This window comes from Callospermophilus lateralis, chromosome 15 (genome assembly GCF_048772815.1).
Source record: "Callospermophilus lateralis isolate mCalLat2 chromosome 15, mCalLat2.hap1, whole genome shotgun sequence".
Lineage (NCBI taxonomy): Eukaryota > Metazoa > Chordata > Mammalia > Rodentia > Sciuridae > Callospermophilus > Callospermophilus lateralis.
This window is the reverse complement of record NC_135319.1, coordinates 22633091-22893042: the sequence shown is the minus strand read 5'-3', so window position 1 is coordinate 22893042 and position 259952 is coordinate 22633091. Positions and strand designations below refer to the sequence as shown.

Here is a 259952-nt window from a genome sequence, read left to right as displayed (position 1 = left end):
CCTGAAAGGATTTTATGTGTGTGTCTTTTCTTTTATTAGGGCCAGAGAGAAAGCATCTAACTCAAAGAGAAAGGTATTGTTAAAAATAATAAAAGGTAGTATTTTATTCAAAAACACAACATACTGTGAAAGGCTAAGTGATATAATTTTAAAATTTATATTGTATTGTAAAATGTAACATGAACCAGGAATGGTAGTGCATCCCTGTAATCCCAGTGGCTGGGGGGGCAGAAGCAGGAGGATTTAGAGTTCAAAGCCAGCCTCAGCAAAAGCGAGGTGCTAAGCAACTCAGTGAGACCCTGGCTCTAAATAAAGTACAGAATAGGGTGGGATGTGGTTCAGTGGTCAGATGCCCCCAAATTCGATCCCCAGTTCTTCACCCTGCCCCCAGGAAAAAAAAAAACATGTAATCTGAAATAATAGAGAATCTTTTTAGGTAAAGACTTCTACTTTGGGAAAGTGATTAAGAAACAGTCACCATTGATAAAGACATCCTTTTGACAGAAACTAGCTATTATTTAACAAATACCTCTTTTTTTGCATATAAAATAACAGGCAGATGTTCCCTCTATAAATTTAGTACATGGTATAAATATTTGAGGGACATTTAGAAATCATATTATTTTTTTACAGGTCAAAACACCGGCCAATGCCATGGAAAACCTTGATAACTTAAGTAAGTCATGTCAAATTGTGACAGAGAATTGTGAGTTGGCTTACCCTAATGATAAGGAAATTTTACAGTTGATTGAACAACATAAAACATCATGTAAAGGTTAGGTCTTTGCATAAAAATTAGGCCTTTATGTATATTATAATAATAGATGCATAAATAATAAATATTATTATGTTATAATAATAATACAATAACATTGCTTAGCAGTGCACCAGGGAGATGTGATGTTTTATAGCTGTTCCTATCAGAAATATACATTATATTAAAACAGATGGAAAACTGGGTTTCACTCTGAGCCAAAGAGCTAGGATAATTCCCACTCCACTTTTCTTTGTGAATGGCACCCTGGCTCCTTTTGTTGGCTGTGTTGCTCTCTTGTGCCTTGATCATGATCTTTGTCTCTTGTGCCTTGATCATGATCATTGTCTCTATCTGAAGTCTGCAGTAACCTTAAACCTGTTTTTCCTGCTACCCCACCTCATAAAACCATGCCCTAGCCTGCAACCATAATTATAACATTTTTAAAAATTCAGATATGATCATGTTAACCCTACCCTTAAAACCAAGCTCTCACATATTTTTGCTATAAGGTGAAATAGATTTCAGTCCTCTAGCTTATCCTCCATTGCTGTGCCCCAACCACTGTCTTAGATGTTTGTCCTTACAGTGCGGCTTTTTGTTTTAAAAATTTCAATGTGAGATATTATTGAAAATATGATAAACTGCACATATGTAAAGTATGCAATTTGACAAGTTTTAACATACGAGTTGAACACATTTAAATACCATAATCAAGATGTTCAACATTTCTAGCAATTAGAGAAAATGCAAATTAAAACTGTACTAGAGACTTCATCCCACTCCAGTTAGAATGGCAACAATCAAGAATACAAGCAACAATAAATATTGGTTGAGGATGTTGGGAAAAGGGTACCCTCATACTTGCTGGTGGGACTGCAAATTTGTATAACCACTCTGGAAATCATCATGGAGATTCCTCAGAAAACTTAGAATGGAACCACCATTTGTTCCAGTTATCCCACTCCTTAAAATCAGCCTACTATACTGACATAGCAAAATCTATGTTTGTAGCAGCTCAATTCGCACAATAGGCAAGCTATGGAAACAACCTAATTGTCCTTCAACAGATGAATGGATAAATAAAATGTGATATATATACAAAATATATACAGAATGGAGTATTACTCAGCTGTAAAGAAAAAATTAAAATAATGGCACATGCTAGTAAATGGATAGATCTGGAGAATATTATGCTAATTGAAATAAGCCCATCCCCCAAAATTAAAGGCCAAAAGTTCTTTCTGATATATGCTAACCCAAAACAAGGAGGGTGGGGAGGGAAAGAATAGAAATCCATCACTAGATAAAGGGAAATGAGGGAGGGAAGAGAGGGGGAAGGACAATAGAATTATCAGACATAACTTTCCTAGCCTCGTATTTGAATACATGACCAGGGTAACTCTGCAGCATGCACCACCACAAGAATGGGATCCTAAATAAAATGAATTATACTCTATGTATGTTAATTTCCAAAAGTACATTCTAGTGTCATGTATATTGAGAAAGAACAAATTTTAAAAACACAGTTAAGAAACCCATTAATCACAAAATACTCCTCATGCCGCTATATATTCCCTAATTAAGAAATCTCAAACAGCTTTCCAAAATATTTGCATCTTTTTCAATGCCCATGGTATGAAAGGTCCCATTCTTTCCTATCTTCAATATCAAGTCATATGGTCAATTTTTAATAATTATAATCTTTCTAAGAGGGTGCTCTGCACACATGCATACATCAGTACGGTTTCAATATGCCTTCCACTAATGACCAGTAATGTTGAGGATGTTCCATGTGCTTATTATTAATTTGGATGACAGTTTTGGTCACTTATCCTTTTAATTCTCTGTTATTTTGTTTGTTCTTTTAAATTATTCATTCCAGTTGTGAACGTCTAGTGCGTTCGGGTCCCTGGGTAAGGGTCACGAAATAACCGGGACACAGGGGATGCAGAGCAAAGGCAGCAATTGCAACTGCATGCTCAGGTTTATTTGCAAGTTACTTTGATATTCTTCTTCTAACAAAGCAAGCAATTCTTCAATAACACTTTACCCAAATATTGGGTAAATTGGGCAATTTACATTGCCCAAATATCATGCCTCAGCGGGTACACAGAGCTAACTTCAGATCGTTCCTGTTTATTTGATAAGTACCCTCCTAAAGTTCTTTGTAGACATTATCTACTCCCCTGAGGATGCATTTATCTCTTCAGAATGTACTGTTCCCAGGACAAGTATGCAGGAAGCTACTTCCTCTTGGCCAAACCATGCAGAACTTGTGACTTGCGATAAGTGGAAGAGAACGTTTCCTCCTCCTAACTGAGGTTTGCCTCAGCTGACCTAAATCACAGCCACAGCTCTTGCAAAGTGTCAGGCCTGAGGGAGCTAAACTCTGCACACTCAAACCCCAACACCAGTAGGATCCATTTTGATATATTCATACAAGCATGGAATATATTTTATTCTAATCAGGATTCCAATCTTGTGGATGTACCCAATGTTGAGATTCACTGTGGTGTATTCCTGTATTTAGATAGGAAAGTTATGTCAGATTCATTCCACTGTCTCCTCAGGATACCATCCCTTATCAGCTATTTTTTTGCAAGAAATTTTCACCACTTTGTGTCTTGATAATCTTTTCTCCTCTTAACAGTTATTTTTAAGATCTTCAGTTTTAAATTTTGATGAACTCTAACTTATGTATTTGTGCAAATAACAGATTTTGTCATTTGTGTCATAGCATTTTAATTTCTTTTGTAAACCATTTGATTTTAAGCTGACATAGTAGGGGGACATATTGATGGGGTACACTGTGTAAGAATAAGCAGAGTGATTGAGATATCTCATATTTCATATATCTCTTATCTCTTTTAGAATCATGCAAAATCCTTTCTAGGGAATAGCTATTAAGAAACCAACCTAGATGCCCTTCAACAGATGAATGAATAGAAAAATGGGATATATGTATGCATATACCTATACATATGAAGTAAATAGACACACACTCAATGGAATATTAGTCAGCCAAAAAAAGAATAACTTTGTCATTTGCCAGAAATATTTTGTTGTTGATTTCTGATCATGACTTCATAATCAGGGAACATATTGTGCATGGTTAAATTATTATGACATCTTAAATTACAATTTATTGTCTGATCTTAGCATCTGTTCCATTTTGGTAGAGAATGGTGGTGTTAAGCTTTTCTACATTCTTGCTGACTTTCTGCCTACTTTTTCTACCACTTATTGAGTGAGGAGTTTGGCCCCTCAAATAATAACTGTAAATTTGCTTATTATTGTTTGGAGCTCTATCAATTTTGTGCCTCATGAATTTTGTATTTATATGGTACACAAAAACATTTGTGATCATATAGATATATCATCTTTTTCATCAATTGAATCTTTTATCACTGTGCAATTACCATGTTTATTGCTGATAGGGTTTTGTAATATGAAATCTCATCTGGCCTTTATGTAGCCATTCCCATGAAGCCTTCTTTTATCAAGTGTCAGTGTGGTTTATCTTTATATGTTTAACCAATGTGTGTCTACATTAAAAAAGTATTTCCTGTAGGAAATGGGAAGCACATAGTTGTAGAAAGCACATTTCTTGTAGAAAGCATAGAGTTGAATCAGACCATTTTGTTCATACTAACAACCTGCCTTTTAATTTGAATTTTTAGAGCTTTTTGTTATATACATTTGGCCCTTGAACAGTGTTGGTGTCAGGAGTGTCACCCACCTGTGCAATCAAAGAAAATCTGTGTATATATTTGAATCTGCAAAAATCAGAGGTACTAATAGCCTGCTGTTGACCAAAGCTGTCTTCCTGATAGAAACAATTAATATATTTTGTATGTTAAAGGTGTTGAATATGAGGGAAAATGTATAAAAACTGTGAGAGATCATTTTTTACTGTCATAGCCAATTTGCTGGAGACCAACTACTCCCATGGAGATAATTAGCATCATGGGGCCTTTTATGCAGCAGTTCATAACAACTCAGTAACCATAGGAGGTGACTACATAATTATTTGAGTAGTGCAGTTATATACTATGACATCTCCTGACTTCTCTGAGATCTTTCAAATTGTTTCTAATTTCCTAAAACAAATAAACAAATCTGTATATAAGACAACTCCCAGAGTTTAATCCTGTATTGTTCAATGGTTAATGTAGTTGAACTACCCTATCATCATGCTCTTTGATTTCTATCAGTGTTCCTCCCTTCAAGTGTAGTTTGTGTTTCTTTTTTAACTATATCTTTCATCCTCCTCCTTCTGAATTTTATTTTGGAAGTGAGTCAGGTTACTAGTAATGAGCTTGATATCCTACCCAGTCTTGTTCTTATGATTGTTCAGGTGATCAGATGGTTATGAATTCTCCACTACTGGGAGTTGCTGATGACTCTACCCTTATCCTGTGAAATATCTATTTTTTCCAGATTGACTGATGGGCAGAGACACCCTTCTTGGCACTCTGTGAACAGGAGACGGTTCCTCTAACCTTAAGCAATGCTTTTTCTTTGGGTCTCAGGTTGCTTCTTGGCACTCCTTTGTCGTCCATTAGTCTGCTAAAAATTCAAAGGGGGTCCTCTGCAGATGTCCAGGATTCTTTCTCTGTAGTACTTTCTCCTCTCCTGCTCTATCCTGTGATGTCTCTGTGTCTTGGTTTTACCAGAATCTCAGCTCCATCACCTCAGCTCGGAGAGGCTGGTAGACTCTCCTTCTGCTTGTTCTTCTTGAATCACCACCTTGAAGCTCTCACAACAGGGAGATGGCACACTTACAAAGCTTACATCATTTGTTTCCTGTCTACTGGGGATCATTTTCCTCATTGTCTGAAGTGTCCACGGTCTTGGGAAATGCAGTTTAATATCTTTGGCCTGTTTTGGTTTGGGTAGTTTCTGTTGGGATCAGGAAGCAGTACCTGTTACTTCCTCTTGGCCAAAAGCAGATTGTCATAGAGCCTCAGTACATGCTGTATGTTGACTGGAATGCTCTTCTTCACCCTCTGCCCAGCTGCTTCCTGATAATTTTCATTTCTCTGGGGAGTCATATTTTCCTCAGGGAAAACTTTCTGAAGCTCTGATTCCATAATGTGATTACAGAACTCTGTTTCCCTACATTATCCATTTATTTGTCTCTCTTCTCCTCTACACTTTAAGCTAAAGAAGAACATGGATCTCATCTGGTAGGTTTTTCTACAGAATATATTATAATGTGCCAAAAGTTGTAGGCACTCCGCATGCATTTCTTCAGTGCATGAGTGCCTGTGAAAATGTACAGTCCTTCATATATGAAATATATTCACATATTTGACTTTTATCATGTTTGTTTTAAGAATTTATTGTTGTTTGTTTTAAAAAAATAAATTTTCGACTGTATTTTATTCATTTAAAAAATTTGCATTGCAATCATTGCTTCATGTTTTTTCCATTATATAGATTCTGTGAGCTTATCCAAAATCAAGGATGCAGTTATTTCATCTCAAAGAACAATGGAACATAGAAAATGTCACTGTTCACAGTGTTTCCTATTTATAGAAAAACTTATAAAGATGGAAACTAAAGTTTGTGAACTGAAAATAAAGCTATCAGATGCAAAAAAAGTTAATGCCATGCTAGAGCATGAAAAAGCAGAGTGGAAACAGGAACTCTCTAATTTGAGGTATGATATCCTAACTTTAAAGAAATGTTTGAATGATCCATTTTTTGCTGGAAAACAATAATTTTATTAGTTCTTCTTAGTTACACATGAGAGAAAAATCCATTTTGATAAAATTATACAAGCATAGGACATTTTGTATTTCCTGACTTACCTTTTGGCATTTCATAAGGGAGAAAACTTCTAATTCTTCTGGAGTGTGAAAATCTTGGAAATAAAAGCAAGTTGGTAGGAATGATTACTTCCACCAATTGAATGCATATTCTTCCCAATCACAATTCTACTGGCTACATAAAAGCCCACTTTACAGGAATCTCAATATTCATTAACAAATAAAAGTTTTCGACTGTATTTTATTCATTTAAAAAATTTGAATGGCAATCATTGCTTCAAGAAACTTCATTTATAGAAATTGTTTTCTATATGTTTATTTTGACTACATCCTTCAAAATACAATTATTTATTTAAAGTAGAGACATTTTTAAAAGGTATTTAATCAGTATTTCTAAATTGTACTCTAGAAAAATTATGTAAATTTACAATTCCAAGAGAGGATGAATGGGCATTTTCCTCAATGAAGAAACATGTTTTGAAAAATTACACATTTTTTTTCTTCTTGTGTCTGGGATGGAACCCAGGATTTTGTTCAAGTGTATAGGTCTGCTCTTGCTGAGCTATATCCCCAGATGATGTCTTATTCTTAAGACCCATAAAATAAAATATGAATTAAAAAGTGATGACTATTTTATTCAATTTATCTCATATATAAATAAAATAAGTTCAAATTTCTCTGGTAAAAGGACCTATACTCTTTATTATTGGATTAAATATAAGGTTCTGTCTTGTTCCAAGACTAATTTTTACATTGTTTATAAAGTACATAATAATCAACAAGATCACTTGAAAGTGTTACCCAAAAAAGAAATAATAAAAAGTGTAATTCAAGAAATTACACTCCTTAGATTAGGAGTATAATATAGTAATGTGCTGTTATGTGTTGTGTGAAAACCTATGAAGGTACTATATTACATTGTGAATCATTTCAAGGGATATGTTTAATGTTTCATGAAGATAAACCTTATTTCCAGTAAACTTATAAACTGGTTTTTAAACAATAATTTTTTAAAACAACTTTAAATCATATTTAGAATTCAGGAGGAATTCTTAAAGTTAAGTTTCAACTTGTGAATTTAAAGAATCATCTCAAAATTTCTTTTGCATAATTTTTACCAGAGTTACTAGTAACAGAATCTTACCCAATAACAGAATGTTCTTTATTACCTTTATATATCTAAATCTTTTATTTCTATATATAGATATATCCCCTTTGAGAGTTATTGAAGTAGGAAATAAAATGTGAAAACAAGAAGGGAAATGTATTTGAGAACACAGAATTTGTATTAGGATAATAAATCAACATGAAAAGCAGTGCATAAAGTGAACTCTTGTTAACAAATTAATTTTAAGATAACTTATTTAACTGCAGATGTGAACTACAAGAAGAAGAGAAGAAGAGAAACAATGCTGATCATCTTTTGAAAAAACTTAAGCACCAGTTAAGAGAAAAAGAAGAGGATTATAATAAAGAAATGGAAACAAAAAGACAACTTGAAATGACTCTGAAAATAAGAGATATGGAACTGAATACTGAAAGAAATAAGTTAAAGCAGGTAAAATAAGTGTCAAATTTCTTACTTTATTTCAACATTAATAATATTATTTGTATAATTTCATATAAGTGGCCATGTTTCACTTAATGATTGGGATAAGATCTGAGAAAGGTGTCCTTCAGTAATTCCATCATCATGCAATCATAAGCTTGAACTTGCACAAACAGAAGATGTCTACCCTGCGATATAATCTTATGAGTCCACTGTTGCATACCAGTCTGTTGTCTAACAAAGCATTGTTACGCCCTGCATGACTACATTATTTAGGTTTAAAACAAAAGGCATCCTTTGCCTTTTATGGCTAAAGTTTTTTATTGCAATGTTGACATCTAACAGATGTTCCACATGATTTCTGAATGTAGTAATGGAAGCTGAGTGGAGTTAACTCACCAACATAATTGTTAAGGGCATTTTATGTTATAACACAGGCTAAATTACTTTGAAACTATCAGGAAACTTATTAAGTATTTTGTAAAATATTGTATTTCATGATGCTGTCTCACTCTGCTTTTAGGAGATGTTTTTGCTCTGAGAAATTTATCTGTTATTTATGAGATTAAAATTTGAGCTATCCATGTGGGATAAAGTTTCATGTGCTTTAATAGCCTCCTTCTTTTTAAAATATTTTTATCAGAGTACCATAATTATACATGGTAATTGGGTTCATTTTATCAAAATCATATGTGCAAAGAATTTGATTTCAAGCCCCATTCCCCCTCTTTTCCTCACTTTCTCCTTCCTGTTATACTCCTCTCTTCTCTATTAAGCATCCTTTCTTTTCTATATGCATTAAAGTGAAATTGCCTTTGGTATCTTTATATATGAATATATAACATGATTTTGTTAAATTCGTTCCATTTATCTTCCCCTTTTCTTCCTTCCTACCTCTCATTCTCCTACATCTACTTCACTCATCTTTCCTGTATCTTTCTGCTGTCTGATCTCCTCTCCCACTGACTTCTTTCCCATATTATGCTCTAGCTTCCACCTATGAAAGAAAACATTCAACCTTTGATTTTCAGTTGGGTTTATTTCACTTAGCATGATTTTCCCCATTTCTATCCATTTACTGGCAAATGCCCTTCTAACATTCTATTTTATGGCTGAGTAAAACTCTGTGGTGTATTTTTAATCTGCTCATCCATTAATGGACATCTGGCCTGGTTCCATAGCTTGGCTACTGTGAACTGTTCTGCAATAAACCTTGAAGGGTATTGCTGTGGTATGCTGATTTTAGATATTTTGGATATTCAAGGAGGAGTTGGAATAGCTGCATCACATGGTGATTCCATTCCTAGTTTTTTGAGTAATCTCCACATTGCTTTTGAGACTGGTTGTACTAGTTTGTAGTCCTAGCCTCAATGTAAAGAGAGTGCCTTTCTCCCACATCCTCACCAACATTTGTCATTATTCATGTTCCTGATCATTGGTATTCTAACTGGAGTGAGATGAAATCTTAGTGTAATTTTGATTTGCATTTCCTTAATTTCTAGAGATGCTGAAGATTTTTCATATATTCTTGTCAATTTGTGTTTCTATTTTTGAGAAGTAGAAAGTGTTTAGAACATTTTCAGAAATGGAGAACCAAAAAATTTTGGAAAATTTTTATCAGTCAAGTATATGTACAGCTAAGGCTCTTACTATGGCTTGGTTCTATATATTAGAATGTAAACCTTTTTTTAAACATGGTCACAGCTATTAATCACTGATTCTATGTCTTGGGTCTGTTGTACTTCAGGAAAAGTGTTCTTTAATTCTGAGATTCTTATAACTCATCATTTCTTTTGTACTCTTATAGATTCCCTTTCTTCAATTAACTTTTTGAACTTCTGGGAATATATGCTTTTATAAGGTCTGAAGTTTAGCTCTAATTTTTCTCCATATATATTAAGTGTTGCAATGAATGGATATCTAACTGGAGATATATATATATATATATATATATATATATATATATATATATATATATATAATTTTTGGAATTGAGTGCTAGCTAACTATTTCCTTGGTTTTGCTTAGGTTTCTACTAGAAATAAAATGGGGAAAGATCTGTTGGATAAATATCACAGGATAAAGGATATAATTGCTAGGAAAAGAATAGAAATAGACACAATAAAACATGAGAACCAAGAAAAGGAAAAGAAATACCTTGAGGATATTGAAATTTTAAAAGGTAAGTATGATGACCTTCAAAAGACAATCAAGCAGAAAGAGGAAACAGCTGGAGCGAATCCATTCCAGGATAATGAACAATTTAATAAGATGAAAGATGAGATAACAATGCTAAAATTTCAACTGGAGTCTGAAAAAGAAAATAGGGAAAGACTGGAAACAGAAGTTAAGTCATACCATGCCACATTGGCTGCTGCACCCTCCCATCATTTTGAAGGCCAGACATCAAAAGGATACCAAGAATTTGCTTTCCAGTCAGCCAGAGAGGAACACTTGCGTTCACAGGCCAAAATGAAGTTTGACATCTCTCGCCTCAAAGCTCATAGTGAGGTTGTTTCTGAAAATCTTGTTAAGAATGAAGAAAGATTCTGTATCCTAAAAAATAAAGTCCGTCAGACGAGACATGCTGTTAAAGAAATGACTTTGAATTTAGAAACTCTACAAAGAGACCTACGGCAAACACAGCGTCAGATAAAGAAAATTAAATACACATATCACAATGAACAAACTAAAGTGAATAAATATGATGGGAAACAGGATTCCTTGGAGGAGAGATCACAACCACAGACTGAAAATACATTGCTTCAACAGCAATTGCACAAACCTCACAACGAATCTGTCAATAAAGACACAGTAATAAGTATCCAACAGCAACATCATGATATTGTAGAAAAACTTCTAGCTGAGACTAAAAACCACAATCTCATTCTGGAAAACATATTTAATAAATTAAGCAATAAATGTGATCGTATTGAAGAAAGACTGAATCAATATAAAAATGAGAAAACAGAAAGAACAGTAAGTATCAAGCATAAAAACATATAAATTACCTTTGATGGAGAATTCAAAGTAATGTTTGCTTATGACTAAATGTTGAATCTAATTGTGTGGAAAAATCCATACACTATAAATGTATTTGCTATATCAACTCCAAAACAACCTCACTTCTGCCAAATTCACATTTGACCTAATTCCCAACACAAAGAAATAATCCATGTTTGAAGTGATGTCTGCTAATTTCCCTGCTCTGGTCATTATTCATTGTATACATGCTTTGAAATATCACACTGCACCTTATAAATATTATAATTATGTGGTGATTAAAGCTAAAGATTCAGAGGTACATAGTACTGCATTCAAAATTTACCAAAAACAATTGAAAAAGTTGAATCTGAGATATTTTTAGTCAACGCTATACATTGAGTAAAAAAGGCATTGTGTCTCCTATGAAGCTTGAAGATGTTAATTTACAAATATTTAATATACCTATACTGATATTAAAAATGTAGTTATTTACTTGAATTCAAATTTAATTAAGCTTTTAGGTCTTTTGGGTATAGTCTGAGAAGAGGAATAGCTGGGTCAAATGGTGGTTCCATTCCAAGATTTCCAAGGAATCTCCATACTGCCCTCCAAATTGGCTACACTAATTTGCAGTCCCAACAGCAATGTATGAGTGTATCTTTTTCCCCCCCGCATCCTCGCCAGCACTTGTTGTTGTTTGACTTCATAATGGCTGCCATTCTTACTGAAGTGAGATGATATCTTAGAGTAGTTTTAATTTGCATTTCTCTGACTGCTAGAGGTGGTGAGCATTTTTTCATGTATTTGTTGATTGATTGTACATCCTCTTCTAAGAAGTGTCTGTTCAGGTCTTTGGCCCATTTGTTGATTGGGTTATTTGGTTTTTTTGTTATACCCTAGAGATTAGAGCTCTATTTGATGTGTGAGGGGTAAAAATTTGTTCCCAGGATGTAGGCTCCCTATTCACCTCTTATTTCTCTTGCTGAGAAAAAAAAAATTTTTTAGTTTGAAAAACAGCATACTACAGGGACACAGCCACATCAATGTTTATAGCAGCATAATGTACAATAGCTAGACTGTGGAACCAACCTAGATCTGCCCTTCAATGGATGAATGGATAAAAAATATTGGCATATATACACAAAGGAATATTTCTCAGCACTAAAAAATAACAAGATCATGGCATTTGCAGGGAAATGGATGGCATTAGAGCAGATTATGCTAAGTGAAGTTAGCCAATCCATAAAAAACAAATGTTTTCACTGATATAAGGGGGGTGACTAAAAAATGGGGCAGGGAGGAAGAGCATGAGAAGACAATTACCTCTAGATAGGGAAGAGAGGTGGGAGGGAAAGGAAGGGAGAAGGGGAATTGCATGGAAAATGTAAGGAGACTCTCATTGTTATACAGAATACATGTATGACAAAGTGAGGAAAAAGAAAAAAAGTGTGTCACATTAGATTGGGTAGAGAGAACTGATGAGAGGGGAGGAGAGGGGAAGGGAGGAAAGGAAGGACAACAGAATAAAGTAGACATTATTATTGCTGTATGTATATACATGACTGCATGACCAATGTGATTCTGAACCTGTACATTCAGAAAAATGAGAAATTATACCCCATCTGATTCAAATGTATGATATGTCAAGATCATTGTACTGTCATGTGTAACTAATTAAAACAAATTTAAAAATTTTTTAAAAAGTAAAATGCATTCAGGAAAAACAATATTAAGTCAAGCTATGAAATAGTTTGCAGGAACATGTCATGCAAGGAAAAAATCCAAACCAAACCGAACAAATGATCCACTTTCACACACAAATAAGCAGCACTAAGAAAAGAAATATGAACTGTTGTAGATTAGAAGACCCAGAAGGTCCATACCAACCAAATATAATGTATGGATCTCTATTGGAATGTAATTAAGCAAACCAAACATGAAAAGATATTTTGATAACCTTTCAATTTCAGACTTACAGAAAGCTTGCTAGAGTACCAAGAATTCCCACATACCCTTCATGTGTTAAGGATTTACCATGTTTACTTTATCACTCTCTCTTACACTGCGAGGAATTGAACCCAAGTTCTTGCACATGCTTAGCACATTCTCTCCCAGTGAACTATGTCCCACCCTTGAATAATATTTGTAATACCTTGATGTTCCCTTGTTTTAAGACCATGATGAAAGAAATGCTCATATGTAGATTGAGTTAAGTGGGCTATTTTGACAGCTGAGCCAAAGTGTAGATGATATATCTTGTAATAATTCTCCTTCACTAGCATTTTATCTATTCTGCTTAGTTCTTTTATTCATGGCAGTAGTAGTAGAATTGAAAATCAGCATCTCAATTTTTTATGACCACTCACCTCTTTCAAGCATCTACTTTTTGTGAAATCATAATGGGATTAATGGCTGGAAAATCATAGTTGATTTAAGCTACCCATCGCTTCTGTCATTAATCGTGCATATTTGCAGACAACTTGTTCAGACTTAACTGTTAGTGTCTTAAAGGATACGACTTCATCCAATGCAAAGATAATTATAGCTCTCTATGGTTCACTAATTGGGAATTGAATCCCCATTTTGAGACTAGCAAAGTGTGGCAGGACTCACGTACACCAGAAATGGAGTGAGGAGTGGAGCAAGTTTTAGGAGCTGTGGTCAGGGAAGTAGGTGGAGGCCAGGTCACCTAAGGTCTCCTTTTTATTCTTAGTTGGGAATCTTTTGGAAAGACTTGAGCAGAGGAGTGAATGTGTGAGGAACTCTGGTGTCAATTTGAGCCTCTAAGTAAAAAAGGGGTAATGTTCTCTGTAGAATTCACCAGCCCTAGTCCAATCCACATACTCATGTATGTTTGAGAATTCAGTAGGTTGTCAAGCATTGCATCAGGGTAGGAACAGATAGAGGGCTGAATCTGTTGTCTAAAGAACATAAAAGTGATCAGACTTGAAGACAACACCTTCTGTGTCCTCAACAGAATCCAGAAATAAGAGCACATCCACAGAAGATAGATTGATGTATGTAGTGATATTTTTCAGAGAACTATGTAAGAGTTAAGTATGGTTAATATCCAGAAATCATAAGGTGATTTATAAAATCATTAACAGAAATATCTTAACAGGTAGCAGTGAGACCACTTCAACAAGAACAGGCTTCACTTGAAGTTTCATCTGATTGTCACCTTAATTTAGAAGAGGAGACACAGGAATTAAGAAGAAACTAGATCAAGTCACAAGTCAAGAATGTATGAAATTGGACATTTAAAATCTAAAATCTAAAAATTTTAAACAATAAAAAGCATTTTAGGATACTAATTCAGTGCCTAGCATTCTTTGGATTTCCATTATACTTGATTTTTATTATGATTTTATTATTATTCTCTTGATTGAACTTATTTATTTGTTTTTGTTTTTCAGTACTGGGGATTGAACATGTAAAGAGTGAACATTCTCATAATAATCTTATCATTCTGATGTTACCTGACCATATGAATGTTGAACTGAGGAATGAAGAATTGGGAAACCCGAAGCTCTGTTACTCAGGCACATTGATAATTAACTCAGTGTTCAACAATGGGCAAATTATATTTCAAAGTAATGTTTTAGTAAACTGTGAAATCTTTGAGAGACAGAATATAATAATAATTCATTTTGTTCCATTTGCTATAGAATTTGTACCTAGACTTAATAGAACTTCTGCAAACATTCTAGTAAAAATATCAAGTTATTTTATTATCATTTAAGAATATTTTGTACTTTGGATTTTACTTTTTTTAATTCTGACATTATATTTTTATTTTATGTTTTTATAAAGCTTCTCTATTTCTGGTTTAACATTTCAAATTTGCTTTTATTTATCGTTTTTACACATTTAGTTTTACATGTTTCTTAGTCATGCTTTTTAAATTATTTCTGTTTTTTTAAGTTTATATTTAATGTACTCAGCCTGGTCAATCATTGATTAGTAAACTTATATTACTCGTTTTTATACTTTCAAAACAAATAGAAGACTACTATGTTTTCTCTCAGTACAACTTTACTATATTCACTGTAAAATATTTCTTTGTAGCAAAATATGTTGTCATTATTCCAAATTCCTCTTTAATCCAGAGGCTATATAGAAAAATTAATTGTTATTTTTTCCACTCAAGTGGATTTAGAGTTAATTGTTGTTGGTTATAATGGGTATTTCCATGTATATATGGAATACACAAATTCACAAGGTTGAATAAAATTAGCATATATTAAATTAAAAAATTTGAATCTTTCTTGGCTCCTACATGTAGTATGTACCCATTGGATTTTTATGTACTCTCAAACTACCCAAACTATAATATAATTTGGCCAATGTCACTCCCCGCCCATCCCTACCTCCCGCCCCTAGATCTTTTTCCTTTACTGATCTCCCTTTTATTTTCATGATTTTGTTCCAACATTTCTTTACCTTTTTCCTCTCTAGCTTCTGCATGTGAGAGAAAGCATACAACATTTGACCTTCTGAGTTTGATTTATTTTGCTTAACATAATCCATTTTGCTGCAAATGACATAATTTCATTTTTCTTTCTGGCTGAATAAAATTCCATTGTGTATATTCACATTTTCTTCACTCTTTCACCTTTGATGAACACCAAGGCTGTTTCCATAATTTGGCAATTGTGGATTGTGCTGTTAAAAAGATGGGCATGCATGTGTCACTGTACAAAGATGACATTAATTCTTCAGGATAAACACTGAAAGATGGTATTGCTGGGTCATTTGGCAGTTCCATGCCTAGTATGTTGAGAAACCTCCATACTGAGTAGTGGTTGCACTAATTTACCATCCCACCAACAGTACAAGCATTCCTTTTTTTCCACATCCTCGTGTTATATTATTATATATGTATTCTTGATATCTGTCATTCTGACTGGTTTGAGATGAAATCAGTGTAGTTTTAATTTCTGTTTCCCTTATTGTTAGTGATGTGTGGAACATTTTTCATAAATTTGTTGGCCTCTGTTTACTTTATTTGCCCACTTACTAATTGGGTCATTTGATTTTTTGTGTGTGTAAAGCGTTTGAGGTTTTCATATAATTTATGTATTAATCCTCCATCAGAAGAGTAGCTAGCAAAGATTTTCTCCTGTTTTATAGGCTCTGTGTTCACATACCTAGTTATTCCCTTTGCTGTGGAGAAGCTTTTTCATTGGATGTCATCCCATTTATTAATTGCTGGCATTATTTACTAAGCTTAAGGGTTCTAAAAAGTTTTGTTATATTTTTCCACTACAATGGAATTAGACTTTCTTTTTGGTGATGATAATGTGTGTGTTTTTGTGTGTGTGTGTGTGAGAGTGTGTGTGTGTGTAATATACAATTTCACAAAGTTGAATAAAGTGAGCACATATTAAGTTAAAAAAAATTAAAACTTTCTTAGCACCTACAACTAAATTTGAAGTGCAAGTGCACATCAATTTGAGTTTTATGTACTAAAACTGCCCAAATGACAACTGATTAAACACTACCCTAACAACCAAGTGTTGTTAATAACTTTATGGAATTAAATTCACATTACTGATGGCTTACTTTTATTTTCCAATTTTTATTTCTAAATATGTACCTAAGAGTTTAGACAGACATTATTTTGCCACATCAAGACTGTGGATATAGCAATGTTTTAATGTATTATAAGTATTTTAGTGCAGTCAACCTTATATACTTTTTCTAAGTTTTCATTTTAAGCATTGACATGTTTTTTTTTTCCCTGATGAAAAAGAATGTCTAAAGCCTTAAAATATTTCCCTTTTTGTTTGGTTCTTCAACTTTAATTTTTTTGGAAATAATTTTAAAATTAATGTTCCAGGTTCTATTAAAAAGAACTTTGTTTCTCTGAACCATTTGAGCGTAAATTTCTGAGACTTGCCATCATTTGTGATTACTAAAATATTTCTTCTAAGTCAGAACATGCTCCATAACTTCCATACAACTTTCACAAGAAAAAGTTAATACTAATACATTCTATCAATCACTTAATCCTCAGATTCTTTTAAAGTTTTGTGACTTGTCTAATAGTGTCCTTTCTAGCCAAAGGGATTTCATTTGGATCTGGAGAATGCACTTAGTATTGTATTTCCTTAACTTAAATGACATGGATGGAATCTTTTAAGGACATCTCTTTTAGAATTTATCTCAAGTGGATTTTTTTCTGTGTTTTTTTGTTTTATGATTACACTTAGATCACACTTTCTGTGAAGAGTATTAAATAATTTTGTGATTCTCCTCTAATCCCATCATGGATCCTATAAGTTTAATTTTCCCATTACTGATGATGTTAACCTGGGATCACTAAAAAGGGGGAATCTTGAGATTTTTCTCTTGTGTGATGTTGTCTTTTCACCTCATAATTATTTCATGTTTTATGGGTATATAACTTGAGACTATATAAATGTTTGTGCTCCTCATGCAACTTTGAATTTATTCATTTATTTTACCCATATGGATCCAGGGCTTATCTTATTCAGTGTACTATGTGTTAATATCATTTTATACTCATTTTTCTTTTTATAAATGCTCTGGTTTAATAATTTCAGACTTATAGACATTATAATGCAAAGAATTTCCAGATACTACTTCCCAAATATTAACAGTTTATTATTGTTGCTTTATCCCTTCTCCACTATTCTCTTTTTTTCTAATTTTTTTGTAGTTGTAGATGGATAGAATGCACAGTGCTTCACCATGCTAGACAAATGCTCTGCAACTGAGCTATAGTCCCAGTCCTCCACTATTCTCTTTTTGTAAATAAATATAAATGTAGGTATATAACATAGTCTAGTTTCTCTGAAACGTTTGTGAGTTACACATGATACTGTTTTATTCCTAAATATGAGGGTCTCCTAAAAACAAGGTATTATATAACTGTAATATAATCATCAAAACCAGGAAATTAAAATCGAACTAAGAATATCTAATATATAAACTTCATTTAGATTTGCCACTTATCTCAGCAATGCCCTTAACAACCATAGTAAATCCAAGATTAGGGATTTTCACAATTTGTGATTCATTGTGTCCAGAGGTCGTCTTTCTTTAGTATCCTTTAATCTGGGACAGGTACTGAGACTTTCTGTGCTGTTCATGACATATATAATGTTGAATGGTATAGGTCAGTAGTCTCATGGATTTTTCCTCAGTCTGGGATCAGATGATGTTTCCTGATGTTTGGATTCAGGTTCAGCCATTAAGGCAGAAATGTCCACTAGTGATGTTGAGTTCTTCCCAATGTAGCATATTCAGTCTTCACTGCCAGGCCCCTGATTTGATGAAGCAAGCAGCCATGTTGAGGAAGCCCACATGGCTGAGAACTATTTACAGACTCCAGGAAGAGCAAGCATCCTCTAGGACTTAAAGGAAGCTTCTAGTCAAATGAGCAAACAGCTGGTGGCCTCAGTTACATAGTCACAAGAAACTATGGAGGCAAGTACTTGGTTTCGTGCCTGGCCAATGTTGACTTTGACTATTGGGTTAAGGAGTATCTGCCAGTTTGGTCCATGCTACAGTTTCTATTTTCCCTTTGTGCTTCATAAACATCTTATGCAGAGATACTTTGAAACTGTAGAAATCTGGCTGGTCTCAAAATATCACCCTCTAGATTTAGCATTTCACTTATGGTTCTTGTTTGAATCAAATTATTACCATGATGATTTACCCAATGATGATGTTCTTATTCTTTCATTTAGTCAACATAGACAAATACAACAAAACACAAATGGGAGAGAAGAGTCAGCTTATTGTTTTGGTATTTTGCACGCCCCAAATTTGGGTAATGGTGGCCATTTCAAGGTAATTCTATGTTTATTTGTTGTGTTCTCACTCATCTTTGAGTACTTTCTGACTCTCTGGCACAACAACATTTTCCTAGATAATCTTGTATTTTTTCTACTCTGGACCCAGAATCAGTCATTTCTTTTCTTTCTTTCTTTCTTTCTTTTTTTTTTTTTTTTTTCCGAGAAGCTCTGATTCACATTTGGGGAGAAGGATGTGAGCACTATTTGTTGTAGTTGTGAATATTGTCCTTGGAGTTAAGCACATTCATTTTATATTATATATAACATGCAAAGCTGAATATATGTTTCATATAGATAACATGCCTAAAGGATATGTAATATATGTGTTAGGAACATTTATACAAATCTATTTCACATGTATATACGTGTGTTCTAAGTGCATTTATTATAGTATTTATCATATCAAATTGGAGATAATCTTATTACTACTCAATAAGAAAACCGTTCTATTTTCACATCCATAAAATAATGTAGTATGCAACCATGTTTAATATTTTAAACTGTAGAGAATAATAATAGTGTAAAGTATAATTAAAGCACTCTAGATAGATGACATATCTTAAGCAAATTTATTTCAAATACTTGTAACAATTGCTAAATTGCAAAAGGAAGCTGCCTGCTACTGGCACTGTACCTTGTTACTAGAATAATTATTGGTTGTTATATTTTTGGGTTTTTTTTCCCAGTGCATGAATGCTCATATAGAGGGCCATCAAATTAATCTGAATGTCACTAAGGGATTGCCCATGGGGATCCATGTCCCACTAATACTTCAGTGTATTTAGTAAAGCATATTAAATTGGTACTTTGACTTACTAAACAAGGGACTTAAAGGGACTTTGATATACTAAACAAGGAGTTGACAAAAGTTTTCTGCAGAGCGCCAGGTAGAAAATAGTTTACGCTGTGTGGAGCAGAAGTTCCTCTGTGGGTATAGTCTGATTGTGCTATAAATGTTAAGTGAAGGTATGTGAGTGTAATCCAACACAACTTTATTTTCAGGGATAGAGGCATAGTACAGTGGTAGAGCACTTTCCTAGAAGGCATCAGGCTCTGGGTTCACTACAACCACTGCAAAACAAAACGGAAAAAAAAAAAAAACCTCCATTTACAAAAAAAGGCAATGAACTAGTGTACAGGCACTAGTTTTCAGATCTTGTGTTAAACCCAAGGGACTGCTAATGCAGGGAATCTTCCCTTCAGTGGCATTCTGCATGCATGTCACGTTACTTTTTATAGATGCTGGTGTGGCTGTACAAAACATATACAATTCACAAAAATTCAGTTTATAAACTAAGATTATTTTCTGAATCTCTCTCCCTTGGTTATTAAATGTAGTATCTCAATATAATTGCATACTTCATATATTTGATTAGCTTAAAATATCCTCAAATTAAAGTACTTTTATCATTCAAGAAATATTGCCCTCAAATTGTTTTTAATATGCTCTTTATTCACAAAAACTAGTAAATTAATAGATTTAATAAGAAATTGGTGAGATACATTCAAGGGGTTTTTTTTAGTTTATAATTGTATGAATTTATTACTTAAAACCTTAGTCTAGTATTTTTTGGTACCCTATATATGTAATTAAGACTCTTTGAAGTGTTGTAAATATATTGCATGATTATTATATCAGAATTGAAAGATACAGTTAAACAAGATAAAAATTAGATCACCCACAATTATGCCATTTAGTTTGAATTCATTGAGAAGGAGGGTCTGTACTCCCTGACTTCATTGTCCTTTTAAATCCTTGAGTCAATTCCAGGGCATTCACTACCATTCAGCCATATCTCAGGCTCTTCATTCATTCTTGAACTTGCTAAACATTTGTTCATAAGTACTCCTCTAACATTCTACTACCCAAAGTTACCATTGATTTTCACTTTAGCAAACCTAGACAAAACTACATTCACCACATTTTACATTTATACACTGAACAATGAAAAAAGAGCATAGACTCCATGTAAATTAGCAGCTCTGCAAAATGACTTCTCTTTCACAACCACACCTAGAGGTATGGACAGCCCTCCATCCCATCCAAATAATGTTAGTACAACTAAGACAACATCAGTACAGAGTGCAAAAGTAAGAACAGCCTTATTGAAAGTGGGGAGGAACAAGTACCCAGAACAGCCTATTTTTAAGTGGACACAATCTGGTATGATCAGGAGAAAATAACAAATTCTCAATGTTCTCCGTGGGAGTCAGTAAAGGGAACATAAATCTAACATTCTGGTGTTTCAGGTGATTGCTTTCTTTCTCCTGTGACACAGAGAGAGCTGAAATAGGGGATCCTGAGAACAAGAGAGAATTTGGCAACTGATTGAGCACCTGAGTCCTGCAGACAGACACCAGGAATAATAGGTTATGCATTTGTGACAGAAGGTCACAGCTCTCTGCTTGGAAGGCTCAGAGAATTTGAATTTCCAGAAAGAATGGAGAAGTCATGAAATATCTAGCTGAGATTATTAGTGAAGATCTCCCTGTATGGATATCCAAACAGAAAATAGTTAGTCACAGGTATGTCAGTTTAAGGAGCACTACAGGATAAGTCAGAAGACAGAGCAGGTATCGTACACAAACCTGACAGATTTAAAATAAGACATCTTGGTATTTATGTTAAGAGATGAGCAAGAGTGACAAAAACATTCTCATCTTAAAACTATCAAAAATATTACTAAAATAGAAAGAAATGAATGACTTTGGAAATGTAATATCAGGAATAAATTGATAAAACATTCAATTAATCATTGAATTTGTGGCTCTCAAACTTTTTTTCTTCTGTAGTAATGATGGAACCTAGGGCACCCTGCCCTTGAGAACAGTCCCAGGCCTTATTTTTAGTTTCTTTATATTGAGACAGATTTTCAATAAGTTGCCCAGGATACTTAAATTTTGGACTTCTCCTGCCTCAGCCTGGGTAATCTCTAGAATTTCATGCATGTACCATTGCACACAGCTTAACAACCTTTAAATTTTTTTCTTAGTTGTAGACAGACACAATATCTTTATTATATCTGTTTTATTTATATATGGTGCTGAGGATGAAACCCAGAGCCTCACATGTGCTAGGCAAGCACTCTACCACTGAGCCACAACCCCAGTCCCTTGTCAATCTTAATTAAGGGGGGGAAAAAGGCAAGTGAAACTACAGTAATAGTAAAAAGAAATAAATAACCACAGGTCTGGAAGAGTTTTCTGAATGTTTTCATTAATATCTTACACATAATAATGGAATTCTCCTTTTACATAATCATACATACATAGAACGTAATTGCCTCCACTTCAGTCCCCAGTACGATTTGTTTCCCAACTCTCCTAGTACCCCCTTTCCCATACTTCTAATCTACAAGCCTTCCTTCAATTTATTTGAAGTGTCTTAAACTACTGATTTATAGATAAAGGTGAAATTCATTCATTGTACTTTATTTACATATATATGTCCATAGCATTGGTCAAAATTGGTTTTTTCTTCCTTTTTTTCTCTTTCTTTTTTCTTTTTCTTTTTTTTTTTTTTTTTTTTTTTTTTGGTAGTGGGGTTTGAACACATGGTCACTTAGCCACTGAAGCACATTCCCAGAACATTTTTATGTTTTACTTTGAGACAGGGTCTCCCTAAGTGGCTTACTGATTTGCTAAATTGCCAAGGCTGGTTTTGAAATTGTGATCCTCAGCTTCCCAAGCTGCTGAGATTACAGGTGTGCACCACAGGCACCTGGCACACTGGTCAGTTTGGTTCCAGCAATTCTAAATTCTCCATTTCCTGTTCCTCTTCCCTGTCCCTCAACCTTTCTTGCTCTGCTTTGAGACTTTAAACACAATGTAAACTGATCAATAAAAACAGTTTGTAATCATGTCTGGGTATATTGGCAGTTGAAAATTCGTAACTCAATGTAGCTCTTATAGGAAAGTGAGGGAGAGGGGATCAGCTGTCATGACTCCAGAAATGTGTCCAAACACAACAGTGATTTCTTGACTTTGCAGAAGACTTTAAGCAAGCCAAGGAGTATTCCTTCCACAGGGCACTAGTTTCCCGAGCTCCTCCTGAGCCTTTGCAGTAAGTAGTCTCTCAAGGAGCACCCTGGATTCTAGAGCAAACAATACGTGTTCTGTTTGACATAGTGCTGTATGAAGCACCATCTAGTTGGCCCAATGCTTTGCAAAATCACTTGGGATATTTGCACTGTCCATGCAGCCAAAAGTGTTAGGCAAAACCAGAACCTTCTGAGGTATGTCTGGCCTTCAAGCCAAGGTCCTCCCTTGTCAGGGAGGCCCATCTTCAGTTGCACTGGGGTAGGGGAATGGCTTTATTGATGATGGTTAATGAATCAAGTAAATTACACACACAGGAGCATGCTATTATAAAAGATGCAAATGAAACTGCAAAGACTAACTCTACACACACTGTGAATAATCACTACTGCAGTTTCCAGGACTTCCTAACAGTATATGTGCACTGGAATATTTACCAAAGTGTCTTTGCCCAATGGCAAATATGTCACTAAGGAAATTCCTACAGGTTTTTGTTTTCCTACAGGGATATTCTCCATGAACTGAGGTTATACAGTATGGAGTTCAGAGAAAAGTTCTGTTTCTAATGCCTAATACCATCTTACTAGTGTATTCTGGGCTGGAAGACATATTCTATACATATATGATACAATTCTGGAAAATTCCATGCTATTTGGAAAAATGCATCAAACATCTGACTTATTAATGAAGAAAAACAAACGTTTAATTACAAGCACTCAAAAGTCAAGTGCAAAAGTTGTGATCCAACCACTGTGAGAATACATCCTGTCAGATTTAAACTTTCATATAAGGATATTTACTTTCTTGGGTTTATTGTTCTCTTCTACATAAACAAATATCTCCAAATCAAATGGAATCATGCATTCACAAAATACACATTATTTCTTACAATTGAAAGTGTAAACATGCTTTTGTGATTGTTTTCTTTGAGAGAAAAAGATGTTTGAGCAAGGCTGTGTTAGAGTCTAGTTGAGGTTTTTTTTCAACTCAGCATATTCCAGTTTCACAGAGTATTTGGGAAACAGTGACCACCAGTGAAGAGGCTGCTAGTACCCACAGACTGATTGCAGCAAGCTTCATAATCCTGGGCCCCAGCAGTCACCAGGAATGAGGAACTTGCAACACTGACAAGTAGTCTGGGAGAGTGAGGCCAGAACCCGTAGGCATGAAGCAGGTGAATATGAGAGCAGGACCATGTAGAGCAGATACCATCTACTCTGAGTAAGGAGGGTACCTGACCCCTGACCTTTGGGCCACTAGGGTAAAATTCACACACCTTGAGCTCCCATTGTTTTCTGCAGTGTACTGCCTCATAGTACTGAGAAGAGTAATGGGGTTTGGAATCCCTGTCAATTTGTTCTTACCAATTTTGTATTTGTGTTAGCAAATTCTTAGTGGAAATGATTGTAGGATTTCAGGGTCAAAGCACATGCCATGCAAAGTATTCTTATTTACATTGATAATATAGAGATGATTTATATTTCCAGCCATTTTTATTTATTTTTTGGCCTTCAAGCCAAGACTTGATTCTCTCTTAGTTAAGTATTCTTCTAGGGAGTTTCATCCCTCTACTGGTTCTGATTTTTTCTTTTGCAAGAAATATTTCATTGAGTAAATTTCATAGTGCAGGCTTTTGGTTATTTGAATTCTTTTACATTTAGTATGGAAGTTTTTTATTTCCTTTTCAATTCTGAAGGACAAATTTTGCTGGTTATGTTAATCTTGTTTGGTATATATGATTCCAAGCCCTCCCTGCTTTTAGGGTTTGAACTGTGAATGCATTTGAAATTCTAACTGGTTTTCTTCAAAATGTGACTTCCTTCTTCATCCTGAACCTTTTAAAATTCTAACCTTAGTCTGTATATTAGGCATTTTATTATACTGTGTTTTGGAGAAGATCTTTATTGATCCCTCCTATTTTGGGTTCTAAGAGGCTCTATATTTGGATTTCCATCTCATTTTAAATGTTTTGCAAATTTTTGGTATATTGAAGTGTGGGCATTCATATATTTTGTATTTTGGTGCCTTCATCTATGCCAATGATTCTTTGTTATCTAAGAACATTCAGGTCATGGTCTCTTAACATCTTTACTGTTGACTTTATATTTAAAATTACATACTTTGCCTTCAAGGTCTGAGAATCCATCTTCAAAGTGGTCTAATTTATTAGTGATGTTTTCCACTTAATTTTTAATTTGGTTTACTGAATCTTTTCAGGATTTCTCTTTGATTCCTTTTCAGAATCTCTTTTGAAATCATCTTTTACTTCCTGTATTTTTAAACTCCTTACATCTTTTTAGTTCACTGAATATTTTAACTATGAACTTTCTTAATTCTCAACATTTTATTCACTGTGGTGTCAATGAGATCAATTGAAGTGTTATGGGTTGTTTAGGGTGGTAGGTTCATTTGTTTTTTATATTTGTGTGTACCCATCTTCTGAGATGATTATTACCTCTACTATTGTTTTTTGTACCAAGGATAGAACCCAGGAGCTTAACCAATGAAACTCACCTCCAGTCCATTTATTTTTTGAGACAGAGTCTTTCTCAGTTGCTTAATGCCTCATTATGTTGCTCAGGCTGGCCTTGAACTTGTGATCTTCCTGCCAAAACATCCTGAGCTCCTGGGATTACAGGCATGAGACTCCAGGCCTTTTTATTATTTCTACTTTTTAACAAGAGACAATTGAGTGAGCTTCTTTGTGTAAGTGCCCTAGGCTGGGTGAATATCCAGGTATTGATACTCCCATTCAGCATGTATCATCTGCTGTTCCCAATCTCAGCATCACTGATGCAGCCCTACACCAAAAACCCCAAACCTGAAATCCAGAACCTCTGAGCACTGGCATGACACTCCAAGTGGAAAATCCCACACCAGACCTCATGTGACGGGTGCAGCGAGAACACAGGCACAAGCTGTGTATGGCACACACCCATGATCCCAGCCACTCCGAGGCAGAGGCAGACAACGAACCCCAGACAGCACTTCTTCCTCCAAGTCTTCACAGTGAGGCTGCCCACAGGGTGGCCATCTTACATTTTCAATCAAGTATAAAGCCCATTTCCAATAATTATGACAAGCAAGCATATCTCAGTCCTGTGGAAAGAAGAGAATCAAAGAAGCAGCTGGCAGCCCCAGGAGAAACCAGTACCATCCTGTGCTGCACAGAACCAGTCACCTCCGAGGGCAGCCCAGCAGCCCTGCCAGGCACCGGCTCCCAGGCCGCCCTGTGCTGGGCATCTGTGCACTACCTTATGGTCTTCAGGGCTGAGGGGCAGCAACCATCACTCCTGCTTTTACAGAGGGGAAGCTGGGGCTAGGGCAGGTGGATGCATTGTCAGCCCCCAGCTAGGAGCAGCAGTCCTCTTAGGGGCATCAAATGCCGCAGTCTGGCTGGGCACAATTCAGGAGCCACTTATCAAGCAGGAATGAACTTTATTTTTAGAACACACACTCCACACCACTGGACCTCTTCAGGAATTTCGTCACAGCCCAACTGCCACTACCTGCTTCCTGTGAGCCTCTCAACCCCCTCCCTTCCCGCTCTTGAGGCTGATTGGCTGGGTCACATGGGCATAGCCAAAAGTTTCCCCCAATGAGCAGCTCCGTGGTCTGAAAGGGTGGGGAAACAGCCCAATGAGCGTCACCGCAGAGGAACCAATCAGCTGGAAGTTTGCTGGGGCTGCTAAAAAGCATTTTTTCACTTTTTTTTTTTTTTTTTTTTTGGTACCAGGGATTGAACTCAAGGGTACTTGACCACTGAGCCGCATCCCCAGCCCTATTTTGTATTTTATTGAGAGACTGGATCTTACTGAGTTGCTTAGCACCTCACTATTGATGAGGCTGGCTTTGAACTCACTGTCCTCCTACCTCAGTCTCCGGAGCCACTGGGATTACAGGTGTGCACCACCGTGCCCAGCCATCTTTCACTCTTGATAAGTGGGAGTCATGTGGATTGTGGGTAGTTTGTGGTCAGTATACTTAGTATCTTCAGAGCAAACTTCACACTAATAAACCTTAGGTCAAGTGGAACTTGATGAAAAAATTTACTGTTCTCATATTGTGGGTATAAAATTGTAACATTCTGGAATAGGTTCATATTCTGGGTATAAAATTGTAACATTCTGGAATAGGTTGGGAAATGAGTTATTAAAGAGTAAAGTTACTGTTACAGTATGTAGGAGATGAAAAGAAGAGATTAAATGGACAGAAAGAATGAAAGAAAAAATAAAAATAAAAACCAAGTTAAAAAGAAAGATGGATGGAGGAATTTGTGTTAGTGGCAGATAATGTAAGAGGGGAAAGTGGGACTAAGAGGAGCAACTCTGACCTAGGAAAACAAAAATAGAATTGTTTCCAACTTTAAAACATTACAAAAATACAATCAAATATTGATGAGGGTGTAATATTGATAAAAGATAACACTTATGGATTCAAAATAAAAAGATCAAAACTGATAGTAGTGCTCTATGTAATATCCAAGCCAAAGTGGAAAAATTTCTTATTGAGTCTTGCTTGTTTGGATTTCATCAGAATTTGGGACCTTTAGAAGATGTCCACCAATCTTCAGCTTTAAGTCAATGTTTCTCTGGGTGTGGCAATAGTGTGCACACCAGCTCTAAAAAAATTCTAGGAGGCTCCCTCCATCTTTGGTATATTTGGGTCACTATTAGCTTCCTGTTGGTTCAGAGGAGAGGGCACCTGATTTTCTGTGAGTAAGCAGCCAAGTTATACCATGTTAGGAGTATAGTCTTGTGTGCTCTGCTGAAGAAAAACTCCATGTATCCAAGGCTGTCAAATCCAGGGTGTGGTACCAGTGTATATTTTGGAGGGTGTAAGGTGTGGCAGTGTAAGTTAGAGGTATTTTAACTTGTTTGATGTGATGCTAGGTGGCCCATGGGGCAGAACGGTACATGACTGCACCCCTCTCTAGGGTGCACAAGTCAGTATACTTGAACCTGGGCACACTGGGAGGTAGATGGTGTTTGTGGGATGTAGTGTCCAGTATGCATGTGGTTTTCTGCTGGCCACTGTGGCTTGACAACCACTGTTGAGGCACAAGAAGAGTTCTTGCCCCAAAAGGCCTCCCAGTCCACAGAGTGTTTGGGACAACAGAATCCGCCTTAATAGAGACCCTTCCAGATTTTGACAGGTTAATGCGGGGGGGGGGGGGGGGGGAATAACTTACTTATTCCTGGAACAGGCCTTTGATGTGCATATCTTTTATTGGCTTGTACCCATCCCTAATCAGTAGGCTATGGGTAATTCTCTATCTTATGATGCTCAAGGACATCATCAGGCTGAGCTTTCCCTCCTACTTCCCAAGACTGGACATACTATACATAATGCTGATCTTACTGCCTTGCTGACAGAGATAAGCTCTTGCTGTCCTTTTTTCCCAGAAAGTGGGTCATTAAATTTGAAAGACTGAAAAAATAGGTGAAACACTTCATGGGAAGCCACAAACTTCTATACCAGTCCTTCAAACTTAGTTTCTTTATAGAGATGCAATTGACAAAACCTCTCTTTTTGAACCTACCTGCTCTTCTCTTTCTGTGCCTAACTATGCAGCCTCTTTAAATCCCCTGCTGCTACTCCTGCAGCTGCACAACAGCCCTGGCAACAACATTCTGTCTGGAGTTGTCCTGGAGCCTCCCCATGCCTATATATGGCTCTTCTGACAAATTCACTGCCATTGCCTCTGTGGCTGGCTGAGGCAGACGCCCAGCCGCAGCTAGTTCCCAGTTAATTTAGTGTTTCGGACAAGCTGTGGAAAAGGGGGAATCTCATAGCTTACCTATCTGTCCTATTAAGATAAACTCTGCTAACCAGCCAAAATATGAACAGTTACCTTTTGCTATATTGAAAGAGTTACAACCTTTAAATGAAAGGGGAAGTACAAGATTTGACTCTAATGTCATTGAAATTGTTTATCACTTACTATAAGTAGACCTGAATTAACTATTTAAATGAGCAGTCAAATACAGGGTTATCAGACACAAATACTAATGTCATGGTAATACTTTTATGGTATGGCTTTATGCATGGGCTCAAGAGGCCACCCAGTCTAGGGCAAAGGAAATAAAAATAAAAAATATCCAAAGGCTCCGTGGGGCTACCAGACTCTATCCTTTCTAATCCACAACAAATCATCACTTATATTCAACTGTATATAGAAAGTGTTACTAGATTTGCAAGATTTAAAACAAAAAAGAGGGGCTGGGGATGTGGTTCAAGTGGTAGCACGCTCGCCTGGCATGCGTGCGGCCCAGTTTTGATCCTCAGCACCACATACAAACAAAAGATGTTGTGTCCGCCAATAACTAAAAAATAAATAATAAAAAAATTCTCTCTCTCTCTCTCTCTCTCTCTCTCTCTCTCTCTCTCTCTCTTTAAAAAAAACACACACACACAAAAGAAAGAACTCTCCACAAAGTATATAAATTGCACACCATGCTTTAAGAGAATTATAAAAGAAAAAAAATGGTTACAACAGTTTTACTTACCTTCCAACTTCTGCTGGATCTCTTTCCTAGCCTTATAATTAAAATGTAAATTACAGGACCTACAAGATTTACTAGACTTATAAAAAACTAGTTAAACCAAAAGGAGAAAAGTGTCTCTCTTAAATCCAAATTACTTGGCTAGCTGTCTATGTTCAGCTGGCTTTCTTGACTAATTACTCCCTAATGTTACAGCACAGAAAGACAAAAGGAAAAACATTCTAAATATACAAGCTTTCTTTTTGAGAAAAAGTTTTTTCTTAAAAATTTCACAGGCTTTCAACTGACTCTTATCTAAACCACAAGTACACTCTGACCTGATAAAGTGAGTATTTCAGCAATATAGGATTTAAGTATTCTATTTAAGCTGATGTATTTTTCTGATCAGTCTTATTTCATCTAACTATACAGGTTTTTATATTCTGTCTTTATCCAAAGTCCAATTTCTCCAGAGTTAACTCTCACATATATTTGAAATTTTCTTTTAATAAATCCTTAGGAAGATATGGACTTGATGATGTTGGGCATGTTTTTGATAAGCATCACAGACAAATAGCCGCCTATCTGAAACCATGATTTCAGTATCCATCATAGCTGTTAGGTATTAAACCTAGCATTTCCAATTACACAGGTCTATCCTGTGTCTATGTATTATGTACTTGATATCAAAGTTGACATTTAGACAAAGGAGCGTTCATGAATAAAAATTGAAATTAAAAAATGAATCCAAATAACTTAATTCAAATCAAGTCATCAAATAAAAATATAAATGTCTTTAAGGTTCTAACTTATGGGTTTTTCTAGCGACCAAAAAATAAAATGTTAATTTCTAAAAAAATGTCTATGATATAATGTCCATTACTTCTAAAATTTTTCTTCAAGAAAACAGGGATGATTAATACTTTTCAACATATTTTTCCTATGTTTTCAAGTTACATTTAAAATAGTAAGTTAAGTTTAACATAAAAGGTATTAATCATCAAGAGTTTAGTTTCTTCAATATGTAAATTAAAAATTACAGCTAATGCCACACTGATCTCTCAGTTTTTCCAGTTGTTAAAGGAACAGAATGCTACCTTCTTTTTTTAATTTAACTCTTTTTTTTAATAGGCTTTACAGAAAATTAAGAAGGATTATAAACAATAATGATGGGTCAACTTTCAATATCTAATGTGCCATTGTCATTGCTTTTACAACAGTAGTTACTATTATAACCAAAAAATTTAGTATATATACTATCTATATACAAATACTATGAAATTCAGGGTCACAAGTGAGCCTTTGCAACATAAATAAATATATATATAATTATAGTTCTCACTTTTCAGGCTATGATATTTTGCCTTTTACTGACATGTATACTCAATTACTAATGATCATACTGAAATTTTATCCTTAACAGGCATAGACATTTATGTTTTATACTTTACTTATAAAAAATTTCATATCTCTACCATCAAGTCATATTAACAGATATTTTAACACCAATTAATTCTTACATGCCTCACTTACACATACTTTTTCTTCCTTGATTTCTACTGTTCCTCTTGTAGATGAAATAACAATATATACGGGTGGAGGTAAACAAAAAATAATAATATTGGTTCTTATTAATGAGAAATAGACTATTATACCCTACCTCAAATCTCTCCATAACAAGCTAAGTTAACTATCATTATCCTGGCACTAAGACTATTTTTTTAATACTTTAAACATTATTACAGATTGGCTCTCTCTTGTCCATCAAGGAGGTCCATGGAACAGGGTAGATGATGTGGCTGCAGAGTCACTAAACAGAAAGCAGGTCTCATTTTATTGTGCAATTACTATATATATATTCAGACAGTAGCTAAGCAGAATTAAGGCAGCCACCAATGCAATTTCTTCTAACTGTCCTTCCAGCGACCAATTCAGGAGTAGGCCATGGAGCAAGCGCAGAAACTGCAACACTTGACCTCATGCCCAGGACTGTGCCTACAGGGTAAGTGGCCTGCCACTCATGCACCTAGCATGAGCAGAGCGACCTGCCACTCAGATGCCATTAACCTATGCCATGTATGCAGTAGTTCATGCACTTGTCCCCACAAATAACTAAACTTGTTCCTCTTATTTTTATAGCTGTGTTATGTCCTCATTTGGATTCCAACTTACTATCCCTTTTTTTAACCCTTTATCTCCCTCTCTTATATAAAAAAAAAAACACCAAAATTGCTGGACCTTTGACTAAAGGTAACACTCACGCAGATAAAGCTGTGAAACCCTTTGTCTTTTAAGATGCTATAAAATCCCATGGATTTTTTTCATCAAAATACTTGAACACTAATGAAGATGTTTTCCATCTCTTTACAACAGGCTCATGCTATAGTTAACAACTGTTCTCAGTGTGTACCCTACCACACCCCTATGTGGAAATCTATAAATCCACAAGACCTACATTGCAATGTACTTTGATAAATGGATGTTACCCATTTCCCTCCTTTTCATCCTTGTTCCTTTCTTTATGTTTTTATTGATACTCATTCTGGGTTCATTAGGGCTAGTGCCCATAGGTCTAAAAGGGTATCTGATTACATTTCTTATTAGTCTGCTTTGCCACCATGGGCAACCCTGCTCATTTAAAAACAAATATGTCCCTCCATATACATCTTGTGCTTTTTCACAATTTTGTAATAATAAAATATAATTTTAAATTATAAAATTCCTCATAATTCTACCAGACAAACTTTGGTTAAATGAGCATATTATACTCTTAAAACTTGCCTTTTAGGGCTGGGGATGTGGCTCAAGCGGTAGCGCGCTCACCTGGCATGCGTGCGGCCCAGGTTCGATCCTCAGCACCACAAACAAAGCAAAGATGTTGTGCCTGCCGATAACTAAAAAATAAATATTAAAATTCTCTCTCTCTCTCTCCCTCTCTCACTCTCTCTTTAAAAAAAAAACTTGCCTTTTATCAGTTGAATACAGGAAATAATTAAAATTAGAGCTGAAATCAATGAAATAGAAACAATTGAAAAAATCAACAAAAAGTTGGTTCTTTGAAAAAATAAAGAAAATTAACAGACCTTAGCTATGCTAGCGAAGAGAAAAAGAGAGAAAATTCAAATTACTAGCAAACTTGATGAAAAAGGTAATTTCTCAACAGACACTACAGAAATACAGAGGATAATTAAAAATTACTTTGAAAACTTAAACTCCAATAAAATAGAAGATATTGAAGGTATCAACAAATTTCTTAAGTCATATGATTTGCCCAGATTGAATCAGGAGGATAAACACAATTTAAACAGACCAATATCAAGTGATGAAATAGAAGACACCATCAGAAGTCTACCAACCAAAAAAAAAAAAGAAAAAAAAACCCCCAGGTCTGGATGGATACATAGTAGAGTTCTACAAGACCTTTAATGAAGAACTAATATCAATACTCTTCAATTTATTTTATGAAATAGAAAAAGAGGCAGCACTTCCAAACTCATTCTATGAGGCCAATATTATCCTGATTCCAAAACTGGGCAACAAAAATAAAACTTGAGACCAATATCTCTAATGAAACATAGATGCAAAATTTCTCAATAACATTCTGGCAAATCAAATGTAAAAACATATCAAAAAGATAGTGCCCTTCGATCAAGTGGGATTCATCCTAGTGATGCAAGTTTGGTTCAACATACGGAAATTAATAAATGTAAATCATCACATCAATAGACTTAAAAGATAAGAATCATATGATCACCTCAATAGATTCAGAAAAAGCATTTAACAATTTACAGCACATCTACATGTTCAAAATTCTAGCAAAACTAGAGATAACAGGAACATATCTCAACATCTTAAAGGCTATCTATGTTAAGCCTCAGGCCAACATCATTCTAAATAAAGAACAATTAAAGGCATTCCCTCTAAAAACTGAAGCAAGATAGGGATGCCCTCTTTCACCACTTCTTGAAACACTAGCCAGAGCAATTAGAAAAAGAAATTAAAGGATACGTATAAGAAGAACTTAAATTAGCACTGTTAGCTGCCGATATGATTCTATACCTAGAAGACTCAAAAAGCTCCACCAGAAAACTTCTAGAACTAGTAAATGAATTCAGCAAATTATCAGGATATAAAATCAACACTCATATATCAAAAACATTTCTGTATATCGGTGACAAATCTTCTGACAGAAAAATGAGGAAAACTACCCCATTTACAATAGCCTCAAAAAAAAATACTTGGGAATCAATAAAAGAGGTAAAAGATCTATACAATAAAAACTACAGAATGCTAAAGAAAGAAATCAAAGAAGATCTTAGAAAATGGATAGATCTACCTTGTTCTTGGATAGGCAGAATTAATATTATCAAAATGACCATACTTTCATTAAGTACTATACAGATTTAATAAAATTATGATCAAAATCCCAATAGTATTCCTCATAGAAACAGGAAAAGCAATCTGGAAAAATGAGAGACCCAGAATAGCTAAAGTAATCCATAGCAGGAAGACTGAAGCAGGTGGCATCACTATACCAGACCTTAAACTATACTACAGAGCAATAGTAACAAAAATAGCAATGTAGTGGCACAAAAATAGATTGGTAGACCAATGGTACAGAACAGAGGATACGGAGGCTAACCCAAAAATTAAAATTATCTTATATTAGACAAAGGTGCAAGGAACATGCATTGAAGAAAAGACAGACTCTTCAACAAATGGTGCTGGCAAAACTGGAAATCCATATGCAACAAAGTGAAATTAAACTTCTCTCTCTCACCATGCACAAAACTCAAGTCAAAACCGATCAAGGACTTAGGAATACAACCAGAGACCTTGTGTCTAATACAAAAAAAAGTAGGCTCTATTTTCTATCATGTGGGATTAGGTCCCAACTTCCTTAAACAGACTCCTGTGGCACAAGAATTAGAATCAAGAATCAATAAATGGGATAAACTCAAACTAAAAAGTTTCTTCTCAGCAAAAGAAACAATCTGTGAGGTGAATAGAGAGCCTACATCTTAGGAGCAAATATTTACCCCTCACATATCATATAGAGCACAAATCTCTAGGGTATATAAAGAACTCAAAAAGATAAGCACCAAAAAAACAAATAATGCAATTAATAAATGGGCCAAGGACCTGAACAGACACTTCTCAGAACATAACATACAATCAATCAACAAATACATGAAAAAATGTTCATCATCCCTAGCCATTAGAGAAATGCAAATAAAAATCACAAAATTTCATCTCACTCCAGTCCAATGGCAGCTATTATAAGTGTTGGCAAGGATGCGAGGGAAAAGGTACACTCATACACTGCTGGTGGGACTGCAAATTGGTGCAGCCAATATGGAAAGCAGTATGGAGATTTCTTGGAAAACTTGAAATAGAACCACCATTTGACCCAGCTATTCCTCTCCTCTGTTAATACTCAATGGACAGCATACTACAAGGACACAGATACATCAATGTTCATAGTAACACAATTCACAATAGCTAAACTGTGGAACCAAACTAGATGCCCTTCAGTAGATGAATGGATTAAAAATGTGACATATATACACAATGGAATATTATGTAGCAATAAAAAAGAATAAAATTATAGCATTTACAGGTAAATGGATGGAGTTGGAGAAGATAATGCTAAGTGAAGTTAACAAATCCCAAATTAAAAAATACTGAATTTTTTTCTCTGATATAAGGTGACTGGAGTAGCATGGGAGGAATAGACGAACTCTAGATAGGACAGAAGGGTGGGAGGGGAATGGAGGGGGCAGGGGATTAGCAATGATGGTGGAATGTAATAGACATTATTATCCATTATCCAAAGTACATGTATGAAGACATGAATTGGTGTCAACATACTTTATATACAAACAGAGATATGAAAAATTGTGCTCTATATGTGTAATAAGAACTGTAATGCATTCTGCTGTCATATACTTAAAAAATAAATTTTAAAAACTTGCTGTTTAAAACAAAAGCAAAAAAGGGATAAACCCTCTCACATATTAATAATGCTTTAAATATTGTTTTATTTGCAGTTAATGCACTCAACATGCAATACAAAGCTAATACTCACAATTGGTCATCTGCTTTGGATAGACATTTTATTCCCAAACAGCCATTACCATAAATTTATACAAAATATATAGGACTCCACCAGACCCAGCATGACAAGACCTCATGCCTCTGATCACATGGGGGAAAGGATAGACTTCTATGCTGACACCAACAGGTCCAGTTTGGATTCCAGCTCTTATAAATAGACATCAGGGACTTCACAACCTGATTCCCAAGTTTTGTTTGATTTTGCATGAGGAGAATCCCACCAAACAAAAGGACAATGATCACTCTCCTCAAAAGAAAAGACACACTGAAAGAGAATGCCAAGCTACTAGACTTCCAGTAACTTGGGTAGATACAAAATCATTAATAGCATAAGTTCAACAGCTATTGGCTCAAATGAGGTTAAAATAAACTCTGAAAAACTTAGTTGCATACTTTGGTCTTAAAAATAATGTTCTGTTGTTGTGCCCCAGTTATGGAAATTTAGTACAGTCAGACTCCTTGACTTCTAAAACCCATTATAATATCTGGGTTCACTTGGCTAAAATTGTTATATACCTGCAAAAATGTCTCATGGTACCCACTGTTGTCTTAGCAGACTGTGTTTTTACCATCCCCACAGGATTTAATAAACTACCATCCTGCACAACATATCCATAAAGATCTATTCCACTTGATGAAAACTGTGATGATTCAGAAAACTCTCTAAGGAAGAATTTAACACTTTGACATTTTCCTTAGTGGTATCCCTAGACTATGTGTCGGGGTTTACAAAAGCACTATATAAAACTTGCCTGTGCTCTGGTAAAAAATATTAATCATACCTCTATGGCAATTAATATACTTAATGAAGAACAACAACATGGTCAATCCATACTTGACAATCGGGCTGCAATTGATTGTTTGGTATTATTGCATCCTAAAGGATGTGAGGAACTTAATAGTATGTGTTGCTTTAACTTAAATGATAACAGTAAATTCTATTTCAAAGGAGTTAGATTAATGATTCATTGATAAGGCCCAACAAGATGATGGAGGTTGAGACTTTTTGGATTGTTAACTTCATGGTTACACAACTTTACTTGAGCCAAACAATTATTCATAGGTGGATGTTCACTAATATTGGATTATGTTGTGCTTGCTGTTGTCAATGCCTACCCTATTTTATACCTCCACCAACATTATATATATATATATATATATATATATATATATATATATATATATATATATCTTTCATCTGATCCGAAAGGCCTTAAAAAATAAAAAGGATGGGGCTGGGGATGTGGCTCAAGCGGTAGCGCGCTCGTCTGGCATGCGTGCGGCCCGGGTTCGATCCTCAGCACCACATACCAACAAAGATGTTGTGTCTGCCGAGAACTAAAATAAATAAATATTTAAAAAAATAAAATAAAATAAAATAAAAAAGAGATATGTTGGGATGCTGACCGTGGAAATACACAGGGAAGCATTTCCCTGGTTAGAATAATCCCGGAGGGCAAGAGGTACCCTGTTTCCCACCCTTAGAATGCCCTGTAATCTCTCTGAGGATCTAATAATACAGCTAATATATGTGCAATGTCTAGCTGGCATGGCAATGACCTGGGATGCCTCTGTGTTTAGAGCCTCATCAAGCCTTGATCTTGTTTGAAGGCACATAACTGCTGGGAATAGAAGAACTTTCTTTGTTTGCTAGATAACTACAGTGTTTCACCAAGTTTCAGTGCTCCTGGAGCTGCCTGCCTGACAGTAACTTCAGACAATGGATGTTCTTGAGAACTGCACAAAGCTCCTAACATTGCATATTGTAACTGTGAAATGTAACTGCAGAATAAGCAACCTTATTGATACTCTAAACAATAATGTGGTTATGGTACTAATGACCTAATGTAACCTATTGGTATAAATAATCTTGGCTGCTTGAACAAAGAGCCACTCTGCAACCTTCCCTGCGTCTGCACCTTGTCTCTGTGTCTCTCCTTATTGTCGTTATTCTTTACAGTGGTTATCCTCAAAAATGACCTTTCCTGGATCCTTGATCCTGATGAATCTTAGTGGCACCTGGTACTGGCTGTCCAGGAGCTCAGGAAGGACTTCTTGCACTTCACACAGGATCCTTGGACTGCTATCAGAAGGCATTTGGTTTCATCCAGCTCTAAGTGAGCCGCCACTGCAAGTCCCACTCCCTTGGTTTGGACAGCAAAGAGGAACTCTCCTTCAAAGGGACTTGGAATCTGGAACCTCCAGTTCTGCTTCTAGTGGCTTCCCTTCCACCTTCCAAATCTCCACCAGCTTCTGGGCGGAAGGGCCCAGTGCTGACTGAGCACAGGCAGTGGGCCTTCCAGGGGCCCTTGGCCATGCTGGCCTCTCAAGTGTTGACCATCATGCAGGTGGGTGGGGGTTTCCTGATCCTGTGAAGTCAGCAAGCACCTAACCTCCTTGATCCAGATCTCGGCAGTATAACTGAAGCCCTTAGCACAGGGTTCCAAGACAGGTGTGGCCCTTGAAGTTGCTGGTGTCCACTGTGTCTCTGTTGTGCAGGTTTGCTTGGTAATTATTCTTCATTTGTTAGCCAATACATGACCACTGAGTGGCTCAGACAGTGACTAAGTGATGAGACTAGGTTCGTTCTTCTGGATTTCAGAAGTATTGAAAAGCTCCAGCATAGAAGGCAGGGGCCTGTGAGACCTAGTAAAGGAATCTAAATTAATTCGGACAGATAAGTCTCTTGTCCGGAGCTTCTGGAAAAGGGATTTCAGGTATAAAGCTCAAACCAAGATCCACAGGGCTGCATTTGAGGGCAAGGTACCAAGATCCACAGGGCTGCTTTTGAGGGCCAAAGTACCAAGATCCACAGGGCTGCATTTGAGGGCAAAGTACCAAGATCCACAGGGCTGCGTTTGAGGACAAAGTACCAAGATCCACAGAGTTGCTTTTGAGGGCAAAGTACCAAGATCCAGAGGACTGCTTTTTAGGGAAAAGTACAAAGATCCACAGGGCTGCATTTGAAGGCAAAGAACAGAAAATGAAGCATATCCTCATTCACGGGAAGCTGGTGTGGACGATAGAGACAAGAAAAACAGGTAATAGTGTCTGAGGGTCCTGAGGACAGGCTGCTGACAAGTAAGGCAGAAGCCTCCACCTTTCCCACTGGGCAAGGGGACAGGAGGGAAAGGAAGCCAGCTCCCCTTTCACCAGGATGCTTGACTTTCCTGTGCTCACAGGCTCCTCAATACCTGGGATCTATAGACCTTGAGGACCAGGCAGACTTATTGAGCAGCAAAAAAAAAAAAAAAAAAAAAAAAACTTTAGCCTGCTTCCCAGCCACTTAAAATTCTCCTAGAGAATGCTTGATTGACTACTTAAAAGTGATTTAAATCACAAAATTTTGTACCCGCACTTTGTTTTAACGTACACATTTTTAAAGTATATTATGTAAACTGTAGAAACATGCACTATGAGAAAAAACGTTTCCCATAATATTGCAACTTCATGGCAAAAATAATTCTTTGAATACCACCTGGAATCAATTTGCATCAGTGTAGACCTATACTGAGGACAATTACAAGGATATTTTGAAATGGCAAGATGGCTTCTTGTTCTGTTTTTTGTTTCTAATGTTATTTCACACTAGTATATTTAGGGGTGCCATTTTCACTCTTAAATAGATTTTCCTTATTTCTTATATGCTCCACTTGTACCCATTCATTAACTTCTGAAGGCTTACTCAGTGTTGCTTTAAGCAGCCAACCATCTTCATAACCAGATTTGTTGATAAGCCTGGATTTTCTGCAAGCATTGCACTAATTGTAGTTACTTCTCAAGAGAGCATAGAGTTCATTGGAAGCTTTCACACTTAATGAAGCCTTGAACACATCAGGCTTTTTCGTTGCAGTTATGGGTCTCTGCTGTGCAAAGGGTGGCGAGGCAGCTGCCTTAGCCAAGCCAGGCACTGAGCCTTCCTGTCAGTGTCCTTTGGCCTTAGGGAGGTCCAGGCTACACCCTGGAGAAGGCACCCCTGTCTGAGTGGGGGCCATCACTGGGGGAAATGGACCACGGTGCTGTCACAGCTTGTCTCGGGGACCTTGAGAACAACACAGTGCATAAAGGGTATCCTTGGCCTCCCACAGGTAGCTCCACCTGGATGCAGCACCCCATCTAGCTACCTAGATGCTAGAACCCAGGGACTCTGAACCTTAGTCCAGCCCAGTCGTGATCACAAGCCCCGACTACAACATTGTAGATGATAGGCTCCTGGCGAAGGCTGTCCATGACTGTGGGGTACAGCAAAGCAGCCTGGATGCTGCAGAATTTGGGAGGTGTGTTCGGTACTGGTCATCCACAACCCCAGGAAGGACTTCTTGCACTTCCGTCAGAAATTCTTCGTCTGGCACTGGGAGGCTTTGAGATTCCTCCAGCTCTACCTGGGCTGCCGCTGCAAGCCTTGCTTGGCTTTGTGCAGCAAGGGGAACACTCCTACAAAGGAATGGTCTAGTGGGACCTGCAGTCTTACACCTCCAGTTCTGTTTCCCTTACTGCATTTACCACCTTATATCCCAAACCTCCACCTATCTGGTCAGAGGCGTCCAGGGTTGGTTGGAGAGCAGGTGGCAGGACTTCCAGGAACCGTTGGCCACACTGTCCATGCCAATACTAGCCGTTTAGCGCAGGTGGGTGGGGCTTCCTGGTCATGCGCAGTCAGCACGTTCCCAGACTGGCAGCCTGGATGATCATGAGTGGAGGACGATCACTGAAGAGTCTAAGGTGACCTCTTTGGGACTCACTGTGAATCCTAAGGTTCTCTTGAGAAACCACTGAGGTTTTCAAGACCTCCCTGAATTGATTTCTGGTCCATCATGATGTATTATATCTTGGAGGTATTCATAGTGTTTACAGGAGAAAACTCCTCTCCAGAGGGCTGGAATTACTTTGAGAGCTCAGGTTGTCGTTTAGGCTCTGCAAGCTCACTTGTGTTTAGCAGGGTTGTCTGTGAAAGACTATTCTGTCCTTGAAAGATACCAGACCTTGGAGCTGCTTGGTTTGGTTGCTGCGGCTGACTAGGTTGGTTCACATATTGGATTCCGTGGGTAGTGAAAGTGCTCTATGATCTCCTAATGAGTTTTCTTACTTTCCCAGGATGGCACTCCATTATGCCTGTGCCTTTGGACATTTGGAAGAAGTGGTCCTCTTAATAGAGAAATGCAACCTTGAACTTTTGGATAATGACTACAACACACCTCTGACTAAGGTATGTAGTTAGTAGCCTAGGGTTTCTGCAGGAGGTGGATTTGATTGAAATGCATAAATAAAAGGGGCTTAATATAATTTAAGTATAACTAATTTGTGAACCCTGTAAAATGTTTGGCTTGCATTTCTTGAATTTATGATACATTTCTTGGTACAATACCAACAGGCAGCAGAACACCGCCATGAGCGCTGTGTAAATATTCTTCTGGATAATGGGGCCAATCCAAATGTTCAGGACAAGGATGGTTACTCTCCTTTCCACAGTTCCCTCTTTTGTAGCAGCACAGCAATGGCAGAAAAGCTGCTTTCATACAGTGCAAATATGGAATTCCAAAACAAGGTACACATCACCCAATTTTATTTCCAGATTATTTGAAATACGTTTGTTTTCATAATGACATAAGTAGGGTCTATTTCCACATTTGAAGCTGAAGCACTCAGTGCAAGAAAATGTGTTGAAATGAATGGACTTTTGAGACTTCACCTCAAATATGGATACTTTAAAAGTATTAGAAGGTACAGCTTTCGGGTATGTACCAATTGCAAATATTTGTAAAAATAATGAATTTTTAAAGTTAAAACATTTTCTGTGTTCAAATTATTTTTTGCACCAAAACTTTTTTCTAAATAGTGTAAAAGGAAACAGGGATGCAAATTAGAAATAGGGTTTATCTTAAAACTCAAAGAAAACAAAGAATTTTACAATAAATGGTGATCTTTTTGCTGTGGGAAAAGTTGGATAAAAGTTATTTATCTCTCTGTGGTAAGGGTTGAGCAGGAAAAGTGGAAAAGTGGATAATTTTCCAATGAGGAAATTTAGATACTTAAGGAAAAAATACCGAGAAGAGTTTAGTTTTTGTAATTTTTCTGTTTCTATGTATGAAGTGCTATTCGATCTGGGGAATGACAATATTTAATTTAGGGAAGGAAGATGCGGGGTTGCAAACGTGTTTAAAACATAGTTTTAGGAGGGTTCTGAGGAAACCATGTTGGCAGTGACTAGGCAGTGATTATGGGGAAGCTAGAGGGGAGAACAAATTATTAAGTGAGAGATGACCCTTTTCTGCCTGAAACAACCAATTAGATAAGAGTCAAACCATGCTGTCAAATCTACACCATCTTACTGGAATGTGGGAGCTAAGGAGCTTACATATGAAACCAAGCTGCATTTTGAATTTACTGGTCCTTATCCTGCCACTGCCTAGGAAAATTACATGGAGTATTTGGTAAATTACTGTCTCTTGCCTTTTTTTTTTTTTTTTTTTTTGCAACTCTCCAAATTATAAAGGGAATTATTCCTGTAAATAAGAGATGAGATTAAGAGATGATTGTCTGGTCTTCTGGTTCTCTGCTCCAATGGTATCACAGAGTGACCTGGGGAAGATTTTAAAATTGACAAACCTAGGTTCTTCCCTGGAGGTTTATATTCAATAAATCCAATAGGGCCTTGACATGGATATTTATAATATTTCCTGAGATTCTGACCCAACTCCTGGAGAAGATAAATGTAATATACAAAATCCCAGATCCCTAAAATTGAAGAAATAACTGGAAGAACTGGAGTTTGACTAGGTACTACTGCCTTCCAATCTCTCCTTTCTGACCAAATTAGTTTAACTTACATTTGTTTTTTTCTATTTCCATGGGTGGGAAGTTAAAAGAATCATGATTAGTGGTAAATTTTTGGTTTACACAATGCAACCTTTTTCCTTTCAACCACATTAATCATCTACTATCATATAAAGGGTGATTAGAAATGTTCTTATGGTAGTCTTTCAGTAAACAGAGACCAACCTTTTAAGGATTTTATGTCTCTGTTATTTAGACCATTGGGTGAACAAAAGCTGACTTTAGAAATGATTTTTTTGATTAGAATAATAGCAAATGTTGAACATTTTTAGCAGCGGTTGGAAGCTAGTCTATGTCATTAGGTCTGTTGTGTTTCAGGGACTGGCATAATCAGCCTAGCAGTTTTAAAAACTGAAAACCATGTGGTAAGAACTCAAAGGATGCTCCTCTTAATAAACTGTTGACAAGTATTCCTATGAAACTAAATTCTTATTGAGGTAATAGTCTGAGAGAACAGTAAACAAATGGAGTATGAGTTCATAGGCAGTGGAAAATTTTTGAAATGAAGATGTTATGAATTTTTGTATTATATTTTGAGGCCTTATTTTTTGGGGAAAAATGATATTAAAGAAAGGAAGGATTTTACATGCAAATACTTGCTTTGTACATGAGCATTTGGAAACACACCCACAGCAAAGATAAAATCAAGGGCTGCAGACTAAATGTAACATACAGATGTTCTAAATTTGCCTTCATTCATCAAGTCACTACTTAAAATGCAGGTAATTAAAGTTATTTATTAATTCAGAAATTTTGTAAATCAGCAAAAGTTTTACATTGACCTTCATGGATTAATTTTAGCATCATGAAAGACACTAAATTACCTTTAATTTAATTGCAATTAAAATGTAAACAGTAAAAGAGAATTTAAAAAGTAGATGTGGAATATGATAGTGATGATAATTATAACCCAGGATTATCATTATAAGTGAGAATATATTTTGTGTTGAACATTCTAACAGCTAATACAAACAGCTTTTATTTTAAAATATCAGCATATGCAGGGACCAATTAAGAATGAGATCAAAGGTCATTTGAGGCCTCCTTTAATTCAAAACCCATTTCCTTAGAGATCTATTGGAGCAGAAGTGCCTGACATTGGTATCTGGAATCCTAACACCATAAACACAATCATGTGGGTTTTATCAACATGAAGGAAGCTTCATCCTTATTGGAAAACTCTCAAGAGTTGTCTGCTAGAAAATCTTAATTCCTCAAATGTAACTGTTTTATACAAAAAGTTGTTCAAATTGGTATTAATGATGGCAAAGGACTTCTTTAGTACTGGACATGTAATGAACAGTTTCATAATATTTCTCTAACAAGGAATCAAGGAATCTTATTGAGGAGGCTTGGTATTTATGGAAAAGTAGATATTCCTTGGAACACAGATGGATAAACCACGCCTTTGAAAAGAAAATTTAGCACATTAATTGAACAAAAATATCTAAATCATTTACCTTCTACATTTTGGCATTTGGGGTTTTTGAGATAAAACATCTAGTCCCTGTCCTCAAGAAGTTCTTGGTTTAGAAGGGAGTTGCAACCACAGCATCAAGATACCATGATAAATGCTATGATGGAGACCAAGATTTCTGGAACCCATTAGGTCTTTTATAAGTTTCCTGCTTCAGTTGAGAAATTTTGTGAATAAATTGTCTTGTTTTTTCCAAGGATAGACACATGCCACTTTTACTTGCTTTGAAGCACAACAGACAACAAGTTGTAGCACTTTTAATTCAGAAAAAAAAGCAAATATACATGTAGTTGACAAGGAGAAAAGGTATAGTAGTGATATTTTTCAAAGTTTAATGGAATGATAAATAATTCAAGTAAAAATATTAAATTAATGGGAAGAAGAATATTAACTTACACTTATTTGGATAAAGTGAAATACAGGAACACATATCACCTTTTAGAAAAGCAATTATATGGACTGGGAAATACAAATAACATTATACAGTATGATTCTATGGCCCAGAGCAGGCATATGCTCACTTCTGCCACTTTTGCCAAGTGACTAATTTTCCTCCTATGTATAGGTAGGGTAGGACAGGGGTACAATCTTGCAGAGCTATCATGGACCTTTAGTTGGATGGTTGGTAACATGCTTATGCTGAGACCAGTGACTGAGACTCCATTTAGCTTGTTTTCTAGGAGTGAGGAAAGAGCAGCTCCCACTCATGGTCATTGAAGTCAACCTTGTTTCGGGAAAGTACATCTTTATAGGATGAAGCTTGAAAGGTCCTGCAGAAGAAGGACATGGGACTGGAAGCCCACAGGAAGGAAGATGTTGAGATATTTGAGGAAACAGAAATACAACTTATTTAGATAGTACTTAGGGAAACAGAGTCCCATGTGCAGTACTCTACTTCAGAGGCAATCATTCCCACTGAGTGTCTGAGTGTCATTGGATATTTTGAAGTGCTTTTATGGCCCTGAAGGACTTGTACTGGGAAATTAATTGAATTGTATAATTTATAATGTTTTAATGTGTCTAAGAAAGGAATTCCCAGTAACAACATATACATTTGTTCTTTTCTCTTGTGTATCTTCATCTTTCAAACCATTAACATGCTTCAGGGCAATCCCTGTGCCATTTTTTGAGTAAAGGGAGGCAATAGGTACATTTTCATATGTGGTTTCCATGCCAAAGCACCAAGGCTACCACGTTCAAGTTAGCCAACTCTGATCGAGAGAGAGACAAGGGAGAAGGAGCAGTATATCTTTCTACCTCATTCTAGATTATGAGGTTTGTTTCAGTCCAGGGCACAAAGTTTATGTTGGCCTCTGCTTGGATTCTTCAGTTCAGGCTTCAGGACAGGAGGTAAATGATTCTCAGACTTGGCTAATATATTGGCTCCCACTGTTTGAAATTGATCTAAGTATGACTTCACTGAATGATTCATAGAATGGGAAAAGTGAAAGCAGAAAGAGGTAAAAAAATGTTTTCTTAAAATGGAGGTCATATTTTAATCCTATCAGCCCCATACCTCATTTAATATAGTGATATCCAAACACTCACCAAATTTTATTACTTTAAAAAATTGGACTCACCCATTTTTATAATGCATTTTGCTCTAAATATTTGCAGAGGAACCTGGTGCTGGTGATACTAAGCCTACTTCAAAAGACATCAACAACAAATCTGATACCAAGGTAAATGCCCTAGTGTCAAATTCATTTTCTTGCTGTGAATTTTGTTTGTAAAGTGTTTAGTCTTACAATTTAGCAATGCTTTCCTTGTTATTTTATTTGGAAATGTTCTTTGAGAAATTATTTGATACAATATGTTGGGTTTGTTTGTTTTTGTATTTCTTACATACATGACAATAGTAGAATGACTACATTCATAATTATCCATTCACAACACAATTTTTGTAACTCTGATATATAATGTATGTTCATATCAATTATGCCATTATACATGAGCTCTCTTATTTTTTTTTGTATTACAATTCTTAATATACCTCTATACCACACCAGTCTTCCATCTGATAATTTAGGAAAGTAGGGGCTTTTGAAAATCCATAACCACAGCACAATTACATTAGAAGAAGCATTCTAATGTCACAGGAAATATGAGATTTGGTCAAGGATTATTTGGATAAGTTCACTGTGACTTTCCAAATCAGCTTATAATTTATAACACTAAGGACAAAATAAGTCTTTAATGAACTGAATAAGTATTTATGAATCTTGAAATTTTCCTAATGCCTTTAGTTTGAATGCTATGCAGAACACTGCACATAATTTTTTCTCTTGGCCACTTTATGACTTCATGTCATATACTTTTTATGAGAGCATTTCCTCAATTTCTAATCTGGGTTCATAGTCACATTTAAACTGTGAGAATTTGTTAAAAAGTATAAACTTTAAAGCTGTTTCTCAATATTTCTATTGTAAAGGTATTGTACTCTGGTTTCTGAGTCTTTTCCATTAAGAGTATTTAAATCTCTTAATCTAATTGAAGACTAGATTTTTTCAGCAAATACTAACAAGTCCTTGAAGCAGAAAGTCTGAAAAACCATGTGGTATGATTTGAACTTCCAAAAATTTTTTCATTGAATATGTTTTAAAACATATACTCTGAATTTTTATGTCTTCATCTATAATTTCAGGTTCAGAAATTTGTGTACTTAGTTATTTAAGTATTCATTTTAAAGCTCTGTTGTCACTCTTGAGGTACTGCAAGGTAGGAAACGTGGGTGTGTCTTGGAAAACTGAGAATAGGGTTTGATATAAAGACTTCTACATATATTGTGAACCTGAATAAAAGGGCAGACAAGAAGATGTCTGTATAATGAAGTGTTTTAAGTAATAAGCCTGAGGTAGCTAATCATTAAGGCTGTTGGATTTCTGAAAATATGGCTTTGGTTTATATTTTCCTTTGAAGAGGTACAAGTTCTGTGATTTATCAGAAACTAAAGTCACAAATGAGAAGCAAACAAAGTGAGGAAGTGTCACAAATAGGAACGTGTGAACTGGTCAATATAATCAGTAAGTCATAGGTATAGTTTACAGGTGTAAGGCAAGATAGAATACATAATCAGCAATAGACCTAGATTAAAGACTATAGGAATAAAGTAAGATAACATAGATAAGTGATAGTAAGGCATAAGTTTTATCAGGAATAAGCCTAAGTAATAGTAGGAAAATCATGCAACTGTAAAACATAGGATTTAAGCCATAGGATAAGTCAGTGTATCAGTATAGTTATAGAAAAAATAAGCAAGTAGGTTAATATAGATATATAGAGAAGGTCAGATTAACATAGCAACTTGATCTTGTATCTTGAATATAATAAAGCATTTAGAGTTTATAGATAATAGTAAATGGCCAGATGAAATGTGTGTGTAGGATATAAGATAACTGTAGTTTTAAGCAGACATCAAATAAGTAACTACTACTGAGTGTGTAAAGCAATTGCTTTGGTAGAGACTCATTAGTGACTTGCAACAATTCCCACCGTGCTGGGATTATGGGAATAGGGTCATTGTAGTCATTTGAGTAAAAAGATGTGACGATAGAAACTCCATTTTAGTTTCTATGTTTGTTACTGTCTCTGTGAAGAGAGGACTGCATGCCTCATTTTTAGGAAATAGAAATGAAAGCTGTTTTCTTATACAAATTGTTTTTCTAGACTTTGTACCTTTCTTAGGATGCAGCAGTGGTTGTGGTGAGCTAGATCCAGGGTTTGAATGCCCTCGTGGTTCTACATGACTTTGAAGTAGATTCTTACCTCACCGATCCCCACACAAATTCAGGATATGACTGTCCAACACTTGCTTGAACCCGGGACTGTGATCAACTGAACTGCATAGCTAATGCTTTTTTTTTTTTTAGCTTCTGTTTATGGCTTGCTTGCTGGATGGAAAATTCCAGTCTTGCCTAGAGCCCTCAGGTCCCATTTATTAATATTTTAATTTCTGTCATTGGCTAGCTTACATGACGATAAGCAAGTCACTGAGTTGTGTTTTTTGTCTTTATATTCTCCTTAAATGGACCAGGAAGTTGCTGTCCTCCCACAGAGCTTGAGTCTCTATGGTGGGTGACAGTCCCTGGCCAGGTAAATAAAGATCTTTCTAGATTTGAATTTGGACTTAGAGTGCTTTCTGAGGCTTCTCCCCATAATAAAAGTAGGTAGCAGAATACTCCTCACTTCTTTCAGCTTTGAGCTAAGATTAGGAGTTTAGATCAAAATTTCTTAAATTTTTTGAGGCTCCATCCATGTACTATTAAATATTAAATACCTTTTTCTTCAGTTACACCTACTCTTAAGTGTTCTGATTACCAGTTGTCTCTTTCAGAGGGAAATTGGGGAAAATTCATTTTTACCTATTAACAATGTTATAGATTTCAGGCCATTTTTTTTCTTATGACAGGTGAAGCAGTTTGAAGCCAAATTCAGTTAGGCATTAAGCTGTTAATTAAATTTTTATGGGTTTAAATATCATCAGTCTAGAAAATTAAGATTGTTAGTTAAGGGCTTTGCTTAATTGATTTGCATTCAGTTGATGTGAGATACATAATCCTAAAATTTGGTTAGGAATTTAAATATTAGTACTTTCTTTAGAGATTTGAAGGCTCTTGGTCTAAATTTAACCTAAGTTCCAAGGTTAAGATTGATAGTTAAGCCATAAGAGGAAGGGAGAGGATTGATGTAATTATGAGAGTTAGCATGAGAGGGTTTATTTTTTGTGCTTTTGAACTGTCATTTTATTTTAGTATTGTTGGATGATGGAAATAGTGTTAGGGATGTTGACTAGATAAGTCATACATAGAAATATAGGTTTAGTAAGGCCATTATTGGTATTGATATAGGTATAATGATGTTGTTATTTGATACAAATTCTTTGATGATAATTCATTTTGGGGTGAATCCAGTTAGTGGGGGAAGTTCACTTAGAATATATAAGAATTATTGAAACTAGTAGAGGAAAATTGTTTCAGATGTTGGAGAGTGAAAGGGTGGTGGTTTTCTTGTTTTAATGGAATAATATGAATATGTGGATTGTTTGTATAATGTAAATAATCAGATTAAATGAGTCAATGTGGGATTGAATATGATGATTGTTATTATTCAGTCTATTGGGCAATTGATAAGTTTGCTGAGATTTTTCATAATTGGGTTTGATTGAGTCCTCCTCAGACTCCTCATACATTAGGCAGAATTGCTATTTTTGTCATTAAGGACAAATTGATTGAGGGGGAAATTTTGAAACATAATGAAGATTGGGGCAATTTTTTGTCATGTTAGTCAGATTAGTGCTGATATAAGTGGAACTCCTTGGGTAACTTTTGGGTCTCATAGGTAAAATGGGGAAAATATTAGGGCTGAAATTTGGTTAGGTGAGTTGATTAGAGTTCATTGTCCTGAATGTATAAAACTGGTGATGCTAGAGCCTGAATTAAGAAATATTTGGATGTAGTTTCTGTGGATCGAGGGTTTGCTTTGTTAATTAAAATAGGGATAATACTATAATCATAACAGTATGATTATTTTTAGTCCTACTGAGTTAACTAGTCAGTGGGAACTAAATAGTGTAATTCAAGTTCCTGAAAATGAGGTAAAATTGATGGTAGGGGCAATTAGGTGATTAATTAGAACAGGATGGGGGGAATGGCCTGATAACTTATTTAGCTGACCTTACTAATAGGACATGGTGTGTAAGGTAACATGAAGAATTTTGGATTCTTAAGGTTAGGTTCAAATCCTATGGTTCTAGAAATAAAAGGGTTTAAGCCTCCATTATTTACTCTATGAAAGTAACTGTTTTGTCAGACATATTTCTTTAGGTTTGAAGAGTACACATGCAATGACAATGGGCAGGGAGATGTGTCATATGCATAGAGCTAGTGTTAGGAGTTATAAGTTATTTTCATCTTAAGGGTATGAGTTAGTTATATCAGAATCACGGGTATGATTCCGATAGAAATGTTGAAGTTAGTACTAGGGTTTTTTAATGCAAAACTGAATGTAAAGATTTCAGGGATTGGTGGCTTAAAGAGTTGTCCTATGAAAAGAGTTGTGATTAAAGCATTTATTATAATGATATTAGTATATTAGGCCATGAAAAAGAAGGCAAAGGGGCCCGCAGCATATTCTAGGTTAAATCCTGATACAAGTTTCTCCTTCTGACAGGTCAAAAGGAGTTCAATTTGATTCTGATAGTGTGAGATTTGATTCTGATAGTGTTGGGATGAATCATATTATTGCTAGTGGTCATGTTGGTGGTAGTAATCCTATGAATTTTTAAGTTGCAATAAGGATTGATAAAGTAAATGATCTGTTTATAATTAGAACAGACAGTAGATTGATGGCCAGTTACTTGATATGAGATTGTGCTGCAACTTGTACTGCTGTGATTAGAGCTCTGAACTGGATGCTCATCTCAAGCATAAGATTGTACATATGGCTAAGCTTGAGGTTGCAAGGATAAAGAGTACTTCCATATTTATGTTGATGAAGGGTCATGGTATGGGTAGGGAATACACATTGTAAATGCCAGGGTAAGGGCTAGGGAAGGTGCAATAATAAATAAAATGATGGAAGATGTTAGAGGTTTGAGAGGTTCTTTAATAAATAATTTTATTACATCAGCGAATGGTTGAAGAATGTTTGGGCCTTTTTGGAGTTGTATGTAACCTAGTATTTTTCATTCAACTAAAGTTAAGAAAGCTTTTGATAATAGAATTAGATAACCAGGAATAGTAAGTTTACTAAGAACGAGTGTTAAAAAGAGGAGCTGAACCTCTGGTAATAAAGTTTGAAGTGTTATGCAATTGCTGGACTCTGCCATCTTAACAGACCCTCTTCTAGGGCAAGGTAAGTAATGGTTTACTAGGTTTAGATTATTTCATCCATTATTATAAGGAAAAAGTGTAGAATTGGCCTTAATTCTGTTGTCCTTTTTAACTGGGAGAAATATTTTAATAGCTAGAAACCGACCTAGATTTCTCCAGTCTGAACTGAGATCATGAAGGACTTTAATTATTGAACAAATGAACCATTGATAGCAGTTACACTATTTGGATGTCCTGATCCAACATCAAGGTCATAAAACTTACTGTTCATATGGACTCTTGAGTAGGATTGTGCTGTTATCCCTAGGATAACTGGTTCTATTTATCAAATAGTTTGAGTCAATTAATGAGTTTGAATTTAGGCAGGTTGTGTCTGGATTATAATCATTTCAAGGTTGGTTTATACTCTGAGGTCACTCCAACCAAAATTTTTAGCCTATAGGCAGGGTTTTCTATCCCAAGGGGTTAGTGTCAAGGGTTCACAATTATGGTTATATAATTAAATTTCATTTATGGTAATGAAACTAAGTGCTTTATTATAAAATTTTTTTGAGAAAGAAATTGTAGTTTAATCAAAATCAGTATTATTAGTATTATTTGTTTGGTCCAAATTCTGTTATATTTCTTTCCATGCTCTGCTCTTATTTTTTTCCTTTCTTCTTTGGCTTAAACACATGTTCACTTGACTGGCCATGTTTCCCTCTTTCTGTTTGTTTCTTTCTCCTCCCTTACCTTTCTAGAAATGTTTTACCCTAGGATCAATATTTCCCTCAGCCACCTGTGCCTCCATGGTGGCTTCTTTAATTAGTCTTCCTGTTTTCTATTTTTTTTGTGTGCACCTGTCATTCATCCATCATTGTCCTACAAGATTCATTATTGCCTTTGTCAGATGCAGCCAAATGAATGCAATCACTTATCTTCAGGTGTCTGACATATAGGATAAAAGAATTCTATCCCATCTCAGTTGTAAATTGTCCTCAAAACTCAGCTCAAGAGGTAGTTTGTGCAAATAAAAATCACAGGAACATTCAAAACTCATGAGTAATTACTTTGAATTTCTTAAATATCATATTTTGACAAGTATACTGAGCTACCGATGGATCAAATTTTTACCCAGGATTATTGTGGTCAAGAAAATAATCTATTGGATATCACAGTATCTGTGTAATAACTGACTAGAGGTGAGGGGAGTAATGTTTGGAGATGTATCTATCATCTCTTATAATTCTCAACCTATGTGAAAACACAGGTCATTAAATGGCAGAATTGGGATTGGAATGTATATCAGAACAATTCAGAAACATGTGTTATTTCCAATGTATCCTGTAGTAATACTGAATATTATAATTATTTTATCAAATGTAATGCTCATTACACATAAAGCCTTTCTTTCTTCCCAGAATGTCCCTGAAGGAAAGAGAAGTGTATGTGGAGATGTTCAGCAATCCAAGAAAGATGGTAAGATACTTGAAGTCTGCTCATTCTTGTGCTGTTTATTGACTTGAGATTATAGACATTTTCATTAACATAGAAGCAAAATGTGAGATGGAAAAACCAACAAATGCCATAATTTGCACTTATTCAATTAGAGGGCAATTGGAGAAGCAGTATACACATCTCATAATCATGTAAATGATTCTAATGTGTTCCACAAATGGCATATCCTGTACATTCTAACAGCAGCTTTGATGTTTTACGCACAATTCCTAGGGTTGTGAATTGCTCCTCTGTCTAGGGATCATGTTGTTCTCCACAAATCAGCACGTTTACTTTGTTATATGCACACTTTCCTGTATTTTTTCTTTTGGTACCAGAGTTTGAACTCATAGGCACTTAACCACTGAGTCACATGCCCAGCCATGTTTGGTATTTTGTTTAGGGAGGGTATCACTGAGTTGTTTTGGGCTTTCCTACCTTGCTGATGCAGGCTTTTAACACACACTCCTGCTTCAGCTTCTGAAAACTGGGATTACAAGTGTGCGCACCATGCACAGCTCCTATAATTGTCATTGGAAACATAAACTTGATACTGGAATCTTAACTTTATGTTTCTGTATTCCTGATTTTTCTACAGTATATTCTGTCATATTTTTGCCATAAACATAAAGAAAAAGTCCAAAGTTAAAAGTACTCATCATCAAACCATGCATAAGAATTCTTTTCTGTACTAACTTTGTCTGAATTTATGATTATTTTTGATTCCTTGATGTACAATTGATTATCTGATCCTTTTGTTTTTCAGTCTCTCAAGAGAAACATCCTCATGTTAGGGTAAAATACTTCCATTTTTTCCTAGAATTATTAACTATATATTGTATGACTATACAATTTTAGTATAATATCTTGTTTCCAAATCCGTCAAGGCTGCCTTTGAAGAGAAAAATAAAGCAAATGAGGTAGTGGAAGTGAATGATGTAAGGACATTCCAATCAGGTAAATTTTGCTATACTAATTTTCTGAAAAGAATTACATTAAACTCTTGAATTGTAAACAAACTTCCCAATCCTTGTTTTGTTTCCAAATTCTATGGGAGGGTTTCACATAAAAAACTCAAATGTGAAAGTGAGTGTCCATGATTAAAATAAAAGTTATTTATAAGCCTAGGTAAATAATTTTTTTACAAAGGTGACCTTTGTCTTAGATGTTGCTACATTTAATCCTTTGTTAAAATTTTTATTAGGGCATTATAGCTATATATAATATTGGGGTTTATTATTGACATAACAATTCATGCATGGAATATAATTTGTTCCACATAATTTCTAGGACCTCCTTCCCTCCCTACCTCCCTTCTATTGTTCTCCTTCCTCTATCCTACTGACCCTCCTTCTATTTACAGTCTTTAACATTTGTGCTTGTCTATAGACACAGAGTTGAAATGTTTTGTGATATATTCATATGTGTGCCTAGCCTAATTTGATCAACATCTTTCATAGTTGCTCCCTTTACCTGTCCCTCTTGTCTTCCCATCTATCCTCTTCTTCTATACACTGGTATCCCTTCCATTTTCATAGTCTTCTTCCCATTTTTCTTTATTTTGTTCTAGCTTCTGCATAAGAAAGAAAACATTCCATTCTTGACTTTCTGAGTATGGCTTATTTCACTCAGCATGATGTTCTCCAGGTCAATCCATTTACAAGCAAATGCTGTAATTGACTGTTATGGCTGAGTAAAAGATCATTGTCTATGTATACCCTCCTTTCCATCCATTCATCTACTGATGTGCACTTGGGCTGGTTCTATAGCTTGGTCTTATGAATTCCCCTGCTATAAAAATTGATGTGACTGCATTGTGATGATTTTTAGTTCTTTTGGATAAACAAGGAGGAGGAGTGGGATAGTTGGATGGTTCCATTCCTTGCTTTTGAGAAATCCCCATGCAGTTTTCCAGAGTGATTTTTATTAATTTGAAGTCTTCATCACAAGGTATGAGTGTACCTTTTCCCCTCAGCCTCTGAAAACTGGGATTACAAGTGTGTGCCACCATGCACAGCTCTTATAATATTGTCATTGGAAAAATAAACTTGATACTAGAATCTTAACTTGATGTTTCATTAAACATTGTTTATATTCCCCCAAATTGCCATTATTGAAGTGAGATGAAATCTCAGTGTGGCTTTTGACTTGGATTTCCCTAGGGATGTTGAACTCCTTTCAGGTGTTGCTTGGCCATTTGTATTTTTTTCTTTTAAGAACTGTCTGTTTTGTTCTTTGGCCCATTTATTCATTGGTTTCTTTCTTTCTTTTTTGGTGTTAATCTTTATAGGGTTCTTTATATATTCTAGATATTATTCTGCTTTTGGAGAAGCAGCTGGAAAAGATTTTTCCTATTCTGTATGCTCTATATTCTTGCTCTCAATTGAATGCTTTGCATGCACAACTTTTTAAATTTGATGCCATCCTACTATTGATTCTTGATTTTCTTTCTTGAGCTTAGGGTCTTCTCAAGGCAGTTGACAACTGAGACAATATGTTGGAGTGTTGACTCTGTCTCTTCTTTTAGCAGTTGCAAAGTTTCTGATGTAATTCCTGTTACATTGATCCACTTTGATTGACATTTGTCCAGGTTGAAAGATGTTTCTGGTACATATGGATAGTTGTCTCAGCATCATTAGTTATAAAGGTTATCTTTTCTCCCGTGTATGTTTTTGGGTCCTTTGTTACAAAGTATCAAGTGACTGTGTGGATTTGTCTCTGTGTTTTCTATTTCCTTGGTCTCTATGCACATTTTGATGCCAATACCCTGATATTTTTGTTACCATAGCTGTGGAATACAGTTTGATATCAGATATTGTCATGCCCTTTAGCATTTACCTTCTTTCTTAGTATTGACTATTCTGAAATTTTTATTCTTCCAAATGAATTTTAGGGCTGCTATTTTCCAGTTTTGTGAAGAATATCATTGGTTTTTTGGTGAGACTGAATTGAAACTGTAATATTTTTTGTAGCATGGCCATTTTGACAATATTAAATTTTCCCTTCCAAGAACAAGAAAGGTCTTTCCTACTTCTTGTCCTTTCCTCCCCCTTCTCTCCCTTGAATTTATTAAGAGTTTTATTTAGGTATTATTAGTATATCAACTATTCCTCCTTGAAACTTGCTACTGCCTCCTCAGAACTTCCATGTAAGCTTCTTTAAAACAGTTATGTATGGATCAGAGTAATCAAACTTATTAAGGGAGTCATCTTTCCAGTGGTCCTTTCTGTGGGAGTACAAGCCTTGTTTGCATCACACAAAGAGAGAGAAAATAGGTGGAACTAAGAAATTAGCAAAACAGGATTAGTGAGAATAGTCACAAGATTTCTATCAAGCACTTCTCAATGGAATTCTGGATTTTCTTTGTAAGTATTTGTCCTTTGTCTCTTCCGGTGTTTTGCCATTCTACTAAATTCCTCATGGTGAGGTACTTTATTCTAAAAAGTTTTGACTGAAAACCTGAAGACACTGTTGTGTACAAGGACACAATAAGTATACTTCTTATAATTATTCTATTGCCATTGTTCCAGAAAGCTCCTGCTATGTGTTTGGCCCTGTCAGTTATATGCTAATGATTTTGCTAGTGACTTGTTTTTCTGTCAGTCTTTCAGCTTTCATTTAGGATTATGGGCATCAGTTTAGGAATCCAACACTGATAAATCTTGTTCTTTATCCTTTCATTTGACAAATCCAAAAAAAGGGGACATGAGATTTTTTTAATGCCTTAATTGTCTATCAGTAAATTAAATAATATTCATTCAAGAAGAGTCTCCGTGAATGGTCCCAAAGAAATACTATGTAATAAAATATCAGTCTCATACCAGATTTCATGTTTTTATACTGTTGAATAATTTTACTCTTTTATTTAATAATAGATGAGAGTTCTAAAATGAAACTTTAACCATGTAGGATTTTATGGATTTAAAAATTATATTTTTTCTTAGGGCTGGGATTGTGGCTCAGCAGTAGAGTGCTTGCCTAGCACATGTGAGGCCTGTACCACATAAAAATATGTAAATAAAATAAAGGCATTGTGTCCATCTACACCTAAAAATTATTGAAAAAAATGTATTTGTTAAGTAGTTAGAGAATTCAGAAAAAAGGGAGGTGTTTTGAGTGTGCTGTTCTGAGCTAGAGATCCTATCATGTGCCTGGCATTTGTTTTCTCTCACTCTTTTTTTTTTTTTTTCCCCCTTTTGGTACCATCGATTGAACCCAGGTGTGCTTAACCACTGAGCCCTATCCCCAGTTCTTTTTTTTTTTTTTTCTTATTTTGAGAGAGGGTCTTGCTAAGTTGCTTAGGACATTGCTAAGATGCTGAGGCTAGTCTTGAACTTGGGATCCTCCTGCCTCAGCTTCCCAGGTCACTTGGATTACAGGCTCCACCACACCCAGGCACTTTTTTTTTTTTCTTAATAGTAATCACAGCATCTTGAAACTGTGTTTCTATAACCTACTGTTTACTATTTAAACAGTCATTCAGAGATTTCAACTGATTATTCCATGATTCCCAAACTAACAAGTACTTGGCCTATGATGGCAGATGGATATTTGACCGTCTGCCCGAGTGGCTGACTAATCTATACTTTCGCCCCTGTGCATGGATTGATAGAGACTCATGGGGCATTATGATCTGGATGTAGATCCATACCAGATGAATTCAGAAATTTACTCTGAGTTTCATTTTGATTCAGACTTTACCTTGGAAGGTGGGTTATATTTCAAGTTTGTTTTAATATTTTGTAGAGTGGTTTGATAACCAATACTTTTAATATCAAATCTTTGAGGAAAAAAAAATCTCACAATAGCAATGATTATAGGACCATGAGTTTTATATGAACAAAATCAGGCAAATCTGGGAGAAAAATTATTTTTTGGAAGTGTTTGTATATTGATGTATAGGCCATGTTATATAACATTGATCACATTTGAAATCTTTTTAGAAGATATTTTAATTGATTTCTCTATTTCCTGATTTCTTAATTTGGATTTTCCTTCAGGCTACAACCTCTATGTAGTTCTATCTGGACACTTTTTTCTCATAGTCTTTTAACTTTTATGTGAGTATAATCGTGTTATGAGTATTGTCCTGTGTTTTTGTTGTTGTCATTTTTTACATTCTCTTCTACTTTTCTTTGAGTTTCTTTTGCTCTATTAAAAAAATTCTGCTAGCTAAGTATTCTTGTTTTTATATACCACATCAAAAGCACAGAGAATTTCAGGGTTTTAAGGAATCTTATCAACTAGTCAAAGTAGTACTTCCAAATGGGTTTATCATCCTGGGCAAATGGTTGTTATGATCAACAATCTACAACTTAAAGTGATTTTTTGGATATAGTAAGTAGCCACAGTAAAATCTAAAGTCAGGTTCCTAACTATTAGCCCAATATTTTACAATTTTACTACTTCTGTAGATGGTTTTTGTTGTTGTTGTTATTTATTTTTTATTGTTTCTTTTTAGTTATGCATGACAGTAGAAATCATATCACATAATTACAAAAGCATGGAATATATCTGGTTGTAATGCAGTCCCCAGTATCTCTTCATCCCTTCCCCTTATCCACCCCACCTCTTCCAGTCCTCCCACTGATCTTTCTACCATTTGCCCATAGATATTTTTAAAAATTAAATGATTACAGGTGTATACAATGGTTTCACTATCATATATTCATATATGTACATAGGAAAATTATGTCAGACTCATTCCAGGGTCCGTCCTTTGCTGATTTCCCCTCCCTTCTCTTGACTCTTGTTTGTCTATTTCACTGAAATTCTATTCTTTTTTTAAATGCTCCCCATCCATTTATTTTGAATTTCCACATACAAGACAAAATATTCAAACTTTGGTTTTATGGGAATGTCTTATTTCACTTAGCATGATAGTCTCCAGATCCATTGATTTACTTAAAAATGTCATAAAATCATTCATTATTGATGAGTAACACTCCATTGTGTTTATATACCTCATCTTCTTTATCCATTTATCTGTTAAAGGGCACCGAGCTTGGCCCCATAGCTTGGGTGTTGTGAATTGTTCTGGTATAAACATTTATGTGACTGTCTTATTGTAGTTTGCTGATTTTAGATCCTTTGGATATATACCAAGAAGTGGTTAACTGGGTCAAATGGTGGTTCCATTCCTAGTTTTTAGAGGAATCTCCATACCGCTTTCTAGAGGGGTTGTACCAATTTGCAGTTTCACCAATAGTAGTGTATGAATACACCGTTTCCCCCACATCCTTGCCAACATTTATTGTTACTTGTATTCTTAACAATTGCCATTCTGGTTGGAGTGAGATGAAATCACAGTGTAGTTTTAATTTGCACATAGCTCAGTGTTGTTAAAATAGAATAGGAAAGCTTGTCTAGTGAACCCAACTGAACCCAATTGAAGAAGGTGAGAGTGAAGGTAGTGCATGATCGCCATCTAGAGGATAAGAATGAAAGCACTAGAGTAAAGAAGTTTGAAGAGGAACAATGCCGAGTTTTGGAGGCATAGGTTTTGAGAAAAGAGATCAGAATATTAGGTTTTATGGCAAAATTGGTGAATGCCAAACAAACATGAATGACAGAGGATATTGGGCGCTATCTAGAAAGGCATATTTAAAATTGGTGCCCAAGGGAGTGCTGAAGAGGTTATTGCGTGCTTTTCTGCTTTATTGGAGGAATGGGCAAAAATCCAAATTTCTGTGGAAATATCTTAAAATTCTTTGAGCCACTGGGAAGAGCAGTGAGGATGGCCTAGAGTTCCTCAAGCATCATGGGGCTCGAAGTTCCTGAACTTTCTTTTCTATGTCCCTGAACAGATGTCTGCTCACATTCATCCAACTCAGTGATACCATTCCTATGAAGGGTCCAGCAGGGTTGTGATTGAGTGGCAGAGCCATCATGAAGCTTCAGTTGGGTAGTTGTATAACATGTTCACACTGAGGTCAGTGACTGACACTCATTTAGCTCGTTTTCCAGGAGCGGGAAGAGAGATCTCCTAACTTTGTGCTTTGAGCCCAACCTTGTTTCAGAAATCTTCATCTTCATAGGATGAAGATTTAAAAGTAGGAGATTGCCTTTGAGTCCTATAGGAGAGGGCCTTTGGAGTGGAAGCCCACAGAAAGGAAGTTATTTATATTGTACTTAGGGAAACAGAGGTACAGCTTCCAGTACTCTACTTTGCCAATAGTCTTTCCCCTTGAGTGTCTGAATGACTATCGTTTTTCTGTAAATAGTGTGGTCTGGTATTGTTGGGCCAATTGATTTTTCTTTCTAGTTTTAGGACTAACCTCTGTCCTGATTCCCATAGCGCATGTAATAATATGCATCATCACCAAAAATGTTGAAGATTTCTTATCCAAATGGGGTAATATGGACATTAAATTGAATTTTGATTTCATGTCCCTAATGGTTAAAAACAGTGAATAGCACTTCATATAAGAGCTGAGCAATTATACATTTTCATTTGTGACCTCTAAATTCATGTGCCATTAACTAAATGGGTTTTTTGCATTTCCAGTGCTGAATTTCTTGCTTGTTTATATATTTAATATACCAATCCTCTGTCAAAGATTAACTGGAAGGATTGTCGTTTGTTGTTGTTGTTTAATTTATATACGTCAGTGGAATCAATTACAATTCTTATTACACATATAGAGTACAATTTTTCATATCTCTGGTTGTATACACAGTGTATTCATACCAATTCATGTCTTCATACATGTACTTTAGATAATAATGATTATCAAATTCCACCATCATTAATAACTCCATGCCAGCTCCCTTCCTCTCTAACCACTCTGCCCTATCTAGAGTTTGTCTTTTCCTTCCATGCTCTCGCTCCCTATCCCATTATGACTAAGCATCCTTAAATCAAAGAAAACATTCAGTATTTGTTTTTTTTTTGGGGATTGGCTAACTTCACTTAGCATTATCTTCTCTAACTCTATCCATTTACTTGCAAATGCCATTATTTTATTCTCTCTTATTGCTGAATAATATTCCATTGTGTATATATGCCACATTTTTTTTATTCATTCATCTATTGGAGGGTATCTAGGTTGGTTCCACAGTTTAGCTATTGTAAATTGTGCTGATATAAATATTGATGTGGCTGTGTCATTGTAGTATACTGTTTTATAGTTCTTTGGGTATAGACAGAGGAGAGGGATAGCTGGGTCAAATGGTGATTCCATTCCCAATTTTCCAAGAAATCTCCATACTGCTTTCCATATTGGCTGTACCAATTTGCAGTCCCACCTGCAGTGTATGAGTGTACCTTTTCCTTCACATGCTCACCAACACTTATAGTTGTTTGTATGCATAATAGCTGCCATTGGACTGGAGTGAGATGAAATCTTAGGAGTGGTTTTGATTTGCATTTCTCTAATTGCTAGTGATGATGAACATTTTTTCATGTATTTGTTGATTGACTCTATGTCATGTTCTGAGAAGTGTCTGTTCAGGTCCTTGGTCCATTTATTGATTGGGTTCTTTGTTTTTTTGGTGTTTTGCTTTTTGAGTTCTTTATATACCCTAGACATTGGTGCTCTATATGATGTGTGAGAGCTAAAGATTTGCTCCCAAGATGTAGGCTCTCTATTCACCTCACAGATTGTTTCTTTTGCTGAGAAGAAACTTTTTAGTTTGAGTCCATCCCATTTATTGACTCTTGATTTTAATTCTTGCATTATAGGAGTCTGATTAAGGAATCTGGGGCCTAATTCCACATGATGGAGATTAGGGCCTACTTTTTCTTTTATTAGACGCAGGCTCTTGGGTTGTATTCCTAAGTCCTTGATCCATTTTGAGTTAAGTTTTGTGCATGGTGAGAGATAAGGGTTTAATTTCATTTTGTTGCATATGGATTTCCAGTTTTGCCAGCACCATTTGTTGAAGAGACTATCTTTTCTCCAAAGCATGTTTTTGGCACCTTTGTCAAATATAAGATAATTTTAGTTTTGTGGATTATTTTCTGTGTCCTCTATTCTGTACCCACATATTTTTGGTACTCATTTATTGATAGAAAAAGGAGTTGAATAAGATGACAAAATAGTAAGAAAACATTTCTTGACGTACATAGAATAATAGCACACTGGCTTTCGGTAGATTCTGCAGCACTCTTTCCTTTCAAGAAAGAATTTGAAAGATGTATACTAAGAAAGAAATGTCAGTCTAGAAATATATGGCACTACAGAAGCCGACTTGAGATTTAACCTAATTGACTGGCATAGAACTCCATGATGACACAGGTTACTAGGCAAAAACATTGCAGTGCAACTGTATAGAGTCAGAGACCAGGTGAGACAGAGAACACATTGGTTATTGAAATATAAGAGAATTCCTAATAGGTGGGAGACTATAAGATGCCATCTCTAGGAATAAAAATGATAAAATTTCAACAATCTCAGAAAAATCAGACTCCATGATAGGCTAAAAAACTTAACACCAAAAAAGAAAAGATACCAAATAACCCAATTAATAAATGGGCAAAGAAACTGAAAAGACACTTGACAGAAGAATTACAATAGTAAAAAATATATGAAAAAAAGTTCAGCATCTCTAGAAATTAGAGAAATGGAAATTAAAACTACAATGAGAATCCATCACACTCCATTCAGAATAGCAGTTATCAAGAATGGAAGTAATAATAAATGTTTGTGAGGAAGTGGGGAAAAAGTTCACTCCTACATTGAGTACTCATAGGAGCACTCTTCAACCCATCAATCCCTGAAATCTTTACATTCAAAACATTAAAAACCCTAGTACTATTTTCAACATTTCTAACTCATACATTTATTATAAAAGAAAACTTATAACCCCTAACACTAGAAAAAGATTAACATTAAACAGGGATGAGAGGTGGGAGGGAAAGGGAGAGAGAAGGGAAATTGCATGGAAATGGAAGGAGACCCTCATTATTATACAAAATTACATATGAGAGGATGTGAGGGGAAAGGGAAAAAAATCAAGGGAGAGAAATGAATTACAGTGGATGGGGTAGAGAGAGAAGATGGGAGGGGAGGGGAGGGGGGAAGAGTAGAGGATAGGAAAGATAGCAGAATACAAGAGTCACTAGTAAGGCAATATGTAAAAACGTGGATGTGTAACCGATGTGATTCTGCAATCTATATATGGGGTAAAAATGGGAGTTTATAACCCACTTGAATCAAATGTATGAAATATGATATGTCAAGAGCTTTGTAATGTTTTGAACAACCAATAAAAAAAATATGCAATTCTCTATGCAAAGAATACAAAAAATAAGTTGTTTGATAAACAATTATGAAAAGACAAAATATTTGCTTTTATTGAAAAGACAAAGTTTCTCCAAATTCAGAGATTTTAAGTAAATTTAGTAAAAGATATAAAACCCAGATGGAAAGAAACTAGTAAGTAGTGGGGAAAGATGCAAAGAATGGTATGAATATGAGGATATATTTTTGGTATAGAAACTTAAAAAGAGAAAAAGAATTTTTTGTTGTTGTGAAGCCAGATTTAAAATTAGGTGGTCAGTGTAGTTAGGTAAATCGGGTCTAATATTGAGTGAAATCTAAAATGGAGGCCATGCTGGGAATGACTCAGGGAAAACGCAGGACAACTCATGGAATGTTAATGAAGTCCTGAAAAGGCCCTAGGCCAAAGTCCATCCCAAAGAAGTGTTAATGAAGTCCTTCCTGCTCAGACTACTTCTTTGGCCCACCTGTGTCCCACCCCTCCGGCTTTCCCACCTACATTCCATCACTGAAAGAACTATAAAAAAGGGAGACAACAGCCCTTCCACGGATTCCCCTTCTTCCTCCGGGAGAAGTCTTTTCTGCTGTCCTTTAATAAACTTCTAATTTCTACTCTGACCTTGCCTCGGCGTGCTTCTTTGGTGTTATTCTTCAACATTGGGGAAGCAAGGACTCGTCACCGGTCAACAGCGGTATCAGTTGTATGAGAAAGAATTTTGTGATAGAGTAAAATTTTTATCTGACAGTTGAATGACTAGATTGCTCCAGAATTTAAAAAGGTATTTATAATATAAAACTAAAGATTTAAGCAAGTCATGAATGGTTTGTAAAGGACAAATCTTATTAAAGTTGTATGTGATCAAGTTGGATTAAAGGAAACATTTTTGGGGGGCAGATGAGTACTGCTAAGAGCCTTAGCCAAGTAGGAATGATGCATGGCATTATTGGTTGAAAGATGATGCCAGCAAGCCATTGAGATGATAATGATTATGTTAAGATCTGCATTCAATAGAATATTAGACCCCTGCTGTCCACCTCCACCTGCTACTTTGGAGCTCTCTGGGGACTCCCAGAGAGTTCTCATTGGTTGGGGAAGTGAAGTGCGGTAGGAGGGATTTCCGGAGGAGGGATTTCCGGTTGGTGGGGTGTGGCCCGGGAGAAGGTCTTGTGCATGGCATTCACAGAAGTTTTGGAAATAAAGTTTGTTCCTGATTGAAAATATATATATATAATACAAAAAGGTCATAAATCTTCATTTTGAAGTTTTTTCCACTGCCTATGAACTCATACTCCACATGTTTCTGTTCTCTCAGACTATTACCTCAATAAGAATTTAGTTGCATAGGAATACTTGTCAACAGTTTATTAAGAGGAGCATCCTTTGTGTTCTTACTACATGGTTTTCAGTTTTTAAAACTGCTAGGCTGATTATGCCAGTCCCTGAAACATAACAGACCTAATGACATAGACTAGCTTCCAACCGCTGCTAAAAATGTTCAACATTTGTTGTTATTTTAACCAAGAAAATCATTTCTAAAGTCAGCTTTTGTTCACCCAATGATCTGAATAGCAGAGACATAAAATCCTTAAAAGGTTGGTCTCTGCTTACTGAAATACTACCATAAGAAAGTTTCTAATCACCCTTTAAATGATAGTAGACGATCAATGTGGTTGAAAGGAAAGAGGCTGTATTCTGTAAGCCAAAAATTTATTATTAATCATACTTCTTTTAACTTCCCACCCATGGAAATAGAAAAAAAACAAATGTAAGTTAAACTAATTTGGTCAGAAAGAAGAAATTGGAAGGCCGTAGTACCTAGTCAAACTCCAGTTCTACCAGTTATTTCTTCAATTTTGGGGATCTGGGATTTTGTATATTATACTTCTCTATTTAGTGATTCTTCTCCAGGAGTTGAGTCAGAATCTCAGGAAATATTATAAATATCCATGTCCAGGCCCTATTGAATTTATTAAATATGAACCTCCAGGGAAGAGCCTAGGTTTGACAATTTTTAAAATCATCACCAGGTCACTTTGTGATACCATTGGAGCAGAGAACCGGAAGACAAGACAATCATCTCTTAATCTCATCTCTTATTTACAGGAATAATTCCCTTTATAATTTGGAGAGTTGCAAAAAAATAAGGCAAGAGACAGTAATTTACCAAACACTCCATGTAATTTTCCTAGGCAGTGGCAGAATAAGGACCAGTAAATTCAAAATGCAGCTTGGTTTCATATTAAGCTCCTTAGCTCCCACATTCCAGTAAGATGGTGTAGATTTGACAGCATGGTTTGACTCTTATCTAATTGGTTGTTTCAGGCAGAAAAGGGTCATCTCTCACTTAATAATTTGTTCTCCCCTCTAGCTTCCCCATAATCACTGCCTAGTCACTGCCAACATGGTTTCCTCAAAACCCGCCTAAACCTGCATTTTAAACAAGTTTGCAATTCCGCATCTTTCTTCCCTAAATTAAATATTGTTGTTCCCCAGATCGAATAGCACTTCATCCATACACAGAAACTGAGAAAAATTACAAAAACTAAATTCTTCTTGGTATTTTTTCCTTAATTATCTAATTTCCACATTGGAAAATTATCCACTTTTCCTTCCCAAGCCTTACCACAGAGAGATAATTAACTTTTATGCAACATTTCCCACAGCAAAAGATCACCATTTATAGTAAAATGCTTTGTTTTGTTTGGGTTTTAAGATTAAATCTTATTTCCAAGGCAAAGTTTACTTCCTCCTTTCTTTTACAATATTTTGACAAAAATTTTTGGTGCAAAAAATAATTTGGACACAGGAAATGTTTTACCTTTAAAAATTCAGTGTTTTCACAAATATTTGCAATTGGTGCATACACGAAAGCTGCACCTTCTAATACTTTTAAAGTATCAGTATTTGAAGAAAATTCTCAACAGTCCATTCATTTTAACACATTTTCCTGCAGTGAGTGCTTTAGCTTCGAAATATGAAAATGGACCCTACATATGTCATTATTTAAACAAATATATTTCAAATAATCTGGAAATAAAATCGGGTGATGTGTACCTTGTTTTGGAATTCCATATTTGCATTGTATGAAAGCAACTTTTCTGCCATTGCTGTGCTACTACAAAAGACAGCACTGTGGAGAGGAGAGTAACCATCCTTGTCCTGAACATTTGGATTGGCATCATGAACTAGAAGACTATTTACATAGTCCTCATGCTGGTGTTCTGTGGCCTGTTGGTATTGTACCAAGAAATGTATCATAAATTCAAGAAATGCAAGCCAAACTTTTTACAGGGTTCACGAATTAGTTATACTTAAATTATATTAAGCCTTTTTTATTTATGCATTTCAATTCCTGCAGAAACCCTGGGCTACTAACTACATACCTTAGAGGTGTGTTGTAGTCATTATCCTAAAGTTCAAGGTTGCATTTCTTCTCTATTAAGAGGGCCACTACTTCCAAATGTCCAAAGGCACAGGCATAATGGAGAGGGGTCCTGGGAAAGTAAGAAGATTCATTAGGAGATCATAGAGCACTTTCACCGCCTACAGAATCCAAGAGATGAGACAACCTAGTCAGCCGCAGCAACTGAACCAGGAAGCTCCAAGGTCTGGTATCTTTCAAAGCCAGAATAGTCTTTCACAGACAACCCTGCTAAACACAAGTGAGCTTGCAGAGCCTAAAGGACAACCTGCACTCTCAAAGTAATTCCAGCCCTCTGGAGAGGAGTTTTATCCTGTAAACACTATGAATACCTCCAAGATATAATATATCTTGATGGACCAGAAATCAATGACATTCAGGGAGGTCTTGAAAACCTCAGTTGTTTCTCAAGAGAACCTTAGGTTTCACAGTGAGCCCCAAAGAGGTGGCCTTAGATCTCTTCAGTGATCCTCCTCCACTCATGATCATCCAGGCTGCCAGTCTGGGAACGTGCTGACTGCGCATGACCAGGAAGCCCCACCCACCTGCGCTAAACGACTGGCTAGTATTGGCGTGGCCAGTGTGGCCAACGGTTCCTGGGAGTCCTGCCACCTGCTCTCCAACCAACCCTGGACTTCTCCGAACCAGATAGGTGGACGTTTGGAATATAAGGTGGTAAAGGCAGTACTGGAAACAGAACTGGAGGTGGGACAAAAAAGCATGATGTGTTTGAGGTTTCATTAAGTGTGAAATCTCCCAGTGACTGCTGTCCTCTCTCAGGGGAAGTAAGTACCTGCAGTTAGTGCAAAGCTTGCAGGAAATCCACACTTCTCGGCAAATCTGGTTATGAAGATGGTTGGCTGCTTAAAACAACACTGAGTAACCCTTCAAAAGTTGATGAGTGCATATAACTGGAGCATACAAGAAATAAGGAAAATCCTTTGAAGAGTGAAAATGGCACCCCTAAATACTCTAGTGTGAAATAACATTAGAAACAAAACAGAGAACAAGGAGCCATCTTGCCATTTCAAAATGTCCTTGTAAGGGTCCTCAGTAGAGAACATATATGCATAGGTCTACGCTGATGCAAATGGATTCCAGACTATGAAGAGTTATTTTTGCCCTTACATTGCAATATTATGGGAAACGTTGTCTCATGCTGCACTTTTCTACAATGTACATAACATGCTTTTAAAAAATGTGTACATTGAAACAAAGGGCTGATACAAAATTTTGTGATTTAAATCACTTTTAAATAATCAAGCGTTCTATAGGATGTATTTTAAGTGGCTGGGAAGCAGGCTAACGTTTTGTTTGGCTGTTCATTAAGACCGCCTGAATGCGAGATGTCTCCAAGGTCTATAGATCCCAGGTGTTGAGGAGCCTGTGAGCACAGGAAAGTCAAGCACCTGGTGAAAGGAGAGTTGGCCTCCTTTCCCTCCTCCTGCCCTAGGCTCAGTGGGAAAGGTGGAGGAGCCTTCTGCCTTACTGGCCCCACCTTCTCTGGTCAGCACCCTGTCCCCAGGACCCCTAGTCCTCTGGACATTATTACATGTTTTATTTGTCTCTATCATCTACGCCAGCTTCTCATAAATGATGATGTTATTCACTTTTTCTACATTGCCCGCAAATGCAGCCCTATGGATCCTGGTTTGAGCCTTATACCTGAAGGCCCTTTTCCACAGGCTCCGGACAAATGACCTCTCTGTTCTAACGAAATTAGAGGCCATGACGAGGCCTCACAGGTCCCTGCTTTGTATTCTGGGGCTTTTCAAGACTTTTCAAACACAGAATAATCAACCTACTTTCACCATGTACCTAGTTGTGACTGAGACACTCAGTGGTCAAGTAGTAACTGTCAAATGAAGAGTGGTTACCCTGCGCAACAGAGATACAGTGGGCATGCGCAGCTTCAAGAGCCACGCCCATCTTGGAACCCTGGGCTGAGGGCTTCAGTTATCTTGCTGCCCTCCTGGCCAGCCAGGATAGGTGCTTGCTGACTTCACAGATCAGGAAACCCCCACCCACCTGCATGATGGCCAGCACCTGAGCGGTAAGCCAGCATGGCCCAGGGCCCCTGGAAGACCCACTGCCTGTGCTCAGTCAGCACTGGGCCCTTCCGCCAGGAGCTGGTGGAGGTTTTGGAAGGTGGAGGGGAAGGCACTAGAAGCAGAACTGGAGGTGCAAGACTCCAGGTCCCTTTGTAGGAGAGTTCCTCTTTGCTGTACAAGAGTGGGGCTTGCAGTGGAGGCTTATTTAGAGCTGGATGAAACCAAATGCCTTCTGATAGCAGTCCAAGGATCCTGTGTGAAGTGCAAGAAGTTCTTTCTGAGCTCCTGGAGAGCCAGTAAAAGGTGCCACCAAGATTCATCAGGATCAGGGACCCAGGAAAGGTCATTTTTGAGGATGACCACAGAAGCCAGCAGAAAACCTCATGCATACTGGACACTACACCCCACAAAACACCATCTACCTCCTGTGTGCCCAGGTTCAAGTACACTGACTAGTGTGACCTGTGCACCCCAGAGAGGGGTGTAGCCATGTACCACCCTGCCCCATGGGCCAACCAGTATCACATCAAACAAGTTAAAATACTTATAACTTACACTGCCATACCTCACAACCTCCCAAATATACACTGGTACCACATCCTGGATTTGACAGCCCTGGATACATGGAGTTTCTCTTCAGCAGAGCACACAAGACTGTACCTCCTAACATGGTATAACCAGGCTGCTTATTCATGGAAAATCAGGTGCCCTCTCCTCTGAACCAACAGGAAGCTAAGAAGGACCTAGATACATCAAAGATGGAGGGAGCCTCCTAGAATTGTTTTAGAGGTGAGCTGGTGTGAACACTATTGCCACACCCAGAGAAACATAGACTTAAACCTGAAGATTGGTGGGCATCTTCTAAAGGTCCCCAATTCTGGTGAAATCCAAACAAGAAGACTCAATAAGAAATTTTTCCACTTTGGCTTGGATATTACATAGAACACTAATATCAATTTTGATCTTACATATTACTTTTTATTTTGAATCAATAAATGTTCATCTTTTATCAATATTATATCCTCATCAATATTTGATTGTATTCTTGTAATGTTTTAAAGATTAACTGGAGACCAGTCTATTCTTGTTTTCCTAGGTCAGATGTACATTTGCTCCTCTTAGTCCCTCTTTCCCCTCTAACTTTATCTGCCACTAACACAAATTCCTCCATCCATCTTTTTTTTCTTTTTAACTTGGTTTTTATTATTTTTTCTTTCGTTCTTTCTGTTCATTTAATCTCTACTTTTCATCTCCTACATAATGTGACAGTAATTTTACTATCTTTAATGACTCATTTCCCAACCTACTCCAGAATGTTACTACAATTTTATACCCAGAATATGAGAACAGTAGAGAATTTATTCATCAAGTTCCACTTGACCTAAGGTTTATTAGTGTGTGAAGTTTGCTCTGAAGATACTAAGGTTTAGTATCTTCTTTCAGTGATGCTGAGATTAGGAACAGCAGATGATACATGTTGAATGAGAGTATCGATACCTGGATATTCACCCAGCCCAGGGTATTTACACAAAGAAGCTCACTAAATTGTCTCTGGTTTAAAAGTACATGTAATGACCAGGTGTGGAGCTCATGCCTACAATCCCAGGAGCTCAGGAGGTTTTTGCAGGAGGATCACAAGTTCAAGGCCAGCCTGAGCAACATAGTGAGGTGCTAAGCAACTTAGGGAGACTCTGTCTCAAAATAAAAAATAAATGGGATGAGGCTCACAGGTTAAGCTCCTGGTTTCTATCCTTGGTACAAAAAAAAGTAGAGGTAATAATAATCTCAGAAGTGGGTACACACAAAAATAACATGAAAAAACAAGTGAACCACCACTTCAAACACCCACAATACTTCAACAACTGATCCCATTGACACCACAGTAATGAAAATGTTGAGAATTTAGAAAGTTTATAGTTAAAGTGTTCAGTTAACTAAAAGAAGAGGTAAGGAATTTAAAAATACAGAAAGTACAAGATGATTTCAAAAAGAAATTCTGAAAAAGAATCAGAGAACTCCTAGAAAGATTCAGTAAACCAAATTAAAAATTAAGTGGAAAACATCACCACTAAATTAGACCACTTTGAAGACATATTCTCAGGCCTTGAAAGCAAAGTATGTAATTTTAAAAATAATGTCAATAGTAAAAATGTTAAGAAACCATGACCAGAATATTCAAGAAATCTTAGATAACAAAGGAAGAATCATTGCCATAGATGAAGGCACCCAAATACAAAATATAGGAATGCACACACTTCAACAAATATAAAAAAACTTCAAAACATTTAAGAATGAGATGGAAATACAAATATAGAGCCTCTTAGAACCCCAAATAGGCAGGATCAATAAAGATCTTCTCCAAAACACAATATAATTAAAATGCCTAATATACAGACTAAGGTTAGAGATTTAAAAGTGTCAGGATAAAAAAGAAAGTCACATTTTGCAGAAAAACAGAATTTCAAATGAATTCACAGTTCAAATTGTAAAAGCAGGGAGGGTTTGGAATCATAAATACCAACCAAGATTAACATATCCAGCAAATTTTTCTTCAGAATTGAAAGTGAAATAAAAACCTTCCATGCTGAAAGTGAAAGAATTCATATAAGCAAAAAGCTTGCACTATGAAACTTAATGAAATAGTCCATGCAAAAGAAAGAGAAGAATCAGAGCCAGCAGAGGGATGAATTCCCTAGAAGAATAGTCATCTAAAGGGGAATCAAGTCTGAATCAAGCATTAGAAATAAATGAAAATGGCTGGAAATAAAAATCATTCTCTGTACATCAACAATTAATGTAAATAAGAATCCTTTGCATGGCATGTGCTTTGACCCTGAAATTCTACAATCATGACCACTAAGAGTTTGCTAACACAAATGCAAAATTGTAAGACCAAACTGACAGGGATTCCAAACCCCATTACTCCTCTGAGTACTATAAGGCAATCACTGCAGAAAGCAATGGGAGCTCAAGGTGTGTGGACTTTACCCTAGTGGCCCCAAGGTCAGGGGTTAGGTACCCTCCTTACTCAGAGTAGATGGTATCTGCTCTACATGGTCCTGCTCTCATAGTCACCTGCTTCATGCCTACAGGTTCTGGCCTTTCCCTCTCAGACTACTTGTCAGTGTTGCAAGTCCCTCGTTCCTGGTGACTCTGGGGCCCAGGTTTATGAAGCTTGCTGCAATCAGTCTGTCGGTACTAGCAATCTCTTCACTGGTGGTCACCGTTTCCCAAATATTCTGTGAAACTGGAGTATGCTGAGTTGAAAAATCTCACCTGGACTCTGACATAGCCTTGCTCAATCATCTATTTTTCTCAAAGGAAAGAAAATCATAAAAGCATTTTATTCATTTACACTTTTAATTGTAAGAAATAGTGTGTATTTTGTGAATGCATGTACTGACATACATTTCATTTAATTTGGTGATACTTGTTCATGTATAAGAACAATAAATCCAAGAAAGTAAATATCTTTATATCAAACAGTTTAAGTCTGACAGGATGTCTCACAGTAGGTTGGATCACAACTTTTGCACTTGACTTTTGAGTGCTTGTAATTAAACATTTGTTTTTCTTCATTAATAAGCCAATGCATTCCAAATACCATGGAGTTTTCCAGAACTGTATTATAAATGTATACAATATGTCTTCCAGCCCAGAATACACTAGTAAGATGGTATTAGGTGTTAGAACCTTTTTCTGAACTCCTCACTCTATAACCTCAATTCATGGAGAATATCCCCATAGGAAAACAAAAGCCTGTAGGAATTTCCTTAGTGACATATTTGCCATTGGGCAAAGACACTTTGGTAAATATTCCAGTGCACATATACTGTTAGGAAGTCCTGGAAACTGCAGTAGTGATTATTCACAGTGTGTGCAGAGTTAGGCTTTGCAGTTTCATTTGCATCTTTTCTGATAGCATGCTCCTGTGTGTGTAATTTACTTGATTCATTAACCATCATCCATAAAGCCATTCCCCTACCCCAGTGGAACTGAAGAGTGGGCCTCCCTGATAAGGGAGGACCTTGGCTTGAAGGCCAGACTTGCCTCAGAAGGGGCTGGTTTTGCCCAACATTTTTGGCTGCAATGGGCAGTGCAAATATCCCAAGTGGTTTTGCAAAGCACTGGGCCACCTGAGATGGTGTTTCATACATCACCATGTCAAACAGAAAATGTTTTGTATGCTCTGGAATCTAGGGTTCTCCTTGAGAGACTACTTACTGCATAGGCTCAGGAGGAGCTCGGGAAACTAGTGCCCTGTGGAAGTAATACTCTTCAGCTTGCTTAAAGACTTCTGCAAAGTCAAGAAGTCACTGTTGTGTTTGAGTGGACACATTTCTAGAGTCAATGACAGCTGATCCCCTCTCCCTCCCTTTCCTATAAGAGCTATGAGGAAAATTATTTTGAGCTATGAATTTTCAACTGCCAATGAACCCAGAAAATTATTACAATTTTTTTATTGATCAGTTTACATTGTGTTTAGAGTCTCAAAGCAGAGCAAGAAGGGTTGAGGGAGAGGGAGGAGGGATGGGAAAAAGGAGACTTTAGAATTGCTGGAACCAAATTGACCAATGTGCCAGGTGCGGTGGTGCACACCTGTAATCTCAGCAGCTTGGGAAGCTGAGACAGGAGGATCACAAGTTCATAGCCAGCCTCAGAAATTTAGCAAATCCCTAGGCAACTTAGGGAGGCCCTATCTCAAAGTAAAATATAAAAAAAGGTCTGGGGATGTCCTTAGTGGTTAAGTGACCCTGGGTTCAAACCCCAGTACCAAAAGAAAAAAAAAGCAATTGATCAATTATATATGTATGTATGTATGTATATATATATATATACATATATATATGTATATATATATATATATACATACACACACACACAATTAATGTATTTAACCTTTATCTATATCTATAAAGCAGTAGTTTAAAAACACTTCAAACAAATTGAAGGAAGACCAAGTAGCGTAGGAGTAAGGGACAAGGGGTAGGAGGAGAGTAGGGAAAGGAGTAGTACTGGGGACTGAAGTGTATGTATGATTATGTAAAAGGTAAATTCCAATATTATGTATAAGACATTAATGAAAACATTCAGAAACCTCTTCCCAACTTGTGGTTATTTCTTTCTTTTTACTACTATTGTAGTTTCTCTTGCCTTCTTTTTCCCCTTAATTAAGACTGATAAGAGACTAGGGTTGTGGCTTAGTGGTAGAGTGCTTGCCTAGCACGTGTGAGGCCCTGGGTTTGATCCTCAACACCATATATAAATAAAACAAATAAAATAAATGTATTGTGTCCATCTACAACTAAGAAAACCACTTTTTTAAAGATTAATAAGCTGTGTGTAGTGGTGCATGCATGAAATCCTAGGGATTACCCAGACTGAGGCAGGAGAAGTCCAAAGTATAAGTATCCTGGGCAAATTATTGAGAACCTGTCTCAAAATAAAGAAACTTAAAATAAGACCTGGGACTGTTCTTGGCAGCAGGGTGCCTTGGGTTCCATCATTACTGCAGAGGGAAAAATGAAGATTGAGAGTCACAAATTTAATAATTATTTGAATTTTTATCAATTTATTCCTGATATTACATTTCCAAAGTCATTCATTTCGTTCATTGTTAGTAATATACTTTTGATACTTTAAAGATGGAAATTTTTTTGTCACTCTTGCTCATCTCTTAACATAAATACTAAGATGTCTTATTTTAAATCTGTCAAGTTTTTGTACAATACCTGCTGTCTCTTCTGACTCATCCTGTAGTGGTCCTTAAACTGGTATACCTGTGACTAAGAATTTCTTTTTGAATATTCTCTCTCAGAGTAGCTTCATACAGGGGAAGACTTTCACTAATAACTCCAGCTAGATATTTCATGACCTCTCCATCCTTTCTGGAAATTCAAATTCTCTGAGCCTTCCAAACAGAGAGCTGTAACCTGTCACAAATGAAAATATTCCTCCTGGTGTCTGTCTGCAGCACGTGGGTGCTCAACCAGTTGTCAAATTCTCTCTTGTTCTCAGGGGCTTCTATTTCATGGTTTATTTGCACACCATCATCTATAAAAAGGAATGTGACATGCATGCAGAGTGGCACTGAAGGAAAATTCCCTGCATTAGCAGTCCCTTGGGTTTAACACAACATCTGAAAAATTAGTGCCTCTACATCAAAACTACATCAAAACTAGCCATTTCCTGTTTTTGTAAGTGAAAGGGTTTTTTTTTTTTTTTCATTTTGTTTTGCAGTGGTTCTAGTGAACCCAGAGCCTGATGCCTTCTTGGCAAGTGCTCTACTACTATTCTATGCCTCTATCCCTGAAAATAAAGTTTTGTTGGATTACATTCACATACCTTCACTTAACATTTATAGCACAATCAGTCTACACCCACAGAGGAACTTCTGGTCCACACAGCCTAAACTATTTTCTATCTGGCGCTCTATAGAAAACTTTTGTCAATTCCTTGTTTGGTATATCAAAGTCCCTTTGATACAATTTTAATATACTTTACCAAATACACTGAAGTATTAGTGGGACATAAATCTCCATGAACAATCCCTTAGTGACATTCAGATTAATTTGATGGCCCTCTATATGAGCACTCACACACTGAGAACAAAAACCAAAAATATAACAACCAATAATTATTCTAGTAACAAGGTACAGTGCCAATAGCAGGCAGCTTCCTTTTGCAACTTAGCAATTGTTATAAGTATTTGAAATAAACTTGCTTAAGATGTGTCATCTATCTAGAGTTCTTTAATTATACTTGTAAATCTATACACTACAGTTCTAAAATTTTAAACATGGTTGTATACTACATTATTTTATGGATATGAAAATAGAACTTATTCTTATTGAGCAGGATTAAGATTATCTCCAATTTGATAAGATAATACTATAATAAATGTACTTATAACACACATGTATATGTGAAATATATTTGTATAAATGTCCTTAACACATATATTACATATCCTTCATGCATGCTATCTATATGAAACATATATTCAGCTTTGTATGTTATGTATAATATAAAATAAATGTGCTTAACACAACAACTCCAAGGGCGATATTCACAACCACCATAAATAGTGCCCACATCTTTCTCCCGTAATGAGAATCAGAGCTTCTCAGAAAAAATGGGCCTAGAACAGAGAAAATACAAGATGATATTGGGAAATATTGTCATGCCAGAAACTACTCAAAGATGAATGGAAACACATCAAATAAGACATAGAATCTCCTTGAAATGGCCACTATTGTCCAACTCCAGAGAATGTGAGTACCACTTCTCAGGGTAGAAATTTAAAACTTCTTAGACTCAAACAAGAATAGTATTACAACATGCTAGAACCTTGGGACACTCTGAAGACAGTTCTAAGAAGAAATTTTATACCTCTGAGTGTCCACATAAGAAAATCAGAAAGATTCCAAATAAACAACCTCATGTGCACCTCAAGGCCCTTGATAAAGAAGACTGAACCGACTCCAAAATCAGTACAGGAAAGGTCATAATTAAGATAAGAGATGAATTTTATTGAAAATTTTTGCATTCAGGTTCATTAGAGATATTGGTCTGAAGTTTTCTTTCTTTGATATGTCTTCTCCTGGTTTGGAGATCAGGGTGATATTGGCCTCATAGAATGAGTTTGGAAGTGCTGACTCTTTTTCTGTTTCCTGAAATAAATTGTAGAAGATTGTATTAATTCTTCTTTAAATGTCTTGTAGAACTCGGCTGTGTATCCATCCAGTCCTGGGCTTTTCTTGGTTGGTAAGCTTCTGATGGTGTCTTCTATTTCTTCTTTTGATATTGTTCAGTTTAAATTGTGTATATCTTCCTGATTCAATCTGGGCAAATCGTATGACTTAAGTCTGTCAATACCTTCAATGTCTTCTATTTTATTGGAGTATAAGTTTTCAAAATAATTTCTAATTATCCCTCTATATTTCTGTAGTGTCTGTTGTGACATTACCTTTTACATCATATATGCTGGAAATTTGAGTTTTCTCTCTTATCTTCGTTAGCGTAGCTAAGGGTCTGTCAATTTTATTTATTTTTTCAAAGAACCAACTTTTTGTTTTGTCAATTTTTTCAATTGTTTCTTTTATTTTGATTTCATTGATTTGAACTCTAATTTTAATTATTTCTTGTCTTCTACTGCTTTTGCTGTTGATTTGTTCTTTCTTTTCTAGGGCTTTGAGATGTAATGTGAGGTCATTTATTTGTTGACTTTTTCTTCTTTCAAGGAATGAACTCCATGGAATGAATTTTCCTCTTAGTACTGCTTTCATAGTGTCCCAGAGATTTTGATATGTTGTGTGTATGTTCTCATTTACCTCTAAGAATTTTTAATCTCCTCCTTGAGGTCTTCTGTAACCCACTGTTCATTCAGTAGCATACTGTTTAGTCTCCAGGTGATGGAGAAATTTCTATTTTTTATTTTGTCATTGATTTCCAATTTCATTCCATTATGATCTGATAAAATACATGATAGTATCTCTACTTTTTTATATTTTCTAAGAGTTGCTTTGTGGCAAATTGAATACAAAAACATATCAAAAAGATTGTGCACCATGATCAAGTGGGATTCATCCCAGGGATTCAAGGTTGGTTCAACATACAGAAATCAATAAATGTAATTCATCACATCAATAGACTCAAAGATAAGAATCATATGATCATCTCAATAGATGCACAACAAGCACTTGACAAAATAAAGCAACCTTTCATATTCAAAACACTAGAAAAACTAGGAATAATAGGAACATATCTCAACATCATAAAGGCTATCTATGCTAAGCCTCAGGACAACATCATTCTAAATGGAGAAAAATTGAGGGCATTCCCTCCAAAAACTGGAACCAGGGATTCCCACTTTCACCACTTCTATTCAACATCATTCTTGAAACACTGGCCAGAGCCATTAGACAAATGAAAGAAATGAAAGGGATATGTATAGGAAAAGAAGAACTTAAATTAGCACTATTTGCTGATGAGATAATTCTATACCTAGAAGACCCAAAAAGCTCCACCAGAAAACTGCTAGAATCAGTAAATTAATTCAGCAAAGTATCAGGATATAAAATCAATATCCATAAATCAAAGTCATTTCTGTATATCAGTGACAAATCCTCTGAGAAGGTAATGAGGAAAACTACCCCCATTTATAATAGCCTCAAAAAAAAATCTTGGGAATCAATGAAAGAGGTGAAAGATTTATACAACAGAAACTACAGGACCCTAAAGAAAGAAATCAAAGAAGACCTTAGAAGATGGAAATATCTACCTTGGTCTTGGATAGGCAGAATTAATATTATCAAAATGACCATACTTCCGAAAGCACTATACAAATTTAATGCAATTCCAATCAAAATCCCAATGGCATTTCTCATAGATACAGAAAAAGCAATCATGAAATTCTTTTTTTTTTTATTGAAAAGGAATTTAATTTTTTCTCAAATTCTTCACATTCAAAGGAGTACAATTGTTTGGTTTTATTTTATTGTTGGTACTGAGGATTGAATCTAGAGGTGCTTTACCACCGAGCCACATTCCCAGCCCTCTTTATTTTTTATTTTAAGACAGGGTCTTGCTAGGTTGCTTAAGGCCTTACTAAGTTGCTGAGGCTGGCCTCAAACTTGTGACCCTCCTGGCTCAACCTCCCAAGTCACTCGGAATAATGGCATGGGCCACCATGCTCAGCTCATAGGAGTACAATTTGTAACTCCTACAGGATTTTGCATATATGCTCCCCTCTACCTATTCCTCCCACTCCATTAAGAATTTAGACTTACCAGCCATCCAGTACTAGGGAGGCTGAGGCAGGAGTATTTCAAGTTTGGGGCCAGTTTCAGCAACTTAGAAAGACATTGTCTCAAAGTAAGATATTAAAAGGGACTGGGGGTGTAGCTTAGTGGTAGAGCACTTGCCTAGTATGTACAAGGTCCTGGGTTCTTTCCCCAGGTAGGTCCTCCCTCCCCTACAAAGAAAGAAAGACAGAAAAGAAAAAGAACCTAGACCCTTCTTAACTTTTCTTTTTTTTTCTTTTCTTTTTTTTATTATTAGTTGTTCAAAACATTACAAAGCTCTTGACATATCATATTTCATACATTTGATTCAAGCAGATAATGAACTCCCATTTTTACCCCATATACATACTGCAGATTCACATTGGTTAGACATCCACTTTTTACATACTGCCATACTAGTGTCTGTTGTATTCTGCTGCCTTTCCTATCCTCTCCTATCCCCCCTCTCCTCCCCTCCCCTCCCCTCCCATCTTCTCTCTCTACCCCATCTACTGTAATTCATTTCTCTCTTGTTTTTTCCCCTTTCCCCTCACTTCCTCTTATATGTAATTTTGTATAACAATGAGGGTCTCCTTCCTTTACCATGCAATTTCCCTTCTCTCTCTCTTTCCCTCCCCCATCTTGTCCCTGTTTAATGGTGATCTTCTTCTCATGCTCTTCCCCCCTATTCTGTTCTTAGTGCTCTCCTTATATCAAAGATGACATTTGGCATTTGTTTTTTAGGGATTGGCTAGCTTCACTTAGCATAATCTGCTCTAGTACCATCCATTTCCCTGCAAATTCCATGATTTTGTCATTTTTTAGTGCAGAGTAATACTCCATTGTGTACAAATGCCACATTTTTTTTTATCCATTCATCTATTGAAGGGCATCTCGGTTGGTTCCACAGTCTAGCTATTGTGAATTGTGCTGCCATGAACATCGTTGTAGCAGTATCTCTATAGTACGCTCTTTTAAGGTCTTTAGGGAATAGTCCAAGAAGGGGAATAGCTGGGTCAAATGGTGGTTCCATTCCCAGCTTTCCAAGGAATCTCCATACTGCTTTCCAAATTGGCCTCACCAATTTGCAGTCCCACCAGCAATGTATAAGTGTACCCTTTTCCCCACATCCTCGCCAGCACTTGTTGTTGTTTGACTTCATAATGGCTGCCAATCTTACTGGAGTGAGATGGTATCTTAGGGTGGTTTTGATTTGCATTTCTCTGACTGCTACAGATGGTAAGCATTTTTTCATGTACTTGTTGATTGATTGTATGTCCTCCTCTGAGAAATGTCTGTTCAGGTCCTTGGCCCATATGTTGATTGGATTATTTGTTATCTTATTGTTTAATTTTTTGAGTTCTTTGTATACTCTGGATATTAGGGCTTTATCTGAAGTGTGAGGAGTAAAAATTTGTTCGCAGGATGTAGGCTCCCTATTTACCTCTCTTATTGTTTCTCTTGCTGAGAAAAAACTTTTTAGTTTAAGTAAGTCCCATTTGTTGATTCTTGTTGTTAACTCTTGTGCTTTGGGTGTCCTATTAAGAAATTTCGAGCCCGACCCCACAATATGTAGATCGGAGCCAACTTTTTCTTCTATCAGACGTAGAGTCTCTGATTTTATTTCAAGCTCCTTGATCCATTTTGAGTTAACTTTTGTGCATGGCGAGAGAAGGGGATTCAGTTTCATTTTGTTGCATATGGATTTCCAGTTTTCCCAGCACCATTTGTTGAAGATGCTATCCTTCCTCCATTGCATGCTTTTAGCCCCTTTATCAAATATAAGATAGTTGTAACTTTGTGGATTAGTCTCTGTGTCCTCTATTCTGTACCATTGGTCCACCAGCCTGTTTTGGTACCAGTACCATGCTGTTTTTGTTACTATTGCTCTGTAGTATAGTTTGAAATCTGGTATCACTATACTGCCTGATTCACACTTCCTGCTTAGAGTTGCTTTTGCTATTCTGGGGCTTTTATTTTTCCATATGAATTTCCTGACTGCTTTCTTTATTTCTACAAGAAATGCCATTGGAATTTTGATTGGCATTGCATTAAACCTATAGAGAACTTTTGGTAATATCGCCATTTTGATGATGTTAATTCTGCCTATCCATAAACAGGGTATATTTTTCCATCTTCTAAGATCTTCTTCTATTTCTCTCTTTAGGGGTCTGTAGATTTCATTGTATAAATCTTTCACCTCTTTTGTTCAGTTGATTCCCAAGTATTTTATTTTATTTTTTGAGGATATTGTGAATGGGGTGTTTTTCCTCTTTTCAATTTCAGAAGTTTTGTCGCTGATATACAGAAATGCCTTTGATTTATGCGTGTTGATTTTATATCCTGCCACTTCGCTGAATTCATTTATTAGTTCTAGTAGTTTCTTTGTAGACCCTTTTGGGTCTTCTAGGTATAGAATCATGTCGTCTGCAAATAGTGATAATTTAAGTTCTTCTTTTCCTATTTTTATGCCTTTAATTTCTTTCATCTGTCTAATTGCTCTGGCCAGTGTTTCGAGAACTATATTGAATAGAAGTGGTGATAGAGGGCATCCTTGTCTTGTTCCAGATTTTAGAGGGAATGCCTTCAATTTTTCTCCATTCAGAATGATGCTAGCCTGAGGCTTAGCATAGATAGCTTTTACAATGTTGAGGTAAGTTCCTGTTATCCCTAGTTTTTCTAATGTTTTGAACATAAAGGGATGCTGTACTTTGTTGAATGCTTTTTCTGCATCTATCTGGATGATCATATGGTTCTTATCTAAGTCTATTGATGTGGTGAATAACATTTATTGATTTCCGTATATTGAACCACCCTTGCATCCCAGGGATGAATCCTACTTGATCATGGTGCACAATTTTTTTTGATGTGTTTTTGTATCTGATTTGCCAGAATTTTATTGAGGATTTTTGCATCTAGGTTCATTAGAGATATTGGTCTGTAGTTCTCTTTCTTTGAGGTGTCTTGTTTCGGAATCAGGGTGATGTTGGCCTCATAGAATGAATTTGGCAAAGCTCCCTCTTTTTCTATTTCCTGAAATAACTTGAAAAGTATTGGTATTAATTCTTCTTTAAAGGTTTTGTAAAACTCCGCTGTTTACCCATCCGGTCCTGGGCTTTTCTTGGTTGGTAGTCTTTTAATTGCTTCTTCTATTTCATCCATTGATATTGGTGTGTTCAAATTATGTGTATCCTCCTGACTCAGTCTGGGCAAATCATATGACTTAAGAAATTTATTGATGTCTTCACTATCTTCTATTTTATTGGAATATAGGGTTTCAAAATAATTTCTAATTGTCTTCTGTATTTCTGTAGCATTTGTTGTGATATTGCCTTTTTCATCCTGTATATTAGTAATTTGAGTTCTCTCTTCTTCTCTTCATTAGCATGGCTAAGGGTCTGTCAATCTTATTTATTTTTTCGAAGAACCAACTTTTAGTTTTGTCAATTTTTTCAATAGTTTCTTTTGTTTCAATTTCGTTGATTTCCGCTTTGATTTTAATTATTTCTTGCCTTCTGCTATATTTGCTGTTGTTTTGCTCTTCCTTTTCTAGGGCTTTGAGATGAAGTGTGAGCTCATTTATTTGTTGTTTTTTTCTTTTTTTTGAGGAATGACCTCCATGCAATGAATTTCCCTCTTAAAACTGCTTTCATTGTATCCCATAGATTCCAATATGTTAAAATGTCTGTATTTTCATTTATCTCTAAGAATGTTTTGATTTCCTCCTTTATGTCTTCTGTAACCCATTGATCATTCAGTAACATATTGTTCATTTTCCGTGTGATGTAGAATTTTTCCTTCCTTCTTTTATCATTGATTTCCAGTTTCATTCCATTATGATCAGATAAAATGCATGGTATTATCTCCACCCCTTTATATTTACTGAGGGTTGCCCTATGGCATAATATATGGTCTATTTTTGAGAAGGATCCATGTGCTGCTGAGAAAAAAGTATATCCACTTGATGATGGTTGATATATTCTATATATGTCAGTTAAGTCTAGGTTATTGATTGTGATATTGAGTTCTATAGTTTCTTTATTCAACTTTTGTTTGGAGGATCTGTCCAATGGTGAGAGAGGTGTGTTGAAGTCACCCATAATTATTGTGTTGTGGTCTATTTGATTCTTGAACTTGAGGAGAGTTTGTTTTATGAACGTCACAGCACCCTTATTTGGTGCATAAATATTGATAATTGTTATGTCTTGTTGGTGAATGGTTCCTTTTAACAGTATATAATATTCTTCCTTATTTCTTTTGATTAACTTAGTCTTGAAGTCGATTTTATTCGATATGAGAATGGCCACCCCTGCTTGCTTCCGAGGACCGTGTGCTCCTCCTCCCAGACTGGGCAGGTCTCTAATCCTGAGTGCTTAGGGCCTTGTCTTGTGTCTAGTCACTTCCCCACTTTTCCTCCAGCCAGGCCCCGCTCACCGGTGATGTTCACCACAATACTGGCTACACGCCAGGTCTGTTGCTCCCAGGAGTCCTATTTTCTTGAACGACTGGGCACACTCTCCCTGTTTGCCATTCCCTCAGACCCTAAGGTTGTGGAGCTTGGGGATGAGAACCCTCAGTGTATTTTGCCTACCCTCCAGTAGCCACGCCCCCAGGAGCTGGTGCAAGAGACCTCAGTTTTCAGCGCTGGTGGGAGCGATAGCCGGGGGTCCCACACCGCAGGTCCCGCGATTGCCGCTCCTGCCGTTCCTGATTCCCTCAGTCTGACTATCGCGCTCACGGGAGAGCTGAGAGGGGCCCTTGAGGTTTCCCCGCTGTGTGGAGAGGGAAGGCTAGGGAGTTACACACCTGCCACTGCTGGTTTCAGTGAAGTTATCTCCTCTGCCACATTCTGGTGATGTCAATTCTCTGCCATGGTGGTATCCCAAGCAAATGGCGACAGTTCGTTCCCTTTCCCAGGTGACCGATGCAACGGGTGGGTCCTGACCGGCTCTCCCAAGCCCCATCTCAATCCTGTGGCCACTGCCTATGAAGGCTCGATTGGTATTAACCTCCACAGGTTCAGAAGGGCTGATCAGTTGTTTCAGCGGGATCGTTTAGCACTGAGTCACAGCAGTTTGTCTGTGAGACACAGGCAAATGATAGCCTGAATTTAGCTGATCCGGGCTCGGTGCATGTTCTGAGAGGCACAGACTGTTCGCACCAGATCCACGTTAGCTCAGCATTGCCTAGTGATCATGAGCAAAAAGCATTTAGACGGTTTAAGACTCCCTATGCCCGCACACCTGAAGAGGTCAGAGACTTGATCTCTCCGCGCCCACCGCCATGTTGGATCTCTTCACAATCATGAAATTCATCTGGAAAAATAAGAGATCCAGAATAGCTAAAGCAATCCTTAGCAGGAAGAGTAAAGCAGGTGGCATCACTATACCATACCTTAAACTATACTACAGAGCAATAGTAATTAAAACGGTATGGTCTTGGCACCAAAACAGACTGGTAGACCAATGGTACAAATTAGAGGACACAGAGACTAACCCACAAAATTACAATTATCTTATATTAGACAAAGGAGCCAAAAACATGCATTGGAGAAAAGATAGCCTCTTCAACAAATGATGCTGGCAAATCTGGAAATCCATATGCAACAAAATGAAATTAAACCCCTATCTCTCACCATGCACAAAACTCAACTCAAAGTGGATCAAGTATCTTGGAATTAAAACACAGAGACTCTGTGTCTAATAGAAGAAAAAGTAGGCCCTAATCTTCATCAAGTCGGATTAGGCCACGACTTCCTTAATAAGACTCATTTGGTGCAATAATTAAAACCAAGAATTAATAAATGGGATGGAATCAAACTAAAATGTTTCTTCTCAGCAAAAGAAACAATCTGTGAGGTAGAAAGAGAGCCTACATCCTGGGAGCAAATTTTTACCCCTCACACATCAGATATAGCACTAATCTCTAGGTTATATAAAGAACTCAAAAAGCTAAGCACCAAAATAACAAATAACCCAATCAACAAATGGGCCAAGAACCTGAACAGACACTTCTCAGAAGATGATACAAGCAATCAACAAATATATGAAACAATGTTCATAATCTCTAGCAATTAGATAAATGCAAATGAAAACTACTCTAAGATATCATCTCACTCCAGTCAGAATGGCAGCTATTATGCATACAAACAACAAAAAGTGTTGGCGAGGATGTGGGGGAAAAAGTACACTCATACATTGCTGGTGGGACTGCAAATTGGTGTAGCCAATATGGAAAGCATTTTGGAGATTCTTTGGAAGTCTGGGAATGGAACCATCATTTGACCCAGCTATCCTCTTTTCAGTCTATACCCAAAGGGCTTAAAAACAGCATATTACAAGGACACAGCCACATCAATGTTTATAGCAGCACAATTCACAGTAGCTAAACTTCAAGCCAACCTAGATGCCCTTCAGTGGATGAATGGATTAAAAAATGCGGCATATATACACAATGGAATTTTACTCAGCAATAAAAGATAATAAAATCATGGCATTTGCAAGTAAATGGATGGCACTAGAGAAGATAATGCTAAGTAAAGTTAGCCAAATCCCCAAAAAACAAATGTCAAATGTTTTCTCTGATATAAGAAGGCTGACTCATAGTAGGGTAGAGACGGGGAGCATGGGAGGAATAGATGAATTCTAGATAGGCAGAGGGGTGAGAGGGAAAGGAAGGGAACAGGGGGTTATCAAGAATGAAACAATGTTCATAATCTCTAGCAATTAGAGAAATGCAAATGTGATAGATATCATTATCCAAAGTACATGTATGAAGATACAAATTGGTGTCAAAATACTTTATATACAATAAGAGATATGAAAAATTGTGCTGTGGGCTGGGGATGTGGCTCAAGTGGTAGCACGCTCGCCTGGCATGCGTGCGGCCCGGGTTTGATCCTCAGCACCACATACAAACAAAGATGTTGTGCCTGCCGATAACTAAAAAATAAATATTAAAAATTCTCTCTCTCTCTACCTCTCTCTCTCTTTAAAAAAAATTGTTCTGTATAAGTGTAATAAGTATTGTAATGCATTCCATTGTCATTTATTTTTTTAAAAAATCAATAAAAATTTTTTTAAAAAATGAAAGATCAGAGCTGAAATCAAATAACTTGAGAATAAAAGCAGTACAAATGATCAATGAAACAAAGATGTGGTTATTTGAAAACATAAACAAGAGTGATAAGCCCTTATTTTCTTTTTCAAAAAGAAAAAACACAAATTAATACAATTAGAGATGAAAAAAGAGAAATTACCACAGACATCATAGAAATCCAGCAGATCATTAGAAACCATTTTGAAAACATACACCAATAACTTGGAAAACCTAAAAAAAGGAATTCATTTCTAGACAAATACAATATGCCAAAACTGAATCAAGAGGACATTCCTTTATAGGAATTAACTGAGTGGTAACTGAAGTGGTAGGGTATAGCTGGAGCAAGTGGGAATTGGGGCATGGCTTGTATCTGGCCAGTGGAAAACTCTCTCTGTGTTTCCTGGTCACAGTGATGTGAGATGCTTCCCTCTGTCACCGTCTCCCACCATAATGTTTAGCCTTACCTCAAGCCCTGAGGAATGAGGCTGGCCTTCTATGGACTAAGAACTCTGAAACCATGAGCCCTCAAATAAATTCTTCTTCCTTTATAATTGTGTTGGTCTCATCTTTTAGTCACAGCAGTGAAAAAGCTGACTAAAACACATGATAAAAGCTACATATGAAAAACCCAAACCGAATCTCACAATATGGGAAAAACTGAAAGAATTTTCTTTAAAATCTGGGACAAAAACAAGGATTTCTATTTAATATAGTCCCAAAATTCTAGCCAGAGCAATTAAGCAACAGAAGGAAATAGAGGGGATAAAAATAGGAAAGGAATAAGTCAAGTTATTACTATTGGCAGATGATAAGATCCTATACCTAGAAGACCCCCCCCACAAAAAAACTCCACTAAAAGACTACTAGAGCTAATAAACAAATCTGGCAAAGTCGGTTACAAAATCCATATACAAAATCAGTAGCTTTCCTACATGCCAATAATGGATCTGCTGAGATAAAAATCAGAACAATTCCATCCACAATAGCCTCAAGATTTTTATCAAGGAATAAACCTAGTCAAGGAGGTGAAAGACCTTTACAACAAAAACTATAGAACACTGAAGAAAAAATTGAAGATGACCTCAGAATATGAAAAGACCTCCCATGTTCATGGATAGGCAGAATTAATAGTTAAAATGGCCATAGTAACAATAGCAATATACAAATTCAATGCAATTCCCATCAGTACACAAATGTCATTCTTCACAGTACTAGAAAAAACATTTCTAAAATTCACTTGGAAGAATAAAAGAACCAGAATAGCCATAGCAATTTTAAGTCACAATAGCAATGCTGGAGACATCGAAATATCTTAATTGAAATTATACTATGGAGCTATATTAACAAAAACTGCAATGGTACTGGCATGAAAATATACAGGAAAACCAAAGAAACAGAACAGAATACATGAGATAAACACACACATTTGATCCTTCACAAAGGAGCCAAAAATATACATTGGACAAAAGATAACCTTTTTAAAAAATGGTGCTGGGAAAACCAGTGTTTCCTATATAGAAGAATGAAACTAAATTCTTATGGAACTCCTAGAAGAAAGTGTAGGGTCAACAGTCTAGGATATAGACACAGGCAATGACTTTTATCAATAGGATTCCTAAAGCTCAGGAAATTATTTCAAGAGTTAATAAATGGGATGGCATCAAATTAAAAACCTTCTGTATAGAAAACGAAACAATTAGGAATATGAACAGAAAGCATACAGAATTGGAGAAAATCTTTTCCAGCTACTCTTCTGACAGAGGATCAATATCCAGAACAAAGAACTACAAAAAAAACCTTAATACCAAAACTAGATAATCTAATTAATAAATGGGCAAATGAATTAAGCAGTCAATTTTCAAAGAAGAAATACAAATAGCCAACAAATATATGAAAAGTATTCAACATCTGTATCAATAAGGGAAACGGAAACAAAACTCTCACACACAGCCACCACAGATGATGGAAGCTGGGTTCCCCTGGGTGGAGTGGGTTGGCTGAGAAATATCCGAAAAATCAAACCACACAGAAAATAGTTTTAAAGAGGGAGGGCAAGACAGCTCTTTGATCTTAAGGGTCCAGCTTTCATGAGGGAACTTCAGAGGCTTTCTACAGAATGTTCTTAGCCAGTTAGGGTAGGAGGTGGGCTGTCCAGTTCCCAATGGGTCACCTGCAACTGTAGAGAGCTATGGAATCAGTCTTCCTGGTTGAGCAAAGACAGAGGTCACGTGCATTGCACAATACATTAAGTGGGAGGAGCCACAAAGTAGCTTGCAATGCCAAACCAAAAGCTCCTTGGCCCCAAGGCCAAAAGCTCAAATAGCTCAGGGGTGGCTTCCCACACAAAACTGCACTGATCTCTTCTCAAGCCAATCAGAATGACAGATATCAAAAACACTCATATAATAAACATGAGAATGTGGAGAAAAAGGAACACTTGTACTGTTGGTGGCATAGCAAATTAGTACAACCACTATGGAAATCAGCATGGAGGTTTCTCAAAATACTAGGCACCACATGACCCATCTTTCAGTATTTATCCTGAACAATTAATGTCATCTTTCTACAGTGACACATACATGTCCATGTTTTTAACAGCACAATCCACAATTGCCAAACTATGGAACCAGCTTAGGTTTTCATCAACAGATGAACAGATAAAGAAAATGTGGTATAGAAACGATAGAGTTTTATTCAACATGAAGAAAAATGAAATCATGCCATTTGCAGGAAAATGGATAGAACTAGTGAACATTTTGTTAAACAAAGTAAGTCAAACTCAGAGGTCAAGAATCCTGTTTTCTCTCATATATAGAAACTAGGAAGGAAAAAGACAAAGAAATGTAGGGTGGATCTCATAATAACCAAAGAAAGATCAGTAGAAGAATGGGACCAAGGGGTGGAGGTGGGGATGGCGAGGGGATATGCCAGGCAGTGATATTAGCCAAGTTACATTTTTAAATTGTGTGCATAAATGAATATGTAACAGCAAATCCCACTAGTATGTACAACTATAATGCAATAAAAATTGTTTGAAAAAGTATATAAGGTTGATTGAATTATGATAATTGGAAAAACATTAAAATATTGGTAAGGGTCACAGTAATGGCATAGCAAAATAATATCAATCTAATCTTTAGGTCCATATTGAGAAATAAAATTTGTAAAATATAAATAAGCTATCAATAATGTGATATTTAGGTCCATAAAGTTATTAATGGCCAGTTGACTTTTAGGGTACTGTTTAATCAGCTGGGATTTGGGCAATTTGAGTATGTAAAACTCAATCAAATGGTTTGTACTTGCACTTAAAATTTGGTTGTAGATGCAAGAAAGTTTCAAATAGTTTTTACTTTAATATATGTTCACATTATTCAACTTTGTGAAATGTGTATTCCACATAAACACACACATTATCACCACCAAAAATAAAGTCTAAATCCACTTTAGTGGAAAAATAATAACAAAACATATTTCTATATAGCCCCTGGATTAAAGAGGAATTTGGAATAATGGCAAAATATTTTCTCATAGTAATATTTTACAGTAAATGTAGCTAAAATTATACTAAGAGAAAATATGTGGACTTTATTTTTGAAAGTCTAAAAATGAGTAATATAGGTTTACTAATTAATGATTAACCAGTATGAGTACATTTAAAAATTTTTTTTAAAGTAGAAATAATTACAAATACACAACTAAAATACATGGAAAACTAAATGTATAGAAAGGACAAAGAAAAGCAAATTTGAAATGCTAAACCAGAAATATATGATTAGCTTTATAAAAAATAAAACATGAAATAAAAATATAAAGTCAGGATTTCCAAGCAGCAAAACACATAGTACAAAATATTTTTAAATAATTATGAAATTACTAGACATTTTTACTACAATATGTTTGAAATTCAGAGAAATCAGAAAAATTCTAAATTCTAAATAAAGTGTAAGTCAAAAGATAGTGAACTCAAAAACAGGTCTAGTAGGGTATGTGTAAGCAATGGAAATATATGTTCATATTGCACAAAGAAAAACCAAATTTAGAAGACATTAATTTTTAAAAAATGAAATTAACAAAAAGAACACATGAATTTATGAATAAAAGTTGGGAGTCATTTATAAAATATATAAATACTTTAGAATTTATACAACCAAGAGCAAAATGAATCAAGACAATCTACAAATATGATAAAAAAAAGTTCTAAAAATTAACGTTGACTACATTATACTAGCTAAATACTAGCATTTGCCATCATACTGCAAAGACCAAGATATGAATATCAACCATCATCTCTTTATATAAATGTTTTATTAGTGCATTATTATTATTATACATAATAGTAGACTTCATGTGACATAATTACACATGCATGAAATATAATTTGTTCCACTTCAGTGTTTAGTTGTTCCTCTTGCCCTTCCCTCCTCTCTTTTCCTGGTTCTCTTTCCTCTAGCCTACTGGTTTTCCTTGTATTTATTTATTTATTGTTTCTTAATAGATGTACATAAAGGTGAAATTCACTGTGGTATATTCAAATATGTACATAGTAAAATTTGGTCAGTTTAATTGCACCATTCCTTCCTTTTCCCTTCCTTCTTCCCTACCCAGTTTCCCTTTCCTCAGTCTACTGATGTTCCTTCTTTTATCATGGAATTCTCCCCTCACTGCCTTTGCCCCCTTTTCATGCTCTAGCTTCCACATATGAGCAAGAACATTGGACTCTTGACTTTCTATGTCTGACTTATTTCACTTAACATGATATTCTCCAGCTCCACCCATTTAACGAGAGATGTCATCATTTCATTCTTCTGAGTGAAACTCCATTATGTATGTATATTTATTTTCTTGATCCATTCATCTATTGATGGGCACTTGGGCCGCTTCCATAAATTGACACTGTTGTGCCTGTATCTCTATTATATGGTGATTTTAGTTCTTACTGGTAAATATCAAGCAGTGAAAGATCTGGGTCATATGATGGCTACATTCCCAGTCTTGGAGGAATCTCCATGCTGCTTTCCAAAGTAGTTATACTAATTTTCAGTTCTATCAACAATGGATGAATATACCTTTTTACCCACACCCTCCCCAATATTTATTACTGTTTTTATTCTTGAAAATTGCCATTCTAATCAGAGTGAAATGGAATCTTAGTGTAGTTTTGATTTTCATTCCCTAATTGCTAGGGATGCTAAAGCTTTTTTTTTTTTTTTCGTATATTTGTATTCTTCTTTTGAAAAATGTCTATTGGGCTGGGGATGTGGCTCGAAATAAGTAACACACTCACCTGGCATGTACGGGGCGCTGGGTTTAATCCCCAGTACCACATAAATATAAAATAAAGATGTTGTGTCCACCAATAACTGAAAAATAAATACATTCTCTCTCTCTCTCTCTCTCTCTCTCTCTCTCTCTCTCTCTCTCTAAAAAAAAAAAATGTCTGCTGAATTCTTTTGCCTATTCACTGGTGGTAGTGGTGGTGGTTGTGTGTTAAGTTTTTGTATACTCTGGATATTAATCCCCTGTTGGTGGAATGGCTGGAAATTATATTCTCCCATTTTGTAAAATCAATCTTCATGCTCTTGAGGGCAAGAATCCCATGATTATGTAAAGAGATGCAGAAAAAAGACAAAATCCTGCATCCATTCATGTTAAAACTGCTCAAGAAACAAGAAATAGAAAGAACTTATTTCAACATTATAAAGGTTATATAAGACAAACCCAAAGCCAACATCATACTAAATGGAGAATAACCAAAAGCATTTCCTTTAAATTTAGGAAAAAGGCAAGTATGTCCATTCTCCCCATTCTGATTCAATATAGTTCTTAGAACTCTATCCAGAGCAATGAGACAAAAGAGGTAAATTAAAGGGAAAAAAAACAGGAAAAGAAGTTGTTAAATTATCCCTGCAGATGACATGATCTTATATCAGAAAGACCCCAAATCTGGGCGAGACTTATAAAGCTGATAAATCCAGCATACAAGATGCTACTAAAAAAGAAATCAGAAAAACTATTTCATTCATAATAACTTCAAAAAATAAAGTACTTAGGAGAAAAATTAACGAAGGAGGTAAAAGATCTTTGCAATCAAAAGTACAGAACAATGAAAAAACAAATTGAAGAAGATCTTTGAAGATGGAAAATCCTCCCATTTCTTGAATAAGAAGAATGAAAATTGTCAAAATGGCTCTACTACCAAAAGCTTTATACAGATTCAATGCAATTCCAATTAAAATATCAATGATATTCCTCAAGAACTAGAATAAACAATCCTAAAATTCATCTGTAATAACAAAAGACATAAAGTACAGAAAGAAATACTGAACAAGAGAAGTGATGCTGGAGACATCATAATACATGAACTCAAATTTTATTACAGAGCTACAGTAACAAAAATAGCATGGTACTATCATCAAAATAGATATGAAGATCAATGGAATAGAATAGACAACACAGAGAAAATGAGACATAGTACAGTTATCCAATACTCAACAAGATGCCAAACTATTTGGGTAAAAATAATAGCCTTTTTCACTGATGGTACTAGGAAAACTCGATATCTACAAGTAGAAAATGAAATTAGATCTCTATCCTTCACCTTGCACAAAAGTCAACTCAATTAGATCAAAGACCTAGGAATTAGACAAGAAACTTTGCAACTGCTAGAAGAAAACACAGATTCCCCACTCCAACATATTGGCACAGGCACCAACTTCTTTAACAAGACACCTAATGCTCAAGAAATAAAACCAATAAGTGGGATGTCATCAAATTAAACAGCTTCTGCAGAGAAAAGTTTCAAATATATTATGAATGTTCATCATAAATAAATGATATAAGCATATTTTCCTTCAATGAAGTATTCTTATTATACATTCAATGGGAAACAATTAAAATGTTATGGCAATGGTCCAAAAAGTAAAGTATTATTTTTCCAAAAATGTATTTTCTCCTTAAAATTTATATACGCAAAATTTATATTAAATCTTGTGATGATTCCAAAAGTATATCTTGACTTGATTTATTAGAAGATCTTAGGGCAGAAATTCTAATAGGTTCAGGTTCAAATTCTATAACTGGAAAAAAATGATGATTATTATATTCTGTATCTCAAAGACTTCACAGTTTTCTAACCATGTAGTAAAACATTACTGTTAAATATAATTTGCCCATAGTTGCACATTGAATTAATTATCATTGTGACTAGAACTTCTAGTTTTCCCATTCTTCATTTGTTAATTCAACATCCTTCTGGTCAGGTAGTATGACAAGCATAGGAATAACAAGATTAATAAGAGGAAGTCCACTCCTGAACAATCACATACCCTAACTTGTAAAACAGAGGAACAGGCAACTTCTATGCAGAGTCCCAGATGCTATGATAGGTATAAAATAAAGCACTACTGGAACAAAGATATTTGTCTCAGTTTTGTGTCAACATGGGAGGGTTTTTGGTGGAGGTGAACAGAAAATTATTTCTTTACATTTCTCTCCCTTTTGCTCCTGGACTGATGGGGACAATCTTTTAGGTGCCCTGGTAGAAACAGTCTTTATTTAATTGGCCCCATAATTACTTACTGAATTCTTCATAGTGCTAGTGTGACTACAAGGTGTGAGAGATGGTTTTTCTCAGGGCAATGCCTGAGCTGAGGGTAAGGTTAGCCAGACAGAGGGCAGGAAAAGGTGAGAATATGACATGCAGTAGCAAGAAAGGGTGATGAATATCAAGTGGGATGTGTGCTTGTCTAGCAATATAGGGATTGATGAGGAGTAATGCCAGAAGAAAGGGTAGACAGAAAAAAGGGCTAAAGAGAGTAAGTGAGGCAGATGTCATATTATGAAAGTATTAGAGGTAATTTGAAGATGCCTGGACATTAATGCTTTAAAGAGTGGTTCATGGTCATATTTGCATCAGAGCTAGATCACTCTCAATACTTCAGTTAGGATGAATGTGAAGGGCATGGGAATAAACTGAAGGAGATATTCGAATAAGTAGAAGGAAACAGTAAAAAATAAAAATGATTCAGGATTGAACTGAAGGAATGATTCTAGAAATGTTTAGGTTGCAAAATTTTCTGTGCCCAGTATAAAACAAATATTTTTTCAACGAATAAATGTACAAATCTGAGTCCCTGGGAAATGAGGGATCATACAAATGCTCAAGACCATACAAAAGGTAAAAAATGAAATGCAAGATGAACAGCATTTTGACTGTTTAAGTTGCTTGTATTTACTTTATAGTTTTTCTGTTTCCAATCTTCCTAGGTTGAGGGCATTCACTTGATTGCTTTATTTGGAATGTCCTGATTCTTGGATCAACCAAGCTTAACACTGAATAAGGGAGTGAAGTCCAGTGGTACAGTATTTGCTTAGCATGCAAATGCCCTGGTTTCAACCCCTCTCCACTAAAGAGAAAGAGGAAAAAAGAAAAATAAAGAAATGCAAACAATTCAATGGTAGAGGTAAGTAACTTAGTAACTTCAGACTTACAGTTCTTAGTTCTCTAAGAAAATAATATTTTCTTCTATAAAACACTATTAAATCTATAGGTAAAAGAAAAAATAAATTGAATATTGCATAGTTTCTTACTACAAATGCAATCACTGGAGTGATTTAAGGGCTGAATTAACTTAATTAACTGAATTACATATAGCATAACACACATTTGATGCATTAGTCACACAGACTGATTGTCATAGTAGAATTTAAATTGAGTTTTCTAAAGAGATAGGTTCTGCCTGTTTCCCAGACTGGCCTCCAACATCTGGGCTCAGATAAAACTTTTTCTGCCATCTCCTAAGATGAGGAGACTTCAGGTGTGCACCACTGCTTAGCTTTACAATAAGCATTTTTAGAACTGGAAAAATCTTAAGAGTCTTACAATTCACTTCTGTGAATGCCTAACATGTATAAAAATTCCTACAGGATACCTTGAAAAATAGAAACTTCTGAGATAAAGGTTACATTTTAAAAATCATTTTCTTTTGATTGTAAATACATTTTTTCCAAAAATAGATACTAACATTGACATTTGCCTTATTTATGTCAAATCCATCAAATTTGGAAAAAGAAAACATTAGGACTGGGAAGACTGGTTGCATTTCAAATGTTTAATGTTTGATTTCAATATTCTTACATCTGTCATGCCTACTGTTTCACTTCATACCAGCTGAATAGGTTTGGAAGAAGATATTAAATAAATAGTGCATATGTCATGCAATATGTAATTCATAAGGCGAGATAGAAATATAAATGATTTTAACTTCAAGTGAGGCTATTTCTCATAGATATTGAAAGCAAAAGGGACATATAATCAATTGTATGTCAATATGACAAAACCAACCAAACATTTATGTAGAGTTAGTATGGAGCTACATTGTCATGTTTGGTTTGGATAATGATTACTTAGCTTTGTAGTTGTTTTTTTTTTCCTGGTTAGCACAGCAACATGAAATGAAGAAAAACAGGTTTAATAAAACATACCTAATATCCCAAAAGTAAGATTATGTTTCTTCTCTTATTTTCCAATTTTCTTCTGGTCTAAATATGTCTTGAAAAGAACAGATAATTCAGCAGTTCTACCATACTCCCAATTTAACCTTTTGCTGAAACTTGATAAGATAAATCACTTATTAACCTTTCATTTCTTTTTACTTACTACCAGCCTCAGCAATTTAGCAAGGCCCTAAGCAACTTAGCGAGACTTGTCTCAAAATAAAAACTAAAAATGGCCTGGGGATGTGGCTCAGTGGTTCAGTGCCCCTGAGTTCAATCCCTGGTACCAAAAGGAAAGGAAAAAAAAAAAGAAAAGGGACAAGCTAACTGACACAGCATGGATGAATCTCAATATACTATGCTAACTGAAAAAAAAACTTTACACAAAAGAATACACATCATGTGATGTCATTAAAAAGTTAGATTCTAGAACCAACTAAAACCAGTTTCTGATGGGGCTGTGGATCAGAAGATGATAGTGAACTGTGAAACAAAATCCCAGAAATTTCAGGATTGAGAATGTTATATATATATCTATATCTATATCTATAGATAGATAGATAGATAGATAGATACACACACACACACATATATGTGTGTGTGTGTATATATATATATTAGAAGGTTTGGATTACGTAGGTTGATATATTTGCCAAAACTTATCAAAGGGTACAATAAAGATTAATGTATTTCACTGTAAATGTTATTGAAAATAATATTGAATTATTATTAAATATTGAATTCTAGCTAACAATGCAGACTGAAGTGGTTGGGGAAAAATATCTTCTGGCTAAAATTTACTTAGAAATGCATAAAAACAAGTTGATGAGTAGATAGAGTAATGAATAGATGGTGATACATTGTAAAGAAACATGGAGAAAATGTTATTTTGCAGAATCTAGGGTAAGTGTATTCTCCTTCTATAATTATTTAAACTGTTTATGCTTAAGAATTTTCATAAAAGAGAAAGGATTAAAGATGGCAGGTAAGAGAAAGGCTGCATTTCCATTTGATTTGTGGCTTGGAATTCAAGCTGTTGGAGTACTTCTTAGCAAGGTGGGTAAAAGAAGGAATTCATTAAGATTCAATATCGAACAGTCAGAATGTCCTGGAAACTCAGAAATTTGGATGCACTGAAAAAGAAAAAGAAAGAGCACACTGGAGCCATGCTGGCTGCAGAGTGGCAGCAGTTCCACTTCACTGAAGAGGAGAGGGAAAACAGAGAGAGAAACACAACCAACCAATCTGGCACAGAAAGACCTGTAAAACAAAAAAGCAGCCTGAACTTAGCTGATCCAGAGGCTGAACCAGTGACCTGGTATTTGAAAAGTACTCTGTATCTCAACTGGCAAGTGGAGAGCTGAGGCCAAAAGCCATCTTGAGACATCCATACTGTGGCTTGCTGCTGCAGGAGCTCAGGAGGTAATAGCAAATGTTGCCATACAGTTCCAACCAGCACCTACTGTGTGGCCTAGGGTATACCTAGGAGAGGCTAATTGAAAAAGCACAGAGAAGATTGTACCCAGGAGGATTCATGACAGAAATATGCAGAGTAACACAACTGACTTTCTCTTTGGGTCTGGCTGCTCATGTGACTACCTGAAAAGGATTGGGAAACTGAACAAAGGAGTGGATTACACTCAGGAATAAAGCCTGGGAAGGCTGTATTTATGGGCAGTGGAGTATGAGATTTGTGAAGGGTTGGCTCCCCTGTCCTGTGAGAATTCTGGGGAGACTCCTGAGATCCAGACTCCCAACAGAGATCACTATCTGCCTGACCTAGGGGTGTGTTGATCTAATCTCTCCAAAGCAGGTACCATCCAATGAGGTCCCAAATGCCTGATTAGACCTAAGCTCCAGCCACTGGGACTCCCCTCTTAGAACTCTGCAGTAGCTCCACCCTGGGATTGCATCAATCTAGTCCATGCAAACAAAACTCCAGTTGACAGTATTTCCCATTCTCATCTTTTTTTTTTTTTTTTTCAGTTGAGAAGGAAATGGAGAGCTATTTTAACCAGGTCCAGTTTTAGGTCACTCCAGCTTGCAGCATGGTGAGTGCTTTAGCTTTTCTGTTGCTCCAACCAAAAACCTGGCAAGAACAATTAGAGGAGGTAAAGTTTATATGGGGGCTCACAATTTCAGAGGTCTAAGGTTAGCCAACTCCACTCTTCAGGACTTGAAGTGAAGTCAAACATTATGGTCAAAGGGTATGGTAGAAGACAGTGACTCAGGAATCACATCAGGAAGTAGAAGAGGCTCCACTCACCAGATACAAAATATTTGCCCTAAAGGCATGCCCCAAATGACTCAACTCTTCAGCCACACACTACCAGGCTTCAGTTACCATAACTGAGTGGTAACTGAATTCACTGATTGGGTTAAGGCTCTCATAATCTAATCATCTCACTTCTAAGCCTTCTTGCATTGTCTCACACACGAATTTGGGGGATACTACACATACAAATCGTAATATTCCACCCCTGGCCCCCAAAAGCTCATGATCATCTCACAATGCATTAGTTTTAGCATTGTCCAAAAGTTCAATCTGAAAGTCTCCTCTGAGACTCAAGGCAAACTCAGTGATCCCCTGTAAAATCAAAAGTATTGAGTTTTGGGCAGTGTGAGATGTAAGGGTTCAATTTTAACATATTACATGCAGATTTCCAGTTTTCCTAGCAGCATTTATTAAAGAGGCTATCTTTCCTCCAATGTATGTTTATGACAGTTTTGTGTAGTATGAGATAACTGTATTTATGGGAGCACGTCTCCATGTCTTGTATTCTGTTCCATTGGTCTTCACTTCTGTTTTTGTGCCAATACCATGCCGTATCTGTTACTATAGTTCTATAGTATTATACTATATTATATTATAATTTGAGGTCTCTGGTTGTGATACCTCCCACATTGCTTTTCTCCCTAAGGATTGTGTTAGCTATTCTGGGCCTCTGATTTTTGCAAATGAATTTCATGACTGCTTTTTCTAAGTTCTATGAAGAACATCATTGGAAGTTTAACAGGAATTGCATTAAATCTATATAGCGTTTTTGGTAGTATGGCCATTTGGATGATACTAATTCTGCCTATGGAAGAACATGGGAGATCTTTCCATTCTCTAAGGTCTTCTTCAATTCCTTTCTTTAGTATTCTGTAGTTTTTCATTGTAGAGGTCTTTCACCTCTTTTGTTAGACTGATTCCCAAGTATTTTTTTTGAGGCTATTATGAATGGAATAATTTTCCTTATTTCTTTCAGCTGATTTGTCATTGGTATGTAGGAATTCAATTGATTTATGGGTGTTAATTTTATATCCTGCTATTTTGCTGAATTCATTTATGAGTTCAAAAAGCTTTTTGGTGGAGCTTTTTGGATCTTCTAAATATAGAAATATGTTGTTGGCAAATCAGGATAATTTGAGCTCTTCTTTTCCTATTTGTATCCCTTTAATCTCTTTTTTCCAATTACTCCGGCTTGAGTTTCCAGGACTGTGTTGAATAGAAGTGGTAAGGTATCCCTGTCTTGTTCCAATTTTTAGAGGGAATGCTTTCAATGTTTCTCCATTTAGAATGATGTTGGTCTTGGGTGTAGCATGTTTTTATAATGTTGAGGTATGTTCCTCCTATCCCTAGACTGGTGCAAGCACTTATGGAAAGCAATATGAAGATTCCTTAAAAAACTTGGAATTGAAATGGAACTACCAGTTGACCAGTTATCCCACTCCTCAGTTTATACCCAAAGGACTTAAAATTATCATACTGCAATGACACAGCCGTGTCAGTGTTTAAGTATTTACAATAGTCAAGCTATGAAATCAACGTAGGTGTCCTTCAACAGATGGATAAAGAAAATGTGGTATATGTATACAATGGAATATTATTCACCTATAAAGAATGAAATTATGGCATTTTCCAGCAAATAGATGGAACCATGAGAATATCATGCTAAGTGAAATAAACCAGTCCTAAAAAACCAAAGGTCAAATGTTATCTCTGATATGTGGATGCTAACACATAACAAGGGAGGGTAGGAAGGGGATGTATAGAAGTACACTGGATTAGACAAAGGGGAATAAAGGGAAGGGAGGAGGATGGGAATAGGAAAGACAATAGAATAGGACTTAACTTTTCTATGCTCATATATGAATATATAACCAGTGTCACTCCACATAATGTTCAACCACAAGAATGGGATCAAAATTGTAATGAGTTGCACCCCATGTATGTATAATTTGTCAAAATATACCCTACTGTCATGTATATCTAAAAACAATAAAACAAATTAAAAGGAAGTTATACATACCATGTGTATAAAGACACATAATAAACATTTCCATTCAGAAAAATAGGGGCAGAGAAAGAAGAAATGGAACCAAAACAAGATCAAGATCCAACTGGGTAAATAAGTCTTGTAGTTCCATGTACATCATCTGAAGCACATGGTATCATGATGTTCTCTCCAAGGGCTTGTGTAACTGATAGTTGCAGCTCACATTTCATCAATCTTGGCTTGTCTCTGATGAATTCCTGCAGCTTTCCTCTTCAGAAATTCTATGGTACTGGCATTTCTTAATCTTGGGGGTCTCCACTGCAACTTCAGCTTCCTCCTCCCATCTCCACCCACTGCTCTATCAGCATCAGCCCACAGGGACTCAGACCCTGTTACACTTTGCCTGGTCTCTCAGGCCTCCCTTTGAAATCTTGGTGGAAACCTCCATGAACCCTGAACATCCTACAATCCTTCAGAACCAGTACTACCTAGTTTCTGCCAAAGTCTGTCACCATCTCCAGCAGCAGCCAATCCTCCTAGAACCGTGGCTGCCACAGCTCTAGAGTGCCTGGGTGGCTGAGCCTGGTGGAACAACTTCTCAAGCCCCTCTACGCAAACAGGATGTCCCATTGGTGTCTTCTCAAAGGATTTTTTATTTTACTCCTTTGAGCCAGAGATGGATGTGCTTTTGCTCATTCCCGAGATGCCCTCAAGCAATACTGTCTCTGGGCAAAGACTTTAGCATTTCTTTAGTTGCAGGTAATGTCTTTACCAATTGAAAGTTCCTTAGCCCCAGTTTTACTCCTGCCATTCAAGTCCAAGCTTTTCAAATCTTTCTGCTCCTGAATATCACAATAAACTTGGCTAAAAGCCTCCAGCAATATCCTTGCCACAGCCTAAATACTATGCTGCCTAGAAATTTCTTCTTCCAGAGTAAGGAGTCCATTGCCTTTAAATTCACCCTCAGTCTCAGGACAACGGCAGACCACCTCTTAGCCAGAATATAACATGAATGACCTCTACTCCAAGTTCCAATGGAGTCCTCCTCTTCTGACACCCCATGAGCCCACTCTTTACTCTCCACAGATTGACATTCTGGTCTTCTGAGCTCCCACCCTTCTCACCTCCCTCTCCCTGTTCCTTCCCTCTCTACTGACCTGCTACTTATTTTTAGATTTGTTTTCTTTTGGGTTGGTGTCTTGTGGATGTACATGTTAGTGAAATTCACTGTGGTATATTCATGTATGTACATAGGAAAGTTAGGTCAGATTCATTACTCTTGTTCTGTTATCGGGTCTCATCTCCTTCCCCTTTAGTACCCTTCATCTAGCCCACCAGTCTTCCTTTTTTTTTTTTGACAGAATCCATCCCTCCCAATTTTCTACTTGTGCTTTTAGTTTCCACATATAAAACATCAACCTTTGGTTTTCTGAGTCTGGCTCATTTCACTTAGCATACACACTATTCTCCAGTTCCATCCATTTATCAGCAAATGCCATAATTTCATTCTTCTTTATGGCTAATACTCTGTTGTGTATATATATTCATTTTCTTTATCCATTCATCTGTTGAAGGGTACCTTAGTGGTTCCATAGCTTGACTATCATGAATTGTACTGCTATAAAATATGATGTGGCTGCATCACTAAAGTATGCTGATTCTAATTAGGTCTTTGGGGTATAAACTGAGAAGTGAGATAGCTGAATCATAGGGTAGTCTCATTTCTAATTTTTTTTAGGACTATCCATACTATCTTTGTATTTTGATTGAAGAATTTAGACAATTTAAATCCAATGTTATACATGAACAAATGATTTGTTATTTCCAGCCATTTTGATTTATTTTGAGTTTAATTCAGATTTGGTTGTCTTTAATTGACTATTCTTCTAGTGTAATGCATCCTTCTGGTTTTAATTTTTATTCTTCATTTATTTTTACTAATCAAGGAAAAGATATTTTTGGAAGCATCAGAAGAGCACAAGAGCAATAAGTATATATATGCTGAGGCTTTGTGTACAACCCAAGATGGTACGCTCCATAAATAAAAGAACTAAATGCTGTTAAAGTGCTACTCACAAAAGAGTCTAACATTCACACAGAACTCAACTGCACTGCTAAATATGGTTGTCTTTATAAAATAAAACTACAGGACTGAAAATTCACAACCCACTAAAATCAGCAATAAGTTAAGAAAATCATAAAGATATTTCTTTAAGTAATTAAGGGTAGTAAAAGTATTCAAAGTCCAAATAGCTGGTGGTAAGGTCTTCAGGATGGATTCCCAGGATAAGAGAGAAAGGAACAAATGAAAACCTTGGAGTTTGAAAGACAAAGGGAACACATGACATCAAAGTGAAATTTCATTGCAAAGAAAATAAAATTTCTGAAAACTTTTATAAGAGCAACAATAGCAACTGCACAGTGTGATTGTGAAGAAGACTACCTGTAGAAATTAGAAGCAAATGTTTACATTAAAATGAGAAAAGTCTTCATTTCTTCTTCCTGAAATATTTCATTGAGTTATGTTTTGTGGAGCAGGCTTCTGGTTTTGAATTCTTTCAGTTTGTTTGTCATGGAAGGTTTTTCTTTCTTTTTCAATTCTGAAGCTTAATTTTGCTGGGTACAGTAATCTTGGTTGGTCTTCATTTTCTTTCAGAGCTTTGTATGCATTATTCCAAGCCCTCTTGGCTTATAGGGTCTGAGTTGAGAAATCAGTTGAAAGCCAGATGGTTTACCACTAAATGTAACCAGTCATTTTTTCTTCTGTGGCTTTTAGGATTCTATCTCTATGTGTTAGACATTTTCATATTAATGTGCCTTGGAGTGGATCTATAGAAAATTGTATATTTGGAGTCCTATAAGTCTCTCATATTTGAGTTCCATCTCATTCTTAAAGTTTAGAAATTTTTCTAATATTATTTCATTGAAAACATTGTACATCCCTTTAGTTTATATTTTTCAGAGTCTTCACCTACCCCAGTGATTCTTAAATTTGTTCTTAATGTCATCCCATATTTCTTTTTTTTTTTAGACGACTGCATGTATTATTTTATTTGAGCCTGACAACACTATTTCAAGGTAGATTGTCCTTCCACTTACTTTAGAGATAGGGAAATAAAATATCTGGGAGAGAGGTTGAGGAAACATAGGTACCCACATCACATACAAACACAGATTTGAACACCAGCTGAATCTGGAACCCATGCTTCAAATCACTACTGATCTTGCTGCCTTTTTGGTAACTGTGTATGGAGATATACAGGTAAAGGTGTATAGATATACTCTACCTAGGTATATATCAAAAGTCAACAAGCAAGATATACATTATTTTTGCAGGTTTTCAAACTCTAACTAAATTGCATTTCAACTGCAGGGTGGACAGGGGAAACAGGAGCAGGACATCCATTGTTTCTTCTTTCTTCTACCTTCTATTTTTTTTTTATTGGTTGTTCAAAATATTACAAAGCTCTTGACATCTCATATTACATATATTAGATTCAAGTGGATTATGAACTCCCATTTTTACCCCCAATACAGATTGCAGAATCACATCGGTTACACATCCACATTTTTACATAATGCCCTATCAGTAACTGTTGTATTCTGCTACCTTTCCTATCCTCCACTATCCTCCCTCCCCTCCCCTCCCCTCCCATCTTCTCTCTCTACCCCATTTACTGTAATTCATTTCCCTCCTTGTTTATTTTCCCCTTCCCCTCACAACCTCTTATATGTAACTTTGTATAACATTGAGGGTCTCCCTCCATTTCCATGAAATTTCCTTTTCTCCCCCTTTCCCTCCCACCTCATGTCTCTGATTAATGTTAATCTTTTCTTCCTGCTCTTCCTCCCTGCTCTGTTCTTAGTTGCCCTCATTATATCAAAGAAGACATTTGGTATTTGTTTTTTAGGGATTAGCTAGCTTCACTAAGCATAATCTGCTCTAATGCCATCCATTTCCCTGCAAATTCCATGACTTTGTCATTTTTTTAGTGCTGCGTAATACTCCATGGTGTATAAATGCCACATTTTTTTTATCCATTCATCTATTGAAGGGCATCTCGGTTGGTTCCACAGTCTAGCAATTGTGAATTGTGCTGCTATGAACATCGATGTGGCAGTATCTCTGTAGTATGCTCTTTTAAGGTCTTCAGGGAATAGACCGAGAAGGGCAATGGCTGGGTCAAATGGTGGTTCCATTCCCAGCTTTCCCAGGAATCTCCATACTGCTTTCCAAATTGACAGCACCAGTTTGCAGTCCCACCATCAATGTACCAGAGTACCCTTTTCCCCACATCCTCGCCAGTACTTGTTGTTGTTTGACTTCATAATGGCTGCCAATCTTACTGGAGTGAGATGGTATCTTAGGGTGGTTTTGATTTGCATTTCTCTGACTGCTAAAGAAGGTGAGCATTTTTTCATGTACTTGTTGATTGATTGTATGTCCTCCTCTGAGAAGTGTCTGTTCAGGTCCTTGGCCCATTTATTGATTGGGTTATTTGTTATATTATTGTCTAATTTTTTGAGTTCTTTGTATACTCTGGATATTAGAGCTCTATCTGAAGTGTGAGGAGTAAAAATTTGTTCCCATGATGTAGGCTCCCTATTTATCTCTCTTATTGTTTCTCTTGCTGAGAAAAAACTTTTCAGTTTAAGTAAGTCCCATTTGTTGATTCTTGTTATTAACTCTTGTGCTATGGATGTCCTATTAAGGAATTTTGAGCCCGACCCCACAATATGTACAACGGAGCCCACTTTTTCTTCTATCAGACGCAGAGTCTCTGATTTGATATCTAATTCCTTGATCCACTTTGAGTTAACTTTTGTGCATGGCGAGAGGAGGGGATTCAGTTTCATTTTGTTGCATATGGATTTCCAGTTTTCCCAACACCATTTGTTGAAGATGCTATCCTTCCTCCATTACATGCTTTTAGCTCCTTTATCAAATATAAGATAATTGTAGCTTTGTGGATTAGTCTCTGTGTCCTCTATTCTGTACCATTGGTCCACCAGCCTCTTTTGGTACCAGTACCATGTTGTTTTTGTTACAATTGCTCTGTAATATAGTTTGAAATCTGGTATCGCTATACCGCCTGATTCACACTTCCTGCTTAGAATTGCTTTTGCTATTCTGGGTCTTATATTTTTCCATATGAATTTCCTGACTGCTTTCTCTATTTCTACAAGAAATGCCATTGGGATTTTGATTGGCATTGCATTAAATCTATAGAGAACTTTTGGTAATATCGCCATTTTGATGATGTTAGTTCTGCCTATCCATGAACAGGGTATATTTTTCCATCTTCTAAGATCTTCTTCTATTTCTCTCTTTAGGGTTCTGTAGTTTTCATTGTATAAGTCTTTCACCTCTTTTGTTAGGTTGATTCCCAAGTATTTTATTTTTTTTGAGGATATTGTGAATGGAGTGTTTTTCCTCATTTCCGATTCAGAAGTTTTGTCGCTGATATACAGAAATGCCTTTGATTTATGCGTGTTGATTTTATATCCTGCCACTTTGCTGAATTCATTTATTAGTTCTAGTAGTTTTTTTGTAGACCCTTTTGGGTCTTCTAGGAATAGAATCATGTCATCCACAAACAGTGATAATTTAAGTTCTTCTTTTCCTATTTTTATGCCTTTAATTTCTTTCATCTGTCTAATTGCTCTGGCCAGTGTTTCAAGAACTATATTGAATAGAAGTGGTGATAGAGGGCATCCCTGTCTTGTTCCTGATTTTAGAGGAAATGCCTTCAATTTTTCTCCATTCAGAATGATGCTAGCCTGAGGCTTAGCATAGATAGCTTTTACAATGTTGAGGAAAGTTCCTGTTATCCCTAGTTTTTCTAATGTTTTGAACATAAAGGGATGCTGTACTTTGTCAAATGCTTTTTCTGCGTCTATCGAGATGATCATATGGTTCTTATCTTTAAGTCTATTTATGTGGTGAATAACATTTATTGATTTCCATATATTGAACCATCCTTGCATCCCAGGGATGAATCCTACTTGATCATGGTGCACAATTTTTTTTGATGTGCCTTTGTATCCGATTCGCCAGAATTTTATTGAGGATTTTTGCATCTAGGTTCATCAGAGATATTGGTCTGTAGTTTTCTTTCTTTGAGGTGTCTTTGTCTGGTTTTGGAATCAGGGTGATGTTGGCCTCATAGAATGAATTTGGCAAAGCTCCCTCTTTTTCTATTTCCTGAAATAACTTGAAAAGTATTGGTATTAATTCTTCTTTAAAGGTTTTGTAAAACTCCGCTGTATACCCATCCGGTCCTGGGCTTTTCTTGGTTGGTAGTCTTTTGATTGCTTCTTCAATCTCATCCATTGATATTGGTCTGTTCAAATTGTGTGTATCCTCCTGACTCAGTCTGGGCAAATCATAGGATTTAAGAAATTTATCGATGTCTTCACTCTCTTCTATTTTATTGGAATATAGGTTTTCAAAATAATTTCTAATTGTCTTCTGTATTTCTGTAGCATCTGTTGTGATCTTGCCTTTTTCATCCCGTATGTTAGTAATTTGAGTTCTCTCTCTTCTTCTCTTCGTTAGCATGGCTAAGGGTCTGTCGATCTTATTTATTTTTTCGAAGAACCAACTTTTAGTTTTGTCAGTTGTTTCAATAGTTTCTCATCCCATATTTCTTGAATATTCTGGTCATGGTATCTTAACATCTTTTCTTTATGGTTAATTTTAAGATCATATACTTGGTCTTCAAGGTTGAAAATCTATCTCCAAAGTGGTCTAATCTATTCGTGATGCTTTCCATTGAATTTTTAATTGGACTTACTTTCATTTTAAGGATTTTTATTTGGTTCTTTTTCAGAATCTCTATGTGATCTCTCACTTCCTGTATATATTCTCTAATTTCACTCATATGTCTTCTTTTAGCTTACTGAACATTTTAACTACAAATTTTCTAACTTCTTTCTATAACCTTTCTTCCACAGCGCAATGTATGGAGTCAGTTAGTGAATGTTACAGGCTGCCTGAGGTGATTTGTTACATTGCTTTTTCATATTGCTTGTATGTCTACCCATTTATTGGGAGGTTATAGTTTCTTTTTTTTTTTTTTTTGAGAGAGAGAGAGAATTTTTTAATATTTATTTTTTAGTTTTCAGTGGACACAACATCTTTGTTGGTATGTGGTGCTGAGGATCAAACCCAGGCCGCACGCATGCCAGGCAAGCACGCTACTGCTTGAGCCACATCCCCATCCCTATAGCTTCTTTTTTAATTTTTTTACTTGTTCTTTTTAGTTATACATGACAGTAGAATATATTTTGACATATTATACATACATGGAATATAACTTCCCTTTCTTATGGTTGTACATGATATGGAGTTACACTGGTCATGTATTAAAAAATGAGCTTAGGAAAGTTATGCTCAATTCATTCTACTGTCTTTCCTATTCCCATCCTCCCTCCCTTTACTTTGTTTCCCTTTGTCTAAGCCAAAGTATTTCTATTCTTCCCTATCTACTCCCCTTATTAAAGTTTGTTAGCATTCAAATATGAGAGAACATTCGGCCTTTGGTTTGGAGGGACTGGATTATTTCATTCAGCATGATAGTCTCTAGTTCCAGACATTTACCAGCAAATGCCATAATTTCATTTTTCTCTACAGTTGAGTAATATTCGTGTGTGTGTGTGTGTGTGTGTGTGTGTGTGTGTTTGTGTATCACTTTTTCTTTATTCATTCATCTGTTGCAGGGCATCTAGTTTGGTTTAATAATTTAGCTATTGTCAGCTGAACTGTACAGCTGCTTCTTTTTAAGGGACAGCTTTGTGAGCTTCTTTCTCTTATGAATCCCTGGGTTAGATGAATATCCAGATATTGACAATTTAACCTAGTGTGTCGCCTCTGTTAATTTCAGTATCAGGTCTACTTTGAGAGATGACACTGAACCCTATTTACTACAATCACTTCAGAGCCAAGCCACATACTTTTCAATCTTTCAAAAAGTAAAAAACTTGTTGATATTATTCTCCACAGTTCCTCTAATCTAAGCGTAAACTCACAGTATGGTTCTGAAACAGGTTTAAGAATTAATTACTCATAGTAAAATTGCTATAAAATTATATGAGGGCCGAAAGGGGGAAGAAGGAAGATTGAGTAAGAGACTGAGAAAAAGAAAAAAAAGGAAAGTAACAGACTGAGGTAAAAAGGAGAAAAAGGCTGATGGGAGTATTTGAAATAATGGGAGACAGTGTGAGAGGAATAGGGAATAGAGAAGCAAGTATATACTAGGAGTAGGAAGACAAAGACATAGAGAATAATGCTTTAAACTGTTAGAGGAAATATATTCATATGGATTGAAGGTACAATGTTGGCAGCCATCAAGAATACAAACAATAGTAAATGCTGGAGAGGATGTGGAGAATAACACTTTTATGCTGTTGGTGGTATTGCAAATTAGCACAACCACTATGGAAGTCAATGTGGAGAATTCTCAAAAGATTAGCTATGGAACCTCTATATGACCTAGCTATACATTTCCTGGTATTTATCCTAAAGGGAGATGTGTAGAGTAATGACACTAGAGGGAGGGAGGGGAGAAGGGAAAGGGTAAATATTGGGGAATAATATTGGCTGAATTGTATGGTTATGTTGTGTGCATGCACAAATATGTAACAAGGAATTCCACCATTATATACACATTATATACCAACAAGAAATTACTGAAAAAAAGAATTTTCATAAAACAATGCTGAAAAAGTTACAAAGTCCTACTTAATTCAGTATGACAATAAAAGGAAATAAAAATCATACAGAATGGGAAGGAAGAAATAATAGTGTTTTTGTTATAAGGTGGCATGATCATCCATATAGAAAATCCAAAAGAAACAACCAAAAAAAATTTCTAGAATAATCAACTATAGCAAGGTTGCAGGAATCTAGCTTAATTCACAAAAGTCACACCTTACCATGAACTCCAGCTGCCATCCCATGACTCTGCATGGGCCTCCAGTCCCACACATCAAATACTACATGGTTAAGCTCATACCTACTTTGATAACCCTGGTGCACACAGCATTTCCACAGGAAGACACACAAGGCTGCAGTACTGCACAGGGAAAGATCTGGTTGCTAGGCCACAGACAATCAGAAGTCATTGTGTGGACTCTCCAGAGATATTAAGTCTCCCTAGACATACCAAGGAACTGAGGGACCTAGGTTTACACCAGAGGCAGGCAGAACTAGGTCTGTGTGGATAGCTTCCAAGACCTAAGTTCTATGCTATTTTTGAAGCAGAAAGCTGAGGTAGATGGGGAAAAAACTAAAAATAAACCTCTCCAACCCAGCTGGAATAGTTGCTACTTCCACACCCAGAGAAACTTAAGAGGACAAGAGGAAAAGGGATGGGCATTTACTACACCTCCAAAAACCTAACATATACAAACTAGACGGCTTTGTAGGAAATCTCTCCATTTCAAACAGCTAACCAAGAAATAATTTTAGACTCAATAGTTTTTTTTTATTCATTGGTATTGACTTCTATATTGATTTGAGAGGTTTTCCTCCATTATTTCATATTGCATACTTTATTCCAATTTTATATGTTTTTAAACATTTTTAATGTGTTTATTGGAATTATTCTTTAAATCTTCTTCTTTCTCATTGATACATTTTCTTCCTCCTCACATTATCTATTTCTATCACTACCACCCCTTTCATTTTACTTTTTCCTCTTTTACTGTTCATGCCCTATATAATTTAATGGTCATTTTACTTCCTTTAATAACTAATTTTTCAGCCTAGAGTATTACTCCCATTTTGGACTGGCAGGATACAAAGGACATTTTAAGTATTTATGGTTTATTAGTATATGGTTTGCCCTGAATTGGGAAGAGTTACTGGTGATTATTATCTTCTCTCAAAGAAGAGGAATTGATCATGGCTTGTGATCATTTTGAATGGGAATTCTGACTCAGATATTCACCAAGCTTGAATCATATAATAAAGAAAAAGCAACTCACTAAAAAGACCCTCACCCAACAGGAAAAGAGATATCCCTCCCAGCAAATGCACAAATATCAATATTGAAAGCTGAGAAAACAAAGTGCCTCCAAAAGTTCCTAATGCTCCAATCACTGGACCCATAGATATCAAAGTGGAGGAGATAAAATAACCATATTTTAAGCCTAGAAATCCATAGTCTTCAATTCCCTGATTAGCTCAGGATGGGCACAAGGCTCCATGCACCCCATGCTACAAACTGGTTTCTACACAATCACCTCAACCCATAGACAGAAATGAACCAGATGAACTTTTTCCAGCTGTATCACTATCTCCTCAGAAGAATTCAACAAATTTCTGAACTTCTGTATTAGTAATCATTTTAAGAGATGTTACTTTGAGCTATTTACATTTTCAACAGGAATAATAATATAAGGGAAGGTATGTCAATAAATCATGTCCAAATAAAAAATGATATCAACATGGAGAAAATGCCAAGAATTTTAAAAGTTGATTGTTACAATAATCAATGAATTTTAAAAAGATCTAAGATGAACTGGGAGGGGGGAATATAGGATATGAAAGAACATTTACAAGTTCTGAAAAAAACAAACTGAGAAATAGTAAACATACACAAAAAGATACAAAACCAGACATTTAGATTACTATAAGTTTTCTAAGAAAAAGTTGAAATGTGGAGTGCCTTTTTAGAAACTACATCACACATACCAGTGTAAATTTGGTTTTTATTAACAATCAACTTTCTATAAACATTGCATCTAAATGTTCACCAATCAGCTGCACAATTTGAACAATTTTACTTCCAAAACAAAGACAAATGCTTTTATTTCCTTATGTCTCTGTCTTTCCTTGGGCTAGAGAAAGAAGTTGTATGTAAAAGCAGATTCCAAAGGGGCAGTATTTCAAATGTGCTTTTTGCACACAGCCACATCCATTGCATGTGGATATTCATCCTGCAAGACCTAGCTCTGCAGTCCACCACCAGGGCTGTACAGTAAGCCCAAATCATAAGCATCACCCCAGGCTTCTGAACCACCCCACTGTCTGAGGACTTCATGTCTGAGACCAAACAAAGCACAAACAGATTTGGTAACTATGTCTATGTGATTGACGAGTACACTAAAGCAAAAAAAAAAAAAAAAAAAAATGGGGGAGATAGGACTGGGGTAAGAGATCTTTGACAGCATTTCCACGAAATTCTTGCAATAAATGTGGGCACAAGATCTGAATTACTGCTGGTAGCCGAAGTCAGAAGCCCACCAGTGGTATCATGACTTATAAGGAGTAAAGGCCAAGTCAGAGAGAGGGCTGGCCAGTGATACCCCTGAGACTGTTTTCCTCTTCTCCCTTACCCAGCCCACAAGTAACAGTCCTCCTGGCCCTGAGACCTCAGCCAAGATTTCTGTTTGGTTTGGCCAAGTACCATCTTCCCATAAAGCCTGGTGAAAAATAAGGCAAAACTGGGGATAAATAGTCCCTCAAAAGCACTGAGGGGTAAATGTACAGACCACAGGAGATTAGTAAGACCTAGAGTCTCCACTAGAGGGAAGCACACATAACCTTGCTAAGTCAGCTTCATTGGACTGCCAGAACACAGGTGTTGGAACTATCCCTACCTAAACACACTTTCCTCACTACATAAACCCTCAGTGCTTTTCAAGTTCAGCACATGGGGTTCTATGAGGGAGAGGGATTCACACTTAAAAATCTATCCTTGTTTTCATTTGATCACTCACCCATGGTTGGAGGATAGAAAGGACAGGTATACACGACCAGGGACCTTTCCTAAGGGGCATGGGTAGGGCTGAGCTGAGGTTCAGTTCCTCTGAGGGGGTAGTCTATAGCGCCTGGTGTCTGCAGACTGAGAAAGGATGTGGGTAATTGCACTTTGGGGCACAGTGGGCACAGGCATGGACTAGATATGGCCTGGGAGACAAGAGAAGGCAGACTGACCTCAGTTCAGTTCTCTGGACAATGAGAGGAAGGTCATGGTGAGGCAACTCCACAGACCAGAACAGTGATCCCAGTCAGCAAGACACAGAAACAGCAAGAGAAGGCTTACTCCCAGGATCTCTCACCCAGGGAACAAAGACCCTGTATCCTTTTCCCAACCTTCAATACCAATTGCAGGGCTTCTACTCTGAACATTTGTATTTGCTTTATCTTTTTTGGGGGGGTGGGGGATGTGCAGGACTAGGGATCAAACTCAGATCCTCAAATATTCTAGGCAAGTGCTCTAATCACTGAGATATCTCCCCACACCACTGCTTAATCCTTCTAACAGGTCAGTTGAGGCACCTAAGGCTCAGGGAGACTCCAGGCAGGACCCCCCAGGTATCACCCTGCCCCATTTCAGGAGGCTCTGCAGGTGCTAACAGCTGGATGACAGTTCCCTGGTTGAACATCTGAGCACTCATGTCCTGGCCAACTCCCAGAGTTGACTATTTGCCTAGCACTATGAAACTGGGCTTCAAGAACAGAATTATAAGCAGACATTTTAGGGGGACAAAGGTCATTTGATAGCGTTGAATTTGGTTTTGTCTGTCTTATGAAAAATGGTTCAAAAGGTAATCCCTGATGATAGAACAGACCAATTGCAGGGCCAAGGGCTCCTAAAGGATCCTGTCTGTTCGATCTGGTTAAGGCAATGATGGGTGGGTGTTGGCTGGGAAGCAGTAACATAGTGGCCCATGCACTTTGCTGCTCACATCTGGCCTTCCTCCCAGAGCCAGTCACCTGCCTTTTGGCTCTTAGCAATGGCTCCATGGAACTTCCCCAGCAGGAGCCAGCACATCAGACAGGTGACAGGAGCACCTACAGCACACACATCCAGACCAGACAATATGTGTCTGCTCTTTCAGCATAAAGCCAGCACCAAACTGGAGAAATCTATTGGTAATCATTTTTTAAATACTCAGTTTTGTTCTAAGTATTTCCTTTCCTTCCATTTGTATCTCAAAACCCTTCTTTTTCAGTGTAGACAAAAAAGATATGTACAGGGCAGGCCTATGAAAAATAAGGACTTGTCATAAAACAGGCTCAAAACTATAGGAAATATGCAACCTGACTTTTAGCATCCATGAGTTCCCATGAACTCTGTTACGACAAAGTCTCAGACCTGGTCTTCCCTCTTGTCAAGTCATAAGTGTCTTCAGACATAAAGAGGACGCCACATTTGTTAGAATATATAAGGCAAAAAAGGTTTCAGATCTATTTTTATGTAAAAGAGATAACAAGAGGTTTCTAAATGCAACACCCAATTTTAAGTGTCATTCCCACTAGACACATTACAAAATACTCTCTTCTGTAAAGTGCTGTTTGCTCAGTAAATCATGCACCACCAGAGACACGGCACCACAGCTTCATCTGCTTAAGGGCCAATGTGGCAGCATCAGTAGAAGGAGGGTGGGAGTTTTTGCCTATAAAGACGATTTCCATTCCATCTCCTCAGCCCTCTTTAGTGAGAAGGGAATTCTCTCATTACTGCCAGACATTCCCAATGCTTGGCTCTGGGACAGGGACAGCTTCATTATTAGGGCTGTCCCCCACTTCTGCTCCTGCTCTCCCTTCTGGTTTGGCATTGTATTACCTCATTCTTCTCAAGATCTTGAATCAGAACTCAGCCAGCTCCCCATGATGGCTGCATGGGGTCTCCTCCTCTCTTTAAATCATATAGAGTGGCCAGGCAGAAGTGGGACTCACCCATGCCTGACACACAGGAGGGCTTTCCAGGAGATTTGTCAAGAAGGGTTCAAAAAAGAGAGGCAATGGTCATCTGCCAAGTCTATACTATTTAAAGGACATAGAAAGGTACACAATTGGCAGTAAACAAATTCCTTTAGCTCTTCATAGATGTCCACAAAAACAATACCCTCCACACCATCAGACGTGAATGATTTCTGCTCCAGTGTCTTCAGGCTCTGTGCAAGAAGAAGAGTTTGTGTCCGAATAACAGATTCCATGTCCGTCTTTATTTTCAAAACTGGACTCTGTTAGTGCAGATTTTTCAAAAATATTCTTTTTGCTTGTTTCTGGACAGTTTTGAACATAGATCACTCTATTATAAGCCTTGAGTCTCTTCCACAATTGCAGGTATACTTTACATTGAATGTACATAAAAAGAAGTCCTCCAGTGAAGCCAATGGCCACTACCACCAATTTAGTCCAAAAGGGCCACTCTAGGATTCCTGGAAGGGAAAAATTCAATTAGCCTCTCAATAGAGTTCAAATTTAACATCTGAAATAAATAGAACACAGCTTTTGAACTTCTCATAACCAATGGATTCTTCACTCATCAAATCTTCCTTCCTCAAAAGTGGGGTGGAAGAGAATATCCACCATCTTTTATCCTGTACTCTCATCTCACACTCCATTATTCCATTTCTTCTGACTGGGTTTTAAACTAGCCTGAGAAACATCCAAAAATAATGCTTTGTGCCTCCTATTTATGCCCCACACCCCAAACCCAGATGCTCACAGTAGGGCTGGAACAACATTCTGACCTCAAGATCCCAGCATGTTCTCCAAGGCTTGTGTGCAGCACTTACTTCTCAGGCTGAGCTCTTACCTGTGCCCTGCCCCTGCTTGATCTCCTCAGCAGTACGGTCGATGAGCACATATAAGGACCAGACTACACAGGTGATGGCGATGACATGAAACATCACTGAGTATGTGATCTTCCTGCGCTCGCTGGCTGTCATCTGCAACTTCTCCCACTGGAAAGGTGACAAGCAAAGAGTGAGGCTCAGGCCCAGAGTAAATAGGTATAATGGGAGTGAGAATATTGTTGATGGCCACAATCAGCTCTCCATTCCCTCCCTCTCCCTCAACTAGATGACTTTCCCCAAATACTCAAAATTGTTCTCTTTAAGCCACTGGGCTTCAACCAGGTACCAGACACAGCCAACATTTTATGAAATAAAAAGCATCTGGGATCAAGATAAGCACTGAATTTATCATCAGCACCTGCTTATTCTCACAATCAGACACTAAGTGGCCTAATAAAGGATTCTGTGATTTCAATCCTAATGAAAATAACATGTTGGTTCAAGACCCAGGTGCTGTTTTATGTCTCCCTGGCTTGTTGACTGGTATGGACAAGCGGAAGAATAGGGTTGATGATGCCACAATACACTGGCAGATGGGTCACACTATGTTGTGAAGGTGAATGGCGGAAGGCGCTCACTCTTTGGTCCTCTGCTACCTTTGCAGCAGCAGCTTGACATCGATGCTAAGAGTTCCTGGTACAAGCAGACTCTGCCAGTGCCATCTCCTCTAGGAGCACATTAATTTACTCCAAATAGCCAGATTTTCTTTTTCATTTACTGGTTTCCGAATCAGAAGAAAACATATAAAAGTAGAAAGAAAGAAGAAAGTGTAAACACTCTGCATATCCCTTGCCAACGGTAGTCACAGCCTTTATCCAGATGGTTCTATGCAATGTAAGCTGAAAATAGAGCCTCTAAATTATCCACTTGCCACAAGAGAGAGTCACTTCAGAGATCAGCATGGAATAGGTGGCAAAATGTTTCTTTTAGTAATATGAGCCTGCCTTCTGTAACATCTGATTGCTTTCTGCTGAGGTTTTATAACCAGCAAGTTCTCTGGGCTTCCTACCTAAAACAAAATCAGTGTCTTGGTGTCTCCAGTCCCCTGATTATCACTATTTCCTAGGACACCCACAGCTCCACTCTTTCACACCTCTGAAATGCTCACCCTCTTGTCTTTCTTGGTGGATGCTTTTCTCCAATTTGACCTCTCTAAAGTCCTTCACTTTGCCCTCAAAGCCCATGCTATATCCTTCCAGAACTGCTACAAAAGCCAAACTTTCTTTGATGCTCTCCACTTCCCTAGGATGAGGCATGCCCACAACACACTTCTCTCTGCATGGTTTTAATTGGTCTCGTTGTATGCCATTATTTGACTGTGTGATTCACCTGGCAATTTACATGTTGACATTTTTAAGACAGAAATAGGCTTTTATTTTTCCAAACAAAACCTCTGTGCTAGGCACATAGAAAGATGTATGAAACAGTCAACATCTGAATGGTAATCAGCATCACACAGTTTCTCTAAAATGAAGCAATGACCTGTGACATGAAGACAGCTGCATTTCCCCCACTCACCCACCTCCCATCCAGTAAACACTTATCACAGGCATACACGAACAAATTGACTATGTGCTATGCTAGGCTTAATGGTTGGGAGATACACTATCTCCAATATTCAGTCTTCACTGGAAAGGTAAGATACTAACAGTTAATACATACAAAGCTAAATGCTGACTAAGATGTCACAGGAAAGTCTGTGGCCAAGAGCCAAGTGACTGACACAGACAAGCAAGCAGTCTAATTGTGAAAGAGAAGCATCACAACTGAATAGTGGTAAAGAGCTTCTTCCTGAGGGTAGGGACTTAGACATAAGTACCAGAAACAACAATCTACAATGTGAGTGTAAGCACCAGTCAGTTATTTAAAGAAACAAACAGAGGCATGCTATGGCTCCATGGTCTGAGATGATAACTCATCCAGGTCATTCATCTCAGAGAGGGTTAAGTACTTCTGGGAATGTTCTTTCCTCACATACTTTTCTCAAAGGTTTCAGCTTGGTCTCCATGATGAACTCGTACTTGCAGAGCTCACAGCAGCGCGTGTCAGAGCTCTTGATCCACTGCTGCAGGCAGGCCTGGTGCACAAAGTGGAGGCTTCCTGTGCAGTGGCAGGGGGTGATCAGGGGGCTCTCATCATCACCTTCACAGTGGCATATCCTATGGTGGGAGGAAAATCAGTTAGCGCCAGAAGAGCCCCACAACAAGGAAGGTGACACTGCAGTGGAAGTTCAATCCATGAAAGAAAACTTTCAGCAACAAACATCACAGAAGTGATTATGAGCACAAAAACATACAAGCACAAATGAAAATAATATTTAAACTAAAATATCTAGCTTACCGCACACACATGGAAAGTCAGGATGGCATTTGGCAATAAAGAGGGAGAAAATGATATAAGAAATGACAAAGCAATCATTGTGGGTTAAGACTTAAGAACTTCACTGAAAGATGAATTTAAGGCAACATGAAGTCATCTTCTAGAACATAAGACATTAAAATAATTAAAATTTCTATGTAAAATAAAATAAGCAGTGTCCCTCCCCAAAATACTACAGTGACTTAAGAAAGCATGGCTTTCTAACTTTAACACTGACTTCGCCTTCATACACTACAGGTACATCAGCCCACCCTCTCTCATGGAGTAAACAGAGATCATAGTTCTCTCTCCTCTACCTAAAAACTCACCATGATGACATACTGAAATTTCATTTCTTTTATTCAGGACCACTCATAGTACTGAACAAAAATTAATTTTAAAGCAGTCATTATTTCTAAGGAAGCATGCAGCAGGAGAACTACTAACCTCAAGGAACTTAATCAGGTTTTTGAGAACAGGGATCTTTTCCAACAGCTGAGGAATAAGCAGGGATATGTGTCCTGAAAGCAGCCAGGCCCTGACCTTGCAGAACTCTTGGGCTGGTTGTTTCAGGCACAGGATTTCTGATCCAGCTCTGAGAAATGTAATGGGTGGCACCAAGGAGGGAAAGGTTGGTTTGGGAGAAACAAGAGATTTGTGACAGAAAATGAATTCTCAGAGCCTTAGGGCCAGACAAGGATGCTGCACAGAGAAAATAAGGTGGGAAAGAGGATTTAGGACTGGGCAGGGGTGGCCACACCTAAATTAAGAGGAAAGTAGGAAGGAGATACTGGAGAGCAGCTACTCCTAAACATTCACTGGGGGGAGCTACAAGGAGTAAAAAACGAGACTGGGATGGCAGCAAATGCTTAAAATCAGGACTACCAAGCTGGAAAACTGGAAATACTATTTTCTTTTTTCTAATTTCCTTATCCAAAGTCTATTTGTTTTTAGTTGAGAAGGTCAGCTTGGCCTTTAATATGTATAGCTTCTTCCTCTTTTAAAATTAGTTTTTCAAATAGCAACAATACTTCATTCTCCTGAAGAAAACAATTACCCCCCAAATGGCTACGACTGTATTAACTGTTTTCCCGAAACTTCACATATTAAAAGCAAGATGAGGCTACAAAGGTGTGAGCAGAGATGGCCAGAATGGTGGTTCCTGGCAAACCAACCTGCAGGCATCCCCTGAGATGGACACAGAAGAGATGGGGGTAGATTTTTCAGACAGGGGAGAAGGACAATCCAGGTCACTGTCCTTCTCCACTGAGCAGAGGGGTGCCCGCAGAACCCTGCACTTGAATTTGGCGGATGTGCTGTCCTCAAAGACGTCGTCGTCTCCCATTTCATCAGAGCAGAAGCCCATGCTCCCTGCCAGCCCACTCGAGGACTTGGTGGCATGCAGGTGAGCCGTATGGCTCTCCAGCTCATGGAATCTGCGCAGGCTGCTGGTGCTAGAGCCATGGGAGAGCAAGAACAGGTACTGGAGCAGCCGCTGGCTTCTGGACCCGGCCTCGCCATCTGCTTTCTCTTCCAAAATCGGGCTGTGCATGCCCCCCTTGCCAGCTTCTACCTCTGAGGCAACAGAATGGTTGGCAGAGAGGGATGAGACACAGAAACGTTTGGAACTGCCAAGAGATTTAGGATTCAGTGCTCTTTTTCCTTTAAAATGAAACCTGTTAATTCTGAGACATGGATCTTGAGAGAGTACCAATTTTCCTTCAGAACAAGTTCTTTCCACATAGTCAAAGCTTTCCAAAGTATCCTTGGGCTTCTCACATACATCATTTAGGGACTTTGAAAACTTTAGTGTTCTTCTGGCTTTGGCATTCTTAGCAGGCTTCAAGGCCTGAAACCATTCAGAATCAAAGGAATTGCTTTCTGAAGCCTGTAATGTGTCTTTACAGACAACTGTCACAGGGAGCCCTTGTGTCAGAGAACTCTGGCAGTGAGGTGCTTTCAAGACAACAGCAGACTGCACGGGACTGTGATGACAATACTCAGAAAACACTGCACTGGAACTGCATGCAGAACAGTGGAATAAAGAACAGAAAGTAAAAACAATTTTAAGAGAAAACAGACATCAAAGTTTAGAAATGAGACTGGTGTGGTAATCTGGTGAGCAAACAACACATAAAATTGGGCCAACTCCTTCACCAAAGGAAGAATGATAAAACAAATGAAAAACTGAGAAGCTACAGACATTAATCCTTATATCCAGAATCATATGGGCCACGGCAGCATCTGAAGCACAGTGTTACCTGCAGATGTCCTGGTTGGATGGTGTGACAGAAGTGCGAGAGAAGGCAGACACTGGAGCTGATGCTGAAGGAGAACTCCCAGCCTGCAATGACATACCCCCAGTCAGTGTTCAGGAAGGAGCCAAGGTAAGTGGAAACACCATCTTCTCATGAATGGCTGTGAGAAGAAAAAATCTAAGAATGTCTACTGCTCACAATAAGGAATATATGTTAGGTCCTACAAACCTAGGCAAAACAAATACAACATCATTCCTCCTTTTTTTCTTATGTGTGTATTGCCCTTAAAGAAAAGTAAGATAGTAATATACCTTGTCCTCAATGCCCACCACTTTTCATTCCCCCCCAAAAAACTAGTCAGTTAGGGAAGCAATGAGAGCAAGCCAGGGCTGGAATGTCCAGGTACATATTATCTTGAAGGTCTCTGACTTTCTCTCATGCACACTGGGAAAAAGGAAAAGTCAACATTATCAGAAGAAAGTTGCTTTCTGCATGTACACCAGGGTAGCTGCTTCTCGGGATGCTGGTCATACATGCAACCTAACCAAGCTAATGTTGATGTCGCTGTTTCTGTAACCTAACCTATAAACCCCCTCCTCCTGTAGTAACTGGTGCAGATCAGAGCACTTTTGAGGCAGAAGTGCTCATCCAGGTGGCTGCCCCTGGACAAAGAGTGGAGAGGGTTAGGAGGCACTATTCTCTGCAAGGTACCAGAAACACTGTATGTAGCAGAGGTTCATCTGCCCAGCCTGTCACCACCGGACTTTCTGGCAAAGCACCTTTCCAGCCTTTTGCCACGGGACCATTTCTCAGTAAAGTGAACTTCTCGATAAAGTGAATTTTTCAATAAAGGCTTATGACTTATAAGCCAACTCTGAGTATTACCTTAGGTCTCTCTGCAATGTGTCCCAATGTCCTGGAACAACTGGGCTATAAATATAACAGCAGGCCAGTTGGAAGACCAAAGAGATCCTATGAGCACCAAGACTGTGGCAGCTGAAAAGGGGACATATGCCATAGGTAACATCCAAATGGCTTTCCATTTCCATGTCTTGGGGATGGTGGCTACTTGGGGGATATCACACAAGTAGGAGGATGCCTGAAAACACCCCAGGGACCAGGGGAAATATTATTGCTTGTGGGAGAGCAATACTATCTAAAGAAAAAGAAAGAGGTGAGTAAAATAGCAGCAGCTATGTGGTGGCCCCTCCACATAGCAATGGATGCAGCAACAGAGGCAGGGCTTCAGGCCCAATCCTGTATTAAGCAACTAAGGAAGAATTAAAACTGGAGTGTACAACATGATTAACTCAAGCAGGAACTACTGAGCAATAATTGCTCATAGAAAAATATTGATGAGAATTTAGAAACTTAAGCCTTCTGCTTTGCTAAACTGAAAGGTAAAAGTCTACCATGAGCTAAAATAAGGATGAAAATTACTTAAAAGAACTGGGACCCTTGGTGACCCCAGGATCTCAGAAGAAAATATGAGTACTGGGATGAACCGATTGAGGTACCAGTACTAAAAGCCAGATGGCTCCTAAATCAAAAGGTAAAGACAGATCTGTCTCAGCTAGTGAAAGTGGATGATGAGAATCTTCCCCCTCCCAGTTGGTACATGCATATCTCCAGAACCAGGGAACAAGTTTAGATGGAAAGCTAGGGGAAATGTAGCAGTATGGCTGTTGTGGCTTTGGGATACTATTACTGAACACACACTCCTATTAGAGAGCAAAATGAAATAAAATGCCTCAGGCACCACACACCCTACCCCTAGTAACATTTATATTCAGCTGTTAAGGAGAACTATGACATCTCTATTGTCCTGGATAATAGCTGCCTATAAAAAAAAAAATGCTTAGCTCCACTGGGGATTTACCTGTGGCACACCCAGATGACCTCCTAAGAGAGGAATGAAGTGTGCAATTTATGCAGAGATCTATAATGGTCCTAATGAAATAGCAGGAATAAAGAAGACATTCTTCAAATGGCTCTGGAGCATATTATGGAACTCTGGTATGAATTCTGAGTCCTTTGGTGGCCCTTCCAGTTTCTCAAGCAGCACAGGCTGTAACTGATATAGGGGAAACTGATAAAATTAGGAAGCAAGGGGCTGGGTTTGTGGCTCAGCAGTAGAGTGCTCGCCTATCATGTGAGAGGCTCTAGGTTCGATCCCCAGCACCACATAAAAAATAAATAAATAAAATAAAGGTATTGGGGCTGGGGATGTGGCTCAAGTGGTAGTGCGCTCACCTGGCATGCGTGTGGCCCGAGTTCGATCCTCAGCACCACATACAAACAAAGATGTTGTGTCCGCCAAAAACTAAAAAATAAATATTAAAAATTCTCTCTCTCTCTCTCTCTCTCTCTCTCTCTTTCTCTCTCTCTTTTAAAAAAAATAAAGGTATTATGTCTGACTACAATTAAAAAATAAATATTTTTTAAAAAGATTAGGAAGTGAGAGATACAGAATATGGCTGAAAAGGTGGGAGAAGGACGGAGCAAAAGAAAGGCAAGATGATCAATAAAGAAAGCCAGGAGAAATTTGATTTCATGTGGGAAGGGCAAAAATTGACTTTCAATGTTCTTCCCCTAGGATATTTACATAGTCCAACCATACATCATGGGATGATGGCAATTGATCTGAACTAATGGACAAAACTTGACACAGTATCAATGTTTCATTATATTGATTATACAGTGTTAATTTCTGAGTCCTTTCCCTACCAAGAGGAGGCAACCCAAAGGTGGTGGGGCATTTCCCAGAGAAAGGATGGGCAGTCACATCTCCAAGTTGCAAAAACTTGGGCTATCAAATACTTGGGGTTATTTGGTTGGATAAGACTTCAGTGGTACCAGCTTCTCTCATAGGTAAAATTCAAGCTTTCTTTACCCTGACTACTCCCAAAGAGATGCATCTCATTTGGAATCATTAAGCCCCTTCACTCCATATTTAGCACAGATGTTAAGACCACTGTGCCATTTAGTAAATAAATAAAGTGGGACTGGGAACATGAGCACATTAAATACACACATACATACACACACACACAACCGAAATTATAAACCTTGAGCAGAGTATTCCAAGAACAGCCCTATGAATTGGATTTTCTACAGCAAAAGAAAGGCAAGATGTCCAATAAAGAAAGCCAGGAGAAATTTGATTTCATGTGGGAAGGGCAAAAATTGACTTTCAATGTTCTTCCCCTAGGATATTTACATAGTCCAACCATACATCATGGGATGATGGCAATTGATCTGAACTAATGGACAAAACTGGTTTTAGACAAGGCTGTGGTGGTGGCCTCAGAAACAGACATGACCAATGTCTTATGTGATGAAGTGTGTAGCTCAGGAGGGAAGAATGAAACAATAGTGGCAAGATGATTTCATCAGACCCTTGCCCCTATCAAAAGTCTATAAGCTTGTCCAAACATGTTCAGGTTAAAGAAGCAATGAGAGCAAGCCTGGACTGGAATATCTAGGTACATGTTATCTTGAAGGACATTGACTTTCTCTCATGCACGCTGGGAAAAAGGACAATTTAACATTATTAGAAGAAAGTTGCTTTCTGCATGTACACCAGGGTAGTTGCTCCTTGGGGTGTTGGTCATACATGCAACCTAACCAAGCTAATGTTGATGTCGCTGTTTCTGTAACCTAACCTATAAACCCCCTCCTCCTGTAGTAACTGGTGCAGATCAGAGCATTTTGGAGGCAGAAGTGCTCATCCAGGTGGCTACCCCTGGACAAAGAGTGGAGAGGGATAGGAGGCACTATTCTCTGCAGGATACCAGAAACACAGTGTGTAGTAGAGGTCCATCTGCCCAGCCTGTCACCACTGAACTTTCTGGCAAAGCACTTTTCCAGCCTTTTGCCTCTGGACCTTCCCTATAAGCATTTCTCAGTAAAGCATAAAATTTGCATGTCATGTCCAGGCATTTTATTTGGTCTTTCAGTAACTTTTCCCACTGCCCTGGCACAAAAGGGCTATGTACATGACACTGTGGATAAAAGTATAGCCCAGAGATACCTGAAACCACAAAGCCTCACTGCCAAGCTTCTGTGAGTTCAGTGGCTGTTTTTTCCCCTAAGCATCTACACTTCACAAGTTCATATATAAGTCAATAAAATGAAGATACAGGAGGCATGGTGCCTGTCATCACTAGCTTCTCCCAGAATTCCTTCACATGGTTCCTGAGACAATCTTATCCAAGGCTGGAGGACTTGAGAGCACTCTACTACCTCACAACCTCATGCACAGTGCCCACTTGCTGGTCCACATAACCTCACTACCAATGTCATAGTTCTCTCTCTCTCTCTTGTTTTTAATATTTATTTATTTTTTAGTTGTAGTTGGACACAACACCTCCATTCCATTCATTTATTTTTATTTTTATGTGGTGCTGAGGATCGAACCCAGGTCCCTGAGCATGCTAGGCGAGTGCTTTTCTGCTGAGCCACAATCCCAGCCCCAACATAACTCTCTTTATAAAGAAGATTCCATGATTTGAACCACCAATCCACAGATCAACCTGGAAGCTAAGAGAGGGCTGAACATAGGATGCTCCCAAGAGGTCTAATCTTAGAAATGTGAATTAATAATTAAGAAATTTAAGTTGAAAGAACATGTAAGAAGAGCTCATAGGATAGAATAGGGCCTCTGAGGGGTAGTGAACAAGCCAAAATTAGGGGAAAGATCTAGGACAGAAAAAGCACCACAGTGAGAAGAGAAGTGGATGGAGAGAAATAGGGATGGGAAAGGAGCTAATCTGAGCATGCAAAGCCATCACTAAAGGCCTCCAGCCTTCCATGCATGCCTCTCTGGGGTCTAGCAAGACTCATTCTCTAGCCTCTAGGGTACCTATGGCCTTCTTATAGTCACGTGTTGCTTACAGTGGGAACATGGTCCACATGTATGACTAGAAGATTCTGTCATCATGCAAACATCATAGAGTGAACTTACACAAACCTAGATGGCATAGGTCAATCACTTGATGTGGTCTCTTGATTTGATTTAGAGATATAGTAAACATGAGATGTATGAGGCTGCTTCCTGCACAACACTGCATACTTATTTTACAGTAATTTTTTTAATAAGTAGAAGGAGTACACTCTAAAATAAAAGTGTAGTATAATAAGTGCATAAACCAATAATAGTCATTTACTTATCAGTTGTATAGGCACAGCAGGGTTATACCAGTATCACCACAAATATGAATAACATGTTGCACCACATTAGAATTGCAACGCTGTCATTAGAAGGCAGAAACTTTTCAGATCCACTATAATTTTATGGGACCAATGCCATATATGCAGTGTGTCATTGACTAAAAAGATCATTATGTGACATGTAACTGTAAATACATTCTTCCTTCCTTAATTCCAGAAAACAATGCTATGAGTCTGTTAAGCCCACATTACCACTCACCGTGATTCAAGAGGAGCTTCACCTTGACCCTAGTTGAGGTCTAGCCCCTACTTTAAGTGCCACCCCCAGGGGTACACTCTCATCCTGGCACCCCACCCATGGTACATCTGTTAGCCACTGGAATGGAACTGTTACTGCCCAGAAATTCCTGTTCCTATCCCACCCTTGCAGCAAATGCACCAGCCTGGAAAGAAACAGGACTAGCTTGTTTGCTGAACCACTACTCCTACTCCCAGAACAAGATTAAACATCATTTTATACCTAATAAACCTCAAGAAATTTGATCCAAGAAGTTGCCATGCTGCATGTGTATAATGAAATCATCCAGTGTTACTCAATTAACACATCTTCTGAGTCACCCAAGAATCCACATTTTCTAACCAAATGTACACATGGACATTGGACATATTTTCTCTAAAAGCATTAATGGTCAAAGTTCTTAAGACTCTGAAGTTTATTTGGAGACATGAAAATGACATCCCAAAATAACTTCCATTACTACTTTATAGGATTCTTCCAAAAACAAAATCTCAGGACCCATGTGGAGATGGTGCTATTCATACCCTGTATCCCACAGTCGCAAATATACTAGCCTTCCTCCTCTTTCTTTTGAGGCCTCCTCCCAGACAGCCATTACGGGCTCTATTGGAGAGCTCTTTAGGCCCCAATCTCTTGATTTGATTTAGAGATATGGTAAACATGAGATGTATGAGGCTGCTTCTGGCACAACACTGCATACTTATTTTACAGTAAATTTTTTAATAAGTAGAAGGAGTACACTCTAAAATAATGATAAAAGTGTAGTATAATAAGTGCATAAACCATAAAATAATGATAAAAGTGTAGTATAATAATGCATAAACAGTAAGTACCCTGGTACTGAAAGTACCAGGGTACTTACTATTAATCACTTCAGGGAAGCAGATTGAGGGTACCTATTCTTAAGTGCCCAAACTCTTTTTTTTTTTTTTTTTTTTTTTTAGTTATAGAGACACAATACCTTTATTTTATTTGTTTATTTTTATGTGGTGCCGGGGATGGAACCCAGTGTCTCACGCATGCTAGGCAAGTGCTCTGCCACTGAGCCACAATCCCAGCCCAAAGTGCCCAAACTCTTACCTCTGACGATTTTCTGATGTCCAATCCTAAACCCATTCTGAGACTGGAAACCTTTATGAACTTGTTGCCTCCTTTTACTTCTGAGAGTGACTAACTTTTGTTCAGTGACAGAAAACATAAAAAACACAGGCTAGTCAAAATGTACAGCAGAAAAGTGTGAATCATCAACATCCTTCTCCAGGTGGACCTGAAGGAAGTAATGTCCAGTTGCATTCATGACCTTGTACTCTCACTGCTATAAGGTCACCTCTTCTTTCTCTGTGTTGCAGGTTAAGCTCAGTTGCCAGGACAGAGGTATAAAAGGAAACCCCTCCCCATAAGGGATGGAAAACATGGAATTAACTAGTTATCTTCCATGCCCTCACTTTCTTGAAAAGAACATGATCTTCTTGGAACCACATAAACTTTCCTGTCTTATGAAAGGAAGGTAAGTCTTGTGGAAGGAGAGTGGAATCTTATCTACAGAATGGTGCTGAATCAGGGTCAGTGTTCTGAGAAAAGGCAGGTCTCATGAAGCTGAAATCAAGAGAAAATGCCTTTACTCTCCTGAATGTCACATAATCTATATCAAAAGGGAAGTAAGGGATAATGATTGCATCCATGAGTGCCTGGGTTAAGAATATGGGGTAAGAACAGCAAGGCCCAGGAACAGGTAACAGGCCTTATCAAGGAAGCAGTCAACTGTCCACATATGAAGAGACCTATGTGCACTTGCCTACATGGTTTCCATCTCAGATGCATTGCAGGAAACTCAAACAGGTGTGTCTGCACTGGCAGCAGACACCAACACTCCTGAGATAGTGGCAGCAGTCAGTCTCAAGTAAGAATGGTGCTGTGGCAAGGCAGGAAAATTGTTGCTACCCAATTTTTATTCAGGAAACAGGGACTCTTTCAGCATTCTCTATTTATGTTCCTGTCCCAATTCGACCCTCTTTACCTTCATGAAAAATGTTGTAAAATGCTTTCAGCAAGTAATGTCCAAAACTTCAACAAAGTTCCCAATAACAAAGTCTCCTTATCAGACTATAAATTTCAAGGAAATTTTTAAAATCTACTTTTATTTTACACAAATATAAACTTCAGTAAATGCTGACTCCCTTTTCCAGAAAGAGCAAGAAAATGAGAAAGGATGGTAGAGATATCATAGCTCCCACAGAAGCTCCTTCTGTTACCAGCTAAAGAAGAGCACATATTCCAAAGATCAAGATCAATCCATATGCAGAATAATCACTGCAGCAATTTTAAATAGCTTGATCTGTTGTTGGCAATAAGCTGAGTAAAATCTGTCAGTCTACCAACAAGGATCTAGAAAACTGGCCTGATGGATAACAAAAAGGAAGCCTAAAGTTTCCAATACAATTTCACAGCCAGATTTGGGAAGCTGTTCAAAGTCAGAGGCTAGCAAACTCTTCTTAGAAGTTCCAAAACATAGCAGAGTGGCACTCAGGAGCCAGGGAGGCAGCACCAGGTCAAAGGTCTGTACCATACAAAATTAATTCCAGGAGCACCTGCACTCTTCCTCCATGAGGTCAGATAACGCAGGACCTGACAGTTTCTGACAAAAGGTGCTACTGTCTATAATAAGAAAATTAAATGTGACAAAAACAATAACAACAAAATATACTGAAACCCTCTGTTCCTGAAGCACTTTCCTGGTTCCCAAGAGACTTTCTAGTCATGAAAAAGAATGTAAAAAAAAATCATGAAAATTCTCTCTTTTTATATCATCTCACTCCAGTCAGAATGGCAGCTATTATGAAGACAAACAACAATAAGTGTAGGGGAGGATGTGGAGAAAAAGGCAGACTCATACATTGCTGGTGGGACTGCAAATCGGTGCAGCAAATATGGAAAGCAGTATAGAGATTCCTTGGAAAACTGGGAATGGAACCACCATTTGACCTAGCTATCCCTCTCCTCTGTCTATACCCAAAATACTTATAAACAACATACTACAGGGACACAGCCACATTAAAGTTATAGCAGCACAATTTACAATAGCTAAACTATGGAGCCAACCTAGATGTCCTTCAGTGGATGAATGAAAAAAAATGGCATATATACATAATGGAATTTTACTCAGCATTAAATGGCATTTGCAGGTAAATGTATGGCGTTGGAGAAGATAATGCTAAGTGAAGTCAGCCAATTCCCCCCAAAAAACAAATGCAGAATGTTTTCTCTGATATAAGGAAGTTGACTCATAGTGGGATTGAGAGGGAGAGCATGGTAGGTATAAATGAATTCTAGATAGGGAAGAGAGGTGGGAGGGAAAGGGAAGGGGTAGGGATTAGTAAGGATGGTGGAATGTGATGGACATCATTATCCAAAGTACATGTATGAAAACTTGAATTGGGTGTCAACATACTTTATATACAAACAAAGATACAAAAACTGTGGTATATATGTGTACTAAGAATTGTAATGCAAAAAAAAAAAAAAAGAATAGTGTTACCTTAGATTAGGTAGAGGGAAGTGAAAGGAGGAGAAGGCAGGGGATGCGGGGATAAGAAAGATAGTAGAATGAAACAGACACTATTACTTTATGTATGTATGTGACTGTATGACCAATGTGATTCTACAATATGTATAATCAGAAAAATGAGAAATTATATCCCATCTATGTATGATATATCAAAGTATATAAGTGCATTCTACTGTCATGTATAACTAATTAAAACAAAAAAATTTTAAAAAATTTCCTCTTCTTGTGATGCTGAAATCAATTCTGCCAAAGCAAACCTTTAGGTTATATATAAGCCTAAATATCAGTTGACTTCATTTCTCAGGAATGACAGATACTTTTAGACATTATCACTCACTTAGATATTTTGTATGGCTATTCTTGAGCCTCTTAATGATTGCCTTTCCTATCAGAGTCACTGTTTTGAATTACTTTTAACAAGGCTGTGAAGATATATGGGGAAAAGAAAACTTCCTATTCAACCTTGACAGAACCTGGCTTCTCATTCCTTCTGTTTCCTCTGGGAGAACCTACTGCCCCTGGAGAATCTATCCTAATACACTCCTCAGACAGACTTCTCAGTAGGTGGCAGGAACACACTACTCTCTCACTGTAGGATAACCTCAAGCCTTCCTTTCCCGTCACTTTTTTCCCTTGCTCCTCCCACTAGATTACCACCTGGCTTCCTTTTCCACCACTCCTTCCTACTCTTTGTGGGAGTCCCAGGAAAGTTTTCAGAGAGTCTTGCCCAAGTCCACCTCTTGATTTTGGACTGACAGCAGGATAATATCAGACTTTGAAGTCCCCACTGCATGTGATAACTCTAGGTCACTTTGGCCCATGATGACCAGTTCTAATTGGAACCTGTTCTTACAGATGGTTAGGGGGGATTATCCTTATCTCCCTGAGTTCTGCGATGGGGTCTTTGTAAGGGTCACAACAGTCCCCAACTTCAGGATAATTTATACTCTTTTTATTGGCATTTTAGGCCTCCATTTCTCCTGCAGATAATAGGCTATTTGCTGAAGAATGTAATAGATAGGAAGGAAGGAAGGAAGGAAGGAAGGAAGGAAGGAAGGAAGGAAGGAAGGAAGGAAGGAAGGGAGCGAGCGTGGGTGGGTGGGTTGGTCGGTCAACACAGTGGGCCCAGGTTAAAGAATTATTCCATTTACCTCATGTTCCCACCACTCACATCTGTGTTCCCTATCACTCCGTAAGATAGCAACAGCTCTCAGAATTAAAAGGCACATTAATTTTGTCCCAGCAATTCTTTTAGGAATTCATCCAGAAACACGAGCACCAAAGGATTTAAAGAGCAGTGTTCATGAGAGCAAACAGCTGACATCAGCTTAAATGCCCACCAGCAAAATGAGGCAATACTGTTACATCTACAGGAAGAAATAACAGGCAGTCATAAGAAAGAAAGAGGAAATCTGCTGTGCCTAGGAAAGGACACAACAGAGAAACAAGCAGAGAAACATCATTGCCATCTGTGCTGACACCTTCACAGATGATCCAATCCACAGAGGAAGACCTGGCACCCGATGGGGGAAACACTGATTCTCCATAGGAACTCTACAGAAGAGCTTCGCTGCTTTAAACCTGAGCAATATTTCCTACACATGATTTCATTTAAAAATAGCTTATGGAAGCAGGAGGTATCACAATACCAGATGTTAAATTGTAATACAGAGCCACAGTAACAAAAACAGCATGCTGCTGGGTGTGGTGACACATGCCTGTAATCCCAGCAGCTCAGGAGGCTAAGACAGGAGGACTACAAGTTCAAAGCCAGCCTCAGTAACATTGAGACGCTAAGCAACTCAGTGTGAGTGACCCTATCTATAAATAAAATACAAAAATGGGATGGGGAGGAGAGGAGGGAAGATGGCCGCGAAGGGAGTGCAGTAACTCCGTGTACTGCGTCACTGTGAGGGAAAATGACGAGTTAGGACGGCTAAAAGCTATCTTGTTAGGAATTTCCAGCAAAATTGGGGTGCTCCAAAACCTAGTGGAAGGATTTTCATCGCACGAGGATCAGCTTCAGGGGCTCAAACGCGAGCGATTTGTCCGTACGGAGCGCTGCTTGTTCGGCAGATTGCCCCGCGGCTGGAGTCTGCGGCGCGCACTGGGAAACGACGGGCTGGTGGCGCAGAGATACAGCGATGCTGATTCTGCGGGCTCCTGCCAGTTAGGCATTTGCTGAGCTCGGAGCTGAATTCTGGGTTGGAGACGGGGGAAGGAAACGGTCCAGTTCGGTTCTCCACACCGGTCAGACCACAGAGGAAGCCAGCGGCCACCATCTTGGAGAGCTGACGTCACCATCCTTGTTTTCGACTGATTGCAGCTCTTTCAGCTATAGAACAGGTAATTTCAGGCTGACAATTGTCTGCGTCTCGCAGACAAATTGCTCAGACGTAGTGCTAAATAACACGCGGAAACTGCTTCTTGGAGCCTGCTCCTATCAGAACACGCACCGAGCCCGGAGCGGCGGAGCTCCGGCTCCCGGAGCTGCTCTGGCCCAGGGCTATAGAACCCGTGGAAACTGCTTCTTGGAGCCTGCTCCTGTCGGAGCACGCACCAAGTCCGGAGAGGCCGAATTCTGGCTCCCGGAACTGCTCTGGCCCAGGGATAAAGAACCCGCGGAAACTGTTTCTCGGTCCGGGTCCTGCTGAATACTGTGGAGGCCAGAGGGGCGGAGCAGAGCCGCCGCCGGAGCCCGGAACAGGCCCAGCGACCCGCCGGCGTGGTGTCGCGTCGCTCCGGCTAGAGCAGGGGCCGAACAGAGCCGCCGCCCGCGCCCGGAACAGGTCCAGCGACCTGCCGGCGTGGTTGTCAAGAAACCCCAATTGGAGGAGGGGGAAAGCAGATCCTCCACCCGCATCCGTAAGGTAGGCAGGCCTGTGACAGACTGGCAGAACAGCCCCAGCGGCCTGCCGGCGTGGTAGACACGTCACACCACTTGGGGGAGGGGCAGAGCAGAGCCACTCCCCGAGCCCGGATCAGGCCCAGCGGCCCGCCAGCGTGGCAGTCACACCACTCCATTTGGAGTAGGGGCAGAGCAGAGCCGCCGCCCGAGCCTGCAAGGTAGACAGACTTGCAACCGACCGGCGGAACAAGCCCAGCGGTCTACTGGTGTGGTAGACACGTCACACAAATTGGAGGAGGGGCAGAGCAGAGCTGCCTCCCGAGTCCGCAAGGTAGGCAGACCCGCGTCCGACCGGCGGATCAGGCCCAGCGGCCTGCTGGTGTGGTAGACACGTCACCCGTCATCCCAATTGGAGTAGGGGCAGAGCAGAGCCTTCTCCCGCGGTCGGAGCAGGCCCAGCGGCCCGACAGCGTCGTAGTCACGTCAACCCAACTGGAGCAGGGACAGAGCAGAGCCGCCACCCGCGCCCAGAACAGGTCCAGCAACCTGCCGGCATAGTAGTCAAGACACCCCAATTGGAGTAGGGGCAAAGCAGATCCTCCACCTGCGCCCGCAAGGTAGGCAGGCCTGTGACAGACTGGCGGAACAGGCCCAGCGGCCTACCGGCGTGGTAGACACGTCACACCACTTGGGGGAGGGGCAGAGCAGAGCAGAGCCGCTCCCCGAGCCCGCATCAGGCCCAGCGGCCTGCCGGCGTGGCAGCCACGTCACCCCATTTGGGGGAGGGGCAGAGCAGAGCCGCCGCCCGAGCCTGCAAGGTAGACAGACTTGCGACCGACCGGCGGAACAGGCCCAGCGGTCTACTGGTGTGGTAGACACGTCACACAAATTGGAGGAGGGGCAGAGCAGAGCTGCCTCCCGAGTCCGCAAGGTAGGCAGACCCGCGTCCGACCGGCGGATCAGGCCCAGCGGCCTGCTGGTGTGGTAAACACGCCACCCGTCACCCCAATTGGAGTAGGGGCAGAGCAGAGCCTTCGCCCGCGGTCGGAGCAGACCCAGCGGCCCGACAGCGTCGTAGTCACGTCAACCCAATTGGAGCAGGGACAGAGCAGAGCCGCCACCCGCGCCCAGAACAGGTCCCGCGACCTGCCGGCGTAGTAGTCACGACACCTCAATTGGAGTAGGGGCAGAGCAGATCCTCCACCCGAGCCCGCATGATAGGCAGGCCTGTGACAGACTGGCGGAACAGGCCCAGCAGCCTACCGGCGTGGTAGACACGTCACACCACTTGGGGGAGGGACAGAGCAGAGCCGCAGCCCGCGCCCAGAACAGGCCCAGCGACCTGCCGGCGTGGTAGTCACAACAACCCAATTGGAGAAGGGGCAGAGCAGAGCCGCCGCCCGCGCCTGCAAGGTAGTCAGATCCGCGACTAACTGGCAGAACAGGCCCAGGGGTTCACTGACGTGGTAGACACATCACACCAATTGGAGGAAGGGCAGAGCAGAGCCGCTGCCCGCGCCTCCAAGGTAGGCAGACCTGCGACCGACCGGCAGAACAGTCCCAGCGGCCCACCAGCGTGGTAGACAGATCACCCCAATTGGAGGAAGAGCAGAGCTGCCGCCCGCCCATGCAAGGGAGACTTTTCAACTATACAAGAGCAATATAAATATGTAGGGGGAAAATTTCAAAAACACAACAGTTTCACCAAGCAGAAAGAAACACGAGCAATATGAAAAGACAAGGAAAGAAAGGACCACAAGCAATGCAGGTCAACTCAACTTTAGAAGAGGTAATAGCGGCAGCAGATGGAATGTCAGATAAAGAATTCAGGATATACATGCTGCAGATGATCTGGAGTCTCAAGGAAGACATTAGACAGCAAAATCAGACAATGAAAGATCACTTCGACCACTTCAACAATGTATTACATAAACAAATCCAAGAAGCAAAAGATCAACTATACAGGGAGATAGAGGTAATAAAAAACAAACAAACAGAAATCCTAGAAATGCAGGAAGCAATAAACCAACTTAAAAACTCAATTGAGAATACTACCAGCAGAGTAGAACACTTAGAAGATAGAACATCAGACAATGAAGACAAAGTATTTCAACTTGAAAAGAACATAGACAGCTCAGCAAAACTGTTAAGAAACCATGAGCAGAACATCCAAGAAATATGGGATAATATAAAGAGACCAAACTTAAGAGTCATTGGGATACAGGAAGGTATAGAGGTCCAAACCAAAGGAATGAGCCACCTATTCAATGAAATAATACGAGAAAAATTCCCAGACTTGAAGAATGAGACAGAATCCCAAATCCTAGAAGCATACAGGATGCTGAATGTGCAAAATCATAAGAGATCCACACCTAGACACATTATAATGAAGATGACCAACATACAGAATAAGGAGAGAATTTTAAAAGCTACAAGAGAAAGGAAGCAGATTACATTTAGGGGTAAACCAATCAGGATAACAGCTGATCTTTCAACACAGACTCTGAAAGCTAGAAGATCCTGGAATAACATATTTCAAAAACTGAAAGAAAATGGGTTCCAACCAAGAATCATGTATCCAGCGAAATTAAGCTTCAGGATGGAAGATGAAATTAAAACCTTCCACGATAAACAAAAGTTAAAAGAATTTGCAGCTAGAAAACCATGTCTTCAAAACATCCTTGGCAAAACATTACAGGAAGAGGAAATGGAAAATAACAATGAAAACCAACAGTGGGAGGTAGGACAGTAAAGGGGGGAAAATAATCAAAAAGGAAAACAAACCATGTTTAGTAACATAAACAAATATGGCTGGAAGAACAACCCATATCTCAATAATAACCCTAAATGTTAATGGCTTAAACTCACCAATCAAGAGACACAGGCTAGTAGAATGGATCACAAAACAAGACCCAACAATATGCTGCCTTCAGGAGTCGCATTTGATAGGATAAGACATACATAGACTGAAGGTGAAAGGTTGGGAAAAATCATATCACTCATATGGACTTCGGAAACAAGCAGGAGTGTCCATACTCATATCAAATAAAATAGATTTCAAGCCAAAGTTAATCAAAAGGGATAAAGAGGGACACTACATACTGCTCAAGGGAACCATACACCAACAAGACATAACAATCATAAATATATATGCCCCAAACAATGGTGCAGCTATGTTCATCAAACAAACTCTTCTCAAGTTCAAGAGTCTAATAGACCACCATACAATAATCATGGGAGACTTCAACACACCTCTCTCACCACTGGACAGATCTTCCAAACAAAAGTTGAATAAGGAAACTATAGAACTCAATAACACAATTAATAACCTAGACTTAATTGATATATATAGAATATACCACCCAACATCAAGCAGTTACACTTTTTTCTCAGCAGTACATGGATCCTTCTCAAAAATAGATCATATATTATGTCACAGGGCAACTCTTAGACAATATAAAGGAGTGGAGATAATACCATGCATCTTATCTGATCATAATGGAATGAAACTGAAAATCAACGATAAAAGAAGGAAGGAAAAAACATGCATCACTTGGAGAATGAACAATTGGTTACTAAATGATCAATGGGTTATAGAAGACATCAAGGAGGAAATTAAAAAATTCTTAGAGATAAATGAAAGCACAGACACAACATATCGGAATCTATGGGACACATTAAAAGCAGTTCTAAGAGGAAAATTCATTGCTTGGAGTTCATTCCTTAAAAAAAGAAAAAACCAACAAATAAATGATCTCATACTCCATCTCAAAATCCTAGAAAAAGAAGAGCAAAACAACAGCAAAAGAAGTAGAAGGCAAGAAATTATTAAAATCAGAGCTGAAATTAATGAAATCGAAACAAAAGAAACAATTGAAAAGATTGACAAAACTAAAAGTTGGTTCTTTGAAAAAATAAATAAAATCGACAGACCCTTAGCCATGCTAACGAAGAGAAGAAGAGAGAGAAATCAAATTACTAGCATACGGGATGAAAAAGGCAATATCACAACAGACACTTCAGAAATACAGAAGATAATCAGAAACTATTTTGAATCCTTATACTCCAATAAAATAGAAGATAGTGAAGGCATCGATAAATTTCTTAAGTCATATGACCTGCCCAGATTAAGGCAGGAGGATATAGACAACCTAAACAGACCAATATCAATTGAGGAAATAGAAGAAACCATCAAAAGACTACCAACTAAGAAAAGCCCAGGACCGGATGGGTATACAGCAGAGTTTTACAAAACCTTTAAAGAGGAACTAATACCAATACTTTTCAAGCTATTTCAGGAAATAGAAAAAGAGGGAGAACTCCCAAATTCATTCTACGAGGCCAACATCACCCTGATTCCTAAACCAGACAAAGACACTTCAAAGAAAGAAAACTACAGACCAATATCTCTAATGAACCTAGATGCAAAAATCCTCAATAAAATTCTGGCAAATCGGATTCAAAAACATATCAAAAAAATTGTGCACCCTGATCAGGTAGGATTTATCCCTGGGATGCAAGGTTGGTTCAATATACGGAAATCAATAAATGTTATTCACCACATCAATAGACTTAAAAATAAGAACCATATGATCATCTCGATAGATGCAGAAAAAGCATTCGACAAAGTACAGCATCCCTTTATGTTCAAAACGCTAGAAAAACTAGGGATAACAGGAACTTTCCTTGACATTGTAAAAGCAATCTATGATAAGCCTCAGGCTAGCATCATTCTGAATGGAGAAAAATTGAAGGCATTCCCTCTAAAATCTGGAACAAGACAGGGATGCCCTCTCTCACCACTTCTGTTCAACATAGTTCTCGAAACACTGGCCAGAGCAATTAGACAGACGAAAGAAATTAAAGGCATAAAAATAGGAAAAGAAGAACTTAAATTATCACTATTTGCAGATGACATGATTCTATACCTAGCAGACCCAAAAGGGTCTACAAAGAAACTATTAGAGCTAATAAATGAATTCAGCAAAGTGGCAGGATATAAAATCAACACGTTTAAATCAAAGGCATTCCTGTGTATCAGCGACAAATCCTCTGAAATGGAAATGAGGACAACCACTCCATTCACAATATCCCCCCAAAAAATAAAATACTTAGGAATCAACCTAACAAAAGAGGTGAAAGACTTATACAATGAAAACTACAGAACCCTAAAGAGAGAAATAGAAGAAGATCTTAGAAGATGGAAAAATATACCCTGTTCATGGATAGGCAGAACTAACATCATCAAAATGACGATATTACCAAAAGTTCTCTATAGGTTTAATGCAATGCCAATCAAAATCCCAATGGCATTTCTTATAGAAATAGAGAAAGCAATCATGAAATTCATATGGAAAAATAAAAGACCCAGAATAGCAAAAACAATGCTAAGCAGGAAGGGTGAATCAGGCGGTATAGCGATACCAGACTTCAAACTATACTACAGAGCAATAGTAACAAAAACAGCATGGTACTGGTACCAAAACAGGCGGGTGGACCAATGGTACAGAATAGAGGACACAGAAACCAATCCACAAAACTACAACTATCTTATATTTGATAAAGGGGCTAAAAGCATGCAATGGAGGAAGGATAGCATCTTCAACAAATGGTGTTGGGAAAACTGGAAATCCATATGCAACAAAATGAAACTGAATCCCTTTCTCTCGCCATGCACAAAAGTTAACTCAAAATGGATCAAGGAGCTTGATATCAAATCAGAGACACGGCGTCTGATAGAAGAAAAAGTCGGCTACGATCTACATACTGTGGGGTCGGGCTCCAAATTCCTCAATAGGACACCCATAGCACAACAGTTAATAACTAGAATCAACAAATAGGACTTACTCAAACTAAAAAGTTTTTTCTCAGCAAAAGAAACAATAAGAGAGGTAAATAGGGAGCCTACATCCTGGGAACAAATCTTTACTCCTCACACTTCAGATAGAGCCCTAATATCCAGAGTATACAAAGAACTCAAAAAATTAGACAACAAGATAACAAATAACCCAATCAACAAATGGGCCAAAGACATGAACAGACACTTCTCAGAGGAGGACATACAATCAATCAACAAGTACATGAAAAAATGCTCACCATCCCTAGCAGTCAGAGAAATGCAAATCAAAACCACCCTAAGATACCATCTCACTCCAGTAAGATTGGCAGCCATTATGAAGTCAAACAACAACAAGTGCTGGCGAGGATGTGGGGAAAAGGGTACACTTGTTCATTGTTGGTGGGACTGCAAATTGGTGCAGCCAATCTGGAAAGCAGTATGGAGATTTCTTGGAAAGCTGGGAATGGAACCACCATTTGACCCAGCTATTCCCCTTCTCGGTCTATTCCCTAAAGACCTAAATAGAGCATGCTACAGGGACACTGCTACATCGATGTTCATAGCAGCACAATTCACAATAGCAAGACTGTGGAACCAACCTAGATGCCCTTCAATAGACGAATGGATAAAAAAAATGTGGCATTTAGACACAATGGAGTATTACTCTGCATTAAGAAATGACAAAATCATAGAATTTGGAGGGAAATGGATGGCATTAGAGCAGATTATGCTAAGTGAAGCCAGCCAATCCCTAAAAAACAAATGCCAAATGTCTTCTTTGATATAAGGAGAGTAACTAAGAACAGAGTAGGGACGAAGAGCATGAGAAGAAGATTAACATTAAACAGGGACGAGAGGTGGGAGGGAAAGGGAGGGAGAAGGGAAATTGCATGGAAATGGAAGGAGACCCTCAGGGTTATACAAAATTACATACAAGAGGTAGCGAGGGGAAAGGGAAAAATAATACAAGGGGGAGATATGAACTGCAGTAGAGGGGGTAGAGAGAGAAGAGGGGAGGGGAGGGGAGGGGAGGGGAGGGGGATAGTAAAGGATAGGAAGGGCAGCAGAATACAACAGACCCTAGTATGGCAATATATAAATCAATGGAAGTGTAACTGATGTGATTCTGCAATTTGTATATGGGGTAAAAATGGGAGTTCATAACCCACTTGAATCAAAGTGTGAAATATGATATATCAAGAACTATGTAATGTTTTGAACAACCAACAATAAAAAAAAAAAAATGGGATGGGGATGTCGTTCCCATCCCCACTCCCTTGAACATGTGGTCAAGTGCCCCTATGTTCAATCAAAAAAAAAAAAAAAAAAAAACAGTACCAAAACCAGTCCCCCCCCCCCAAAAAAACAGCATGCTATTGGCACCAAAACAGGCATGAAAATCAATGGAATAGAACAGAAGAGAGATAAACGCACATAAATACAGTGATCTCATAGTAGACAAAGGTGCCAAAAATCTACACTGGAGGAAAAAAAATAGCCTCTTCAACAAATACTGCTGGGAAAACTGGAAATCCATATATAAATAATAATAATTCATATTTAAAAACTTCTATCTCTCCCCCTGCACAAAAATCAACTCAAAGAGAATCAAAGACCTAGGTATAAAACCCTGCATATCTGAGAAGAAAATGTAGGCCCAACACTCCAACATGTTGGCTTAGGAACTGACTTCCTTAATAAGACTCCTAAAGCACAAGAAGTAAAATAAAAAATCAAAAATGGGATGGGATCAAACTTAAGTGATTCTTCACAGCAAAGAAAACAAGAGCATAAAGAGAGAGCCTACAGAATGGGAGAAAATCTTTGCCACTCACATTTCAGATAAGGCATTAATTCGGGATATATAAAGAAGTTAAAAGCTTAAACCAAAACAATAAATAATGCAATCAATAAATGGGCAAATGAACTAAACAGAAACTTCTCAAAAGAAGAAATACGAATGATCAACAAATATATGAAAAAATTCTCAACATCTTTAGCAATCATGGAAAATGCATATTAAAACTACACTGAGATTTTACCTCATTACAATCAGAATGGCAATTATCAAGAATACAAGTAAAAATAAATGTTGGCTAGGATGTGGGGATAAGGATACACTCACACATTGTTGGTGGGACTGCAAATTGGTACAACCATACTGGAAAGCAGTAAAAAACAAACAAACAAACAAACCTGGAATGGAACCACCACTTGATCCAGTTAACCCACTCCTTAGTATATACCCAATGGAGTGAAAATCAGCTTACTACTGTGATGCAGCCACATCACTGTTTACAGCAGCAAAATTCAAAATAGCTAAGATATGGAACCAACTTATATGGCTATCAATGGATGAATGGGAAAGGAAATTGTGGTATACGTACACCATAAAAAAGAATGACTTTATGATATTTGCTGGTAAATGGATGGATCTGGAGACTATCATGCTAAGTGAAATAAGCCAATGACAAAATAACAAAGGTCTAATTTTCTCTTTGACATATAGATGCTAACCCACAACAAAGGGCAGGGATAGAAGTTCACTGGATTAGACAAAGGGGAATGAAAGAAAGGGAGTGGGGACAGGAATAGGAAAGGCAGTGGAAGGAATGTGACATAAATTTCCTTTGTACATATATGAATACAGCACAGTGAATCCCACCATCATGTACATCCATAAGACTTGGGTCCTAAATACAATATATCCTGTGCTTGCATAACTATATCAGAATGGACTCTACTATCATGTATAACTAAAATAACCAATAAAAATAGTAAAACAATAAAAATGAAAGTAAAACAAAACTACAAGCACAGCCAATGGCAATAATTATTCAACTCCAGAACAACAAGTGAATAAACTGATTTCACAAGTCATGATCTATATTTTAAAAATATGAAATGGAATGAAATAGAGTAAAACAGAAGTATTCAGAGTGTATTTCACATAAGAAGGATCAAGTGTTCTGAAGGGGACTTTTTTGTTGCATGTGTGAATGAACAGGTTTCTATGTTAAAACTCTCTAAGGATCATGGTTATAAACTGACAGTCACTGCATGATGATAAGTCTAACAAAGACAAGACAAAGCATCAAAATAAGTTAAAAAAAAAAAAAGATGATGGCACAATCAAGAAGTCATGTTACCCCATCAGCTCAGAGAACTTCAGAAGTGAACTTCTCTGCCAGTTCCCAGGAGAGGACTCTCCTTCACATAGACAATAACGCAAATCTATTTGACTTTTCTCTTGCTGTATAGCAAAGTATCACAAACTTAGTGGCTTAAACTACAAAAATCTATCATCACACCATTTCAATGGACCAGAAGTCCAGGCACACTGTGCTAGAACTCTCTCCTCAGGGTCTGGTTTAGTTCCCTATACGTTGCTGTGGCCAAAAGTTCTGATAAGAACAACATAGAGGAGGAGAAGTTTATTTTGGTTCATGGTTTCAGAGATTCAGTCCACGTTGGCTGACTTGAGGTAAAGCAAAATGGCATCAGGAAGCAGAGAGGAAGCTCCACTCACCGGGCAAAATATAAACCTCAGAGTTATACCTTCAGTGACTTACATCCTCCAGCTATACCCTACATGCCTATAGTTACGATGCAGTTAATCTATTTCAGTATTTTAATCCACTTCTCATAATTTAATCACTTATTGCATTGTCTCACATGAACTTTGTTGTGGCACCTCATAAAAACCATATAGGGTCTCCCACTTTCCTAGAGAGTCTGGAAACAATATATATCCTCACTCATTTGGGTTGCTAACAATGCTGTTCCCTGAAATGACAGTATTGAGGACACTGATGTCGGCTTGCTGGCTGTCTCTCAAGGGCTGCATGCATGGTCCATCACAGGACCCTTTACCATCTTCAAGGCCTACTTGTACTATCAGTCTAATGTCTCTCTGTCACCAACTAAAAGAAATTTCTCTGTTTTTCAGTGTTCATGGAATTCCACTGGGATCATGTATATAAGTCAATAATCTCCCTATTCTAGGGCCAACTATGCTACATGACAAAAAATATGATCATGAGAATAACATCTCAGGATATTCACAGATTCTAGGCAAAAGGGTAGAACATCTCTGAGGGGCCATTTTAGAAGTCCTATTTATCAGACCACCTTTTAGTTTGTGTGTCCTGCTCAGGAGGTTGCTAAAGGTTACTATTCTCCCACTCTAAACTCAGAGACAGTAGTGATCTCCTAACCCCACCTCAGCAAGTATGACATCATCGAGCACAGACAAAATCTCACTTGGTATTAAGATACTGAAATGTGCAGACTAAAATTATGTTTCAAAAAACTTTCTGCTTAGCACAGAAGTTATTCTGTCAAAATCAAAGCTTCATTATGAGACTCTGATTTCTATAAATAAATATTCAGTTGTATTCACCTTCAAAAATGAGCTACAATTAAAGGACAAGCCATTCTGTGGCTGCTCTGATAAATACATGCTGGCTCTTGCTGAAGGCCTGCCAAGACCAAGCTTTCACAAAGGAAATTAATTAAACTGACCATTACAAAACCACACACACACACACACATACACACACACACACACACACACACACACATTCTTATTCTCTCTCTCCCCGCCCTCTCATTTATGGAAAAGAATACACAATAAGAACTACTGAATGCCCAAAGAATTTCCATTATAAATGACTCTCATTAGCATTGCCTAGCAAGTATCAGTAACACTAAATTCTATTCTAGCTTCTTAGAAGAAGCTGAGATTATATGAATGTCAATATAACCCCAGCACAATGAGGGGTGTGTATCATAGCACTGCTACAGGGAAGGCAGCAGCTGAAGGGACTTTCTTAGGGCTTGCCTTCCCAAGCAGGTCTCCATGCTACAGTGTCAATCTTGCAAAAAAATTATTTTTACTAAATTACATCGAAGACAACAATTCTGGGGCAAAGAGGCAGAAACTACAGTGTGACGATATAAAGGTCCAAAATCACTAGAAATAACATGGTGAAAGGGCTTATGTCTGTGAGTCCTCACTCACAAGGACTTTTACTGTAGTAACTTCTTTAAATATTTAACTTTTCAAATACAACAAAAATATTTTTTCATTGCCGATAAAGGAAACACAGAATTCTTGGGTGGTGGCAAAAGCACTGGCTTTTGACTCTAAGCCCTCATTGTGCTCTGGCATCACAGCACTGAGCATATCACAGAGCATGAGTTCAATAATTTCAAAATCAGGCCAACAACCCAATGATAGGACTGCTTCAGGAATCAAATAAAACTAGAGGAGATACAGAAATTCTACTTTCACCATTCCAGGAATACTTTCTATTCCAAAGCACTAATGCAGACACTGCTTGATGACCCACAAAGTAATCTGCAGGTTCTATATCTATTATAAAATGCTTTGTTTTCACAGCAGTACACCTACCTGGGATGAAGAAAGCTTCCACCCAAGCTGCTCATGGGCAGCACTGGCCCAAGATGCATAAAATTTCAAGAGTGAAACAACAGTCTGGGAGCACTTTATTGATGGGAACATAGGACCCTAACTTCATGCTCAGGCTCCTGCTCTTAAGTCAAATGAGTCAGAAGGCTTCAAAAGAAATCAATCATCTTTTTAAGCGTACCCCCAACCTACACACTCAATATCAAAGAAGGTTCAGAGACCTGCTAGAAGTCTCATTACCCTGGCCAGTCCCCCAGCCCTGCCACTTTGCTCTATTATTGACCCAGCAGGCTGCAGCCTTCCCTAACCCAAGGCTCTATAACTCCTGCTTTTCCCAGAACACTTCCACACTCACCTCACACAGCTGGATCCTCCTCAGATTTTTCCTTAAAAGGGACTTTCCATCCCTATTATTCACTGTCCTTGCACCTTATTCACTTCTTCTACAGTACCTAACAAGGCTTATGTTTGGGGAACAATGTCAACTTCAGAGCTTCTGCCATCTGGCCTGACACACAATAGGTATTCAATGAACATTTGCTGAAGGAATCAAATAACTATTTTCTGGGGAGACTGCCCATATCAGAGTCTCAGGACCCCTTTACACTCTTAAACTACTGTAATCCTCCAAAGATCTTTTTCTTATATGAGTTACAGCTCTCAATCTTACTACATTAAGACACCTTAAAACACAAGAACATATTCCATAAGTGTTTAAAAGAAGATACCATCTTGTATGTCACTCAGTCTTGGGAAACTCCACCATACATCTGTGAGAGAATGAGGGAGAAATGGCAAAGAATGTCTCAGTATCACTATGAAACTCTTTTAAACTTGGCCCCACTTTTTTTTTACCTCTAGGAGACCATAAATTAAACTTTGAAAATTGTTTACCTAATGTTTAGCCAAAAAATTAAGCTGTAACTAATCAGAAGAAAGAAATTTATTAAAATATCATCAATGAACTTTGTAAAATAAGAGACAAATAGCAAACATTGCCCACCAGGCTCTGCTGGGATTGCAAGCGAAGCTACATGGTTAATACCTGTGATGAAGATAGAGCAGGCTGTCACTATCGCCTGATGCCAGCAAGTCCAATTCATTCCTCTTGCTTTTGTTGCATGAAAATAAGTCTCTTGCCTTTGACATAGTCATTTTCTTCAGTACACATTAAGAAACACACACACTGCCTTATATGCAACCCATGAGTCTGAGTAACCGAATCTGTCTGGTCAACTCTGGATTCAGAAACAAAGAGAAGCAAACCCTGGCCTTGATGACCACATTCGGGTCTGCTTCCAGGCAAAGTGGTAGCAGGTTTCCATCCTGATGTCCTGACACAGACATTCTGCTATGTCTTTTTACTGTCTAAATGCAGCACTAACCTAGAAAGTATTTCAAAGAATTTAAACAAGTCAAAGCCCAAATTCATTGAGATTTGCTTGCCAAGTAACAGAAAAACAATAATTCTCAGTGCTCATTAAATAAGTTCAGTTTAACTTTACCCAAGAATATTTGATTAACCAGAGGCACTTTACTCATGGTATAACATTGCAACTGTGCTCAGCTCTAAAACCAGCCAATAGGGGTGCTGGCCCTTACAACTCTCAGAGCCAGAGAACTTGAAGGTGACATCCACACTGGAGAATTCCACTGCTTTCTCCCTGGAATAAATGCTGCCCATCATGATCTGCTTCAGAAATTATGCCATCTGGAAAAGGTCTGACTCCCAGGGTTGAATGAGGAGGCTTCCCTCGGGGTGAAATTATGTCACATCTGGTGTACTGCCCTTTGTGCACCACATGCCCCCTCTAAAAGTCATAGGCAGAGGCATCAGAAAGTCCAGTCTCTTGGATTAGCTTGGCCTCAGTCAATTCCTGAGATCTAAGGCAATTCCAGTTGGACAGAGTGGGTTCAAGCCTCCTCAGGGAATCGCATGCCCCCCCCTCAAAGAATTCCAACCTGCCCCTAAAGGATTTCAGGCCAAAGAACTCACTGGTACAGCTGAAACCAACACAATTTCATGGTTTCCTAGCACCTACAATGGGTGCTATGATAGCTATTACTGCCTTTCACTATCTACCTGAAGTACTGAATTTCCCCCAGGATGCGACAAACTATCTTTCTGCTACAGTTTGCTCCTGACTGGTTCCTTTCCACCATTTACAACCTGTTTTAAGTGTCACCTCTTCAGCCATACCTTCTCTGAGCAGCCCTACTAACTTGAGTTCCTTATAATCCTTTCCTCAGTCCCTTATCTATTCCCTTTGTAGGAATACTCTCCATGAACAGGTATTGCTTGTCCCTGCTCTGTTTGGTTCAGCATTCAAAGTACAATGTCTGGTACATGGTTAAGTATTATACAAAATCTTAACTCATGAAATCCTACACTGCACTTCCTTGTCACAATACTGCAGGACAAGCATTCACCTCATGAGTTTGTGCTCAATACCTTACTGCATCCTATCAACTCATATTTGATGGCCCCCTAGCACCCTGGGAATGCTAGGCCCTCAACAGGCAGAGACTCACAGCAGAGATGGGAGGTGGGCTTACCCAGCCCCCAGCCCTCCTCTCTACCCAGTCAGCCTTCCAAATACCCTTCCCAGTCAGAGCTTTATCTCTCAAAGGACATTATCAGGAAAAACAGGGAGTGACAGTGAGTTTAGATGATATACCAAAGAACATATTTTGTTTTATATTTTAATTTTAGGTTGGAAAACTTACCAATCAAATGTGGTTTCAGATATTATACAATACATAAAATTCTAAGTTGGTTCTTCAGCAAACACTAAGCAACAGCACAGGAAATGAATGCAATTTGGGTAGGGTATGGATATGGAGCTGAAGAATATAGCTCCAAGATGGCTCTGCAGTCCCACCCCTCAGCAAGGTGAAGACAAGGTTGGAGCTGAATAGGAATTGCATTCCAATGTCCAACATTCTATGAGCATGTTCTCTGTGGGGCTCATCCAACCTCAAACAGCTACTTCTAAAAATATATTTTTTGTACACATTGCTGCAATATCATTATAAACTGTGACAGGTGCTAAAAAGGGGAAAAATGTAATACCCAAATGAGTGAGATAATTTAGATTAAGAAAAAGGTATCCAGGAAAGCCCCTCTAAGGGGCCCAAGACCTAAAGAAGAAAACAAGAGTCAGCCATCCATTCTCAACTAGAGGGAATAACATGTGCAAAATGCATGCATGGATAGAGTACTGACCTGTCAGAACCATCTAGATTTTGATGACCAAAGGGACACTGAGATGGACGAGGCTCCAAGTGGTCAGTGCCAGATCACTTTAACTCTAACAGGCGAAGGTAGGAAGATGGGAACTTACGCTAACGAGATGAAATACATGAAGGTGAGAAAGGAGAAGCGTTAGGATTCCATTTACAGGTTGCTAGTCAGAGAAGGATTTCAGAAAAGTGGTCAAAATGTACACCGATTCTTAGGGAGCTAAAAAGGAGCTAAGAAGCTTGACCTGAAAGGTGGCTGTGACAATGAAGGCTGAGTATAAAGCATCTGGAACAATACCATGCAAACATTCACTCAGTACTGCTGGAAACCTCCAGGGTTACATCCTATCTTTGGCACTGAGGCTGAGGAGTAAACAAAACGTGACTTTATGTCAACAGAATTTAAGTGGGATGAAGCAGCAGCAGAAAAAATAAATTCAAACATCTAGGCAGCAATAAGTGCTCTGTTAAAAATAAAAAATTAAAAAAAGGAAAAATAACATGAACCACTTAAGTGACTAGGATGGGCCACTAGGGAGTGGTAACAAATTTGATGAACTCCTAAAATACAATCTAGATAGACTACCATGAAACAGACTGAGGTTTATGTTCACCTCTTATCAACCTCTAATATCCTGCCAGCAAGAAGTAAACTGCAGAAATCCAAGACAGACTGCAGGTGAGCAACTAAGATGCTAAACCCATATGGAGGCAGAGAATTTGCAAGAAAAATCTGCTGAGAGATACAATGAGAATTCTGGGAAATTGAAGACATGTCCTTATTCTGACCTCCTTTCTTTGTACCTTTTATCTCAAGGGTATAAGAATCTGCTGAAATACATCTGTTACACTAAAGATAGGATTTTATATGCCATGGCCTAAAAATGGTTGAAACCAGCAGGTTCATTTTACAAATCCTGCAATAAAAAGGAACTACGATTTAAAAAAAAAAAAAAAAAAAAAGTAACTTCCACAGTGTCCTCTGCCCAGCTTCCCTTGGCCCCAATGAACTGGTTCAGCCTAACAACTTTATACAGCCTCTGTAACTCTTAGTTAGAGAGGGGTATACTTTGTGACAAAATTTCACATTGAGTGGCTCCCTGGAAGTTCTGTGAACAGAGTTCTAAAGCACACACTGCTTCTGAGATTCTCCTATGACCCTAAAAAGTGTCTGGGAACGCAGTGGACACAGTAAGTGTCCAGGCACAGACAGCACATGATAAAAATGTGTACAGGAAGAAAAGATAACACTTATGCTTCTGCCTTTGATTAGCAGTAAATAATAGCAGCTACCACTAGACTATTCATACCCAATCCACCCAAATGATCGCCATGATTTGACATAATCTGAAAAGAGTCAGATTTGTTGGTTCTGTGCAAGAAGAGAGCCCAGGTCTGAGCTAATATTAACTCTAAGATTCACAACAACCTTTAAAGATGCATTATTACCATAAATTAACTCATCAGGAAATTAAAGCTCAGAGAAGTATCCTTTCTCAAAGTCACAGGACTAATAAACCACAGTCAATGTAACCCCCTAACCAATCCTCCAAAGCAAGTCAGAATATCCACACTCCATGCCATGCCCATTAACCTAATTTCTAGACATTTTAAGTCAGTCATTTACAAGTTTTTTTTAATTACAGGAAAAAACTTTCCTTCAAATAAAATGTTACTAAACCACATGAACTATTTGGGAAGATAACTTCCTCCAGAATGAGATTCCTTGGAAAGCTGGGAATGGAACCATCATATGACCTAGCTATTCCCCTTCTCAGACTGTACCCAAAAGACCTAAAAAGAGCATACTACAGGGACACAGCCACATCAATGTTTATAGCAGCACAATTCACAATAGCTAGACTGTGGAACCAACCTAGATGCCCTTCAATAGATGAATGGATTTAAAACATGTGGCATTTATACACAATGGAATATTACTCAGCACTAAAAAATAACCAGATCATGGCATTTGCAGGGAAATGGATAGCATTAGAGCAGATTATGCTAAGTGAAGTTAGCCAATTCCTAAAAAACAAATGCCAAATGTCTTCTCTGATATAAGGGGGGTGTCTCAAAATGGGATAGGGAGAGGAAGAGCATGAGAAGATTACCACTAAATAGGGAAGAGAGGTAGGAGGGAAAAGGAGGGAGAGGGGAGATGCACGAAAGATGGAAGGAGACCCTCATCGTTATACAGAATACATGTATGATGTTGTGAGGAGAAAAAGAAAAAAAAAGTGTGTCACATTAGATTGGATAGAGAGAAGTGATGGGAGGGGAGGGGAGAGGAAGGGGGGATAGGAAGGGCAGCATAATAAAATAGACATTATGATTGCTGTATGTATATAGGTGACTGTATGACCAATGTGATTCTGCAATTTGTACAATCAGAAAAATGAGAAATTGATTCAAATGTATGAATTGCCAAGATCATTGTAATGCCATGTGTAGCTAATAAAAAAAAGCACTCTGTTTAACACATGCAGTTCAACTTCCTCTAACATTTCATCTGCATATGTGCTTCAACACTTGCTAGCTCCCTTGAAAGGTAGTAGAGCAAAACTGGATTCTTTATCCAGAATAATGACCTACCACTGCACCATTCTAGAGCTCCAGGTTTTGTGGATGAAGGGAGAACAAGAGGAAAGAAACAGAGGTTGTATAAGTAGAGAGTATTCAGGGAAAAGCATTCACACAACATGGTGAAGCCCAGTGCTCAAGGAACTGGTCTGGGGAATAACTCAGGACAGAAGCCAAGGACCACAATGCAAATGGCCTGCAATGTCATGCTAAGCACTATGGGGTTTTCTTTTTATGCAAAATTAAGAAGAAGATCAAGTTATTAGATTATAAATATGCCTAAGAAGAGATAAGTTAATGTCTTACAGAACATTTGCTAGATTCTTGGGCTGGGGTTGTGGCTCAGTGGTAGAACGCTTGCCTAGCATTCATGAGGCACTGGGTTCAATCCCCAGCATCACATTAAAAAAACTAAATAAACAAAATAAAGTTGTTGTGTCCATCTACAACTCAAAATTTTAAAAAATATATATACTTTGCTAGATTCTTTTAGTTTAAAAAATCAGGTAATCTTAATGAAAACATCTATACAGTTGGTAAGTTAAAATGGCAAATACGGTAGCTTTATTTCAGAGTATCTGAGGCAGTAAGACAGGTTTCATCATATTGTTCAAATCTTCCTGTCAGAATCAGTTTCATGTCTTGCTGCATAAGGAGACAGCCAGGGCTGTTTTTGGTCTGAGAGAGGAGCATTGCATGGGAGCAAGCTCATTGCATGGTGTACTGATGGTTCCTGGGTCACATCCTAGCAGCTGACATGCTCCTGGTAAGCTAACTAGATGACCCCACTGCATGGATGACTAACCTATACCCTCAATCCCTCCTTGTTCTAGCTACCTTCCTATGAGAGGTGGCCTGCTAAGACAGTTCTGGCAGTGAGATAAATAAGCAGAAGTCAAGTACTGGAGAGGGCTTCCAGTTAGGGAAGCATCAGTCTTCCTACCAAAAAGGGTCCCTCAGTTGACAGACTCCTCCCTTCCTTAGTCATTCCTCTTATTCCTGCCAAGGCCAAAGTGCTGAAGACTCAGCTCTCATTCATTGTGAGACCATGTGCAAAGCAGGAGAATGACAAGTGTACAAAGGAACACTGAAAAGAGAGCTCAGGTGACTATTCATCTTTTCATCACTGTCCAACACCTCCCAATAGTTCATTCAAATTATTAATCCACCAAATAGATTAATCCATTGATGAGGTTAGAGTCCTCATGATACAGTCATTTGTCAAAAGCCTCACCTCTGCACACTGCTCTATTAGGGTCTAAATCTTTAAGCATATAAGCCTTTGGGGGACATTCCAGACCCAAACCATAATACCTGGCAATGTCTATGAACAACTTAGCCCTGAGCCACCTACCTCCAAGCACCTCATCATCTGAACCAGATAAAGCTATATTTATGTCGCCATAGTTAGCTTTGTGTTACTTTCAGTCCAATGCATTCCTAATTGAGATGACAAATCCTCTGGTGACTAAGATTTATTCTGCCTAAAAATATGATTTCCTGGAAGAAATTGTGTTTCCCTTGCAAGTCACTTCCCCCAAAATAACACTAAAGATTATTGATGATTCCACACACACTAGCCAAAGCCTCTGCCAGCCCACCCCAGAAAGGGGAAAGGGCCTGAGAAAACAGAGAGAGAGCCAGGACAGAGGAGGAGGCCATTCACAAGGGGCTTCCTGTCTGACACATTTGGAAGGTGGGCTAGGGGCCAGCTTGGAATCCATTGTTGGCTCAATGGTGCTCCCTCTACTAGAGTTGATGGGCAAGGGTCCTAGGGAGGATGCATAGAACAGTTCCCCATGGAATGAGGGGTGGGGGCTCCACTTGCAGCCTTGGGTATATCTAATCACTTTGGCATGGGGTGTAGAGTGGGCACAGTGCTTGGTGCTAGGCAGTGTATGTGAGAGATCTGAGTGGACATGACAGAGATGCATGGAGGAGTGCGCTCTGCTGGGCGTGCCTGTCAACCATCTGACTGCATGGGGTGGGTAGGTGGGGTCTCTGGGGTCTGTAGGGGTCTGGTATACCTTCAGGAACATAGTGGGTATGCTGACCAGTGTGTTTCTGTGAGGTATGTGAACTAGAAAAACATAACTACCACATACCTAGTATAGTCCCAAAGCAAATTACAGAAATGTATCAAGAACTTGATGTCTTCAAAAGACAAGAGTATAAACACATGTAAGGTATAAGAATATAAAAGTCCCAAGGCACTAGTAATATATTTCTGTAGTACTCTACCTTAGAAATGTTGCTTGAATGACTCATGGAATGTCCCAAAGTCTTCTCAGTCTGCAAGAAAGCCAAACAGGTATTCAATATTGAGCCTTGATTAAAATATGCAAAGAATATAACAATCCTCCTGACACACTATTCCTGTAACTAGAATTTGCTAAGCGCAACCTATTTCTACTATGTACTAGATGTGTGAAGCCAGTTATCGGATACTGAAGAATTGGGCAAAAAAATAATAAAAACAGTAGGCCTTACCCTAAAGGAATTTATCAGGGAAAATACAGGAGTTTGAAATCAATTATAATAATAAGAGTGATAACTATCATAAGATATATTCAAGGGCAGGTTCAAAGATGAGAAACCTGCATGCACAGTGGATGTGACATAGTCCATGTTATAAAGTAGTCATTGTAGGAGGTCCCCAGAGTTGATCCCACCTGGGTCATATGACTGTCAAAGTGCTAGGTACTCAAAAGATATATCACACTGCTCAGATCTCCCTCAAGTCTGTTCCTTCTCCTAGAGCAGAAATCCAGGAATGACACTGCCCCCTCCCTCTCAGACTCCTCCACATTCAGTCTAATATCAAATTACTGGCTCCTTAAGAATTCTAAATCTCAAATCTCATTTCCATTTTTATTATCAATACCTTAGTTTAGATTCTCTTCATTTATCTTCATGGGACCTTCCTAAATAATCTCCTACCTCCCTGACAAACTAATTATCAGCTAACTTGTATTTCTCCTCCCCCAAATTCATATATTGAAGTTGTGATTTCCAATACTTCACAATGTGACAGATGGTAGAGTCTCTCAAGAGGTGATTAAGTTAAAATGAGGTCATTTGGGAGGAAATTCAATATGACTAATATCCTTATAAGAATGGGACACAGATACACACAGAGGAAAGACCATGCAAAAACATGGAAAAGACAACTGTCTGAAAGCCAAAGAGAAGCCTCAGAAGAATCCAATTCTGCTTATACCTTGAGCTCAGACTTCCAGCCTCCAGACTGTGAGAAAATGAATTTCTGTTGTTTAAGCCATCCACTCTGTGTAACTTTGTTATGGGAATCCTAGCAAATAAATACAATAATCTTCTACACTATATTGCTTTGTCTTTAAAAGATGACATTCTAAAAAAAATAGTTTGATTTTTTTAAAAAAAGAAAGTAATTTTCTTGAATCCACTCATTCTTGCTCAAAATCCAAATGAGTAAAAAGCTATTGCAAAAGAAACAGAAGATCTTACTTTAAAATTATCTATTTTCTCTTAAAATCTTTGGTCAAGCAGAAATACAAAAAAGCTAGGGGATCACTGAAAAATTCCTTTGAAGGAGATTCTACTCCACCAAATTCCTCCTTATAGACAACATAGTCCCCCCACCCCTTGCGGGTGTAGCTCAGTGGTAAAACACTTGCCTAGTGTACACAAAGCCCTGGGTTTGATCTTAATCACCAAGCAGAGGGAAGATAATGAAAGCTAACTAACAAGACAGTCTGAATTTTCCCTTTCTCTTTGACCCACCAAATTATAGACTACCTTTGTTTTTGGATTCTTGGCTTTGGATTCTGCCTATTCCTAAAATGGTGATGAAGAAAAAATGTCCTGATCTCTCAGGCAGCCTGTTAATCAGCACTTCTATTCTGACAATGTTTTGTTGTTGTTGTTTGTTTGTCGTTGTTTTGGGGGGTCTTTATAGAAATATGTTTGTGTAATTCTAATTTTCTTTTAATATTGTTTCCTTGTTTTATAAATCTGAGCTACTTTTTTTTTTTTCTTTTTTGGTACTAGGGTTTGAACACAGGGGTGCTCTACCACTGAGCTACATTCTCAGTCCCTTTTTAAATTTTATTTTGAGTCAATTTTGCTAAGCTGACAAGTCTGGCCTTGAACTTGCAATCCTCCTGCCTCAGCCTCCCAAATCACTGACTTTTAGGCATATGCCACCAAACCTGTCCCCTTCATCATGTTATAAATTTGAAAGGAAATAAAAGCATGGGTTTCTTTAAATGTATAATACGGACACTGCCATTAACTGTTTAGGCCCTGCTATTTAGTGTTTCTTGGTCTTTAGCCAGATAAATAGTTCATTATAACAGAAAAAAATTATCAAGTATGTTCAAAGTGTTAGGAGTATGACACCAAAACTTGTTACTAAATGATCAGGTTTGATTAAGAATTTTATTCAGTCATATTATTTACTAACTGGAATAGAAAGGCTCTGACTATTTAACAGGTAAAGCTATAACCATTCAAGGTCCCATTCAAGTGTTAAGACTATATCATAGACAAGGGTACTGCTGTGAATCCCTGCTTAAAGGCTAACCTACTGGTGACTTACTACCAGATAAAATATTGTACACTTTGGGTTATTCATACAGAAAGCCAATTACAACCACTGTTACATTATCTACTATATCACAAGGAACAGCCAGTTTGACACCATCTGGAAATTTTAAAAAAGGGTGTGCAGTACTAAGAAATAGATAAATAATCTCTGAAGACCTGTTTGATATTCATTTTTCCAGAAAGTAAATATTGGGATGGGGAAAGGACTAGCTGCTAAGCTATATAACATAAATCCAGACTGAAAGCTAAAAGTGTTTCTTTACCACATGTAATTTGATGATGTAAATTTTTATGCTGTTTTTTTCCAATAGAAAAATCAATATTTTACACTGGAAAAATAAAAGAAATAAAACAAGCCCCAGAAGACACAAGTATTTTAAAGCCTGAAACCTTCCAATATTTAGGGCTGCTTCTTCAACACTAGGTAGGACCTCAACAATTTGGTTGTAACACACTGTTCCTATAAACATTGGTATTTAATGTCCATGTATTTGAACAAAAGAAAAACTGTTCAGAACCACAAAAGAGCAATTTTCCACAAAGCAAATGCTGGGGTTTCATTTAAATCATTCATTCATTCATTCATTCATTCCACACTTATAATTTAACTACTACATGCAAAAACTGTGTGAAGCACAGAATATAGACAAGAATAAATCTGCCCCCATCCTTGGGCCAATGGCAGTATTACCACAGAAGTCCTTCAAAGCAGAAATTTGATGAAGAAAGTGATAACACGCAGAAAGTGAGAAAAACCACATGAAAAAGCACATACAGGGCTAGGGATATAGCTCAATGGTAAAGTGCTTGCCTAGAATGTGCAAGGCCCTGGAAACAGATAAATAATCTCTGAAGACCTTTTTGATATTCTCATTATTTGGGTTTGATTCAAGGAGGAGGAAAAGTCACATACATAAATTACATCAAGGTGGGGTGGGTGACAGCATTCCATCCTATGGTCAGAATGGTATATTTTTTAATGAGAAGAAAAAAAAGAAAGTTTGTCAAACATTAACGTCTAGAACTCAAATCAGGAAAAGAGAGTTCTATTAAGGCAAAACTAAGTATTAATGCTCAAGTAATAAAAAACTAAGCAAATTATTTTCATAAGATCTTTAAACATTCAGTTCCTGCTTAATGGGCACTACCATGTCAGACCCAGGAAGAAATGGAAGCCTCACTGTGCTTTCCTCAGAGGAGGTACCAGGAGATGACAGGCACTTCCTTGGCTTCCTCTCATCTCCATATCTCTTCGGTGAGTGGTTTTCATTCACATTAAATACTAGAGCTCCTTAGAATAAAATGTCTTTTTCTCATGCCCTTTTCTCATATATCTTTTCTCTTAGATCAGGGATTCTCAAACTCTGTATACTTCATTATTTAGAGACCTTGCTAAAATGTAGACAATGATTTGTGAGGTCTTGGTGAATGCAGATTCTACATTTCCAATAAGCTCCCAAGTTGACTCTCACACTTTGGGGAGCAAGTTTCATTACAAATCTGGACAAGAATAATCCACAAAAGGCTATGATTCATTTTTTAAAAGTAAACCATGACTATTATAGAAGTAGATTTCTGGGTAAAAGATGGCAGTGTGCATACAATTTAGTTAATAAAAATAAATCAATCAGAAAATAGATACATAAGACTGGGGTTGTGGCTCAGTGGCAGAGTGCTTGCTTCACACATATGACACACTGGGTTATATCCTCAACACCACATAAAACTAAATAAATAAAATATATTATATTCCTCTACAACTAAAAAAATATTTTAAAAAAAGAAAACAAATACATAGATTGGGAAAGACTTTGTCTGAGGATGTAAGAAAGCAAAGTTTTGTTAATGTAAGAAGTTAACAAATCACAAGGACAATGAGAAGTTCTGTAGAAGAACAGGGGCATTTCATCTTTTCATCAGTCCCACTAATGATGTTTTACATGTCCACATGAGACAAGTAAACTAAAATGGGTCTATAGGGATAGTCTCTCAGTAAATAGAGACCTTTGAAAATATGACACATTTTATACCAAACTTTCTTCTTTGGTTAAAGTTAACAGAACATTCAATGTATGCCTGTAAGACACTAGACATATTACTAATTGGAATATCACCAAAGGAACTTACACAATGTGCCCACAATGATTAACGGCTATAATGTTTGACCAAAAGGGAACACATTTTGACCTCCAAGTATAGAGTGGTCACCATGGAACTTAGTTGTCATGAGACCTGATTTCCAAGAAAGTTTGTAAATATTTTCCAAATCAGCAAAATTTAACCTTAGTTCAACTGCTTAGAGAACTACAGAAGATAATTAGAAGCTATTTTGAGAATCTGCACTCCAATAAAATAGAAAATATCAATGGCATTGACAAATTTCTAGAGCCATATGATATACCCAAACTGAATCAGGAAAAATGGATCAATTTCAAGCAATGAAATAGAAGACACCATCAGAAGTCTACCAACCAAGAAAAGCCCAGCACCAGACAGATACACAGTTAAGTTCTACAAGACCTTCAAAGAAAAACTAATACCAATACTCCTCAAATTATTTCATGAAATAGAAAAAGAGGGAACACTTGCAAACCCATTCTATGAAGCAAATATCACCCTGATTCCAAAATCAGACAAAGACACAACAAAAAAAAGAAAACTTCAGATCAATATCTCTAATGAACATGGATGCAAAAATTCTCAATAAAATTCTGGCAAACTGAATATAAAAACATAAAAAATATAGTGCACCACAATCAAATGGGGTTCATCCCAGGGATGCAAGGTTGGTTCAACATATGGAAATCAATAAATGTAATTCATCAAAGCAATATATTAATATTGCTTTAATATTCTTAAATATAATAATCATATGATCATCTCAATAACTGCAGAAAAAACATTCAACAAAATACAGCATCCTTTCATGTTCAAAACTCTAGAAAAACTAGGGATAACAGGAATATATCTCAACATTGTCAAAGCTATCTATGTTAAGCCCCAGGCCAACATCATTCTAAATGAAGAAAAATTGAAAGCATTCCTCTAAAACTGAAACAAGACAGGCATGCCTCTTTCACCACTTTAGTTCTTGAAACTCTTGCCAAAGCAATTAGACAGACCTAAGAAATTACAGAGATACAGATAGGAAAAGAAGAACTCAAATTAGCACTATTTGCCAACAATATGATTCTATACTTAGATCAAAAAATTCCACCAGAAAACTTCTAGAATTAGTAAATGAATTCAGCAAAGTAGCAGGATAAAAAAATCAACATCCATCAATCAAAGGCATTTCCGTACGTCAGTGACAAATCCTCTGAAAGGGAAATGAGAAAAACTACCCCATTTATATAGCCTCAAAAGAAAATAAAATCCTTGGGAATCAACGAAAGAGGTGAAAAAGATCACGACAATTAAAACCACATAACGCTAAAAAAATAAATTAAAGAAGACCTTAGAAGATGGAAAGATCTCCCTTGTTCTGTATAGGCAGAATTAATATTGTCAAAATGACCATACTACCAAAAGCACTATATAAATTTAATGCAATTCCAATCAAAATCCAAATGACGTTCCTCATAGAAACAGAAGAAGCAATCATGAAATTCATCTGGAAAAATAAGAGACCCAGAATAGCTACAGCAATCCTTAGCAAGAAGAGTGAGGCAGGTAGCATGACTATACCAGACTACAGAGCAATAATAACAAAAACAGCATGGTATTGGCACCAAAATAGACCTGCAGATCAATGGTACAGAATAGAGGACACAGAGACAAACCCACATAATTACAGTTCTCTTCTGTTAGACAAAGGCGCCAAAAACATATATTGGAGAAAAGATAGCCTCTTCAACAAATGGTGCTGGCAAAACTGGAAATCCATATGCAACACAATGAATTTAACCCCTATCTCTCACCAAGCACAAAACTCAAAGTGGATCGAGGGTATAGGAATTAAACCAGAGACACTGTGTCTACTAGAAGAAAAAGCAGGCCCAAATTTCCATGATGTCAGATTAGGCCCCACCTTCCTTAATAAGACTCCTATAGCACAAGAATTAAAAACAAGAATCAATAAATGGGATAGATTCAAACTAAAAAGCTTCTTCTCAGTAAAAGAAACAATAATCTGTGAGGTGAATAGAGAGTCTACAGAATGGGAGCAAATTTCTACCATACACACATCAGTATCTACCATACAACACTAATCTCTAGGGTATATAAAGAAACCAAAACTCTTAACATCAAAAAAACAAATAACCCAATCAAAAAATGGGCCAAGGAACTTAACAGACACTTCTCAGAAGGTGATATACGATCAATCGACAGATATTATGAAAAAATGTTCAATATCTCTAGCAATTAGAGAAATGCAAATCAAAACTACTCTAAGATTTCTTCTCATTCCAATCAGAATGGCAGCCATTATAAACACAAACAACAGTAAGTGTTGTCGAGGATGTGGGGAAAAAGGCACACTCATACACTGCTGGTGGGACTGCAAATTGGTGCAGCCAATCTGGAAAGCAGTATGGAGACTCCTTGGAAAATTGGGAATGGAACCATCATTTGACTCAGCTATCCCTTTCCTTTGTCTATACCCAAAGGACTTAAAAACAGCATACTACAGGGACACAGCCATATCAATGTTTATAGCAGCACAATTCACAATAGCTAAACTATGGAACCAACCTAGATGCCCTTCAGTAGATGAATGGATAAAGAAAATTAGGTATATATACATGATGGAATATTACTTAGCATTAAAAGAGAATAAAATCATGGCATTTGCAGGTAAATGGATGGAATTGGAGAATATAATGCTAAATAAAAGTTAGCCAATCCCAAAAAAACAAATGCTAAATGATTTCTCTGATATAGAATGCTGACTCATAATAGGGATGGAGGGGGAGCATGGGAGGAGTAGACATACTCTAGATAGGGCAAAGGGCAGGGAGGAGAAAGGAGGGGCATGGAGGTAGGAAAGGCAGTGGAATGAGATGAACATCATTACTCTAAGTGTATCTATGAAGACACAATGGTGTGACTACATTGTGTACAACCACAGATAGGAAAAATTGTGTTCTATATGTAATATAAATTGTAATGCATTCTGCTGTCATATATAACAAATTAGAATAAAGTTTTTTAAAAAGATATTAACCAGAGGCTTTCTGAGAAAACATTTTGCTTTCCTGATAAAACCAATGGCCATTTATCTGGAATTCCTCCCCCTTCATTCAGCCTGGAACATTGATGTAATGCCAGGAAGTAAAACATTTATATTGGGAACACGCAGAGGAAAGGTATATATCAGAAGTCTCAGACTTTTTGGTCTCAAGGACTACTTTAAATTATATAAATTATCAAGGGTCTCTCAAATCTTTAGTTTATGTGTATAAGTTATATTTATTGATATATGCTGGATTAGAATTAAATCTGCAATGTAAAATAAATATACATATCTGAACTCACTTAGCATTAACAATAATAAATTCAGCTAATAAAATAAACATTGGGAAAAATTATCTTCTCAAACAAAAATTTAAGTTAGAGAATGGCATTATTCCATAATTTTGTAAATCTCTTTGTCATGTAACTAACAGAAAACAGCTGGATTCTCATATCTGCTTGTGCATTCAATCTCTTCTGATATGCTGCTTTTGTGAGGACCCACATGGAAAGCTAGAGTTGGTATGGAAATTATTTTAAGCAGAAGACATTTGATAGATGCAGAGAGAAGCCTTCTCTATAGTGCCCTCACTTAATAAAAGGCAAAAATTTCTAGTAAATGAGGCTACTGTTAATTCCCTCTTGGAAAGTTTACTAACCCGCCATAACTCCCCCTTCTGGGGAAAGTTTTATGGCCTTGAAGAAGGAGAAAAACATACTACTTGCAAACATCATCACAAGCTTTTTTACTTCTAATTTGTTCTCCTAGAAACACATTTTTTTTCCCTAAAGATACTCATTTGTCTCTACCATTAATGTTTTTTCTTCCCCCTCCTATTACATCAGTTATAGAAGCCTCTAACTGTAACTACTTCTCTATGAGCTCCTGTATGCACATGGATGAACTTTTTCCCCCTAATAATCTCTTTTTTCAGTTTGCTTCACAAGCCACCAGTCTTGAACCTAGGAGGCTATAGAAGAATGGTTTCCTCCCAAACACTTTCAACAAAATGAAAGAACAAAGAAAATTTAAAAAATGAAGAAAATCCAGGCTTATACAGTTATGTATTTAGAAAAGGAGGTATATCCCAGTAGCTATTTGAAAGACCATAGATATTATTCTTTGACACAAAAACACAGAATAAGTGATCAGACACAAGGTGGACTCTGAGATGTTATCCATGAACTTTTAGTATTTATTGCATTATATATCATCTGGTCTATCCTGAACTTTAAATTAATCTCTTAAACATTCATGATTTTATAATATTATTCTTTGGCCACTGTGTTAGTCAGTTGTTACTATTATCAAAATACCTAATAAGAACGACTTAGAGGAGGAAGAATTTATTTTTGCTCATGGTTTCAGAGTTTTAGTCCATGGTCAGCCAAGTTCATTCCTCTGAGCCCAAGGTAAAGTAGAACATCATGGAGAAGGGCAAGGTAGAGGAGCACACACCATTCACGATAGCCAAGAAGCAAAGAGAGTGGGAGACAGGGGCTTCAGAGGAGATGCACCCATCAGTGGGTTATATGCCAAGTGACTCACCTCCTCCAGTCACTCCCCACTTGCCTACACTTACCATCCAGTTAGTCCATTCAAATTAGGATAGATTGATTAGGTTTTAGCACTCACAATCCAATCACTGTACCTCCAAACATTACTGCATTGATAGAAGGGCTTCTGGGGGACATCTCATATCCATGTAGAAATTACTAGCTCATTTATAGTTAGATAAATTTTCCAAATATCAACACATTTCATTATATGCAATTGTTAAAAAAATAATCCAGTCATCGAAAGATACTTAGTGATGTTTCCAAAATTCTAAGTTTTGTTGGGAAAACTTGAGTTTTATCATTGATAACAAAGATCATCACTTGTTCTCCTTGAAGTGAAAATTTCACTGTTGAAAAAAAGTCTGCCCATGTCAGAATAACTATAGTTTAACTATTAGTAATTCTTTCAAGTAAAATTATGTTTCACTTTAAATTTTAAAAGTGCTATTAATTTAGCTACTTATTCAATCATATAAGAACTTTGCAATAGAATATGCATTGGAAACGCTTTAAACCAGATATATGAAGAGAAGAAACTACTCAACTGAAATTGGAACACATGCAAAAATGAGCAAAAAAGGACATCGAAATGTTATTATGACTATTTTCCAAACCTTCAATAATTTGAGACATAGTGAAAAAAAATTCAAATAAAATACCTGAAGATGTGCAAGCACTTAAAAAGTACATAGAGATATACTCATTAAGACCATAGATAAAACAAAAGGCACTCTAAAAATTTGTGCTCCATATCTCAAATAAACTCAGGGAAAACAAATGGGGGACAGGGAATTGCCCAAGTAACAGAGTTCATGAGCCCATGAGAGAGAGTACAAGAGCTGGAGGGAGAAGGTACAGAGAACAAAAGATGTGGGAGAAGGGGGCAGCAATGAATGTACACAAATAGAGAACAAAAACTGCTGGGTGTTTCCAGAGGAAGAGCATGGGTTTCATTGAGATCCATCAGCCAGGTCTGTGAGGTCCTTTCCAGCTTCTTTAGTGCCCCTGACAGCTCATCAGTCCCATTCCCCTGAACTCAGTCCCAGTGGCAGCCTGCCACTCCATCACCTGGCACTTGAGTCTCTGGGCCTCAAAGAAGTCATTCCAGGTAGCTGCTTGTCCTTCTAGAGTCAGGGTCCAGTCCATTGCCACCCACACTGAGCTTCTTTTCTAATTTAAAGTTCTTGTCATGACAGCCTCTCCACGTCTGCTTCTAAGGATTCTGCTTTCCCAATCCAGAAGATAGTGCATGAAGCCAGGGAACATCAGTCATTATCCAAACACAGCTTGACCTCCTCTAGCAAGTGCAGGGCCCTGGATTCGATTCTCAGCACCACATAAAATATATACACACACACACACACACACACACACACACACACACACACACATATATATATATATATATATATATATATATATTGTGCCCAACCACAACTAAAAAATAAATATTTTTTTAAAATTTCAAATCAAATATCTGAAGATGTACAAGCACTTAAAAAGTACATAGAGATATACTCATTAAGACCAAGATAAAACAAAAGGCACTCTAAAAATTTGTGCTCCATGTCTCAAATAAATGCAGGGAAAATAAATGGGTGAGAGGAAACTGCCCAAGTAAGAGAGTTCAGGAGCCCATGAGAGTACAAGAGCTGGAAGGAGAAGGTACAGAGAACAAAAGACCTAGGGGGAGGGAAGCGGCAATGAATAGTGATATTAATCATGCACATCCTATCTTGAAGCATAAAGGAGATTGCTCTTAATGGTTAGATGTTTTTCTTACCTTCTGTTTTCTAGGTAAATATACATAAAGGCAAAAACAAAACTAACAAAGCACACTTAATTTCAAAGATACAAAAAACTGAACTATTGAAGAAAATCTACTTAACTCAGTAGAACAGTGACAATCTGTGACTTCTGAGTTGCAACCTAGTCCCTCCTTACTTCTCCCACTCTCAGTTGGACAGAGGTTCTAATATGGGAAGGTACACAACCAAGAAAAAATGGTTACTCTCCTCATATCTTCCAACTTAATCACCCAGCATCTCCCAGAAAGGGAGAGACCTCCAGCATTTCTCCTCTCATCCCCATTCCAAGTTACAGAAGTCCTACTCCAGGTAAAAGCACCTTAAAAGTCTGGGCTCCCAGGATACTAGCTCTCTATTCACTTCATAGATTGTTTCTTTTGCTGAGAAGAAACTTTTTAGTTTGAATCCATCCCATTTACTGATTCTTGGTTTTAATTCTTGAGCTATAGGAGTCTTATTAAGGAAGTTGGAACCTAACCCCACATGATGAAGATTAGGGCCTACATTTTCCTCTATTAGACACAGAGTCTCTGGTTTAATTCCAAGATCCTTCATCCACTTTGAGTTGAGTTTTGTGCATGGTGAGAGATAGGGGTTTAATTTCATTTTGTTGCATATGGATTTCCAGTTTTGCCAGCACCATTTGTTGAAGAGGCTATCTTTTCTCCAATGCATGTTTCTGGCACCTTTGTCTAATATAATTCTAATTTTGTGGGTTAGTCTCTGTGTCCTCTACTTTGTACCATTGGTCTACCAGTCTGTTTAGGTGCCAAGACCATGCTGTTTTAATTACTATTGCTCTGTAGTATAGTTTAAGGTCTGGTATAGTGATGCCACCTGCTTTACTCTTCCTGCTAAGGATTGCTTTAGCTATTCTGGGTCTCTATTTTCCTATATGAATTTCATGATTGCTTTTTCTGTTTCTATGAGGAATGCCATTGGGATTTTGATTGGAATTGCATTAAATCTGTATAGTGAATTTGGTAGTATGGTCATTTTGATAATATTAATTCTGCCTATATAAGAGCAAGGTAGATCTTTCCATCTTCTAAGGTCTTTTTTGATTTCTTTCTTTAGGGTCCTGTAGTTTCTGTTGTATAGATCTTTCACCTCTTTCGTTGATTCTCAATATTTTTTTTTTAAGGCTACTGTAAATGGAGTAGTTTTCCTCATTTCCTTCTCAGAGGATTTGTCACTGATATACAGAAATGACTTTGATTTATGGGTGTTGATTTTATATCCTGACACTTTGCTGAATTCATTTACTAGTTCTAGCAGTTTTCTGGTGGAGCTTTTTGGGTCTTCTAGGTATAGAACCATATCATCAGCAAACAATACAAATTTAAATTCTTCTTTTCCTACACATATCCCTTTAATTTCTTTCGTCTGTCTAATAGCTCTGGCCAGTGTTTCAAGAATGATGTTGAATAGAAGTGGTGAAAGAGGGCATCCTGTCCTGTTCCTGTTTTTAGAGGGAATGCCTTTAATTTTTCTCCATTTCATTTAGAATGCTGTTGGCCTGAAGCTTAGTGTAGATAGCCTTTACAATGTTGAGACATGTTCCTGTTATTCCTAGTTTTTCTAATGTTTTGAACATGAAAGAATGCTATATTTTGTCAAATACTTTTTCTGCATCTACTGAGATGATCATGTTTTTTATCTTTGAGTCTATTGATGTGATGAATTACATTTATTGATTTCCATATGTTGATCCAACCTTGCATCCCTGGGATGAGGGAATTTTTGCATCCATGCTCATTAGAGATATTGGTCTGAAGTTTTCTTTCTTTGATATGTCTTTGCCTGTTTTTGGAATCAGGGTGATGTAGGCTTCATGGAATGAGTTTGGAAGTGAGGCCTCTTTTTCTATTTCCTGAAATAAATTGAAGAGTATTGGTTTTAGTTCTTCTTTAAAGGTCTTGTAGAACTCAGCTGTGTATCCATCCAGTCCAGGGCTTTTCTTGGTTGGTAAGCTTCTGATGGCATCTTCTATTTCATCACTTGATATTGTTCTGTTTAAATTGTGCATATCTTCCTGGTTCAATCTGGGCAAATCATATGATTTTAAAAAAAATCTATCGATGCCTTCAATGTCTTCTATTTTATTGGAGTATAAGTTTTCAAAATAATTTCTAATTATTCTCTGTATTTCTGTAGTGTCTGTTGTGATATTACCTTTTTGTCACATATATGCTGGTAATTTGAGTTTTTTCTCTTCTTCTCTTCTTTAGCTTAGCTAAAGGTCTGTCGATTTTATTTATTTTTTAAAAGAAGCAATTTTTTGTTTTGTCAATTTTTTCAACTGTTTCTTTTGTTTCAATTTCATTGATTTCAGCTCTAATTTTAATTATTTCTTGCCTTATACTGCTTTTGCTGTTGATTTGTTTTTCTTTTTCTAAGGCTTTGAGATGTAGTGTAAGGTCATTTATTTGTAAATTTTTACCCCTCACACATCAGATAGAGCACTAATCTCTAAGGTATATAAAGAAGTCAAAAAGCTAAGCACCAAAAAAACAAATAACCCAATCAATAAATGGGCCAAGGACCTGAATAGGCACTTCTCAGAAGAGGATATACAATCAATCAACAAATATATGCAAAAATGTTCAACAACTCTGGCAATTAGAAAAATGCAAATCAAAACTACTCTAAGATATCATCTCACTCCAGTCAGCTATTATGAAGACAAACAACAATAAGTATTGACGAGGATACAGGGAAAAGGTACAGTCACACACCACTGGTGGGACTGCAAATTGGTACAGCCAATATAAAAAGCAGTATGAAGATTTCTTGGAAATCTGGGAATGGAAACATCATTTGACCCAGCTATCCCTCTCCTCAGACTATACCCAAAGAACTTAAAATCAGCATACCATAGGGACACAGCCACATCAATGTTTATAGCAGCACAATTCACAATAGCTAAACTGTGGAGCCTACCTAGATGCCGTTCAGTAGATGAATAGATTAAAAAAATGTGGCATATATACACAATGGAATTTTACTCAGCAATAAAAAAGAATAAAATCATACTTTTGAATCAAATGTATGATATGTTAAGATCACTGTATTGTCTTGAGCAACTAATAAAAAAAATCACGGCATTTTCAGTTAATGAATGGCGTTGGAGAAGATAGTACTAAGTAAAGTTAGTCAATCCCAAAAAAAACCAAATGCAGACGTTTTTTCTGATATAAGGAGGCTGATTCATAGTAGGGTAGGGAAGGGGAGCATGGGAGGAATAGACGAACTCTAGATAGGGCAGAGGGGTGGGAGGGAAAGGGAGGGGGCAGGGGATTATCAAGGATGGTGGAATGAGATAGACATCATTATCTAAAGTACATGTATGAAGACACAACTTGGTGTAAAAATACTTTATATACAACCAGAGATATGAAAAATTGTGCTGTATATGTGTAATAAGAATTGTAATGCATTCTGCTGTCATTTTTAAATCAATAAAAAAAAAAAAAGTTTGGGCTCCCTTCCTCTGTTACATTCCCATTAGACAATGCAGAAACTCTACCCCAGGCATAAGGTAGGAAGAGAATAATGAAGTCCCCAATGTGTTCAACCCAACATGCTGGCAGGGCAGAGATCCTATATATACCAAAAGGTGAGCCAAGAAAACCACAAGATACTGCCCACCAGAATGTTGCTCATAAAGTAGGTGTGTCACTCCAAGATATGAGGACCACTGTATCCTCTGTATGTTGTAGCTCTTAAACTAAGGCTCACAGTTTGCAAAGGTAGAAAGGCAGTTTCAGAGAACAGAAAGCTGCTAAAGTCTGTCTAAATGTACATTATTTGAAAAAGAGGATATGGGGCTGGGGTTGTAGGCCAGTGAGGGAGCACTTGCCTCACCCATGTGTGAGGTACTGGTTTCAATTCTCAGCACCACATACAAATAAATAAAAAATAAATAGAAGTCCATCAATAACTAAAAAATTTTAAAAATAAAAAAAAAGAGGATATGGAAGTTCAGCCTAAAGATGCTATCAAAAACAAGGGTGTTTGTTCCACCACAGAAGCCACTGAAGAGTAGTTGATTTCCCATCACTATGAACCTCAATAAGGGCCAAAAGATGACCAAGAAAGTCAGAAGACAATACACAGTTGCCAACACGTGTGCCTCACAAAACACAAGTTCATGTGGGGCATGAACCAAGAGCTGTGTGGCTGTTCCCCATCTAAGCAGTGCACCATGGAGCTGCTCAAGGTCTCCAAGGACAAACAGAAAAAAGGTAAGAGACACACATCCATGAAGGAAGCAAGAGGAGCTGAACAACATCCTAGCTGCCATGAAGAAAGCAACTGCCAAGAAGGACTAAGACCCCTTTCTGCTCTGTGCATAATAAAACCTTTTAGTGGTAAGCAAATACAAGAAAAAGAGTAGGTCCACAAGAACAACAAATTAAACATATACCAATCACAAATATATGACAGAAAGCCAGAAAAAGAGACCACTAAGAAGATCCCTGAATTTAGAGGAAACCCTACAAATTGGCCTCAAAAACAGCCATTATAAAGAGATCAGAATTTATCTGAATCACACATACTCTGGAGCATTTTGTGACCCAGAGAACTATCAGAAAGAACAGTGCAATCAGCCAGAAATTAGTAGACACTAAAAGCAGATATAATACCAACAGACAAAGAAAACAGAGAGATCAGAAAGAGACTTCAAAGACAGCACTGCTAAAAACATCATCATCCCAACTCAAAGATTTTTATATCCAAGGCTGTACTCTCTGGGAAGCAACATCAGAGGACATATTGTGAATAGACATAACCATACAGTCCAGTCAAATCAACAAACAAACAACTTCCTGGTGTTAGTAATTCAGAATTGCTGGAAACTTTATTTAAAATATTTAGCTTTTTTTGCTTTGTTTTCTGCAGTGCTGGAAATAAAATATTTAGTTTTGAAGAACAACAAAGAACTTACAACAAAATGGCAAGTAAAACAAACTTTTCTTGAAGGCCTAGATATTGGATTTATTAGCATATTAAGGTTTCAATATAGTTATCACAAATATGTTCATACAAGTAAAGGAAGCAATACTTAAGAAGCAAAGAAATATGATGACATTATCTAATAAATGACTATAGCACTAAAATGTCAGAAATTGTACAAATGGAATAACAGAAAACATGAAATTGAAAAGTAAAATAATTGAAATAAAAAATTCACTATAGGAATTCACAGAATATTTAAACTACAGAGTGAAAGAATCAGTAAAGCTGAAGTACCATTAGAGATTATTCAATCTGAGGAAAAGAGGGCAAAAAGAATGAGGAAAAATAGATCCTTAGAGAAATGTGGGGCATGATTAAGTGCCCCAATATATACATAATGGGACTAGCAAGTAGAAAGGAGAAAGAGAGAAAAAATATTAAAAATTATAATAGCTGAAAACTTTCAAAATTTGATGTAATCATGAAACTATACATCTAAGAAGTTGGATAAAACTGTAGTGGAAGATAAAAGCAAAGAGATTCACATTTGACATATCAAATCAATACAGCTGGGGGGAAAAAAGAAAAAAATACTAAAAGGAGAGAATTGGCCAATTCTGTAGTGTTGAAATTTCATCAAAAACTATAAAAGCCATAAGTTAACAGAATGCCATAAAGAAGATGAAAGAAGAAAACAGCAACCAAGATTATTATATCCAATAAAAACTACCTTTAAAGACAGAGATGAAATAAAAAATATTCCTAGAAAAACAAAAACTCACAGAATTCATCTTGAGCAGATACATCTTAAAAGAAATACTAGAGTGCCTTATACTCAGTCTTTCTAGTCTCCTTGTGCAGATGCCACCCCACTTGCGTCAGCCTTCAGCCCACCATCTTCTTGAAACCAATCACTGTGCCTTCATCTGAGTTGCTCAATTCTGATGAAGGTTGATGCTTGAGGTTGATGTAGAGATTGTCAACCAATTTGTGATGACCAAGACCATGTTGGAAGATTTGGGATGGATGATGGAGATGATGACCCCAAGTTACTCTACAAATATTAATTCAGCAGGTCATTCAATGACACACCCAACAAGGATGACCCTCCTCCTGATGATGATAAGAACAAAGAAAAGCAAACAGATGATATTCCTATATGGGACCAAGAATTCCTGAAAGGTGATCAGGGAAAACTTGAGTTTGCTTGATGTTACACAAAAGACTGCTGCCAATAAGATCAAGGTGAAATCTCTCGAGTGACTCACAAAATTTTCATTATTAAAAATGACTTTACTGGGGCTGGGGCTGTAGCTCAGTGGTAGAGCACTTGCCTAGCATGTGTGAGGCACTGGTTTCAATCCTTAGCACCACATAAAAATAAATAAATAAAATAAAGGTATTATGCCATCTATAACTTAAAAAAATTTAAATGACTTTACTAAGCTATATACAACAAATCCAAGGCCAACATCATTCTAAATGAAGAAAAATTGGAAGCCTTCCTTCTAAAAACAGGAACAAGACAGGGATACCCACTTTCACCACTTCTACTCAACATAGCTCTTGAACCTCTAGCCAAAGGAATTAGGCAACAGAATGAAATAAAAGAAATATGAATAGGAAAGAAGAGCTAAAACTAGTTCTGTTTGCCAACAACACAATACTATATTTAGAAGACCCGAAAAACTCCATCAGAAAATTTCTGGAACTCATAAACGAATTCTGCAAAGTAACAGGAAACAAAAATAACACTCATAAATCAATTGCATTCCTATACTCCAATGACAAATCAGCTGAAAGAGAAATTAGGAAAACCACTGCATTCACAATAGCCTTAAAAACATGAAATAAAATACGTTGGAATCAATCTAACAAAAGAGGTGAAAGAACTCTACAATGAAAATTACAAAACACTCAAGACAGAAATCAAGAAAGACCTTGGAAGATGGAATGACCAACCATGTTCTTGGCTGGGCAGAATTAATATTGTCAAAATGATACTATATTTGGAAGACCCAAAAACTCCATCAGAAAGTTTCTAGAACTCATAAACAAATTCAGCAAAGTCAAATTAAGCTCTATACCGATTCAATGCAACACCCATCAAAATTCCAATGCCATTCTTCATGGAAATAAAAAAAGCACTCATAAAATCCATCTGGAAAAAGAAGAGGCCCAGAATAGTCAAAGCAATCCATGTGGGGAAAAAAAACTAAGCAGTAGGCATCATAATACCAAACCTAAAATTGGACTACAGAGCCAATTTAACAAAAAGAGCATGGCATTGGCACCAAAAGAAGCAAGAAAACCAATGGGACAGAATAGAATACACAGAGACAAACCCACAAAAATTCAGTTACCTCATATAAGCCAAAGGTGCCAAAAAAATGAACACTAGAGAAAAGATAGCCTCCTTAACAAATGGTGCTGGGAAAACTGGAAATCCATATGTAGAAGAATGAAATTTAATCCCTATCTCTCACCCTACACAAAACTCAGCTCAGAGTGGATCAAGAACCTAGATAGAAACCCAACATATACTACAAGAAAAGCTAGACCCAACACTCCAACATATTGGCACAGTCTTCCTTAATAAGTCTTCCTTAATAAGATCCCTAAAGTGCAAGAAGTAAAATCAATAATCAAGAAATGGGATGGCATCAAACTTAAAAGCTTCTTTACAGCAAAGGAAACAATCAAGAGCATGAAGAAAGAGCCTATAAAATGGGAGAAAATCTTTGCCACCTGCACCGCAGATAGAGCATTAATTTCCAGGATATATAAAAAATTCAAAAAACTTAACAAAAAAAAAAAGAAAGAACCCATTCAATAAATGGGCAAAGGAACTAAATAGACACTTCACAAAAGAAATACAAATGGTCAACAAATACATGAAAAAAATGCTCAACATCTCTAGCAATTAGAGAAATGCAAATTAAAACTACATTGAGATCCTTCTTATTCTAGTCAAAATGGCAATTATCAAGAATACAAGTAGCAATAAATGTCAATGAGGATGTGGGGGAAAAGAGTATACTTATACATTGCTCAAGGGGATTGCAACTTGGTGCAACCACTCTGGAAAGCAATATGGAGATTCCTCAGAAAACCTTGAATGGAACCACCATTTGACCCAATATACCACTCCTCAGCATATATCCAAAGGGTTTAAAACCAGCAAACTACAGTGACACAGCCACATCAATGTTTACAGGAGTTCCATTCACAATAGCTAAGCTATGGAACCAGCCTAGGTGTCTTTCAATAGATGAATGGATAAAGAAAATATGATACACACACACACACACACACACACACACACACACACACACACGAGTATTACTCAGCCATAAAGAATGCCTTTATGACATTTGCCAGCAAATGGATGGATCTGGAGACTATCATGCTGAGTGAAATTAACCAGTCCCAAAAAAACCAAAGGTCAAATATTTTCTCTGATAGGTGGAAGCTAACCCATAATAAAGGGGTTAGGGAGATGAGGGGAAGACCAAAAATGCAGTAGATTAGACAATGGAAAATGGAGGTAAAGGATGGGGAATAAGCAAAAGAAAGACAGTGGAATGAATCTAACACAGTTTTCCCATGTTCATATATGAAAACAACACAGTGAATCCTACCACCATGTACATCCATAAGAATGGGACTCTAACTAGAATAAGATGGGAAAAAAGTAAATACTCACCAAAAACTGAAACCCCTGTCAAAAATAAAACAATTTTACTAACTTTTCTAAAGAGAAAGAAAACCAGTTTTGCAAAGAGAGCCAGTTGTGTGAAGAGAAATGTTATGTCTGACATTGCAACACTGTACGGATTGTTCCAAATACTAGTTGTACTGCTGTTTATAATTGTTAATATTAGACAAACAGCAGACAAATATAGCAGCAAACCTACTGTATTGACACAATATTGGCCTCACAATAAGTGCAGTTTGAGTTCAAATTCAGTCCAAATCTATGGCTGAATTTCTTTTATTTTGAGTGAAAATTACTTTTGTTTTTATTCTGAATAACTGAACTCTTTGAGTTCTCTTTAGAAAGCAGTATTTTGAGCTTTCCCTCTGCCTAGTTTATTGCCCAATTAGCGAGCTTTTATAAGTTGGCATTGTACATAAAACAATATGAAAAAAGTTTTCTGAAAGAAAATTAACAAAACACTATATTTATTCACAAAATGGAAAATGGAAAAAGTCTATTTGAAGTACATGTTCCAAGGGGGGTTATCTGAATGTCTTCCAGCCTTCTAGAGTCAAGTAGTATCACTGGTATTGATTATCCCATGAGGCTTTGTTAATTGAACCTGAGGGCTTTTTTTGTTGTTATTAATTTTTCTAATCTTCTCAACTTGGCACATGCTGCCTAGAGATTCATTTACTACCCACTTCATGGTTTTTTGGAAGAAATGTAATTAGACAGTTTATTAGCTATTCAATTTTTTAAAAGTAAAGAAAGAAATACTAAAAGATGATCTTTGGGGCTGAACGCAAGTAATGCCATTTAGTAATCAGAAAGTAAACAAAATAGTAAATATTAGTGAAAGTAATTATGGAATTATAAAAAAATGTATATTTTCAATTTTTTCCCTTAAATGATTTAGAAAAAAATTATATAAAATATGTGTATAATCATATTATTGGACCTATAAAAGAGAAGCATATTTGACAATAACAAAATACATAAGTGAGTACAAAGCTGGATTTGACACCACGAAGTGACATCACATGAAAACTTAAACCCAAAAAAATGAATGAAGAGAATGAGAAATGAAAAATAAGTTTAAAATAAACTGTAAATATGCACAAGTCTTCCACTTCTTTAAAAGATAAAGTTATTAAAAAGTAATAACCACTACAATGTATCTTGGGTTTGTAACAAATCTCTATATTCTATATTATTAACAATATTAGCTAATAAAAAGAAAGAGGAAATAGAGGTACCTAGGAGGAATGATCTCATATCTTACTGGAGAATGAATCTGGAGTAGGTTCTGTTAATGGAAAACTGTACACTGTGAATCTTTAAACAACCACTAAGAAAATAACTTAAAAGGGGCAAAAAATAATTTAAAGAATTAAAACATTGCAATTATTTACTCATGGAAAAAGAAAGCAATAAAAAAAGATCACAGAAACAAAAAAAAAGGCATGAAGCATGGATAACAAAAGTAAAATGGCAGATAAGTCAAATCATCATTAAATGTAAATGGGTTAACAGTATAACAAAAGGAAGAATTGTCAGAGAGGATAAAAAACACAAAATTGAATTCTTGGGTAGAGGAAACACACATTAGATTCAAAATTGTTAAAAGGGTTAAAGAAAAAAGATAAAGACATATAGCACAAAAACTGCAATCATAAACCTACTGCAGTAATTATACTATTATCAGACAAAGAAGACATAAGAAAATCTTACTAGAGATAAACCAGGTCTTTTATCCTTAGATTAATCAATCATAAAGAAATAACAATTATAAATATATATGTACCTAATAAGAGAGCCACAATATACATGAAGCCAAAACTGTCAGAAGAAACATACAAATGATATTTGTATACTTCAAAATTCCATTTTCAACAATGGACAGACTAGGCAGAACAGCAAAAGAAAAAATCTGAATAGCACTATAAACTAACTTGACCTTACAGACACCTATAGAATAGGCAATCAAACCACAACAGAATATATACACTTCCCAAGTACATGTAGAACATTCTCTGGGATAAACTATGGGGTGCCCCACAAAACAAAACTTCAAGAAATTTAAAAATTTAAAAGTATTTAATACAGTTAAATTTTAAAGTTAAATGTTATTGTTATATTAATAGCAGGACAAAATCAGCAAAGATTCACAAACATGTAGAAATTAAACAATAAAATCTGAAAACAACCATGGGTCAAACAAGAACTCAAAAGAAAAACCTAAAAATTTTGAGGTTAATACAAGTGTCATAAAATATCACACTTTGTAATGTAACTAGCACAGTTATTAGAGGAACATTTATTTAATAAATAAAGGCACAGGGAGAAGGCAGCCATATGCAAGACAGAAGAAAGATCTCATGAAAAACAGTATTTTTGTGGTAATCTGATTTGGAATTCTTGTCTCCAGAACTGCGAGAAGTTAAATTTCTGTGCTATTTTGCTATGGTGGCCTGAACAGAATAATAGAAACATCCTACAAAAGAAAACAGAGGTAACATTATTCTTCATGACTAAAAGATGAAAAAGAATGCTTTCTTCCTAACATTACAACATGCTGTTCTCACTACTTGTGTGTGTGTGTGTGTGTGTGTGTGTGTGTGTGTGTGTGTGAGAGAGAGAGAGAGAATGGTATTAGGGGTAATAAATCCAGCAGCCCCTTGATTTATTTTTTTTTTAAGACAGGGATTTGCTAAATGGCCTCAAACTTGTGATCTTCCTGCATTCTTCTCCTGAGTCAATGAGATTACCAGTGCATATAACCATACCCACATGTTCCCGTCACTCGTTAAACATTATTAAACTTGTTTAACATTCCTTGTTAAAACATTTTCTTAGGGAAAACTAAGTAACATAAAATTCACCATTTAACCATTTCTAAGTATATAGTTCAGTATATTCCATTATATATTGTGCAGCTAACTCCAAAATCTCATCTTACAAAACTGAAACTCTATACCCATTAAATAATTCCTTATTTTACCCCAGCCTCATCTGTAGTAACCATGATTTTACTTTAGGTTTTTTATGGAGTATTTAATATTTCATGACTCACTTATTTCACTTAACATAGATCTTCAGAATTCCTCTGTTGTAGCATATATCAGAATTCCTTTCTTTTTAAAGATTAATATTACACATACAAACCTGATTTTATTCATCCATTCATCCTTCCTTGGACCCTGCATTGCTCCCACCCTTTGGGTACTGTGAATAATACTGCTATGAACATAGGTGTACAAATATTTCCTTCAAATATACCAGAAGTGAAGTTCCTAGATCATATGGTAACATTCTATCTGAATTTTAGTTCCTACCATACTGTTTTTCACAGCAGCTACACCATTTTACTTTCCCATGAAAAGAGCTCAAGCATTCCAATTTCTTCACATCTTCGCTCGTGTGTGTGTGTGTGTGTGTGTGTGTGTGTGTGTGTGTTATAGCCATTCTGATGGCTGTAAGAGGATATTCTCATTGTGATTTTGACTTACACTTCCCTAAGACTTAGTAATCTTTTCATATGCTTATTGACCATCTGTATCTTTTTCGGAAAAATGTGTGTTCAAGCACTGTGCCCATTTTCAACCAAATTATTTGTTTTTGTTATTTAGTTTAAAATTCTTTTTACAGTCTGGATAGTAATCTCTTTTTATTTTATATATATATATATAAAATATTTTCTCCACTCTTCACACAGGTTTTTCACTTTTGATAGAGTGCAAGTTTTAATTTTTTACATAGTCTGATCTATTTATTTTTAATTTTTGAGCATGAGCTCTTTGTGTCATACTCTATTAATAATATTTTGCCAAATCCAACAGTTTTATATGTTAGACCCATAGTTACTTTTTGTATATAAAATAAAGTAAGGGTCTAACTTCATTCTGTTGGATGTCACTATCCAGACTATCCAGTGCCATTTGTAGAAAACATTGTCCTTTCCTCCTATCAAAAATCATTTGATTATATATGCAAGGTTTTATTTCTGGGTTCTCTATTCTAATCCACAATCTATATTATCTATCTTTATACCAATACCACACTAATTTAATTACTGTATCTTTGTAGTGAGATGTAAATCATGAACTTCCAACTTTGTTCTTCATTTCCGATATTATTTTGGCTATTGGAGGGTTCCTTGCAATTCCATATGAATTTTGGGATGGATTTTTCTATTTCTGCAAAAAAAAAAAAAATCAAGATTCTGATAGGGACTACACTGAGTCTGTAGCTGCTTTGGATAGTACTTTCATCTTAGTAATCTTAAGGTTTCCAATCAATAAACACAAGTGTTTTCCCATTTTTAAAAATTTCTTTTAGCAACATTTTGCAGGTTTTTATATATAAGTCTTTCATCTTGTTTATTCCTGAACTTATTTTTTGCTTTTTGCTGCTACTGTCAATAGGACTGCTTTCTTAATTTCTTTTTTGAAATGTTTATTCTTAATATTTATATCCAGAAACTTTGGGAAATTTATTTATTACTTCAGTTTTGGTATGAAATCTTGGATGTTTTCTGCATGTAAGATCCTGCCATCTGTGAACAGAAATAATTTTACTTCTTCCCAGTATAAAGGCTTTTTCTTTCTTTTTCTTGAATAATAAAAGGAACCCCTGTAACTTGAGAAATTCCAAGGGATTTAGAAGCTCTGTTCCAAGAATACAGGACAAAGACCAAAATACTCATTGTTATTATTCAGCACATGGTGAGAGGGGTGGGGATTGAGCAGTCAGGTAACCTGAAATACAAAGGGTCCAGAAAGTTAATCATAAAAAGAGTATGCAAAGAAAGGGTAAATCTGTAAATTAAAAAAAAAAAAAAATGGAATGCTTGGTGAAATAGTTTCCTAACACCAGCTGGCCAAGTAGAGTTTGACAAATATGTGTCAGATACTAAACAATGGATTCCTATATTGGTGGACGATGCTATTTTTTTACAAATCTAAATGGCTATACCATTACTATGACAGTAATACTATTATATTTTTTGTTATCAAAAATGTTTGGTGGCATAATCCTTAGAACAGTTACTCTTGGATTTTTAGATTTCAATACTCAGTAAAACTTTAAAAAGAATCTGGGGATGAACATAACAGTGCCAACTTTTACTGTGTCAAATAATGACATTAAAAAATAAAAAAACAGGGTCTGAAGCTGTAGCTTAGTGGTAAAGTGCTTGCCTCACATGTGTGAGGCACTAGGTTCAATCCTCAGCACCACATAAAAATAAATAAAGACACTGTATGTTCATCTACAACTAAATAAAAAAGGAAAAAAAACCATTATTATGCTGTTTAAAAAACAGTGTTTTGATATCAAAAAGGGTATCAATCAAAAGTTAAATTTAAAAATCATCTTATTAATCTGATTTCTCTCTTTTTGTGTTGAATTGCCACCACTCCCAACACCAGCAATTAGAAACCACTTCACAGTTAGCTCTGTACTAGTTGTATGTTTTTTGGAATTCACTCATACTCATTAAATAAAAAGAAGCCCACACCTTCATAGCTGACTTCTCTACTCGTCAGATCTCACTGTTTCTCCCAGTGAACTGAAAGAATGATAGAAAGAGGATTTCTAAATGTGAAATAGCTTCATAATCCATTTGGCTCTCAGAGCTCTATTTGGGAAGAGTGTAAGGAAAATTCCAGGGTTAGTATTTTATTTGGAATCTTCTGCTTGATATTTTCTTAATATTTGATTTCAACAATCTTAGCTTTACACTGCTCTAGCTTTAGGTCTGCATTTATTAGCATGTTTATTTCTCCTGCCTTCCATGGGCTACTAAACAACCTGAGATCATCAGTCTGTTAGGCTGGGCATTTCTGTCGCCTTGGCATAATGTTATCAGACTCTACACACACTCCAAGTCCCTTAGTTAACTGCTTCTGAATCCAAGAAAGAGGTACCAAAAACTGCTTTGTGGACTCTCATCCTGGACACCAGTCATGTCCACAGTAAGAGTGGCTGCTCCGCCATGCAGATTCCTTGGTAGATTTTGAGGGTGGAAAAGAAAGAGATTAGACTTTCACAGGGCCTCAACCATACCTCCTGCTCTACCTTTTGACCTGCCTGCATCTGCACAAAATAACATTAACTCGGAGCATACAATTTGGTTATGTCAGTTCTGCAAAGCTCTAGATCCCTGGATTATAGAAAATAGAACATTTTTTCCCTCACCAAAGGTACATTTTTTCTTCTATTCAGACAGGAAAGATTTGTGATTACTTTATTTCCTTACACTAATATCCTGAAATATTCCTAATAAGTTCGCCAATGCTACATTTTAGTTGAACCAACATCAGGTGCTGTAGGAGATAGTCTACTAACCATTTCAAAGTGCCATAACAAGGGAAGCCAACTTCACAACAAAAGGATCAAAAAACTATCTGGATGCCTCCCCTCCAGAATCAGTTTCTTCATTTCACAAATCAGTTTTCCAACACTGTTTTCTCTCCTGTACTTTTCCTGGAAGGGTCCAAAACTTCCCAGTGTATAGTACTGGATCCCCATTCCCAGTTCTAGAGTAAGTGGCAATTGGCCTAAAACAATCCCTGTGACAAAGAGACTGACTTACTTACATCCCCTGAATTAATTCTACATATTAGGATCTGTTATTTGCAAATCCTCAGTTGCTGTTGCCAAACCCTATTACAATAAAGTTTCTATCCATTTATTTGTTTCTAATCAAAGAAACAGGCTAGTAATTAAAGCTAGACATGTGGTCTAACTTCTGTTTAAGCTAGGAAACAGAACATTCCACCCAACTTTGCCACAGTAATTGATAAATAGGATAACATTTAATTGCTTTAGAAAACTTAATAGCCAACTTCTATAGCTGGAGGTGATTTATTCTATCCAAACCATTGGATGGGAAATTTGGGACCTGTCCACTCTCTTCCAAATTAGTTTTTTTTCATTTGTTAACCTCTAACAAATTATTTTCCACTGGTATTTGATTTTATGACCTGACCATTTCATAATATCTTTAACCTCTGTAGATGGGTTAATGAGTAAGAGACTATAGGTGAGAATCTAGTTCATTATCATTAGGCTTTCTGTTTTTTTGTTTGTCTGCTCTGAAACATAAATCAATTAAGAATTCAAGCACAGTGGAAAGACAACAGATCTTTGATATGGTAGGATGACTTTAGTAATTGTGTACACTATGGACACACAGTTGAAATTTTAATATTGAAGTTACAAACTTCATTAGCACCTACACATCTGTGTAAGTTCAGAAAGAATTTTACTTTCATTATGTGAAGGTGTAATGTTTTTTCTACCTCAAGATTATATTAATTATAAAATCTATTCAATCATAAAATTTCTGATAGAATGTATTGATTTGATTTATAGAGATTTAGAAGTATCTATAAGTATAATACTACCAAAATTCTCAGAAAATAAACAAGTTGAATATCTCATACTTTCAAATGTGCTATCCTTATAGAAACCATTATGAAAATGTTTCAAGAAATCAAATTCACACAATTAAGCCCGATCTTTGCGAATGCGACTAGTTTTAACATTTATGGTTTAATATTAACATCTATATTTAATATTAACATCTATATCTTCTCTGATTTATTAGTGTTCATTAAAACAAAGCATAGATTTTATTCTACTTATGTATGTCTTTCACATAAACTTATATAGGTTTTTGTGTTGCATAAGGTACCCTCTTCTACATAATGTTTAAGATTATAAAAAAAAATGTAAAATTTGTGCTCAATCAAATTGAATCTTATCCCAATGAACTTTTACTTCAACAGTGCTTATGTATTGCAATATGTCAACTTGTAGATAAATTTCTAAGATCTATAATAACTTAAAAACTTGACCTCATATTAATTTAAATTAATTAGTGCCTATCCACTGGATATCTAAATCATCTCTAAGATAGAAATATTTATTACTAAGCATAATTTTTAATTGTACATAGATTTGCTTCTTCTTTTTACATACTACAGAAAGGTTGTGTCATTGGCTTGGTTTGGGGTTTTTGTTTTTATTTTTTATTTTTTTATTTTTTATTTTTTTAGTTGTAGATGAACACAATACCTTTATTTTGTTTATTTTTATGTGGTGTTGAGGACCAAACCCAGGGCCTTACAAGTGCTGGGCAAGCGCTCTACCACTAAACTACAACCCCAGCCACCGTCTTTGGCTCTGTTAATCAGTTAAATTTGTTTTATTTCTGCCATTTTGAAAATTGCATAAGGAGGGTATGTGTACTAAGACAAAGGGTTGTTCTCTCTGCTAGTCTGTTGAAACTGATGCATGAGAGCTCACTAACGTCTATTGCCTAGTTCTCTGTGTAAGAGAAATTAAAAACTACATGAATCAGACCACTATAGTAATGGTGATAGGCAGATGTGTAAGGTAGTAAGATAAGTTTTTATTAAGAGAAGAGTATGTCCTAAAATAAAAGAGCTTGTTGTTCTAGAATGAGAAAGGGGGTTATAAAGGACACAACTTGAATTGATACAGAAAGTTATTAAAATTTGAGCAAAGGGAATTTTATAGCCTTAGCCAGAGCTATCTCAGTTTTGATGAATTAATTCATAAGATTTTATTTATGCTTAGAGATCCTGTAATATCAAACACCGATGCAAAACTATAATTTTGTTTTCTCAGTCAAAATAAAATGTTCTTGGATTACTGGTCTACTCCAATAAGAGACTGTACTATATCTGTTTTGTAACAAAGATTCTGTGTTTTCTCAGTAATCTGTCCTATTCATGTTTATTTTACAAAGTTTTCCCACATATGAAAGATTGAAACACTGTACAATCATGTTAGTATCTGCTTATCTTCAAATATTAAATGTTACTATGAAAACAACAGGCAAATTTTCCAGGCAGCTATGATCTGACTCTTGTCTTAAAGTGTTTAAATCTCCTGACAACTTCTGATTTTTTGTCAGATTCAAATGTAAAATTAAAATGTTAAGGTATCTTTTACACTGAAAATTGTCTTTTGAGATTTCCCAGAGGATCTCTGAAAAATTACAAAAGTCTATTCTTTCACCTTGAAAAAGAAAATGTACTGGAAATAATTGGGTTTATTTATTACTATTTGTCAACACCCTCTTACTGTAATGATACATTTCTATTTATCACCATCAGAGTCCTGACACTGCTTTGCACTGCAGTTTTTTTTAAATATTTATTTTTTAGTTGTAGTTGGACATAAAACCTTTATGTATTTATTTTTATGTGGTGCTGAGAATAGAACCCAGGGCCTCACATGTGCTAGGGGAGCACTCCACTGCTGAGCCACAACTCCAGCCCTGCACTGCACAGTTTTTATGAGTCATAATTTCTGTTATTTTTAGAAGTATTAACTTGAGTCATGCCTGTAATCCCAGCAACTAGGGAGGCTGAAGCAGGAGGATTCCAAGTTCAATGTCAGCCTTAGCCACTTGGCAAGGCGCTAAGCAAGTTAGCAGAGACACTGTCTCAAAATAAAAAAATAATTTTAAACACAGGACTGGAGGTATAGCCCAGTGCTAACACACTCTTGGGTTCAATCTCCATTACCAAAAAACAAAAATTTTAAATACAAATATTAACTTGGTTACAACCTTACTTTTTAAATTTGAATCAAGCTGCTTCTAGGCCATTAGTTCTCAATTGTAGATATGTGTCACTTTTTATGGAGTTTAACTTACAGAAGTTAGGACATACTCCAGACTTTCTGAATAACTTTACTTGATATTCTTGATATATTCTTGGGATATTCATGGTATATTATATCTGGGATTATTATAGTATCAAGATATTTTCAGGGGACTGGGGATGTGGCTCAAGCAGTGGCGCGCTCGCCTGGCATGTGCGGGGAGCTGGGTTCGATCCTCAGCACCACATAAAAATTATTAATAAAGATGTTGTGTCCACCAAAAACTAAAAAATAAATATTAAAAAATTCTCTCTCTCTCTCTCTCTTTAAAAAAAAAAGATATTTTCAGGTTGGGGTTGGAGCTCAGTGGCAGAGTGCTTGCCTAGCATGTGTGAGGCACTGGGTTTGATCATCAGTACCGCATAAAAATAAAGAAATAAAAGTATTGTGTCTACCTCCAACTAAAAAAATAAATAAAATTTAAAAATTTTTAAAGATATTTTCTCTAAAAGTATAAGCTCATCTGCTTTCATAAAATGTACATAATGTTTACTCTGAGTTATTATGTTTATAATCATTTTGTCTAAATTTTTTGGATTGATTTCATTTTCTGGTTTTGCATGTTCCAGAAACATGTAGATGTCCGTATTTACATTTTATTTTTCTTGAAATAAACTCTCATATTTTTCATTTTTAAAAATTATTAGTAATAAATTAACTGCCACCATTTAAAGTCTTTGTCATCTATAGATATATTCTGTCTATTTACACCTCATGCTTCCCACAAAGTCCTTGTAATCAGCTCCAGGCCAAAGAAGTGAGTAAGAGCCCCATGGAGAAGGACTACATGTGGAATTTTCGGTACCAGCTTCTGACAATATAACTTAAACATCCTTAAGATTATCAGCACACTAAACCAGGGTTCCCAGGACCCTTATAAAGATGATGTGTTCACAGAATTGCTAACCCCACAGCCAGCCTTAAATAAGGCTAAATGAACTGATGAGGAATGACTATAGTTTTTGCTGGAACTACTTTGATGCTATTTGAATGTTCTATCCTCCAGACATAAAAAGAAGTCCATTCTCTTCACTCTTAAAACTATCATAATAATTTACTAAACATAAAACTCATAATAATTTACTAAACACTGCTTTTGTAAAGTGACATGAAACACTTATAAATGATATCTCAGTCTACCTTGCATCAGCCTTCTAGAATTCAGAAATTTTTTGGATATTCTTGTTTTTATGGCAATAAAGCTATCTTTATTTGATACCCTCACTAGGACATAATTGGAAATACTGGATTTGCAATGAAATTCACATTTGAAAATGATGCTCATTCAATCAGATATGACCAGACAATTTTTAGGAACTAAGGTGAACTTGCAAAGCCTTCTTTGGAAAATCTGGCTTAAAGAGTTCCCAGTCTGGCAGGTGATTATATAAAACTTAATCACTTCTAAGAGGCCCAGGAACTTTAAGATATTTGGGGAACATTAAAAATATGGAATTCTTGGGCTGGAGATGTAGCTCAAGTGGTAGCGCACTCGCCTAGCATGCATGAGGCACTGAGTTCGATTCTCAGAACCACATAAAAATAAAATAAAGATATTGTGTCCACCTAAAACTAAAAAATAAATACTTTTTAAAAATATGCAATTCTTTTAGATATTATAGCTGAAACCTTGTAACAAGTTCTTGGCTTGGATTTCTAGCCTTAGGACCACAAACCATAAGAGTTATGAAAAGATCCAAACTAACCAAATTATGCTATGTATATGTATGAATACATCACAATGAATTCCAATTTTACATATAACTATAATGTACCAATTTTAAAAATTAATAAATAAACAGAAGGAAGACCAATAGATAATAAAGGTATTGGGAAGAGAGGAGTATAAGGGGAAGTACTGTGGATTGAAATGGAGTAAACTACATTCTACTATCATGTATAACTACAACAAAATTTAAAAAGAAATGGAGTAAACTTTAAGTATACTATCTATAACTGTGTATACTATCTATAACTATGTATAACTATGCACTAATAAATAAAAACTTTTTTAAAAAAGAAAAAAATTGAACCTGAAATTCTTCAAGGACATTTAGAGCAAAGCCAACTTAAGAAGGCCCATTCTCCCTGTGTCTTTATAAATAAAATATGTCAAATCTAATCAGATGTTATTTTCTAATCAAGAATAACTTTTCTATGAGATTTTTAAAATCAAAACCAGGGAATCTAGAGGAAAAATGTCATTTCAATGGAAAATTATTTGTAACACTTTGTTGAAAATAAACTGTAAAAACCTGGTAGACATTAATTTATGATGAGAATGATTTTAATAGACTTCATCCCCATTTGGAAAAAATATTTTTTTATTTAATTGTAATTCATGTTAACATTCCTTTCCTCCACAAAAATTGGTGCTCTTTTGACTTTTTTTAAACTGGTAGAATATTTGCCTGGCTCTCTCATATCATGAGAAAAATTAATTCTTTAAACATCTCATAAGTTGGCTTTTTTTTTTCTTGTTGTAAGCTCATCCTTTACATTTTTTTCCTCATGGTAAATACACATCAAATTTATCATTCTAACTATTGAAAGTGTACAACTCAGTGATATTTAGTGCACTAACAATACTATACAATCATCATCACCATCTAATTCCAGACCATTTTCACTATGCTAAAATGAAAGCCCAAACTCTGTGGCTCTCATTCGTCATTCCCCTCTCCTCAGCCCCTGACAATCACTACTATGCTCTATGAATTTGCCTATTCTAGATATTTTATATAAATGTAATCACACAAAATATGGTCTTTTGTTACTAGATTCTTTCATTTATCATAATATTTTCAAGGTTCAATCAATGTAGTATATATCAGCACTTCATTTTTTTATGACTGAATATTCTCTTTCATGAATTTAATACATTTTGTTTATTCATCCAGTGATGGACATTTGGGTTGCTTCCACCTTTTTACTATTGTAAATAGTGTTGCTATGAACATTCATGTACATGTTTTTGCTTAAAAATCTGTTTAGAATTGTAGTTCTGTTTAATTGTTGAGGAATTATCAAACTCTTTCTCATAGATGCTATAGTATTTTATATCCTTATCATCAATGCACAAAAAGGGTGCCAATTTTTCCACAACTTCACCAATGCTTATTATTTATTATTCTGTTTATAGTCATCCTATTGGGTATTAATTGGTTATCTTTATGGTTTTGATTGTAATTCCCTAAAGGAACATATGTTGTGCTTGTTACTTATGCTTCTTGGCCAATAAAATTATTTTAATATGCATGTTGAGAAGCCAACCAGCCATCTTTTGCACAAAAGTTTAATCTTCATCTGTAAAATGAAAAAAAAAAAAAAAAAACTAGATTTGGAGAAATTCAGGAATTTCATGATGTTCCCTAGCTCAGTAGTTTCCCAGGGACTGGGGAGTAAATAGGAGCTGGAATTCAAACATAGATCTGTCAGAATTCAAGCCTACACTTTGCCCTGGCATAGCTCTGATTGAAACTTACTTAAAACTACTGATTCTGGGAAGGGAAGGTTGAGTACCTCTTTAAATACTGACTTGAGAAGTGTACAGGAAGAAGATAAAATGGGAATAAATACTATAGTCCCTTAAATTTTAAAATAAATTCTATATGCATACATTAAATGTGCTGGGGATGTGACTCAGTAGTATAATGTTTGCCTAGTATGCATGAGGGTTTGATCCCCAGCACAACACACACATAAAAAAAGAGGCCCCTTCTCCATGCTTTTTGTGGACTGGAGCTTTAGTTTCAAATTATTTACAATTTTTATACCAAAGAAAAAAATAAATAAAAAGAAAAGTATTAGAAATCTTACTTTTAAAAATATTGTTATGGTCAGTGCCGAGGACAAAACTGTATGTTCCCCAAATTTGCATGTTGAACCTCTACCCCCAACATGTGATGTGACCATACTTAAAGCTTTTAGTAATTAATTAAAGTTAAATGATGGCATGATGATGGGGACCCTAATCCAATAAGTGTCCTTAAAAGAAGAGAAACCAACAGTAAGTATGTATACATATAAAAAAGATCACATGAGGACACCAAGAGAAGGCAGTCATCTGCAAACCAGGAAGATATAATCTTTTCCAAGCTGGGTGTGGTGGTGTATGCCCGTAATTCCAACAACTTGGGAGGTTGAGGAAGTAGGATCACAAGTTCAAATGATAGCCTCAGCAACTTACCAAGGCCTAAGCAACTTAGGGAGACCCTGTCTCAAAATTTAAAAACAATGATAATTAAAAACTATAATCTTTTCCAAGTGCATTTTCTATGAAGTATTTTTCATTTTTATTTTCTGAATATGAAATAACATTTTGCCGAAAAGAAAGGTTTGCTGATTTCCAAAAAATATTAATTATATAAATAGTAAAATGAAGAGATAAAAATATGCCACTTAAAAATTATGCATCCACTTTCATGTTCAAAACACTAGAAAAACTAGGGATAGTAGATACATACCTCAACATCGTAAAAGCTATATGTGCTAAACCCAAGGCCAGCATAATTCTAAACAGAAAAAACTGAAAACATTCGCTCTAAAAACTGGAACAAGACAACAATGCCCTCTTTCACCACTTTTATTCAACATCATCCTTGAAATTCTAGTCAGAGCAATCAGAAAAAAATAAAGGATACAAGTAGATAAAGAAGAATTCAAAATATCACTATTTGTCGATGACATGATTCTATATCTAGAAGTTCCAAAAAATTCCACAAAAAAACTTCTAGAACTAATAAATGAATTCAGCAAAACACCCATAAATCAAACATGTTCTATACATCAGCAATGAATTCACTGAGAAGAGAAATTAGGAAAACTACCCCGTTCACAATAATCTCAAAAAAAAATTGGGGAATCAATCAAAAATAAGAGGTGAAAGAACTCTAAAATGAAAACTACAGAACATTGAAAAAAGAAACTAAAGAAGACATTAGAAGAAGAAAAGATCTCCCCCATTCCTAGTAGGTAGAATTAATATAGTCAAAATGGCCGTACTACCAAAAGCATATACAGATTTAATGCAATTTCTATTAAAATCCCAATGATATTCTTCATATAATTAGAAAAAGCAATCATGAAATTCATTTGGAAAAATAAGAGACCCAAAAGCCAAAGCAGTCCTTAGCAAAAAAAAGTAAAGCAAGAGGCATCATAATACCAGACCTTAAACTATACTACGGAGCTATAGTAACAAAACCAGCATGGTATTGGCACCAAAACAGACATGCAGAATAGAAGACACAGAGACAAACCCACACAAATACAGTTATCTCATACTAGACAAAGGGACCAAAACACTCACTGAAGAAAAGATAGTCTCTTTAACAAATGATGCTGGGGAAAATGGAAAGCCACATTTTACAAAATGAAATTAAGCCTCTATCTCTCATCCTGCGTGAAAGTCAACTCAAAGTGGATCAAAGACTTAGGTACTAGAACAGAGACGCTTCGCCTCCTAGAAGAAAAAGTAGGCCTAAATCTTTATCATGTCGGCCTAGGATCTTATTTCCTTAACAAGATCCCTAAAGCGCAAAAGTAAAATCAAGAATCAATAAATGGGATGGATTCAAGCTAAAAAGTTTCTTCTCGGGGGAAAAAAAAAAAATCAGTAATGTGAAGAGAAAACCTTCAGACTGGCAGATAAAGCATTAATCTCTAGGATATATACAAAGAACTCAAAAAATGTAATACCAAAAAAACAAATAACCCAATCAATAAATGGGTTAAGGAACTAAATAGACACTTCTCAGAAGAAGAAATACAACTGATCAACAAATATATGGAAAAATGTTCGACATCTCTAGCAATTAGAGAAATGCAAATCAAAACTACTGTAAGATTTCAACTCATTCCAGTCAGAATGGCAATCATCAAGAATACAGGAAATAATAAATGTTGGCAAGGATGTGAGGGAAAAGGTACACTCATACATTGCTGGTGGGACTGGAAATTGGTACAACCACTATGGAAAGCAGTTTGGAGATTCCTCAGAAAACTCAGAATGGAACCACCAGTTGACCCAGCTATCCCACTCTTCCAGTTTATATCCAAAGTACTATATCAGCATACTATAGTGACATGGCCATGTCAATGTTTATGGCAGCTCAATTTACAATAGCTAAACTATGGAACCAATCTACATGCCCTTCAATAGATGAATGGATAAAGAAAATGTGGAGCGTGTGTATATATGTATGTGTGTGTATGTGCATACATATATATTCAATGGAATATTACTCAACTTTTAAAGAAGAAATTATGGCATTTGCCAGTAAATGGATGGAGCTGGAGTATATCATGCTAAGCAAAATATGCCAATCCCCCAAAAAACAAAGGCCAAATGTTTTCTCTGATAGGGATGCTAATTCACATTGAGGGCAGGCTCTAGGGAAGAATTGAGTTACTTTAGATTAGATTAGGTAGAGGGAAGTGAAGGCAATTGAGGAGATATGGGGATAGAAGGTATAATGAAACAGACATTATTACCTATGCACATATATGACTTCATGACCAATGTGATTCTACAACATAACATGTATAATCAGAAAAATGAGAAATTATACCCCATTTATGTAGGATATGTCAAAATACATAAATGCATTCTATTATCATATATAACTAATTAAACAAATAAAAATTTTTTAAAAAGTTATGCATCCACTCAGTACACAAAACCTTGAACTTGAAATATCCTTTAGCAATATAAATAAGAAGCCATTTCCTATTAAAGTTATTGCAAAAATTATACTACAACTTCCTACAGCATTACATGAACAAGCAACCTTTGTTCAAAGGCTATTTAAAGAGTTCAGTACAGAATGTACTCATTCAGAAATACATTTATTGACCAACTACCAGGTAGTGTTCTAGACCCTTGGGAATGATGAGTGAACAAAATAAATACTCCTGCTCTTACAGAGCTTAAGAAAACAGTATGGAGTTCTGTCAATCTTCCTTAGTTATCTCAGAGCCAAAGTACATGTGTTCAAGAGACATTTGGTATAGTTTTAAAACTGAAAATAATATTTACTGATAAAATAATATATCCAATTTGGCTCAGAGTCCTTGGTGATGTGGTTCTTTTCATCTTTACTATTTTTGTGTTCTCACAGCAAGAAAATCTCCAGTCTCAGCAAAGTTAACACAGACAGCACCCAAAATCAAACAAAGGAAACAAATGGCAACATTATAACAGCCCTGCCAAATGAAATTATATGTCTGGCTTAAAACACACACAGTACATACGTACTTGTACACACACACACACACACACACACACACACACAGTAAATAATACCCAACAAGGTCTTTGTTCTGTCTTCTATGCATTTTTTTTCAATTCTATGAGAAGCTGAAGATCTTCCCAGAATGAGTTTCAGCAAAATGAACTGAAGTAGTTTCTACAAACAATACTTTCTCTAGAAAATAGTAATAGAGCCTGCAGCTGTACCCAGACTGTGAATTAAACTTAAACTGTCTTTCTCAAAAATTTCCAAAGAAAACCACGATTCAAAAACTCATGATTTAAAATTAAATGGGCAATACTACATCCATTAAAAGGACGATTTTTACATCAAAAGGAAGATACCACTAAAAATGCTAAAATACATACATTTAAATATTTATTTGCTTAAAAAATACTTTCCACAATTTTGAGGAACAGTTTTGTTAGAAACAATGTAGATCCTTGAAGATATAAACTGCTTAACTTCTCAGATTGGATACCTCTATAGGGAAAGCAACTCTAAGTTCTGTACAAATTTGTTTCAGAAGGCCAAAAATGGCATCCTTAAAATCTGTAAGAAACCTTAGCACTGCTGAAGGGCACTTCTCCTACCTGAAGCTTCATTTTCCAGCAGGAATACATTGGTGTATCCTCAGTGCACCTCTCCCTGCAGCATGGTGCCTGTGCTCCACACTGGAGGATGGGCTCTGCCTACACAGCAGCTTCAGCCCTACAACAGTCAGCAAAAGCACATCCTTACAGCCTCTGGACTCAAAGCCCTCAGTGTAACTAATGCTCCTGTGATCAAACTGGACTAACTACTTCCTCCAACTGATTTCCAAGGAACTAGGCAGTGAATGAATAATTCATGACTAGTCCATCCCAGCAAGCAATTTCATTACTGCCTTATAGCAATATGCAATATAAAGATTCTAAACCAACCATACTTGCTGGCAAGTATGCAAGGAATGGAAGTTCAGTTTTCCAGTAAATGTTACTGGATCTGTTTGCTCTTCTGGTGTGCTAACCTATCACCCAGACTTACTTGAGAGACTTAAAAAAAAAAAAAAAAAAAAAAAAGTAGGAAGAGTAAATAATTAAACCAGAGATGTCTGAAAGAACAATTTTTTTTTCCTTTTTCTCTATAAACCTGTCCTACAGGGTTCTGGCTACAAGAAAAGCAGCACAGTGCTTGCTCTGTGATCAGCAGGCCAGTATTTATATTTAGCAAAAGATCAGCTACTGCATACCAAAGAAAATCACCAAGGGCTGGGGGAAGGGAGCTTTGAGTACCAATGCCAGGAAATAAACTGCTTCAAAGGGGAATTTTCCTGGTCAAAGGCTATAAATAAACCTTTCATCTCATTGGTATTCTTCTAGGAATCAGATGAACATTCATTTCCCTCAATTTGTCAATGCTTATACATTTCCAAATGCATCATGTCTGAAGCAGTCAATTCACTGCAACTAAAAACACAATTCCAAGAGGAACTTGAACCAAAGACAGGAAGACCCATAATCTTACCATCTTGTCACTGGCCTCTAGAAAGTCCAATCACCTATAATGTTCTCTACCTGTTTTCTGCATCCCTCATTTTTACCTAACTACTTCATTCTTTATTTTTCTTCTGCACTTATTAAAAATGCCTCAAGCTTTTGCTCTCTCAGGAAGTTCATTTTCAGTAATAAGTACTCTGGCTTAAACAAGGTTCCCTTTATCTCTCACTCAAGGGATGGGTAGGTGGGTAATCAGCCTTTAGAGGAAAAGGAATGACTTCAAAGGAAGAGGAGACTTACCTGGGCTCGCTTGGATGGACATGGACTCTCCTAAGGCATTGAGAAATGGTAGAGGCCCAAAAGGGTGATAACTTTTCCTTATCCATTATATAGGTCATAGATGACAAAATAATAATAATTATTATTACTACCAAAAATTAATAATAATTCTCACACTAAAAAAAGATACAAATTTGGGCTGGGAATGTGGCTCAAGCTTGGCGTGCTCGCCTGGCATACACAGGGCGCTGGGTTCGATCCTCAGCACCACATAAAAATTAAAAAATAAAGATACTGTATCCACCAAAAACTAAAAAAGTAAATATTAAAAAAATTCTCTCTCGCTCTTAAAAAAAAAAATTTATCCAACACAGCAGAGGCTGCCTGTAGCCCTTCCCCAGCTAAGCTGGTTCCCTTCTCCCTTTACCACACTTCATGACTTCCCCCTCCCATCCACCTCAACTGCACAAAAAGTGCCACACGAGCTCATGGTTCATAATGTAGCTGGAGAGGGAAGGGTCCCCCTAGATCACACAGGTAGGTAACACACACAGAGAGGCTAGACAGAAGCATGAGCCAATGAGAAGACATGGTAACATCCATGCACACCAGGCAGGACAGAGAAAGGCACAGTAGATGAGAAAGAAGAAAGCTGAGTTTATTCTAGAAGAAGAGATTTGCCTTTGTTTGAAGTCATCTTTTTCACTACGCTAACCAAAAGACTGATGAGAACAATTTTAGAGGAGGGAAAGTTTATTTGGGGGCTCATAGTTTCAGAGGTCTCAGGCCATACACAGCCAACTCCATTCCTTGGGGCTGGAGGTGAGGCAGAACATTATGAACTAAATAAGCTTCCTCTCTTTATAAATTGATTAACTTGAATTTAATATTTCTTTTATTCTATATTTCTTTTCATTATAAAATATTCAGTGCCAGGTGTTCTGTTATAGCAACAGAAAATGGACTACAACAAAAAATCTCTTGAGGCCCTCACAGGTAAGTGTGGGAGGCCATCCTCGCACATGATTTGAGTTACCTCCCTGGCTGGGTGAGAAGCACTTAGACACAGTTGTGTCAGAGCTTTCCCCACCCTTCTGAGGTCTGAGGGCTTGGCCATGCAGAGGCGTGTCTGGCCACTGCCCAGAAGACCCAATCATCACCCCTGACCTTGGGATGCTGCCCCCTTAATCTTCATTGGGTGGGATTTTCCCGGGAATTTTTTGTTCCCCAATAAAAGTCCACTCCCTGGGGTGTTCTCTCTCTCTCTCACTAGCCTCTTCAGTAAACCTTGCTACCACATTAGGTGGCTAGAAGATGGAGCTAGGAGAAGCTGTCCTGGAGCTGGTTTTAAAGGTAATTAGAGTCTTGTCTCTTTAATTTAAAGCTCCCTAGTGTTTTCTCAGGTTTCAAACCTTCTTTCATGAAGCCAGCTCAGGTCAAGGGCTAGAGGTTAGGTAGATGGAAGACTTAGAAGCCATGCAAATGTTCTCACAGATGGTAAAGCCTAACCAAAAAGTAATCTGGAACAGGTATATTTTAAAGATGTACATTAGATCTTAAAGATGCAAAAACAGAAGATAGATTAGTAGAGTAAAAGAAGGGGGTGGGGGTTGGGGGGAGAAAAGGGAGTTACTAGGGAATTAAACTGACCAAATTGTTATGTGTACATATGAATATACCACAATGAATCCTAGTGTTATATATAGTTATAATACACCAATAAAAAACAAAATTTTTTAAATCCCATTAACATTATCTAATTAAAATTCTCACAACAGCCAGGCATGGTGGAGAATGCCTGTAATCCCAACAACTTGGGAGACTGAGGCAGAAGGACCAAAATTTTGAAGCCAACCTCAACAATTTAGCAAGATATTGTCTCAAATTTTTAAAAAAGTTGGGGGGGTGGTTAGGGATGTAGCTCAGAAGTAAATAGGTGCTGGATTCAATCCCCAGTATTACCAAAAATAATAATAATAATTCTCACACTAAAAAAGATACAAATTTAACCACCAAATCAAGTTTCCCAGTGCAGACCACAGTTTCAAAAGCAATGGATCAATATCTATAAAATCCTAAAAATATGTATGCTTCTTCAAGAAAGTGACAGTAACAGATATCCTTTTGTGGATTACAAAATATTTTTCTTATTCATCAACCATACTGGCTATTATGTAAAAGTCCATTAACTCTCCACAGAATTATAGACAGGCTTATCCAGTGGGTGCTATAGAAAAAATCATGCATAAATTCACCTTTGAGGTAACATGAAACAAATATGGGATAAATTTCACCTTCGTAGTTCTGAGAACAGTGAATGATAAGCTGGAAGCTCTGGGGGTCTTGCAAGATCCTGTCTTAACTGCTGTTTCACTGCCTGCAGCTGCACAGTGGCACCATGATTTCCAGCATGGTCAGGCTGCCAACAGGTTCAAACTACTCCCCTCACAAAGAAGGAACAGGATAGTTCCTCTATCTTCCCAAAACCAATCAAAATCCCACTTCTATAAATATAACAAGTCAATGCTATTTATTTAAGCCTTTAAAAACCATACTATAAAATAGATCAATTCAGTAAACACTTATTGAATATCCACTTAACAATGAAATCTAAAATAGGGTACATATCAAAAAGAATTTCCCTTCTTGACTAAAATATTGGATATCTTCCTTTCTGTTCCACACCAAGTACGTGTAACTTTCTCATATGCATGGACTCTCATATACTGCTATGGACTAAATGTTTATCTCACCCCCCCCTCCAAATTCCTATGTTGGAACCCTAGTCTCCAATGGGATGGTATTTGGAAATTATGCATCTGAGAAAAATTAGGCTCTAAGGGTGGAGCTCATGATGAGATTAGTGCTCTTCTGTGAAGAAACATGAAAAAGCTTCCTCTCTCTCCACTCAATACATGAGGACATCATAGGAAGGCAACTGTTCACACACAGTCAGAAGTAGGAACCCTGACCTCAGACTTCCAGACTCCAGAACTGTGAGAAATACATGTTTATTATTTAAGCCACCCAGACTATGTTATTTTGTTACAGCAGCCAGAGCAGACTAAGAGACACACCAAGAAATTACAGCCATCTATTGTCTAAATTCAACCTACAATGAAAAGGAAATTGGCAGTCTCACCTTGGTATAGGCAAGTACCTTATAGTAAGATTTAGTTATATTTAAAAAACCATTTGGGTTAAAGAAGGGTTATAAGAAAAGACTATTAATTTAAATAAATCTTCCACTGACAGAATATGGGAAAGACATTTGAGGGTCTTCTTTCAACCCTAGCAAGTGAGAAAAAATAATGAAAAATATTAATACAACTAACAATTATCTACTTTACCACTACCCTCACAGCTGGCATTTCAACCAGTGCTGGTCACACTTCTCCCAAGTGCTCAGCTAAACAAAAAAGGGTGTGGGAAAACACAAACTAAGAATAGAGAGAGCTATTTTCATTTATAGAAATTTTCATTTTGAAGTCCAGGTACTTCAAAAGAGCTAGAATATGATAGATTTTTTTTAATTCTTTATGGAATAATGGAAAGAATGGTGTCCAATCAACTACAATAACTTCAAATTGAATGACACTTATTAGTTTTTTTCTTAATCTTTGGTAAAGATCAGTTTAACTATAAAATAGAAAATCTACAAGAACTAATTGGCATATGTTTATACAGCATGTTGCAAAGGCAATGGAGAAAGCAGGAAGTCATCCTTTATTCTTTCCTGTGCCTCCCCACATATATTCAACAAGTCCAATTAAGAAATAAACTAAATACTCCATTAACCCATCCCAGATGATATCATCATCACCTTTTTTCCTAGGCCAAGGATCTTCAGGGATTGGCCTATCTTTAAAATACAGCTTCCACTTGTTTTTGTAAACAACCTTTTATTGGAACACAGGTCCAAACATTGACATATCGTCTTAGTGTTTTCATATCACAATGGCAAAGTTAGTGAGTGTGATTGGCCCACAAAGTCTAAAATACAATCAGACACCACATAATGTTTTGATTACACAGCTTAGTGACTCCTTCCTTGGCTCTCTTAGTTATACAAGTACACTCTCATGATGTTGGCACAATGATAAAATTGCCTTATAGTCTATTTCTCAGAATGCATCTCCATAATTTTTTTAAATTTTATTGGTGCATTATAGTTACATATAATATTCACTGTGACATACTCATACATGCATATCTCATATCCCTATTTATAAGCAACATATAACTTTATTTATTATCTGGCCTTGTACAGAAAAACTATACCAAACCTAGACTAACTAAGCTATTAAATAATCCTCTGCTCTCCCAGAACTTATTGAATTCATTCTACAAACTGCAGTCTCAGGGAAACTTTTAAGAACAAAAATCTGATCATTTAATTCTTTGTACAGATAAATCCAAACTCCTTAAAGTAGCTTTCTGCTGATTTTTCCAGCTTCCTATCTTGCCACTAAACAATCTGACCTTTGTGCTCAAGTTATTTTATTTTAATCTCTCCAAATTCACATTGCTCTAATCTTCAGGAATTTGGCATGTAGCATTTCCCCAACTTGGCATACTATGCCTCCTCCCTTTCTCCTAACTCCAGATCATTGTTTCAGGTCTCTGCACAAATGCCATCTTTTCCAAGAAGACTTCCTTGACCCCACTGGCTGGGATTTAGAAGTCCTAAACATTCTCCATCCTGAACTTCTCAGACTCTAAAGCATAGTTATTTTCAAGCCACATCACAAGTACAAGGGCAGAGAGAGGCTCAGTGGTATTAACTATGGTACCCTTTTAACCAAGTAAAGCATTCCTAAATTTTTCTTCAAATAAATTTATGCTTTATATCATGTTCTGAAAATTAAAAGAACTTTATCTTTTTGTGGGGCAGGGGGTACTAGGGATTGAACTCAGGGGCACTCGACCATTGAACCACATCCCTAGCCCTAATTTGTATTTTATTTGGAGACTGAGTCTCACCGAGTTGCTTAGTGCCTTGCTTTTGCTGAGGCTGGCTTTGAATTCCTGATCCTCCTGTCTCAGCCTCCAGAGCCATTGGGTTTACAAGCATGTAGCACCATGCCCTGCACGAACTTTATCTTAGTGATTTATCAGAAGTAATCAGGCATACAGACTTAACCAATAGATAAACCATTTATAACCATTTATGAACAGAATAAATTTACATCAAAATCAGAAAACTACCAAAAGACAATCTCTTCTAAGCACAACTATTGTGTGCTTATTAGTATATTACCTAAGGAAACCCTGATTTTAGAGCTTAAGTATTATTAAATATCATACTTAATGAACTTTTAATGAAAACTAAAAAAAAAAAAAATGTATTCTCCCATTACCTGTTCTTCCCTCTCCTTTTCTTTGGTCTTACTTCTGTAGACTCTAGCAGAAGTAGCATCCTGGGATGGAATGGCAGAGATCTGATGCAGTGGCATGCTCATCCCAGCCTCTGATCTGGTTTCCTTCTTTATAGAAGAGAGTCTCCACTGGTAGAGTCATCTTGGGCCATGGACTTCAAGCTAAGAGGAGTAAAGAGAAACATAACTGAGTTAAAATACTTTTCTAAGAATGAGATTAGAATTTTATCTTTAATTTCATATTCTGACTTAAATAGATAATGATAAATGTTTCATCAAATGACAGAAATTAGCCAGATGTGGTGGAACACACCAATGATCTCAGCAATTCAGGAAGCTGAGGCAAGAGGATTCAAATTCAAGGTCAGACTCAGCAAGTCAGCAAGGCCCTAAGCAGCCTAGTGACAGCCTGTCTCAAAATAAAAAGGATTAGGGTTGTGGTTCAATGGTTAAGCGCCCCTGGGTTCAATTCCCGGTATTTAAAAAAAAAAAAAAAAAGAAAATGACTTTTTAGGAGGAAAACTGTAACATTTCTCTAAAATGGGAGTATGCTGAAAGAGGCTGGTGGATCAGGTACATGTATAATCAAAGATTAATTCTCCATTGTCTACTTAGGTTTAAGCACTTTATTCATCTACTATATTTTTGAAGTTAAACTTTTTTCATAATCAAGCACTCATCCTGATATAAGCAGTTATGTTTCCTTAAAACTGCTGCTCTTGAGCATATACAATAGTAAGACTAGAGGTTAAGAAGTCTAAATTTAAAATATCCATGATCCATGCTTAACCTTCTAAAAGTCTAGACTCACTTGACCAGGTGTTGGCAAACTTTTCCTATAATGGGCCACATAAATATTTCAGGTGTGTGGCTGAATCTGTTGCAGCTACTCAACTTGCCTTTTAGCATGGAAATCGCTTATATGTAAATGAAGGAGAATGGTGATGTGCTATGGTTTTTGATATTGTGTGTTCCTCAAAGGTTCATATGCTAGAAGCTTATTCCCCAATGTAATGGCATTTAGATGATGGGGCCTTAAGAGATGAGGTCTTTAAGAGAGATTAATGCTTTCCTGAGAGAGCGAGTTAGGTTTCATTGGTTTACTCAATAGCAGGTTGTTACAAAGCAACTTTTACTGCTGCTGCCCACTCTCTTGCCATGTTCACATCTCTCATATTCCCTACCTTCTTGCCCTTCTCCCCTTTCTTGTATTTTCACCATGTCATGTCATCCACCATATTATGAGACCCTCACCAGAAAGTATTGCCAATACCAGGCTCTTGAACATCCAGATTTGGGAGTTAATAAATCTTTCCTTTATAAAGTATCTAGGTATTTTATTATAGCAACACAAAATGGACTAAGATTTATATTCTAATAAAACTTTACTTATAAAAACAAGTAGCAGGCTAGATTTGGTTCATGACCTATAGTTTGCCAAGCACTGCTCTAAAGGGTTTCTCACAGAAGATGGGGGTTATCATGAAGACCCCCAGGAAGATGACATTCCTGAGAACCAAGAAAATTCTGCCCTTAGGTAGAATAATAGTGTATGTTACGCTGTCTTCAATAATTCCAGGTATTCATGCCTTTTTTCTGGTTTTTTTTTCCCTCCTACATGCCCCTGAAGTGGCTAGTAATTGAACTATGTTCTTTTTCATTCTCTCTTCTCAATGCCCCCACTGAAATCTATCAAAATTCTATATACAATTAAATACAAATTATTCATAAGGCTTAAGGTAGCAATGGTTCTTGCTGTTTGAAACTTAACAAGGATATAAGCTTTAAACCAAAAGAATTAATCTCTAACTTGAGGGATTTCATTTATTAACCATATGCTTGGGGTGAGGTAGTAGTAGTAGTAGATAGGCAGGGAAGACAAACAACAAAACCTAACAACACTAAGGCCACACTTGACAAGCAGACGTTTATATCACCTCTCTCAAAATTCTGCTCTGTACAAAGGTATTTATGAGGCTGGTCTCACATTGACAGGTCACTACAGAAACAGAACAACAAAAGGACTCACAAAATGGACTCCTTTGCATAGCTAAAATCAACAAGCAACAGAAAGGAATAAGAAACTGGAAGGAACCAACGAATACAAGGAAATGATCTTTAAAAAAAAATCTGATTTTAAAAATCAAATTTTATGCCAACCATGGCGGTACATGCTTGTAATTCCAGCTACACAGAGGTTGAAGAAAGAGGATAGCAAGTTTGAAGCCATACTGGGCAATTTAGCAAAGACCCTGTATCAAAATAAAATTTAAAAAGGGCCAGGAATATGCCTCAGTGGTAAAGTGTTGGGAGCTGTCACACACGAACCAAGCACCCCTTAACCTTGAGTGATGAGAATATGGAGATGTGGCAAGCCAGCCATGGGCTGTGTGTGTGTGAACTATGAGCATTGAGCACACCAAGTGGACTGAACTGACGTCCCTCTGTTTTGGGCTGGCCTTGCTTGGTCTTTTCGCTTGCTCTGCCATGATCCCCACACAGCTTATGAGATGGGCATGGCCTTCCTAGATGTCAGTCAACCTGCCGAGAGCAGACATCATAAATCTAAACTCAACTCCCTGAACCTGACCCCTTGCCTCATTTGAATGGCTTCTCTCCAATAAAAGAGTTCAGCATGTGCTCTCTCTTTCCAGACCTTTAAGTTCAGAGGAGCCATCACAGGATCCAAAGAAAAAGGTATTTCTCTGTCTCTGTGTGATTATTTTGTGCAGACCAGTTCACCTAGAATGACCTTGAGTGTTTAGTCATGGAACACAACAGTACAGCACCCGTGTAGCCTGTGTGAGGCCCTGGGAGTTTAATCTCCAGTATCTTTAAAAAAAAAAAAAAACTTTTAATTTTAGAACAGGTAGATAATCTCTAATAACAAGTGTCACCTACTTAATTTTTTTAAAGTAGAGCAGATATACATAACCTACTCTTTTTTTGAAGTCGAGTAGATATGCATAACCTACTCTACTTCAAGCCTTGATGAAGCTAGTACAGATGAAGCACTGTACTCCACAAATGATCTGAATGTTTATATTTAAGCACATTATACAAAACAAGAGAAACTTATTTTTTGCTGATATGTCTTACATGCTAGCAGATCACAATAGTTAGTAGTGAATTGTTTTTTCATCAGTAATGCATTAAAGTCCTTTGTCATGGATGATAAGCATTATCGCATCACTGATACATGCCCATGACAATCTCAGGGGACCATTTATGCCACAGAAACACAAATGCAAGAGAGTTTAAAATTATTTGCAGTTTTTAAGGACCTGCCTCTTTACAGCCACTTAAGCTAGTCTTCTGATATACACCCCTGCCTCCAGGAGATAGACCTATAAGTTTACTTGAAACAATCCCTGTCCTGTGCCAGACATATTGAGGATAAGTCTAACTAAGTCTATAAACAAACTAAAAAACAGACCATACCACTTTTTAAAATTTTCAGTTGTGGAGGGACACAATGTCTGTCTGTCTGTCTGTCTGTCTGTCTGTCTCTCTCTCTCTCTCTTTCTTTCTCTCTCTCTTTCTCTCTCTCTCTCTCTCTCTCTCTTTCTTTCTTTCTTTCTTTATTTCATATGGTGCTGAGGATCAAACCCAGTGCCTCACATGTGCTAGGCAAGGGCTCTACACTGAGCCACAACCCCAGCCCACCATGCCACTTTTTAATGTGAAGGTAATTATGAAAGCATAAAGCAGTTACTACACTATTTTCTTTGCAAAATTTCCAGATATCTATCAATTTATCTTTAAAAGCAATGGTTAAACCTCTATATTATACCTAACAATCAATTCCACTAATGCTAACTCAGAAAATATGGGACACTTGAAATGAGCATCCATATCTGTTAGAACTGAAATGCCAAAGCCAGTTCTTTGAGTCTGGGGATGGAAATCCTATGTTCATGAATCAGAAGACTTTATATTGTTAAAATGTTTACAGTTTGAATCTGGAATGTCTCCCAGAGGCTTGTGTATTAAAGGATTGGCCCCAGCTGACAGCAATGTTGGGAGACAGTGGAACCTTTAAGAGGCACAGCCTAGTCAAAGGAAGCAGGTCAATGGGGGCATGCCTTTGAAGGGTGTGTTTTGTCCAAATCCCTTTCTTCCTTCTCTTCCCATCTTTATTTCTCTCCCTTTCACCTCTCTCCCTCCCCACATCCTTCCTGGTCACCATGAAATGAGCAGCTTTCTTCTACCACATTCTTCTGCCATAATGAAATACCTTATTATAGGGCCAAAAGCCAAAAGGCCAAGAGATCATGGACTGAAGCCTCTGAAACTGTAAGCCAAAAGAAATCTCTTCTCTTTTTAAGCTTTTAAAATCAAGTATTTTGCCAAAACAACAGAAAACTGACTAACACAGATGGCAATTCTCCCCAAATTGATCTAAAGATTCAAAGTAATACCTATCAAAATGTAAACTGACTTCTTTGCAGGAATTTGAAAAGCTAGTTCCAAAATTTATATAGAAATTCAAGGGACTCAAAATTGCTAAAATAACCTTGAAAAAGACGAACAAAATTGGAAGATTCACACTTCTCAAATTCAAAACTTAGTACAGTTATCAAGATCATGGTATTGAATAAGTATAGATAGATCAACAGAGATGGGTGTGGTGGTACACAATATAATCCTAATGACTCAGGAGGCTGAGGCAGGAGGATTGCAAGTTCAAGACTAGCCTCAGCAAATTAATGAGGCCCTAAGGACTTAGCAAGACCCTGCCTCAAAATAAAGACATTTTAAAAAAGAGCTGGAGCTATCACTTAGTGGTAAGCAACCTCTGGTTCAATCCCCAGTACCAAAACAAAAGAATATATATATATAGATTAACAGAATAGAATATAGAGTCTAGGATTCATGTTATCTATACAGTCTAGGATTCATGTTATCTATGGTCATCTGATTTTCAACAAAGGCCATTCTATGGTGAAAGAATAATATTTTCAAGAGGACGGAGACAACTGAATAGCTACATGCAGAAGAATGAATGTGTATCCCTTCCTAAAATAAAGAAAAAATAGACAAACTACACATCACCAAAAAAAAAAAAAAATGTGCTTTTAAAGACATCATCAAGAAAGGGAAGAGGCCAGTCCAGTAGCACACACCTACAATCCCAGTTACTGAGAAGGCTGAAATAGGAAGATATCAAATGTAAGGCCAGCCTGGCTAATTAAATGATACCCTGTCTCAAAATTTTAACAAAAGTGTCAGGGTAGGGCTAAGGGTGGATATAGTGACAAAGCACCAAGTTCAATCCCCAGTACTGAAAAAAAAAAAAAAAAGAAAAGGGAAAAGATTTCTGGATGTGTGTGCATACCACAATCCCAGCTATTTGGGAGGCTAAGGCCAGAGGATCACAAGTTTAAGGCCAGCTTTCAAAAAACACTTTTTAATAAAGGACCAGAGACAGCTCAGTTCAGCAACAAAGTGCTTGCCCAGCATGTGCAAAACCCCTAGGTTCAATCCCTAGTACCACCAAAAAAAAAAAAAAAAAAAAAAAAAAATCCACAGAATAGAAGGAAGTTTTTGTAAGTCCTATATCTAGTAAGTGATTTGTATTCAGAATATGTTTTAAAAAAACCTCTTACAATTAAATTTAAACCCAATGAAAAACAGTTACTCAAAATCTTTGGTCATCAAAGAAATGTAACACAAACCATGAAATATCATTTTAATTATGTCTCTAATTAAAAACACTGCTGATAGAAATATATGCAGCTGCTTTGGAATACAGTCTGATCCTTTCTCAAAATGTTAAACATGTCACCATATGACTCACCAATTCCACTCCTAGGGCGTACACACTCAAAATAAATAAAAACATTTGCCCCATTTATGAAAACTGCCCAAAAACTTGTTTTTGTATTCTCCATTCAGTAGACTCATTCAATAATAAAAAGAAAGAAAGTACTGACACATGCAAATGGATGAACTTTGAAAAAATGTCATTTTAAGTGAAAGAATTTAGTAACAAAAAAACACACAATATGATGACATTTGGATGAATGTACAAAGTAGATAAATCCACAGAGACAAAAAGTAACTGCTGATTCACAAGGACTGGGGTAGAAATGGGCAAATAGTAGGGGGTAATGGCTAAAAGGGTTTCCTTTTTAAACCAATGAAAATGTCCTAAAAATGACAATAGTGATGGTTATATAGTTCTTGGATATACTAAAAGTCATAAGATTATAAACTTTAAATCAGCAAATTGTAATGGGCATAAACTATATCTCAATAAAATTATTTTTAAAAGAATGTGGAAACAATTAAAGTGGTCTAAGAGAAATTTTTATTTTCCCTTGGTTCATTCCCTGATAATGTATCTAGATGACAGGGAAATGCCAATTGCTTCCCTATCTCCCACCCTTCCACTTTTAAGAACGGCAACAGAAAGAGTACAAAATCAGCAAGCAGAAACTAATTCTCAAGTCCTAGCACTAAACTGTGAGAGGTTAGGCAAACTGACCAATTTCTAAATTCTTACTTCCTGTCTGTAAAAGACAAGGGTAATAACCTTAATTCAATTCAAAGGATTGCTGTGAAGATCAAATAAGATTGTGGCCATGTGCACAAATTAAGAGTTCTCTTTAGCACATGTACCAATAAGGTTTTCCAGGTATTTGCAGTGATTTTCTCTCTCTGCATCACAAAGGTCTATCTAATTGCTTTGTCTTACACAGTGCTATTTTCTCTTCCTCCTATGCTTCAGTGTAACACAAGATTTCCACAACTGGGACCTCAAATCTTTCCTGACATTTATTTAGGACCTCTAGGCATCTTGACTCTGAGGGAAAGCAAGGATGACAAATCTATCACTCTAAGGAGTAATGGGATGGCCTGATAAAGAAGACAACCAGCAAGGGTTAACAACTGAACTTTCTGTTCTATGTGCTTTCCAGATGGTCAAAATGAAAGAAGAACTTCCCATTCCATTAACAACGTTGTAGACAAATACAGATGATGAAGGGGAGCCAGGAGAAGACAAAGATGCTATTGCAGACTCCCTGAGGAAAAAAATCACCCAAAAAGGGTCTGCCTTCCTCTGAGCACACTTGCTTGCAAGATGCCAGGTTCCGGAAGCACTCTGCTCTGTCCCCTAAGTCCTGGCTGAATGTTATTTTACCCTCTACAAAAGAGCAGAGGGTAAAAGGGAGATACACAAAGATTCCCATACCTACAGGAAATCAAAGGTATGTTCAAAAATGGATCAGAAGTTACCATCCCATTCATAACACCTGAATATACACAAACTAAAACTTGTTTTCCAGGAAAAATCTTCAGTTGTCAGTCATTTATGTCATTTGATGCTACAAACAAATGATAAAATCCAACCTCAATATGAAATTTCACAAAGAAGCAATGGAGAACCCCTAATAACTTTAAAAAAATCTATCTCAAACTAAAATTTAACAAACACAGCAAAACTCTTAGAGACGGGGCTGGGGATGTGGCTCAAGCGGTAGCGCGCTCGCCTGGCATGCGTGCAGCCCGGGTTCGATCCTCAGCACCACATACAAACAAAGATGTTGGGTCCGCCGATAACTAAATAATAAAAAAAATAAAAAATTCTCTCTCTCTCTCTCTCTCTCTCTAAAAAAAAAAAAAAAAAAAAAAAAAAGAAAACTCTTAGAGACATTTTAGCCAGGTGCTATGGCACAGGTCTATAATTCAGGCTATCTGGAAGTCTGAGACAGGAGAATCTCAAGGTTCAAGGCCAGCCTAGGCAACTTAGCAAGACTGTATCTCAAAACATAAAATAAGGGCTGTGAGTGTAATTCAACAGTAGAGCATGTACAAGGCCTAACATGTGGGTTTAATCCCCAAAACTTAGAGACATTCTAATTAAACTGAAAAGCAAAATAAGCACATTATCACTGATGTTTATAAACATATGGTTTGAATTTTCTGCAAATATACAAACACTTAAAAATATCCCAGCAGCTCGGGAGGCTGAGACAGGAGGATGGCAAGTTAAAAGCCAGCCCTAGCAACTTAGCAAGACCCTGTCTCCAATTAAAAAAAAGATGTTGCTCCATGGTTAAGAGCCCCTGGGTTCAATCCCTGAAACAAATAAATAAGTAAATGGCTTGGGAGTATAGCTCAGAGTGTTTGCCTAGCATCAGTAAGGCCCTAGGTCCAATCCCCAGCATGGGAAAAAAATAGAGAATTTCATAGTACAGTGGAAAGGCTGAAGTCCAAAGAAATTTTATAAGAATTATTGGGACCAGTTAAAGTTATGAACATTTGCATAAAATCAGTAGGGTACTCCAATGCAAGGAAAAATACACATATGCACACATATATACACACATATATATATGTGAGCATATATATATGTGTTTTATATGTGTATATGTTATTTAAAGTAGTAGAAGTAAATGATATAAAAATTAAGAACTAGCCAGGTATGGTGGCTAATGCCTATAATCCCAGCAGCTCAGAATCGGGAGGCAGAAGGATCACAAGTTCAACGTCAGCATCAGCAACTTATCGGGGCCCTAAGCAACTCAGTAAGACCTTATCTCTAAATAAAATACAAATAAGGACCAGGGGTGTGGTTCAATGGTTGAGTGTCCCTGAGTTTAATCCCCAGTACCAAAAAACTAAAATAAGATAAAATAAAACTAAGAACTTTTCATGAAAAAAATAATGATTTATAATATTTTTGAATACTATAATAAAGATGTGCTCTTTCTAAAACTGAAGCATGTTAAATGTAAAACCATCAAGATCAAAACAAGAATTTTGGTTATAAAATGGTACTAAAATTATGCATAAGAATAAGCTAATCAAGTAAAAAAATGTTGGGAAAAAGCAATAAGGAGATGAGTCCTATTAAATATTTAGAACAAAAAGGATGGTGGAATATGATGGACATCATTATCCAAAGTACATGTATGAAGACACAAATAGGTGTGAACATACTTGATTTACAATCAGAGATAAGAGATATTAAAAATTGTGCTGTATATGTGTAATAAGAATTGTAATGCATTCCACTGTCATTTATTTTTTTAAAAAAATCAATTAAATTTTTTTAAAAAGAACTTACAAAGGAAATGTGAAGAATATTTAAGTATTATAAGGCAATTATTATTATTAAACAACAAGAAACGGATACCAGACTACAAAGAGATCAGAAACTAATTGAATTGTACTGAAGAGTATAATAGCCAACAGCCCAAAATTACAGGAAGGGACAAGTTTTCAATGGGGTTGGGATAACATATTAACAATATACTAAGCATTAGACTCATATAGTCTGATGCACATAAAAGTTAAACGGAGGGGCTGGGGTTGTGTCTCAGTATAGAGTGCTCGCCTCGCACACTGGGTTCGATCCTCAGCACCACATAAAAATGAAATAAAGATGGTGTGTCCACCTACAACTAAAAAATAAATATTTAAAAAAAGTTAAATGGACAGAGAAAGAAAAAAGAAACATAGTAAACATTGATTGCAATCAGACATGGTGGCTTATATCTGTAATCCCAGCAACTCAGGAGCCTAAAGCAGGATGATGTCAAGTTTGAGGTCAGTCTAGGCAATTTAGCGAGATCACATCGACTTAGTGAGACCTTGTCTTAAAATAAGTTGTAAAGCACCCCTGTGTTCAATCCCCAGTAACAAAAAACAAACAAACAAAAAAAAAAAAAAAAACGTCAATTACAAATATTAAAGAACTAAGGAAAGAATGGCTAAGCCTTGAATTAACGTTTTTTAAATCACCAAGGAAAAATGTTTGTAGATATGACGCTATAATTTTTATTGGTTGCTTTTAGTAATACGTAACAGTAGAATCCATTTTGACATAAAGGCATGGAATATATTTTGTTCTAATTCAGTCCCCAGTATCTCCCTTAAGAAATAACAGCTGGGGCTGGGGATGTGGCTCAAGTGGTAGCGCGCTCGCCTGGCATGGGTGCGGCCCAGGTTCGATCCTCAGCACCACGTACAAACAAAGATGTTGTGTCCGCCAAGTACTAAAAAAAAATAAATGTTATAAAATTCTCTCTCTCCCTCTCTCTCTCACTCTTAAAAAAAAAAAAAAGAAAAGAAATAACAGCTGAATGAAAGACTGGAAAACTTGTGTAGTATAAAGGACAGAGATTAACATATTTTTATAGAATAATTAATACAAATAAATTTCTAAAAAATGCTGAGACACTTGATAAGTGCACAGGGCATATAAACAGCCACTTCACAAATAAGGACAAAGATACAATGATAGTACATCATCTGGTTTACTATCATGAATAATAACAACTTAATAATCAAGGAAAGGCAACAGTTAATCAAATTAATTTTTTCCTTAATAAATTCCAACAAAAATATGGCAAACGTGTCACTGACAAATATGTATTGAGGCTGTGTTCTCAGCCTCTGATGGCATCATAAATTTAGAATACCCATCAAGGAAGCTGTTAAGCAACAGGGCTCAGTAATCATGGGGGAGTTTATGTTTGGTAAGGTTAGCCTAAGAAAACCTGCAAAAATCAAATCTACAAATCCCAAGATTTTCCATTTAAGTAACCAAATTGGGGCAAAGCTATGTGAACTATAGTTATTAGTACAACTGAGGGAATATTATATGGTCATTATAAGCAGTACAGAAGCACAGATGTGATAAGAACCAGGTGCTGAAAATTATACATGCATTATAACTAACAGCCATGTAAATATACATATAAGCAAAAATCCTAGGAGGTAAATCATGAAAATGCTAATAAGCAGCTTAATAAGACAGCAATATAAATAATTTTTATTTTTATTTTTCAGATATTTTGTAAAGATATGCTATTTTATAAAGTATGCTTTTTAAAGAGCTAAAATAAAAAGATGAAGTCATTCCACATAGGCTGGCAAGAGAACTGTTATGTTTTCAATGAATATATACAACCATAAAAGGGCTGATTTTCTGTGAGGAATGCATTTCTGATGGCATCACAGAAATCAAACTTAATTCCCTACTGAAATATAGTAGGAAAACATATTTTCAGAATACAGATGATTACTATCATCATAGGATTCATAATCTACTCCTTTTCAATTTTGGGGATTTCCTCTAATATTTTTGTAGGGAACTATCCCTAAAAAATAGCTTGATAGCTGGGCATGGTGATGTATACCTGTAATCCCAGCAACTCAGAATGCTGAGACAGGAGAGCAGACTCAGCAACTTAGACCCTGTCTCAAAATAAAAAAATAAAAAGGACTGGGAATGTAGCTCTGAGGTAGTATGTTCCTGGGTTTGATACCCAGTATCTAAACATCAAACAAACAAACAAACAAAAAACTCTGTGCATCATGGAAACAGTTTGTCTTTCTTCACAGAGCTATTACATCAAACTTTTGTACAGAAAGTTACTGATCTTGGAGACTGAATTACTTCTTCTGCAAACAGTGAAACAAATTTATAATTATTTTCACATCATACTGTTTCTGGTTGGTATACTTTCCACAAAAACACAACTGCAGTGAAACAGCCTTTACACAACAAAAAAAATGGAGTTCAAACATGAACTGCAAGCAAATGGGAATACAGCAATATGCCACAGTAGACAAGAAAGGCTAGTATTTGCCTGCTTTTCATAGATCTGAGCTTTTGCCCAGCACGCAGAAGGCTATCTGCTGCTTACATGGCTCCTTTTTAGTACACATGTCTCTGGAGCTATGCTAGAAACCTTATCTGTGTCAGTAACCATCATCTAAAAGTACACAGAAAAGAATCATAAACAAGTACTATTAGTAAATGTATTTTTCTTCTTGTCATGGTTATATCACAAATCTCTTGTTCCAAGATAGTATAGAGGGTTTTTTCCCACAAGAGAAGAATATATTTTTTTCTCCTAACAGACTTCCTTGTATGGGAAGCCCACATGCCCAGGGTATGACCATGAGATCATGCATTTTCATTGTTTAAGCCATATTTACTATAAAGTTCCTTTCATCAGTTCTATAAACTTACCCACAGTCTGAAACCCTTTCATGAACTAGGCAAACTACAGTATATAATGCAAAGGAAAGGTCTTCCCCACCTCTGGGAATTTACCTGGGGATTCTGACCCTTCTCCTCACCTGGCTAACTCAGGGGCCTCACTCTGTCAGATAGCTTCCTCTCCATATTTTCACCCTCTCCTTCTTGAAGTCCTCATTATATCAGTTCTCCAATGAAAACGCACAGAATAAGTACTTTATGTCAGTAGATGATGATATAAATAAATGCAAAAATTCAATATCAATACAGAATTTTAAGTGCCTTATGCATCTCTCAACCTTTAAAAACAAAAATAAAAAATTCTTGCAATGCTACTATCCTCTTTCCATCTACAACCAAACTTCTTCAGGTGTCTATAATGGTCTTCACCTTCTCACCTTGCACAACTCAGTTCACCACAATCTAACTTTTGTGGCCCCATTTCACAGAAACTCTGCCAGGACTTTCTTATTTACTACTCAAACTCAGAAGAGCTCCAAAAGAAATGAACCAAAATAAAAACATACAACAACAACAACAAAAAAAAAAAAACGGGTGGAAACAAAAAAAATAATTTTTAAAATCTGTAATGAATATCCTCTTAAAGATACATACATACATAAAGATTGCATACATTGCTCTAAGTGAAGTAAGCCAATCCCAAAAAATTAAATGCCAAATGTCTTCTCTGATATGAGGGATGTTGCGGGGTGGGCATGGGAGGAATAGATTAACTTTAGATAGGGCAAAGGGGAGGGAGAGAAAGGGGGCGGTATAAGCGTAGGAATGACAATGGAATGAAAGGGACATCATTACCCTGTATACATGTATGAAAACACAAATGGTGTGACTCTTCTTTGTGTTCAACCAGAGACATGAAAAATTGTACTCTCATTGTGTAATATGAATTGAACTGCATTCTGCTGCCATATATAACTAATTAGAATAAATAAAATAAATTTTTTTTAAAAGATACATACATTGCTGGTGGAACTGCAAACTGGTGAAGCCAATATGGAAAGCAGTATGGAGATTCCTTGGAAAACCATAAATAGAACCAACATTTGACTCAATTATCCCACTCCTTGGTCTACACCAAAGGACTTAAAAAGAGCATACTACAGGGATACAGCCTCATCAATGTTTATAGCAGCAAAATTCACAATAGCTTAACTGTGGAACCAACCTAGATGCCCTTCAACAGATGAATGGATAAAGAAAATGTAGTATATATACACAAGGAAATAATACTCAGTATGAAAACAGAATAAAATCATGGCATTTGCAGGTAAATGGATAGAGTTGGAAAATATAATGCCAAGTAAAATAAGCCAATCCCAAAAAAACAAATGCCGAATGTTTTCTCTGATATAAGGATGCTGATTCATAATGGGAATGCGGGGGGAGCATGGGAGGAATAGATGAACTCTAGATAGGGCAAAGAGGAGGGAGCATGGCGGGTAGGAAAGACAGTGGAATGAGATGGACATCATTACCCTCTGTACATGTATGAAGACATGAATGGTGTGACTCTACATTGTGTACAACCAGAGATATGAAAAATTGTGCTCTATATGTATAATATGAATTGAAATGCATTCTGCTGTCATATATAACAAATTAGAATAAATTTTTTAAAGATACATAGATAAGAGCATCTATATAGCTAAAATATGAAAATCTATACAAAAGAGGAAAAACTAAGCACTCTAGAAATTAAAAATAATAAGCAAATTAAGTGTTCAATATAGGGTCAGAAAATGAAATCACAGAAGTTGTCAAGAAAGTAGCACAGAAAATACATAAGAGAAAGTGAGAGACAAAGAAAATTAGGAGGGTTTGTGAACATAAAACTATCTGAAAGTCAGTCCATGAATTTAACATTGATGTGACTGTTAACACACACACACACACACAGACAATTCACAGAAGAAGAAATATGAATGGTCAACTAATACATGAAAAAATGGTCAACATCTCCAGCAATTAGAGAAATACAAATTAAAACTACACTGAGATTTCATCTCACTCCCATCAGAATAGTAATTATCAAGAATACAACTAACAATAAATGTTAGAAAGTGGGGGAAAAGGGTACACTCATACATTACTGGAGGGACTGAAAATTGGTTCAAGCACTCTGGAAAGCAGTATGGAGATTCCTCAGAAAACCTGGAATGGAACCACCATATGACCCAGTATACCCACATCTTGGCATATATCCAAAAGATTTAAAATCAGCGTACCACACTGACACAGCCACATCAATGTATTATAGCAGCTCCATTCACAATAGCTAAGCTATGAATCCAACCTAGGTGCCCTAACAATAAGAACTGATCTTTTATGAATCAGCCATAAAGAAGAATAATTTTATGAGAACTGCCAGCAAAAGGATGGATCTGGAGACTATCACGCTGAGTGAAATAAACCAGTTCCAAAAAACCAAAGGTCAAATGTTTTCTCTTATAGGTGGAAGCTAATCCACAGTGAGGGGTGGAGGTAAAGTGAAGAACAAAAGCAGAGTAGATTAGACTATGGGGAATGGAGGGAAAGGAGAGGGAATAAGCAAAGGAAAGATAGTGGAATAAATTTGACATAGTTTTCCCATGTATACAAATGAAAACAACAGTGTATCCCACCACCATGTACATCCATAAGATTGGGACTCTAACTAGAATAAAATATATTCCAATTATCTTGTATAATTATATTAATATGGATTCTGCTATCATGTATAACTAAAAAGAACCAATAAAAAGTTTTAAAAAGACTGTGGAGGAACAGAACAAAGTACAACTGTATATGTGTGTGTGTGTATTATATTTTTATTCCTTTATTTTATTTATTTATTTTATAGGGTGCTGAGTATTGAACTCAGTGTCTCACATATGCTAGGCAAGCACTCTACCACTAAGCTACAATAGCAGCCCAGTACCACTATGTTTATATGTGACTGTCAATCACCTAATCACAGGTTTAAAATTCAGAAAACTACTAAACAAAGAAACAAACAAACTCTAGCCTTTCTCTACTTATTTAATAATAAGAACTGATCTTTTATGAACTACTTTGGGACAAAAAGTCAACCTGAACTGACAAAGAAGTCAAAGACTATACCAGGACTATTCAGTATAATCATACTTCAATGAAGAAATAGTAATGGGTTTAAGGGGTATTAACCCAAACCTCAATGATCTTATTTTATAATATTTAGTATATAGCACATTATCTTTCTAAAAATCAGAAATATTCTAAATTCCAAATTATTTCTGACCCAAAGGTTCTAAATAAGAGAGTTTTGCCTTTGTTTCACTTTTCAAAAAACTACATACAGGTATAACTATTATTTTTTTATTTTAAAGCTGTTTTGAAGAAATAAATGGAGAAGAAGCCTAAGAGCTGACAAATAGGAGACTCATGTCTCCTTAAATAGATCAACACCTATGCCAACATAATTTCCAAAGCAGGCATAATATCTGGATCACTACTTAAATACTAAATAAGAAAGTTCTTTTGTCATTAAAATTTTTTAAAAGAAAGGGAATAAACTTCACCTGCTCCCTCACCCACATTCTGTACCTTTCCCTTTTGTTTGCTCTTCTAAGAGTTTTCTACACTCACCTTTGCCTTTTTCTCACTCTGCACATACATTTAAAGAAACTGCAATCTGCATTCTGTGTATTAAGGTCCACAATGCAAAAATAATATAAATATAAAAAGGTCCACATGCTCGCCAATGCTCTCCATGCTGTTTAGGCTGAAAGACATTGTCCAGTCCTCTTACTTGATGTGACAAGTTCACTCACTTCTTTTGACTTTCATACACAACATTCTTAACATTTGAGACATTAAATGTTCAAGTCCCTGAAAGCTTAAATTCTCATCCTTTGCTGCTTTTTCCTGGGGAGCCTAATCCATCAGTTTGGCTTCAACAACCACTTTTATGGATGTTATTCAAGAAGAAAATATATATTAAATCAAACAATCAAATTTAAAACTTTTACACTTTTAAATATCCCGTTAATTACACCAATGATAAGTTACCAACTGGGAAAAATTAGGCAATATATCTGATAAAAAAATTGTATCCAGAATATATGAAGACCTCCTAGAACTCAAGAATCTATAGGGGTAAAGGAAAATCTTCCCTCTGACCTCTGAAGCTATGCTAGAATAAACTGATAAAGACCGTTTAATTAGTTAAACACACACACACACACACACACAAATTTGGGGCTAGGGTTGTGACTCAGTGGTAGAATGCTCATCTAGTGGCAGGTGAGGCCCTGGGTTCAATCCTCAGCAATACATAAAAATAAATAAATAAAACAAAGGTATTGTGTCCAACTACAACTAAAGAATAAATATTTTTTAAAAAACACACACACACAAATTTATCACACAGTGTAATTACCCACTACTCCAGCATGGTTCAGAAACTTATATACCACTTTTTCTATTGGAGAAAAGGAGAAAAGGGAACACAGACAATTTTGAGGAGGAACCTTATAAAATGATTCTCTTTGGAATTTGAACCAAGATACAGACATCTTGTAATAGCAATGTGTCCAAGCATGTTACAGTCCCCAATCCTAAAATAATGGGATCTCAAGGTGGGAATGAAAGTCAGCGTTTGTAGTCTGGTCCTAATGCAGATAAGGAAATTACACAAAGAACCTCTCCTTGCCCTTGTGGGAGAGGACAAAAGATAAAATTAGAGAGATCTTGATACTAAGCCTGCCCTTAAGTTCTCTTAATTTCTTTTAGATCAAACTGTTCAGCATGCCAAAAATACCCTATTTTTAGGGAATAATTATCTGATCCCTAACAAAAACAATCTGGTTTTAAAACAGGCAAAAGATTTTAATAGACATTTCACATGAATAGCTAATAAACTCAAAAAAGATGCTTAAAATTAAAACCACAATGAGATATCACTTATACCCCCAGTAGAATATCTATAATCAAAAAGCCACTCAATACCAATGAATTAATATAAAAACTGAAGCCCTCATATTGCTGGTGAGAATGAAATGATACAGGCAGTTTGAAAAACTGGTCTGGCAGTTTCTTAAAATTTAAGAACTCAGGAATTCTACTCCTTGCAATCAATGCAAAAGAAAATTCACAGAGACAAAAAGCAGATGGATAAGCGCCTACTATGGGAGAAGGTGGATCTCTAGGGATGTAAATACTTTGTCCCTGGAGAACACTCTCTCTCTCCTTCCTGGTGCCAGGTCCTGAGCTGCTTTCCTCTGCCACACCCTTCTGCCAAGAGGTTCTGCTTCACCTCTGGCCCACAGCAATCAAGTTAGCAATCTATGGAGTGAGAGCTCGGAAACCTTGAACCCCAAATAAACTTTTCCTCCTCTACTATTGTTCTTGTCAGGTCTTTTGGACTAAAACCAGAAATTGGTAACAAAAAGTGGGGTCATTAGAGTGACTAACCTCATCATATGACTCAGAAGCTTCTGGGGCTTTTTAGAATTTGTGGGAGGAACTTTGAAAAGTTTAGAGATGCAAGATGGAAAAGCTTTAGATTGTTGTAAGCAGGGCTTAATGAGTGAATCTGGTGGGAGCTCAGAAGACCAGAATGCCAATAGGCCTGCAAACAGTAAAGACTGGGTCCATGAGATTTTAGAGGAAAAAGAAGACTCTACTGGAAATTCATTTTACATTCTGATTAAGTTATTGTCTAAATGTTGCCCAGGTCCTGAGACCTTGTGTGAGGCTCAATTTAAAGGTGATGGACTAATTTGATGAGGAACTTCCAAAACAGCACAGTCTTCAGGGGGTGGCATGGGTATTGGTGGTGGCTTTTAGCCAAATTTACTGTGACAATCAGGAGCAGAAAGCATAGCTGAAAAACGTGCAGTGTGGCCAGAAAACTACAAGTAAAATTGGGACTAAGGACAATGTCGTTGTTAAAGGGAATAAGCCACTGAAGAAACAGTAAATATTTTACTCAAAAACAATAGGAACTATCTCAGGAACTGGCAAGACCACATTCACCTCAGGTTCATGAATATATATATATAAGTAAAAAATTCCTTTGAGAATAAACAATGGAGATACTCTTCTTGCACAGGGTGAAGACAGGAAGTTGTTTCACCATTTTCAGCCACCCAATCACTCAGGTTACTGCAGTCCCAGTCCCAGGAAGCTAGGCTACTGCTCAAGACCTAAGCTACTGGTAGCAGACCTTGGTGTTCTCCACGTGTGCTGGTTCTATAAGATTGCAGGATGCTGGAGTTAGGGGGTCATGGGGGAGGCTTTTACCGAGATTTCAAAGGAAGACCAGGGAGGCCAAGCAAAGTGCAGCAGGATTCGAGACCCTGTGGGTTGCCACTGAAAGGATGCCAAAGCTGCAGTGGAGACCCCCAAGACTAAGAAATGCCAGTAACAAGGGACATTCTGTCAGATCAAGATGTCAGATCAGGCAAGGCAGGCAGCGACCAAGGAGGCAGATTTAAAAGGGCCGCTGAACAGGCTTTATTGAGATATCACTCCCAGGCGGAATTCGATCAGACCCACAGAGGAGACAGGGGAAGGGTCTGAGGAGAAACCGCATGGAAGCTCAACCGGACTCGACTTTTATGGGGCTTACAGCAGGAAGGGAAGGGCTTGGGACAGGAAAAGGTGTTTCTAGGGTCCCTTGCCCCCTCGGAGTTGGTCAAGGGAGTTGGCTGAACTCCAGGATTGGCCAGGGGGGTCCTGTTGATTGACAGGCATTAGTCAGGAGATCTGGCTGATTGACAGGCATTTCCACAGGCATATGATTGATGTTCTTTTCCCGCACGGGCTGCTTTGTTCTAAGTAACCACTAAGTTGCCACCAAGTCGCCACCACCAACCTAACATATCCTGTCAAAAAAAAAAAACTATAGGAATTAAGCAGAAGCAAGCCAAAAGAGTGACCATGTGAGCTGCAACAGAAAGGCCATAGGGGCAGAGCTACATAATCCCTTTGGAAAAAGCATCAAGACACCAGACATGGAACTACAGGAATTGTTTGCCCAGCTGGATTTCAGTCATGCTTTGGTCTCATCCCTTCCTTCTAAGTCCCTATTTCTTCTTTTTGCAATGGCAATATTTACTCTGTGCTTTAATATATTGGATACATGTAACTTGTTTTTGATTTTTACAGTGGCTCACACTGAGTTTACCTTGAGTCTCAAGGTAGACTTTGGATTTGGGACTTTGGGGCAAAGCTAAAACTGTTGAAACTATGGGGACTCTTGGAAATGGACTAAATGTATTTTGCATTGTGAGATGACATGAGCTTTTGGGGACCCGAGAAGCATGTTATGATTTAGATGTTAAATATACCTCAAAAGTTCATGTGTGAGACAATACTAGAACATTCAGAGGAAAAATGATTGGGGTACATGAGTTTTAATTTAATTAATGTGTTTAATATTAATTAATATAGTTAATATGGATTAACTGAGTAGTAATTGTAGGCAGGTAGGGTGTGACTGAAGGAGATAGATCACTGGGGTCATGCCTTTAGGTTTATATTTTTTTGTGATGAGGAAAGCTCTTTCCCACTCTGCTTCTTGATGGCCATGTCCAGACCTGCCTTCCTCTATAACACTTTTCTGTCACTATTCTTGCCTTAATTTGGGCCTAGAGCAATGGAGCAGGCCATCTACAAACTGAAACAGTGATCCCAAATAAACTTTTCCTCCTCTAAAATTGTTCCTGTCAGGTCTTTTCATAACAGGGACAAAAAAAGCTGACTAACACACTGCTCAACTCTACTAAATTCGTTGAATCATACACTTATAATGAGTGAATTTTATGCTACCTAAGTTATACCTCAAGATACTCATTCAGTGCAGCCCACCAGGCCTCTATGATTTGACCTTTCATTTTGTAATACTCTCTCCTTCTCCTGTCACAACAGCAGCATTCTTTCAGTCCTATCAGACTTCTCAGCTTCTTCCCAGTCTGTTATATATGCCATCCTCTGCAATGCTCTTCCTTCCCTTCATGACCTAATTAACACTTTCTCAGAGAAGAAATTCCACACTTAGAAGTCTTTATAGCACCAGCAAAGAATCTATACATCATTAATGACTATTACAGTTGGAATTTTACATTTATTGAATTATCACCTTTTCCCCCTGGGCTATAAGCCCCACAAAGGCAGAGATCATGTCTCCTTTTGCTCATGGTTCTTTCTTTAGCCCAGCGTCTATAACATAAGATCTAGTCAATAAATGATGACTGGATCAAACCCTCTTAGACGATAGTCAAAAATGGTTGAGAGGGGCTGGGGATGCGGCTCAAGCGGTTGCATACTCGCCTGGCAAGCGTGCGACCCAGGTTCGATCCTCAGCACCACATACAAACAAAGATGTTGTGTCCGCTGAAAACTAAAAAAAAAATATTAAAAAAAAATTTCTCTCTCTTTAAAAAAAATGGCTGAGAATTTCATTGGTAACTCAAAAACTTTAACCAACTCTGTTTACTGTCTTAAATGCTGACCAAGAACTCTACTGGAAATTTAGAAAACCCTAAAATAAAATTCAGTATCTTTCAACCTGATATGCATACCTGCAAGCCCAGCAACTTCAGAGGCTGAGATAGGAGGATCACAAAGTTGAGGCCAGACTCAGCAACTAGTAAAGCCCTAAGCAGTTTAGTGAGACCCTGTCTCAAAATTAAAAAAAAAAAAAAAAAGTCTGCAGATATAGCTCAGTGGTAAAGCATTCCTGGGTTCAATTCCTAGAACCAAAGAGAAATTTAAAATTTATAATAATTCATTTTAATTGAGAAGAAGTCACTGATTCTTTAAATATTTGGGGGTAGACTGATCACATCAGACATAGTTTCAAATTGTAAAGGAATTCAAATATAGTAAAAAATAATCTAAGTAATTTTAAAAATAATTCTAAAAGACTGCAATTACAAATTATTAAGAATTGCTGATGAGTATTCTCATCAGCAAGATGAGAAAGAAAGAGGAAAACTCAAATTCTATAAGTTAGAAATAAGAATTTCAACCTTTGAGTCAAAAACCCAAAGCTGGTTTAGTAGCAAGTTACTGAAGCCATATCTACACAATAAAACAAGAGCACAAAAAACATGCTTCTGTCCTAGATGTACCTCCTCAAAGCTGCCTTTCCTCCCTTCACTAGGCCAGCAATTGTATTGTATTAGAAAAAATTAGTATGGGGCTGGGGATGTGGCTCAAGCGGTAGCACTCATCTGGCATGCGCGCAGCGCTGGGTTTGATCCTCAGCATCACATACAAATAAAGATGTTGTGTCTGCCGAAAACTAAAAAAATAAATATTAAAAAATTCTCTCTCTCTCTCAAAAAAAATTAGTATGAAATTCATGAAGAATTTTTTCTTCTCTTTAAACAATAATATATTTCTTAGCTGTAAAAAACCTTAGGCAATTGTGAATTGTGCTGTTATAAACACTGATGTGGCTGTGTCCCTGTAGTATGCTGTTTTGAAGTCCTTTGGGTATAGACCCAGGAGAGGGATAGCTGGGTCAAATGGTGATTCCATTCCCAATTTTCCAAGAAATCTCCATACTGCTTTCCATACTGGCTGCACCAATTTGCAGTCCCACCAGCAGTGTATAAATGTATCTTTTCCCCCATCCTTGCCAACACTTATTGTTGTTTTTTTTTGCATAAGAGCTGCCATTCTGACTGGAGTGAGATAAAAATCTTAAGAGTGGTTTTGGTTTGCATTTCTCTAATTGCTAGTGATGATGAACATCTTTTTCATATATTTTTTGACTTATTGTATATCCTCTTTTGAGAAGTGTCTGTTCAGGTCCTTGGCCCATTTATTGATTGGGTTATTTGGTTTTTTGGTGCTTAGCTTTTTGAGTTCTTTATATACCCTAGAGATTAGTGTTCTAGCTGATGTGTGGGGGGTACAAATTTGCTCCGAAGATGTAGCCTCTCTATTCACCTCACAGATTGTTTCTTTTGCTGAGAAGAAACTTTTTAGTTTGAGTCCATCCAATTTATTGATTCTTGATTTTAATTCTTGCACCAAAGGAGTCTTATTAAGGGAGTTGGGGCCTAATCCCACATGATGGAGATTAGGGCCTACTTTTTCTTCTATTAGATGCAGGGTCTCTGGTTTTATTCCTAGGTCCTTGATCCATTTTGAGTTGAGTTTTGTGCATGGTGAGAGATAGGATTAATTAGGGTTAAATTTAATTCCATTTTTGTATTAGGTTTAGATAGGGTTTAATTTCATTTTGTTACATATGGATTTCCAGTTTTCCCAGCACCATTTGTTAAATAGGCTATCTTTTCTCCAATGCATGTTTTTGGCAACTTTGTCTAATATAAGATAATTGTAATTTTGAGGGTTAGTCTCTGTGTCCTCTATTCTGTACCACTGGTCAAAAAAAAAAAATACCTTAGGCAACAACCAACCTGTGGTATACAGAATATAATGGTCTATAAATACAATTTCTCAATGAAATGAATCAAGGCTGGTTGAAGAAAGGGCTGATTCCACACCTATGTTTGGAAATGCACAAGATGAAGCTGCTATCTTGTCTTATCAGAAACAAGCAGCCCTTGAAGCCCTTAGAGGCATTCATGTTAAAAAAGATCTAGAAGCTAACCAGAGGGCACTCTTATTAGCCAAAGAAAAAACAATGTGATCATTGATAAGAATAACTGCAATTAACTTAATGTTAAAAATTCATGTGTGCACATTGACATTTTTTAAAATAAAGGAAAAAATATCATTGGCCATCTCTGGTAATGTTAATGACTCTCTTAGAGTTATAAATAGAAAGAATTAATCACTCATTTGAGTCTTTCTTCCTGTATGCCCATCCTCCCTACATGAATTACAGTTATGGGTAACAAAATTGTTTGTAGAAAGAATTTCTCTACAGAAGTATTCTAGCTTATAAATGAAGGAATTTTAAAATTGGAATGTCAACATTACACAAACACATGATTAAATAACGAATTTATGAAAATTATAAGTGGTTATTAGCATCACAAGAAAAAGACAGCCAGACATTATGTACTATTAGAAACAAAGACCAGCTCAGTGGTAGAGCACTTGTCTAGCATGAGTGAGGCACTGGGTTCAAGCCTTAGCACTACATTAAAAATAAATAATATAAAGGTATTATGTCCGTCTAGAACTAAAAATATTCAAAAAAAAGATGATGCTCTATTGTGTGTGTGCATTTTTTTAAATTAAAGAGACAGGATTTCACTACATTGCCCAGGCTGGCCCAGAATTCCTGGACTATGGGATACTCCTGCCTCAGCCTCCTGAATAGCTGGGACTGTAGGTACACTACCTGGCTTATGAATATCCTGGCAAGAAAAATGGAATTAGATCAAACCTCTAAAACTAAAACCAGTCTGCACCTGGACCTTGTTTTACACTATTTAGATTCTGATTCAAACATATCAACTACAATAAAATAAAAGTATAGAAGCAGCCAGGCATGGTGGCACACCTCTGTAATCCCAGCAACTCAGGAGGCTAAGGCAGGAGGATCAAAAGCTCAAGGCATGCCTTGACAACTTAGCAAGATTTTTTTTAAAAAAGAGGGTCTGAGGGTATAGTTCAGTGGTACTGAAAAAAAAAAGTGTTAAAAGAATTTTGGGGTGATAATGGTATTGTGATTAAGTCTAAGAAAACAGCTTTTATCTTTTGGTGAAATACTGAAATATTTAAAAATAAAATGACATAACAAGAACTGGCTCCAAAAATGCAGTGGGATAGTGAAAGAGGCTATGTGTGGAAGTCAGCTGGTAACAGATTGCACTCCTCCCTCCACTTTCATGAATGTTTGAAATTTTTCATTACAAAGTTTTGAAAATTCAATAAAACAGTGTACATGTGCATAATTTATTAATAAAATTGTTAATGGCATACACAATTCTTCATTATTTCCTGCTTTACAATAAGGAGGCTTCTACAGTTCTTTCAAATGAAGTAGTAAGACTTGTACTCTTCTCCTGTTTATCCGGGGCTCATGTCCTTTATTTTTCTAAATAATAAATGAAAAGCATATAGCCTGCTATATGAAAGGTGCTTAATAAATGTCAAATCAATGAATTCTGTTTCCTATACATTGCCCTGCTCTGCTTCCTCCAAGGCTCTAATCTATTGATCCAATTCATACTAAAAGAGGAACTGAACTCAGGATACAGTTTAGTGCCTAGTAAGCAGAAGCAATGGGTTCAATCCCTAGCACTGTGAAAATAAAAAGTAAGAGTAAATAGAACCAAGTACAGAAAAGCAAGATAAAAATCAAAAACCCTGTACTTAATCTTTTAAATCTATATGCCACCAAGGATGTTATTTTTTCTTGTGGTAACAAAATTCACCAAATTAACTATGTTTAAGTATACAGAGTTCAAAAATTATTAAGTATATTCACATTGTTGTGACATGAACTCTAGAATTTTCATCTTAAAAAACTGAAGCAATAGCTATTAAACAACAAAAGACATTTTGTTTCTGTTTTTCTTTGGCAATCTTGAGGATCAAACCCAGGGCACTACACATGCTATACAAGCATTCTACCACTGAGCTACATTCCCAGTCCCAAGATGACTGCTCTTAATACTTCCTACTCATTGCCTAGTCTACTTTACATATACCTCTAGCGACCAAAACTGCATTTAAAGCATTATTCTTTTGAATATACACTTTGTAGATCACAATGACAGCAAATTTTTAAAGAATAAATAAATTAGTCCCTAAAGTAAACAGAACAGGTCTGAAGTATGACTGTTAACAGAAGACTCACATGAGCCCCAAGAAAGGAAAGAAAGACTGGGTTGGAAATGTGAACTCAGAGTCACTCTAAAAGTCCAAGACAGGAAGAGACAGGCTTGCAGCTATAAGGACACAGCACCCAGCTATCAAAGTAGTCCTTTCATGGCTGCATTCAACAGAGGCTTACCACTCCCACAAGCAGGCTGTAACAGTGATAACCCCTGATAAGCACACAGAGTCAAATTAAACAAATGCTTTATATGAAGGACTTAGGAAAGTTATACCTCATTCAATAGATTTTAAGTTAAAGATGTCTATGCTGGCCTACAAAATAACAAGTTAGCATAATGTGTAAGTAAAATAATCACTGAAACTCTTCTGCCAGTTTCAATAGTTCTAATTAACTCTGGTATTAAATAAACCCTTAGTCAATCACAAGTGATTTTTCAAAATCACTTTCATTACAACATTACTCTTTCAGAGCACAAACTTACAGCCTAGCCTTCACTAGGACCATTCCAGAAGAGAGATAACAAATTTTGCGAATGACAAGGGATATTAGCAGAATCAAGCCAGTCAAGGACCCGTTTACAACACAGAACCTAGAAATCTCATGGAACACAGTGGGAAACTGGAGAGGGGACACTCTTTCTAAAGCAGGAATCCAGGTATGAACCAAAGAAAGCCACAGAACATGACCTGGTTTGGAGGACAACGTGGTTTCCTTCAGCCACACTACACCACATAAAGTAAGGCTGCTCTATATAGAGTTAAGGACACTTCTTGAAAAGGATCTGTAGACCAATAAAATTGCCAGGGATCAGCAAAACAGGAAGAAGCAGCTGTTAGCCACAGGACTGACAGCAACACTAGTGATAATGACCACACTGGCAACCACAGCCTTGATAGTTGCTCTGTCAACACTGGATGTATGCATTCACAATAGAGACTGCATTCTGGTGCCAGGAACAGGGGTGGCAGCGCGCTTCTGCTTCCAGCACCAACACAAATATTCTTGTGTCACATGGAATTCTCAATAGTGCAGCTGGAGAACAGTCAGAGGAAACAGAGGTGGAACCTCCAGAAAACTTTCACTTTTTCTATACTAACCAATTTTTTTTTACAATTATATCATACCATAAACAAAACTCACAATTTTGAATAAAGAAAATATATATAAAAGCATAACATATCAAGAATTAAATGGAAGAAATACATGGTGAAATCAATAAAATTTCATATAGAATTTATAATAAAGTCTTACTTGTGCTTTGACAAGTCCCATCTTTTTAAGATAAAATAAATATTCCAAATAAATGTATCTTACAAAAGACAATATGTGACTTAAATTCAATAAAGTTGGGCCAATTTCAGTTATTCAAAAATATGTGTTCTATTCACCGGGAAAATAGAAGTTAGTGAACATACTATTAAACTTAATAGGTCAGCAGAGGCAGCACAACATACAAAAAAGCTTAAGATTCAGAGCTGGGAACCTGGTGTGATACTTGGGTTTGTCATGACCATTAGTGAGCCTGTGCAGGGATACACACTAACAGAGAACATACCATATCACAGGCTAGCTCTGCACACTTTACACTCACCAACCAAAGCAATACTTACAACCCTATGAAGTACTCCCATATGCAGGATCCCTAAGATGGCAAGGGTCAAACTAGCTGGGCAAGAGCATGGCTAGCCCCAGAATCTGTGCTCTGAGTCAACAAACTGCAAAAACTGTCCAGGCCTTTCTTAATCTCTTAAATTAGCAGGGCTCCTCATGCCCTTCTGCCTACTTGCTGAGATTTTTTTTCTTTCTTTCTTTTTTCACTACTATAGATTTTTTATTTGTTCTTTTTAGTTATGACAGTAGAATGTATTTTAACATATCATACATATATGGAGTATAACTTCCCATCTTGTGGTTATATAAGATGTGGAGTCACACTAGTCACGTATTCATAGATGAACATAGGAAAGTTATGTTTGATTCATTCTATTGTCTTTACCGTTCCCATCCTGCCTCATTTCCCCATACCCACAACCAATCCAATGAACCTCCACTCCTCCTTGCCCACCACACCTTTTATGAGTCAGTATCCACATATCAGACAGAATAACTGGCCTTTGGTTTTTTGGAATTGGCTTATTTCACTTATGCTAAGTGATAGTCTCTAGCTCCATCTATTTATTGGCAAATGCCATCATTTCATTCTTCTTTATGGCTGAGTAATATTCCACTGTGTATATGCACAACATTTTTTTATCCATGTTGAAGGGCACCTAGGTTGGTTCCATAGTTTAGATATTGTGAATTGAGGTGCTATGAGCACTGCTGCCGCATGACTATGGTATGCTGATTTTAAGTCCTTTGGGTATATGCCAAGGAGTGGTATGACAGGTCAAATGGTAGTTCCATTTCAAGTTTTCTGAAAAGTCTCCAGACTGATTTCTAGAGTGGTTGCACCAATTTGCTATCCCACCAACAATGCATGAGTGTACCTTTATCCCCACATCCTCATCAATATTTATTGTTACTTATAATCTTGATAATTGCTATTCTGACTGAAGTGAGATGGAATCTCAGTGTAGTTTTAATTTGCATTTCTCTAATTGCTAGTGATGTTGAACATTTTTTCATATATTTATTGACTGATCATATTTTTTCTTCTATAACGTGTCTGTTCAGCTCCTTTGCCCATTTATTAATTGAGTTATTTGTATTTTGAAGTTAAGTTTTTTGAGTTCTTTTTATATCCTGGAGATTAATGTTATATCTGAGGAGCAGGTAGCAAAGAGGTCTCACATTGTAGGTTCTCTCTTCACCTTCTTGTTTCCTTTACTGTGAAAAAGTCTTTTTGTTTGATACTATTCCATTTATTGATTTTTTTATTTCACTTCTGTGCTTTAGGAGTCTTGTTGAGGAATTCAGTTCCCAAGCCAACATGATGGAGAGAGATTTGGGCCTTGCCTTCTATTAAGGCATAGGGTGTCTCTGGTCTAATGCCTTGGTCTTGATCCACTTAACAGTTTTGTGCAGGGTGAGAAGCAAGGGTCTAATTTCATTTTATTACATATGGATTTCCAGTTTTCCCAGCACCATTTGTTGAAGAAACTGTCTTTTCTCCAATGTATATTTATGATGCCTTTGTCTAGTATGAGGTAACTATATTTATGTTGGTTTGTCTCTGTTCTTTCTATTCTGTACCACTGGTTTATGTATCTGTTTTGGTGCCAATACCATGACATTTTTGTTACTATCACTCTGTATTACAGCTTAAGGTCTGGTATTGCAATGCCTCCTGCTTCATTCTTCTTGCTAAGGACTGCTTTGGTTATTCTGGGTCTCTTATTTTTCCAAATGCATTTCATGATTGCTTTTTCTAATTCTATGAAGAACATTATCAGAACCCTAAAAGGAATTCATTAAATCTGTATAGAGCTTTTAGTAATGTGGCCATTTTGACAATATTAATTCTGCCTATCTGGGAGCATGGAAGATCTTTCCACCTTCTAAGGTCTTCTTTAATTCCTTTCTTTTATAGTGTTTGTAGTTTTCATTGTAGAGGTCATTCACCTCTTTTGTTAGATTCATTCCCAAATATTTTTTGAGGCTATTGTGAATGGGGCAGTTTTCCTAATTTCTTGTTCAGCTAATTCATCATGATGTATAGGAATGGAACTGACTTATGGGTGCTAATTTTATATCCTGCTACTTTGCTGAATTCATTTATAAGTTCTAGAAGTTTTCTGGTTGAGTTTATTAGATCATCTAAACATGTCTAAACATGTCATCAGCAAATAGGGATAGTTTGAGTTCTTTTCTATTTATATCCCTTTAATTTCTTTCTTTCTTCTAATTGCTCTGTCTAGAGTTTCCAGGACTATGTTGAACAGAAATGGTGAAAAAGGGAATCTCTGTCTTCTTCCAGTTTTCAGAGGAAATGCTTTCAATTTTTCTCCATTTAGAATGATGTTGTATTTGGGTTTAGCATAAAAAACCTTTTACAGTGTTGAGGTATGTTCCTACTGTCCCTATTATCTCTCTTAAAAAGAACAAATGCCATAACAAAAGAGTGTTTTGCAAACTGTTCAGTTGTAGACAAACAGATGATAGTTAAATATCTACCATCTATAAACATGCTGTGTTTTTTTCTATTGACCATACATATGAATTTTTAAGAAATGGTTCCTAAAGCCATTTGTTATATTACTAATTCACACTATAAGAATGTTTCACTTAATTTTAGATGCATTTATGGATACTGATACTTCAATAAACATGAACATTAACCTGAGATTAAAGCCTTTATAAATATGACTGCAAACTTGCATTTCCTCCTTGGCTAGAATCCCAGAAATGAAGAAATTCCAAGTGTGCAGTAGACTGAATAGCTTTCACACAAGAATAAAGAAATTTTCAATTCACCAAACTTACTTTTGTAACAAGATCATTAGTTCTCTAGGTTAGAGGGCTTTTATTTTTATACCTTCCACAGCTGTAAAAATAATTCTAAACAGCTTAGAAATATACTTGTGAATCATGTCATCATGGCACCTCAGCAGACAGGTTGAATAGAAGGACTCATCCTTCCCCTAATACACAGACATCTGACCCAAGAGAATCCAAGCCACTGGCTGAAGAGAAGCTAGTTAAGTGACCTGGCATGTGGAATCTAGACACACCAAGCCAGAAGCCACAAAGTAAACCAAGAACTTACAGGGAAGTAAACCTGAAAAAAATACAAGGAAGAAGGATAAACCTCAAAGATTTACAAGTACGGCCAAGGTTATCAGGAATTGAGAACTATGGGCAGAAGATATGAAACAGAAAAGATAATTTAAGGATCAGAAAGCCTCAGGCCTCAAACAGAAAAAATGAAACAGAAATGAAAACAACAGAAGAGCTGAGTAGTTGATCCCTATAATTGTATTAGACCTCACAGTTATTCAGCTCATTTTTCCTTGAGATTTCAAAAAAAAAAAAAAAATACGCTACTCTTAAAGAATACTGAAGTGAATTACTGGCACCATATCACCATATCTGTGCCCATGGCATTATAACTAGCTTAGCATCATTTCTCAGATCTTCCTCCCCTCTCCTCCAGATTGCTGGCCTAGACTTAACAGCTCATCTGGCTCTTCTCTACAAGTGCAAAAAGTACCCTAAAGAAACCCAAGATGTTTATTTCATATAACTAGGTAAGGGTAAGCCAGAATATTTGACCTAATGCTCACCAGTAGAAACCCAAAGTTTATGCAGGCAGGGAACATTATGTGGTGGCAGCAGCTCCTGATCCAAAGTCTCATTCAACTCTCGATTAGGCAAAAGTCCATTCTCACCCCAACTCTTGAGACCATATTATACTAGAGGTCCATTTGAGAATTTTCCCAAGACCTAATAAGATACCATCTCAATTCCATAGCATTTAATTTATTTACCAATCATAAGGTCATTCCTGTCTAAAAAATTGAAATTACATTAATGAGCAATTTACTTAAATATACTGATTTCACAGAAAATGGTATCTAGTATGTGAAATAAGACAGTCCACATCTCTGACATCACTAGTAGTTAATTCAGAATTTAAAAAAAAAAAAAAACATGGAGCTTTCGAATGAAATGGCAGATTCAATATATATTTACTTTTGCACCTTCCCAAAATACCAGAAGTGTTACTAAAGATATTTTAAATAACACATAACTACATGGAAGAAAAATGAAGCAAGAAACAAGAGCAACAGAATTCTAAAACCTGAAAAGTAGGGATTAGGCAGGATATCTGGTAAGTAATTTAGCAGACCCAGTAGTGCTGAATTCCAAGTCAGCAATGGGGAAGACAGAAGGCAGAAAATAGAACTCCTGCAAGAAGTGGAATAACTGCTACATGTATAATGGCATTAATTGACATGAACATACTTTATATACAGAGATACGAAAAATTGTGCTCTATATATGTAATAATAATTGTAATGCATTCTACTGTTGTCGTATATTTAAAAATAATAATAAAATCAATAAAAAACAAGAAGTGGAGTAACTGGCAACACTGCATAGTTCCTTCCAGGAGGGTTGGGGTAAAAGGGGGGGATTAAGGTAAAGTTGGAATCAGGAAGGTAACTGGTAAATTACTCAAGAAGTGGTTAGATCCTCTTCTCGCTCACAAGGCCAGCGTATACTACATGCCTGAAATGAGTATTGGAACTCTGATAAGTGGCTAAAGTCATCCAAGACAAAAATATTCTCCTACTTCCTGATAAAATCCACTCACATTAAATTTCTCTTAAGAAAAGAGTATCTTTATTTCAGATCCTCTGGATTATCATAGACTAAATTTTAAAAGAAATATGTAAACTCACAGTAAAAAAAAAAATCACCATATTCACGTAGAAGTAAGTCTCTATGAGTTAATCAGTAGAAAGAAAACTCCATGCTGGGTACAGTAGCACATGCCTGTAATCCATCACCTTGAAGGCTGAGACAGGAGATCAACAGGTTTGAAGACTGCCAGGGTAACTCAATGAGACCTTGTTTCCAAAACTAAATAAATAAAAAGAGCTTGGGATGTAGGTCAGGTAAAGTGCCTCTGAGTTTAATTGCCAGTACCCTCCCCAACCAAAAAAAAAAAAGAATGGTGCATGACAATAATCCCAGATACTCAGGAGGCTGAGGCAAAGGGATCTCAGATTTGAGGTCAGCATCAGCAATTTTGCAAAACCCTGTGTCAAAATGAAATGAAAAAGGACAGCAATGTAACTCATTGGTAAAGCATCCCTGGGTGCAATTGCTTGTACCACAAAAGAAAAAGAAAACAAATAGTACTGTTGTCACCCTTCCAACAATATAATTATAAAACAGAATATTAAATAACTACATATTTAATATAAAGTATTTTTTAAATACTTTATATTTTTTATAAATATTCAGCAGACTCAGGAGTGCTGAATTCGAAGTCAGCAAAGGGGAAGTCAGGAGGCAGAAGGTAGAACTTCTGCAAGAAGTGAAGTAACTGGCAACACTGCCAGTGGAAGTATTTTAAAGTATTTTTAAAAGGAGTGCTAGGCGTAGTGATGCACACCTGCAATCCCAACAACTTGAGAGGCTGAGCAGGAGTATCACAAGTTTGAGGCCAGCCTACACCACTTAGGGAGACCCTATCTCAAAATTTAAAATAAAAAAGGGCTGGTGATGTAGGTCAGTGGTAGAACATCCCTGAGTTCAATCATTCATACCACAATCAATCAGTCAAGCAATTTTAAAATGAGGAAACAACAAAAAGCACCCAAAAAGTCCAGTTTGAAAAATAACAAAACATTCTTTTAGGAATTAAAAATGTAACTATTAATATGAAAAACTGAGTTAAACAGCAGATTAGACACAGCTGAAGTAGGATTACCAAACTAGATATCAGATTTTAAGAAATTAGGGAGGAAGACCAGCAGGTGCCCCAGAAGCAGTCATTGCAACTTCCGGAGGGGTTTGTATGCCTACAGGTATTTGAAGTAGTGAGTGCACCAACATATTCTGTGGTTCCCGCACTTGATTTGACCACCATATTACCATTTTTTGCCGAAGAGCCAGCTTCACCAAGTAGAATATGCTTTTAAGGGTATAAACCAGGGTGGTCATCAGAAGCTGTCAGAGGGAAGGACTGTGCAATAATTGTCACACAGAAGAAAATACCTGACAAATTATTGGATTTCAGCACAGTGACTCACTTATTCAAGATAACTAAAAACACTGGCTCTGTGATGTCTAGAATGACAGCTGACAGCAGATCCCAGGTACAAAGGGCACACTCTGAGGCAACTAATTGGAAATACAAGTATGGCTATAAGATTCTTATGGACATGCTGTGTAAAAGAACTGCTGATATTTCTCAGGTCTACAGACAGAATGCTAAAATGAGGCTACTTAGTTGTATGATTTTAAATGGTATAAATGAAGAACAAGGCCCTCAGGTATACAAATATGATCCTGCAGGTTACTAGTGTGGGTTTAAAGCCACTGCAGTAGGAGTTAAACAAACTGAGCCAACCAGCTCCCTTGAAAAAAAAAGTGAAAAAATATTTGATTGGCTATTTGAACAGACAGTAGAAACTGCAATTCTGCAATTACGTGTTTGTCTACTATTCTATCAATAGATTTCAAACCTTCAGAAATAGAAGTTGGAGTAGTTACAGTTGAAAATCCTAAATTCAGAATTCTTACAGAAGCAGAGATTGATGCTCACCTTGTAGCCCGAGCAGAGAGAGACTAGACATTGTTATTAGTTTAACAAATCCATGATGCCACTTGCCTGTGTGTTTGGTAACAATAATCTAACATTACAGAGGCCCTGAATTGAAAAAGAAACCTCTTCCACTCCTACTACTAAAGTGATTAGGATTCTGTATAAATAAAAACAGTGCTTTGGGGAATAAAAGAGAAATTACTCAGCATTAGGAAGTGAAAAATATTAAAAAGAGCCTGACAGACATGAAGAATAGACTGACATGGATTCATCTATGGCTATTTGAGTCCTAGAACACAAAGAATAGAAAAGAAACAATACATGAAGAGATAAAAGCTACAAATTTTAAAAATATGAAAGATGGGATGGGGGTATAGCTCAGTAATATGGCACTTGCCTAGCATGCATGAGGCTCTGAGTTCAATCACCAGTACCACAAAAATAAACATATATTAAAGACCTGACTCCGGATTCCAGATACCTAATACGTACCCAATACTATGAGTAAAAAAAAACTGGATAGGGAGAATTAATAGTTTAAATTACAGTATTGCCAAAAGTAATCTACAGGTTCAATGCAATCTCCATAAAAATACTAATAATATTCTTCATAGAATTAGGAAGAAAACTAAAATTCATATGGAAGAACAAAAAGAAAAAAACAGAATAGTCAATGCAATCCAGAGCAAAAGAACAAAGGTAGAGACATCACAATACTCAATTTCCAATTATAAAAAGAGACACAGAAACTAAAACAGTATGGTACTGGCATAAAAACAGACACATGAACCAATGAACAAAAAACACAAGAGACAAACCGAAATAGCTACAGTCACTGATTCTGACAAAGATCCTAAAAACATGAAAAGACAGCATCTTTTTAACAAGTAATGCTGGAAAAACTGGATATCCATAGGTAGAAAAATGAAATGATATCCTTATCTTGCACCTTGTACAAAAGTAAACTCAAAATTAATCAAACACCTAACTATAAGGACAGAAACACTGAAACTGTTAGAAGAAACAATAAGGGATATACTTCAACATACAGGTGCAGGCAAAGACATGTACTGAGGGCTGGCTATGTGACCCAGTGGTAGAGCACCTACCTGGCATAATGAGGCTCTGGGTTTGATTTTTAGCACCCAAAAAAAAAAACACTGATTCCAATATATTCCAGTCAGAACGGCAATCATCAGGAATACAAATAATAAATGCAGGTCAGAAAAGAATTCTTATAGACTGTTATGGGAATAAAAATTAGTAAAGCCACTATGGAAATCAGTATGAAGCTTCCCCAAGACACTAAAAATAAGTCAACCATATGATCCAACCATACCACTCCTTGATATTTATCCAAAAGAACTGAAGTCAGACGACTTGTGGTGGCACATACCTGTAACCCAGTAATTCAGGAGGCTAAGGCAAGAGGATAGCAAGTTCAAGGCCAGCCTCAGCAAGTTATTGAAGCCCTAAGTAAGGTAGCAAGACCCTGTCTCAAAATAAAAATAAAAAATTAAAAGGGCTGGGAATATGACTCTGTAGTTAAGCACCTGGTACCAAAAAGAAAAAATAGAGTCAGGATATTTTATAAACACATGCATATCCATGTTTACTGCAGCACAATTTACAACAACCATGTTAAAGAACAAGCCTAGTCAACAAACGAACAGATAAAGGAAATACAGTATGTGTGTGTGTGTGTGTGTGTGTGTGTGTGTGTGTGTGTACATACATACACACACACACACACAAAAGAATTTTATTCAGCCTTAATAAGAAATTATGTCACTTTCAGGAAAATAGATGAAACTAGTGACAATAAATTAGAGAAAAAGAAGTCACACTCAGAAATATATCTGTTTTCTCTCATATGTGGTAGCTAGAAGGAAAACACAATAAGGTTTAAGACAAACAGATCAAGAGAACAGAACTAAGAATTCAAAAATAAACTCACTCTTATACAATATATTGATTTTCAAAAGAAGAACCAAAGCAATTCAAATAATGGAAAGCCTTTCAACATTTGTTTCTAGAGCAATTCTTTATCCATATGTTTAAAAAAAAAGATGAACTTCAACCCCTAATACCATAAATAAAAAAATAATTTTGGACTGATCATTGATCTAAACCTAAGACCAAAACTATAATAAAACTTCTAGGAATAAAAATATAAAACATCTTTGCACATTGAGTATAGGCAAAACTTAAGAAAAGTTATTTGACAAAATTTAATGTCAGGAGGACACTAGAAGTAATTTCCACCATGGTGTTAGATTAACATTGGTAGTATGAATATAAATTTATAACTTTTTATATATGCATGTATATAGATGTTGCTTCAGTATGTCTTCAAAAATTCAAAGGTTGAAACTTAATCATCAATATGCTACTCTTAGGAGGTGGGGACTTTATAATATGATTAAATCATGAAGGTGAAACCATCATGAATAAAACTAGGGACCTTATAAAGGGGATAGAGGGAACAGGCTTGGCGTTTTTGCCCTTCTGCTCTGCCACCATGTGCAGATGAGGCAAAAGGCCCTCAGCACACACCAAATACAGACACCTTGATCTTGAATTTTAGAGCTCTAAAACTATAAAAAGTAAATTTTGACTACTTATAAATAACCTAGTCTCAGGTATTTTGTTATATAAGCCCTAATAGACTAAGACACACTTATAAATGAAAAACTAAGTTATGTGTGTATAAGAATACACACAAATATATCCTAATTTGTCCATTGAGGGGGCCTACATGCATGCAATAAGTTCATCAGGTAACCAGATTATGATTTCCAAATGGCATTCCCCACTAATTAGAACAAGACTCCTCTGAGACAGGGCTGATTCAAGGGTTGGGGCATACAAAATGAGCCCAGAGAATCTTGTTACATCAGAAAGTAAATAAGAGTTCAAAGAATTGTTAAAGCATATGAAAACAATACAAGAACCAGATTGAAAAGGTTCATAAGGGCCAAATTTAGTATATGCTGAATATAGAAATAACTACAGAAATGAATAACAGACCACTAAACAAGATTATACATATAAATTACTTAAATAATAAATGGGTAAGGTGAGAGGAAAAGGGAAAGCTTTTTCTTATAGGAGAATGGCAATAACTAAAGAAGGAGTATGGATTTGTAAAATTATCACTGGAAGCTAAAATGGGTGAAAGTTTGATGAGGAACAAGATATTTACATACTATCAGTATTTATTAATTTTGAGGAAAAAAACAGTATCTTGGCAATAGAGAAATCTGACAAATACCAACTTAATCAAGTGTCCAATGTTACCAACAACAATGAAACTGACATTATGTGGCTCCTAATATATCATACTAATAAAAATAAAAATCATTTATTTTGTAATCCCTACCTAAATGTATAACCTGAATTCAATCATAAGGAAACTTCAAACAAGCACAAATTAAGGGATATTCTAGAAAACAAATGGCCTGTATTTTATAAAATAATAATGTCAGAGAGGAAAACTGATTGATCAGAAGCCTGAGAACTCTCCCAATTCTTTGTGAGTGGTAATCAGAACAACTAAATAGCAGCTTCTCATCAGGGCGGTTTACTATCGGAAGACTGAGGTTCAACAGCAAAAAGAGACATGGAAAAGTCTAGGCACTCTAGAGAATGGAACAGAGTGTGAAAAAGTGCTCCAGTACTGAAGGCACACCACATGTGGCACAGCAGCATACCTGAGGACATGGGTAAGGGAGAGGGAACGGAAGAGCCAGTGAATGCATCTAAACACAAGCACAGTGCAGAGGAACAGTATGGACACAGCAGATCTGGGATCTACAGAGCAGGCAGAGTTAGAGAGGTTCTCTGTATTTCCCAACCTGTACTCACTATGCTGTAATTAGGTTATGTCTGAGTTTGCTACATGTTCCTGTCCCAAAAAACCCTTGGCAATTATTACTACACTGTCCCAGTGAATGTATCTCTTGAGTCTTAGCTTTGTGCTCAGGGAATACAACATCACTGAAACAACCCCCCTGAAAACTCCATGGAATGAGAAACTGTTTGATAACAATGGAAGGAAATATAAATTGTTCCCCTGTAAGATGGGTGACTCAAATAGCCACCTGAAGTAGTTCGGAGAACCGAGAAGTGCTTACCAATGGGAGCTGGGTCTCAGAAGGCCACCAGAGTCATAGGCAGCAGAACTAGTAGGGCCTTCCACATCCCACTCCACACTCACTCAAGTTGTTGTCCTACCATCCAAGAAAGCTTCACAAAAGGTGCCAATTACCCAGATGTGCTGCGGTGCTCCATGTCACCCTCCATGTCACCCTAGCCCTGGAAATGTGTTGAACTAATCTCTCTGAAGTAGATTTCTTCAAGGGAATGTTATAGTCTGCACGAGCTCCTACTAGCAGGAAGGGCAGCTGAGAGCTATTCCAAGTGGTTCCACTTCCAATCCACTCTTATTGGTCATCTAGTAAACAACACAAAATTAAGAAGGAAGGGACTGGGGACATAGCTCAGTTGGTAGAGTGCTTTCCTCACATGCACAAGGGCCTGTTTTAAATTCCCAGCACCACAAAAAAAAAAAAAAAAAAAGGAATGGGTGAATAATTCCCAAACTTTGCTCTCCCCAAAGGATACAAAGTTGATTGTTAAAATGATTAATAAATTAAAAGGAATAATTAGGGGAGATAGTTCAGGATGTAAAAGAACAATTGGAAAAAAGTGATTCTGGAAAAACAATCTTGGAAACAAAGCTTGATAAGTCAAATTTTAGAAAAACAGGTGAAAGCTTCACCAATTGACTAAATCAATCAGGAGAAAATGTCAGCCAGGGCTTGAAGACAAGATTGATGAATCATCACATTCAGATGCTAATAAAGAAAAAAATTAATTATAAACAGAATATACAGGCTTATGGATGAGATTAAAAGAATAAATGTGTGAATCACAAGTAAAGACAAAGGAACAGAGATACAGGATAAAGGCATAGAAAACACATTCAATGAAATATTAGTAGAACAAAGAATATTGAATGATGCAAAAGAGAAGCACCAAGTTGCTTATAAAGGTAAACCTATCAGAATAACAGATGATTTCTTATAAGAAACTCTTAAGGACAGGAGTACATGGAATTAAAAATTCAAACCCTGAAGGGAAATCACTGCCAACCCAGATTCTTATTATACCTAACAAAGTTATCCTTTAGAATTGAAAGAAAACATAAAAATTTTCCAATGTAAGTATAAATTAGAGGAATGAATGACCACTAAACCAGAATTACAGAATATATTTAAAGGAATACTGCATTTAGAAGAGGAAGCAAAATAAACAAATCACAATAACATAAACATGAAAAAGAATAATCTCACTGAAAGAACTGATAAATGAGAACTAGAAAAGACTCAAACATTATTAATTCAGTAAACTATTAGACATCTAAAATGAATAAGAAAGTAATGAACATACAGCACTTGCCACAACTAGAAGAAAAACAACAAATTGATAAGAATTAGTATATATCTTTCAAAAATAACAGAATGTAAATGGCATTAATTATCCAACTAATAGACACAAATTGACTAAATTAAAAATAAGACCCTGCAGTCTGCCATTAGTAAGAAAGTCATTTTGTGGGTAAAGACATACACAAAGTAAAGGATGGAAAAAGATATTCCAAGCAAATGGAATCTGAAAACAAGCCAAAGTGGCTATACTTACATTCAATAAAGTGGACTTCAGAACAATCAATCAGTCAGAAAAACGAAGATGAAGACTGTCACCACATATTTGTTTCAATATCTTTATCTTTTCAATTTTTTTATTTGGTGCTGAGGATCAAACCCAGTGCCTCAGGCATGTGAGGCAAGTCCCTATCACTAAGCCACAATCCCAGCTCTTGTCACTATATATTGATAAAAGGAATAATCCGACAAGAAGCTATAAAAAGTCAGGTGTAGTAGCATGCCACTCATGAGGCTGAGGCAAGATGATCACAAATTTTATGATCTTCTAAAACTGAACCAAGAAGATATAAAAAGACTAAATGGAGTAATAACAAACAATTAGAAGTTAAAGTAATAATAAAAAAGTCTCCTATTACAGTGTCCCCTAAAAGCTCATGTGTGAGACAAAGCAGGAATGTTCATAGGTGAAATGATCAGACTATGAGTACTATCACCTAATCAATGAATTAATCCATTTAGCAGATTAACAGTTTGAAAGTACTACTATAAGAAATACTACTATAAGGCAGGCAGGGTGTGGCTGAAGGAACCAGGTCACTATAGGCATGACTTTGGGGTTTATATTTTGTCCCTGGCACCTCACTTACCCTTTGGCAGCCATGAGCTAACATCTCTACTTCACCATGCCCTGCTACCATGATGTTCTGCTTCACCTCAGGCCAGAGCAATTGAGTCAATCCACCATGGAGTAAGACCTCTGAAACTGTGAGCCCAAAACAAACTTTTCTTCCTCTAAGCTTTTCTACTCAAGGATTTTGGTCACAGTGACATAAAAGCTAACTAATACATTTCCCAACAACAACAACAAAAAAAGGAAAGCCCAGGACCAAAGAGATTCCCTTCTGAATTTTGCAAGACCTTTAAAGAAGAAATAACACCAATGTTTCTCAAACTGGTCCATGAAATATAAAAGGAAGGAATCCTTCCAAACTCATCCTCAGTATTCAAGTCAGCATGACCCTACTACCAAAACCAGAGAAGGATATATCAAAAAAAAAAAAAAAGAAAAGAAAAGAAAACTATAGACCAATATCCCTGATGAACACAGATGCAAAATCTAAAAAAAAAAAAAAAAAAAACTTGCAAATTGAATTCAACAACACATTAAAAAGATTGAATACCATGATCAAATTGGTTTCATTCCAGGGATGCAAGGATAGTTCAACATGGCAAATCAATAAACATAATATAGCACATAAATAGAATCAAGGATAAAAATCAAAAGATCATCTCATATGCAGAAAGAACCTTTGACAAAATTAAACATTCCTTCATAATAAAAGCCATGAAGCAACTAGGGATAAAGGATCATATCTGAACATAGTAAAGGCTGTATACAACAAATGTAAAGCCAATATTATACTGAAGGAAAAAAAACTGAAAGAATGTCCTCTAAAACAAGAAACTAGACAAGAATGTCCACTATCACAATTCCTAGTGAATAAGATACTTGAAATTTTAGCCAGAGCAATTAGGTTAAGGGAAGGAAATAAAAGGGATATGAATAAGAAAGAAGGAAGCCAAATTATCCCTGATTTTTATTTTGTTTTGTTTGGGTACTGGAGATTGAATGCAGGGGCACTGTAACACTGAGCTAATCCCCAATCCTTTTTTATTTTTTTTTAACGTTGAGACAGGGACTAAGTTGCTGAGGTTGGCCTTGAACTTGCAATTCTCCTGCCTCAGCCTCCCAGGTCAATGGGATTACAGGCTTGTGCCACCATGTTTGACATCCCTGTTTAGATATGATTCTATATTCAGAAAACGCTCTTAAAGACTCCACCAGTCAGGCATAGTAGCACACACCTGTAATCCCAACAGCATAGGAGGCTGAGGCAGCATGACCACAAGTTCAAAGTTAGCCTCAGCAACTTAGTGAGGCTCTCAACAACTTAGTAAGACCCTGTGTAAAATTTTAATTTTTTTTTAAAAGGACCTAGGGCTGGGAACATAGCTCATTTGGTAGAGTGCTTGCCTAGCATGTACAAGGCCCTGGGTTCAATTCCCAGCATCACAAAACACAGCGGGGAGGGGGTGCCTGAATGTTGCTCAGTGATAAAGCACCCCTGGTACCAAAATAAAGAATAAAAATAAAACAGACTCCTCCAAAAGATACAAATTTAGCACAGCAGGGGGACAGAAATCAACAAACAAAATCAGCAGCTTTTCTATACACCCATAATAAACTCACTGAGAAAAAAAAAAACAAAAAAAACAATCCCATTTGCAACATCATCAAAAAATAAAATACCCAGGAATAAACCTATCCAAGGAGATGAAGAAATGAACATAAAAAAACCATAAAGAAAATGAAATTGATAAAAATGATAAAAAACCATGAAGAAAGAAATAGAAGAAGACCTCCCATATTCATGGATTGGAATAATAAATATTATCAAAATAACCAAATTACTGAAAGCAATCTACAGATTCAATGCAATCCCCACCAAAATACCAACAAACTTTCTTCACAGAAGCAGAAAAAAAATCCTAAAATTCATATGGAAGCACAAAAAACGTTGAATAGTCAAAGCAATCGAGAGCAAAAACAGCAATGCTGGAGGCATCACAGTACCTGATTTCAAAATATACTATAGAGGCACACTTACAAAAACAGCATGGTATTGAAATACAAATATATAAACCAATGGAACAGAACAAAGGATCTAGAATGAAACCCACTATCTACAACCACCTGATCCTGACAAGGGTGCCAAAAACATACATTGGAGATTCAAAATCCGGTGCTGGAAAAACTGAAAAACCACATGTAGAAGTTTGAAATTGGACCATTATTTCTCACTCAGTACAAAAATCAACTCCAAGTGGATCTAAGATCTTAATATAAGATCTAAAACAACTATTATAGGAAAACAGAGGAAACACTCCAATATATTGGTACTGGCAGTGATTTCCTGAATAGAACCCCAATAGCTCAGGATAAAAAGCAAGAATTGATAAGTGAGATTACACCAAATTAAAATGCTTCTGACAGCAAAAAATAAAAATGAAGAGAAATAAAAATAAAAATAAAATGAAGAGAAAACCTACAGATTGAGATAAATCTTTGCCAGCTATTCCTCTGACAGAGGACTAATATCAAGAATATATAAAAACTCAAAAAGAAATGGTCACCATGGTGCACAACTATAATCCCAGCTACCTGGGAGGCTGAGGCAGAAGAATCACAAGTTCAAGGCCAGCCTCAGTGATTTAGTGAGGCCCTCTAAAACTAAAAAATTCTCTCAAAATCTAAAAAATAAAAAGCTAGGAATGTAGCTCAGTGGTAGAGTGTCCCTGGGTTCAATCCCCAGCACTGTTAAAATTTTTTTAAAAAGCAGAAAGAAATGAAAAAAAAAAAAAAAAAACTCAAGCCAGGCATGGTGGTAGGTGCATGCCTGTAGTCCCAGCAACTTGGGAGACTGAGGCAGGAAGATTCCAAGTTCAAAGTCAGCCTCAGCAACTGAGAGAGGCTTTAAGCAACTTAGTGAGACCCAGTCTCAAATAAAAAATAAAAGGGCTGGGTATGTGGCTCAGTGGTTAAGTGTCCCTGGCCAAAAAAAAAAAAAAAACACCCAAACCAAACCTCAAAAAAAGTAAACAAATGAACATGCAATTCAATCAGTAAATGGTCAAATGATCTGAATTGATATTTCTCTAAGAAAGTATAAATATGCAACAAACATGAAAAATGCTCGACATCTTTAGACAACAAGGAAATGCAAATCAAAGCTTCATGAAGAGTCCATCTCATCCCAGTCAGAATGGCTATCAGCAAAAGAACAAAAAATAACAAATGAACTTTGGAGAACAAGGAAAACTTATACACTATTAGAATACATATTAATACAGCCACTATGGAAAAAAGTTTTGAAGTTCCTCAAAATCAAAAATAGATCTATCATGTGATCCAGCGATACTACTCCTGGATATATATCCAAAGGAAATATTAGATACCTGCATACCCATGCTTCTTACAGCAATATTCACAATTGCCTCTACAAAATCAGTATAGGTACCCATGAACAGATTGTACATTTAAAAAGTGTATATTTTAATTGCACATGTGCAGCGCATGCACATACACACAAACACACAATAGAGTTTTACTCAGCCATAAAGAAGAATAAAGTCATGTCATTTACAGTAAAATGAATGGAACTGAAGTTTATCATGCTGAGAAAAATTAGCCATACACATTAAGTTAAGGATCACATGTTTTTTTCTCATATGTGGAAACTCTTCAAAAAAAGAGACCTGAAAATAGAAGGCAGTCTATTAAGGAAAAGAAAGGGATACAGGAAGAGGAGAAATGAGGTCAGGGGAGAGAGGAAAGGGCAGAAGAGGGTAGTAGGGAAAGTGAATACAATCTAAGCACAATACATGCACAAGTGGAAATGTCTCAGTGAAACCCATTAATTTGTACTATTAATATTATGTATTAATTATAATTTTGAAAAAGTGTCAAGAACAATAAAAAGAGATTAAGGAACTATTCCATATTAAAGGACACTAAGAAATATAATAGCTGAATTCTGAGTGATTCTGGATTATTTACTGTACGGGGAAAATAAAAGAGCAATATTATAGGGAGAACTGGTGGATATTGCAATATGGATTGTGAGTTAAATAACAACACAGTACCAATTACCAATAAATTTCACTGGCAGGGTGCTTGCCTAGCATGTGTGAGGCCCTGGATTTAATCTCTAGCACTTGGGGAGAAAATTATAAAGCATATTTTTTAAAGCATTAACAATCCAAAAGATTCATGGGAAATGAGCATTTACAGTCAATTCACAAAATAAGCTAGTAAACATTTAGGAAAAAGAAAACCAAGAAGTCAACTTCGCTAATAACCAGGCAAATAAAGACAACAATGAGATGTATTTTTCCACCTGTTTTCTTTTTAAAAAACATCAACTGGTAAGTTTTCCCTAAAATGGCCACTCAACACTTTGTTAGTAGGAGTGTTAATTGGAAACTTTCAAGAAAGCAACTCATAAAAATGAATCAAAGCTTTAAAAATATCCTCACTCTTCTAGTTCATACTATCCAAAAGAAATAATCTCAACCACAGGTTGAAATGTATGCCCAAAGATATTCATCAAAGGTTATTTGCAGAAGCAAAATTCTTTAAAGTAATCCACATATTAAATAAAGAGAAATGGTGAAGTCAACTACACTGTAACCACAAAATACAATAGTCAGTCACTAAAATAGATTAAAATGGGAATTATGATGCAATAAACATTAAGAAAATAGAGTTTACAAAAGGAAGCATTTAATATAGACTTAACTACACAACTCATAAACCCCAGAACAGAAATACTAAAAGCAAACAGTGACTGAATGTAGATACAAACTGGAAGTTGAACACCTGTGCCAGTCTCCAGATTGTTTCTAAGATCTTACTTACTTACCCCTTCCTACCTGTTGCACCAACTCAAAACAGAGCAACCATTCTTTACATGGTGGTGTCCTTCTCCATCTGCCTGTTTGCTCCCTTGGCACTTAAGGGCATGGCACTATCTCCTGCTACACTCAGTAAACATTTGCTGCTTCATATTTATAAACTCCCACATCTTTTCATACATGTAAAAGAAGTGACTCTAGCTACTAAAGTAACCACAAACTGAAACCTAAATTAATATGCAGTTTCACTTTTCATTCCTTGTTCCAAATAAAAACCTTAAAGAGAAAACATCTTCAGATCTCTTTCCTAACCTGATGCCTAAAGTAGGGAGGCAAAATAAAGACACCACATACCTGATTCGTAGGACCACAAATGTTGTCCGCTTACTTCTATGCCAAAAGACATTTACTTTAACAGTTTAATCATTAGCTCCCACCCACAAACACACCCATCTGTGCCTTGCAGAACTCAACCACTACACCGGGCCACACCTCACTCTAGTTTTGTCCTATTCCCCACTGATGCTGCCTTCCACTTGGCCACCTTCCACCTAATTAGCTGAACAGAGCACTGGCAGGGGAGAGAAGATTGTAAGCAAGGCTGGGAACACGGAGAAACCAGACAGGAGTAGGATTACCTAAATGTGGCAGAAGGCCATCTGAGAGGCATCCATAAGTCAGTGGCCCTAAATAGCAGCAATTTTTCACCACAGAGTTTTTGGCAGTGTTTTGAAAGATACTTTTTGTTGCCCAGTGTTGGAAGTGCTACTAGAATCTGGTAGAAAGAGGCCTGGTTTGATACCAAACATCCCACAAAGCACAGGACAGCTCCCCACAACAAATAATTATTCAACCTCAAATGTTACAACCTTAACAATACTGTTAAGGTTGAGAAACCTTAACAGTTACAAGGTTACAACCTTAATAATACTGTTAAGGTTGAGAAACTTTACCATAAATTGATGTATCCACCAGTGCAATGGATTCTAATCCCAATTCATTAGGAACAAGACCCTCAGTGGGTAAAGGAAACCTGAGTTAGTTTAAGAAATATAAACAAATATACACAACCTTCTCAATCAGAAAAGTGTTCCTTTGGTGACCAAAATTCTACCTCAGGCATCAGGAGAGAAAGCATTATAATTTAAGAAAACTATTAAGAATGCCTGTTTCCCAAAGGCTTTGGTCCCCTACATATCATGTATTTCTGCAAAGACTGCTTCACAGCAGCAACTGTAAGAAGATAATACTATCAAAATTGCCCAGACGGGTAAACACCTTCAGAGAAGCTGGCAGAGCACCCACAGAGTAGATGACAAATTTAGCTGTGTATCTCAATAGGACCTAAGAATTCAAACTCAGAGTGTACCACGCAACTTAAGAGAAAAGTGGTAAGCTCTCAAAGATCACTCAAAAAGAATAATTGTGCTGCTTTCCTAGATGAATCGTCAAATATTACACAAGATTTAAGCAACATTTTCAAAATTATTTCAAAATTTATTTTGGCTGAAGCCAAAATAAATATATAAATTTCAGATAAAAAGAGAATTTAATGTAAGAGTCATCACTACTATAATTTACTTTAAAAGAGAACCACCAGGTCACACCAAAATAAGTTTTTCTCGGGCTCGGGGCTGCAGTTCAGTGGTAGAGCACTTGCCTAGCATGTGTGGGGCAGTGGGTTCGATCCTCAGCACCAAATTAAAAAATAATAATAAAATTTAAAAACAAATAAAATAAAGACATTCTGTCCGTCTACAACTACAAAAAAAAGAATTTTTAAAAATAAGTTTTTCTCCATTATTTTAACAACTTTGTCATGCATGATTTCTGCCCATGGGAGGCCAGAAGGTTGGAGAAGTCATCCAGTGCCATCCCTAGATGTGACTTCAACAACTTTAACCTGTCTCTAAAGTCTCATTTACCTGTTTGACCTTGACCTTTGTCATTTCAGTATAAGAGAATACCCACCACCTCAGGTCCATTTTAACACTGGACAGGAATAACCATTAAAAATTCATCCATTATGCTGAATCAAGAGTGCACATCTGGGGCTGAGGTTGTGGCTCAGTGGCACAGTGCTTGCCTAACTCTTGCCCTCAGAATAATACCAAGTTGGATAACAAGATGCCATATAAATCAGGAACACTGGTGCACACCTGTCATCCCAGCTACTGGGCAGGAGGAGGAGGCAGGAAGATTGCAAACATAAAGCCAGCCTCAGAAATTTAGTGAAACCCTCAGCAACTTAGGGAGACCCGGAATCAAAATAAAAAATAAAAAGGGCTGGGGATGGAGCCCAGTGATAAAACACCATGGGTTCAATTCACAGAACCAAAACCAAACACACAACATGAGAGGATGGGGGTATAGTCCAGTAGCAGAGCACAAGCTTAGCATGCTTAAGGCCCTAGGTTCAATCTCCAGCACCAAAAAAAAAAAAACACCATCAGATACTACTTCACAGCCACCAGTTAATAAAAACATGTGAAACATTGGGTTCAATCATCAGCACCACATATAAATACATCAAATCAAATAAAGATCTATCGGCCACTAAAAAAAAAAAAAAAAAAGTACTGAACAAAAGGGAGAGTGCATGCCTTCCCAGCAGCTCAGGAGGCTGAAGCAGGAAGATCACGAGTTCAAAGCCAGCCTCAGCAATTAATGAGGTCCTAAGCAACTCAGTGAGACCCTGTCTATAAATAAAATATTAAAAAGGGGCTGGGGATGTTGCTCAGGGGTTAAGGCCCCTGGGTTCAATCCCTGGTACATAAAAAAAAGTGCATGTCTTTAAACCACAGGTTTTAGTTTAAATCATGTGAAACAAGTCTTATTATTCTAGATGTATCAGCCCTTAAAGTTTTTCTCAAATTACCCTGCCATCACTCCCCAATCCAAGCCTTTTCATTCTCCAGGTTTTAAAATGTTTTCTCCTCATCAACTGTGTTATAGTTAGCTCTTTAAGGTTATTATACAATAAGACTCAATGGAAGGCAAAAAACAGAAGAATAAAAAGTAATCTTAGTAACCAACAGTTCACACCCCATCTCACTTTTATAAATGAGTAACTAAGGCAGAGAAAAGACTCTGATGGAGGTTACGCTGTTACTCAGGAAAGTTGGAGAAGAAACTCAGGCTTCCTAACTCTTGCCCTCAGAATAATAGTTGGATAACAAGATGCCATGTAAATCAGGAACACTGGTGCATACCTGTCATCCCAGTTACTGGGCAGGAAGAGGAGGAGGTAGGAGGATTGCAAACATGAGGCCAACCTCAGAAACTTAGTGAAACCCTTAGCAACTTAGGGAGACCCGAAATCAAAATAAAAAATAAAAGGGCTGGGGATGGAGCCCAGTGATAAAACACCATGGGTTCAATTCACAGAACCAAAACCAAACACACAACATGAGAGGATGGGGGTATAGTCCAGTAGCAGAGCACAAGCTTAGCATGCTTAAGGCCCTAGGTTCAATCTCCAACACCAAAAAAAAAAAAAAAAAACACCATCAGATAGTACTTCACAGCCTCCACCAGTTAATAAAAACTTAAATATCTGACAACATTAAATGCTAGCAATGACATGGAACAAGAACTAACATACTATTGATAAAAATTCATATTAGCAAAATCACTATGAAAAATTTAAATAGTGCAACGGATAGAAATCTAAAGCTATTCCCCGAAGATTCCTAGCCCGGTTATTCAATCAAACGTTAACCTAGGTACAATTGTGAAGCGACCATACAGATAAAATACAAATAATAAACTATATCATCCAGGTGGGCACAAGCTAATCACAGAATAATACCAAGTTGCCCTCAGAATAATACCAATAATATCAATAAGCTCTGTTAACAGCAGACAATTATCTTCAGCTAGAGGAGGAGAAAGAGATGAGGTAGGATGGGCAATCTAGTAGCTCAGTGGCAGAGTGCATGTTTAGCATGTGTGAGACCCTGGGTTTTAACTCCAGCACACAAAAATAGAAAAGAAAAAAGAGGGTTAAGACATTTCAAAGCATGAGAAGCAAACAACCAACTGCTGGCTCTGAAGATAAACTAATGAAAGAGGCCACAGGGCAAGGAATATGAGTGGCCTCTAGAAGCTGAGAATAACCACCAGTTAACATCCAGTGAGGAAACAGACCTCAGTCCTACAACCACAGAGAACTGAACTATAAATAAGCTTGGGAGCAGATTCATCTCCAGAGTTTCTAGAAAAGAATACAGTCCTACCAACTAGATCTCAGTCTTATAAAACCCACAGCAGATAATCCAGACAAGTCTACCACACTTATGACCTCTAGAAGTATGAGACTATGAATTTGTGTTGTCTGAAGCCTCTGAATTTGGGGCAATTTGTTAGGCAAGGTACAGTAGTGCACACCTGTAACCCGTAGTCCCAGTTATTCTGGAGGCTGAAGCGGGAACTTTTTTTGGGCGTCGGAGGGCAGTACTGGGGATTGAACCTATAGCACTAGGCAAGTGCTCTACCACTAAGCTACACTCCAGCCCCAGAAGGTTCTCTGAGTCTAAGAGGTTCAGGGCAAGCCTGGACAAGATAGCAGGACCCCATCTCAGAAAAACAAAAACACAGATAACCAACACTTGCAGAAAAATTGAAGAAATGTATTAGCCTACAACCTAGAAGCTAGACATCCGACTAGATATGACCCTTGCTCAGTGGCCTAAGTGTACCAGAAGACAAGCACAAGAGTGTTTTCACATCACCAAGCTCCTAAATGAAACTGAGTATAGCAAAAACAAGATTGATAACAGATAAAATATAAAATGTTATACTGATTGTTTTACTTATTCACAGTGAGTAGAATCAGAAGGCATAAGAACTTCCTCAAAGATTATTTATCACAGAACAGTGTACTGCTTTAGAAAATGTGCTGAAGTTAATCATGTAACTGAAGAACAGGTAGAGTTGGAAAGTTTAAGGGTTTTTTTTTAAAAAGTCATTTCAAGACTCAAATTTATATTGTTTTCAGAAACTTTAGCCTAATTTTTATTTGCTTTCAGATATTTTAAACAATTTACAACCAAAAATATAAACATAAAAACAAATTAGGGGGCTGGGGTTGTAGCAGTGGTATAGCACAAGCCTAGCATTTGTGAAGCACTTGGTTTGAGCCTCAGCACCACATAAAAATAAATAAAAGTACTGTGTCCACCTACATCAAAAAATTTAAAAAGTTAGGAAACTATGCACTGCTCTTAATTTTAAAAAATCCTGATAATGAATTTTGCCTAACTATAACTTATAATATTCTATTCGTGAAATAGCATATTATTTTCTCCTAAACTGAGTTTTCTCAAAATCCAAGTTGTTGTGCTTAGGGGTTTCAAGATTTAAATAAAAGGTGGTTGTTGGTGGTCCCACCGGGCTGAGGCAGGAGGACCTAGAACCCAGGAGTTCAAGGATAACTTGGACAATATGGTGAGACCCCGCCTCAAAAGAAATTAGTAAAAGGGCATGTTCACATTATTCTACAACTCTTCTGATTTTAGTTCATATACTTTTTCAGTGTGCATGCTTTTCACAAGATATGTCCTAATCTCTCCACTCCATTCTGTGCCTGAACAATTAAGTCAGCAATGAGGCATGAGATCTCACTGTTAGAATCAAAAAACCCACTAGGACTGGATTTCAAGAAAAGATGGGAAAAGTAAGGTATTTACTGGAAATGCTGAGGCCCCTTTCCTGTAATATAAGAGATTCAGCAATTGTCTAACTGCATCACATACAAATGAAAGCAAGAGAAAACAACCACACATTCAAAAATTCCACCTTCCACCAGGCTGGTGACCCATGCCTGTAATCCCAGTGGCTCAGGAGGCTAAGGCAGGAGGATAGAAAGTTTGATGCCAGCCTGTGCCCAAAGCAATTTAGAGAGGCACTGTCTCAAAATAAAAAAATAAAAAGGGCCGGGGATGTGGCTCATTGGTTAAATGCCCCTGGGTTCAATCCCTGATACCAAAAAAAAAAAAAAAAAAAAAAAAAAAATTCACCTTCTGATTGCATCAAATTGACACACAAAACATTTCCACAACGAAGTATAAAAAGTCCGGTTTCAATTTTGGGGCCCCTCCAAATAGGGTTCTTTGAAAAAGAAGGTTCCATTGCATTAAAGAAATATGAAAATAACAACATAAGCCTTTAAGACTCTCCCTAATAAGTTTTCTATTTAAAATTTCATCTACAAGGGCGAAGATCCAAATTTAAAGGGAAATGAAAAGCAACTTAAAAAAAAAAAAAAAAAACACTTACCTAATGCTTTCCCTGTGGCCGCTTCACCATAAGCGGCTCTCTCTTGAAATCACGTCAGACATGGAAGGTCCTAACAGAGCACTAGTCAAGTCTAACCATCCCAAAAATGTGGAAACTGGCCGAAGAAGAGCGCTGACTTACCCACGGTCTCACAGCCCGTCAGGGGCAGGACAACGCCAGGCCCTCAACGCCACACGTCCTGGCAACCCAAGCTCGGGCCGGCCTCAAGCGCAGACCCGAGTCCCGAGCCGGAAGGGCTAACTGCCCAGGGTCGCGCTGCCTCTCCAAGGGATGCGCGCCTGGCCCCCGACCCCGGGGCAGAGAAGCGCGCGTGAGGGGCCAACTCTGCCCGCCACCTGTCGCAGACCGGCGTCAGACGGCCACACCCCCTGCCCGGGCCTGGGACGCGGGCCGCCTCCTTGGTGGCGGGCGGCTGTGACTGTGAACCGCGTGGGAGATCCGGGTCTGGAAGCCGCAGGAGTCACCTCAGGTGGGCGCTGAGATTGAGGCGCCGCCCCCACCGCCAGCCTGCAGTTCGCGGAAGACCCGGCCGCAGGCGCCTGTTTACACTCCTCAGTGGGAGGACGCTGGCTGACCCGTCACGTGATGCGTGCGTCACGTGCCCGCCCGAGGCGATGGACGGGGTGGGAGGGGAGAGGCGTTGCCCCGGCAACTGCGGCGCTGTGGGCCGGGGAGCGAAGGCGCCGCTGACCCTCCACCAGGAGTAACCACCGGGCCAGAAAGAGGAAAAACCACCCCAGCCCTGGCTCCGTCCTTTAGAGACCCTGGGCCTGACTGAATCTGTTATTAGCATTTTGGAAGAAGAGAATTCGTTCAGTCAACATGATGTGCGTGGTGGAAAGAAATAGAAACTTTCTTACCAGAGCTAGCAAATGAAAGGGGGATCCAGGAAATAATGACAATGGTTTTGTTTGCCTCAACGAACAGATTTTTGCCTGCTTTCACTCCTTCATCTACAGTGGAAGGCTGATGCCCACAGCTCACCCCTTTCAGCCCGAGAAAAGTGGGGTGTGTATGGATCTCCAACTTGTTATATTTTCAGTTTCTTGGGGATTAGTCTTTGTGTAAATAGAAATTTACTTCCCTGATTATACATCTCTGTATCTTTAGTGATTATTTCTACAAACTCCAGTTTTCATAGATCAAACTTCGTAGAAGTTTCGACTACTACCAATTTTACTCCTTGTTTTAAATTGCACGAAACATTTTGCATAATTTCTTAGTAAATTCGTGATTTGTAAGCAAATCTCCACAAATATCCCAGAATTGTTTTTGTTTTTTTTTGTTTGTTTGTTTGTTTGTTTTTGTTTTGTTTTGTTTTGTTTTGTCTTGGGTGATTTATTGAATGGCTTATCAAGTTCCTCCCCACAATTCTGATCACTTTGCATACTTGGCTATGTATAAAGCAAAATCTTAGGGTCAAAACAGTGGGTTTAAAATATCCTCCAGATTAGTATAACAAAGTCAAACCATCATTTCTATAACACAACTGGAATGCACCATAACCAAAAGTAGGAAATGAAATGTTGAATTTTTTTCATACACATCTTTTTACTATGGAAAATAGGTTATCAAGGCCAGCTGTCACAACTTATGGACTCTTCTGGCACCAAGAGTTCCAAGAAGGCAGGATTAGTTTCTTCCACTGGTATACTTTATGCCTAAACTATGTCTGGTGAACAAAAAGTTTGATTGACTGATTTTTAGATGTAGAATCCTGCCATCCTTCTGTAAAAAGTGGCAGAACCTTCATAGTTCCAGGGGGCATCTATGAGTCTTACAGAAGGACTGAGAAGTATTACTTATGCAGACAAGGCTAGAGTGATTCCTATCTTAACCATTACTACCTAGGCATTTCACTTCAACTTTCTGAGCCTCTTTTCATTTATCCAAAAGAAAAACATCTGCTGGGTAGAGTGGTTCTGAGGTGAAATAAGACAATGCCTGCACAACACTAAAGTGCCCAAGAAGCCAGACCCAGTGGCTCATGCCATAATCTCAGTGACTCTGGAGGTTGGGGCAGGAAGTTGAAAGTTTGAGGCCAGCCTCAGCAACTTAGACTCTCAGCAATTTAGCAAGACCCAATTTAGCTAAACTAAATAAATAAATAAAGTTCTGGGGATATAGCTCAGTGGAGAGTACCTCTGGATTCAATCTTCAATACCAGAATTAATTAACAAACAAATAAATAAAATTCCCTACACACACAGCATTCAGTAAATAGTAACCTATACAGTCTTTGGCAAGAAAGTAGTAGTATAAAAATTCAAAGTTCTGAGGGAAAGGAGTCTAACAGTTTGAATGTGTCCAAGTCCTGGGTCCAGATTCTTGTCACCTGGCCTACAGTTGAGGAAGAGACTGCCAACAAGAAAACAAAATAAAAATGAGAAGAATCCTTTGTGCTTTGAATATAAATCTGCCTTCCAGTAACAAAGTTACTCTTAGGTAACAAGGTATTCAGTACAAGAGGAGTACTGGCCTTAGCCAGGTGTAGTGGCAAATGTCTGTAATCCCAGTGACTCAGGAGGCTGAGGCAGGAGACTCACAAGTTCAAAATTTAGCCTCAGCAATATAGTGAGGCCCCAAGCAACTTAATGAGACCCTGTCTCAAAATAAAAATTTAAAAATGGCTGGGGATGTTGCTCAGTGGTTAGGAATCCCTGGATTCAATCCCCAGTCCATAAAAAAAGGAATACTAGCCTTTCAGGAAAAGATTAGTAGGTACAAAGTTTCCAAATCCTTTCTATTTGTGCTCTTGGGGACTCCTAACACATTGTCCTTCCAAAACTAATACCACATAAAGAAATTTCCTTATAATATTTGTGGGATATGGGGGTGATATTCTAAAAAAAAAAGTCAGGCTTCAGCCAAGTGGCCAGTGATACCCTGAGAATCAGTTATACCCAAATGGTTAAACATATAAACTGTGTTCTAGAGTTTTAGTTATGGTTTCATTGTTAACCACAAAATGCATAGTTATGGATGACATGATACACTGGGAAGTATACAACTCAAATGGCATTTTATCTAAAACAGTGAATATATATATTAGTGATCCAACTGATATGATGAATGTAAGAAATAATGGAGAACTTGCAAACAAATGAAGAGATGAATACTAACCTGCTATGATATTACAAAGCTATGATGTGGTACAGACAATGTTGAATTCAATTTTCCTGATTCCAAGTCTATAGTCAGCTTTCAATCACTATAACAAGAGAACTTATACCTGAGAACTTATAAAAGTCTTATTTTGGCTCATGGTTCTGGAGGATCCTGTACAAGATCAGGACATGAGGTGAAGGGAGAGCTTTGGTTTCCCGACAAGGTAATACATCATAGTGAGAACATATGGCAGAGCAAAATCTCCTACTTACATCATAAAAGCAGAGTGGTGAAGGAAGAGGAAGGGGCTGAGGTCATACAATCCCCTTTAAGGACATGCCTATAAAAACCTAAAGACTTCCCACAAGGCTCCATCTCTTGAAGTTTCCACTACATCCCAGTAGAAACACCCTGGTATCAAATCTGTAACACATGGACCTTTGGAGGACACATCTAAATCATAACAAAGTCTAACTGCCTTTTATTTTTTATTAATATCCATGAATATATGACTTTTATCCTGTTTATTATTTCTTTGTTTTTTACTTCCCACGCTGACAACAATCTTGTTTCACTTAGTATTTAGTATGCTTTTCAAAGGTATTTACAGATTAGATGGATTTACAGATTAGATGTGGATATGAAAGACCAAAGTGAAGTTTGAGGTTTTTGGCCTATACAACCAAAAGAATCAAATTGTGGAAATGAATGATTATGTTTAATTTAGGGGTTATGTTTAATTAGGGATAGGGGAACAGGAGCCATAATTTGATTTAAATTTGACATGTTACTTGGACATTCAAATGAAGATTAACAAAGTTGGTAGCTGGCTAGTAGATTGGAATTTGGAGGAAGAATGTATAAATTGTGCCAATGGTATGTAAAGCTATAGGACTGAAGGAAATCACACAGAGCAGTAACTTCAATACCTTTGACCTCAAACCAGGATATGAAATACATTTTACATATTGATCAAATAGATGTTTATAACCAAAAGTTTCCAGAAGCATATTTACCCTTCCTGTATGGAATGCAGTATTCCCTTTCTCTTCTACTTATTTCTTTAAACTTTTTTACCCTAATTCAATTGGTTCTTTTTAAACTAGTAACAGTTGTGGCCTACAGTTTAAAAATCATTTATAGTCACTAACCTAGAACATTAATTGCATAACTGCAACAAGAGATCCAAAGGCTAGTCATGTAGCACTATTGAGATAAGACCACAAGCAAAGGAAACTTAGGAAAATTGGGAGGTAACAGGAAAACTGGAGTCTGGAAGGCTAAATGAAGAATATTTCATTCGGGAAGTAACTACCTAAACGTGTCATTTGCTACTGAGAAGTTGGGTAAGATAAATGACCTTTGGATTTGGCAATATAGAAATCATTGAGATCTTGAAAGTAGAGCAATTAAGATAGAGTGATGGGATTAAAGGTCTGATTGTAGAGATACTAGATGGTGACAGCATTTTGTAAAGAGAAGCATGGAAATTGGACTATAGTGGACAAGAAAACATTAAGCTTTTCTGGTTCTTATATATTATTATAAGTGGCCTAGTAACAAAGAAATGTTGATGCAGAAGATGGTGGCAACTGTAGGAAGGAAATCTTTGAGTAGGCTGGAGGAGCCACCCTTCACTAAAGTAAACAAGAGGAATAGTGTTGTTAAATAAAATGTACAGGCTATTGGTTTAGGCTGAGCTCCTGCACCAGGCCCAAGAAACCAAATCAAAATGGGGTACTCGTGCTGTAATTCCATGTCACCAAGCTAAGACTGTCACCATAAGGGAATCCTAGGAGGTCTATTTAGAGGCAAAGGAGATTACTTCTTGCACCTTCCAGATTCTTGACTCAGCACAGAAAATACTTAAAGAACACATCCGATTTTAGCAAAGACAAAAGAACTTTATTAGGAAGCAAAAAGTGAAGATAGACATTCTCAGAATAGAATGCAGAGCAAAATGTGCCTCTGGGAGCTTAAGGTCCAAGTTTTTATTAATGAACATAATTAGATGGAATACATATGATCTAAAGAACTGGACATTCCTTGGGAAATATTGAACAAGATTATACTTCTCCATTAGATAGTCTGGTCTGGCATGAAGGTTTCAGCTTCCTTCAGTGTGTCTGGGACTGATGACCCAATCTAATGTATGGCCCTAGCCTCACAAGGTTAACCATCTCTATGTTTCTGCTTTGCTAAATTCCAGAAAACTTACAGAGAACTGGATATTTACAAAGTAGTTTATTCAGTTCTTCATACCTTTTAGTCTTTTTTTCTGTCTCTACACTCAGGCTCTTTTGTTGAGCTCACAAGTTGTCTATAAATTGCCACATTACAACAGGGATGTTTTCTCCTTTGGAGACTCAGTTTTCTCTATATATTCCTAACTTTCTATCTCAAAACCCTAAGTACATATATGAAGACATGAATGGTGTGACTCTACTTTGTGTACAACCAGAGACATGAAAAATTGTGCTCTATATGTGTAATATGAGTTGAATTTCATTCTGCTGTCATATATAATAAAATTAGAATAAAAAATTAAGTTTATCTCATCTTCCAAAAAATCAGACCAAGAACCCCAAACAGGCCATTTTTAGCCCCCATGCTCATGCTAAGTCCCTTTTGCTTTAAACTCTTTACAATGTAATGGCTTTGAAGCAACCAAACTACTTTTAGTCCTATTTCTGCTTTTCTCCAGTCCTTTTCAGTCTATAAAGCCAAACTTCTCTGATCAATTTATTAGAACACTGATTCTACCTTATAGAATAAGGTGTTGCCCAATTCTAGAATCAAAAGTAAAAGCCAATAGCTCAGCATGGTGGTACACCTGTAGTCCCAGTTACTCAGAAAGCTGGAGGATCTCTTGAGCCCAGGAGTGTGAGACCAGCCTGGGAAATGTAGCAGTACCCCTTCCACCAGAAAAAAATTAATTTAAAGGCCAATTACAATTTTTAAACTACATTTGTTGTAATTTTGTCTTCTGACGGTCAGTAGATTTGTTGTTGGGCACATGTTATTTCTCTTCTGATTGTTTATAGTTTAATAAGAGTTAATAATATAGTTTAATAAGAGTTAATGGAGAGAGGTGTTGGTGGTTTGAGAGAAAACAGTACCACATGACTAGCCTATGGGTCTCTTCTTTTGTTGCAATTATGCAACTGTCCTTGCAATTATGCAATTAATCCAGGAGAGTGCTACATTCCAGCCCCAGCCCCTTGATTTCCCACACTTATTATTGCTGTATCTTCTCCTAACTTCTATCCTTGCCTCTTAAGAGGTTCTTTTTTTTTTCTACATATCTTTTTTACCCTAGACAATCACAAAAGTTATTTTTCAAAACTTATGTCTGAACATGTTAACCCCAGTAGTTTCCCAGTTCAGAATAAAATCCAAAATTCTTGTTTGGAGAGTCCTCCATGATCTAGCCTTACTGCTATTGCTCCCTCTCAATGGCTTTCCTCTGCTGCCTGGCTTCCTCACTGTTACTTTGTTTCCTCAAGAGTAGAACATTGCCATGTTCAGTAATTGGGTGCTGAGGCAGGTAAATCTGAAGCTAACCTCAGCAACATAGTGAGGCCCTGCCTCAAAATAAAAAATAAAACAGGCTGGGAATGTAGCTCAGTGGTAGAATGTAATCCTCGTTCAATCCTCAGTACTGAAAAAACAAAGTAGAATATTGTCCTACATTTCACTTCCCTGTGGCTTTGTTACCCTGCTCAGGTCCAGTACTACTGGATGACCAGATTCCTACCCCAGTCTAATCTTGCTTATCTTTAAGGACAGAATATCTGAAGGCCAGAAGTTCCTCTTCAGATGGGCTAGCTGAAACTGGTTGGATCTAAGTCCACTACCATGTGACCTCCAGACAACCTATAACTTATTTATAATATAATCAAATACATGAATATTTCTCCCCCTTGTTTCTTTTACCCTAAATCTATAATCTTCTGACCCCAAGTGGGGAAAGTTGATTGGGAATTCATCTCCCACTTCTATTGCTAAGAATAAAAGTGCCCTTCACTACTTAATTGATGCTTGGTCTCATTATTGGTTTCACAATTCCAATAGGGAAAAAGGATATAATACACCACCTTTCCCTACTTGGCTTTTGTTCTTAGCCCTTAATTCCATCAGTGGCAGAGAAATCTAGTTCCCTAAATCTCCATTTGCCAGTCCAGTTCTTGCCAATGAGATATGATTGAAAGGGACATCTATACCTCCAAACAAAAGCATTTTAGAGCCAAACACAACCTTCCAGCTCCCACTTCCCCTGCAACAACAATCTAGAAGACCATGAGAGCAATGGAGAAACTATACAATAGAAACAGCCTGAATTGCTGAGTCACTTTATTGGGCAGCTGCCCTGGGAAATTGGCTGGGTCAGTGGATTTTGCATGGATTAAAAAATGAACTTTGTTGTGTTAAACCACTGAGCCATGGGGGTTAATTTGTTACCACAGGATAATTAAATATCTATTATACACTAAATTATGCCAATGCCCCACAATTCATATGTTGAAGTTCTTACTCCCCAGTATCTCATAATGTCACTCTATTTGAAATAGAGATGGTCTTAAAAGAGGTGATCAGGATGGACCCTAATTCAACATAACTGGTGTCCTTGTAAGAAGAGATTAATATACAGACACACAAAGAGAAAAGATTATGTGAAAACAGGGAGAAAATAGCCATTTATAAGCCAAGCAGAGATGATTATGAAGGAATCAACAGTTTTTACCCATTGATGTTAAATTGCTAGTCCCCAACAAATTTCTGTTGTTTAAATCAAGGATCTGTGGCCCTTTATTATGGTAGCACTAGCAAATGAATGCAGGATACACTATCTAAATTATTTATTTTGCTTCTTTCTTCTAGAATGTACATGCATAATAAAATCAAAAATGTTTAGTTTAATATTGTGTCCATGGCACTTAGAATAGGGCATGACACCAAACAAAAGCTCGATTAATATGTATCAAATGACTAAACACTGGAATGAAATTTTTCAAAGAAAATATTTCTAGAGCTCTACTCATTTTTTCTAACTTTCTTTAATATTTTTAAGACTCCTTTGAGTTAATCTTGACTTTTCATTTATAATATTGCTCATTTGCTTTTTTTCATTTTGGGGGGGTTAGGATCTTGGGGATTTAACCCAAGAGAAATTTACCATGGAGCTACATCCCAGCCCTCCCCATTTTTTTTTTTTTTTTTTTTTGAAACAATGTCTCACTAAGTGGATTAGGGCCTCACTAAATTGTTGAGGTTGGACTTGAATTTGTAATCCTCCTGAGCTACTAGGATTACAGGTAATGCATCATTGTTTCTGGCTTTTTTTTTTTTTTCTTAAAGCAATGATGATGTGAATTTGGTTGAAATATTTCAGGACAATTTCAATTTTATTCAATTTCCAGTAATCAATTTTTCCTCTTAATTTTTATTTTCTCCTTTCCATTGGTTTTTTTGACTTCTTTTCCTAAGTTTTAGATTAGTTATAGTTCACGGTTTTTCTTTTCCTAGGCAACAGACATTTCTGCTTTAAACTCTTTTTTAAGTAAAGAATATAGTAATTACAGCTTTGACTGTGTTGTAAAAATTTTAATTAATACTACTTAGGTTGCATAAAATAATATGTGCTAATTTTTTAAATTTTTTAGTTATATATGGACACAATATCTTTATTTATTTTCATATGGTGTTGAGGATTCATCCCAGTGCCTCACACATGTGAGACAAACGCTTTACCACTAAGCTACAGCCCCAGCCCATGAAGAATGTTCTTTAGTCTTATATTATTGTACATTGGTTTATTTCTTTGGGGTTTTTTTTTTGTATATATATATATATATATATATATATATATATATATTTTTTTTTTTAAAGAGAGAGTGAGAGAGGGAGAGAGAGAGAAAGAACTTTAATATTTATTTTTTTTTAGCTCTCGGCCGACACAACATCTTTGTTTGTATGTGGTGCTGAGGATCTAACCTGGGCCGCACGCATGCCAGGCGAGCGCCCTACCGCTTGAGCCACATCCCCAGCCCTTTTGTATATATTTTTCAAATTGTCAACGGACCTTTATTTTATTAATTCATTTATATGTGGTGCTGAGAATCCAACCCAATGCCTCACACATGCTAGGCAAGTGCTCTCCCACTGAGCCACAATCTCAGCCCTTCTTTGTTTCTTTTTTGTTACTGGGAATGAAACTCAGGCAAGGGCACTTTACTACTGAGCCACATCCCAGTTCTTTTTATTTTTTTTATTTTGAGTTGTGGTCTTGCTAAGTTGCTGAGGCTGGCTTTGAATTTGTTATCTTCCTGCCTCAGCCTCTGGAGTGTCTGGGATTACCAGTGTAAGCCACCACACTCAGCTATTGGTATACATTTTATTTATTTATATTTAGTTACAGATGGACACAATATCTTTATTTATTTTTATGTGGTGCTGAGAATTGTACCCAGTGCCTCACATGTGCTAGGCAAGCGCTCCACCACCGAGCTACAACTCTATTCCTGTTACACACTTTAATAACAACATTTTGCAAAACAATATTTCTAAGAAGACAGCATGAAAAATTTATCTTTATATCTTAAAGGGATTCATCTGTCTCCAAATTAAACTATTTATGAAATAATCAGAATTTAGAAAACATATATCCCTACTGTTTGTCCCATTTTATTCCCTATAAAAATCTATTACATTCATCTAGTTTTTCACTGTCAATTTATTCTGTTCTACCTATTTCACTTCTTTTTACATGTATCTTTTTTAAAAATAATTTTTTAGTTGTAAGTAGACACAACACCTTTATTTATTTTTATGTGATGCTGAAGATCAAACCCAGTGCCTCACACATACTAGGAAAGCGCTGTACCACTGAGTCATAACCCCAGTCCTATATGTATATTTTTTAATAAACTAGTTTTAGAATAATTTTAATTTATAGAAAATTTGCAAAAATAGTTCAAATTTTCTATATATCTCACAACCAGTTTCTCTGATTCACATCTGACATTAGTATGTGAATTAACCAAAAGTATACATTAAACTAAAGTCCACACTTTACTCACATTTCCTCAGTTCCCTTTTCTGTGCCAGGGTCCCATCTAAGGTACTATGTCACATTTGTCAGCATGTCTGCTTAGGCTTCTTTTAGTTGTTGGTTTAATCTTAGATTTCCCTTGTTTTTGGTGGCCTTGATAATGTTCAGGAGTATTAGTCGGATATTTATAGAATATTCCTCAGTTGGGAATTATTTTCCCCATAGTTCCACTGGTCTGACTGGGGTGATGGGTTTTGAGAGGAAGATTAGAGGTAAAGTACCATGCTTATCACATGTCAAGGATACACACCAGAAATCTGAGTTATGACTATGAATGACCTCAACCACCTGGTTGAGGTGTCTATCAGGCAAACACTTTTACCACTTACTTAAACTACCAGACCAGGACCAAATTTAAATACTGTAGATGTGATTTAAAAAAAAAAAAACCCAGGGCTAGGGCTGTAGCCGAGTGGTTAAGCAACTGCCTGGCCCATATGAGACATTAGGTTTAATTCTCAGCACCACATAAAAATAAAGATATTGTGTTCATCTACAACTAAAAATATTTTTTAAAAACTATTTAAATCTCAAATATTATTTTCTTTCTCTATTCTATATATAGAAAAAAATGTGAGTTCTCTCTTTCTCTTATCTTTTTTCCCCTTTGAGATAGGGTTTCACTATATTTCCCATGCTGGCCTCAAACTCCTGGGCTCCAGCAATTATTCTGCCCCAGCCGCTCAAGAAACTAGGACTCTAGGAGTATGCCACCATGCTTGGCTCCCATTTTCCTCTTGAGGAGATGGAATATGAGTTTGGGGGTTGATTTAGTATCCTGCATTCTCTACATGAGGATTTCTTCCTTTCCATTTTCCTTGTAACCTAACAAATTTTACAATTCTCACCTCTTTTGAAATCTAATCATCTATAGCAGATACTGTGACTCATCAGTCCAGAAACTGCTATAAAAGAAAATCTAAAACCTTAATCTATCAAATGTCCTTGTTATCAAGGTTCTGGGCCAATGAAATAAAGGCTAAAGACATGTGGCAGGGCATTTCATCCTGAAATAAAGAGGTGAAGCCTAAGAAAAACTCCTCTTGGGAAAAAAATAAATACATACACACACATACATCATATATTATATATATCTTCTAGGGTTCTTGCCCAGCACCTTCCTATTTTCTTAGCTAATTCTCACTTATTATTCTTCAATAAATTTCAACCTAAGGAGTCCTAGACTAGGTCAGGTGCTTTTGTTGCATACTTGCACAGCTCCACAAACTTTTCCTTTATAATATTTATCAAAATGATAATTAGTGACTTGGTTAAGGAAAGTCTGGGTTGCAATGTAAGCTTTACCTGCCTGGTTTACTATTATATCCCAAACACCTAATTACTGTCCCTTGCACTTGGGAGTTATTCAATAAGTATTTGAATGAACAAATCTGCAAAAGAGGATTACCTTATAAGCACAGTCACCAAGTACATAAAAATTAAGAAATATTTATATTTTTCTCCTTGGCCCCCACTCATGCTAATCAGTCCCATTCTTACTTCCTAATAATGTAAAAAATCTCTAAACACTTGAGGAAAACCAACAGTATGAAAGAAAAAGATTGAGACTGACAAAAAACAATCTAAGAAAATGAACTAAAAAAATTAAATTAAAACCAAAAATATGTTTTCAGAAATAAGACCATAATGAGTTATTTAAACCATGGCTCAAGCTGAAAATGCTATATAAAAATTTTGAAGTACATATTCTTTTTTTGTTGTTGTTGCTACTGCTAATGCTATTATTGCTGTGGTCACTAGGGACTGAACCCATGGGTGCTCTACTTCTACCACTGAGCATTACATCCCCAGCCCTTTTTATTTTTTGAGACAGGGTCTTGCTAAATTGCTGAAATTGGCCTCAAACTTGTCAGCCTCTGAAGTCACTAGGATTATAGGCATGCACCACCATGCCTGGCTTAAATACATGTTTTTAAAAACGAAAGAAAGACTGGCAAGTTTCTCCAGAGTCAGTGGACTAAAATCTAAATGAAGGCATGCATCCAAAGTGGTAACAGAGCACTAAAATCATGACTGTACTATGTGTATATACCAAACAGGACAGATGTGAGATTTGGTTCTGATGGCCTCCCAAGGGCCAGGGAGATCGAAGTCCAAGTTCAGTGTCACCCCAGGAAGATAACTCTCCTCTCCAAGGCTGAGATCCCACTCTACCCCCAATCTATAAGATTGCAAAAAAGAAAAGATACTTTGGAGTTGGTGGGGAGAGTCTGAGGAGAGAGGGAGGGTGTGAAAGCTGTAAACAAACTGGATGATTAAAGTAAAGATACTAAGCATTGGTAAGGATATAAAGCACAGAACTCTCAAATTGTTATATATAGAAAAGATAAATAAGTTAGTAAAACCACTTTGAACTATTGGTTAAGTATTATCTAATAAACTGTACATGCACAAGGACCATCTTATGATCCAGACATTCTACTCTTATTTATAGACCCAAAGGAAAAACATGCATATATTTTTCAAGGGACAGGTACAAGAATGTTCATATCAGCATTATTTGTAACAGCTCAAAGGCAGAAACAATCCAATGTTCATCAATAGTAGATGGATGAATAAATTCATATTTATACACCACCACCATAAAAATAAACTACAACCACAGCAACACAAATAAGTATCCATGCCCTTGTGTGAAATAAAACAAATAATATATATTCCATACAATTCCATACCATTTTGCAAAGAGAAAACTGAAGGGATACTATAGTTTAGGAGATAAAACCATATAGAAGTTGGGTGTGGTGGAGCATGTCTATTGACTTGAGAGGGTGAGGCAAGAGGTGCAAGTTTGAGGCCAATCTCAGCAGCTAATTAAGTCCCTGTCTCAAAATAAAAAGTTAAAAAAGAACTGGAAATATAACTCAGTGGTAAAGTGCCCATGAATTAAAACCCTAGTACTTAAACAAATAAATCCATATGGAAAAAAAAGAAGAAAATATCAATCACAAAAAGGCAAGATGGTGGTTATGTTTATAGAAGGCTGTGAAGGACATAGAACTAATTCAAAGAGCCTAGTTAGCAAGCTATTGCAATAGCTCAAGTCAAGGCTATGGTAACCTGTACTGGGGTAATTGCAGTAGAATAGGTGAATTTGAAATTACTGTAACTAAAAAATACTTTTATGGACCAAATGGTATACTATCAAAATTCATGTTAAAACCCTAACTAACCTTCACTGTGGCTGTAATTGGAAAAAGGAAATAATTAAGGTTATGTGGGGTCATGAGGGTGGGGCTCTGATCTATAGGACTGGAGTCCATAAGAAGAGACATTGGTAAGCTCAGTCCTTCCCCAAACCCCATGAAGGACAGATCATGTGAGGGCCACACAGGAAGGCAGTCATCTGAGCTGGGTCTGGTCATGCACAACTGTTAACCCAGCTACACAGGAAGCTGAGGAAGGAGGACTGAAAGTTTGAAGCCAGCCTGGGTAATTTGGTTGGACCAACTCATAAAAAGGAAGGGAGGGAGTAAGTAAAGAAAAACAGCCATTTGCAAGCCAGGAAAAGAACCTTCACCAGCAATCAGCAACCAAACCTACTAGACTTGTTCTGGAATTCCTGCATCCAGAACTATGAAAAAATAAATTTGTTTAAGCCACCCAGTTTGTATTTCACTGGGGCAACCTGAGCAGGCTAATACGTACTGTGGTACTAAGAAGTGGGCACTTCTGTAATAAATACCTAAAAATGAGAAAGTAGTTTGGAACTGGGTAATGAAATTGAAAAAGTTTGGATGCGAATACTAGACTTGGATTGTCATGATAGGACTGTTGGTGGAAATATGGACCAACACAATTGGATGAAAGGTGAGAACTCAAAAAGAAGAGAGCTCCAGGGAAAGCCTCCATCTTACTACAGAAAACACAGAGCATGAACAGAATGCCCAAGGACATTATGGGCATTAAAGGTCATTCTTGTGAGGTCTCAGAACTGTTATTTTATTAATTAGAACAAAAGTAATCCCTTGGTGTAAAATGAAAGCACTTGGCTGAATTGTGTTCCTGTGTTTTGTACAAGGTAGAAATTTCGAGCAATGAAATGGAATAATTGAGATCTCTAGGAAAAGTATTGGTTTTTCCTTATAACTTAAAATGCTAGAAAATTCTTTTTTTTTTTTCTATACAGATAGATTGAAAGACTTTTAAGCAAAAAGGAGCCACAGAGCCTTTCTTTCTCTCTGCCTACTCAGTTCTACTTTACAGTATACTTTCATTTTCACTTTCAATAAATCTATGCTCTGTCTGGCCTTGTTTTGTTTTGTTTTGTTTAAAAAAAGGATAGGCTGGGGCTACAGCTCAATGGCAGAGCTCTTGCCTCATACATGTGAGGCATTGGGTTCATTTCTCAGCAGTGCACAAAAATACATAATAAAGTCATGCTGTCCATCTACAACTACCAAAAAAGATTTTTTTTAAAAAGGACCTATAATTAAATTTGGAAAATTCTCAGCCTATATATATTGCAATAATAAAAAATAAGAAAATGTTCTGAAAGGAACACTAAATAAGGGTATGACTGATAATTTTGCACCTAAGCAAAATCCAAGAATAAAAATGAGATTATACACATTACAAACATTGTCAGCTAGACCTCACTCAATGAAACAGTAATAACAGGACAGAATAAAAGGTGTGGGGCTTTTGGGATTCCACAGGACAAGACAATAGAGCAATCTGGCTGTGAATCTGAGCTTTTCTCTTTTAAAAGAGTGAGGAACATCTCAAAGGTGATGGGCAAGGCTGCACTGCCACCCAGGGTTCCAGGAACAAGAGCATGCTGCCTGAATGGTCCTGGAGGATATAGTATCAAATCACAAAGGACAATTCTTGAGACTTAAGGTTTAATGGGATTTGTCTTACTAGATTTTGAACTTGTATGAGGCCTGTCATCCCTTTCCTTTGACCTATTTCTCCCCTTTGGAATGGCTCTCTATCCTATGTCTGTCCCACCATTGTATTTTGCAAATAACTTATCTGATTTCACAGATTCATAAACAGAGAAGGTTTTTACCTCAGGATGATCATACTTGATTTAGATTTAGATGAGATATTCAAATAAGAAGACCATGGGAACTTCTGGATGGAATGAAAGCATTTGCATGAGAGAACATAAATTTTGAGAGGCCAGAAGGTTATGGACAGAATGCCAGTCACCTCCAAAATTCATATGTTGAAGCCCTAAGCCCCAGTGTGGCTTTATTTGGAATAAATAATTTGGATTAAATTAGGTCATAAGGGTGAGGCCCTGAATTGAGAAGACCAGTGTCCTTATTAACAGAGAATCCATCTATGAGTCAGCCTCCTTATATCAGAGAAAACATTCTGCATTTGGCTTTTTGGGATTGGCTAACTTCACTTAGTTAGCATTATCTTCTCCAATGCCATCCACTTACCTGCAAATGCCATGATTTTATTCCCTTTTATTGCTGAGTAAAATTCCATTGTGTATATATGCCACTTTTTTTATTCATTCATCCACTGAAGGGCACCCAGTTATTGTGAATTGTGCTGCTATAAACATTGATGTGGCTGTGTCCCTGTAGTATGCTGTTTTTAAGTCTTTTGGGTATAAACGGAGGAGAGGGATAGCTGGATCAAATGGTGGTTCCATTCCCAGATTACTAAGGAATCTCCATACTGCTTTCCATATTGGCTGCACCAATTTGCAGTGCCACCAGCAATGTATGAGTGTACCTTTTCCCCCACATCCTTGCCAACACTTATAGGGCAGAGGGGTGGGAGGGAAAGGGAGGGGGAAGGGGATTAGTAAGCATGGTGGAATGTGATAGACATCATCATCCAAAGTACATGTATGAAGACATGAATTGGTGTCAACATACTTTATGTACAGAGATATGAAAAATTGTGCTGTATACATGTAATAAGAATTCTAATGTATTTGCAGTCGTTTATTTTTAAAAAAAAATTGGAAAAAAAAACCCAGAGAACCCAAAGAGTTCTCTCTCTCTCTCTCTCTGGTTTTCCCTCAGCCTCATTACTTGCATGCACATTGAGAAAAGCCCATGTGAAGACATCAGAAACCAATCCTGTTGGGCCTTGATCTGGGAAGTTCAGCCTCTAGAATTTGTAAGACAACAAATTTCTGGGCTATTTTGTTGGGAGCCTAAGCAAGCCAACATGCTTACAAAAAGTGAGAAGCATTAATGTATAATAAAGGTAAATTCTTATCATTAATAATAAAATATAACAAATTAATGTCTAAAACACACTACTGGTCTTATGATGGCAATTACTAAAAATGGGAAACCTAAAACTGATTATTAGAAAAGATTGGGGTCTACAATGAAATTTTTACATATAATTTTTACTCTTATATAGTTTTTCTAAAACTGTGCATATTACTTCCATCAATCCTTTAAAGTTAAAATACCATACCTTCGGGCTGAGGTTGTGGCTCAGTGGTTGAGCGTTTGCCTAGCATGTGTGAAGCACTGGGTTTGAGCCTCAGCACCGCATATAAATAAATGAATAAAATAAAGGTCCGTCAGTATCTCAAAAATATCTTTTAAAAAAAATACCATACCTTCATTTCCTAAATTTCAGTCATCCAAGTGTTTTTTAATTTTTGTTATATGTACTCTTGTTAATTTTCAACCAACTTATTTAAAATTAAATCATTTATTTTACTTGACTTTCAACTTTTACTGCTTACAATTATGTTTTTCTGAGACACATTAAAATATGTCTATTA

General features: G+C 37.0%; 1 protein-coding gene and 1 pseudogene across 4 annotated transcripts; one reads left to right on the top strand and one right to left on the bottom strand.

Annotated features, from left to right (window-relative positions):
* Positions 1-109188: 109188 nt before the first annotated feature.
* Marchf8 (membrane associated ring-CH-type finger 8) lies at positions 109189-243562 on the bottom strand. 4 transcript variants are annotated; one of them, XM_076834321.1, is made up of 8 exons: positions 243118-243562; positions 192554-192733; positions 148928-148978; positions 117708-117790; positions 116622-117467; positions 115067-115247; positions 113049-113196; positions 109189-112668 (listed from the first exon to the last, which is right to left on the bottom strand). In XM_076834321.1, exons 2-8 carry the CDS (start codon positions 192653-192655, stop codon positions 112364-112366), a joined length of 1716 nt encoding a protein of 571 aa, XP_076690436.1. In that variant the 5' UTR covers positions 192656-192733; positions 243118-243562; the 3' UTR covers positions 109189-112363. The 4 variants fall into 4 exon arrangements, with proteins under 4 accessions (XP_076690436.1, XP_076690438.1, XP_076690440.1 ...); XM_076834323.1 differs by lacking the exon at positions 243118-243562 and adding an exon at positions 242977-243029; XM_076834325.1 differs by lacking the exon at positions 116622-117467.
* On the top strand, positions 225069-225577 carry LOC143381426 (proteasome subunit alpha type-6 pseudogene; annotated as a pseudogene).
* Positions 243563-259952: the final 16390 nt, after the last annotated feature.

Excerpts from the sequence above, each read along its gene's own strand:
- Marchf8 (XM_076834321.1), bottom strand. The coding sequence starts at position 192,655 with ATGAGCATGCCACTGCATCAGATCTCTGCCATTCCATCCCAGGATGCT. Across the intron at positions 117,468-117,707 it reads TCCAACCAGGACATCTGCAG|TTCCAGTGCAGTGTTTTCTG; the intron begins GTAACACTGTGC and ends TTCTGCATGCAG. Across the intron at positions 113,197-115,066 it reads AGCTGAAACCTTTGAGAAAA|TGGGAGAAGTTGCAGATGAC; the intron begins GTATGTGAGGAA and ends TCACCTTTCCAG.